General features: G+C 41.8%; 1 protein-coding gene across 1 annotated transcript; it reads right to left on the bottom strand.

Moving 5' to 3' along the window:
• Nucleotides 1–73,488: 73,488 nt before the first annotated feature.
• LOC132405908 (uncharacterized) lies at nt 73,489–286,635 on the bottom strand. Its single transcript, XM_059990886.1, has 52 exons — nt 286,572–286,635; nt 281,866–281,982; nt 281,014–281,151; nt 274,194–274,334; nt 264,242–264,382; nt 257,517–257,657; nt 254,464–254,604; nt 252,374–252,439; nt 250,191–250,322; nt 247,929–248,014; nt 245,251–245,334; nt 242,537–242,711; nt 240,662–240,781; nt 234,589–234,743; nt 233,413–233,607; nt 231,412–231,606; nt 229,817–230,052; nt 228,473–228,539; nt 225,952–226,043; nt 219,507–219,675; nt 217,494–217,580; nt 213,296–213,383; nt 161,279–161,368; nt 159,727–159,843; nt 155,119–155,259; nt 149,203–149,343; nt 139,968–140,108; nt 139,022–139,162; nt 138,012–138,152; nt 135,105–135,230; nt 132,385–132,525; nt 127,992–128,132; nt 126,555–126,695; nt 125,542–125,682; nt 124,196–124,336; nt 123,270–123,410; nt 121,891–122,031; nt 119,684–119,824; nt 113,408–113,548; nt 110,001–110,132; nt 107,834–107,919; nt 105,082–105,165; nt 102,367–102,541; nt 100,492–100,611; nt 96,395–96,582; nt 93,223–93,417; nt 91,600–91,835; nt 90,248–90,314; nt 87,748–87,839; nt 78,515–78,683; nt 76,525–76,611; nt 73,489–74,455 (listed from the first exon to the last, which is right to left on the bottom strand). The coding sequence occupies exons 1-52, from the start codon at nt 286,633–286,635 to the stop codon at nt 74,414–74,416; spliced, it is 6,810 nt and encodes a 2,269-aa protein (XP_059846869.1). The 3' UTR covers nt 73,489–74,413.
• Between the last annotated feature and the right edge of the window lie 1,723 nt (nt 286,636–288,358).

The following is a 288,358-nucleotide window of genomic DNA, read 5'->3' as shown; positions in this document are numbered from 1 at the left end:
AGGAGGAGGCAGAGTGAAACTAAGGTGTGGGAAGGGAGAGGGAGGGAATTACTGGAAGTTGGAGAATTCAATGTTCATGCCAAGGGGCTGGAGACTATCCAGACGGTATATGAGGAGTTGCTCCTCCAAAATGAGCTTGGCCTCATCATGGCAGTACATATTCAGGATACAATGAATAGTAATCTGTTATTAATGGATAATCTTGGTTGTCAGTTACAAAAAGATCAACACCTACATTCTGATAAGGTCTCTGAAGAGTAGGATGTAGATTCAGTGGCTCCTTAGGGTTGCTAGGTTGGTATTTAGAGCATATTTGACAGGAAGACACCAATTCTGCAATCTCGTAATTCATTCTGGGCCAAAACATCACTTCCTGCGCCCTTCTGTTACATTTTTCAATACCTAGGTGGCCTTCATGAATTTTCCCATGCATTTCTTTTCAGAGACTCTTAGGAAACATAATTCTGCTATTTTTGTACAACATCCCATCCACAACAGAAAGTTCTGATCTGTGGTTCGAATATTCCTGAGGTACAGTCATGCCTATTATGTGGCCATTCATCCATCTCCACTTGTATTACCTGACTGAGAATTTTGTCCTTCTCTGACCTCAAGATGCAGCAGTTCCAACTTTTTGGGGTAACGGGTACAGTCTCTATGATCATATCAATGAATGTCTGAACATCAACAGCGTCCCTGTGACTGTCTTTTGTTGTTGGATCCACAGCTCTGGAAAGTTTGTTAACCGTGTACGTGAATTTTCCAGGTGTGTATGACACATTCAATGCATATCTTTGCAATTTGATCATCATTTGCTGAATTCGCAAAGGACAGTTGCTTAAAGGTTTGTGAAACAATGCAATCAGAGGCTTATGATCTGTGTTAACATCAATAGATTGCCCTGACACAAACTGACAAAATCTCTCACAAGCAAACATAATGCAGAGCAATTCTGTTTCAATTTGGGCATACCTTGTTTCTGGATAGGATAATGCACAAGATGCATATGCCGCTGGTAGCTATTCCTGATAATGTTTTTGGAGTTATACTGCCCCTAAGCCTGCTTGAGATGCCTCAGATGAGATTTTGATGGGTCTCTCAGCATCATAGAATTTCAACACAGGTTCTTTAGTGAGCACTTTCTTGAGATTTTGCCATTTCTTCTGTTCATGATTCCAGCTCCATTCGTTTTTCTTTTCTGTCAGCTGCCTCAATGGAGCAAGCTGTTCCGAAAGATTGGATATGAATTTTCCCATGTAGTTGACCATTCCCATAAACCTTTGAACGTCCTTTTTACATTGCAGTCTTGGCATGTTCTCAATAGCAGAAACCTTCAATAGATCAGGACACACATCCTCTTTGCTGATAATATCACCCACAAATGTAAGTTCAGTCACTCCTAGCTGACATTTTTCTTTATTCAATTTCAGGTTAGCCTTGGATGTTGCCTCAAAGACTTGCCTGAGTCTGGCAACATGCTCTTGTTTAGATGATCCCCAAACAATAATATCGTCCATGAAAGTATCCACACCCTCAATATGCTCATATAGCATGTGAATGGTCTTATGGTACACCTCAGGAGCTGAAGCAATTCCAAAATGAAACCTAAGAAAGGGTAATCTCGCAAAAATGGAGTGTTAAAGATACACAATTTTGAAATCGGTTCATCTAGTTTAAGTTACCAGAATCCAGAGGATGCATCAAATTTACTAAAGTACTTTGCATTAGCAAACTGTGACATAATTTCTTCACGTGTAGGCAATTTGAAATGCTCTCTTTTAATGGCTCAATTCAAGTCTCTTGGATCTAAGCAAATCCTCAGTTTTCCATTTTTCTTATCAACAATAACAACAGAATTGATCCATTCAGTCAGTTCATCAATTTTTTTTGTATGACTCCTGTTATGTATCCCGTAACTGGATAACTCACCAGCAAAGATAGAGAGGTCCGTTGGAGTCTGATGGCACTATTTTCGAACGGTTTTATTCACAAAGGGGGGCACAAAAGTAAGGTTAATACAAACTCTCAGAACATATACATCGGCAAAACTCAATCTAAATCGTGGGTATAGTAATAATCATCATTAAGAAATAATCTCGACTGTTGTCTAGGGGATAATATATTGTCCGTTGGAAATATAAAAGTCACTCAGAAGTCTGCAGGCTTCAGTCTTTTTGGGAATCGCTGGTTTTCACGTGTTTCAGAGAGAGTGAGGAGAAACGACAAAACTTGCCCGGGTCTTTGACGAAGCAACACCGTTGAATCAGGGGACCGTTGTTTCCCTGTTATTAGTTCGAAGTCCTTCTCGGTATTATCAGCCGCCCGCTCCCCAGGCAGAGAAGTTACGGAGTGCATGTGGCTTTTGACTAGCTTCCAGCTATCACGGGAGCGTTGAGCGATCGAGTCCTTCTGGTGCGTCTCTCTGGGGTACTGCCTTCTGCAGTCCCCTTTTATCTTGACTTGCAGAGTTGTAGATGTCCACCAAAGTAAGGTGATGCAATCCCCACCCCCACATTGCCCGAGGGTGTCCATATCCGTGGTAGCTGTCACGTAGCAGGGTCATGCCCTCAGCCATGGCCAAAACCGTTACATTGTCTCTCATTTGCCTGGGTCCGAGACCCGAATTAATAGAGCTCTTGCGATTCTCCAGAAGCAGGGGGCTGCTCCCGCCCCTTCGGCCCCTCAGAGCTGTGGTACCTTCATAACACTCCTAACCGTTCCATTCTCTCAAGCTCTGTTTTCAGTTGATGACGTAATGCAAAAGGCACTCTTCTACATGGATGTACTACGGGTGGCACTGTGTTGTCAATTTTAATTGTGTGTTCTCCTGGAAGACAACCAATCCCTTTGAACAAGTCCTCATACTCTTTCATCAAGCCACTGTATTCTGACTCTGTGTCACTATCCAGGACTGAGATTCTTTTCACCAAATTCAGTCTCTCACAGGCAGATAAACCCAGTATTGACTGTACATTCTTTGGCACGACCACAAATGAAAGTGCGCGCACCATATTTTTGTTTGATACTTTAGCCACACATGTTCCTTTAACTGGAATGTCTGCACCTGAATACCCAGTCACTTTATTGATGACATAGTTTGTGATGACAAAGTTATGATTACATAACTTTGGTCTTGGCTTTAATGCATTAAGTTCAGATTTTGCAAGAACATTTACTTGTTATCCAGTATCCAGTTTAAACAGAATATTGTTTTGGTTCACTTGTAATGGAATAGTCCAGTCATTCCTACTTCGTCTGATTTCACAAAGCGCACAGAGATAAAACTCCTCAAGTTCATTTTCAAACACTGTTTTATTTCCTTTCTACTTCTGCAACAGTGTGAAAAGTGACTACTCTTACCACAGTCATTGCACATTTTCTGATACGCTGGACACCTTTTTGGTCGGTGCTGTCAAACACAGCGATCACATAATTTTTTTTCTCAGATGACGCCTCACTCTCTGTCGGTTTCATAGAAACATAGAAGCATAGAAAACCTACAGCACAATACAGGCGCTTTGGCCCACTAAGTTGTGCCAAACATGTCCCTACCTTAGAAATTACTAGGCTTAATCATAGCCCTCTATTTTTCTATGATCCATGTACCTATCCAAAAGTCTCTTAAAAAAACCCTATCATATCTGCCTCCACCACCGTTGGCAGCCCATTCCATGCAATCACCACTCTCTGCATAAAAAAACTTACCCCTGACATCTCCTCTGTACCTACTCCTCAGCACCTTAAACCTGTGCCCTCTTGTGGCAACCATTTCAGCCCTGGGGAAAAAGCCTCTGACTATCCACATGATCATTGGCTGTCATCATCATGTACACCTCTCATCCTCCGTGCACCATTTTTAATCTATTCAATATACAGTACTTATACTGTAATTTATTTCTCTATTTTTTCTTCTATGTCATGCATTGCATTGAACTGCTGCTGTTAAGTTAACAAATTTCATGACACATGCTGCTGATGTTAAACCTGATTCTGATTCTGATCCAGGAGTGTGTCATACACTGGAGTTTGTCAAGAGTCTTTACTGGAGGTCGAGCATGGCAAAAGATGTCTGCGAATCTGTCTTAGCAGGTGATGTCTGGACACAAAATAAAGAATCCTTAGCACAGCCTCAAGGACTGCTTCATCCTCTCTCCATTTCTACTCATCCTTGGTCCCACATTTTGATGGAATATTTTACTGGTGTTACATACCCCATGGGATTCTTGTGACTGTCTTATAACCATGATGTAATTGAGTATCCGGTCAGCATGATGTAATGGTCTTGTGATGGTACGGTAATGTAATTTCCCACCAGTGTGAGGTCATATGATGCAATTTTCCTGCCAGTATGAGGTCATGTGATAGCCGGTTCCAACAGGTATAAAATGGGAAAGCCTTGCTGTGTCACAGGCTAGTTCATTTTTCAATTTGTCAGTTACTCCATCATGCTGCGTATTTGTCTAAAGACACAGTTTTGTTAGAAAGTGGAGTTTTAATTTCTATCTTAAGTCTCAAAGGTTATTGCCGGTATTTGCCAGTTGAGGTTTTATCTACCTTAGCAATTCAGTTTGAGAGTTAAGAACTTGTTGAAGTATGGGTTCCTGAAGGATTGAGTAATGTTGGTGTTGTCGGATGTTTAATACAGGATCAAACTTATTGGATCTTTTTTCAGGAAATAGTGACCTGCATCCGAGATAACCCCTGCCTAGTGAGAGCAGGAAGGGTTCGGGCAGTGTTATTCGCCAAGGAAAAGGTCAGTTCCTTTAAGCTGTTTTTACTTCCTTCATCGTGAGTATTTTGGGCAAGGCATTTTTCAGCTAGGATCAGCAGTAACGTCACATCGTCAAGGAATTTGTTACTTCAGGGAAGTCTCTCCTAATTGACGGTATAAAGCACTTGGACTTTCCCGTTTACCACTTTATTGTTTTGTAATTTTTTTATTGAAGTTCATCAAACAAACATTTCCATAGGATGTATTTCAGACATTGTATATATATATATATCATATAATCATATATATCACAAATCTCCACTAAATATTTATCTGAGGTATATAATTATAGAAAAGAGTGGAAAGAGAAAACAAGCAAAAGGAAAGAACTATGTACAAGTAGGGAGTGATCTTTTTTTTTACAACAGATTCATCGATTTGTGAGAATAAAATCGGGCCCATGAGGCATTATGTAGTTAAACCATGTTTCCCAGTATGAATCAAGCTGTTCCCGCTTATGATTAACAGATGCTGTTATCTTCTCCATATTGTGAATGCCCATTGTAATTTCCAACCATGTATTCAAAGTTGGGCTCTCCTGTGATAACAATTTCCTAGTAAGAGTCTTTTTACCAGCCACCAACAGTATATTCATTAAATATTTATCTCTTTTCAACCATTCTTAAGGTATATATCCAAAATATATGGTCTTACTCAACAAGGGTATTTCACATTTAAAAATGTCTTGTAGGGCAGTGTGTATCCACCTCCAATAGTTTTTGATAACAGGACAGTCCCAATTAATATGATAATGATTTGCATTTTGATTTCCACAATTTCTCCAGCAAACAGAGAGGTTACTATCATAGTGGGATTTCAGAGAGGGTATAATAAAATATCTTATCAAGTTTTTCCATCCAAACTCCCTCCATTTCTGTGAACTGGTACACTTCCATTGATATCTCCATATTGTTGTCCATTCTTCCTCAGATATAATTATCCCTCCTTCCTTCTCCCATTTTGTTTTAATGTATGAAGTTGAATGTGTTTTAAGATTTGACAACCGCTTATACATGCTTGAACTGATTCTACTACCATTATCTGAATTATATGCTTTTCTAAAGAGCTCTATCAAGCATGTATTTGCCTTGGTTACATTTTTAAGCATCTTATTAACATATTGTCGCATCTGTAAATACCAATAAAAAACTTGTTTTTCTAATAAGTGTTTCTCTTTAAGCATTTCAAAACTGAACAGTGTTCCTTTTTTCATTATGTTGCAAAGAACTGTTATTCCTTGAGCTGTCCAGTCCTTAAATCTAGCATCCAACTTATTTGGTGTAAAATCCGAGTCATATGCACAACATTTAAGAATTGCAATATCTCCCTCTAGATTATATTCTTTTACAGTAGTTTTCCATATTTTAAGAGTCCATTTCACACATGGGTTATCAATAGTATTTATGTACCTTTGCAGGTGATTATCAGCCAAAATTATTTGTATGGGGATGGGAAGTACCCGCTCCTCAATGTTTTCCATTGAGCGTCTTATGATGGGTTGCACCAACATATCACAGCTCTCAACTGTGCTGCAAAATAATAATCTCTAAGAGAAGGTAAGCCCCTTCCCCACTTTTCCTTTGCTAATTGCAAAGTTTGAGATGAACTCTAGGCCTTTTACCCTGCCAAATATACCTTGACAGCATCTTGTTCCATTCATTGAATTGATTTTGATTAATCTCTATTGGTAGGGTCTGAAAGAGATATAACAGTCTGGCCAGTATATTCATTTCAATAGACTCAATCTTTGAACTGAGACTGGAAAAAGAAATCAGGTTCCAGCTTTCTACATCTTCCTTAATTTTTTTTTATATAAAGGCTCATAATTACATTCTGATAACTTTGCCAAATCTTTTGGCATAATGATGCCCAAATATTTGATGGATGCTGTGTGCCATGCCCAGGGATATTGACTTTCAATTTCTTTTGGTGGACTATAGTTATATGAAAGTAATTGGGTTTTATCTATGCTGATCTTGTATCCTGATAATTGACCATATTGTTCAAAGGATTGCATCAATTTAGGTAAAGAGAATGTTGGTTGTCCTAGGTAGTAATTCCCCTCATATCTTCATTTTGTCTGATGTATTGAGCTAATGGTTCCAGATATAACACAAAGAGTAGTGGTGACCATTCACAAACCTGTCTCGTGCCCCTTTCTAGGGTAAGACTATTTGATAAATATCCATTGATTTTAATCCAGGATTGTCATACAGTGTCTGTATATTTTAATAATTGTGCCTTGGAAACCAAATCTATGTAAAACTCTGTAAAGAAAATTCCAATTAACCAAATCAAATGCTTTTTCAGCGTCCACCCTTATCACTATTGCTTCAATTTAATTTTTTTGTATATGATCCATAATGTGAAGTGTCCTTCATATATTGTTTTGTGTCTGGCGTTGTCATATAAAACCTTTCTGATCGTTACGTATCAGTATGGGTAGAAACTCTTCTAATCGTTTGGCCATGATGGAGGTAAATAACCTATAATCTACATTAAAAACGGATATTGGTCTAAATGACTCGCATTCCATTTTATCCTTGCCTTTTTTCAGTGTGGCTGAGATTATTGCTTCCTTCCAACTGGGTGGAATTTGTGCCTTTTTTAGAGCCCAATTCAGTGTGGGGAGTAAAACAAGAAATAACTCATTTTAAAATTCTTTGTACCACTCTGCCATATACCCATCTGATCCTGGTGACTTGCTTAATTTAAGCCTACTAATTGCAGCTTTTATTTCAACTTCAGTTATGTCAGTAGTCATCGTTTTATTTTGTTCTTCGCTTAAAGTGGGTAACTCTAGAGAATTCAAGAAGGTGTCAATTTGCGTTATGCTTCCCTCTGGAACTTTGGAATATAGAGTTTTGTAAAATACTTCAAAAGCTTCTTGAATTTCACTTAGCTTATTTTTTTTATCATTTTCGTTCACGGGTCCCCTAATTCTATGAATTGTATTTTCTGCTATCATTTATTTCAGTTTCCACACCAGTATTTTCATAGATTTTGATCCACTTTCATAATGTCTCTGTTTCAGAAACATTAAGTATTTCCTGATTTCTTGCGTAGCCAAATTATTTATTTCATTCCTAATTCTTTTAATTTCCCCTAATGTATCCTGTGCCAGATTCAATTTGTGTTTTTTCTCTAGTTCCTTCAGCTTATTTTGTAATTCCTCTAATGTTTTATTCCTTATTTTTTTCTTATATGAAGATTTCGCAATAATTTTCCCTCTTAAGACCGCCTTCCGAGTATCCCATAAAATGGGAGGTGAAACCTCTCCATTATCATTAAATTCTAAGTAGAGACCAATTTCTTTTTTAATTTGTTCCTTAAAGTATGGACCATTGAGTAGACTTGAATTTAGTTTCCAAATAGTATTATTTGGTTGTAGGTCAAAGTCAACAGATAAATATATAGGTGCATGGTCACTTACCTCCATTGTCCCAATTCCACAGGTGTTTATTTTGTCTTTGTCTTTTCTAAATGTTATGAAATAGTCTATTCTTGTATATACAGAATGGAGAGCAGAATAATGAGTGGAATCCCTTCTGTCAGGGAACAGGTCCCTCCATATATCGATTAAACCAACATCCTCAAAAAGTGCATTAACTTTCTCATGTAAAGATTTTGTTTCATAGGTTTTTCAATTAGAAGAATCTAAGTTTGGCTGTAATTGTAAATTTAAGTCTCCCCCATCTATCAGGAGACCTACTGTTTCCATTATCATAATATCAGTAATTTTCTGAATGAAACCAATATCACATCCTGGGGGTGTGTATGTACTCAATAGAGTAATTGAATTTCAGTCTATGTTCCCCCTTACCAGAATATATCTGCCCTCTATCTCCCATTTCAAATACTTTTTCAAAATTTAGCTTACTTGAGATAAGAATAGCAACTCCTCTCCTATGTCCTGATATATATGAGGAGAAAAACAAATTAGTGAAGCCCACTCTCTTTTTTGTTAGTTTTTTATGCTCGTTACCACCTAAATGAGTTTCCTGTAAATATACTACATGGGCTTATTGTTTTTTTCATTTTGGATAAAATTCTCTTATGTTTTATTGGATTTAATCAACCACTGACATTAGAAGAAATTAATTTTACCTTGTCCTTAGCCATCTGTATTTATCTGTCAATGTATCATTGAAAGTAGAATAAAACTTAATTGATCCACTCCCTGAACAAATAAGAACCAAGAAACGCAAATAATAACAAAAATGGCAATGAATGTGTGATTCCAAGGCCAAGGTCTCTAGTAGATGACCCTGCGTTGAGCTAGAGGAAATGTCTAGCTGTGGGGGATAACCCCTCCTACTTGTGAGTTGAGAGCCCCCATTGCAGTATTCAAAAAAGTTAGTGAACAAATCCATTACACAGAAAATTTCCCTGTGTACTCCTATACATACACATATATATATGCACACACATAAATATATATATATATACACACATAAACACAAATATATATATACATACACACACATTACATACATACATATATATATATATATATATATTTTAGTGGGGAAAAAGGAGTAAGTGAGCGAATAAAGAATAACAACTAAGTAATATACAATCCACATTACAATAAGTATTTTGCGAGATAGGTATATCACTGTATACTTTTGCTTCTGTTTAGCTTCTCAACATTTTTAAAGTTAGCCAAAACTTATGGCTCTTCTGAAGGGGGTGAGGACTGTCTTTGGGAAACTTCTGGTCTCTTTCTGATATACTTCTATCGGCCTCCTCTCATTTCCTGCCTTCTCGATTCTCACACTATTTCCCAAGTGGAGCGGAATAATTCCTCAGCCAGGCTTTCCCTCATTTTGGTCATGCTGATGGGCAACCCTCTGGCCTTCATGTCTGTAGTTGCCTCTTCCCCGTCTGGTACAACCGCGTCCTGTCGTCATAAAACACTCGAAGTTTAGCAGGGTATGGAGTTTGAAATCTAATCTTATTTTGCTTTAGTACTCGCTTTACTTCGGAGTATTACTTGCATTTCTGAAGGACTGCGGGGTAGGGGGGTAATCTTGGTCTAAATATATTAATTTATCATCTTACAACACTCTCTTCTTACCCTAGGCCCTTTGTAGAATCTCCACCTTGGTGCTTTACAGAAGGAATTTAATTATTATTGAGTGTGGCTTTCTATCCGGGGTAGGTTTCAGGATGAGCACGCGGTGGGCTCTTTCAACTTCCAGCTCCATAGCTGTGGGAAGATCCAACGCGTCCCGCAGTAACTTTCTGACAAATCCCGTCATAGACGAGCCCTCCGCTCCTTTGGTAACGTTGTAGATTCTGATATAAAGATTATAAAGAAAGGGGTTTCCCTTCGTCCACTGTCAACTCTGCCCTCCATCGCGTCTCCTGTATTTCACGCACCTCAGCCCTCACCCCATCCCCCCACCAGCCCACCAGGGATAGAGTCCCCCTGGTCCTCACCTATCACCCTACCAGCCTACAGATCCAATGTATAATCCTCCATAACTTCTGCCACCTCCTTTGTGATCCCACCACCAGCCAAATCTTCCCCTCCTCACTCTCGGCTTTCCACAGGAATCGCTCCCTACGCGACTCCCTTTTCCATTCATCCCCCCCATCCCTCCCCACTGACCTCCCTCCGGGCACTCATCCATGCAAACGGAAGAAGTGCTACACCTGCCCCCACACTTCTTCCCTCACCACCATCCCAGGCCCCCGACAGTCCTTTCAGGTGAGGCACCACTTCAACTGCGAGTCAGCTGGGGTGATATACTGTATTCAGTGCTCCCGATGTGGCCATTTATACATTGGGGAGACCCGCCGCAGACTGGGAGACTGTTTCGCTGAACACTGGTGCTCAGTCCTCCAGCAGTGGCGGGGTCTTCCTGTGGCCACACACTTCAATTCCACAGACCACTCCCACTCCGATATGTCTGTCCATGGCCTCCTCTACAGTCAAGATGAGGCCATGCGCAGGTCGATGGAGCAATACCTTATCTCCCGCCTGGGTAGCCTCCTACCTGCTGGCATGAGCATCCAACTCACAGACCTCTGTTGATACCCCTGTCCCCCCATACCCCCATCCCTATCTATTATTTCAGTCTAGTTCTCGTTCTCTCTCTTTTCCCCCCCTCACTATATCTCCCCCCAGCCCTACCTTTCTTTCTCTTTTATTTCCCATAATTCTCCACCTTCCCCCTAGCCCATTTCCCTCCAACCTATCACTTCCTAGCTCTCTACTTTATCCCTCCCCCCACTTCTTATCCCCCCTTGACCAACACATGTTACTTCACTCCTGATGAAGGGTTTCGGCCTGAAACGTCGTCACTACCTCCTCCCATAGATGCTGTCTGGCCTGCTGAGTTCTGCCAGCATTTTGTGTTTTTATTTATTTCCAGCATCTGCAGATTTACTTGTGTTGCCTTTCAATTCTATATTCATTGTTGCCGTACCTTAACAATTGGGGGATCGTCTCGATCTGAATCTATTTCTGTGCTTAAGTGCTCGTTTACTTATCAGTCTGATTTGGAAAAGGGAAATACCCAATTCCTTTGTTTGATTGGTTTGTGGGTGGTATTTGACAACCATGGATATTGACGACTTTCTGGCATCGCCAGATGTGGAGTTCTTAGTGAAGGTGAAAAAGAGTGATGTATCTGATTTTGCTAGCAGGTAGGAACATGAAGGTATTTCGAAGGCTACAACAAAGCATGTAATTCAGAGGAAAATCGCGGAACACTATCTAGATTTGGGTGTTTTTGATGAAGCAGTGTTAGATAGGTTCCCTATAAGTAAACAGCGATCCAGTTACACATAGAACAGGTAGTGTTAGAAAAGCTTAGAATAGAAACTGAGTTAAAACAGAAACAATTGGAAGCTGACCTGGAACTAAGTCGATTGGAAGCTGAAAACGCAAAGAGGGAATTTGAACTTGCGATGGTGGACCTAAGGTCCGAGAATCAGTCCTCTGGTTCTAGAAGAATGTCTGTTGTTAATCAGGACTTTGAGGGCTTATCAAGAAAACACAATTAACATCCTTCAACAAATGAAGGTTACGGTGACCACCTTGTCCAAACGACATCCAGTAATTGGTTAATTTTTGTCTCTGCTACTCTAAAACCATTGTGAGAAGGATGTTGAAGAGATAAGCAAGAAATTTACAGAAACTGGGCTCAAGGTTTGAGCTGAGGTTTAGACCAGCCCTGGGAAGTGAGAACACACGATGCAGTGAGAATGGGGAATGGGAGCATTACAGTATAGTGGAAACAACTTTAACACCATGCACATCTCTCGCTGAATGCTCCTCCCTTTCAAAATAGTGCCGTTGGGAGGGCTGGCTGGAAAATGACTGCATCCAGTCCAGGAGGTGCCATTCTCCCACTGTTAGCTGCTAAAAGTTTGTTATCACTCGTAAAATTACCCATATGCATCAACATCCATGTATGGGGTTGGGGGTGGTGGAGAAAATTTGCAGCCTGCATTTTGCCTCCAGGAACAGCAAGGAGCGATGTTGTGTTGGATCCATCTTGCTTATATTTTTTGTCCAATCACCTACATTCAGTGGACACTTAATGAGTTACCTCCTGTACCCAATAAAGTGGCCATGAAATGCAAAATACGCATTCAGTTCCTCTGCCTTCTCTGCGTCTCTCATTACAGTATCTCCAGCGTCATTTTGTATTGGTCCTATATCTACCCTTGACTCTTATATCCTTTATCCTTCACCTACAATGGGACCACCAAGATATATAAAAAGACTTTTAGTAACTCCTTTGATATTAGTTGCCAGCTTCCTTTCATAAATCATCTTTACATTCCTAATGACCTTCTTAGTTTCCTTCTGCAAGCTTTTTAAAAAAAACTTCCCAATCCTCTATCTTCCCACTGGCTCTGGCCCCCTTGTATGCCCTCTCTTTTGCTTTTATTTTGGCTCTGACTTCACTTGTCAGGCATTTCGTGTCCTTATTTCCTTTGAAAATTTATTTTTATTTGGAATATGTCTGTCTTGAACTTCCCTCATTATTTGCAGAATCTCCAGCCATTGCTGCTCTGCTGTCCTGCCTGCAAACGTCCCTTTTCAGTCAACTTCGGCCAGTTCCCCTCTCATGCCATGTTAATTTCCTTTACTCCACTGAAATACCGACACATTGGATTTTATTTTTTCCCTCTCAAATTTCAATGTGAACTCGATCATATTGTGATCACTATTCCCTAAGGGTTCCTTAACCTTAAGCTCTCTTATCACCTCTGGATCATTGCACAACACCCAGTCCAGCACAGCCGATCCCCTAGTGGGCTCAACAACAAGCTGTTCTGAAAATCCATCCCTTAGACATTCTATAAATTCCCTCTCGAGGTCCAGTACTGACCTAGTTTTCCTAATCCACTTTCGTGTTAAAACCCCCAAAGATTTTCGTGACATTGCCTATCTGACACGCCTTTTCTATTTCCTGCCATAATTTGTAATCCTCCCTGCCACGCTTTGCTATTCCTTTTTCTCTCTTCTACCTTCTGGGAGAAGATACAGGAACTTGAAAACTCGTAACTCCAGACTCAAAAACAGATTCTTCCGCAATGCAGACAGATTCCTGCACCAGTCACCTCTTTTACATGCCTTTCCCGGTGAGGCTTGGAATCTTCACTCTACCTCTCCCGGTACCTTTCACATTGCTTTCAGTACCGTTTCAGAATGCATGGCCATCGTTGTGTCATTCTGTTGTCCTGTGCTCAAGTTGGATTTACTTTCAGTACCCACTTTATGAGGTCCACCTGGACACCTGCTCAATAATGCAAATATTTCATCAGCCAATCATGCACCCACAACTCAATGCATAAAAGTGAACAGAAATGATCAAGAGGTTCAGTTGTTGTTAAGGCCAAACAACACAATGACAGAGAAGTGTGATCAAAATGACTTTGACCATGGAATGACTGACGGTGCCAGACCTAGTGTTTTGAGTATCTCAGAAATTGCTGATTTCCTGTGATTTTCACATAAAACCTGTTTCAAGAATCACCACTTGTAATAGTGAGGCACAGAAAATCTGTAGTTACCAACAAGTAACTTTTATAGTTTCAACTAAAAGAGAATTCGACCGTGTAGGTAGGATTTAAGCCTACCTGGTCAATACCTGTGGAGGAGGGGGAACTGCGCAGGCGCGAGTGACGTCAGCGTCGAGCGCGCACTTTAAAAGGCAGGACTTCTTTTCAGAGCGGGCAGCGGAGTCCGTGGAAGCAGAGTCCTGGGCTTTGGCTAAGTGGGCTTCGGCAAGCTTGTGTGATTGCTCGCTGAGGGGAAGAAGGTAAGGTCGCTAGGTGCTTTTTAGACATTCTATTAATCCAGTTCAGGTATGGGGGAGACAGTCAGAGCAGTGGTGTGCTCCGTATGCAGTATGTGGGAAGTCAGGGTCAACACAGTTGTCCCTGATGACCACACCTTCAAAAGGTGCGTCCAGCTGCAGCTCCTATCAGCCCGAGTTAGGGAGTTGGAGCTGGAGCTGGATGAACTATGGATCATTCGGGAGGTGGAGGCAGAGATAGATAGGAGTTATCAGGAGGTAGTCACACCAAAAAACCAAGAAGTAGGCAGATGGGTGTCGGTCCAGAGAGGCAGGGGGAGCAGGCAGAGAGAGCAGAGCACCCCTGCGGCCATTCCCATTAACAATAAGTATACCGTACTGGATACTGTTGATGGGGATAACCTACCAGGAATGAGTTGTAGTGGTCCTGCCTCTGGCACAGAGGTTGAACCCTCAACTAGAAAGGGGAGGAGGGAAGAGAAGAGAGCGATAGTTTTAGGGGACTCTATAGTTAGGGGGGCAGATCGGGAGTCTCGGATGGTATGTTGCCTCCTTGGTGCCAGGGTCCGGGACATCTCAGATCGGGTGCAGGCTATTCTTGAGAATGAGGGCATGAACCCAGATGTAGTGATCCATGTAGGGACCAATGATGTAGGTAAGGTGAGTGAGGGGGTCCTGCTTAGAGAGTTCAGGGAGTTAGGAGTGAAGCTGAAAGGCAGGACCTCCAGGGTGACAATCTCAGGATTGCTACCTGTGCCACGTGCGAGTGAGGCGAAGAATAGAATGATTATGCACATTAATACGAGGCTGAGAGCATGGTGCAGGAAGGAAGGGTTCAGGTTTTTGGATAATTGGTCTTTGTTCCAGGGACATTGGGATCTGTTTCGAAGGGATGGTCTACATCTGAACCGGAGGGGTACTAACATTCTTGCAGGAGTATTTGCCAGTGCTGCTCGGGGGGGGGGGGGTTAAACTAGATGTGCAGGGGGCAGGGATCCAGATCCAGAGGGTTGGTCAGAAGAAGCATGGGGTTAAATGTGTACAAGGTTTGGGTGATCTTGAGAAGGTCATCAAAATTCAGGGTGCAATTTGCCCGATGGAAGTTCAAGGAGCTGGGTTAGGTACAGTAGACAGTGTTTTAAGCAAAGAGAGGAGGAATGGGCTAAGAATTCTATACTTGAATGCGCGTAGTGTCAGAAATAAGACGGATGAGCTTGAAGCTCAGATGAAAATGGGGAACTACGATATTGTTGGGATAACGGAGACATGGCTGCAAGGGGATCAGGCCTGGGAATTGAGTGTACCAGGGTATACGTGCTATCGTACAGACAGAAATATGGGAAGAGGGGGTGGGGTGGCCCTGTTGGTGAGGAATGAGATTCAGTCCTTAGCAAGAGGTGACTTGGGAACAGGGGAAGTAGAGTCTGTGTGGATTGAGCTGAGGAACAGTAAGGGTAAAAAGACCCTAATGGGTGTTGTGTACAGGCCCCCAAACAGTAGCGTGGATATTGGGTACAAGTTGATTAGGGAGTTAACATTGGCATGTGCTAAAGGTAATGCAGTCGTTATGGGAGATTTCAACATGCAGGTGGACTGGGAGAATCAGGTAGGTGCTGGACCCCAGGATAGGGAGTTTGTGGAGTGTCTAAGGGATGTATTTTGGAACAGCTTGTGCTTGAGCCAGCCAGGAACGAGGCTATTTTGTACTTGGTGATGTGTAATGAACAGGAATTGATAAGTGATCTTGAAGTAAAGGAGCCATTAGGAAGTAGTGATCATAACATGATAAGTTTTTATCTACAATTTGAGAGGGATAGGGGCAGATCAGAGGTGTCAGTGTTGCAATTAAATAAAGGAGACTACGGAGCCATGAGGGAAGAGCTGGCCAAAGTTAAATGGGCGGATGACCTGGCAGGAAAGACAGTGGATCAGCAGTGGCAGATATTCTTGGGCATAATACAAAAGATACAAATGCAGTTCATTCCAATGAGAAGGAAGGATTCAAAGAGGGGGAAGGGGCCACAGTGGTTGACAAAGGAAGTCAGAGATTGTATAGCATTAAAGAAAAAGAAGTATGACAAGGCTAAGATGAGTGGGAGTACAGATGATTGGGAAAGTTTTAAGGAACAGCAGATCTTAACTAAAAAAGCAATACGGAGAGAAAAAATCAGGTATGAGCTCAGTCTAGCCAGGAATATAAAAGGGGATAGCAAAAGCTTTTTTGGCTATGTGAAGAGAAAGAAGATAGTTAAGAACAATGTTGGCCCCTTGAAGAATAAATTGGGAGAAATTGTTATGGGAAACAGGGAAATGGCAACAGAATTTAATGCATACTTTAGATCTGTCTTTACCAGGGAGAACACAAGCAATCTCCCAGATGTATGGGTGGGCCAGGGTCATAAGATATCAGAGGAATTGAGACAGATTGACATTAGGAAAGAAACTGTGATTAGTAGACTGGTAGGACTGAAGGCTAATAAATCCCCGAGTCCAGATGGTCTGCATCCAAGGGTTCTAAAAGAGGTGGCTCAGGAAATTGCAGATGCATTGGTAATCATTTTCCAATGTTCCTTAGATTCAGGATCAGTTCCTGAAGATTGGAGAGTGGCTAATGTTGTCCCACTTTTCAAGAAGGGAGGGAAGGAGAAAACGGAGAACTATCGCCCTGTTAGCCTAACGTCAGTCGTGGGGAAGATGCTTGAGTCCATTATTAAGGACGAAATAGTGGCACATCTAGATGGCAGAAATAGGATTAGGCCGAGCCAGCATGGATTTACCAAGGGCAAATCATGCTTCACTAATCTGTTGGAGTTTTTTGAGGGTGTAACAAGGATGTTAGACGAGGGTAAGCCAGTAGATGTTGTGTACCTAGATTTTCAGAAGGCATTCGATAAGGTGCCACATAGGAGATTGGTGAGTAAAATCCGAGCTCATGGCATTGGGGGCAGGGTTTCAACATGGATAGAAAACTGGTTGGCAGATAGAAAGCAAAGGGTAGCAGTGAATGGGTGTTTCTCAGACTGGCTGGAGGTGACTAGTGGGGTACCACAGGGCTCTGTATTGGGACCACAGCTCTTTACGATTTATGTCAATGATTTAGATGAGGGCATTGAAAACTATATCAGCAAGTTTGCTGACAATACTAAACTGGGTGGCAGTGTGACGTGCGAAGAGGACGTTAGGAGAATACAGGGAGACTTGGATAGGCTGAGTGAGTGGGCAGATACTTGGCAGATGTCATTCAATGTGAATAAATGTGAAGTTATCCACTTTGGAAGCTGGAACAAGAGGGCAGAGTATTGTCTGAACGGTGTCGAGTTAGGTAAGGGAGAAATGCAAAGAGACCTAGGAGTCCTAGTTCACCAGTCAATGAAGGTGAATGAGCAAGTGCAACAGGCAGTGAAGAGGGCAAATGGAATGTTGGCCTTTGTTACAAGGGGAATTGAATACAAGAGCAAGGATGTTCTTTTGCATTTGTACAGGGCCCTGGTGAGACCACACCTGGAATATTGTGTACAGTTTTGGTCTCCAGGTTTAAGGAAGGACATTCTGGCAATTGAGGAAGTGCAGCGTAGATTCACTAGGTTGATTCCTGGGATGGCAGGGCTGTCTTACGCAGAGAGATTGGAGAGATTGGGCTTGTACACGCCGGAATTGAGGAGATTGAGAGGGGATCTGATTGAAACGTTTAAGATAATTAAAGGATTTGATAGGATTGAGGCAGGAAATATGTTCCAGATGTTGGGAGAGTCCAGTACCAGAGGGCATGGATTGAGAATAAGAGGTCAGTTATTTAAAACAGAGTTGAGGAAGAGCTTCTTCTCCCAGAGAGTTGTGGAGGTGTGGAATGCACTGCCTCGGAAGACGGTGGAGGCCAATTCTCTGGATGCTTTCAAGAAGGAGCTAGATAGGTATCTTATGGATAGGGGAATCAAGGGATATGGGGACAAGGCAGGAACCGGGTATTGATAGTGAATGATCAGCCATGATCTCAGAATGGCAGTGCAGACTCGAGGGGCCGAATGGTCTACTTCTGCACCTATTGTCTATTGTCTATTGTCTAAAAGCACGTGGGTTCACAAAGTGTCTGTGTACACTCTTCTAGAATTCCCTGACAGTCCATGAACAGTCAATGAAGAGAAAAGGATATTACCCAGGAAAGGAGTTTACGCTGGCCAGGTGTTCCTCGTGGTCCCGATCTCCACGTGTCCGTGGGGTCCTCCATATCCGCGATGGTTTTTCTCAGGCTGCTGGAGAGTTATCGGTCCTGTGTATTTGGAGCTCCTGAGTCTTGTACTGTTCCTCATCAATTGAACCATTGGATCTCCATCCCATTGGCTCAAGGTCATCTGATCTACCTAGGTCTCCTTCTTACTGGTCATCGTACAGAGCTACAGCCAACATTGTTTCATGGTTCTGCCCACCCCAGCCTTGTGGTCCAAACCAGTTCAATGAGGCAACCCAGACAGAGCCTAACGAGACTACCGAATGCAGGCCTGACATTTTACATAACAAGTAGCTGCTCCTCTGAGAAGGGTCTCAGGTATTTGTTCACTTATTGCTGCTCAGCTGATCTTAAGTTGGGTTTCTTCTTCTCAGGATTCAGATGATTGTTATACAGGTTATGACCAGTAATATTCACAAATTGTGCACTCGGAACATTAAAAGGAGTCATTCACCAATCAAGAGAAAGAAAATCCTACGAAACCTGAAAAAGGAGAGGGTGGACATAGCCTTATTGCAGGAGACACACTTAAATGATAAAGAACATCTAAAACTGCAACAGAGTGGATTTGATCAAGTCTATTTTTCATCCTTTAATACCAGGAGGCCATTTTAATTAGGAAGAACTTAACTTTTAAGTTATTAAACTGCATTACGGATAAGCGTGGGAGATTTGTGATTGTTAAGGCTTCAATATATGGAGAGGAATATGGTATTCTCAATGTGTACTGCTCTCCAGCTCATCGTCTCAAATTCCTAACAGATGCTTTTTCCAAACTTACAAACTTTTCAATACAATTCAATACAAAACATTATTGTAGGTGAGGAGTTTAATTTTCTCCTGATGGACAGAGTATCTAGTGGTTCCCCATTGCTCTCCTCACAGTCCAAACAAATCATGGGTTTATGTGGAGAACTAGGACTTGTGGATATCTGGAGGTTGTTACATCCCACAGACAATTTTCTTTCTAAACCACACAAGTGTTACTCCAGAATTGATCTTTTTCTAACCTCCAAAATGCTCCTAGGCTTAGTTGTATCCTGCACAATTGGAAATATTGCTATTTCTGACCATGCAGCAGTATATTTAAATATTAAGCCCAAAGATAATTCAGCATGATATAGATTCAAGATTCAAGATTCAAAAACTTTATTGTCATTCTAACCGTACATCAGCTCTGCAGGGCAGAATGAGACAGCGTTTCCCAGGAGGAGTGTAATCATAACATAACAAACGCAACACTAAATAATAAAAATAACAATAAGTAGTAAAACACAACAGCCACGTGTCAGTTAAAAACAAGTTATAAGTGTCCAGTGCAAGTTAAAAGTGTCCAAAGCAGAGTCAGGTAGAGCAGTTATTTAGCAGTCTGTCTGCCTGTAAGAGAAAGCTGTTTAGTAGCCTTGTGGTTTTAGTTTTGATGCTCCTGTAACATTTACCTGATGGCAGAAGAACAAACAGTTCATGGAGAGGGTGTGAGGGGTCTTTATTGATGTACCGTGTCTTCTGGAGGCATCGACTCTGAAAGAGGTCTTGGACAGAAAGTAGAGAGACCCCGATAACCTTCTCTGCTCCCCTAACCACCCTCTGCAAGGCTTTTTTGTTGGCAGCACTGCAGCTGGAGTACCAGGTTGTGATGCAAAAGGTCATCACACTCTCAGTCACGCTTCTGTGGAATGTAGTTAAGATGTTAGTGGGGAGTGATGCTTGTTTAAGCTTCCTCAGAAAGCGCAATCTCTGCTGGGCCCGTTTCACATCCCAGTGGTGTTCTTGGACCAGGTGGGATTGTCTGAGATCTGCACCCCAAGGAACTTGATGTTTTCCACTCTCTCCACTGTGGAGCCGCTGATGCTGAGCGGTGTGTGCTCAGGCTGAGACCGTCTGAAATCGATGATCTTCTCCTTGGTTTTGGTGACATTAAGCATCAAGTTGTTGTCACTGCACCAGCTCTCTAGGTGTTTGACCTCCTCCCTGTACATTGTTTCATCATTTTTGCTGATGAGCCCCACCACTGTGGTATCAACAGCAAATTTAATGATCAGGTTCTCCTTGAATCTGGCTGCACAGTCATGTGTTAGCAGTATAAACAGCAGTGGGCTAAGCACACAGCCTTGTGGGGATCCAGTGCTCAGTGTGATGGAGTCAGAGATGTTCCTGCCAACATGGACTGACTGTGGTCTCTCTGTCAAGAAGCCCAGAATCCAGCGACACATGGCAGTGTTAAGGCCAAGCAGCGACAGTTTCTCCACTAGTCTCTGCGGGATGATGGTATTGAACACTGAACTGAAATCAGTGTACAGGATTCTGGCATAAGTGTCTTTGTTGTCCAAGTGAGAGAGAACTGTGTGCAGTGTGGTGGATATTGCGTCCTCCGTAGAGCAATTTGGACGATAAGCAAACTGTAGAGGATCCAGCGATGAGGGGAGGCTGGCTGTGATATGAGGCTGGACAAGCCGTTCAAAACATTTCATCACTAAGGGGGCCAGGGCAATGGGACATTAATCATTCAGACAGGCTACAACTGATTTCTTTGCTACAGGGATGATTGTGGAGGTTTTGAAGCATCCGGGGACAATGGCTTGACTAAGGGAGATGTTGAAAATGTCTGTCAGGACATCTGCTAATACATCAGCACATTCCTTGAGCACACGTCCAGGGATGTTGTCGGGACCTCCCACGTTTCGTGGGTTAACCCTGGCAAGGGTCCTCCGTGTTTGCTCTGAGTCAACGATTGGAGCCGGCTGGTCAGATGGTAAGAAGGGATTGGCTCTCCCCCTTGCTGTAGTGTTTGATGCTTCGAAGCGTGCAAAGAATTTGTTAAGCCTGCTAGGAAGAGAGGCATTGGAGATATTGGACATATTGGACATATAATATAATAGATATAATATAATATAATAGATATTGGAGGCTGAATCCTTTTATTCTAAAAGATAATAAATTTATAGACTACTTTCTTCTGAATTTAAAACTTTCCTATCTATTAATTCCAAATCAGATAGAAGCCCATCTATGCTCTGGGAAATGGCTAAGGCCTATGCAAGGGGATTAATTATCTCCTACTCTGCTGGTAAGAAGTGATAAGCTGTGGAACAGCTGCACCTAGTGGAAGCAAGGCTTGCAGCAACTGAAAAGGATCATATTAATAAGCCTTCTGCAGCCAAGTTACAGAAGATCACAGCCCTACGCTGTACACTAATCTCTTTATTTACACAAACAGCCAAAAGAAAATTGACATTTGCTGAACAAAAACTGTTTGAACTTGGTGAAAAACCAGGTCGGTATTTAGCTTATTTAGCTAGAAAGAAAAATTCCTCTCAGACTATTGCTTCAATTGGGGATGGGACAGGAGCCCTCACAAGTAATTATAAAATGATTAATGTTGTGTTTAAGAATTTTTATTCTAAATTGTATCAATCTGAGCAATGTAATAACGGACAATCCAAGATGGAGCCACTTTTCAGGAATTTAGATCTCCCAGGCATTTCTTCTGAACAAGAGTCCCTCCTCAATGCTCCGTTATCTATACATGAGATACAGGAAGCTGGGAGACTGCTCCAAAGTGGGAAGGCCCCTGGTCCTGATGGACTCACTAGTGAATTCTATAAAGAGTTTGCAGGGTTATTATCAGAGACTAGGCTAAACATGTTCAATCATGCATTTAACTGTGGTCTCCTCCCATCATCACTGAGAGAAGTTAATATCTCCCTAATTCTTAAAAGAGGAAAGAGCCCTGAAGATTGTGCCTCCTACAGACCTTTTTCATTGTTAAATGTTGACTTTAAAATCTTATGTAAAACCTTAGCATTGTCATTAGAGACCGTTTTACCTTTTATCACAAAAGGGGATCAAATGGGTTTTGTAAAAGTCTGTAGATCATCTACCAATATCAGAAGATGTCTTATGTGATTCAAACATGTCAGAAACAGGCAGTGGATGGCTTGGTGGTTAGCTTAGATGCAGGAAAGGCCTTTGATCGTGTCGAATAGCTGTATCTTTTTTTCACTTTAGAATGATTTGTTTTGGGCAATAATTTTATTATGTGGGTGACGGTTCTTTACAATGACCCTCTGGCTATAATTCTGACTAATGGTATTAGGTTGTATAATTTTAGTATTCTGAGGGGCAGCCGGCAGGGCTGCCCTTTATCACCACTAGTTTTCACACGAGTGATCGAGCCATTGGCTGAGGCCATTCAGTGAGACCCCAAAATATCTGCTCCAGACATAGGACTAAAGTCACATAAAATTACATTGTTGGCTTGGCCGAATATTCTTGCTCAAAATGAACGTTCTTCCTCGTCTGCTCTACCCAATACGAATGATTCCAGTCATTTTTACCCAACAAATACTTAAAAAAATAAATGGCTGGTTTGTTTCTTTCATCTGGAACAAAAAAAGACCCTGTATTAAAATGTTTAAGTTACAGCTTCCCAGTAGTCTAGGGAGTCTGGATTTTCCAGACATCAAAAAATATCAATTTAGCTCCTTTTTATCTTATGCGGTTGACTAGGTTTGCAAGGATCCCTCTGGGGTTTGGATAGACATTGAAGCTTCACAAGCAAAATGCCCTCTTATTAATTTGTTTTTCCTCAATAAGATGAAATTAGTTAAGGAATATTGTCACAATCCAATAATAATTATTACAATCAGGGCTTGGCGGGTGGTGCAACAAATTGAGGGCAACGCAGCGAAAAAATTGCCCTTCATTCCAGTAAACAGCAGTCCAGATTTTTAGCCTGGCATACTGGATCCTGGATTGAAACTTTGGATTTCTAAGGGTATTTTCTATTTAGGACTTGTTTGATGAAGGAACAATGATGTCTTTTACTCAAATAGTACAGAAATTCATCATACCCAGCAAGGATCTCTTTCATTTCTTTCAGATAAGAGATTATATACAGAAAAAAACATCATTGTTAAATGATTTCTACAGTTCTGACATAGAAAAGTGGGTGTTTTGTTCTAAGGGTGAAGTCTCCATCTGTGCTTTTTACAGCATCCTGAGGGAATGTTCTTGTGGAGAGGCTGAGCAGTGGGGAAGGGTCTGGGAGGAAGAGCTGGGAGTAGAAATTACAGCTGAAACATGGGAAGATATCTGTGATAATGCAAAGAAAAGTTCAGTTTGTAATAGAACTAAGGCATTTCAACTCAAAATTCTGCATAGAGCCCAGCTGACTCCAGATCGTCTCTCGAAATTTAAGATGGGGGTTTGTCCAATATGTTCTAAATGTAAAGTAAATACTGGAACTCTCACCCATTGTTTTTGGACTTGTCCCAAACTTCAGGCACACTGGAGTGATATTCTGGGTGAAATGGAAAAGTTTCTGAAGATGGAGCTTGAACTGGACCCAGTGTCTTTTCTCTTAGGCCTACCCAGCAGACGTATTATTAATGCACATCAGAAAACACTTATAAACATCCTGACCTTTTTGTGCAGGGAAGAACATTTTACTTTGTTGGATATCCAATAAGGCCCCTGGACTTTCTGGTTGGCATAAATTAACCATAGAATATATTCCTTCGGACTTTTTAACGTGTATGGTACACTCAAAAATAAATTGTTTTCATAAAACATGGCAACCTTTTCTATGATATGTAGATGTAAACCTGTCTGCTATACTAATACGGGCTTTTGTATAGGATGTGGTGCTGACGTCTAACTTTGATGGAAGTGTTCTGATAGCTGATATCTGTGAGGGGAAGAAATGTAGATGTACTTGGAAATCGAAAGTTTTTTGATGCTGAGCAAAAAAAAAAAAATTTAAAAAGGGAAAAGGAAGAAAAGAAAACCAAATACAATTCCTGTTCTCAAGTATTATAGTTAACTTCAGTTTCAGTTCCAGGCAGTATATCTACAAATTTAAATTCAAATTCAAAAATTATATACACACTGTTTCACTCCTTTCATGACAATTCTCCAACATCACAACTCTTAAACAAAGTAAATCTCATTCAGCAAATTATCAAAATATTTGGAAAGATAATCAGTTCTTGCAGAAAATTAAGTTAGTATTCTTAGAGTTAAAATAACTTACACAACCGACCATATGAAATCCTCTGCGTCACTACACATTTCATTCCCATGTCGCTGCTTCATCTTGGGTGGCTCACCATCTTGGTTCTTGGTTCTTTGCAATGAAATAGTTTATCATCCATAGAAAGTCAATTCACAACCTTGTACAAAAACTTGACCCTAATCACAAAACGTCCCTAAGCACATGCTTGACTGCTGAAAGGAGATAACCAGGGAATTTGATGATACCAAAGTAGCTCTTTCCAACATGATCCTATGAGCTTACTCACTCTCTAAAACACCCATAGCCATTGCTACTGACATTTCTGACTATGCTGTGGGTGTTGTGTACAAACAGTTAGTTGGAGGCACGTGGTAGCTGCTCGCCTTCTGCAGCTGGCAGCTTTGACACCGTCCCCCCCGATAGGAAGAACAGCACATTTGACCGTTAGCTTCTCGGTCTCTATCGGGTTGTCCACCATTTTCACTTTCTTCGAGAGGGTCACCATTTCACAGCGTTCATTGACCACAAACCCCTCATGCATGCGATGGCCAAAATATCAGACCCTTGGTCTGTAAGTCAGCAACACCACCTGGACTACATCTCAGAGTTCACAACTGATGTACAACACATCAACGGGAAAAATAATGCCGTCTCCTTTGGAATGGAACACCAGCGTCAAAAGATGATGTCTCAAAATGATTTCATTTATCATTAGGGAGCTCCATCACCCAGGACATGCTGTCTTCTCATTGCTACCATCATAGGAGCCTGAAGATGCACTCTAAACATTTCAGGAACAACTTTGTCCTCTCTGCAATGGACTTCTGAATGGACAATGAACCAACCCACGAACACTACCTCGCTATTTTTGTTCATATTTATTATTGTAATTTATAGTTTTTGATGTATTGCACTGTACTGGGACCTGCTCTCAGGGCCTCTTGAACAGCTGCTTTTTGAGAACCCAAGGATGCAGCCAGGAAGACTCGTGTGACTTCAGGGTGCCAGATTTTCGTGGCTCTGGAGATGTGTTGATTCTAGGCTGGTGCCCCTGACTGAGGCGTCGCGGGAGAACACAGAACATTGGGAGCAGTGGGTTAGCTGCCATGGGTTGTGTGTCCAGAGATCTGAACCTTTCTAGGGCCAATTCTCTGGGCACGGTGCTCAGAAAAAGCAACACAACAAACTTCTGACATCATAAATCAGTGAGTTGTTTGTTACGTCTCCCCTCTCACTGTGGGAGAGAGAGAGAGCCTGTGGTATGTCGAATTACCAGGTGAACGAGTAATTGGCATTCTGCAAATCTGTGTGTTTATTGATGCTTGCTGCAAGCTTTAGTTCTCGGTGGGGGTGCTGATGCTTTTTTGCTGGTGGGGGTCATTGCCTTGCGGCTGCTTGTGTGTGGAAGGGAGAACTGAGGGGGCTTTGGGGTTCTAAAGTTTAACTGTCATTCGTTCTTTGGGGAATTCCCCTGTTTTTGTGGATGTTTGCGAAGAAAAAGAAATTCAGGATTGACCATATATTGTATACATTTCTCTGACATTAAATGTACCTGGTGATACTGCTGCTGCAAAACAACAAATTGCATGACATAGCCCAGTGATATTAAACCTACAAGGAGAGATTGATAAGTTTGTGGCCTAAGGTAGAAGGAGTCAATTTTAGAAAACCTAGCACATTTATTTTTCAACATGGTCCCCTCCTACATTTACACACTTAGTCCAACGGTCATGGAGCGTATGGATTTTGGACCTCCAGAAAGTGTCCTAGCATGGGTGATTGATGAGTTTGTGGCCTAAGGTAGAAGATGATGAGTTATACAGCTCTCGTTACATGCACATGCAGGTGAACTGAGTGAAAATGCAGGAAGTTTGAAGTTAATAACTCATCTCCTTCTACCTTAGGCCACAAACTTATCAATCACCCCGCTGTGTTATTAACTGATGTCTTATTCAAACTTTCTGCATAACCACTCAAAGCATTGAACTGCACGTTCATGTATTGACAGCTGTATAACTCATCATCTTCTACCATAGGCCACGAACTTATCAATCACCCATCTGTGGACACTTTCTGGAGGTCCAAGATCCATATGCTCCACGACTGCTGGACTAAGTGTGCAAATGTAGGAGGGGACTATGTTGAAAAATTAATGTGCTAGTTTTTCTAAAATTGACTCCTTCTACCTTAGGCCACAAACTTATCAATTACCCCCTCTTAATTCTCAGCAGGCCAGGCAGCATCTATGGAAAAGAGTACAGTCTACGTTTCGGGCTGAGGCCATCTCCTTCCTTCAGCTTCTCATTCTAACTTCTTGTCATTCTTTCTGGTCCTGATGAAGGGTCTCGGCTGGAAACATAGACTGTTTACTCTTTTCCAAAGATGCTGCCAGGCCTGCTGAGTTTCTCCAGTATTTTGTGTGTGTTGCTTTCAACAGATTAGAGCTGTGTTCTTTAGGATTTATTGTAGGGATCTCATTGAAACTTACCAATTCTTATTGCTAGAGAGCCTGCATTATGATGCGTAAGTTCAGAGGAGATATATGGGAAAGATGTTTTTACACAGAGAGTTGTGGTTGATGCTGGGGGTGGTGGTGGAGGTGTATACTGCACGACAGAGGAGTTTCAGAAGCTCTCAAATAGGCAAATGAATGTGCCGAGGATGGAGGGATATCGACGTTGTGTAGGCAGGGATAACACAGTAGTGTAGTGGTTAGGACAACACTTTTCAGTATGGGTGACCCAGATTCAATTCCCGCTGCTGCCTGTAAGGATTTTGTACATTCCTCCCATGAACATGTTGATTTTGCTCCTGGTGCTCCAGTTTCCTCCCACAGTCCAAAGTCGTACCATTTGGTAGTTTAATTGGTCATTGTAAATTATCGTGTAATTAGGTTCGGATTAAATCGGGGAATTGCTGGGCGGTGCATCTCAAAAGGCCGGAATGGCCTATTCCATGCTGTATCTCAATAATAATAAATAAAAGAAGGGATTAGTTTAGTTCAGCATTTACCTATTTTATCAGTTCAGTACAACATTGTGGGCTGAATGGCCTGTCGCTATAGTACTTTCTGCCCGTTACACCGCTGGCATTTAGGGCGGCAATGAAGTTCCTCCATCTGTTTGTGTAGAAGGTTTCCTCACTGCTGTTTCTGTAACAATTGTTTTTTTACCAATCAGGGTGGTTAGTCCAGAGCTTAACCCCCGAACATGGAGAACCAGTGGACAACTCTTCATCTGGCCTCTACCCTTTGATCTGTTTAGCACGGGTAGCCCTACGAGCACAATGTCCTGATTCCAGCCAACATTGCTCTCAGAATCACTGAGGCACACAAGCCTCCAAACCATAACCAGGCTGTGGTGCTCTTGGAGGATGTTACTATCGGACTCAACAGAAATAGTGTGAAAGTAGAGGATGAGCCATAATGTGGATGAACAGAGGAGCAGATCTGAAGGGTCAGATGTCCTGTGCCTGCTCTTTATTCTTCTGACCCAGCTGATCAGAACTGGGACAGGATTGCTCAGTGGGCTTGAACTGGGAGGTGGGAATTGAAATTCCACGGGCTCTTGTGTTCCACACTGTGAGAAGTGTCATGGTCCCGTCTGACAATTCCCCACCTTGCTATTACCTCAGCAATTGGGCTTCAATACCCTCATCTAACTTCCAATCATTCCCAATTCCACTAATTACACACAGCTGCCTTCCATCTGCAAATGAAGGATAAGAACCCTGTAATCATAACACGGAGTTGCCAGTTCGTTGGTCGACTCGTTTCTTGGTTCTTTAGGACTGTTGGTTCTAAGTTCTGCATCATTTTCCTTGATTCTCTACGTGAACTTGGTCTCTGTGTAAAGACTCTTCTGCATACCTATTCCATGCTCGCAACCGCACTAAAGCTTCTCGATCCTGCCTCCGTGTCTGTGTCCAGCACTTGGGATCCCCCCCCCCCCCCCCGCAGCTACGTCCTTGCAAGAGAACGAACTGGCCAAGAATGAACCCAGCGGACTTGAACCCCATGCAACAGGCCCTCGCCAGCCAGGGCCACTTACTGGGCGCCCACGACCAGCTGCTCAGGGAGGTCACGAATACCCTTCGTACGTTATCCACGAATGTGAGGAAGGTCAGTGAACTGGGTGTCTGCTTCCCTTACACCATTCTCTCCAAGAACCCTGACGGACCAAACCACACAGATCGGGATGACTTCGCCCCAGGATCGGCAACACCATTCCCTTGAGAGCCGGAACCCTACGCTGGGGACCTAGGGAGGTGCCGGGCTTTCTTATTACAACGCTCCTTGGTCTTTGAGCTACAGCCACGTACGGACGCTCTGGATAGATCAAAGATCGCGTACATCATGGGGCTGTTACGAGGGGATGCCTTGGCACGGGGCACTGCAATCTGGGATAACCTACCAGAAGTTTGATCCTCCTTCCCCTCCTTCGTCTCTGAACTGAGAAAGGTCTTCGAACAGCCCACTCACAGTAAGAACATCGCAGGGCGATTGCTGACTCGTTGTCGGGGTTCTCGGAGAGAAGCAAAGTACTCCATCGAGACTCCACATGCTGTCTAATGGAGTGACACGCAGATCTGTGTGGCTGCAGTTAATTCTTCCTTTTCCCCAGTTTAAACTTTGAATTTCTAACTTTTACTTGTTGGATCTTAGAGGGGAATTGTTGTTACTATGTCAGGATCTTTAAGAAATGGAAAGCAGCTTCCTGAATCCAGCAGTGTGTATACCTCAGATAAATACTATCTGCAGATTTGTGACATATATGATTATATGATATATATGTACAATGTCTGAAATATATCTTATGGAAATGTTTGTTTGATAATGAACTTCAATAAAAGTAATAAATCACAAAAAAAAGGAAAAGGGAAAAAGTCGGAGGAAACAGCAGCTTGGGCAGAGCGTCTGGAAAACTCGCTGATGGGTCTGCATAAGAAGATAGACAACAACACGGTAAAGCTTGATGCTACCTCTTCTGAGATGAAGTCGTTACGAGAGTTTTCAGTTTGTGCAGGAAAACATTATTTCCCTGAACTCTGAATGTAAAGAGGTGAAGCGGCAAATCGTGGAGATCTCAGCTCGCTTGGAGAAGTCTTAACGTAAGATTATCGATTCGGAAGCAAGATCTCGTCGGAATAATATTCGAATTGTTAGATTGAAGGAAGGATCTGAGACTGGAGATTTATTAGACCATTTTGCTAACTTGTTTCAATCTCTGTTTCCGGATATTTTACCTCAACTTCCCGACATCAAAAGAGCACATAGAATTTTCACTGCGACATCTCGCCGAGACAAACCAAGGTCAGTTTTAGTCTCTTTCCTTCATTTTAAAGTTAAAGACCAAATCATAAAATATGCAAGGAAACAGAGTTTTTAAATTTAAAGATTCTGAGATTCGTTTTTATGATGATTATCCATGCAAGTCATGGACCTGCGGTCTAAATTCGTTCCAACCATGAAGATAGCCAATGATAAGAGATTATTCCCATCACTTCTATATACAGCCCGATTAAAATTATTTTCCGAAGATTTGACTCTACCTGTTTTTCTGGACCCCAAAGAGGCATTGGACTATGTTCTCTATTCCGATTGTAGCTGAGGTTTGAATGGTTTTAGATCTGCAGAATAGTCGTTCTTTCAGAAAGAAGATAAGCTTTCAATATTTCTGATTTGCTTAAGATGTGTTTTGCTCAATCGACCATTTAAAGAAGATGTGAACTTTCTAAATGATGAATGACTTTTCCGAAATCTGTTTAATCTACTGAGCGAATTAAGACAATGGACAGATTGTTTGATTATTTGTTTTTATCCTCCTTTTTCATTAATTAAGTGATAGTTTTCATAGTTCATAAGGTCACACACACACACACACACACATATATATATTAGTTGGAAGTGCTTAGTCGATTGATGATAATTTTTTTAAAATCAGTTTTTCATTGGGCATGTCAGTTAAATGGAAAATAGTGCTGATTTTTCTTCACTAGAGATTACATCGGTATTTTTCTCTGTGTTTAAGTTTATTGTTTTTGGTGTCCTTAGAGATTGTTTTTTGAATTCCCTCCAGCATGTTTTTACGGATTAAGTATTGTTACGTACCCGTGACACGTGACAGGCGTTGACGCTATACTGGACTTGAGGTAATGGTCTTGTGATGGTGGAGTGATGTCATTTTCCCGCCAGTAGAGGTCATGTAACAGGTTTTGTTTTACAGGTATAAAAGGAGGACCCCTCCCTGTGAGGAGGGACAGTTCGTGACTGGATTTGCTATGTTAACTCAATGCCACTGCGTGATTTAATGTTATGACGCAGTTTAGTTGAAAGATGGAGTTTTATTTAATGCCTAAAGTGTAAAAGGTCATTGCCAGCAGTTTATTTATAATACTGCTAGTTGAGAATCAGTGGAGAGTGAAGATCGGAGTTCGGGAGTTAAAAGATCGAGGAAAATCGATTTCGACGGTGAAACAGGTTCGACTTTGTTTGATCCTCATTCAGAAGGAATTCAGTGACTGTGCTCGTTTTAATCCCTGTGAAATGGCAGAAAGGATTGACTACAGTTATGTAAAGGAAAGGTCAGTGCCTTTAAGGGTTCCATTTTTCATCTTCGTAAATTCTTCGTGGGAAAAGTAGTTCGACTGGGAACTGCAAAAACGCGACGTGAAAGAGAATTTAAATCATCTAAAAAGTCTCTCCTTTAATGGACTGTTAGCATTTTGAACTTTTGCAGTACTACTTTGAAGAACTGTTTTTGCAACATTGTGTTAAAAACTTCCTTGCTTTAAGTACAGCAGCTGATTTCCGGTTACGTGAGTGGTTTGTTTACTTTCGGGGGTTTGTTTTTCAGTGCTTAATGATTTTTTTATTTGTGATAAAAACCCCTGCCTCACTCATATATTTATTGTTGCTGAATCCGTAACAGTATAAACATTTCTTTATCTGAACTTTTATGCTGAATATGGGGAACTAGATGTTGTAGAGAAAAACTGAACAGTGCAGGCCCTTTGGCCCATGACGTTCTGCTTACCTTTTAATCTACTTCATGATTAATCTAATGCTTCTGTCCTGTAGATAATTCTATTCATCTTTTACTATGAGCCTATTCAGGATTCTTGAATGTCCTTGTTGTGTTTGCCTCTATAACTACCCATGGCAGATCTTTCCATGGATCCACTGGTCTAGGAAAAAATATCTTTGAGATCCCGATATTTTCTTCTGTTCACTGTAAAGTCGTGCCCTCTTGCATTAACCATTTTAGCTGGGAATCTCTTTCATATTTTAATGATTATCCAGTCTCAACAGTGTCCATTTTCCAGCACAATAATACTCTGTAAAGTAATGGAAGGTATTGAAGCCAATTGATATTTAAATTGCATATATATCAGTTAGAAGCAAGGCCTGTAAGTGGCCAGAAGAACCAGTTAATATGACTTGATATGGTGGTGTTATTGCTTTGTAGTGTTTGGCTTTTTATATTTAGTAAAATATGTTTCTTTCCTTTGCAGAGCTTTTCTATTTTAGGGTGGTATGTTGTCTTTTTTTTTGTAACTGGGGGGAGGAATTGAGGAAAGCTATTTAAAACCACTATTATAAAATGGGCAGCTTGCGGAGTCTCTTTTTTTACTCTATGGGAGGCATTTTATCTTTTGCTGAATTTTGGGCTTTTTGGAGTGGTGGGAGGATTGGGGTTAGTTTTTGATTTATACTTTCAATTATAAGATTAATTTTAGATTTCTTTTTTGCATTTTTTTCCCCATTACGGAGTTCTGGAGCATCGGGCTTCAATTTCACACTACTTGTCAAAATAAAACAAAGGGAGTATCTATTTTCATTAAAACTAATATTTTATTTATCCAAGAAGACATTGTGTCAGATATTAATGGTAGATTTTTAATTGTTAAAGGAACAATTTGTAATACAAAATTTGTTCTGGTCAAACTATATGGGCCCAATGTAAATGATCCTTTTTTAAAAAATGTATTGGCTTTACTGCCGGATTTAAATGTTGTTAATGGGTGGTGATTTCAACTGTTGTTTAAATCCTTTGATTGACAAGAGTTCAACTAAACCACAGCTTCCAAGTTGTTCTGCATCACTTATTAACTCTCTTTTAATTGATTTTGGTCTGGTTGAAATTTGGAGACATTTACATCCTAATGATAGAGATTATTCTTTTTTTGCTTCACATGTTCACAAAAAATATTCGGGAATTGATTACTTTATAGTTGATCTCAGATTTTTGTCCAAAGTCCAGAAATGTGAATATGATGCTATAGCTCTCTCAGATCATGCACCTTTAAGTTTAGCCTTTGAATTGAATGATGTCGCTATTGCAAATTTGCCTTGGCATTTACCAGAAAAATTATTACAACGTCCAGACTTTGTTAAATTTATTGAGACTCAGATAAAAGATTTTTTTTCTTTTTAATAATACAGGAGATGTGTCCAAATCGATTATATGGGATACATTTAAAGCATATTTGTGCATTCAGATAATCTCCTATTCAGCTAAGCTTAAGAAGGAGACAAAAGCAGTTAGAAAAGATTTCCAAACCAATTAAAGACTTGGGTAATAATTATGCAATCTCTCCTAACATTGATTTATTTAAACAAAGAGTTGAACTCCAATCACAATATAATTTATTATTAACTTACCCTATTGAAAGAAATTTGCTTAAATTGAAAAGTCGATTTAATGCGTTTGGAGATAAAAACAATAAGCTATTAGCATCTCAATTACAAGCAGCTGGAGCTAAAAGACAAATTTTAAACATTCAAAAGGGAGATGGTAGTTCAGCATGTAATTATGAAGATATTAATAAAAATTTTCAAGACTTTTATATTGAACTTTATAAATCTCAGTTTCCAGTTGATTCTTCTAAAATGAATGCCTTTTTACAAAAGATCAATTTTCCTCGAATTTCTGTTGAAGATCAACAAACTCTTGATGCCCCTATTACTGAAAGTGAAATTCAGAAAGCTGTTTTTTCAATGCAGCCTGGTAAAGCTCCTGAACTGGATGGTTATTCTGTAGGGTTTTATAAAAATTTTGTAAAATTGCTCTCTTCATATATGTTGGAGACACTTAAAGATTCTGTTTTGATAGGAGAGTTACCTCCCACATTTTATGAATCTTTGATTTCTTTAATTCTTAAGAAAGACAAGGACTCTACTGACAGTGCTTCATATAGACCTATTTCATTGTTAAATGTGGATGCTAAAATTCTTTCAAAAATAATGGATAATTGGCTAGAGAATTTTCTAGCTAGATTTATAGATGGAATCCACTTACACTTTAGTTAGTCAGCCAAATTCATGCAGTTAAAATGATGATTTTACCAAAATTTTTATATGTATTTCAAAATATCCCTATTTTTTTAACTAAAGTTTTTCTATCAAGTTGAGTCTATTATTTCATCTTTTGTTTGGAATAATAAAAGACCAAAAATTGGTAAATATCATTTACAAAAATTAAAAGAAGATGAAGGTCTTGGTTTACCTAATCTAAGAATGTATTATTGGGCTGTTAATATATGTTATATGTTTTGGTTATAATGGGCTGATTGAAATGAACAACTGCCTTGGGCTGATTTGGAATTGAATGCTGTGAAACTGTTTCACTTAACTTCATTATTAGGAGCTTCTCTACCTTTACAAATGGCCAAAATTGCTAATTTAGATTTATATTCTGTGATTAAGCAGTCGTTACAAATTTGGTTCCAGTTTCGTAATTTTTTTAATCTCAAAAAATTTAAACATTTTAGTTTAACTTATCAAAATTATTTATTTAAACCTTCATTAAGTGATCCTACCTTTCTTCTTTGGAAGAATAAATGAGTTTATTCCTTCATGGATCTGTTCCAAGAAGGCTGATTGATGTCTTTTGCGAAATTAGTAAATAAATACTCTCTCTCGTATTCACATTTCCTGCAATATCTTCAGGTCAGACACTTCTTACAAAAATACTAAAGTAATTTTCCATATATACATGACTCTGACCTGTTAGATATTACTTTAAAAATGAATTCTTTAGTGAAGGGTTTTATTGGGAAATTTATAATCTATTGTTACAACAGCACAATTACCTTTCACTTAAGATTAATCAAGAATGGGAGAGAGAGCATAACATGACCCTGATAACAGAAGATTGGTTGCAGATTTTCAAGTTGGTTAACTCTTCTATGATTTGTGCCAATCACTCTTTAATTCAATTTAAAATTGCACATCGTTACGATTTGACAAAGAAGAGATTGTCTAAATGTTTCCTAATGTTGACAGTCGGTGATACAGATGTAAAACTGAGTCGGCCACATTGACACATATATTTTGGTTGTGTTCTGTATTGAAACGTTTTTGGAAGTCTGTTTTCTCTAAAATTTCTAAAGTTTCAAAAATTAATTTACAACCTAATAAATTGACAGCTTTATTTGGTATTATGCCTCAATATATTCATGGTAGTTCTCCCTCAGACCAACATGTAATTGCATTTGTTACATTATTGGCCAGAAGGGCTATTCTGTTGAAATGGAAAGGTGCTTCCACTCCGACTTTGATACAATGGTTTTCTCAGGTGATGTTATGTCTCAGTTTGGAGAAAATCAGAAGCCGAACTTTTGATCCTCAATTTGATTTTGAGAAAAGGTGGGGTTCATTTGCCCGCTACTATCATTTGATTTGAGTTAATTAATATGGTTTCCTTCCGATTTTTTCTTTAAGTGGATTGGAGTTGGCAGTTTGATTTTTTTTTTGTTTAAGATTGTATGATGTATAGCTCTGGGGTTGTGCTCGCAATGGTTTTTTTTGGTTTTTTTTTCAGTTGGGGTTTTTTATGGTTAGTAGGGGTTCTTTTTTTCCTGTTTTCTTTCAAAAATATCCTTAACACTTTGTTTTCTCATTATTCATATATTGCTTAGCTTTGTTAATGAATTATTTGCTAATTTAATTCCATAGTGTACATGATATATTGATTAATGTATCTTTTTTGTCAATCTTCAATAATAATTAATGAAAAAGATTTTAAAATGAAATGAAAAATCTTTACATTATGTTTTTGTCTAAATGTGCAATGTGCAATTTATAATAAGTAGAATGTAATAGGATAGTATTACATAGACAGGATGGTCAATATAACATAGAAATACAGTTGTGTCAGCATGAGTACATCCGTCTGATGGCCTGGTGGAAGAAGCTGTCCTGGAGCCAGTTAGTCCTGGTTTTTATGCTGCAGCACCTTTTCCCAGATGGTAGCAGCTGGAACAGTTTGTGGTTGGGGTGACTCGGGTCTCCAGTGATCTTTCTTACACACCTGTCTTTGTAAATGTTCTGAATAGTGGGAAGATCACACCTACAGATGCGCTGGGCTGTTCGCACCACTCTCTGCAAAGTCCTGCAATTAAGGGACGTACAAATCCCATACCAGGCAGTGATGCAGCCAGCTCTCAGTTGTGCGCCTATAGAAAGTTCTTATGATTTGAGGGCCCATACCAAACTTCTTCAACCATCTGAGGTGGTAGAGGTGCTGTTGTGCCTTTTTCACCACACAGCTGGTATGTACAGACCACGTGAGATCCTTGGTGATGTTCATGGCGAGGAACTCAAAACTGTACACCCTCTTGATCCCAGATCCATTGATGTCAAGAGGGGTGAGCCTGACTCCATTCCTCCTGTAGTCCACAACCAGCTCCTTTGTTTTTGTGACACTGAGGGAGAGGTTGTTTTCTTGACAATACTGTGTCAGGGTGATGACTTCTTCTCTGTAAGCTGCCTCATTAATATTTGAGTGAAGTGTAGCCAGCAAATTTAATTAGCAGATTGAAGCGGTGGTTGGTGACACAGTCATGGGTATACACCTCCAATATATAATCACACCAATGACCAATCATAGCTCCACTCCCAACATATAACGACACCCTGACACTTGATGGAAACACGCCAACATACAACCACAACTTGACCAATAATGAAAATACTCCAAATTGTTAACACGCTGACTAATGATGGATACATTGCAACATACCACGAGTGTCTGCAGATGCTGGAAATCCAAAGTAACACATACAACTGCTAGAGGAAAAAAGCTGGATGAACTCAGCAGGTCGGGCAGCATCCATTGAAAGAAGCAGTCAACGTTTCAGGTCAAGACTATTCATCAGGACTAAAGAAGGAGGGGTCAGAGGCCCTATGAAGAATGTGAGGGGAGGGTGGAAAATCAATCAGGGGAAAGATCAAAGGGTGGGGAGGGGATAGGAAGGAGAGGTGAAGAAGGAATCTAAGGGGAAAGCACTATGGGTAGTTGAAGAGAAAGTAGAGTCATGAGAGGTGATAGGCAGCTAGAAGAGGAGACAGAGTGAAGGTGGGATGAGGGAAGGGAGAGGGAGGGAATTACCAGAAGTTGGAGAATTTGATGTTCATACCAAGGGGCTGGAGGCTACCCAGACAGTAACTGAGATATTGTTCCTCCAACTGAAGCTTGGCCTCATCATGGCAGTAGAGGAGGCCATGTAAGGACATATCCGAATGGGAATGTGAAGGAGAGTTGAAGTGAGTGGCAACAGGGAGATCCTGTCTGTGGTGGCGGATGGAGCAGAGGTGCTCAACAAAGCGGTCCCCCAATCTGCATCGGGTCTCGCCGATGTAGAGGAGGCCTTACTGAGCACCATAGCAACTCATTTATTGAACATCAGGAACTGTACATGACATGGAATAAAACTCTGTTGCATAATTGTGCCATAGTATCAGAACAACCTCTTCAAATGAAGCCCATATAATGTCGATGGTTATCAATTATGGAGGTATCAACCAATTATGTTACCCACCACAGCCCACATGGAAATCACTAAAGCCAGAATTGTGAGCCTGATTGGAGCTTGGACAAACTGCCCAGCTCAGGTCCACTGTTCCATGGGCAGAGGAACAGCAGAGTCCTCTGGGTCATCCAGAGGTGTATTGACATTCTCATAGGCGTGTCATAACATAAAGGACATGGTAGCAGAATCCTCCAATTCTTGGTGGGCCAGCTTAAGGCAATCTATTGAAATATATTCCCGCTTACCCATCAATAAAATTCTGTTCTCTCAGTTCCAAAATGTGGAACTGGCCATCATAAGGGGATGTCGGTGGGTGTCATGTCGGATGAAAAAATACAAGGAAGAATGTAAATCAATAGGAACGCAACAATGCTGTTCACCATGATGGGAGGCAGGAATATGAGCAAAGGAATTACTGATTGGGGGGGCAATACAGTTGAGAGGCCAACCATGTGGTCGTAGCATCAGGAATAAAATTCAACTGTCACTCCTAACAGCTGCCCCAATACCAACTCAGCCACGGTCAACTGTGTGTCCTCTTTGGAGCTGTTCTGAGTCACAGCAGGACCCATGGGAGACGATCGTGCCAATTTTTATCCATCAGGGAAACCCTGAGAGCAGATTTTGAACAGTGATGATACTGCTTGCATAGGCCATTAGACTTGTGTGATACACCGTGGTGTGATGTAGCCTATCACTGAGGTTCTGGGCCATTGTAGCCCAAAAGGTGTCGGTACCTGCAGGTGAAGTCAGTCATTTTGTGTGTTTTCCCCAAGCCATCAGTCTGTGGTTTTGTATTGCCATGTGCTCCTGTCCTGACCATAACCCTACTCCAGCCCCTGTAACACTGATTAATACACCCTCATCTGTTTCTCATTATTGCCTGTATTGCTGCCACCTGTGTCTCATTGTGCTCCACCTATCATCTGCCTCTCTGTTTATTGCTGAGTGTACTTTATTTTCATTTTTTGAATCTGCTTATTGATACATAATCTTTTACAGCTATAAAATGATAAACAAAACTTCAACAAATTGATATATGTACAATTATTAAGCTGAAAAAAAGCTGATCGTAATATATGAAGATGAAAAAAATATTAATAGGGAAAAAAGGAAAATAAGAGAACCCCAACTAACTAAAAAAGACCACTAACTCCAAAAAAAAAGAAAAAAGGGGAAAAAACCCATTTGGAATCAACCCCTGGAGCAATACGTCTTACCATCATCTATATAAATAAAGAAAAAGAATCATCAACTGCCAATTCATGTTTATATAGAATAAAATGGGAAGAAACCATATAAAATAATTCAAATTAAATGATAATACTTGGCAAGAGCCCCATCTTCTCTCAAAATTGAATGAAGGATCAAAAGTTCTACTTCTAATTTTTTCCAAACTGAGACATAACATTACTTGAGAAAACCATTGAATTAATGTAGGGACAGAGGTATATTTCCATTTTTATAAAATAGCCTTTCTTGCCAACAATGTAACAAATGCAATTACATGTTGAGCTGAAGATAAAATACCCTGAATATGCTGCGGATCTGTTCCAAATAGAATAGTCAATGTATTAGGTTGTAAATTGCTTTTCAGAGCTTTAGAAATTGTAGAAAATAAAGATTGCCAAAAGGATGTTAATGAAGAACATGACCAAAACATATGTGACAAAGTGGCCACTTCAGTTTTACACCTATCACAGTATTTGTCTATACTAGGAAATATTTTGGTTAGTCTCTCCTTTGTTAAGTAATAACAGTGAACAATTTTAAATTGAATTAAACAATGATTGGCACATATCAAAGAAGAATTTACCATTTTCAGAACACACAGCCAATCTTCATTAACAAAGGTCATATTAAGTTCTCTCGCCCAATCTTGTTTAATCTTTAGTGAGAGGTTATCTTTTTGTAGTAAAGATAAGTTATGAATTCTACCAATGGAACCTCTTACTAAAGGATTCAAATGCAAAATGGTATCCAACAAATCAAATTCTTGGCGATATGGAAACTTAGATAAGTATTGTTGTAAGAAATGTCTAGTCTGAAAATATTGCAGCAAGTGTGTATGAGAAAGAGAGAATATTTGCTAATTAAGTCTTTAAGAGTCGTCAAACGACCATCACAAAATAAATCTGTAAAAGAACGTATCCCCTTATTTCTCCATCAGAGAAAATTGGGATTGGTTATTAAAGGCTTAAATAAAAAATTTCGATATAGAGAACTAGACAATTTAAGTTGTTTAAAATTTAAAAAATTGCGAAACTAAAACCAAATCCATAAGGAATGTTTAATAACAGGGTAGAGATTTAAATTTGGAAGTTTAGAATGCTGTAAAGATAATGGAGCTCCTAATAATGAGGTTAGATAAAATTGTTTGGCAGCTTTTAATTCCAAATCAATCCAAGCTGGTTTCTGGCTCTTATCGAGCCAAAAATGTATCCAAAAACATAATTTTCAGATATTAACAGCCCAATTGTACAATCTTAATTTAGAAAGAGCAAGTCCATCATCTTTTTTAGATTTTTCTAAATGATACTTATTAATTCTTGGTCTTTTATTATTCCAAATAAAGGAAGAAATAATAGAGTCAATTTGATCAAAAAAAATTTTAGTTAAAAAGATAGGTATATTTTTAAAAATATATAAAAATCTAGGTAACATCATTATTTTCACAGCATGGATATGACCTATTAAAGAAAGAGTAAGTGGATTTCATCTAGAAAATAGTTGTTTCATGGAGTCCATTAAAGGAATTACATTAGCCTTATAAAGATTTTATATTCTTTAGTATTCATAACACCTAAATATTTAAAAGAATTAACAATTATAAATGATATATTATATATAAAACAGGAGCATTTAATGGAAAGAATTCACTTTTATTCAAGTTAAGTTTATATCCTGAAAATTTTACAAAATCTTTTAGTATTTCCAAAAGATTCGGAATTGATTCCTCAGGGTTCGAAATAAAAACCAAAAGATCATCTCAATAAAGATAAATCTTATGTATGGTCGCATTCATAGAAATACCATGAATATTATTAGCTTCATGGAGTGTTATGGCCAAAGGCTCCAGTATGAGATTAAATAATAAAGGGCTTAATGTAGATCCCTGCCTAGTACCAAGTGAAAGTGAAAAAAGAATACCTGAAATTATTAGCAATGAGCATAGCAATAGGATTCTTATAGATCATTTGAATCTACCTATTGAAATTATTACCAAAACCAAATTTTTCTAATACTTTAAACAAATATGACCACTCAACTCTATCAAATGCTTTTCTGCGTCAAGAGAAATAACACATTGGGGTTCCTTAGATAATGATGAATATATAATGTTCATCAATCCCTGAACATTGGAGAAAGAGTAACAGCCTTGAATAAAGCCTGTTTGATCCATAGAGATGATATTAGTTAAACTATTTTCCAAATGGTTAGCCATTGTCTTAGAGAGAAGTTTTGCGATCCATATTTAATAACGAAATAGGTTGATAAGATGGACATTCAGCAGGATCTTTATCTTTCTTAAGGATTAAGGAAACAGAAGCTTCATAAAAAGAAGAAGGTAAACTACCCTTCTCAAAGTATTCATGAAATATTTCCAAAAGGTATGGAGAAAGTAATCTTCCAAATTTTTTGTAAAATCCTACCGAATAACCATCAAGCCCAGGAGCTTTACCTGATTGCATTGACAACATAGCTTTCTGAGTTTCATGCTTAGTAATTGGAGCATCAAGCATCTGTTGATCTTGAACAGTAATTTGAGGAAATTTAATCTTATGTAAAAAAAAGCCTTCATTTTGGAGGAATTTGCAGGAAATTGGGATCTATAAAGATCAGAATAATAATCCTGAAAAGTATTATTGATATCTTCATGGTTACTAGCTTTATCTCTATTTTCTTTATGAATCTTTAAAATTTGTCTCTTAGCTCTAGCTGCCCGTAATTGGAAAGCTAAGAGCTTATTATTTTTATCCCCAAAAATATTAAACTAACTTTTCACTTTAAGCAAATATCCTTCAATAGGATAGGTTAATAATAAATCATATTGTGATTGTAATCCCACTCTTCTTTCAAACAAAACAACAGGAGAGATTGCAATAATGTTATCTAAGTCTTCAATTTGTTCAGAGATTTTATCTAATTCCATTCTTGTCTGTTTCTTCAACTTACCTATATATGAAATAATATGACCACATAAGTAAGCTTTTAATGTATCCCAAATTACTAACTTTGAGACATTTCCTATATTATTAAAGAGAATGAACTCTTTATCTGAGTTTCAATAAACTCAACAAATTCTGAACTTTGTAACAAAGGTTCTGGAGAACGCCAAAGTGGTCTGGTAGAAGCAACATCCTTCAGTTCAAATATTAGGTTTAGAGGAGCATGTTCAGAGATAACAATTGCATCATATTCACATTTCTGAACATGAAATAGAAGTCGAGGGTTGACTATAAAATACTCAATTCTTGAATATTTATTATGAACATGTGAGTAAAAAGAATATTCTGTATCACTAGGATGCATATGCCTCCAAATTTCAAGTAAGCCATAATCAATTAAAAAAGAATTAATAAGTGATACAGAACGATTAGGGTGTTGATGTTTGGATGACGACTTATCCATTAAGCACCCACTAATAAAATATATTCATTTAGATCTGGTAATAGAGCAAAGACAGTTTTAAAAAATGAGGGATAATTTGGTCCATAAATATTAACCAAGACCATCTTCCTGTTATGAATTGTTCCTTTTATGATCAAAAATATACTATTAATATCAGCTATAATATCCTCCTGGTTAAAAGGAATATTGGAATCAATAAAAATAGAAACACCTCCACTTTAACTTTGAGAGTTTGCATGAAACTGAGAATCCTCCCAAAATTTTAATAATCGATTTTTATCAGATAACCTGATATGCATCTTTTGTGCAAAGATTATATCAGGTTGGAATCGGTTAATAGTTTTAAATGTTTTCTTGCACTTAATAGGATGGCTGCAAGCATGGACATTCCAATTTAAAACATTTAACTGTTTAAGTATCATCATAAGACTTTGTATCTAAAAAGAATAGTTAGACGCATGTCAGGATAAGATAATCAAGAATGGCGGAGATAAACAACAGTAATAATAATTAGCGTACACTCTGGAATTCCATAATGGGGACAAAAAAGAAAAAAAGAAAAAAGAGAAAAATCCACCCAAACGACAAAGCCCGGAAATAAGTTGATATCAATCGATGCAAGCCCCAAAGAATGCATACAAAACAATTATAAACTCCATCTGCCTAAATAAAAAGTAAAAATGAAAAGAATTCATTTCTCCCTCTTCCAGATATAAAACTCATTACAGTCGACATATAACTCAATATAATTGATTTGGAAGGAACATTGTTTTTTTTTAAAGAAAAATTACCTTCAATTTTGAGAATAACTTTCATAATAGTAGATAAGTCCAAAAACATTCTTGAAATATTTGCACAGAAGAAAAACAATTGCCACCTTTAAATTATCCAATCTATCTTTAAAAAGTAAAGAAATCCAGGTAATTACTTAAAAGATCTTTACAAAAGCATACAGAGCAAAAAAGCAATTAATTCATTTAAATGCTACAAACAGAAAAAAATTTCTAGATGGTTCAAAGTCTTTCAACAGTTCTCCTGCTACGTCTTCTGAGGTTAAAACCATCCAAACCAGTCTGTTTCAGAGATAAAAGTAGATTTTAAAGTAAAGGCTTTCTGTAACCATCAAATCTTCTGATTTCATCACTGCATGCATTGTGAGACAATCAAACAGTTGAAATCATCCAAATCCAGGCTTCAGACTTGTCAGGCAGAGAACTAATAAAATGCAATGCTCCAGCTGGGTCATCAAAAATAAGAACCCCACAATTTTTGACAAAAAGCCTTAATTTAGCTGGGTATTGAAGTGATGGATACAGCTTTTTTTGATAAGCCATACACATAGCCGGAGCAAATCCAGAATGTTTCTTAACAAGTTCAGGAGGAAAATCTCGCTTGGAGTTTGGATTTGCAAACCATTCCATGGTCATTCCATTGGAGACATTGATCCCTCCAGCCCCAGCCCTCAGAAGCTGTGCTGGTTGTGGGGAATATCTGGGCTGAAAGGTGGCCTTGCTTGGAGACAGTGATGTCCAGTGTCTGTGGGCAGTGAAGGTGACCGCTGCTCCACCAAGAACACATCTCATGTGTCTTCAGGTCAGTCGAGGACAGACCCCTGACGTAACACTGACTCGTGTTGCCACACCCATTTCTCTAGTCTGATGGGGGGGGGGGTCATTCCTCTCACCGTCTGATAATCCATGTACAACCATCTTTCTACAGTTCAAAATCTCATTCACTTTTAATTATTACACAGTGGACTCAGTACAATAAGATTTATTTATTTAAGACACTTTTATTTTATGAATTTTGAACAATAGTCCAGTGATTTTCATGCATGAACAAATTCATAAATAAAGAGCTTTATTCCCACTAAAAATATCATATTTATTTCTCGTATAGATGGTTTCAAAAGGGATGTAGCGCACAACACTGGCACTGAGTTTCCATTTATAAAGGCAGAAGAGGAGAGACGTGATGCTTCTCTGGTGCTGAGTTAGCCAATCACAGGATACAATTGGAACTCAAATTGGTGTGTGTGTGTGCGTGTGTGCGCCTGTAGATGTGCATACTGTATGTCTGTCAGTGTGCATCTGTATGAGCGTGCATGCGCGCATGTGTTTTTCTGCTGCATATGTGCTTCAGGTCTATGTGTGCATGGTTGTCTTTTATGTGAGTGTTTGTTCACATGTGCATCTGTGTATGTTTCTGCTCCACATGTGCTTTAGGTCTGTGTAGTGAGTGCCTATGTGCGAACACGAATTGTGCACATATCCAAGTTCTGTGCCAATCTACTACATGGGTTTTGTATCCGTTAGAGTCTGGTGTACATTGTGTATCTGATCTTTATGTCGAACCTCTACAGATGCAACATGTTAGGACAAAGTCAAGTTCAAATCTGGTATCTCACTGTGACTTCAGGTAAACTCTCAACAATGTTGGCACCAAAGTCATAAATCTCATAAGCAACAGCAATTAAAATAACAGGATATCTGTGTAAAACTTGCTAAAACTTAGCAAAATTCCTGACATTTATTGATAATCACACTCATCATAACAGCAAATATCACACATATTCTTATACAGACTCACTTTCATATGCACACACGTCTAGAATTCCAGTTAGATTCTGCCTTTTTACAAGCTCAGTACAAGCCAAATAATTCTGCTGGTGAGACCACTCCCGCAAAGTAGCTTTCCATTCCTGGCAGTGGGTCTTGAACCCACAATCTTCAGAGCCAGACGCAGAGCGAGAGCAAAAGAGAATGAAAGAGAGAAACTCCGCTGAGAAGAATCTTGTCATTGGGTCATGAATGAGTCTGATTGTATTACTTTATAAGTCTAGATAAAACAAAATGAGATTGCCATTATTTGTCTTGCTCTAGACAAAATTGGGTTAAGACCAACTTTAAGGAGGTAAAATTCTTCTATTCACTGCCCTGGGGGTTCTGCCAGAAGAGTCAAAGCTCCTTGGCATTCATGGTCAGCAGGAGGGCTTGAACGGGAACAAGAACCACAGTGTGCTCATCACCTGTGTTGGCCCAAATGGTCTGTTGGAAAGCTGGTGCCTACTCGTGTGTGGTGGGCAGAGGATGGGGCAAGGCCAAGGTACCTTGCCGAGACCCTGCAGACACCACTCCCAGCAAGGGGAGCAAATTGACTTGTTATTCAATCATCAGATCTCATGCAACAGCAGAGGGCAGCAAAAAGCCAAGTGGAGGCAGAAACAATCTCATTATTTGCATGGATGAGAGTTTCAGCTGTGTGGGTTCACTGTCCATTGTCAGGAGCAGTAACCCCACCAATGTGGGACTTAAATAGGTGGTTCAGGGATGGGGTGTGGGTCTCGAGCTGAGATCATGAGAGGATGTTGTAGGAATCCAGCAGTGTGTCGGGCCCACTATTGTCACCAAGTGATTCACACTCATAGATTTCCTTATCAAGAGACCAATCATTATGGATCAGTCATAACATCTCCTCCTCACTGACAGTCAAGGATGTGTGCTGAGCTCATGGCTCTACTCTGTCCAGTCTCCTGTGGCTAGGCCCTGCTCAAATACCATCTACTTCAGTAGGAGTTTGAGGAGACACAAGAAGGTGCATCCATCTTTAAAGACCCTCAGCATCCGGGACATGTCTCCTTCTTGTTACCACCATCAGGGACGAGGATAAGAGACTTCTATCATCAGATTTTTGAACACACCATGAACTCTATCCAGTTCAATTATTTGGCATTATTTATTTTGTAACTCTTAGTAAGTTTTATGTATTGCAGAGTTCTGGGACCAGAAAACAAGTAATTTCACAACATATGACAGTGATAATAAAACTGTGTTGTAGGGGAAAGAATTGTGAGGGCTAATAATTAATAAATAGTGATGTGTGTTGTCCTAATGTGGAAACAGGAAGCCGCAGACTAAAGTAGTGACATTGAATGCAGCAGCGATGCTGCCCAAGTTTCAGGGACTTCACTAATTATGAAATAGCTTGTCCTCATCATTGTGTCAGAAAATTGGATTTATTGCTATACCTGTGGTAATCATTTTATTCTGCAATCTGGAACTTGTCTGTTCCTCAGTTAACTCTTCGTCTAGATGTTATTCTGTTGTCAAAATGTACTTTTACAGGTAATATCATCAACTGAGAATGTAAGAGTTGCATCAAATTCATGTTCAGCTAGATCAGCTTTGCCTGGTTTCCTGATGTTTAAATGGTTAATTTAATATCAGAGAAAGTATGCTGAATATAGCCTGAAACTCTCACTCTTCACAGACATCCACAAAACAAATTACACCAAGGATTGACTGACAGGAATATGAGAATCCCAATGACCCACCCTCCCCCTCCCATGCACAAGTAAAGGTCCTCCCCCTCAGCTTCCTCCACCACTTGCACCAGCAAAAGCTCTGACACTGCTCCACCTCACCCCCGGCCAACATGCAAGCAATAGAATGGTGTGCGTCGGTTTTTAATCGATTTGCCCATTATTTCAAATACCATCTCTGAAATCTTTCAGGTTGTTACAAGAAACTGATTCTGAAATCTGATGCTGATACAGCACGGCAACAGGCCTCGTCACGAACCAGCCTATACCAACCAGGATGCCCCATCCAAGCTTATCCCATTTCTCTAAAATTTTCCAATCCATTTACATCCAACTACCATTTAACAGTTGTTTTTGTACCTAACTCGAGCAATTCCTCTGGCTGCTCATTCCACATGGATACTACAGTAAATGTGGCTGGTCTGGTTCAGTTAGTTAATGGTGACAGCTCCAGGATGTTGATGGAAGGGACTCAATGACATCATTGAATCTCAGGGGTAAGTGGATTGATGTGCTCTTGATGGAGGGGGCAATTGTGAATTATTTCCCACTTCTCAGCCCATGCCTGATTGGAGGAATGAAGTTCCTGAAACATTCACTCTTTCTCCTTCTACAGATGTCAACAGAGAACCGTTACTGTCATCGACCCGACACTCAGTTTATTTCTGCCTCCGCGGACACAGCCTGACCTTCTGAAGATTTCTGTCCTTCTGGATAAAGCTTCTCACCTCAGTAACGCTCACCTCCACCTCTGTGGACATGTTGGTGATGCTCTTCCGTTTACTGGTCAACCATTTCCGTAATTCAGCAACCACCTTCATTGAAATGAGAATGGTACATTAGTCACACCCAGTTTTAATGAATTTTATTTCTACACAATAAGATTGTTTGATTCTTTGTGCTAATTGTGAATTTGCACTTTTTTCCATTTGCTGATATTTATTTTTGCAAAGGTCCTCTCTATCTATTTTTGTAATGATTATGTAAGTGTCATAACACAGTTATGAGTGGTGAGAGAAATCTTTACACACTAATTATTATTTTGTAGCAAGCTTTAAAGAATTTGTTAATTCCTACCTAGTAGAGTAAAACTATCTTTCAATCACCCTTCAGAGTCCCAAGGCCAAGTAAGAATTACAATTTACGTAGTCACTGTGTCCCATTGGCACCTTCAGTGGATCACTCAGAGAGAAGGAAATCTCCAAGATACTCGGTCAGATAGGATTAGACTTTCCACATTGCCTCCCATGGAAGAAGTTCATGGAACTAATACTGGGACTGAAAAGTGCATTGAGGCTTACAGGAAGCAGCTTGCTCAGGTGTCATGCCCAACCACCAACATCAAAAGAAGAGGATAAATTCACATATCAAAAGTATAAATGAATGTGCAGAGGCAACTTAGGATCCAAGTACATAACTCTCCATGCTATCATCTTCAAGGATTTCTGAAACTGCATGTCAAGGGCTCCTTGTCCCTCAAAATTCTTTCAGAACATATCATTCATTGTGTATATCCCACCCTTACTTGTTCTCATCACTTCACACTTACCATCATCAAATTCCATCTGCCACTATTCTGCCCATGAAATCATGATCTTCGAAAAAAAAAATTACAGAGGCGGAGTGCTTCTGAGTTTGGAGATGAAAGGTTATAAAGAGGGGGATGAAAATTTTTCTTCCCCCCTCACCCTAAATCTATGCCCCCTAGTTCAAGTCTCCCCAACCCTCTGGAAAAGACTTATCACCCTTCTTACACAATATCTGTTTCTCACACTTTTAAACATTTCTGCAAGGTTGACTCTCATTTTCCTACGTTCCAAGGAATAGAGACCTAAGCTGGTCAACCTCTCCATATAACTCAGGCCCTCTGATCCAGAAACATCTTCAAATATTGTCTGAGCTCTTTCCAATTTAACTACTGATAACAGGGTGACCACAAGTATACACAGTATTCCAATTGCATCCTCACCAACAACTTATGAAACTGCAAAATAATGTCCAATCTCCAATGCTCATTGCCTTGACTAATGAAGGCCAGTGTGCCAAATGCCTTTTTCCGAACCCTGTCCAGCTCTGACACTGCTTTCAGACTCATACTCATAGGTTCCTCTGTTTCTTTACATCCCGAGTGCCCAACCATTCACAGTATGTGTCCTTAGGAAAGAGATTCTTACCCGGCGATTGGAAACGCAGTAAATGAGGAAAACAAACAGACCCTGGAGACTGTTGATGACCGTGAATAAGTGGGAGAACACTGCAGTGCTCTTATCAACTTGAAATGTTCCAAAGATCCACGTGGTTCCCAAAACAAACATCCGTACTGCAGCTTTTATGGTTAGGGTTCTGTAGAGAAGAAGAAAAAAGAAACCAGGAGAATGAAAAACACAGGAATGAAGAAATTCCCTTCATGTGGGATCTTTCATACTCTCAGAGTTTTCTCAACAGCCAACAGCATAGTCTTGTGTTTATTGGTTACATTGCTGGGCCCCAGGCATCACTGGAAAGGATATTGCTTATTGCATCAAAACTGCCCTTGAGAAGGCGGTGGTGTGTCACTGCCTGGAAGTGCTGCTTTCCTTCTGGTGCAGGAGCTCCATGAAATGGGGGGAAAATGAGTCCCAGGATTTAGGCCCAGTCACAGCACAGGAGCAGTGATATATTGCCAATTCAGGGATGCTGTGCTACATAAGACAAGAAGCAGGTGTAGAAATGACCACTTTGAATCTTCCCTGTGATTTGGTAAAATCGTGTTTGCTCTAATCTTGGTTTCCACAATACTCACCTGCTCTCTGCAAACCCATTGACTCTCCCATAGCTCAAATATTTGTCAATTTCTGTCTTTCAAATATTCAATAACTCCATATCTGCATCACTCTTGGGTACAGATTTACAATCTTTCAAGGTAAGAAGTCCCTCATCATTCAATTTTCGAAAGTGTCACCTCCATCCGGAAACTGTTCTTTGCTCCAAATGTCCCATCATCTGCTCAACATCTTCTCTATCCCCTTCATAATCATCTGTTTTCAAAGTGGGCCCTTTGTACCCTTATAAACTATACTGAGTGAAGTTCCATTCTGCTTAAATGTCTCTCGAACATCAAGCTATCCTGCCTGGGGATCAGCCTGGTAAACCTTTACCACAGCACACACCTGTCAATTTGTGCACATAACCAAGAATGGATCCTGATCGTGAGTGGGAAGAAGCCTTCAGAGCTACTGAGGATCACCTCATCTGTCTATGTGATCTACCCCCAGAAGGAGTACTTCTGCCATAATGTCCAAATGCCTTCTGAAAACCCAATGATTCCTCCTTCTCAACCTTATTTATTATTAGATTGTCGATAGGAAACGTGAGTTTCCCTTCATGATACAATGTTGGCTCTGCTAGGTCATGCTCAGATTATTGAAGTGCCTTCTGAGTGAGACCTTAATGCTGTGTCCCATCTTCTGTTGGTATCATCAATTTTACATTGTCTTTGCATCCATTCCTGGTCATTGGGTTTGAGAGTTAAGTGGCAGCAACTATGTCTGTCCTGACACTGTTCTCACATGGCATGTACACAAGAAGATTTCCACATGCAATCTCTGGCCAATGATCTGAACTCTGGCTGACTAGCTCCCCACTTCCAGTGTCACCATTGGCAGAGATCAGCACCATGGACAGAAGCCCTTCCTGGGAAACTGCTAATTGTCAACCCACTTACTCACCAGGGATCAAATGTAAAACAATATAATTCTAATATAAAAGATAAAGTCAATTTGCTGTAACAAAACTACAGATATCATGGTATACACCCAGTAGTCACTTAATTAGGCACATCTGTGAACCTGTTCATTAATTCAAGTATACAGTTGAAGTCAGAAGTTTACATACACCTTAGCTAAATACACTTAAACTCAATTTTTCACAATTCCTGACATTTGATCCTAGAAAACATTCCCTGTCTTAGGTCAATTGGGACCACTACTTTAGTCTAGGAATGTGGAATGTCAGAATAATAGCAGAGAGAATGATTCATTTCAGCTTTTATTTCTTTCATCACTTTCCCAGTGGGTCAGAAGTTTACTTACACTTTGCTAGTATTTGGTAGCATTGCCTTTGAATCGTTTAACTTGGGTCAAACATTTTGGGTAGCCTTCCACAAGCTTTTCACAATAAGTTGCTGGAATTTTGTTCCATTCCTCCAGACAGAACAGGTGTAACTGGGTCAGGTTTGTAGGCCTCCTTGCTCACACATGCTTTTTCTGTTCTGCCCAAAAATCTTCTATCAGATTGAGGTCAGGGCTTTGTGATGGCTACTCCAATACCTTGACTTTGTTGTCCTTAAGCAATTTTGCTACAACTTTGGAGATATGCTTGGGGTCATAGTCCATTTGGAAGACCCACTTGCGACCGAGCTTTAACTTCCTGGCTGATGTCTTGAGATGTTGCATCAATATATCCACACAATTTTCCTTCCTCATGATGCCATCTATTTTGTGAAGTGCACCAGTCCTTCCTGCAGCAAAGCACTCCCACAACATGATGCTGCCACCCCCATGCTTCATGTTTGGGATGGTGTTCTTCAGCTTGCAAGCCTTACCCATTTTAATCCAAACATAATGATGGTCATTATTGCCAAACAGTTCAATTTTTGTTTCATCAGACCAGAGGACATTTCTCCAAAAAGTCCCCATGTGCACTTACAAATTGTAGTCTGGCTTTTTTATGGCGGTTTTGGAGCAGTGGCTTCTTCCTTGCTGAGCAGCCTTTCAGGTTATGTCAATATCGGACTCGTTTTAATGTGGATATGGATACTTGTCTATCTGTTTCCTCCGGCATCTTCACAAGGTCCTTTCCTGTTGTTCTGGGATTGATTTGCATTTTTCACCACAAAGTACTTTCATCTCTAGGAGACAGAATGCATCTCCTTCCTGAGAAGTATGACGACTGTGTGGACTCGTGGCGTTTATACTTGCGTACTATTATTTGTACAGATGAATGTGGTACCTTCAGGTGTTTGGAAATTGCTCCCAAGGATGAACCAGACTTGACATCATTTTCTGACCTCAATCCGATAGAAGATTTGTGGGCAGAACTGAAAAAGCATGTGCGAGCAAGCAGGCCTACAAACCTGACCCAGTTACACCAGTTCTGTCTGGAGGAATGGAACAAAATTCCAGCAATTTATTGTGAGAAGCTCGTGGAAGGCTACCCAAAATGTTTGACCCAAGTTAAACAATTCAAAGGCAATGCCACTGTTACATCCGTAGCCCCCTCCTTGTGAGAATCGCAAGATCACTGTTGGGTTTGGTCAAGAGGCCCAGGAAATGAGAGAGAGGCGTGCAGAATGTCTTGTTTCCCTGGCGATGTAAAGCTACAGGACATGGCCATTGTCTCCGGAAGGCAAATTTGTGGATTGGAGACTATGCTACGTGAATGCCCTCAGGCAAAGTGGGCTGGTTGAGGGAGTGATTGCACACCCCCAACCTGATTGACATCTACGACCCTGCGAGTCAGGATAAAAGAGGGTCTGTAGGAACAGTCCCTCAGTCGTACCAGAAGAAACGTTAAGCAACCACGTAACAGCAGGAAGTCATCTGAAGGAGGCCACGTGCGTTCAGTTCCGTTGCTGGAACTGGTGGCTGGAACCACGGAAAACAGCTTTTAGCTAACAACGGGGAAACCCACTCCCCTGACTCAACGGATTGGCATCATAAAAGACCTGGGCAAGTTCAAACCACCTCGCTCTTAAACCCAAAAACGCTGTAGCTTGAATGAACTAACAGTGACTGTCATCTTTCCGTCAGACAATACATTATCGCCCAGACAATGATAGAGCTATTTCTTATTGGTTATTATTATACCCGCGCTTTAGATTTAGTATTGACGATGTATATTATCTGTATGTTTGCATTAATCTTATTTTGTGCTCCTTTATCAATAAATACTTTAAAAAATAGTACCATCAGACTTCAACGGATCTCTCTATCTTTGCTGGTAAGTGACCCAGTTAAGGGGTTTCGTAACACTACCAAATACTAACAAAGTGTAAGTAAACTTCTGACCCACTGGGAAAGTGATGAAAACAATAAAAGCTGAAATAAATCATTCTCTCTACTATTATTCAGACATTCCACATTCTTAAATGTATTCTAGGATTAAATGTCAGGAATTGTGAAAAACTGAGTTTAAATGCATTTGGCTCAGGTGTGTGGAAATTTTTGACTTCAACTGTATTATCAGCCAATCACATTGCAGAAATTCAATGCATAAAAACATGCAGGCATGGTCTAGAGTTTCAGTTGTTAATCAGAGTGGGGAAGAATCCTGATGTAAGTAATTTCAGCTGTAGAATAACAGTTGGTGCCAGATGGGGTGGCTTGAGTATCTCAGTAACTGCTGATATCCTGGGATTTTCATGCACAACAGTATCTAGAGTTTACAGAGAACAGTGCAAATTTTGTTTTATAAAAATCCAGTGAGTGGCAGTTCTGTGGGCATAAACACCTTGTTAATGATAGAGGTCAGAGGGGAATGAGCAGCCTGGTAGAAGCTGAAAGGAACACAACTGTAACTCAAATAACCATGCATTACAAAGGTGATGTTCAGCAAAGGTTCTTCGAACACACAACACATCAAACCTTGAAGCAGATGGGCTACAGCAGCAGAATACGTTGGTGTATGGAATAGACATGCCTAATAAAGCAACCACTGGTATGTCAGTGATAGTAAAGTTTTTCAGTGCTAACAAACCTGATTCTGCTTCTGAAAGGTGAAGAATGTGCAAGGAGATCTTGGTGTTCCGTCCCTATAATTATCCAAAGAGGATGCAAATGCATATATTTACTTTGTAACATCAAGGATGCCTCAGACATTTGGGACCTAGCATCATGGGTCATGTGCTGTTGGCTCTCAGTAGGAGTGTCTCTGTGATTTTACAGGTCACAAACAACAGCAGCTTCCATGCCAGGACTCTGCCCCATGTCAGGGTCCCGAGAGGCTGGGCTAGTGATGGACACATAGTGGAACTTCGAATAGAGGACTGTCACAGTACAGACCCTACAGCCCATAATGTTGTGCTAAACTTTTAATCTACTCCAAGATTAAGCTAACCCTTCCGTCCCACATAGGGCTTCATTTTTGTTTCATCCATGTGCCTATCTATTATTAGCAATGACCATAGCAATAGGATTCTTATAGATCATTTGAATCTACCTATTGAAATTATTACCAAAACCAAATTTTTCTAATACTTTAAACAAATATGACCACTCAACTCTATCAAATGCTTTTCTGCGTCAAGAGAAATAACATATTGGGGTTCCTTAGATAATGATGAATATATAATGTTCATCAATCTTTGAACATTGGAGAAAGAGTAACAGCCTTTAATAAAGCCTGTTTGATCCATAGAGATGATATTAGTTAAACTATTTTCCAAATGGTTAGCCAGTGTCTTAGAGAGAAATTTTGCGATTCATATTTAATAACGCAATAGGATGATAAGATGGACATTCAGCAGGATCTTTATCTTTCTTAAAGATTAAAGAAACAGAAGTTTCATAAAAAGAAGGTAAACTACCCTTCTCAAAGGATTCATGAAATATTTCCAAAAGGTATGGAGAAAGTAATCTTCCAAATTTTTTGTAAAATCCTACCGAATAACCATCAAGCCCAGGAGCTTTACCTGATTGCATTGACAACATAGCTTTCTGAATTTCATGCTCAGTAATTGGAGCATCAAGCATCTGTTGATCTTCAACAGTAATTTGAGTAAATTTAATCTGATGTAAAAAAAAGCCTTCATATCGGAGGAATTTGCAGGAACTTGAGATCTATAAAGATCAGAATAAAAATCCTGAAAAATATTATTGATGACTTCATGGTTACTTGTTTTATCTCTATTTTCCTTATGAATCTTTAAAATTTGTCTCTTAGCTCTAGCTGCCCTTAACTGGGAAGCTAAGGGATTATTATTTTTATCCCCAAAAATATTAAACAAAATGTTCAATTTAAGCAAATATCCTTCAAAAGGACAGGTCAATAATAAATTATATTGTGATTGTAATTCCACTCTTCTTTTAAATAAAACAACAGGAGAGGTTGCAATAATGTTATCTAAGTCTTCAATTTGTCTAGAGATTTCATCTAATTCCATTCTTGTCTGTTTATTCAACTTAGCTATATATGAAATAATATGACCACATAAATAAGCTTTTAACATATCCCAAATTACTAACTTTGAGACATTTCCTATATTATTAAGGAGAATAAACTCTTTTATCTGAGTTTCAATAAACTCAACAAATTCTGAACTTTGTAACAAATGTTCTGGAGAACACCAAAGTGGTCTGGTAGAAGCAACATCCTTCAGTTCAAATATTAGGTTTAGAGGAGCATGTTCAGAGATAACAATTGCATCATATTCACATTTCTGAACATGAAATAGAAGTCGAGGGTTGACTATAAAATAGACAATTCTTGAATATTTATTATGAACATGTGAGAAAAAAGAATATTCTGTATCACTAGGATGCATATGCCTCCAAATTTCAAGTAAGCTATAATCAATTAAAAAAGAATTAATAAGAGATACAGAATGATTAGGGTGTTGATGTTTGGATGACGACTTATCCATTAAGCACCCACTAATAAAATATATTCATTTAGATCAGGTAATAGAGCAAAGAGAGCTTTAAAAAAATGAGGGATAATTTGGTCCATAAATATTAACCAAGACCATTTTCCTGTTATGAATTGTTCCTTTTATGATCAAAAATATACCATTAATATCAGCTATAATATCCTCCTGGTTGAAAGGAATATTGGAATCAATAACAATAGAAACACCTCCAATTTAACTTTGAGAGTTTGCATGAAACTGAGAATCCTCCCAAAATTTTAAAAATCGATTTTTATCACATAACCTGATATGCATCTTTTATGCAAAGATTGTATCAGGTTGGAATCGGTTAATAGTTTTAAATGTTTTCTTGCACTTAATAGGATGGCTCCAAGCATGGACATTCCAACTTAAAACATTTAACTGTTTAAATATCATCATGAGACTTTGTATCTAAAAAGAATAGTTAGACGCATGTCAGGATAAGATAATCGAGAATAGCGGAGATAAACAACAGTAATAATAATTAGCGTATGCTCCAGAATTCCATAATGGGGATAAAAAATTTAAAAAGAAAAAAGAAAAAAATCCACCCAAACGACAAAGCCCAGAAATAAGTTGATATCAATCGATGCAAGCCCCAAAGAATGCATACAAAACAATTATAAACTCCACCTGCTAAATAAAAAGTAAAAATGAAAAAAATTCATTTCTTCCTCTTCCAGATATAAAACTCATTACAGTCGACATATAACTCAATATAATTGATTTGGAAGGAACATTGTTTTTTTTTTAAAGAAAAATGACTTTCAATTTTGAGAATAACTTTCATAATATAAGTCCAAAAAAATTCTTGAAATATTTGCACAGAAGAAAAACAATCGCCACCTTTAAATTATCCAATCTATCTTTAAAATGTACAGAAATCCAGATAATTACTTAAAAGATCTTTACAAAAGCATACAGAGCAAAAAAGCAATTAATTCATTTAAATGCTACAAACAGAAAAAACATTCTAGATGTTTCAAAGTTATCTACAGTCTTTCAACAGTTCTCCTGCTATGTCTTCTGAGGTTAAAACCATCCAAACCAGTCTGTTTCAGAGATAAAAGTACATTTTAAGGTAAAGGCTTTCAATAACCATCAAATCTTCTGACTTCATCACTGCTTACATCGTGAGACAATCAAACAGTTGAAATCATCCAAATTCAGGCTTCAGACTCGTCAGGCAGATAATTAATAAAATGCAATGCTTCAGCTGGGTCATCAAAAATATGAACCCCAGAATTTTTGACAAAAAGCCTTAATTTAGCTGGGTATTGAAGTGATGGATACAGCTTTTTTTGATAAGCCATACGCATAGCCGGAGCAAATCCAGAATGTTTCTTAACAAGTTCAGGAGGAAAATCTCGCTTGGAACAACCTGACTGGGTTCCGATCCAGAGTCCAGGTTGATGCTGGGTAGTTCACCCCATTTTACTCTTCCTCTGTTTACAGTAAAGATGCAACTGAGTCACTTGCTGGGTCATTTCAGAGGGTGGTAAATGTCAAACATCAGGGCCTGTGAAAGAAATGCTGCACGGAGAGATCTTTAGTTTCAGGATTTGCCCAGAGTTTGACGTCTGGGTCAGTCCCTGGAGGAATAGGATGGCACGGTGCTGTGTGAGGGCAGCACAGTAATGTAGTTAGCATAACACTTTATAGCACAAGTGATCAGAAGATCAGGGTTCAATTCCTGACATTATCTTTAATGAGTTTACAAGTTCTCCCTGTGATCACGTGGTTTTCCATCAGGTGGTCCGACTTTCCCCCACATTCCAAAAAGACATTCGGGTCAGGGTTGGTAAGCTGTGGGCATGCTACATTGGTGCAGAAGTGTAGCAACACCGGTGGGACGCCCAGCACATGTTCGAGCTGTGTTGGACATTAACAGAAACAACACATTTCATTGTATGTTTTGATGTACATGTGATAAATAAAGCTGATCTACATCTTTCCCCAAAATGACAGGCAATTGCAGGCTGTTGTTGAACTGGAGGAAAGGATGGGACGAGACTGTAGGGACAGGAATGGACAACAGGAAACGGGTGTGTATGTGTGTCTACAGTGCCTGGGCTGTCACGTGTGGGGGGAGACATTGAGAGCTGTAGGAATGTGACAGCTCTCTGCACCACAATGAATAGACCAACGCAGAGCGGCTCCTCAGGAGAGGAAGGAAAGAAAACCCTTTCATATAGACGCAGCTCTCAGGTGGGGAGTCTGCAGCCCACAACTTCTTGAGGTCCGAGTTCAGAGAGGAGGAGGGCAACTTCTGGTGGGCCTGTGAGAATTGGAGGGGTATGGAGACCGCCCTCAATCATAGGCTCAGTGACCAAAGACCCAACAATGAATTCACCAAGGTCAGAATTAGAATCAGTCTTAGTTCACTGACATTCAGTAGATCATGAAATGGTCTCTTTTGTGGCAGCAGTGCAGTGCAAACACAAAACTAACTATATGTTACAAAAATAAATAAATAGAGCAGAAGAGGAATAGTGAGGTAGAATTGATGGACCATTCATAAATCTGATGGCAGAGGAGAAGTAGCTATTCCTGAAATGATGTGTGTAGGGCTTCAGGCTCCTGTACCTCCTTCCTGATGGTAGAAATGAGAAAAGGACATGTTCCAGAGGGTGAGGGTCCTGAATGATGGACTCACCCTTCTTAAAGCACCACGGCTTCAAATTGAAGACCCAGGCCTACATTTCAGGAAATGATTCTTCTTCTCCACCCACCGATTTCTGAATGGTCTATGAATCCATGAACAGTACCTCACTATTCTCTTGTACTGTTTATTTATGGATTTATTGTAACTGAAAGCCCAGAGAACAACAATAAATTCTCCAAGATCCGGGTCCCAAAGGAGGTAGATTTTCACTTTGTGGTCTCCACCGTTTCCCACTCCACCCAGAGCAGAGAGGATGGAGTGGGACCGTGGGAGCAGGAGGAATCTATGAAGGATGAGGTTGTAGGAAAGCACCAGAGGTGCAGTTAAGAAAACTTAGTTGGACTGAGAAGGTCAGGAGGATGGGGGTTGAAAGGAGAGTTAGGTAGGGAGAAGTCGGGGCTTAGGAGAGGTCAGGAATGGGTGTGTACCTCAGCAGAGTAGAGCAACTTTAGTAGAAATGGGCCAGCAGCAATGTCCTCAACAAGCCACCTTCATCTTCAGCGGGGTTCGCAATGGAAGGAAACAGTGGGCAATAATGACTGTTCCTATAATTCCTTGGAATTGAGCCTCAACTCAAAAAACTGAGGGAATATCCTTAGGACCAGGAGGCATTGATCTGGCTCAAAACAGGGTCAATGGACCAACAGACAGACTCTTTCTCCAATTCCCTGAGTTTCCAGTTCTACTGGGCCTCCTACAACAGACATTGGTGAGTTGATGCCGGAAGAGGGGAAAGGGATTTGTGGTGGGATTTGCAAACCATTCCATGGTCATTCCATTGGAGACGTTGATCCCTCCAGCCCCAGCCCCCAGAAGCTGTGCTGGTTGTGGGGAATATCTGGGCTGAAAGGTGGCCTTGCTTGGAGACAGTGATGTCCAGTGTCTGTGGGGAGTGAAGGTGACCGCTGCTCCACCAAGAACACATCTCATGTGTCTTCAGGTCAGTCGAGGACAGACCCCTGATGTAACATTGACTCATGTTGCCACACCCATTTCTCTAGTATGATGGGGGGGGGGGTCATTCCACTCACCATGTGATAATCCATGTACAACCATCTTTCTACAGTTCAAAATCTCATTCACTTTTAATTATTACACAGTGGACTCAGTACAATAAAATTTATTTATTTAAGACACTTTTATTTTATGAATTTTGATCAATAGTACAGTGATTTTCAAGCATGAACAAATTCATAAATAAAGAGCTTTATTCCCACTAAAATATCATATTTATTTCTTGTATAGATGGTTTGAAAAGGGATGTAGCACACAACACTGGCACTGAGTTGCCATTTATAAAGGCAGAAGAGGAGAGACGTGATGCTTCTCTGGTGCTGAGTTAGCCAATCACAGGATAAAATGGGAACTCAAATTGGTGTGTGTGTGTGTGTCAGTGTGCATCCGTGCAAGCACGCACCTGTGTTTCTCTGCTGCATATGTGCTTCAGGTCTGTGTGTGCATGGTTGTCTTTTATGTGAGTGTTTGTGCACATGTGCATCTGTGTATGTTTCTGCTCCACACGTGCTTTAGGTCTGTGTAGTGAGTGCCTATGTGCGAACATGAATTGTGCACATATCCAAGTTCTGTGCCAATCTACTACATGGGTTTTGTATCCGTTAGAGTCTGGTGTACATTGTGTATCTGATCTTTATGTCGAACCTCTACAGATGCAACATGTTAGGACAAAGTCAAGTTCAAATCTGGTATCTCACTGTGACTTCAGGTAAACTCTCAACAATGTTGGCACCAAAGTCATAAATCTCATAAGCAACAGCAATTAAAATAACAGGATATCTGTGTAAAACTTGCTAAAACTTAGCAAAATTCCTGACATTTATTGATAATCACACTCATCATAACAGCAAATATCACACATATTCTTATACAGACTCACTTTCATATGCACACACGTCTAGAATTCCAGTTAGATTCTGCCTTTTTACAAGCTCAGTACAAGCCAAATAATTCTGCTGGTGAGACCACTCCCGCAAAGTAGCTTTCCATTCCTGGCAGTGGGTCTTGAACCCACAATCTTCAGAGCCAGACGCAGAGCGAGAGCAAAAGAGAATGAAAGAGAGAAACTCCGCTGAGAAGAATCTTGTCATTGGGTCATGAATGAGTCTGATTGTATTACTTTATAAGTCTAGATAAAACAAAATGAGATTGCCATTATTTGTCTTGCTCTAGACAAAATTGGGTTAAGACCAACTTTAAGGAGGTAAAATTCTTCTATTCACTGCCCTGGGGGTTCTGCCAGAAGAGTCAAAGCTCCTTGGCATTCATGGTCAGCAGGAGGGCTTGAACGGGAACAAGAACCACAGTGTGCTCATCACCTGTGTTGGCCCAAATGGTCTGTTGGAAAGCTGGTGCCTACTCGTGTGTGGTGGGCAGAGGATGGGGCAAGGCCAAGGTACCTTGCCGAGACCCTGCAGACACCACTCCCAGCAAGGGGAGCAAATTGACTTGTTATTCAATCATCAGATCTCATGCAACAGCAGAGGGCAGCAAAAAGCCAAGTGGAGGCAGAAACAATCTCATTATTTGCATGGATGAGAGTTTCAGCTGTGTGGGTTCACTGTCCATTGTCAGGAGCAGTAACCCCACCAATGTGGGACTTAAATAGGTGGTTCAGGGATGGGGTGTGGGTCTCGAGCTGAGATCATGAGAGGATGTTGTAGGAATCCAGCAGTGTGTCGGGCCCACTATTGTCACCAAGTGATTCACACTCATAGATTTCCTTATCAAGAGACCAATCATTATGGATCAGTCATAACATCTCCTCCTCACTGACAGTCAAGGATGTGTGCTGAGCTCATGGCTCTACTCTGTCCAGTCTCCTGTGGCTAGGCCCTGCTCAAATACCATCTACTTCAGTAGGAGTTTGAGGAGACACAAGAAGGTGCATCCATCTTTAAAGACCCTCAGCATCCGGGACATGTCTCCTTCTTGTTACCACCATCAGGGACGAGGATAAGAGACTTCTATCATCAGATTTTTGAACACACCATGAACTCTATCCAGTTCAATTATTTGGCATTATTTATTTTGTAACTCTTAGTAAGTTTTATGTATTGCAGAGTTCTGGGACCAGAAAACAAGTAATTTCACAACATATGACAGTGATAATAAAACTGTGTTGTAGGGGAAAGAATTGTGAGGGCTAATAATTAATAAATAGTGATGTGTGTTGTCCTAATGTGGAAACAGGAAGCCGCAGACTAAAGTAGTGACATTGAATGCAGCAGCGATGCTGCCCAAGTTTCAGGGACTTCACTAATTATGAAATAGCTTGTCCTCATCATTGTGTCAGAAAATTGGATTTATTGCTATACCTGTGGTAATCATTTTATTCTGCAATCTGGAACTTGTCTGTTCCTCAGTTAACTCTTCGTCTAGATGTTATTCTGTTGTCAAAATGTACTTTTACAGGTAATATCATCAACTGAGAATGTAAGAGTTGCATCAAATTCATGTTCAGCTAGATCAGCTTTGCCTGGTTTCCTGATGTTTAAATGGTTAATTTAATATCAGAGAAAGTATGCTGAATATAGCCTGAAACTCTCACTCTTCACAGACATCCACAAAACAAATTACACCAAGGATTGACTGACAGGAATATGAGAATCCCAATGACCCACCCTCCCCCTCCCATGCACAAGTAAAGGTCCTCCCCCTCAGCTTCCTCCACCACTTGCACCAGCAAAAGCTCTGACACTGCTCCACCTCACCCCCGGCCAACATGCAAGCAATAGAATGGTGTGCGTCGGTTTTTAATCGATTTGCCCATTATTTCAAATACCATCTCTGAAATCTTTCAGGTTGTTACAAGAAACTGATTCTGAAATCTGATGCTGATACAGCACGGCAACAGGCCTCGTCACGAACCAGCCTATACCAACCAGGATGCCCCATCCAAGCTTATCCCATTTCTCTAAAATTTTCCAATCCATTTACATCCAACTACCATTTAACAGTTGTTTTTGTACCTAACTCGAGCAATTCCTCTGGCTGCTCATTCCACATGGATACTACAGTAAATGTGGCTGGTCTGGTTCAGTTAGTTAATGGTGACAGCTCCAGGATGTTGATGGAAGGGACTCAATGACATCATTGAATCTCAGGGGTAAGTGGATTGATGTGCTCTTGATGGAGGGGGCAATTGTGAATTATTTCCCACTTCTCAGCCCATGCCTGATTGGAGGAATGAAGTTCCTGAAACATTCACTCTTTCTCCTTCTACAGATGTCAACAGAGAACCGTTACTGTCATCGACCCGACACTCAGTTTATTTCTGCCTCCGCGGACACAGCCTGACCTTCTGAAGATTTCTGTCCTTCTGGATAAAGCTTCTCACCTCAGTAACGCTCACCTCCACCTCTGTGGACATGTTGGTGATGCTCTTCCGTTTACTGGTCAACCATTTCCGTAATTCAGCAACCACCTTCATTGAAATGAGAATGGTACATTAGTCACACCCAGTTTTAATGAATTTTATTTCTACACAATAAGATTGTTTGATTCTTTGTGCTAATTGTGAATTTGCACTTTTTTCCATTTGCTGATATTTATTTTTGCAAAGGTCCTCTCTATCTATTTTTGTAATGATTATGTAAGTGTCATAACACAGTTATGAGTGGTGAGAGAAATCTTTACACACTAATTATTATTTTGTAGCAAGCTTTAAAGAATTTGTTAATTCCTACCTAGTAGAGTAAAACTATCTTTCAATCACCCTTCAGAGTCCCAAGGCCAAGTAAGAATTACAATTTACGTAGTCACTGTGTCCCATTGGCACCTTCAGTGGATCACTCAGAGAGAAGGAAATCTCCAAGATACTCGGTCAGATAGGATTAGACTTTCCACATTGCCTCCCATGGAAGAAGTTCATGGAACTAATACTGGGACTGAAAAGTGCATTGAGGCTTACAGGAAGCAGCTTGCTCAGGTGTCATGCCCAACCACCAACATCAAAAGAAGAGGATAAATTCACATATCAAAAGTATAAATGAATGTGCAGAGGCAACTTAGGATCCAAGTACATAACTCTCCATGCTATCATCTTCAAGGATTTCTGAAACTGCATGTCAAGGGCTCCTTGTCCCTCAAAATTCTTTCAGAACATATCATTCATTGTGTATATCCCACCCTTACTTGTTCTCATCACTTCACACTTACCATCATCAAATTCCATCTGCCACTATTCTGCCCATGAAATCATGATCTTCGAAAAAAAAAATTACAGAGGCGGAGTGCTTCTGAGTTTGGAGATGAAAGGTTATAAAGAGGGGGATGAAAATTTTTCTTCCCCCCTCACCCTAAATCTATGCCCCCTAGTTCAAGTCTCCCCAACCCTCTGGAAAAGACTTATCACCCTTCTTACACAATATCTGTTTCTCACACTTTTAAACATTTCTGCAAGGTTGACTCTCATTTTCCTACGTTCCAAGGAATAGAGACCTAAGCTGGTCAACCTCTCCATATAACTCAGGCCCTCTGATCCAGAAACATCTTCAAATATTGTCTGAGCTCTTTCCAATTTAACTACTGATAACAGGGTGACCACAAGTATACACAGTATTCCAATTGCATCCTCACCAACAACTTATGAAACTGCAAAATAATGTCCAATCTCCAATGCTCATTGCCTTGACTAATGAAGGCCAGTGTGCCAAATGCCTTTTTCCGAACCCTGTCCAGCTCTGACACTGCTTTCAGACTCATACTCATAGGTTCCTCTGTTTCTTTACATCCCGAGTGCCCAACCATTCACAGTATGTGTCCTTAGGAAAGAGATTCTTACCCGGCGATTGGAAACGCAGTAAATGAGGAAAACAAACAGACCCTGGAGACTGTTGATGACCGTGAATAAGTGGGAGAACACTGCAGTGCTCTTATCAACTTGAAATGTTCCAAAGATCCACGTGGTTCCCAAAACAAACATCCGTACTGCAGCTTTTATGGTTAGGGTTCTGTAGAGAAGAAGAAAAAAGAAACCAGGAGAATGAAAAACACAGGAATGAAGAAATTCCCTTCATGTGGGATCTTTCATACTCTCAGAGTTTTCTCAACAGCCAACAGCATAGTCTTGTGTTTATTGGTTACATTGCTGGGCCCCAGGCATCACTGGAAAGGATATTGCTTATTGCATCAAAACTGCCCTTGAGAAGGCGGTGGTGTGTCACTGCCTGGAAGTGCTGCTTTCCTTCTGGTGCAGGAGCTCCATGAAATGGGGGGAAAATGAGTCCCAGGATTTAGGCCCAGTCACAGCACAGGAGCAGTGATATATTGCCAATTCAGGGATGCTGTGCTACATAAGACAAGAAGCAGGTGTAGAAATGACCACTTTGAATCTTCCCTGTGATTTGGTAAAATCGTGTTTGCTCTAATCTTGGTTTCCACAATACTCACCTGCTCTCTGCAAACCCATTGACTCTCCCATAGCTCAAATATTTGTCAATTTCTGTCTTTCAAATATTCAATAACTCCATATCTGCATCACTCTTGGGTACAGATTTACAATCTTTCAAGGTAAGAAGTCCCTCATCATTCAATTTTCGAAAGTGTCACCTCCATCCGGAAACTGTTCTTTGCTCCAAATGTCCCATCATCTGCTCAACATCTTCTCTATCCCCTTCATAATCATCTGTTTTCAAAGTGGGCCCTTTGTACCCTTATAAACTATACTGAGTGAAGTTCCATTCTGCTTAAATGTCTCTCGAACATCAAGCTATCCTGCCTGGGGATCAGCCTGGTAAACCTTTACCACAGCACACACCTGTCAATTTGTGCACATAACCAAGAATGGATCCTGATCGTGAGTGGGAAGAAGCCTTCAGAGCTACTGAGGATCACCTCATCTGTCTATGTGATCTACCCCCAGAAGGAGTACTTCTGCCATAATGTCCAAATGCCTTCTGAAAACCCAATGATTCCTCCTTCTCAACCTTATTTATTATTAGATTGTCGATAGGAAACGTGAGTTTCCCTTCATGATACAATGTTGGCTCTGCTAGGTCATGCTCAGATTATTGAAGTGCCTTCTGAGTGAGACCTTAATGCTGTGTCCCATCTTCTGTTGGTATCATCAATTTTACATTGTCTTTGCATCCATTCCTGGTCATTGGGTTTGAGAGTTAAGTGGCAGCAACTATGTCTGTCCTGACACTGTTCTCACATGGCATGTACACAAGAAGATTTCCACATGCAATCTCTGGCCAATGATCTGAACTCTGGCTGACTAGCTCCCCACTTCCAGTGTCACCATTGGCAGAGATCAGCACCATGGACAGAAGCCCTTCCTGGGAAACTGCTAATTGTCAACCCACTTACTCACCAGGGATCAAATGTAAAACAATATAATTCTAATATAAAAGATAAAGTCAATTTGCTGTAACAAAACTACAGATATCATGGTATACACCCAGTAGTCACTTAATTAGGCACATCTGTGAACCTGTTCATTAATTCAAGTATACAGTTGAAGTCAGAAGTTTACATACACCTTAGCTAAATACACTTAAACTCAATTTTTCACAATTCCTGACATTTGATCCTAGAAAACATTCCCTGTCTTAGGTCAATTGGGACCACTACTTTAGTCTAGGAATGTGGAATGTCAGAATAATAGCAGAGAGAATGATTCATTTCAGCTTTTATTTCTTTCATCACTTTCCCAGTGGGTCAGAAGTTTACTTACACTTTGCTAGTATTTGGTAGCATTGCCTTTGAATCGTTTAACTTGGGTCAAACATTTTGGGTAGCCTTCCACAAGCTTTTCACAATAAGTTGCTGGAATTTTGTTCCATTCCTCCAGACAGAACAGGTGTAACTGGGTCAGGTTTGTAGGCCTCCTTGCTCACACATGCTTTTTCTGTTCTGCCCAAAAATCTTCTATCAGATTGAGGTCAGGGCTTTGTGATGGCTACTCCAATACCTTGACTTTGTTGTCCTTAAGCAATTTTGCTACAACTTTGGAGATATGCTTGGGGTCATAGTCCATTTGGAAGACCCACTTGCGACCGAGCTTTAACTTCCTGGCTGATGTCTTGAGATGTTGCATCAATATATCCACACAATTTTCCTTCCTCATGATGCCATCTATTTTGTGAAGTGCACCAGTCCTTCCTGCAGCAAAGCACTCCCACAACATGATGCTGCCACCCCCATGCTTCATGTTTGGGATGGTGTTCTTCAGCTTGCAAGCCTTACCCATTTTAATCCAAACATAATGATGGTCATTATTGCCAAACAGTTCAATTTTTGTTTCATCAGACCAGAGGACATTTCTCCAAAAAGTCCCCATGTGCACTTACAAATTGTAGTCTGGCTTTTTTATGGCGGTTTTGGAGCAGTGGCTTCTTCCTTGCTGAGCAGCCTTTCAGGTTATGTCAATATCGGACTCGTTTTAATGTGGATATGGATACTTGTCTATCTGTTTCCTCCGGCATCTTCACAAGGTCCTTTCCTGTTGTTCTGGGATTGATTTGCATTTTTCACCACAAAGTACTTTCATCTCTAGGAGACAGAATGCATCTCCTTCCTGAGAAGTATGACGACTGTGTGGACTCGTGGCGTTTATACTTGCGTACTATTATTTGTACAGATGAATGTGGTACCTTCAGGTGTTTGGAAATTGCTCCCAAGGATGAACCAGACTTGACATCATTTTCTGACCTCAATCCGATAGAAGATTTGTGGGCAGAACTGAAAAAGCATGTGCGAGCAAGCAGGCCTACAAACCTGACCCAGTTACACCAGTTCTGTCTGGAGGAATGGAACAAAATTCCAGCAATTTATTGTGAGAAGCTCGTGGAAGGCTACCCAAAATGTTTGACCCAAGTTAAACAATTCAAAGGCAATGCCACTGTTACATCCGTAGCCCCCTCCTTGTGAGAATCGCAAGATCACTGTTGGGTTTGGTCAAGAGGCCCAGGAAATGAGAGAGAGGCGTGCAGAATGTCTTGTTTCCCTGGCGATGTAAAGCTACAGGACATGGCCATTGTCTCCGGAAGGCAAATTTGTGGATTGGAGACTATGCTACGTGAATGCCCTCAGGCAAAGTGGGCTGGTTGAGGGAGTGATTGCACACCCCCAACCTGATTGACATCTACGACCCTGCGAGTCAGGATAAAAGAGGGTCTGTAGGAACAGTCCCTCAGTCGTACCAGAAGAAACGTTAAGCAACCACGTAACAGCAGGAAGTCATCTGAAGGAGGCCACGTGCGTTCAGTTCCGTTGCTGGAACTGGTGGCTGGAACCACGGAAAACAGCTTTTAGCTAACAACGGGGAAACCCACTCCCCTGACTCAACGGATTGGCATCATAAAAGACCTGGGCAAGTTCAAACCACCTCGCTCTTAAACCCAAAAACGCTGTAGCTTGAATGAACTAACAGTGACTGTCATCTTTCCGTCAGACAATACATTATCGCCCAGACAATGATAGAGCTATTTCTTATTGGTTATTATTATACCCGCGCTTTAGATTTAGTATTGACGATGTATATTATCTGTATGTTTGCATTAATCTTATTTTGTGCTCCTTTATCAATAAATACTTTAAAAAATAGTACCATCAGACTTCAACGGATCTCTCTATCTTTGCTGGTAAGTGACCCAGTTAAGGGGTTTCGTAACACTACCAAATACTAACAAAGTGTAAGTAAACTTCTGACCCACTGGGAAAGTGATGAAAACAATAAAAGCTGAAATAAATCATTCTCTCTACTATTATTCAGACATTCCACATTCTTAAATGTATTCTAGGATTAAATGTCAGGAATTGTGAAAAACTGAGTTTAAATGCATTTGGCTCAGGTGTGTGGAAATTTTTGACTTCAACTGTATTATCAGCCAATCACATTGCAGAAATTCAATGCATAAAAACATGCAGGCATGGTCTAGAGTTTCAGTTGTTAATCAGAGTGGGGAAGAATCCTGATGTAAGTAATTTCAGCTGTAGAATAACAGTTGGTGCCAGATGGGGTGGCTTGAGTATCTCAGTAACTGCTGATATCCTGGGATTTTCATGCACAACAGTATCTAGAGTTTACAGAGAACAGTGCAAATTTTGTTTTATAAAAATCCAGTGAGTGGCAGTTCTGTGGGCATAAACACCTTGTTAATGATAGAGGTCAGAGGGGAATGAGCAGCCTGGTAGAAGCTGAAAGGAACACAACTGTAACTCAAATAACCATGCATTACAAAGGTGATGTTCAGCAAAGGTTCTTCGAACACACAACACATCAAACCTTGAAGCAGATGGGCTACAGCAGCAGAATACGTTGGTGTATGGAATAGACATGCCTAATAAAGCAACCACTGGTATGTCAGTGATAGTAAAGTTTTTCAGTGCTAACAAACCTGATTCTGCTTCTGAAAGGTGAAGAATGTGCAAGGAGATCTTGGTGTTCCGTCCCTATAATTATCCAAAGAGGATGCAAATGCATATATTTACTTTGTAACATCAAGGATGCCTCAGACATTTGGGACCTAGCATCATGGGTCATGTGCTGTTGGCTCTCAGTAGGAGTGTCTCTGTGATTTTACAGGTCACAAACAACAGCAGCTTCCATGCCAGGACTCTGCCCCATGTCAGGGTCCCGAGAGGCTGGGCTAGTGATGGACACATAGTGGAACTTCGAATAGAGGACTGTCACAGTACAGACCCTACAGCCCATAATGTTGTGCTAAACTTTTAATCTACTCCAAGATTAAGCTAACCCTTCCGTCCCACATAGGGCTTCATTTTTGTTTCATCCATGTGCCTATCTATTATTAGCAATGACCATAGCAATAGGATTCTTATAGATCATTTGAATCTACCTATTGAAATTATTACCAAAACCAAATTTTTCTAATACTTTAAACAAATATGACCACTCAACTCTATCAAATGCTTTTCTGCGTCAAGAGAAATAACATATTGGGGTTCCTTAGATAATGATGAATATATAATGTTCATCAATCTTTGAACATTGGAGAAAGAGTAACAGCCTTTAATAAAGCCTGTTTGATCCATAGAGATGATATTAGTTAAACTATTTTCCAAATGGTTAGCCAGTGTCTTAGAGAGAAATTTTGCGATTCATATTTAATAACGCAATAGGATGATAAGATGGACATTCAGCAGGATCTTTATCTTTCTTAAAGATTAAAGAAACAGAAGTTTCATAAAAAGAAGGTAAACTACCCTTCTCAAAGGATTCATGAAATATTTCCAAAAGGTATGGAGAAAGTAATCTTCCAAATTTTTTGTAAAATCCTACCGAATAACCATCAAGCCCAGGAGCTTTACCTGATTGCATTGACAACATAGCTTTCTGAATTTCATGCTCAGTAATTGGAGCATCAAGCATCTGTTGATCTTCAACAGTAATTTGAGTAAATTTAATCTGATGTAAAAAAAAGCCTTCATATCGGAGGAATTTGCAGGAACTTGAGATCTATAAAGATCAGAATAAAAATCCTGAAAAATATTATTGATGACTTCATGGTTACTTGTTTTATCTCTATTTTCCTTATGAATCTTTAAAATTTGTCTCTTAGCTCTAGCTGCCCTTAACTGGGAAGCTAAGGGATTATTATTTTTATCCCCAAAAATATTAAACAAAATGTTCAATTTAAGCAAATATCCTTCAAAAGGACAGGTCAATAATAAATTATATTGTGATTGTAATTCCACTCTTCTTTTAAATAAAACAACAGGAGAGGTTGCAATAATGTTATCTAAGTCTTCAATTTGTCTAGAGATTTCATCTAATTCCATTCTTGTCTGTTTATTCAACTTAGCTATATATGAAATAATATGACCACATAAATAAGCTTTTAACATATCCCAAATTACTAACTTTGAGACATTTCCTATATTATTAAGGAGAATAAACTCTTTTATCTGAGTTTCAATAAACTCAACAAATTCTGAACTTTGTAACAAATGTTCTGGAGAACACCAAAGTGGTCTGGTAGAAGCAACATCCTTCAGTTCAAATATTAGGTTTAGAGGAGCATGTTCAGAGATAACAATTGCATCATATTCACATTTCTGAACATGAAATAGAAGTCGAGGGTTGACTATAAAATAGACAATTCTTGAATATTTATTATGAACATGTGAGAAAAAAGAATATTCTGTATCACTAGGATGCATATGCCTCCAAATTTCAAGTAAGCTATAATCAATTAAAAAAGAATTAATAAGAGATACAGAATGATTAGGGTGTTGATGTTTGGATGACGACTTATCCATTAAGCACCCACTAATAAAATATATTCATTTAGATCAGGTAATAGAGCAAAGAGAGCTTTAAAAAAATGAGGGATAATTTGGTCCATAAATATTAACCAAGACCATTTTCCTGTTATGAATTGTTCCTTTTATGATCAAAAATATACCATTAATATCAGCTATAATATCCTCCTGGTTGAAAGGAATATTGGAATCAATAACAATAGAAACACCTCCAATTTAACTTTGAGAGTTTGCATGAAACTGAGAATCCTCCCAAAATTTTAAAAATCGATTTTTATCACATAACCTGATATGCATCTTTTATGCAAAGATTGTATCAGGTTGGAATCGGTTAATAGTTTTAAATGTTTTCTTGCACTTAATAGGATGGCTCCAAGCATGGACATTCCAACTTAAAACATTTAACTGTTTAAATATCATCATGAGACTTTGTATCTAAAAAGAATAGTTAGACGCATGTCAGGATAAGATAATCGAGAATAGCGGAGATAAACAACAGTAATAATAATTAGCGTATGCTCCAGAATTCCATAATGGGGATAAAAAATTTAAAAAGAAAAAAGAAAAAAATCCACCCAAACGACAAAGCCCAGAAATAAGTTGATATCAATCGATGCAAGCCCCAAAGAATGCATACAAAACAATTATAAACTCCACCTGCTAAATAAAAAGTAAAAATGAAAAAAATTCATTTCTTCCTCTTCCAGATATAAAACTCATTACAGTCGACATATAACTCAATATAATTGATTTGGAAGGAACATTGTTTTTTTTTTAAAGAAAAATGACTTTCAATTTTGAGAATAACTTTCATAATATAAGTCCAAAAAAATTCTTGAAATATTTGCACAGAAGAAAAACAATCGCCACCTTTAAATTATCCAATCTATCTTTAAAATGTACAGAAATCCAGATAATTACTTAAAAGATCTTTACAAAAGCATACAGAGCAAAAAAGCAATTAATTCATTTAAATGCTACAAACAGAAAAAACATTCTAGATGTTTCAAAGTTATCTACAGTCTTTCAACAGTTCTCCTGCTATGTCTTCTGAGGTTAAAACCATCCAAACCAGTCTGTTTCAGAGATAAAAGTACATTTTAAGGTAAAGGCTTTCAATAACCATCAAATCTTCTGACTTCATCACTGCTTACATCGTGAGACAATCAAACAGTTGAAATCATCCAAATTCAGGCTTCAGACTCGTCAGGCAGATAATTAATAAAATGCAATGCTTCAGCTGGGTCATCAAAAATATGAACCCCAGAATTTTTGACAAAAAGCCTTAATTTAGCTGGGTATTGAAGTGATGGATACAGCTTTTTTTGATAAGCCATACGCATAGCCGGAGCAAATCCAGAATGTTTCTTAACAAGTTCAGGAGGAAAATCTCGCTTGGAACAACCTGACTGGGTTCCGATCCAGAGTCCAGGTTGATGCTGGGTAGTTCACCCCATTTTACTCTTCCTCTGTTTACAGTAAAGATGCAACTGAGTCACTTGCTGGGTCATTTCAGAGGGTGGTAAATGTCAAACATCAGGGCCTGTGAAAGAAATGCTGCACGGAGAGATCTTTAGTTTCAGGATTTGCCCAGAGTTTGACGTCTGGGTCAGTCCCTGGAGGAATAGGATGGCACGGTGCTGTGTGAGGGCAGCACAGTAATGTAGTTAGCATAACACTTTATAGCACAAGTGATCAGAAGATCAGGGTTCAATTCCTGACATTATCTTTAATGAGTTTACAAGTTCTCCCTGTGATCACGTGGTTTTCCATCAGGTGGTCCGACTTTCCCCCACATTCCAAAAAGACATTCGGGTCAGGGTTGGTAAGCTGTGGGCATGCTACATTGGTGCAGAAGTGTAGCAACACCGGTGGGACGCCCAGCACATGTTCGAGCTGTGTTGGACATTAACAGAAACAACACATTTCATTGTATGTTTTGATGTACATGTGATAAATAAAGCTGATCTACATCTTTCCCCAAAATGACAGGCAATTGCAGGCTGTTGTTGAACTGGAGGAAAGGATGGGACGAGACTGTAGGGACAGGAATGGACAACAGGAAACGGGTGTGTATGTGTGTCTACAGTGCCTGGGCTGTCACGTGTGGGGGGAGACATTGAGAGCTGTAGGAATGTGACAGCTCTCTGCACCACAATGAATAGACCAACGCAGAGCGGCTCCTCAGGAGAGGAAGGAAAGAAAACCCTTTCATATAGACGCAGCTCTCAGGTGGGGAGTCTGCAGCCCACAACTTCTTGAGGTCCGAGTTCAGAGAGGAGGAGGGCAACTTCTGGTGGGCCTGTGAGAATTGGAGGGGTATGGAGACCGCCCTCAATCATAGGCTCAGTGACCAAAGACCCAACAATGAATTCACCAAGGTCAGAATTAGAATCAGTCTTAGTTCACTGACATTCAGTAGATCATGAAATGGTCTCTTTTGTGGCAGCAGTGCAGTGCAAACACAAAACTAACTATATGTTACAAAAATAAATAAATAGAGCAGAAGAGGAATAGTGAGGTAGAATTGATGGACCATTCATAAATCTGATGGCAGAGGAGAAGTAGCTATTCCTGAAATGATGTGTGTAGGGCTTCAGGCTCCTGTACCTCCTTCCTGATGGTAGAAATGAGAAAAGGACATGTTCCAGAGGGTGAGGGTCCTGAATGATGGACTCACCCTTCTTAAAGCACCACGGCTTCAAATTGAAGACCCAGGCCTACATTTCAGGAAATGATTCTTCTTCTCCACCCACCGATTTCTGAATGGTCTATGAATCCATGAACAGTACCTCACTATTCTCTTGTACTGTTTATTTATGGATTTATTGTAACTGAAAGCCCAGAGAACAACAATAAATTCTCCAAGATCCGGGTCCCAAAGGAGGTAGATTTTCACTTTGTGGTCTCCACCGTTTCCCACTCCACCCAGAGCAGAGAGGATGGAGTGGGACCGTGGGAGCAGGAGGAATCTATGAAGGATGAGGTTGTAGGAAAGCACCAGAGGTGCAGTTAAGAAAACTTAGTTGGACTGAGAAGGTCAGGAGGATGGGGGTTGAAAGGAGAGTTAGGTAGGGAGAAGTCGGGGCTTAGGAGAGGTCAGGAATGGGTGTGTACCTCAGCAGAGTAGAGCAACTTTAGTAGAAATGGGCCAGCAGCAATGTCCTCAACAAGCCACCTTCATCTTCAGCGGGGTTCGCAATGGAAGGAAACAGTGGGCAATAATGACTGTTCCTATAATTCCTTGGAATTGAGCCTCAACTCAAAAAACTGAGGGAATATCCTTAGGACCAGGAGGCATTGATCTGGCTCAAAACAGGGTCAATGGACCAACAGACAGACTCTTTCTCCAATTCCCTGAGTTTCCAGTTCTACTGGGCCTCCTACAACAGACATTGGTGAGTTGATGCGGGAAGAGGGGAAAGGGATTTGTGGTGGGATTTGCAAACCATTCCATGGTCATTCCATTGGAGACGTTGATCCCTCCAGCCCCAGCCCCCAGAAGCTGTGCTGGTTGTGGGGAATATCTGGGCTGAAAGGTGGCCTTGCTTGGAGACAGTGATGTCCAGTGTCTGTGGGGAGTGAAGGTGACCGCTGCTCCACCAAGAACACATCTCATGTGTCTTCAGGTCAGTCGAGGACAGACCCCTGATGTAACATTGACTCATGTTGCCACACCCATTTCTCTAGTATGATGGGGGGGGGGGGGTCATTCCACTCACCATGTGATAATCCATGTACAACCATCTTTCTACAGTTCAAAATCTCATTCACTTTTAATTATTACACAGTGGACTCAGTACAATAAAATTTATTTATTTAAGACACTTTTATTTTATGAATTTTGATCAATAGTACAGTGATTTTCAAGCATGAACAAATTCATAAATAAAGAGCTTTATTCCCACTAAAATATCATATTTATTTCTTGTATAGATGGTTTGAAAAGGGATGTAGCACACAACACTGGCACTGAGTTGCCATTTATAAAGGCAGAAGAGGAGAGACGTGATGCTTCTCTGGTGCTGAGTTAGCCAATCACAGGATAAAATGGGAACTCAAATTGGTGTGTGTGTGTGTGTCAGTGTGCATCCGTGCAAGCACGCACCTGTGTTTCTCTGCTGCATATGTGCTTCAGGTCTGTGTGTGCATGGTTGTCTTTTATGTGAGTGTTTGTGCACATGTGCATCTGTGTATGTTTCTGCTCCACACGTGCTTTAGGTCTGTGTAGTGAGTGCCTATGTGCGAACATGAATTGTGCACATATCCAAGTTCTGTGCCAATCTACTACATGGGTTTTGTATCCGTTAGAGTCTGGTGTACATTGTGTATCTGATCTTTATGTCGAACCTCTACATATGCAATATGTTAGGACAAGGTTAAGTTCAAATCTGGTATCACACTGTGACTTCAGGTTAACTCTCAACAATGTTGGCATCAAAGTCATAACTCTCATAAGCAACAACAATCAAAATAACAGGATATCTGTGTAAAACTTAGAAATGTAGCAAAAATCCTGAAATTTATTTATTATCACACTCATCATAACAGCAAATATCACACATATTCTTATACAAACTCATTTTCATATGCTCACACTTCTAGAATTCCAGTTAGATTATACCTTTTTACAAGCTCAGTACAAGCCAAATAATTCTGCTGGTGAAACCACTCCCGCAAAGTAGCTTTCTATTCTTGGCAGTGGGTCTTGAATCCACAATCTTCAGAGCCAGACGCACAGCAAGAGCCAAAGAGAATAAAAGAGAGAAACTCCACTAAGAAGAATCTTGTCATTGGGTCATGAATGAGTCTGATTGTATTACTTTATAAGTCTAGATAAAACAAAATGAGATTGCTATTATTTGTCTTGCTCCAGACAAAATTGGGTTAAGACCAACTTTAAGGAGGTAAAATTCTTCTATTTACTGCCCTGGGGGTTCTGCCAGAAGAGTCAAAGCTCCTTGGCATTCATGGTCAGCAGGAGGGCTTGAATGGAAACAAGAACCACAGTGTTGGAAAGCTGGTGCCTACTCGTGTGTGGTGGGCAGAGGATGGGGCAAGGCCAAGGTACCTTGCCGAGACCCTGAAGACACCACTCCCAACAAGGAGAGCAAACTGACTTGTTATTCAATCATCAGATGTCATGCAACAGCAGAGGGCAGCAAAAGCCAAGTGGAGGCAGAAACAATCTCACCATTTGCATGGATGAGAGCTTCAGCTGTGTGGGTACACTGTCCATTGTCAGGAGCAGTAACCCCACCAATGTGGGACTTAAATAGGTGGTTCGGGGATGGGGTGTGGGTCTCGAGCTGAGATCATGAGAGGATGTTGTAGGAATCCAGCAGTGTGTCAGGCCCACTATTGTCACCAAGTGATTCACACTCATAGATTTCCTTATCAGGAGACCAATCATTATGGAGCAGTCATAACATCTCCTCCTCACTGACAGTCAAGGATGTGTGCTGAGCTCATGGCTCTACTCTGTCCAGGCTCCTGTGGCTAGGCCCTGCTCAAATACCATCTACTTCACTAGGAGTTCGAGGAGACACAAGAAGGTGCATCCATCTTTAAAGACCCTCACCATCCAGGACATGTCTTCTTCTTGTTACCACCATTAGGGATGAGGATAGGATCACAAATTAAGTAATTTCACAACGTATGTCAGTGATAATAAAACTGTGTTGTAGGGGAATGAATTGTGAGGGCTAATAATTAATAAATAGTGATGTGTGTTGTTCTAATGTGGAAACAGGAAACCGCAGACTAAAGTAGTGACATTGAATGCAGCAGCAATGCCACCCAAGTTTCAGGGACTTCTCTAAATATGAAACAGCATGTCCTCATCATTGTGTCAGAAAATTGGATTTATTGCTATACCTGTGGTAATCATTTTATTCTGCAATCTGGAACTTGTCTGTTCCTCAATTAACTCTTTGTCTAGATATCATTCTGTTGTCAAAATGTACTTTTATAGGTAATCTCATCAACTGAGAATGTAAAAACTGCATGAAATTCATGTTCAGCTAGATCAGCTTTGCCTGGTTTCCTGGTGTTTAAATGGTTAATTTAATATCAGAGAAAGTATGCAGAATATAGCCTGAAACTTTCACTCTTCACAGACATCCACAAAACAAATTACACCAAGGATTGACTGACAGGAATATGAGAATCCCAATGACCCACCCTCCCCCTCCCATGCACAAGTAAAGGTCCTCCCCCTCAGCTTCCTCCACCACTTGCACCAGCAAAACCACTGACACTGCTCCACCTCACCCCCGGCCAACATGCAAGCAATATCATGGTGTGCATCAGTTTTTAATCGATTTGCCCATTATTTCAAATACCATCTCTGAGATCTTTCAGGTTGTTCCAAGAAACTGATTCTGAAATCTGATGCTGATACAGCACGGCAACAGGCCTCGTCACGATCTAGCCTATACCAACCAGGATGCCCCATCCAAGCTTATCCCATTTCTATAAAATTTTCCAATCCATTTACATCCAACTACCATTTAACAGTTGTTTTTGTACCTAACTCGAGCAATTCCTCTGGCTGCTCATTCCACATGTATACTACAGTAAATGTGGCTGGTCTGGTTCAGTTAGTTAATGGTGACAGCTCCAGGATGTTGATGGAAGGGACTCAACAGCATCATTGAATCTCAGGGATAAGTGGATTGATGTGCTCTTGATGGAGGTGGTGATTGTGAATTATTTCCCACTTCTCAGCCCATGCCTGATTGGAGGAATGAAGTTCCTGAAACATTCACTCTTTCTCCTTCTACACATGTCAAAAGAGAACCGTTACTGTCATCGACCCAAGACACTTAGTTTATTTCTGCCTCCGCAGACACAGCCTGACCTTCTGAAGACTTCTGTCCTTCTTGATAAAGCTTCTCACCTCAGTAATGCTCATCTCCATCTCTGTGGACATGATGGTGATGCTCTTCCGTTTACTGGTCAACCATTTCTGTAATTCAGCAACCACCTTCAATAAAATAAGAATGATACATTAGTCACACCCATTTTAATGAATTTTATTTCTACACAATAAAATTGTTTGATTCTTTGTTCTAATTGTGAATTTTGCACCTTTTTTCCATTTGCTGATATTTATTTTTGCAAAGGTCCTCTCTATCTATTTTTGTAATGATTATGCAACTGTCATAACATGGTTATGAGTGGTGAGAGAAATCTTAACACAAAAACTATTATTTTGTAGCATGCTTTAAAGAATTTGTTAATTCCTACCTAGTAGAATAAAACTATCTTTCAATCACCCTTCAGAGTCTCAAGGCCAAGTAAGAATTACAATTTACGTAGTCACTGTGTCCCATTGGCACCTTCAGTGGATCACTCAGAGAGAAGGAAATCTCCAAGATACTCGGTCAGATAGGATTAGACTTTCCACATTGCCTCCCATGGAAGAAGTTCATGGAACTAATACTGGGACTGGAAAGTGCATTGAGGCTTACAGGAAGCAGCTTGCTCCGGTGTCATGCCAAACCACCAACATCAAAACAAGAGGATAGATTCACATATCAAAAGTGTAAATGAATGTGCAGAGGCAACTTGGGATCCAAGTACATAACTCTCCATGCTATCATCTTCAAGGATTTCTGAAACTGCATGTCAAGGGCTCCTTGTCCCTCAAAATTCCTTCAGAACATATCATTCATTGTGTATATCCAACCCTTACTTGTTCTCATCACTTCACACTTACCATCATCAAATTCCATCTGCCACTATTCTGCCCATTTTGCTCACTGATCAAGGTGAGGCTGTAGCCTGAGACTGTGCTCCTCACTATCCACCACACCACCAAATTTCTTTTATCAAAGAGGAATGAAATCATGATCTTTGAAAAAAAACTTAGAGAGGCAGAGAGCTTCTGGGTAAGGGGATGAAAGGTTATAAAGGGGGGGGGGATGAAAATGAAGATTGGAGGTCACAATCACATCAGCCTGATCAGATTAAATGGTGATGAAAACCTAAAGGACCATGTGGCTGACTCTTGCTTCAAATTCATGGTTTAGTAAAAGACTCTCTAACCATTCATCACTATGATGATTATATGTGAAGAGTACGATCAGGAGGAGAAATTCTTCGAGTTCCAGAGTCATAGAGCAATAGTTTGGATAGAGGCCCTTCGACCCAGCAAGCGCATGTTAACCACGATGCCCACCCATTAGTTCCAAATTCCTGTGTTAGTCCATGAGACATTGAAGCAGAATTAGTCCATTCGGCCTTTCAACCTCCATCAATCAAAGCCTCAACCCTCCATGTACATATACAAATACTTCTTAAATTATACTACTGTACCTGCCTCAACCACTTCTTCTGGCAGCTCATTCCATTTACTCACCATCCTCTACCATTCAGGTCCCTTTTTAAATTTTTCCCCTCTCACCCTAAATCTATGCCCCCTTGTTCTCGTCTCCCCAACCTCTGGAAAAGACTTATCACCCATTTTATACAGTATATGTTTCTCATACTTTTAAACATCTCTGCAAGGTTGACTCTCATTTTCCTACGTTCCAAGGAATAGAGACCTAAGCTGGTCAACCTCTCCATATAACTCAGGCCCTCTAATCCAGAAACATCTTCAAATATTGTCTGCACTCTTTCCAATTTACCATGAGTTTCTGATAACTGGGTGACCAAAAGTATTCCAATTGCATCCTGACCAACAACTTATGAAACTGCAAAAATTAAGTTCAATAGCCGATGCTCATTGCCCTGACTAATGAAGGCCAGTGTGCCAAGTGCCTCTTTCATCACCCTGTCCATCTGACACTGCTTTCAAACTCGTACTCCTAGGTTCCTCTAGTCCCTTACATCCCAGTTGCCCAAACATTCACAGTATGTGTCTGTAGGGAAAAGATTCTTACCCGGCGATTGGAAACGCAGTAAATGAGAAAAACGAACAGTCCCTGGAAACTGTTGATGACCGTGAATAAGTGGGAGAACACTGCAGTGCTCTGATCAAAGTGAAATATTCCAAAGATCCACGTGGTTCCCAAAACAAACATCCGTACTGCAGCTTTTATGGTTAGGGTTCTGTAGAGAAGAAGGAAAAAGAAACCAGGTGAATGAAAATCACAGGAATGATGAAGTTCCTTTCATGTGGGATCTTTCATACCCACAGGACTTTATCAACAGCCAACAGCACATTCTTGTGTTTATTGGATACATTGCTGGGCCCCAGGCATCACTGGAAAGGATATTGCTTATTGCATCAAAACTGCCCTTGAGAAGGTGGTGGTGTGTCACTGCCTGGAAGTGCTGCTTTCCTTCTGGTCCAGGTGCTCCCATGAAATGGTGGGAAAATGAGTCCCAGGATTTAGACTCAGTTGCAGCAGAGGAGCGGTGATATATTTCCAATTCAGGGTTCAGTGCTACATAAGACAAGAAGCAGGTGCAGATGTTGCTTCTTTGAACCTTCCCTGTCATTTGGTAAGGTCATGGTTGGTCTAATCTTGGTTTCCACAATACTTTTCAGCACTCCGCAAACTCCTTGACTCTCAATAACTCCATATCTGCATCATCCTGGGGTAGAGATTCACAATCTTTCAAGTGTTATGTGTGATGAACAAACCTGATGGAAATGGGGTCCGGAGCTGACCCCCCCCCCGGGAACTATTCTGCTAATGAGAGAGAGATATGAAGAACAGAGGTAGAGGCATCTGCTACAGATAAGAGAGAGAAAGACGGATGAGTTAAGTATTATGGCTTCTTCACTGATGGAAAGGTAAACAATCTTTTGCTACGAGGACTCTTCTTTGCTTTTTAACATTTTTGCTGAGACAGCAGAGAGTAGACTTGTTTGATGAACATGGACATATTGAGTTGATGGATGGCTGATCTCCTGTCAGTGGGGATAAAAGACGGGTCTGAGGAGACACCCTCAGACACACCAGTGGACACTGAAAGAGTGTTGTGCACCCACAGGAAGGTTGGGGCCTGGAGGATTGGTTCAGGAGAATTGGTCCGGAGTACGGTGGATGAAGGCAGACCGGTGGGTACTTGTGTGTGTGTCCACCCCTGCCTGGGTGACGTGTCCATCACTGAAGAATGATCTAGCCAGGAATGGAACGGTCACAATCGGTGACCCCAACGGTACAATGGAACAAGAAGACGATGGAAGGTTTGCCTGCTGCAGCTGCTCATCTCTTGCTCGCTCTCTCTCTCCAACATTGCAACACAACATTAACTACTTCAGCACGAACTGAACTGAACTGAACTCTATATTCCCTTATGACTATTCTTTTACCCCTAGACTTTGATAGAGCTTGGTTCTGATTCTTATTCTTGCACTTCTGTATTTATCATTGCTAATCTGTTTTATATGTATATTTGCATTTTTGATTCTGTTTTGCTTAGTTTACTAATAAACATCTTTAGTTACAGTACCACCAGACTCCAATGTATCATGCCATTTCTGCTGGTCTGTTAACCCAGTTACATGGTACGTAACATAAGTAAAAGAGTCTCTCCTGATTCCATTTTGTAGTGTGTCACCCCCTATCTGGAAAGTGTTCATTACTCTAAGTAATGAACACCATCCTCTCACACCTTCTCTATCCCCTTCATAATCTTCTATTTTGCAATGTGGGCCCTTCTCACCCTTCTAAACTATAATGAGTGAAATTCCATTCCGCTTAAATGTCTCTCAAACTTCAACCCAGCCTAGGAATCAGCCTGGTAAACCTTCTCCACAGTGCACACCAGTCAATTTGTTCACAAACTGCAACACAAGAATATAAGATCATCTGGTCATGTTGATGTTGAGTAAGTTGGCGTCTTCTTTTCATGAAAAAGCTAGAAGCCAGAGTTTGGGTTTCAGACGTCTGATGTGTCGGACACTCAGGATAGACCAGCAGGTTATTGCCTTTGGCCCCTGAACATCTCTCAGTGTTGATAGACAGGATTAAATCAACTGAATGATAGAGCTCCTAGCTAATAAAGTTTGGAGAGACAGGGCTAGAGATGCTTTACTTGTGTTTAGGGTGACAGATGCATTGGCTGTGTTGCTGCCAAGCACTCCTGGCCCCATAACCAAGAATGGATCCTGATGGTGAGTGGGAAGAAGCCTTCAGGGCTGCTCAGAATCACCTCATCTGTCTATGCAGATCTATATTGCAGAAGGAGTACTTCTGTCATAAAGTCCAAATGCCTTCTGAAAACCCAATGGCTCCTCCTTCTCTACCTTATTTATTATTAGATTCACGATAGGAAACATGAGTTTCCCTTCATGATACAATGTTGGTTCTGCCTGGTCATGCTCAGATTATTGAAGTGCCTCCTGAATGAGACCTTAATGATGTATAACATATAACCATATAACCATATAACAATCACAGCATGGAAACAGGCCATCTCGGCCCTCCTAGTCCGTGCCGAACTCTTAATCTCACCTAGTCCCACCTACCCACACTCAGCCCATAACCGTCCACTCCTTTCCTGTCCATATACCTATCCAATTTTACCTTAAATGACACAACTGAACTGGCCTCTACTACTTCTACAGGAAGCTCATTCCACACAGCTATCACTCTCTGAGTAAAGAAATACCCCCTCGTGTTTCCCTTAAACTTCTGCCTCCTGACTCTCAAATCATGTCCTCTCATTTGAATCTCCCCTACTCTCAATGGAAACAGCCTATTCACGTCAACTCTATCTATCCCTCTCAAAATTTTAAATACCTCGATGAAATCCCCCCTCAACCTTCTACACTCCAATGAATAGAGACCTAACTTGTTCAACCTTTCTCTGTAACTTAAGTGCTGAAACCCAGGTAATATCCTAGTAAATCGTCTCTGCACTCTCTCTAATTTATTGATATCTTTCCTATAATTCGGTGACCAGAACTGCACACAATATTCCAAATTTGGCCTTACCAATGCCTTGTACAATTTTAACATTACATCCCAACTTCTGTACTCAATGCTTTGATTTACAAAGGCCAGCATTCCAAAAGCCTTCTTCACCACCCTATCTACATGAGACTCCACCTTCAGGGAACTATGCACTGTTATTCCTAGATCTCTCTGTTCCTCTGCATTCCTCAATGCCCTACCATTTACCCTGTATGTTCTATTTGAATTATTCCTGCCAAAATGTAGAACCTCACACTTCTCAGTATTAAACTCCTTCTGCCAACGTTCAGCTCATTCTTCTAACTGGCATAAATCTCCCCGCAAGCTTTGAAAACCCACCTCATTATCCACAACACCTCCTACCTTAGTATCATCGGCATACTCACTAATCCAATTTACCACCCCATCATCCAGATCATTTATGTATATTACAAACAACATTGGACCCAAAACAGATCCCTGAGGCACCCCGCTAGTCACTGGCCTCCATCCCGATAAACAATTATCCACCACTACTCTCTGGCATCTCCCATCTAGCCACTGTTGAATCCATTTTATTACTCCAGCATTAATACCTAACAACTGAACCTTCTTAACTAACCTTCCATGTGGAACTTTGTCAAAGGCTTTGCTGAAGTCCATATAGACTTCATATAGAAGTCCATATAGACTGCCTTACCCTCGTCAACATTCCTCATAACTTCTTCAAAAAATTCACTAAGGTTTGTCAAACATGACCTTCCATGCACAAATCCATGCTGGCTACTCCTAATCAGATCCTGTCTATCCAGATAATTATTAATACTATCTCTAAGAATACTTTCCATTAATTTACCCACCACTGATGTCAAACTGACAGGTCTATAATTGCTAGGCTTACTTCTAGAACCCTTTTTAAACAATGGAACCACATGAGCAATACGCCAATCCTCCGGCACAATCCCCATTTCTAATGACATCTTAAAGATCTCCATCAGAGCTCCTGCTATTTCTACACAAACTTCCCTCAAGGTCCTGGGGAATATCCTGTCAGGACTCGGAGATTTATCCACTTTTAAATTTCTTAAAAGCGCCAGTACTTCCACCTCTTTAATTGTCATAGGTTCCATAACTTCCTTACTTGTTTCCCACACCTCAGACAATTCAATATCCTTCTCCTTAGTGAATACCGAAGAGAAGAAATCGTTCAAAATCTCTCCCATCTCCCTCGGCTCCAAACATAGCTGGCCACTCTGATTCTCTAAGGGGCCAATTTTGTCCCTCACTATCCTCTTGCTTTTAATATAACTGTAGAAACCTTTCGGATTTACTTTCACCTTATTTGCCAAACCAACCTTGTATCTTCTTTTAGCTTTTCTAATCTCTTTCTTAAGATTCCTTTTACATTCTTTATATTCCTCGAGCAATTCCTTTACTCCATGCTGCCTATATCTGTTGTAGACATCCCTCTTTTTCCGAACCAAATTTCTATTATCCCTTGAAAACCATGGTGCTTTCAAACCTTTAACCTTTCCTTTCAACCTAACAGGAACATAAAGATTCTGTACCCTCATAATTTCACCCTTAAATGACCTCCATTTCTCTATTACATCCCTCCCATAAAACAACTTGACCCAATCCACTCTCTCTAAATCCCTTCGCATCTCCTCAAAGTTAGCCTTTCTCCAATCAAAAATCTCAACTCTAGGTCCTGTCCTGTCCTTCTCCATAATTATATTGAAGCTAATGCTATTGTGATCACTGGACCCGAAATGCTCCCCAACACATACATCTGTCAGCTGACCTATCGCATTCCCTAACAGGAGATCCAACAATGCCCCATCTCTAGTTGGTACTTCCATGTATTGTTGCAAAAAACTATCCTGCACACATTTCACAAACTCTAAACCATCCAGCCCTTTTACAGAATGAGCTTCCCAGTCTACGTGTGGAAAATTAAAATCTCCCACAATCACCACCTTGTGTTTACTACAAATATCTGCTATCTCCTTACACATTTGCTCTTCCAACTCATGCTCCCCATTAGGTGGCCTATTATACACTCCTATCAGTGTTACTACATCTTTCCCATTCCTCAATTCCACCCAAATAGTCTCCCTAGAGGAGCTCTCTAATCTATCCTTCTAAAGCACCGCCATAAGATTTTCTCGGACAAGCAATGCAACACCTCCTCCTCTGGCCCCTCCTACTCTATCACACCTGAAGCAACTAAATCCAGGAATATTTAGTTACCAATCACACCCTTCCTGCAACCATGTTTCACTAATAGCTACAACATCATAATTCCAGGTATCAATCCACGCTTTAAGCTCATCCACCTTTCTTACAATGCTCCTAGCATTAAAATAGATACATTTAAGATACTCTCCACCTCCTCCTCTCTTTTCATCCCTAACAATGCATTCAAATTTATTATCCTTTTCTTTCTTCTCCCCTACATCTTCGGGCTGAGCGCATCCCTTCTCCATCACCTGCCTTTCCTCCCTCACACACTGTCTAATTACTTGCTCTACTGGTGAACTAACCTCCGCTCCCATAGTTTCCTCAAATTGATTCCCGCCCCCCCATCTTATTAGTTTAAAGTCTGCCCTGTAGCCCTAGCAAACCTCCCCGCTAGGATATTGGTCCCCCCAGGATTCAAGTGTAACCCGTCCTTCTTGAACAGGTCACGCCTGCCCCAGAAGAGGTCCCAATGATCCAGAAATTTGAATCCCTGCCCCCTGCTCCAATCCCACAACCACGCATTCATCCTCCACCTAATTCCATTCCTACTCTCATTGTCGCGTGGCATAGGCAGTAATCCCGAGATTACTACCTTTGCGGTCCTTCTTCTTAACTGCCTTCCTAACTCCCTATACTCTCGTTTCAGGACCTCTACCCCTTTCCTACCTATGTCATTGGTACCTACATGTACCACGACCTCTGGCTCCTCACCCTCCCACTTCAGGATATCTTGGACGCGATCAGAAACGTCCCGAACCCTGGCACCAGGGAGGCAAATTACCATCCGGGACTCCAGATCACCTCCACAGAACCGCCTGTCTGAACCCTTGACTATCGAGTCCCCTATTACTATGGTCCTCTTTCTTCTATCCCTACCCTTCTGAGCTACAGGGCCGTCCTCTGTGCCGGAGACCCGGCCACTGTCACTTCCACCAGGTAGGCTGTCCCCCCCAACAGTACTCAAACATGAGTACTTATTGTCAAGGGGTACAGCCACTGGGGTACTCTCTAGTACCTGCCTCATCCCCTTCCTGACCGTGACCCACCTATCTGCCTCCCGTGGCCCCGGAGTGACCACCTGCCTGTAACTCCTCTCAATCACCTCCTCACTCTCCCTGACCAGGCGAAGGTCATCAAACTGCAGCTCCAGTTCCCTATCTCGGTCCCTCAGGAGCTGCAGTTCGGTGCACCTGGCGCAGATGTGGACGTCCGGGAGGCTCGGAGACTCCAGGACCTCCCACATCCAACACCGAGAACAACAAGCTGCCCTCACACTCATACTTCCCGAATAACTGACAATAACAAGAACTAAAAGATAAGCCTATTGTGCCCTCTTCCATCTAAGCCCCAAGCCCAAGTGCTACACTCTGCTCCCGACTCACTCCGCTGCCCGCAAACGAAGCTGCCCGCTTCTTAAGGCTGCATTCTTTTTATATCTTCCCTCCTTCCCAGGCCCCCTTCACACGCCGGCACAGTCCCGCCTCTCAGAACTCCGATCTGAGACGCAATTGGACAATTTGAAAATGGCCGCTGCCGCACTTCCTCTCAAAGCCTCGCTGTCCTCTTCCAAAAGATGTGTCCCATCTTTTGGTGATACCATCACCTTACATTGTCTGTGCGCCTGTTCCTGGTCATTGGGTTTGAGGGTAAGTGGCAGCAACCATGTCAGTCCTGACACTGTTCTCACATAGCATGTACACAAGAACATTTCCACCAGCAATCGCCGGCCAATGACCTGACTATCTCCGCACTTCCAGCACCATCAGCAGAGATCAGCACCATGGACAGAGACCCCACTCACTCACCAGGATCAACTGTAAAACGAAATACTAATATAAAGGTAGAGTTAATTTGTTGTTACAAATCAACAAATATCATGATATAGTCAGTAGTCACTTTATTAGACACACATGTAAACCTGTTCGTTAATGCAAATATCTAATCAGCCAATCATGTGGCAGCAATTCAATACATAAAAGCATACAGACATGGTCAAGAGGTTCCGTTGTTTATCAGAATGGGGAAGAAATGTGATCTGGGTGACTTTGAATGCGGAATAATTGCTGGTGCCCTGATGGGGTGGCTTGTGTATCTCGGAACTGCTGATAGATATCCTAGGATTTTCACGCAGCACAGTAATTAGATAAGGGAATTTTAACCATAGTTCCATGAGAGGGCACTAGAGATCATGAATAAAAAATAAACATCGTTTTTTGACCTTTGCGCAATGCTTACAGTGGTGAGCAGTGATCAAGCAGCCCCTCCAGCAATCTTGTTCGAGGTCTCTCAGCCCAGTGTGGCATTGCGCAGTCGGACCGTGTTTGTTTGCTTGAGTCCATTCTCAGTTCTTAATGCCATATAAAAGGTGATAAAAGGTGAGCACTGTATTGCGCGGGCGGGAGGATGGGAAGCTTATAATTGGTGAGGGTTGTATTGCGCGGAGGAGGGGATGGGAGGCTGATAAGGAGTGTGAAGTGTGTTATCCAAATATTGAATGAACTCGCCCAATTTGGGCATCCCAAATTACCTCTCCCAACTTCCCCTTATGGGAGTGAACAAAGTCTGCCGGTGTAGTCTAAAATTGGAAGGAAATTGTGGCAACTTTTGAAGACGAGGTGTGAGTTGGGAGAGGAGAATTCTAGGCCTAGCCCTATGAATAATTCTGATAAGATTAATGATGAAGAATTACAATCTTCTGAATCATTTCACTGAAGCAACAATGGACACAAAAGTCCGTCTCTTTTAACAAAACGATTCGAGTCTATTTAAACAACAAATACACAAAGTACAAACATTTACAAAACAGTGAATACATTCAAATTAAAATATGATTATTACTGTCTAAAAAACAGTCTATTCCCTGGGGAGGGGGTAACACCGCTTTCAGAAATCCCCCACTGTACCATTGTGATCGCATGCTCCTTCTCCATGGTCAGCCGGACATGAACGTATCCTCGGTCGAGGGGCGGCAGTCGGCACTGGTGGAGTTCTCGACTTTCCGCCGCCTAGCCCCATTATGGCCATCTTGGCCAGGCTCAGGAGTAAGCCCACCAGGTAAACCCCTCCCGTACTGGGGGCCCGCATACAAGGAGCGCAGGGCTGAAGTGCAAACAGAACCTGAGTAGCAGTTCACTTCAGATACTCAAACAGGGGCTGCAACTTCTCACACTCCACATAAGCCTAGTACACTGACTCCTCCCGGCCACAGAATGGACAGAAAAGGTTCTTTGAACACACAGCACATCAAACCTTGAAGCAGATGGGCTACAGCAGCAGAAGATGCTGGTGCATCTAATAGATATGCCTAATAATGTGACCATTAGTATGTCAATGGTAGTAAATTTTTTCAGTGCTAACAAACCTTATTATGATTCTGAAAGGTGAGGTATGTGCAAGGAGATCTTTGTGTTCCCTCCCTATAATTATCTAAAGAGGATGCAAGTGCATATATTTACTTTGTAACATCAAGGATGCCTCAGACATTTGGGACCTAGCAACATGGGTCATGTGCTGTTGGCTCTCAGTAGGAGTGTCTCTGTGTTTTGCCAGGTCACGAACAACAGTAGCTTCCATGTCAGGACTTTGCCCCATGTCGGGGTCCTGACAGGCTGAGCTAGTGATGGACATACAGTGGAACACAGAACAGAGAACAGGCACAATACAGACCCTACAGCCCATGATGTTGTGCTAAACTTTTAACCTACTCCAAGATTAAGCTAACCCTTCTCTCCCACATAGAGCTTCATTCTTCTTTCATCCATGTGCCTATCTAAGAGTCCTTCAAATGCCCCTAATGTACCCCCCTCTACCACCACCCCTTTTAGTGTGTTCCACACTCACACTCACACTCTCTGTGTGAACAACTTATGTCCAAGATCGTGCTCCACCCCCCGCCAATACTTTTCCTTGAATCACCTTAAAATTATGCCATCTTGTATTAGCCATTGTTGCTCTGGGAGGAAGATGCTGGCTGTCCACTCCATGCCTCATATCATCTTATATACATCTATCAAGTCACTTACTTGGTTTCCTTAAGCTTTGACACCTCCTTGTTGCGCGAGTTGAAATGGCGTCTCAGTAAGTAGACAGTCGAAAATAAAAGGACTGTATTAACCTGGAGAGAGAGAAGGAGAGAGTGCAAGAGTAAAGGGAGAAATTGCAAGAAAGAAATAGTGTGTGTGTGTTAGAGAGAGTGTGAGGGAATGATAGACGGAAGAGTAAAAGAGGATGAGAGAGAAGAAGAGTGAGTTTCATGAGAAAGGCAGAGTGGATCCTCCAAATCCCACACTGAATTCACCCCTCCCATTTGCCATTCTCACTCACTGACACTCACACTTACTCCACAATGTCCGTTGGCTTTGCCCATGACAATCTCTCTTGCTTTATCTAAAATTCTCTTTGTCCCCCATGTCTCCCTCTCAAACTCTCCACTCATACACTTTGGAAAACCAACATTCCTCCAGTTGTGACTCAGGGATGCAGTTTTCCACAGGATGTGGATGTATTGGGATGACTGGGAAACCAAAGAGAGGAATTAATGGGAATTGTTCACCCTTCACCACTAAGATGAGTCAGTGGGATCTGTGGGCTGGGAACTTCGGGCCAGAAGGTTGGGAAGCAGGACCCCAGTTTCTCTGCTTTCTTCCATCCTGCCCTGAATCAATGATCCGGTGCCCCTCAACCTGCTTATTCCACCTCACTGCTCTTCTTAATTATGCAGAGAGACACAACCAACCCCAAGGCCCAGGTCCACCCCTACTCAGTGTTAAATAAAAAGACAATGAAGATGGTGGAAAGAGATACCATACTGTAACATCGTTTAACAACAGGAACTTGCTTCTAGATCAAAATCTCCCATCATCTCCAAAGTGTGGAGCATTTGACGAACTGTCCCAACACCTGGGGTAAAGTGGTATCTAATCTGCAAAGGGATGAAAGCAACCATGAAGATTCCGTTATCACTGGGCCCAGTGCACCCACGACTCGGAGAGGGTCTGGGGGTGGGGGGGTGGAAATGATGGAGGAATCTATCCAGGATGATTCTAAGATAGGTGGCATTGTGGATAATGAAGTAGGTTTTCAAAGCTTGCAGAGAGATTTAGGCCAGTTAGAAGAGTGGGCTGAAAGATGGCAGATGGAGTTTAATGCTGATAAGTGTGAGGTGCTACATTTTGGTAGGAATAATCCAAATAGGACATACATGGTAAATGGTAGGGCATTGAAGAATGCAGTTGAAAAGAGTGATCTAGGAATAATGGTGCATAGTTCCCCAAAGGTGGAATCTCATGTGGATAGGGTGGTGAAGAAAGCTTTTGGTATTCTTAAATCAGATTATTGAGTATAGGAGTTGGGGTGTAATATTAAAATTGTACAAGGCATTGGTAAGGCTGAATTTGGAGTATTGTGTACAGTTCTTGTCACCAAATTATAGGAAAGATGTCAAGAAAATAGAGAGAAAACAGAAAAGATTTACTGGAATGTTACCTGGGTTTCAGCACCTAAGTTACAGAGAAAAGTTGAACAAGTTAGGTCTTTGTTCTTTGGAGCGTAGAATGTTGAGGGAGGACTTGATAGAGGTATTTAAAATTATGAGGGGGATAGATAGAGCTGACGTGGATAGGCTTTTTCCATTGAGAGTAGGGGAGATTCAAACAAGAGGACATGAGTTGAGAGTTAGGGGGCAGAAGTTTAGAGGTAACAGGAGGGGGAATTTCTTTACTTAGAGAGTGGTAGCTGTGTGGAACGAGCTTCCAGTAGAAGTGGTAGAGGCAGGTTCGGTATTGTCATTTAAAGTAAAATTGGATAGGTATATGGACAGGAAAGGAATGGAAGTTTATGGGCTGAGTGTGGGTCAGTGGGACTAGGTGAGAGTAAGCGTTCCACATGGACCAGAAGGGCCGAGATGGCCTGCTTCCATGCTGTAATTGTTATATGATTATATGGTTATATGTGCAAGCTGGGTGCACCCTTTGCATTGGTCAGTGGCTGGAGTCCTGGATAACACAGGGCTGGGGTTGATGGGGTCAGCGGCTCAGGGTTAGGAGTGAAAACAACAGATCAGAGGTCAAAGGCTAACCTCTAGGTCAGAGGTGCAATTGACACACACACACACACCTGAGGGCCACGTTCACTGATATTTCTTCGGTTATCAAATGTGCTGACCACACTGAGTGTCAGACACATTAACATTGAGAGGACACAATGCTTCTCACAGTCCATGAGTGATTCGTGAGGGGTTGTTACACTGGACACAGCCCCACAGCAGAGGCACCAGCCTTGACTGTGGTCCTTCCCCAATGAGCTTTTGCAGTGTCTGCACTGAGGTTCAGTGCATCCCCCAAGCTCATCCTTCTCAACCCTGGGCACCAAGAGACTCCAGAGCACAGTGATATCTGGTGTCTGTGAACCCTGGGGATAGAGACACACCATGTGGACACACACAGGGGCCTGAAAATGAAGCACACAACAACAGAGAACCCTGGTCTGGAATGTTTGGTGTGTAGAGAGAAACAGGATGCTTACCAGAATCACAAAACAGACCGGACCCTGGAAACTCCAGTTAAACCCCAACTCGTGCTTCAACCAACAGCTGTGAAGATGGAAGAGTTTCGTCACTGGGTGGTAGTCAGTTTGTGAAATACATTGAGAATGTCAGCCCATCTACAGTGCAGGAAGCAGCAGCCAATCTCTGCATGGCAAGATCCCAAAAAAAAGCAGTGCATTGATGACCAATCATGCCATTGGTTAAGGGATGTTGGCCTGAATGTGGTGGAAAATGGCCTGTGCTCTTCTTTGATATAGTTTTGTTTGATAATTTCTGTCCGTCTGAAACTACAGACAGGACTTGGCTCTGATTGCTCCTCCAGTGACAGCACAAGTGACAATGTGACTCCCCCTCAGCTCTGAACTGGAACTCAACCTCCGTCCAGAGTTGGGTATCTGCCGTAAAACTGGGAGGGCAGAGCCACTTGCGAGGGATGGGGAGGGTCGGTACCCCGTCTCCCTCTGCCCCACCTGCAGAGACTAGGGTTGATAGTAACCAGGTCTCACAGCATCAGGCAGCTGGTGTTTCAACAGAAGCTTTGTTTGCCTCTCTCATTGTGGTCAATCCCAGAAGAAGATGAGGGAATTAGACGACTGGCTCCGCAATGTTCTGTGATGCTGTGATATCAGTCAGACTCACTTCTCCACGTCCTTGGATGCAGATCAGTGGGAGATCAGGTCACTGCAAACTCTCCCCTGTGATCACAGGTCAACAGGCTGCAGAAGTGGGTGTTGGATCAGGGTTTAAAGAGCTGTGAACCTAGACTAGGGAAATGGGTTCCAGTGACGGTTGATTGGTAGACTTCTGTTGCCCCTGTGTCTTCTGAGGATTCTCCTCTGGCCCATGGCCAATCTCAGACCTCTCAGTGGAACAGTAGCTGAGATCAGTTGGGACAGGATCTGTCAGCGGTTGAAGTCAATCCCTCCCCAGTCCCTGGCATCATCGTAGAAAATACCCACAATAACCCTCACAAGTCTTTTCCTTTTTACAAGTTTCACGGCAGCTTCCCACAGCTCTCCATGCAATCAACACATGGGGAATATTTACTACAAAATTATCAAGGTTTCAGATGAAGGATTTTGGGTGAATTGTCTGCTTTGTTCTCAGAGATGGTACACTTGTTATGGTGGGTGGAGAAAGCATCAAAGGGGAATTGATGGCCATGTGTGGGAGGATAATACAGGGATGGAGGGAGATAAGGAGAGGGGCAATGGGTGTGATGGGCGAAGTCTGCAGGAAGCTAGCAGAGACCTGATGGGCCAAATGGCCTGTTTTGGCATTGTAGTCAGTTGCATCACTCTATCACATTTCCTTATCATTTAATACTCACTCGGTCTCTGTTCCATAGCCTCCAGGGTTTACTGCCGCTGAGATAATGACGATCACAGCAGGAACAGCATAAGCAGAAACGTACAGTTGTCTTTGTTTGATGTTATGTGTGCGAGTGTAATTGGTGACTGTCAGGTGTCTGGACATGATGAAAAGCTGCAAGCTGTCCAAGAACATCCAGACGAAGACGGCAAGGAAGAGGTAATGGAGACACCCGGCAATCAGGGCGCACACAACCTAAAGAAAGAGGCAATACAGTGGATAGTGAGCAGCTTGGGGCAAAAGCAGAGGGCAGGCAGAGACAGGGACGCAGGCAGGAACATGCAGAGACACACAGACGGTTATAGACAAGTGGAAAGAAACAGAGAGAGATAACCACAGCTAAAGATATTCACACGGTCACAGTGAAAAACACAGAGTCAGAAATGGACTGACATTGGAACTGGAACACAGAGCGAAACACAACGTTTTCCAGCTCCCCCTTATGTCTTCTCTTCTCCTCCCCTGCCTATTATCTCCTCCGGTTCCCATCCTTCCCTTTCTCTCCTGCTCCATGATACTATCAGATCAGATTCCTTTCCCTTCAGCCCTTTAACTTTTTCACCTATCACCTCCCAGCTGCTGCATTCGTACCCACCCCCACCACCCACACTCCTTCCCCGTCACCTCATCTCACATATAACCTGCCAGCTTGTATTCCTTCCCCCTCCTCTCCCTCTGATTCTGACTTCTGCCACCTTCCTTTCCAATCCTGATGAAGGGTCTCAGCCTGAAATCTCAACTGTTTATTCCCTCCATAGATGCTGGCTGACCCGCTGAGTTTCTCCAGTGTTTTGTGTGTGTAACTCAGAGATACTAACACAGAGGCACTGAAATAAACCAGTACACCAACACATGTACACAATGGAAGAGATAATGTGCAAACATATAAAGAACATGGTGGTGATACACACCAAAGATTTATTAATGAGTAGTAATTCAGTGATACAATTAGAATAATACACAAAGGTGATGGAGGAACTCCAAGGGTCAGTAGGTATCTATGAAGGGACATGGACATTAGATGTTTCACATTGCCTGACCTCCTCTGTTCCTCCTGCTCCTTTGTGATTTGCTCCAGGTTTCCAGTGTTTACAAACTCTTGTGAGTCCATAAACTTAGAAGAACTTTGGTACTTTTTACAAAATATCTTGTTGCAGCTCCAGATCTGCAAAGTGTGCTGATGTCACTCATTCTCCAGTGACCGGGAAACTCAGTGACACGGTTAATCCACTGCACCCCAGGGTGAATGTGAATGGGGAGGTTTGGAGTGTCCCATGAGGTCATTGGGCAGGAGGGCAGAGGGAGGGAAAGGGCAACGTTCTGAGGTGACAGGACCATGAGGAAGGGGTGGGTCTCCAATGCTCGGAGGCTTTGGCCGCCATTGAAATGAGGATCTGATTAAAGGGATGGCACGCTGGTCATGATGGGCCAATGGAAGGAGAGGACACCAGAGGAGAGTGGTGGGAGAGCAGGGGCTGAGATCCCAGCACTCCCACGTTAAGTCTTGCTTTTCTGCAGAATATGACTAACCGCACATTCAGGAGCTATCTGAGAATTAGAGGTGGTAATTTGTATTTCTTACCGGCTGTTTAATCCGTATTCCGATCAGAAAGATGAACTGTGCCAGGAAGAGGGTGATACTCAGGTGCTTGTGGAGATTGGTGTTAGCATTCTGGATGGATTTGCAGTTGACAAATATGGCGATGGAGGCAGCGAGGCAGAGCAGGGAGATGATGAGGCCGATGTAGGTGATCACCTCCAAGTGCCTGTCGTCAATCTGCAAGCACAAAGTGGGGAACCACGCTCAGGAATCGGCTGTGATAGCGTCTCCAGGGACAGCATTAGACAGAGTTACTGCAAGTTCACACTCATGGGATGTCCAGCCCCTGCAGTCCTGTGTCAGTGATTCTGTTCCACACATGGCTCCTCCATCTTCTCTTTATACAACCCATCAATACACCCCTCCACCACTTATCACTAGATCCTGACAATCTAGGATCTCCGATTCTGATCCCATAATCTCTAAGCTTAAAGCAAAATTCGCTTTATTTGTCATATGTAAACATCAAAACATATTGTGAAATGTGTTATTTTATGTTGATAACCAACCCAGACCGAGGATCGTGCTGGGAGCAGCTGACAAATACTGCCACTCTTCCAGCACTAATATAGCATGTCCACAACTCACTAACCCGAACCCAAATGTATGTCATCGGAACGTGGGAGGGAATCAGGGCACCTCGAGGCAACTCTCGCGGTCACGGTGAGAAAGTACAAACCCCTTAGAGGCAGCGGTGGGAATCAAACCACAATTGGTGATCACTGGTGGTACAAAGCGATTGTGCTCACCACTACGCTACCGTGTTGCCCACATCTAATACCGTACTGTATCCCTAGCACAACTAATAAAGGCAGGAATGCTACAGTGCCACCCATAACTAATACCGTACCATAACCTTGGCACGTCTAACAAAGGTAGGAGCAGTAATTGTTCTGCTGGAGGAACTCAGCGGGTCGAGCAGCATCTGTGGTCCTTGAATTATCTGTAATAAGGGTGGGAATTACAGCATGAATGGTGAGGACCTGGTGTGTGGAGGAACAGTGTGTACGAGTCAATGAATTCCTGAAGGTGGAAATAAAGGTCACTAAGGCAGTAAAGAAAGCATCGATTACTTGCCAGCATTAGTCATGGAATAAACTATAAATACTGTACAGGCAGGAAATGCAAAACTTTAAGCAACATTGTCTAGACAACAGCTAGGGTACCGCTGAGTGATTTGCTACACTTGTTCTCTGTAACTGTGGCTATGGAATTTCCTGAGAAATGGTGACAAGCCTCCTACCAACATTTGGCGGTTATCCTGTCTCCCTCCGCACTCTGGGAAAGTGTCATGAAAATTATCAGTGGAGAGGGTGAAGAGGTGATTCACGAAGCCCTGGCTCACCGAACCTATCCTCATAAGACATGCTTTCCAATCTGATAAATTCCCCCTAAATCTTCCACATCATTCCTATAGTGAGGCAAATCTAACCCACAGTTATATTGAGTTGGAATATTTCTTTGTGGTTCATGAACTCAGCCTCTTCCCCACATCTGACTAAAGAAGGCCACCACACCATATGCCTTCGGAACCATCCTTTTGACTTGCATGGATCAGTGTTTTGTTTTCCTTGCAGCAGAGGATGCTGACAGAGCACAGAATGAATAGATACTGGGAAAATTCAGCAGAAGAGTCGAACTGCAGATGGCAGAGATTGAGCAGACGGGGTAAGGAATTTGAAGGGATTTGTGGAAGGATTGTTTTCACCCATTGGGACACACTGCCTTGAGGGGGTGGCAGAGGCAGGTGCATCACCACATCCAGCGATATCTAGACGAGGATTTGTATCACCAGAATATAGAAAGCTACAGAACAAATTTTAATGAAGGTGACCCTCGATGATCAGCATGGAGAATGTGGGCTGAAGGGTCTGTTTCTCTGTTTGTGTCTCTCTGACTCTGACTCTGACTCTCTTCATTCACCCCTTTTCATCTGACTACAGATTTTTCTATTGAATGATTTCTTACCTCAGTCTGAACTGGAGCCATTAAAACAGCAAAGCTTGTCAGATGGTTACACTGACAGATTACATGGGTCTGATTGGAATGGATCCGTTCACAACCATCAGATAACCAGACACTTCTCTCTTTGGTATTACTCCAATAGACACATTTTGGCTCTTCACCATCTTCCTTTTCCTGTAATTCTGTTTCCCGTAAATCCTTTTCCAATAATTTCGGACAAATTATTTTAACAATTATTGAAAGCATTCTAATAACAGGTTAAATATTCATACATCCCAAAGTAGTACAAAGGCCAAAGTTGTTAGGTACACCCCAATCCCATAGATACAGCAAACAAAATGATCTCCTGTAGGTGGGAAACAAGTCACAGAACTGCATTTAACACAAAAGAGGGAATATCATTCTAACCAATCCCATGACACTGTTCCATCAAACAGCCACGGGACAGGAGACACTGATTAGAAACAGAGCGAAGCTCCATGTACATTGTCCCATGACCTCGACTTGGGGAGGGGGAGACAAGGTAAATGGAAAATGTAACTCCCAGAATATCCCATCAAAATTGTAAAGTGCAGGTAATACAATTAGAAAAGATTACCTTTATTTACCACATGAACTCCAAACCTTTGAAACATACAGTGAAACAAGTGCATCATTTGTATCAAAACCCAACACAGTCTTTGATAAAACCCATGTGGTCACAAAGAGAAAGAACAAGCTACTTATAGATACTGGCAGGAATTGAACCCCTGTCTTATTGCTGGCACTGTAAAGTGTTATGTCAACCACTCTGCTACTGTGCAAACTTGATGGCTGAATGGGTAATTACAGTAATGCAGTAATGGGTATTTTCCTTTCATTGAAGTGGTGGTTGTACTTTGTAACCAGTTACTCAATGACCTGAGAAATGACAACAGGGGACTCCTCCTTTGATGTGTCTCACCACCAGTCTCTAAACATTCCCCCATCTCTCTCAGGTGAGGGATCTCCACTTCCTCTATCAGGCCCCATTGTACTGTCCCTGAGTAATGGTGACTGGAACGGTCACCATAAACTGACCTGAAATGGCCCAAACCCAGTTTCCATGGAAATGTTATACCTAAACCCAGGACCTGCACCTGTTCAGACTCCCATTTTTAGCAGGAAGTTCATTTTTAATTGAGGAACATCACAGATTGTATCTACAAACCTGGTTGAGTTTCAGAGTCAAATTGAACTTTTCCTTCCGATTAGAGCTGATGGCCTTGTTGCTGATGGTGGCGGCTATCACCTTGGAGTTTAATGACACATTGTTCTGAGATGGACGGCCGCCTTTAACCTCTTGGTTCAGCAGGGATTCCAAGTCTTTGAATACAATTAAGGAAAAGGCCTGAAACTCTGTGGAGATAATAGATCAGCCTTTGGTGAATGTGGAGAGACATCACTGAAACACTCCAGCAGCTGGATATAAAGGCAGGTCAACACAAAGCATGTCCATTGCAGTAGTGCTTTGTAAGTCTTTCAAGTATTAAAATCAGCTGTTAATGGGGATGGACATGGCGACCATCATGTGGGTTGCCCTATCGTGGAAAGTTAATTTGTGTTGATTAAGCTACACTCTTCTGGGTAAATGGGAGTCTATCACATTCCTGACCGGTGTCTTGTGGATGGTTCAAAATCTGGAGGTCCACAGAAAATGATGCATTTCTGGGAAAGATAAGACCATAAGACAAAGGTGCAGAATTAGGCCAATTTGTTGTATAGTCAAGATAGTTATGGGAGTCAGACCTTTTTCCATTCTGCCAAATGCAAAAATGCCATTCCCTATTCCCAGTTCCTCCGACTCCGCCACATCTGCTCCCAGAATGAGGCTTTCCATTCCAGGACTTCTCAAACGCCCTCTTTCTTTCAGGATCTTGGTTTCCCTTCTGGTGTCATCAAAGATGCCCTCACACGCATCTCCTCCACTTCTCACACTTCAGCCCTTAACCCATCCTCCCGTCACCACAACAGGGACAGGGTTCCCCTTGTCCTCACCTACCACCCCACCAGCCTCCGGATCCAACATATTATCCTCCGCAACTTCCGCCAACTTCAACAGGACCCCACCACCAAGCACATCTTTCCCTCCCTACCCCTCTCAGCTTTTTGCAGGGATCGTTCCCTCTGCAACTACATGGTCCACACGTCCCTCCCCACAGAACTCCCACCTGGCACTTATTCCTGCAAGCGCAAATGCTACACCTGTACAAACACCTCCCCCCTTACCACCATTCCAGGCCCCAGACAGTCCTTCCAGGTGAGGCAACACTTCACCTGCGAGTCTGCTGGAGTCGTCTATTGCATCTGGTGCTCCCGGTTCGGTCTCTTCTACATCGGCGAGACCCGACATAGATTGGGGGACCACTTCGTTGAGCACCTACACTCCATCTGTCACAATAGACAGGACCTCCCGGTTGCCACCCACTTCAACTCTGCCTCTCATTCCCATCTAAATATGTCCATACATGGCGTCCTCTACTGCCATGATGAGGCCAGGTTGGAGGAGCAACCCCTCATCTATCGTCTGGGTGGACTCCAGCCTGGTGGTATGAACATTGAATTCTCCAATTTCTGGGAATTCCCTCCCCCTCCATCTATCCCAGGTCCCTCTCTGCCTCTCTCCCCTTTCAGCTTTCTGCTTCTTTATCTCTACAGTTCTTTCATGCATATCTGTTCCCCCCTTTATCTTTCCTCTGATTGGTTTTCCTCCTGGTGCCTCTAGGCCCTACCCCCTCCCCTATCTCTATTACTGAGCTTCGGCCCTCTCTTTCCCCCATTCCTGATGAAGGGTCTTGGCCCGAAACGTTGGCTACTCTTTTCTCACGGATGCTGCCTGACCTGCTGAGTTCTTCCAGCATTGTGTACATATTCTTTCATCCACAGCATCTGCACTTATATTTTTGTGGTTTTTTTCCTTGCAAAAGGCTTCTAGTTCTGAGATTCTTGGGCCATTTTGCATACACTGTTCTTTTGACATCTATCCACAGATTTTCGATGATGTTTAGGTCGGGGGAGTGTGATGGTTATGACAAAACCTTCAGCTTGTGCCTCTTGAGGTAGTCCATTGTGGATTTTGAGGTGTGTTTAGGATCATTATGCGGTTGTAGAAGCCATCCTCTTTTTACAGACGGTGTGATGTTTGCTTCCAGAATTTGCTGGTTTTTAATTGAATTCATTCTTCCCTCTACCAGTGAAATCCTCCCCATGCCACTGGCTGCAACACAAGCCCAAAGCATGAGCGATCCACCCCCATGTTTAACAGTTTGGAGAGGTGTTCTTTTCATGAAATTCTGCATCCTTTTTTCTCCAAACATACCTTTGTTCATTGCGGCCAAAAAGTTCTACTTTAAATTCATCAGTCCACAGGACTTATTTCCAAAATGCATTAGGCTTGTTTAGATGTTCCTTTGCAAACTTCTGACACTGAATTTTGTGGTGAGGACACAGGGAAGGTTTTCTTCTGATGACTCTTCCATGAAGGTCATATTTGTACAGATGTCACTGCTCAGTAATACAGTGCACCACCACTCCAGATTCTGCTAAATCTTCCTGAAGGTCTTTTGCAGTCAAACAGTGGTTTTGATTTGCCTTTTTAGCAATTCTCCGAGCAGTTCTCTCAGAAAGTTTTCTTGATCTTCCAGACCTCAACTTGAGCTCCACTGTTCCTGTTAACTACCATTTCTTAATTACATTACTAATTGAGAAAACAGCTACCTGAAAACTCTTTGCTATCTTTTTATAGCCTTCTCCTGCTTTGCGGCCATCATTTATTTTAATTTTCAGAGTGCTAGGCTGCTGCTTAGAGGAGCCCATGGCTGCTGAATGTTGGGACAAGGTTTGAGGAGTCAGGGTTTTTATAAAGCTTTGAAATTTGCCTCATCTGACCTTTCCTAATGATGACTGTGAACATCCCTAACAAGCTAATTAAGGTCTGAGACCTAGGTAAAAGTTATCTGAGAGCTCAAATCTCTTGAGGTGCTCAAACTTTTGCATGGACCTCTTTTCCTTTTTTCCACTCCAAAAATTAATACAAAATAAAGATAATACACTAATCTTGCTTAAAATGTTGAAAATTAACTTTATGCCTTTAGGAGATCAGTTCATCTTCTACTCACTTAACTATTCACAGTAAGAGATTTTGACCGGGGTGCCCAAACTTTTGTATTCCACTGTATCTCACTCCTGTACACCTCTTCATCTTCATTTGAAATTCTGTCAACAAGAGTTGTGTTGTCAGCAAATTTATAGATAAAATTTGAGCTGTTCCTAGCCACACAGTCATGGTTGTAGAGCGAGTAGAACAGTGAGTGAGCACGCATCCCTGAGATGCACCAGTCTTGATTATCAGCAAGGAGGAGGTTATTTCTGATCTGCACTGACTGTGGTCTCCCAATGAGGAAGTCAAGGATCCAGTTGCAGAGAGAGGTACAAAAGCCCAGGGTTTTGAGACTGTTGATCAGAATTAAGGGTCTGATTGTGTTGAATGCTGAGCTGAGATCAACAGCAGCCTGACGTAAGTGTTGCTGTTATTTAGGTGATCCAAGGCCGATTGAAGAGCCAGTGAGATTGCATCCTATTGTCTGTGGCAAATTAATTTGACAGATTCTCCCCCCTCTGGCGAAATAAATTCCTCCTAATCTCCATTCTGAAGGGTTGTCCTTCTATTCTGAGGCTGTGCTCTGTGTGCAAGACTCTCCCACAACAGAAAGCATCCTCTCCACATTCACACTTTCCAGGCCTTTGAATATTCGATATGTTTCAGTGAGATTTCTCAGTCTTCTAAATTTCAGTGAATACAGGCCCAAGGCTATGAAACCACCTCATATGTTAACCCTTTCATTCCCACATTCATTTTATTGAATCTCATGTTGACCTACTCCATGATCAGATGAGCAGATATCTTGAATTTAGCAACTACCTGTCAGTCTGCATACTGATTTGCCTTAGATTAATACAGAGTTTTATACCATAAATTTGATCGTAATGTTGATTACACATGGATTAAATCAATGGCCAAGCACTGCTCATTCTAAACTACGTTTGATTTCTACTCAAGGCAGAATTGTCTTCACCAAGGTTTACACAATAAGATCAAACACAGCAGCATATTTTGATGTAGCGGAACACAGACTGATCCCACAGAATAATAGTTCAGTCAACAACCTGGACAAGGTAGAACATCCCCTGTGAATGAGTCTGTAAATCACTGGCCAAACTCATTCTTATACCGTGTACACAAGCATGGGAAAGAGACAGAAAACTTACCAGTGTTATTTTCTCCAGCAGTGCTTTTCCAGTTCATCTCAAAGGAATTATTCTGAGTTTCCAATTTCACCAGTTGGTCTCCACTCACATTGTTCCTTTCAGGCACCTTGACCTTAAGAACTATGAAGAAAGTTAAAATAAGGTGAAGCATTCAGAGGCAAAAGGGATGTTCTCATTTTTTTTCCTCCCTCTCTCCCTCTCTACCTCTACCTGTATGAACAATACTTCTCTGCAAGGTCTTGTTCAGGCTTTCTGAGAATCCCATCTGATGGATACAATTTGGGCTTTCTTAGGCTGAGTTAGCTTATTGTAGTAAGAAAGCAATTAGACTCAAGTTCCCACAGAACTGAGAGAAAATACTCATGCATGTTCTTCACCCTCTGGGGGCACTGTTCAAAAGCAGGTAAAATGATAAATTCTGGCTCAAATATGTTAGTTCACCAGGTCTAATATCTTACCAGCACTTCTTATCCTTGGCACAGACAGTGATCTTGACTCCTTACCAGAGGTAGTGAGGATTCCCGCTCCTATATCACGAGCACAGAACCTACACTGATGTTTCATGATTTTAGTCTTTTTCTCAACTTCAAAACATCCGTCTAGATGTTATTTTTGAAGTATGGTGGAACCTCTATAAAGGAGAATTGAACTACTTTGTATTTAGTTACCATGCTTAGAGGGAGTGAGGAGAAGATAGAGCAGGAAGATGCAGTCGATGAGGAACATCAGATCCATTGACACACCAGAGAATGTGGCATTGTTCTTCTTTAGCAGTGAAGGGTGAGACATAATTTGATAAAAATCTTCAGAATTGGCAATGGTTTGGGCAGAGTTAATGAAGAGAATGGTCTTCCATTGAAGAAGGGTGGAGAACCAAAAACCAGAGATTTAAAGGTGATTATTGTTGAACCAGGGGTGCCAGGAGAGACACCCTTTCCACACTGTGAGTGGTCTCAGAACCCACTGCATGGATGGGAAGTGGAACTGTTTCATCATGAGCTTTCAAATGGGAGAACACATGGAGTGTTGGAGAGAAAATAATTATAGGGCTATCGAGAAACAGGGGATGAGCAGACTGTAATGTCCCTGGTTTCAATGGGTAGAATGGCCTTCTGCACAACGTTACTATGATACTACACTGTGGGGGAATACTTTGGAGTAGTTTGTTTGCAGACAGTGAGGTCACAAGTAAATTAAATAGCCCATTATATAATGTGAATGGGGGTTTGTGGATAATCTTGTCTGGGACCTTTGGTAGAATTCTCCTGGTCTTCTATGATATAGTGTCCTGTATTCTCACCAACTGAGCAAATGACAGAATGTCCCATCCAAAATGAGGCACCTTTGACAGGGTGGCACCCCATCAGTTCTGCACTGGATGGCAGCCTAGACATTGTGAGCAACAGGCAGCAGTGAGGGTGAGGGTAACGTGTGCAACACATGAGAGCGGACACTCACAATCAGCGATGTGGCATGTTTCAGCACAGTCTTCCAAAGCAAATCAGAAATAAAAGCTGGAAATGTTGGTAAATTCAGCAGGTCAGGCAGAAACATTAGAATGAAAAATGGTTAACCTCTTCAGCATGAAACATTAACTATTAACCTTTCCAGAAATGCAGCCTGAACTACTGACTGCTTCAAGCATTTTTCTTTCTTCCACATTTCCTGTAGCTTGGTTGATTTTTAAGCGTTAGAAATATTAAACAAAGGTTTCTATCAAGAGCCAACATGTAATCATTTTCAAAACCAGCTAATTATTGAGAAAGTAATCACCACATTTACTTTCCTTAACTTGAAACTAGTTTCACAGACCCAATAACTAGCATTCAGGACCTTTACCCCAGTGGTCAATGTTTTCAGTGTCCAATACTTTACCAAAAGAGTTTGTTTCTATGGTCTCTGCCTTTGAACCGGGTAGTTTCAGAGCAATCGCCATTGCCATGTTCTCCAAGAGGTCCACTGTGGCCGTTGCCACCTCCAGCCTTTGAGTGGTCTGCATGCTATCCAGCCGCGAACTATTAAGAACTTTGTTTACAAATGCTGTCATATCCTAGAGATGAAAATGAACACCTCATCAATTGAGAACCAAAATACTACAGATGTTGAATATCTGGGAAAAAATGGAACATGCTGGTTTTCTAATGAAGGATCATTGAGCAAGAACATTAATCCTGTTTCCCTCTCCACAAATGCTGGCTGACCTGCAGAGTCCAGCAATTTCCATTTGCTCTTCCCCCAGTTCTGTGGAAGGGTGATTGACACAAAATGTCTGGTTTCTCTTTCCATCGATACTGCCAGACTGGCTGAGTTTTTCCAGCATTTTTTTACTTTACTAGGGGCTAGCGGTGGAAAGAGTGAGAAGCTTCATGCCCCTGAGTGTCGACATCTTAGAGATTCTATTCTGGGCCCAACACATTAATGTGATCATTAAGGCACATTGGCAGATATACTTCATCATGAGTTTGAGAGATTTGCTATGACACCAAACCTTCCAGCAGTTTTATGCAATGAATTCTGCCAGATTCCAGTACTGCGTGGAATTGAGGCTCTAAAAACAGGATTGAACGAGACTGAAAAGGGTTGTCCACTCTGCCAGACCTATCATGGTACAACCCTCCCCACCACTGAGGACATCTTCAAAAGGTAGGGCCTCAAGAATGCAGCATCCATCACTCAGGACCATCACCACCAGGACAAGCTCTCTTCTCATAACTACCATCAAGGAGGTAGAGAAGCCTCAAGATGCATACTCAACATTTCAGGAACAGCTTCTTTCACCACCATCAGATTTCTGAATGGTCTGTGACCCTCATTATTCCACTTTTGCACTATTTGTTTTTAATAATTTAAAAGTTCAAAGTACATTTAATATCAAAGTACATATATACCAAATACAACCTTAAAATTAATTTCTTTACAGGTAGCCACAAAACAAAGAAACCCAACACAGCCCATTAAAAATGAAGACCGTCAAATTATTATAATAATTAGTTATGTTTTGTACTGTACAACTGCTTAAAACAACAGATTTCACGACATGTCAGTGATTCTGTGATTCTCAACACTGAACTGACTCCACAACCAAGAGAACCTCTTTCAAGGACCCTACTACTCAGTATTATTTATTTACATTTTTCATTATTTACATAATTTATTCTCTTTAACATGTTGGGAATTTGTCACACTTTGGTATTTGTAGTTCTTAATAACTTCTATTGTATTTCTTTATTTTCCAGTGAATGTTTTCAAGGAAATGAATCGCAGTGTTGTATATGGTGATGTATATGTTCTTTGATAATAAACTTACCTTGAAAATTGGCAGTTCTATTAGTTTTCCATAACTGTTTATTTTCTTGGGGCTATTGAAAGTTCCCTTCTTTATGGAAAGATTTGCATCCCTTCCTGTTTTTATTCCTACTGCACTAATTGTTGAATCTTTCTCCACCTACATTCTTTTTCACTCCCATTTCTATTACAACTCCCCTTTCCTCTCCCTTTACTTCACATCTTTGATTTCCTCTTTTTCTCCATCGTCTTCTGTTCCCTTGCTCCCACTTTCTCAACCCTTTCTCTTTTTCTACCTGTTTTGGACTCCCTTTGCCTCCTCCATCATTCTTTGGTAACTATCCCAGTACAGTCACTGTGTGGGCAAGAGCAATGTTGTGTTGTGAATTTCCTATGAATCAAAGAGAAATGTGCTATAAGAACATTCCACCATTCTGTAAAACCCATGTAACCTAACTCCATCTGGTGATCTTCCCCCATCCCGTTACTACCCCCAGTTAACAAAACCCATCCCTCGCGGGTCTAGAATCCACCTTTGACCCAACATTGATGGGTCACTGAGGAGTGTTCTGAGTTTCCACCACCATCTGGGTGTACAAGTCTTTTCAAGTTTCACTCCTGAAAGGCATAGCTCTAACTTTCAGATTCTGCCTACCAGTTCTGTACCTCCCAACACCCTCCCTACCCCCTCCACACTCCATACTCCCTCTCTTCACATCTACTCCTCTCCAGCTCTGTTTTCCATAATACATAGATCATAGCACAGTACAGCACAGGAACAGGCCATTCAGCCCACAATATCTGTGCTGAACATGATGCCAAATTGAAACCATTTCTCTTCTGTATCCACATGATCTATACCGCTCCATTCCCTGAAATGTCACGTGTTTATTGAATAGTGTCTTAAACACCACTATTCCCACCATTACCTCTGACAGCCTGTTCCTGACATCCAACACTGTGTAAAAACCTGTCCCACACATCTGTTTTAAACTTCCCCACTCTCACCTTAAATGCATGTCCTACAGTATTTGGTGTTTCTACCCTGGAAGAAAGTATCTGTTCAACTTCCTTCCCAACTTTCTTCCAAATACATCTTGTCCATTGTTACTGATGTTTCTGGATAAGTTAAAAGACCTTTACATATCCTCTGTGCTCTCTACTCCAAGGAAACCAACTTTAACAATCATTCCTCAGTCAAAATCCTCCTGACTATATCCTTGTAAATATTCTCTTTTCTCTCTTCACCTCAGGAACACACCACTTTTACCCCAGGATAAAACTGTTGGGCTTCTAATTCCTTACCTTGGTATCGTTTGTCCCACTGAAATTCTGACAGACTTTATCATGGTAGCAATCAGCTAACTTCAGCATATCTGCAGAGTTTAACTGGGCAGAGGAAGAAGACAACAGTTAAATATAATGCAACAACCGAACAGAGAAATAATCAAGAGTAACAAGCAATCCGAAAAATAAGTCTGAAAATGAAACCTCAAAAACTCCTTGGCTTCACAGGTGAATCTAACACAGCTTCTGATGGCAACTCTTACTAGAGGTCACGGGGTCAATAAAAGACACTTCTGTGCAAGGAAAAGCAGAAAGGAACGGCCTAAAATATCCTTTACAAGGACCATCAGAACTGTAGTACAGATCTTGGCCAAACAATCTGCAGGCATGGACCAACGATCAGCTGATCAAGTTGAAATTCAGTCATAAATTCAGATATCATGGAAACAGGCCCTTCAGCCCACCGAGTGGATGCTGACCCTCAAACTCCCATTGATGCTAATGTTAAACTCATTCCTTTATATTTTCTTTACATTATGATAGAGACATTTAAGAGGCTCTTAGACAAGAACAGGAACGTGCAGAGAATCAGGGATATGGACATTGTGCAGGCAGAACGGATTAGTTTAGTTTGGTGCTTAATAAGTTCAGCACAACATTGCAGGGTGAAGGGCCTGTTGCTCTGCCATACTGTTCCACTTTCCAGATCCAACAATATTCCCTACATGCTACCCTTCAACAACACACTAGGGGCAAGTTATAGCTGGTAATTAATGTACCAAATTGCACATCTTTGGGATGTGGGAGAAAACTGGAGCTCCTGGGAGAGTCCACAGGGTCACAGAGCAATTGTGCCAACTCCACACAGACAGTGCTGGAGATCTGAATTGAATCCAGGACCCGAGGTGTATAAGGCAGCAACTATATCAGCTGCTGCGCTGTGCTGTCTCACTGTTCCAAGCTTACACTGGTGTCACTTCCCCACCGTTCCTAAACTACAGTGACGACTGCATTGGTGCTGCTTCCTGGACCCATGACAAGCTTTACCTCCAACTTCCAACCTGCCTTCAAATTTACCTGGTCCATTTCTGACACTTTCCTCCCCTTTCTTGATCTCGCTGCCCTTATCTCTGGAGACAGTTTATCCACTGATGTCCATTACAAACCTTTGACTCTCATAGCTACCTTGCCCATAACTCTTCCCACCCCGTTACTTTTAAAAATGCCATCCCCTTCTCTCAATTCCTCAGTCCACCGCATCTGCTCTCAGGATGAGGCTTTTCATTCCAGAATGAAACAGATATCCTCCTTTTTCAAAGAAAGGGTCTTCCCTTCCTCCACTATCAATTTGTCCCTCAACCACATGTCTGTCTTCACCTCATCCTTCCGCCATCCCACTGAGGATAGGGCTCCTTATGTCCTTAACTACCACCCCACCAGCCTCTGCATCCAGCACATAATTCTCAGTAAATTCTGCCAACTCCAATGGGGTTACACCATCAAGCACATCTTTCCCTTCCCCCCCCCCCACTTTCTGCTCTCCGTGGGGGTCACTCCTTATGTGACTCCCTTGTCCATTTGTCTGTCCCTCCCCACTGATCTCACTCCTGGTACTTATCCTTCCAAGCGGAACAAGTGCCACACCTGCCCCTACACCTCCTCCCTCACTACCATCCAGGGCCCCAAACAGTCCTTCCAGGTGAGGCGACACTTCACCCGTGAGCCGGCTGGGGTCATCTACTGTATCTGGTGCTTCCAGTGTGGCCTCATGTATATCAGAGGGACCCGATGTAGATTGGGAGTCTGCTTCGCCAAGCATCTATGCTCCGTCTGCCAGTAAAAGAGGGATCTCCCAGCTGCTGCTTTCCACTTTAATTCCACTTCCCGTTCCCAATCCGACATGTCCATCCATGGCCTCCTCTACTGACATGATGAGGCCACAACAGGTTGAAGTTTAAATTCCATCTGGGTAGCATCCAACATTGATTTCTTAAACTTCAGGTAATGACCCCCCCCCCCTCCACTCCACCTTCTCCATTTCCCATTCTGATTTCCCTCTCTCATCTTTTCTCCTTGCCTGGCCATCACCTCTCTCCAGTGCTCCTTCTCTTTTCTTTCTTCCATGGCCTTCTATCCTCTCCTATTACATTCCCCCTTCTCCAGGCCGGTATCTCTTTCATCAATGAACTTCCCAACTCTTTAATTCACCTCTCCACTTCAGCTTGGGTTTTTCGTTCCCCACCCCCCACTCTCTTACTCTAACCCCTCATCTTTTTTTCTCCAGTCCTGCTGAATGGTTTTGGCCCGAAACGTCAACTGTACTCTTTTCCATAGATACTGCCTGACCTGCTGAGTTCCTCCAGCATTTTGTGTGAGTTGTTTGGATTTCTAGCATCTGCAGATCTTTTTCTTGTTTGTGATCAGAATATAAAGGAATGAGTCTTGGATTAGTACAAGTCAAGCTGAGCAACGGATGGTTGCCAAGCAACCAACATCCACATCTAGAGAGTAACCTGAGCACTCTCAACTTGCTCTAATGCAAAATCAGCAAGCTGGAATTACACAGAATATTCTCACAAAGAGTAAGGAACAGTGTTTAATCTGGTGGGTGAAGAGAAGACATTGATGTAGAAGAGGGTGAAGGGCAGACAAAGGAAGAGTGAAACATCTAGTGAGGACTGCAAACAATGGAAAACATTCCAACTTATCTACATTCGGGGATAATGGATGTTAAGTTTGCGCCTTGGAGAAATGGAGTGAGTTCTCATACCTGCTGGGCGTTTGCTGAATAATCCAAGTTGCACTGCGACGGCATAGAGTTCTGCTTCTCAGAGACAGGACAGGAAAGTGGATCCACTGGAATGAAGATGGCATTTTAGAGATCAGTGCGTCTACCTGCCGACTCTACCCCCACCTTCCTGCTGTTCACCGATCAGGCAGGGAAGCGCTGACCTCTGTAACCAAGCTGGTATACTCCCACAACGAGCAGCATCAGACTCGGACACACAGGACTGTGACTCGACGCCACATCTTCCTGACCCCAAGAACAACTGTGGATGCCTCGCCCAATCCCACACCCTCTGGAACCCAAAGGAACCGATACCATGGTTGGCATTGTACTCGTAATGTTGGCACAAGCAACACTAATGTGGAAATGTTGGTATGGGCCTCATTGCTGGTTTAGAAGGGTCAATTTGTAAACATCTCCACAGCCATGAAACCAGTTAAATGTGTAAGTGATCAGCCCTCTCAGGTTGGAGGAACAACACCTCATATTCTATCTGCTTAGCCTCCAACCTGACAGCATAAACACTGAATTCTCAAACTCCCAGTAATTTCTCACCCTCCCTTTTCCATTCCCCACTCTGGCTCTCCTCTTATTCCTTCTCTTCTCCTCATGACCCTCATGTGGAGGAAAGGGCTTGAAGACTAGTGGTTGGCCGTACCATGGGGAGAGGATGAGAAAAAAATAGAATGAGTCTGTCTTACAATAGATCATATCATCAATGAGGAACCGATTATATAGGTGCTAATTGTCTGAGAGGTAATGTGATTATTTGGTACCCTGAGTAATGAGGAACCGATTGTATAGGTACAAACATTGTATAAATTGTGGAAACAGTGTCTGCAGACCGGCTGACCTTGTGTAATTAGATTTACCGTATAAATTTGAATTGTAACCTCATGTTGATGGAGACATGCCCATGAATTCACGATTTAAGGCGGTAACTAGCTTCGAGCCTACTTGCTCTATGATCAGTACTAAATTCTCTAACAGAGTCTGGCAACGAGGATGGGACATGGGATCCCAATGAACCCATCGGAGAAGCTTTCTTATCATCAACACCAGACCAGCTTACCCACCTATGAGACTTGCTTGAAAGATAGAGGTCAGACCGGGGTAGGGACCGGAGCTGCCCCAAACCGGCCGGTGATCATCTCTGAGTTCAGACTCAGAACAAGACAGGCTTTGGAAGAAGAGTCCTGACAGCTCTGATTAAAGACGGTATTAAAACAGAGGCAATTAAAGGATGGTGTTAAAACGAAGGCAACTGAGACCTTGAGATTAGAACCTGGATCCATTGGCCAATGGAAAAGAAATTATATGGAGAATACGATTGTATGTCTTTGAGTGTATGCCTCTGTTTGTCTTAAGTGTTTACGTCCTTTGTAGAGAACAGTTAACAGGCAGGTAAAATGGATAACAGGAACGGCAAGCCTCAGAAAGGGATTCGGAAAAAGAATTCTGGATCAACACCAGAAGCCAGGACTCAGCCTGTTGATCCCTTAACGATAGCACTCACGAACAGGAACACCTGATAGAAGATAGGAAAAAAAATAGGATTGACCCAGCCTCACTCATTACTGTTCTCTACACACTCAACAGAGACCGAGCCTCAGCCTCCACTCCCACTAACCCCTACTTAACCCTTCTGTCTCTAACACATATTGCACTGACCCAGCATCCACTACCCCACTGTCCCTACACTTTCCACACTGACCCAGCCTCATTCCCCACTGTCCCGACACACCCACACTGACCCAGCCTCATTCCCCACTGTCCTCGACACACCCACACTGACCCAGCATCATTCACCACTGTCCCCGACACACTCCACACTAACCCACCCCCAGCCTCACTCCTCACATTCCACTACACACCCCAAAATGTCTCCTTGACAGTCAATGATACTCAGAAACTTGTAGAGACACAAGATGTTCTGCAGATTCTGGAAATCCAGAGCAACACACCTACAACTCAGCAGATTTGTCAGAGACTGCGTAGGGAAAATTGGAGTTGAGATTTCAAAGTTTAAAACTCATTAACACTTTGAAACACAGTTTCTTTTTCTTTGCATGAATTCTCCCTGACATGTGTAGTGTTTCGAACATTGCTTGTTCTGATTCTCAGCTCTCAGTAATCATTCTATTTTCACCTGTACAGGCCAGCTGAGTGTCTCCCTGCTTCTGCTGATATCCAGCTTTGCAGACGCAGTAAAAAGACCCAGCAGAGTTACGACAGGTCATGTTCACTCCACACGCATTTTTATCCTGGCATTCATCCACATCTGTTGTAGAGAGGAAGCGAGGTACAAATATTACCAACACAGATGTAGTCATAGAGTCACAGAGGACTACAGCACAGAAACAGGCCCTGCTGCCCATCTAGTCTGTGCTGAACTGTTATTCTGTCAGCCCCATTTACCTGCACCCAGAACATAGCCCTCCATACCCCTCGCATCTATGTATTTATTCAAATTTCTGTTAAATGTTGAAATTAAACCCGTTTCCAATACTTCCACTGGCAGCTCGTTCCACTCTCACTCCACCCTCTGAGTGAAGATGATGATAATGATGACTGGAAAGTGAATGGTGTGTGGAGTCCCACAGGAACATCACTCAGATCTTTGTTCCTCATACTCTACATCACAGATTATTAACCATTTCCTTCACGGATTCCCCTGGATCTAGCATCAGGGAGGCACAGTGCTGCATCTACTACAGATGCTGCTCCACAGACCTCAGCACCCCGGGTCCAAATGGAATTCAAATTCCTCCACAGCAGCTGCAACTGAGGAAATGATTTGTCATTGGGACATCTCTCACTAAAATGAACACGTGTCTTAAAAAGTCATCCATAATATCCTCCTGGAATGACCCCCTGGGTTTGGAAATAGGTGTCTGATGTTCGAGGCCTGGTGTTTGGTGAATGCTGTCCCCTGGAATCGATGCTGACAATTGAGGTCTGATGGTCCAATCAGAAGTCCAGAAGTCAAGGCCCATTGGCTGGAGCCAGATCTGCAGATCTCCATGAGTCCACTCAGGAGGAAGAAACCTGGTGTCTGTAGGCCCAAGTCCGGTCTGCTCGAGGCCTGTCCTGGGGTTAAAGGACTGTGTATGTGCGTCGGTGGGAGGGAGGAACTGGGCTTGTTTTTGCTGTTGTTGCTTTGTTACTTCTTGTGTTCTGTGTTGTTCTTCTGAGCATTGTGGGCTTGCTATGTTGGCACTGGAATGTGTGGTGACACTCGTGGGCTGCCCCTAACACAACCTCGGGTATGCTGGTTGTTAGCACAAATGACACATTTCACTCTCGGTTTTATCTACAATCGAGAATCTCAACACCTGAATCTCGGGGATGGATACATGGTGAGCTTGCTAAGTCTAGCCCGACCCACCTTTGGAACTCACAAAGCAGAGGAAAGCTGCTGCAAAGGGTTTCCTTACTGAGGATAGGACTGGTATTTTCTGTTACAATTGTGAAGAAGGTGGACATTCCAAACGAGATTGTGAGTGACAGGAAAATCTTTGAAAAGTAAACCAGTGGGTAAAACAGAAAAAGATGGGAAACAACAGGGGGACCCAGTAGAGGGACAGACTGACATCCTGGAGCAAACACATTCCAGTCAGTGTATTAACAGCAATACTAAGATGCAAAACATTATTCCTGAAGGCTTAGTGGGGCCAAGTTCTGATGTCTCCAGACAGACTGAAGGTATTTATGCTCGAGTCAGACTTGACATGGGTTCTCTAGTTATTTAACTCTACAGATCCTTTTCACCAGGGATTTGACTCATTTACTGTTGGCTCCGATCAGTGCCCTTGAGGTTTGGGGGCTTAGAGCTGACGACTACCCTCATGATGGTTTTTTGTCATTGACACTGATGTATTCAGGAGCAGATATTGCGGTAGCTGAGACTACTGATACACTTGTGTTGGTTTGCCCAGATCCAGTTGTCAAAGGTAAAACTGACATTCTTGTGGAAACAAACACTTCCATTGTGAGAAAGCTCACGGGAGCATGGAAAGAGAGAAAGGGAGAGAACTTTCTGAGAACTTCGTCTATTCTCCCTGTATTCAGAGCTGCTTTCAAGAATGTGCAAGTTTCTCCTGTACAGGATGATGAGAATAAAAGAGGAACTGTGTGGTGTACTCAGTCTAAACCAGTCACTTTACCTTCTACTGGACGAGTTCGAGTGACTGGAACATCCAGATTTTCAGGAATGCCCAGTACCCCAACCACTTTTGTGGATGCTCCTGACGATCAGGAAGAAAAGCCACTCTTGTCTGCAGGAGTGCTGGTGAGACCTGAACTGCAGAAATCTTTGGCTGTCTATTCTAACAGGAGAACAGTGATTGTCAGCAACACCTCAGGAGGAGATGCTACCCTCAGATGTGGCATGCAGAATGCATATCTTTTTTCTGTGTTGGCAGTTTCTCGTTTCCCAATATAGAAAAAGGAAGAGAAACTGAGTCCTCTATTGAGAAAGTTGACATTGAAGTCAGTCAAATTTGATGACTCACCAATACCAGAGGAATGGAAAAAAAGAATAACTGATAAGATGTTGGAACACAAAAAACACAAATCAATTCAGTGATTTGCTTGGGAAAGGCCTTCAGAGCCGAGGCAGGAAGACGGGTATTAAGGCAAAGGTTACCTTAGTTGATTTGAATCAGGGAACCAATAGCTTTCCACCTGCTGGATGCCGAGATGGTTGCTAGCCTGCTCTCCTGGTCATTGGATCTGGAAGCTGCCTGTCAACACCTGCAGATCCCACTGGAGGAATCAGCATTAGCCCCACCTTTTTTGGTGATGTGATGAGTGAGAATGCTAAAGCTGTGCCATGGAGAACATTCTGACTCATTGCATCTCCATCTGGTTTTGAGGGGTCACCACACAGGATGAGAAAAACCTGCAGAGTTGTAAATATAGCCTACACCACTATGGGTAATCGCCTTCCCACTATCAAGGACATCTTCAAAACGCAACGCTTAAAAAAGGTGGCATATATCACTAAGGACCCCCACCATCCAAGTCCTGCACTCATTACATTAATATCATCAGGGAGAAGGAACGAGAGTTTGAAGATATACACTCAATGTTTTAGGTAGAGCTTCTTCGCCTGCGACACAAGATTTCTGAATGGACAATGAACCCATGAAAACTATCGCACCATTATTGCTCTCTTTTCTCAGTACTTATTTAATTGTTTAATATATATTTCTTATCATAAGTTATTGTATATTTTATGGATTGCAGTGTACTGCTGCTCATGACATATGGCCCATCTCATCCATGCCAACCACAATGAGCAATTTCCATTTACTCGTGAGTCCATTTTGCCTTCCCATTTGAACTAATGATCAGATTTATCAAAGCAAACAATAGAAAAAACAATGATAACTTTCCTACCTCCCTGCAACAACTCCTCTGTGTAACTTACAGAGGACAGTGCCCATTACATTCTTTGTTCGTTGTGGGACTCTGCAGGAAAATTATGCAGGACTGATATCCACAATCAGTTGGGGTTTATTCTCCATTTTTATGTTGATACCAAGTCCTTACCTTCACAAACTTTCTTTGTCATGAGGTTGGCGGTCGCAGGTAATGCCTGAAACCCTGTGTTGCAGTTGCACTGGTAGGATCCCATTACGTTGATACAAGTTGCATGTTCGTGACAAGGTGAGGACTTGCATTCATCGATATCTGTGTGAACAGGGAAAATCTCTCTCAATAGTAAACATGGATTGCTCCCTTTTATACCCGGGCTCTGTGTGTCGGGATGGAGTAACTCAGCACTGTGTTGTTTAATCCAGAGAAAACCTCCACTGGAACAAAGGATTGAGTGAGTATTCTTGGGAAGGGGCCTTATGGTTTGAGAAAGAACATCAGGTGAATGGAGTTAAGAAGCAGATGGAATTGACTCAAGGAACCAAATGGCCAGTCACCTGTTAGAAACTGGGATGCTTGCTACCCTGCTCTCCATTCTACGGGACTGTCAATAACAGTGTGGAAGGACAGCAGCAGCCCTGCCTTCTGTACCAGAGCTGCTTTTCACTGGACGGGAGCAGGGATGGAAAGAGGACTCTCAGTGCTCCATTCATCTTTAATATGACTGTGGCAAGACCAGGTTTAATCACATTTAAATTTCAGTTAATTGCCCACTCCCTCCCTGAATCTGCATTGGAAGTACAGCACTGGAAATACTCAGTGGGTCAAGAACTGTCTGTGGGTGAGAAATAGAATGCTGGGAGTAATCAGCACCATCCCTGTTTTCAGATCCCCAGCATGCTCGACTCTGCATCTTACATTTTTAATTTACTTTCTCTCTAACTGCAGGCATTCATCCATTACCTGGATGCATTGTGCCTCCTTTACAAACTCGGTCTCACCACTCTATCAGGGACACACTTTCGACCTCATTTTCTCACTTTTGCAGCTCCCCTCTCCACAGATGCTGTCTGATCCTCTGAGCTTCTCTCTCTCATTTCGGATCACCAGTTTCACAATTTGCAGTACTTAAGCCATAAGACAAAAGACTGCTTTTAACAGCCCATCGAGTCTACTCTACCATTCCATTATGGCTGAATTATTATCACTCTCAACCCCATTGCCCTGTAACCTTTGATGCACTTCCTAATATACCATCTATCAAATTGCACATTAAATACACCCAATAACTTGATCTCCACACCCATCTGAGGATAGCTCCTGGATCGTTCCCTGTTACACCTGGGCTCTCAGGGTCTGGATGGATAACTCACCTCCCTGTTACTTAAACAGAGAGCAGAACTTCGCTGGAACAAAGGACTGAGAGACGGTTCTTGGGGAGGGAACTTAAGAGAAGACAGACGAGGGGTAAGAGGGCCGGCATCCATGCTAGGCTAAAAGCTAACCCCACCAGGTCAGCAGTACCGTCCCTCCTGCTCTCAAATGTCCGCTCCATCGACAACAAGCTGGATGAGCTGCATCCGCTGAGAGAAACACGCAAGGAATTTAAAGTCTGCTGTGTGTATGTCTTAACGGAATCCTGGTTCAATGACAACATACTGGATGCGGCGATACAGCTAGAGGGAATGACAATGTTTCATGTGGACAGAGAGGCAGCTAGCTCCGGCAAGAGCCAAGGAGGAGGTCTGTGTGTTTATATAAACAAAGACTGGTGTGTGAACGCACAGTAGCTGCTAAACACTGCTCACCGCTGGCTGAATTTCTCATTGTGAAATGCCGGCCGTTCTATCACCATGGGAATTCACCATCGTGCTTGTGGCAGCTGTTTACGTAGCTCCCAGTGCTAGTGCTAAGGCTAATTCTAACGAGGCACTGGGAGGCCTACATGAAGCCATCAGTGAGCTACTGACTACACATCCTGACAGCTTTGTGGTGATTGCTGGGGACTTTAACCACACCAGCTTAAAGACTGTGTTCCCTAAATTCCTGTAATATGTGGATTTCAAAACCAGGGGAGACAACACACTGGACTTGGTTTATACAAACACACCACAGACATACAAAGCAGCCCCCTGCCCCCATCTTGGCCACTCTGACCACATATCTGTCATGTTAACACCAGCATATAAACCACTGCTTAAACGTGTGAGAGCAGAGAAAAGACAGATAAGGGTCTGGCCAAAAGGTGCAGCCTCAGCACTACAAGACTATTTTTTTACACACAGACTGGGACGTATTCAAAACAGCAGCCTCCTATGATGACCATATAGACATTGAGGAGTATGCGGAGGCAGTAATCAGCTACAGAGCCAAATGCACGGAGGATGTCACTGTGATGAAGACCTTCACCGCACGTGGTTATAAAAAGCCATGGATGACAACAGAGGTGCGTTCACTACTGAAGGCCTGTGACACAGCCTACAGATCGGGGGACAGGAGTGCGCTTCACTCAGCCAGGTCTGCGCTTTCACTAGGGATCAGGAAAGCAAAAAGGGCCTACGCGGGCAAAATACATGGGCACTTCTGTGACACAGGTGACACCAGATGGATGTGGCAGGGAATTAAAGTCTGACAGACTACAAGATTAGGCAGAAAACTGATGACAGTGATGCCTCTCTTCCTAACAGGCTTAACAAATTCTTTGCACGCTTCGAAGCATCAAACACTACAGCAAGGGGGAGAGCCAATCCCTTCTTACCATCTGACCAGCTGGCTCCAATCATTGATTCAGAGCAAACACAGAGGACCCTTGCCATGGTTGACCCACGAAAAGTGGGAGGTCCAGACAACATCCCTGGACGTGTGCTCAAGGAATGTGCTGATGTATTAGCAGATGTCCTGACAGACATTTTCAACATCTCCCTTAGTCAAGCCATTGTCTCCAGATGCTTCAAAACCTCCACAATCATCCCTGTAGCAAAGAAATCAGTTGTAGCCTGTCTGAATGATTACCGTCCCTTTGCCCTGGCCCCCTTAGTGATGAAATGTTTTGAACGGCTTGTCCAGCCTCATATCACAGCCAGCCTCCCCTCATCGCTGGATCCTCTACAGTTTGCTTATCGTCCAAATCGCTCTACAGAGGACGCAATATCCACCACACTGCACACAGTTCTCTCTCACTTGGACAACAAAGACACTCATGCCAGAATCCTGTACATTGATTTCAGTTCAGCGTTCAGTACCATCATCCTGCAGAGACGAGTGGAGAAATTGTCGCTGCTTGGCCTTAACACTGTCATGTGTCGCTGGATTCCGGATTTCTTGACAGAGAGACCACAGTCTGTCTGTGTTGGCAGGAACATCTCTGACTCCATCACACTGAGCACTGGATCCCCACAAGGCTGTGTGCTTAGCCCATTGCTGTTTACACTGCTAACACATGACTATGCAGCCAGATTCAAGGAGAACCTGATCATTAAGTTTGCTGATGATGCCACAGTGGTGGGGCTCATCAGCAAAAATGATGAAACAATGTACAGGGAGGAGATCAAACACCTAGAGCGCTGGTGCAGTGACAACTTGATGCTTAATGTCACCAAAACCAAGGAGATGATCGTCAGTTTCAGACGGTCTCAGTCTGAGCACACACCCCTCAGCATCAGCGGCTCCACAGTGGAGAGAGTGGAAAACATCAAATTCCTTGGGGTTCAGATCTTGGACAATCTCACCTGGTCCAGGAACACCATTGGGATTGTGAAATGGGCCCAGCAGAGATTGCACTTTCTGAGGAAGCTTAAACAAGCATCACTCCCCACTAACATCTTAACTACATTCTGCAGAGGAGTGGTTGAGAGTGTGCTGACCTTTTGCATCCCAACCTGGTACTCCAGCTGCAGTGCTGCCAACAAAAAAGCCTTGCAGAGGGTGGTTAGGGGAGCAGAGAAGGTTACTGGGGTCTCCCTACCATTTGTCCAAGACCTCTTTCAGAGTTGATGCCTCCAGAAGACATGGTACATCATTAAAGACCCCTCACACCCTCTACATGAACTGTTTGTTCTTCTGCCATCAGGTAAACATTACAGGAGCATCAAAACTAAAACCACAAGGCTACTAAACAGCTTCCTCCCACAAGCAGTCAGACTGCTAAATAGCTGCTCTACCTGACTCTGCTTTGGACACTTTTAACTTGCACTGGACACTTATAACTTGTTTTTAACTGACATATGGCTGCTGTGTTTTACTATTTATTGTTATGTTTATTATATAGTGTTGCATTTGTTATGTTATGATTGCACTGCTCCTGGGAAAGGCTGTTTTATTCTGCCCTGAAGAGCTGATGTACAGTTAGAATGACAATAAAGTTTTTGAATCTTGAATCTTAAGGGTTGGGACAGAAAATCAGTTCAAATTACAAAGTAAGTTTTATTATCAAAGTACAAGAGATGACACCACATAAAACCCTGAGATTAATTTCCTGCCTTCTACCTTTAACCATTGACACCCTTGCTAATTGAGAACCTATCAACCTCTGCCTGAAATTTAAATGACTTGGCCTCCACGATTACCATTTCAGCTGCTAATGTTACAAGCTGCCTTCATTGTTACATGGTCCATCTCTAACCTATTTTCCTTCCCTTTCTGGATCATACCTGTGTTCCCATGGATTTCCCAACCCCTCACTAAAACTCTCTTAGGTGGTAATGTTGAATTGTGAGAGTTTGGGATCAGGATTGGAATAGTAACCACCATGCCAGCTACAGATGCCAGCTCTAGTCAGACCAGTTCCTGACCATCATGTTACACCATCAGCTGTTCACAAAGGAACATGATTGATCACTAAATTTATTTAACAAACTAAAATATTCAGACCTGATCATCAGTTGTGTCAAAACAAACAAAATAAAGACACAGGCAGATACAAAATGCTGGAGGAACTCAGCAGGTTATGAACTCAACAGACATCACAGTGATTCTCCTGTGGGACGTGCACAGAGCAGTGCCTGTGATATTCCTCTTTATCCCGGGAATCTGCAGGACAATCCTTTAAGGATGTCAACTATAACCTCTACTCAGGCTTGCTTCTCTATGTTTACATTGAGTCCTTAACTTCACAAACCTTTCCTACAGTGAGGCAGGTGGTCACAGGCAATGCCTGAAAACCTGCAGTGCAGTTGCACTGGAAGGAGCCCACTATGTTGTTCAAAGTTGTGTGTTTGTTACAGGCCAAGGATTCATACTCGTCAATATCTGTGTGAACAGACAAACTCCTTCACAATGATAAACACTGGTTGCTCCCTGTTACACATGGACTCTGTGGGTCTGAACTAAGCAAAGTGTAAACATGGAGCTTAAACATGGAGCACAATCATCTAGGAACAAACAATTTATCGGTTTTCTTGCAAAAGGCCTTAAAAGTTGATGCAAAAAGACAGGTGGACGGGGTAAAAGAACAGACAACCCAAGATTGAACCGAATCAGCAAACCATTGACTTCCCATCTGCTTGAGGCTGAGATGGTGTGTAGTTCATTGGATTCAGAAGCTGTGTGTCATCATCTCAAGATCCCAATGGAGAAGGTCAGTAGTAGACCCACCTTCTCTGGTGATGCAATGGATTACATTAACATTGATGAACTCCAACCATACCATTGGCTTTGTGAGATAATTGATGGCCTATGATCCACTTGGAGCTAAGGGCTAAAGAAGAACCATCAGGCTCTTGAACCAAAAGTGATACATTCACTCAACTTAACTTGCCCCATCACTGAAATGTTCCCACGACCAATTGGCTCAATTTCAAGGAATCTTCATCTCATGTTCTCGATATTTATGCTTGCTTGCTTGCTTCTTTGTTTGTTTGTTTGTTTGTTTGTTAGTTAATTAATTAATTGGTTTATTTGCACAGTTTGTTGCCTTTTCCAAATTGGTTGAACTCCCAAGTTCTAACAGTCTTTAATTGATTTTGTTATGGTTATTATTTTATAAATTTATCAAGTATGCCCACAAGTGTTGAATCACAGTGTTGTGTATGGTGACATCCATGTACTTCGATAGTAAATTTACTTTGGCTTTGACTTTGATTTTGATGTTGGTCTGTGTGGGAATCTAGGATGCAGGACGTGATCAGTAATACACATGGTGGCTCAATCTGCCAAGCAGTTTGGATGTGGTCCTAAAGGTTGTGTTGCATGTTGGATTCTGGTTTCCGAAGGATCTACCTCATCAGTGAATTCTTGTCCCTGTACCTGAAAATACTTGGAAACAATGATAAAATAAAGAAAAGCATGCCATTTACCAACACACATAATTTATCTGTGGGATTTGCATAGTGCAGTCCCTATCAGATTATTAATTTATTCCAAGAATATCTTCAGAACAATTCTGGAGGATATTTGACACCAACACTTCATTTTGATTTATTCTCAATTTTGACAGTGACAGAAATTCCATACCTTCACAAACCTTCCCTGCAGTGAGGCTGGCGGTCGCATTAGATGCCTTAAACCCTGCAACACAGTTGCACTGGTAGGAACCCATTGTGTTGTGACAAGATGCATGATGGTGACATGGAGAGGATTCACACTCATCGATATCTATGCGAACAGACAAAATACTTCAGAATCATAAACATCGTTTGCTCGCTCTTCATCGTGTTTCACTTCCTCCAGGAAAAAGGTGTCACTGTGGTCATTGAAGGAATCCCGGACCTTTGGTGGGACATGAGGAAGAGACCTTACTTCAGTCCAGACAAGACCACCTCCCTCAATACTTTCTTCAGTCCGTCAGGGACTGCATTAATGCTGCTTTCAATACCCATAATGAACAAACAAACTTTATCATATTTGCTGCCAATTTCCAAGCTGTTCTCATCTTTACATGGTCCATCTCTGAATCTTTCCCTCCTTCTCAAGATCATAGTCATGCCCCCATGGATTTAGAAACATAGAAAACCTACAGCTCAATAAAGGCCCTTCGGCCCACAAAGCTATGCCAAACTTGTCCTTACCTTAGAAATTACCTACGGTTAAAAATAGCCCTATATTTTCCTAAGCTCCATATACCTATCCAGGAGTTTCTAAAAAGACCCTATTGTATTGCCTCCACCACCATTGCTGGCAGCCCATTCCATGCACTCACCACTCTCTGAGTAAAAAACTTATCCCTTACATCTCCTCTGTACCTACTTCCAAACACCTTAAAACTGTGCCCTCTCATGATAGCCATTTCAGCCCTGGGAAAAAGCCTCTGACTGTCCACACAATCAATGCCTCTCATCATCCTACACAACGTTATTAGGTTACCTCTCAACCTCTGTTGCTCCACGGAGAAAAGCTCGTGTTCACTCAACCTATTCTCATAAGGCATGCCCCCCAATCCAGGCAACATCCTCTTAGATCTCCTCTGCACCCTTTATATGGTTTCCACATCCTTTCTGTATTGAGGCGACCAGAACTGAGCACAGTACTCCAAAGGAAGTCTGACCAGGGTCCTATATAGCTGCAACATTATCTCTCGGCTCCTAAACTCAATCTCACGATTGATGTAGGCTAATGCACTGCATGCCTTCTTAACCACGGAGTCAACCTGCACAGCAACTTTTGAGTGTTCTATGGACTCGGACCCCGATCCCTCTGATCCTCCACACTGCCAGGAGTCTTACCATTAATACTATATTCTGCCATCATATTTGAACCACTTCACATTTACCTGGGTTGAACTCCATCTGCTACTTCTCAGCCCAATTTTGCATCCTATCAATGTCCCTCTGTAACCTCTGACAGCCCTCCACACTATCCACAACATCCCTAACCTTTGTGTCATCAGCAAATTTACTAACCCATCCCTCCACTTCCTCATCCAGGATATTTATAAAGATCACGAAGAGTAGAGGCCCAGAATAGATCCCTGCAGCACACCACTGGTCGCCGGCCTCCATGCAGAACATAACCCGTCTACAACCACTCTTTGCCTTCTGTGGACAAGCCAATTCTGGATCCACTAAGCAATGTCCCCTTGGATACCATGCCTCCTTATTTTATCAATAAGCCTGGCATGGGGTACTTTATCAAATGCCTTGCTGAAATATATATACACTATATCAACTGTCCTACCTCCATCAATGTGTTACGTCAAATCCTCAAAAAATTCAATCAGGTTCGTAAGGCACAACTTGCCACACATCCACACTGCCACACTGGCACAAAGCCACACTGACTATTCCTAATCATGTTATGCCTCTCCAAATGTTCATAAATCCTGCCTCTCAGGATCTTTTTCATCAACTTACCAACCTCTGAAGTAAGACTCACTGTTCTATAATTTCCTAAGCTATCTCATCTCCTCACTGAACCAGCTCTGACGGGGTGCTGTTGGACCACGTGAGAGTTTAGGATCCATGACTGAGATCGTAACCACCATGTCTGTTACAGATGCCAACTCAGAACAGACTTGCTCTCTGACAATGCACTACACCATCAACTTTTTGCAAAGGAACATGACTGGTCAATAAATTCATTTCACAAACACTGATCATCAGAACTGTCCGAGCAAACACAACAAAATGACACAGAGCAGTGCCTGTGACTCCCAGTAATATGTAGGATTGTCAATGACAACGTCACCTTGGCGTTGCTTCTCCATTTCATGGTTATATTCTTACCTTCACAAACCTTTCCTGATGCAAGGTTGACAGTCACAGGAGTTGCCTGAAACCCTGCAATGCAGTGGCACTGGTACGAACCCACTGTGTTGTTACAAGTTGCATGTTGGTCACAGGGCGAGGATTCACACTCGTCAATATCTGTGTGAACAGACAAAATCCCCTCAATGCGAAGCACTATTTGCTCTATGTTACAAGTAGACTCGATGCATTTGCATGGAGCAAAACACAGGTATTTTGCTTAGCACAAAAAAGAACCTTATCAGAACAAATATTTCATTGATTTTTTTTTCTTGGAAAATGGTTTAAGAATTGAGGTAGAAGGACAGGTGGATGGAGCCAACAGTTTGAATGCTACAGATGTACGATCGAGAGCATTCTGACTGGCTCCATCTCCATCAAGTACGGGGGGGCCACTGCACAGCACCAGAAAAACATGCTGAAAGTTGTAATCTGAGCCAGTTCCTCTGGGCATTAGCCCCAATTTCATTTAGGCATCTTGAAAACACACTGCTTCAAAAAGGTGGCATCCATCTGTCATTAAGGAACCCCGCCACCCAGGACATGCCCTCTTCTCCTTACTGCCATCGTGCAGGAGGTACAGAAGCCTGAAGACAACATTCCCTTTTTTAAAAATACCTTCTTCTCCTCTGCTATCAGATTCCTGAAAAGGTAATGAACCCATGAATATTATGTCACTATTTTTCCTCTCCTTATTTAGAATTCAATTAATTTTTGAAGATATATTTCTCACTACGACCTATATGATATTTTATGTGTTGCATTGTACTGCTCCTGCAAAGCAACAAATTTCACAACACATGTCAGTGATAAGCAACTGGAATTTGATTTTCCATTCTGTTGGAACTGTGTATTAATGGCTGTGTGTTGCAGGGGTGGGGGGAGTGGATGATGGGGAGGTGTACAGGGTGTCCGTGGCTCTATTGAACATTAAGGTAGCTGTGAGACTAGGCTGGGGTTTGTCACATCTCAACCCCAGTCCATTGCCCAGCCACTCCATTGAATGGATTCTGCGAGTATGACTTTGCCCAAGAGAGAATTTGGGATATAGGACTGGAATAGTAATGACCAAGGCAGCTAAAGAAGCCAACTAGGTTAAATGTGGTCAAAAATGTGGTGTCGCACGGTCTCTTGTTTCCAAGGGATCATGTCATAGTAACTAAAATATTCAAAAGCACTGATAAAATAATTCCATCACTTTTTCCAGCACCCACAATTTATCTGAGGGTTTACACAATGAAGACACTGTCTGTTTATTCTTTAATTCCAAGAATAACCAGGATAATCCTGGAGCACTGATGATATCAAAATGGCCTTGAGATAAATTCTCCATTTTCAGGAAGATACGAAGTCCCTACCTTCACAAACCTTCCCTGCAGTGAGGCTGGCGGTTGCATTAGATGCCTTAAACCCTGCAACACAGTTGCACTGGTAGGAACCCAGTAAGTTCTGACAAGATGCATGATGATGACACGGAGAGGATTCACACTCATCGATATCTGTGTGAACAAACAAAATCCTTCACAATCATAAATATTGTTTGCCCTCTCTTCATCGTGCCTCACCTCCTCCTGGATAAAGGTGTGGCTGTGGAAATTTATATTTTATGGACACGAAGAAGAGACATTACTTCAGACCTGTCCAGACCACCTCCCTCAACGCTTCCTCCAGTCCATCAGTGACTGTATTGGCTGCTTTCGATACACATGCAGAGCTAACAAACTTTTTCATTTTTGCTGCCAATTTCCCAGCTGCTCTAATCTTTACATGGTCCATCTCTGAATCTTCCTCTCCCTCTCAAGATCACAATCTGTCCCATTGGATTTCTCCTCCCAGAACAAGCTCCGTCTACTCCGCACTACTCTGCCTTTTATTCCAATAGGGTGTTGTTGGAGCATGTGAGAGTTTGCGATCCAGGATTGGGATAGTAACCATCATGTCAGCTACAGATGCCAAATCTGGACAGACCTGTTCCCTGATAATGCACCGTCAATATTTTGCAAAGGAACATGACTGCTCAATAAAATCATTTCACAGACTCTTAAATATACAGAACTGATTATCAGATCTATCAAAGCAAACACAACAAGACGACAGACACACACAAAATGCTGGAAGACCTCAGCAGGTCGCAAACTCCAGAGCCATCACAATAACGTGGGAATTGCACGAGAACTGCCTGTTATACTCTTATACTTCTTGACTCCCAGTAATGTGTAGGATTGTCAATGACAACCCCTACTTGACATTGCTCCTCCATTTCATGGTTATATTAAGTCCTTACCTGCACAAACTTTTCCTGATGCAAGGTTGACAGTCGCAGGAGTTGCCTGAAACCCTGCAATGCAGTGGCACTGGTACGAACCCACTGTGTTGTTGCAAGTTGCATGTTGGTCACAGGGCGAGGATTCACACTCGTCAATATCTGTGTGAACAGACAAAATCCCCACAACGGTAAGCACTATTTTCTCTATGTTACAAGTGGACTCGGAGGGTCTGGATGGAGCAAAACACAGGCATGTTGTTTAGTACTGAGCCAACCTTTGTCAGAACAAGTATTTCATTGATTTTTTCTTGGAAAATACTTTAAGAATTGAGATAGAAAGACAGGTGGATGGAGCTAACAGTTAGATTGCTACAGATGTACGAGTGAGAGCATTCTGACTGGCTGCATCACCATCCAGTTTGGAGGGGTCACTGCACAGCAGCAAGAAAACATGCCGCCAAGGGTTGTAAACTCAGCCAGTTCCTCTGGGCATTAGCCTCAACACCATTTAGGACATCTTGAAAACACTGCTTCAAAAAGGTGGCATCCATCATTAAGGAACCCCACGACCCAGGACATGCCCTCTTCTCCTTACTGCCATCATGGAGGAGGTACAGAAGCCTGAAGACAACATTCAACTTTTTGGGAACATCTTCTTCTCCTCTGCCATCAGATTTCTGAACAGACAATGAACCCTTGAATATTACCTCGCTACTTTTGCTCAACTTTATTTATTTTTCTAATATATATTTCTGACTCCAACTTATATTTTATATATTGCACTGTACTGTACAAATTTCATGACATATGTCAGTGATAGTCAACTGGAATTTGATTTTGATTCTGTTGGAGCTATGTATTAATGACTGTGTGTTGCAGGGAGGATGTGGATGATGGGGAGGTGTACAGGCTGTATTGACCATTAATGTGGCTCTGAACCTTGGCTGGGGTTGGTCACATCTCAGTCCAAATGCATTGCCCAGCCGCTCTACCTAATGGGTTCTGTGAGCATAACTTTGTTCAAGTGGGAATTTGGGATACAGAAGTGGAATAGTAATGACCATGGCAGCTAGAGCTGCCAACCAGGTCAGATGTGGTCCGAAAGTTTGTGTTGCATATTCTCCTGTTTCCAAGGGATCTATCGATCGATAATTTCATGTCATTGAATCTAAAATATTCAAAAGCACTGTTAAAAAAAACATTTTTCCAACACCCACAATTTATCTGATGGATTTATAAAGTGCAGACAATGTCTGTTTATTCTTTGCTTCTAAGAATATCTTCAGGATAATCTTGGAGAATCAATGACACCAAAACTGCCTTGAGAAAAATTCTCTATTTCCATGAAGATATGAAGCGCTTACCTTCACAAACCTTCCCTGCATTGAGGTTGAGAGTTGTAGTAGATCCCTGAAACCCTGCAACACAGTTGCACTGATAGGAACCCAGTGTGTTGTTGCAAGTTGCACGATAGTGACACGGAGAGGATTCACACTCATCAATATCTGTGTGAACAGACAAAATCCTTCACAATCCTAAACATGCTTGTTCCAGTTAAAAATGTCTCACTTTCTCCGGGACAAAGTGTTACTGTGGTATTTCACATGGGACAATCTACACCTGACCTTTGATGGGACATGAGGAAGAGACCTTCCTTCAATTCTTTCTGGACTATCTCGCCAACAACTTTCTCCAGCCCATCAATGATTGCATTGATGCTGATTTTGATGATCATACAGAACTGAGAAACATTATCATTTTAGATGCTTGTATCCAAGCTGCTCCCATTTTACATAGTCTAACACTGACACCTCCCCTCCTTCTCATCATCACTTCTGTGTCCCCATGAATTACTCAGCCCCACACTGAACCTGCTCTGAGAGGGTGACATTAGACTTGGCGAGAATTTCGGAACCAAGATTGGAATAGTAATCACCATGTCAGCTAGAGCTGCCACTTGTAGTCACACCTGTCCCTGGATAATGCACTACTCTGTCTCCTGTTCCTGAAGGAACATGACTGGTCAATGAACTCATTTCCCAAACTCTGAAATATAAAGTCATAGAGTTATACAGCACAGAAAGAGACCCTTTGGCCATCTCATCCAAGCCAACTGCAATGAGCTATTCCCATTTGCCTGTCAGTCCCTTTTGCCTTCCCATTTGAATGAATGATTATATTTATCAAAGGAAACAATAGAAAAAACAATTATATCTTTCCTACCTCACACAACAACTCATCTGTGCAATTTGCACAGTACAGTGCCTAATAAATTCTTCTTTTGTTGTAGGACTCTGCAGGCGAATTGTGGAGGACTGATATCCACAATCAGCTGGAATTTTATTCTCTTCTCTTCATGTTGATACAAAGTCCTTACCTTCACAAACTTTCCCTGCCATGAGGTTAGCGGTCACAGGTAATGCCTGAAACCCTGTGTTGCAGTTGCACTGGTAGGATCCCATTACGTTGATACAAGTTGCATGTTCGTGACAAGGAGAGGACTTGCATTCATCGATATCTGTGTGAACAGGGAAAATCTCTCTCAATAGTAAACATGGATTGCTCCCTTTTATACCCGGGCTCTGTGGGTCGGGATGGAGTAACTCAGCACTGTGTTGTTTAATCCAGAGAAAACCTCCACTGGAGCAAAGGATTGAGTGAGTATTCTTGGGAAGGGGCCTTATGATTTGAGAAAGAAAATCAGGTGAATGGAGTTAAGGAACAGGAAAAGGCCTTAAGAATTGAGGTAGAAAGGCAGCTGGATGGAGCCAACAGTTAGAATGCTACAGGTGTACAATGGAGAGCATTCTGACTGTCTGTATTACCATCAGGTATGAAGGGGCCATTGCACAGCACCAGAAAAACATACTGAGGGTTGTAAACTTAGCCAGATTCACATTAGCCTCACCACCTTTTAGGGCATCTTGAAAACACACTGCTTCAAAAAGATGGCATCCATCATTAAGGAAACCCATCACCCAGGACATGCCCTCTTCTCCTTACTGCCATCGTGCAGGAGGTACAGGAGCCTGAAGACAACATTCAACATTTTACAGATACCTTCTTCTCATCTGCCATCAGATTGCTGATAGACATTGAACCCATGAATGTTACCTTGCTATGTTTGCTCTCTTTATCTGCTACTTGTTTAATTTTCTAATATATATTTATTACTCCAGCCTATAGGATATTTGATGTGTTGCACTGTCCTGCTGCAGCAGAGCAACAAATTTCATGACATATGTCAGTGATAGTCAACTGGAGTTTGATGCTGATTCTGTTGGAGCCGGTATTAACAGCTGTGTGTTACAGAGGGGGAGTGGGCGATGGGGAGGTGTACAGGGTGTCCATGGCTCTATTGAACAGTAATGTGGCTGTGAGCCTGGGCTGGGGTTGGACACATTTCAATCCCTGTGTTTTGCCCAGCCACTCCACTGAATGGATTCTGTGAGTATGACTTTGCCCAAGTGGGAATTTGGGATGCAGGACTGGAATAGTAATGACCACGGAAGCTATAGCTGATGTTAACAGTTGTGTTGTAATTCAATCCTGTCCAGACTTCCTCGCTGGACTCCTGTGTCCAAGGGATCTGATTGATGAATAAATTCATGTCCAAAATATTCAAAGGCACTGATTTTAAAAAATCCCATCATAATCCAACACACACAATTAATTGAAGGGATTTACACAGTGCAGACAATGTCCGTTTATTCTTTGCTTCTAAGAATATCTTCAGGATAATCTTGGGGAATCGATGACACCAAAACTGCCTTAAGACAAATTCCCCATTTTCATGAAGATACGAAGCCCTTACCTTCACAAACCTTCCCTGCAGTGAGGTTGAGAGTCGTAGTAGATCCCTGAAACCCTGCAATGCAGTTGCACTGGTAGGAACCCAGTGTGTTGTTGCAAGTTGCATGATGGTGACATGGAGAGGATTCACACTCGTTAATATCTGTGTGAACAGACAAAATCCTTCACAATCATAAACATTGTTTGCTCCTGTTAAACATGTCTCACATTCTGTGAGACAAAGGTCCCACTATATTGTTTATGCTATTTCACATAAGGCAAGGTAGGTCCTTGCTTCAATTCTGTCCAGAGTATCTCGCTCAACCCTTAGTTATGATTGCATTGATACCGCTTTCTACAATCATACAGAACTGCAAAATGTTATCAGTACAGATGACTCTTTCCAAGATGCACTCACCTTCATTGCTGACTCTTCCCCTCCCTCTCAGGATTACATCCCTGTCCCCATGGATTACTCCAACCCTCAAGGAACCACCTCCAATTAGACTGTGCAAGAGTTTGGGAACCAACATTGGATTAGTAATCACCTTGCCAGCTGCAGCTGCCACTTCTAGCCACACCTGTCCCTGGACAATACAGTAGTCCGTCTCCTGTTCGTAATGGAACATGACTGGTCAACAAATTCATTTCCCAAACTCTAAAATATAGAGTTGTAGACTTATCAAACACAGAAAAATACCCTTTGGCCCATCTCATCCATGCTGACTGCAGAGTTATTCCTATTTGCTTGTGAGTACCTTTTCCCTTCCTTTTTGGAGAAATAGAACCATAGAACACCACAGCACAGTACAGGCCCTTCAGCCCTCCATGTTGAGCTGACCCATATAAACCTTAAAAAAAGTACTAAACCCAAACTAACCCATAACTCTCCATTTTTCTTTCATCCATGTTCCTGTCCAAGAGGCTCTTAAATACCCATAATGTTTTAGCCTCCACCACCATCGCTGGCAAGTCATTCCAGGCACTCACAACCCTCTGTGTGAAAAACTTACCCCTGATGTCTCCCCTAAACTTCCCTCCCTTAATTTTGTACATATGCCCTCTAGTGTTTGCTACTGGTGCAGTGGGAAACAGTTACTGACTATTCACCCTATCTATGCCTCTCATAATCTTGTAGACATCTATCAAGTCCCCTCTTATTCTTCTACATTCCAAAGAGAAAAGTCTGAGCTCTGCTAAACTAAATGATCAAATTTAACAAAAGGGACAACAGAAAAACCAATGGTAACCATCCCACCTCCCCATAATGACTCCTCTGTGTAACTTGCACAGTAGAGAGTCCATTAAATTCTTCTTTCATTATAGGCCTCTGCAGAAAAATTGTGCAAGACTGGTATCCTCAGTCAGTGGGATTTATTCTCCATTTTCATGTTGATACAAAGTCCTTATCTTCACAAACTTTCCCTGCCGTGAGGTTGGCTGTCGCAGGTAATGCCTGAAACCCTGTGTTGCAGATGCACTGGTAGGATTTCATTACGTTGATACAAGTCGCATGTTCGTGACAAGGAGAGGACTTTCATTCATCGATATCTGTGTGAACAGGGAAAATCTCTCTCAATAGTAAACATGGATTGCTCCCTTTTATACCCGGGCTCTGTGGGTCGGGATGGAGTAACTCAGCACTGTGTTGTTTAATCCAGAGAAGACCTCTGCTGGAACAAAGGATTGAGTGAGTATTCTCGGGAAGGGGCCTTATGGTTTGAGAAAGAAAATCAGCAAATGGAGTTAAGGAGCAGATGGAATTGACTCAAGGGACCAAATGGTTGGTCACGTGTTAAAATCGAGGATGGTTACCACCCTGCACTTTGTTCAATGAGCTTATCAATAGACAGTGTGGGAGGTCAGCAGCAACCCCACCTTTTGTACTGGAGTTCATTTTCATTGGACAGAAGCAGGGAAAGAAAGAGGACTCTCAGTGCTCCACTCATCTTTAATGTGACTGTGGCAAGACCAGGTTTAGTCATATTTAAATTTCAGTTAATTGCCCACTCCCTCCCTGAATCTGCATTGGAAGTACAGCATTGGAAATACTCAGCAGGTCAGGCAGCATCTGTGGGTGAGAAACAGAATGCTGCGAGATTTCAGCAACATCCCTGGTTTCAGATCCCCAGCATGCTCGACTCTGCATCCTACATTTTTATTTTACTTTTTCTCTAACTGCGCTCATTAATCCATTACCTGGATGCATTGTGTTTCCTTTACAAACTCAAGTCTACCCAGCCTGTCAGGGACACACTCTCCTGCCTCATTTACTCACTTTTCCAGCCCGTCTCTCCACAGATGCTGTCTAGGCCACTGAGTTTCTCCTCTCTCTCATTTGGGATCTCCAGTTTCACAAGTTGCAGTATTTAAGCCGTAGACATAAGACATAGACTCATTGAGTCAGCTCCACCATTCCATCATGGCTGATTTATTATCACCTTCATCCCCATTATCCTGGCTCCCCCTGTAACTTTTGATGTACTTCCTAATCTATCATTTATCAACTTGCTGCTTAAATAGACCCAATGATTTGGACTCCGCCCATACCTGAGTTTATTTTATGGATGGCAGAAAGGGTATATTGCCACTGGGTATATCCCTTTGGACATGAGGTGCCTTTTCCTGGATGATGTCCTTGGCATATCAGACATGGTCTGGCAACATTCTCTGCTACTTTTTCCGGGTCGGGGTTCCACCATGATTCCAAACGTTGTCTTACTTTTCCCTCACTTTTCCCTCCTTGCCAAAGTGAGTATTGGCATGTACAAAATCTACAATATAGCCCAGTATAGTTTCAGGTACACAGACCTGACTGGCAGGAGAAAGCCAGAGGTCCTCGGTCAATGAGTAAAACCAAACAGCCGATTCCCAGGTGGCATTCTCTTTTTCAGAGGCGTCTCTCTGTGAAACACGAACATCCTCAATTCCAGGCATACTGGCTGATTTGGTAACAGGGTATTCAGTTTTTCCCTGGCAATTCATTATTTGGAGAACAGTCAGTGCTCTGGTAAGGGCAGCTTGTTACGCAACTGAGTCAGTTCTGTTGTTTCCACGTTCAGTCTCAGTAGTAACTTTAGTGTGTGCAGAGCATTTAATAATGTCCAACTGTAAATGAAGACAGATGGTGGACAAAAGGTTGTCGATGAAAATTTTATTAGTGATGGGCATACCAGAGGATGTGACATAAACCCTGGCTTCCAAAAGTTGGCCAAAGTCGTGAGCGACTCCAAAGGCATATCCAGAGTCTATCAGAATATTGGCCGATTTCCCAGTGGCTAGGATTCATGCTCTGGTGAGTACAAAGAGTTCAGCTTGCTGCACCGAGTGAGGAGAAAGAAAGGTAGCAGACTCAATGGTTTCTACGCCGGAAACAACAGCATAGCCTGCAGGGTGCTGGCCTTGGTTGTCTGCAAATGAGCACCCATCTACATAGAAGACTACATCCAGGTTAGCGAGGGGGAAGTCAGTCATGTCAGGTCAGACTTCTCTCAATTGGGGATTATCGTTGCACAATCATGGGGTGGTGAATCTAATTGCTCAGGTGGACATTCTTAAAAAAAGGTGGCTGATTTCACGGTAGTACAGGGGAAAAATTGGAGAAGGGGGTTCTGTAGGGGAAGGACCTCATATCTAGTATGGTGGCAATTAACAAGGCCCAGGAATTTATGCATCTGAGTCGGCGTAGTGTTTTATCAACGGGGGTTAATTAGCACAAGTAAAGGGCTGAATCTGGTACCTTCAGGACAATTAAGATCGGCATTACATTAGTGCCACACTTGAGAAACGTTATCATTTTAGATGGCAATTTTAAAGATGTTCTCATCTTGACATGGTCCATTGCTCACTCTTCCTCTCCCTCTCAGGATCACGTCCATGTCCTCATGGATACTCAGACCCTCACTAAACCTGCTCTGAGAGGGTGACATTAGACTGTGTGAGAGTTTGGGGATCAACATTGGAATAGTAATCAGCATGCCAGCTGGAGCTGCCACTTCAAGACACACCTGTCCCAGGTCAATGCATTACTTTGTCTCCTGTTTCTAAAGGAACATGACTGGTCAATGAATTCATTTCCCAAACTCTAAAATATAGAGTCATGGAGTAATACAATACAGAAAAAGACCCTTTGGCCCATCTCATCCATGCCAATCACAACGAGCTATTCCCATTTGCTTGTCAGTCCCTTTCCCCTTCCCATTTGAACTAGTGATCAGACTGATGAAAGGAAACAACAGAAAAACCAATGATACCTTCCCCACATCCCCACAATGACTACGCTGTGTAATTTGCACAGTACAGAGCCCATTAAATTCTTCTTTAATTGTGGGACTCTGTAGGCGAATTGTTGCAGGCTGATATCCCGAATCAGTTGAGATTTATTCTCCACTTTCATGCTGATACAAAGTCCTTACCTTCACAAACTTTGCCCGCCGTGAGGTTGGCGGTCGCAGGTAATGCCTGAAACCCTGCATTGCAGTTGCACTGGTAGGATCCCACTACGTTGATACAAGTTGCATGTTCGTGACAAGGTGAGGACTTGCATTCATCGATATCTGTGTGAACAGGGAAAATCTCTCTCAATAGTAAACATGGATTGCTCCCTTTTATACCCGGGCTCTGTGGGTTGGGATGGAGTAACTCAGCACTGTGTTGTTTAATCCAGAGAAGACTTTCGCTGGAACAAAGGATTGAGTGAGTATTCTTGGGAAGGGGCCTTATGGTTTGAGAAAGAAAATCAGGTGAATGGAGTAAAGGCGCAGATGAAATTGACTCAGGAACCAAACTGGCCGTCACCTGTTATAAACTGAGATGGCTACCACCCTGATCTCCATTCTATGGGCCTATTGATAACAGTATGGAAGGTTGTCAGCAACCCTGCCTTCTGGACTGGAGCTGCTTTTCATTGGATGGGAGCTCTCAGAGGACTCTCAGTGCTCCACTCATCTTTATGATGACTGTGGCAAGACCAGGTTTAGTCATATTTAAATTTCAGTTAATTGCCCACTCCCTCCCTGAATCTGCATTGGAAGTACAGCACTGGAAACACTCAGCAGATCAGGCAGCATCTGTTGGTGAGAGACAGAATGCTGCGAGATTTCAGCAACATCCCTGGTTTCAGATCCCCAGCATGCTCGACTCTGCATCCTACATTTTTATTTTACTTTTTCTCTAACTGCGCTCATTAATCCATTACCTGGATGCATTGTGTTTCCATTACAAACTCAAGTCTACCCAGCCTGTCAGGGACACACTCTCCTGCCTCATTTACTCACTTTTCCAGCCCGTCTCTCCACAGATGCTGTCTAGGCCACTGAGTTTCTCCTCTCTCTCATTTGGGATCTCCAGTTTCACAAGTTGCAGTATTTAAGCCGTAGACATAAGACATAGACTCATTGAGTCAGCTCCACCATTCCATCATGGCTGATTTATTATCACCTTCATCCCCATTATCCTGGCTCCCCCTGTAACTTTTGATGTACTTCCTAATCTATCATTTATCAACTTGCTGCTTAAATAGACCCAATGATTTGGACTCCGCACATACCTGAGTTTATTTTATGGATGGCAGAAAGGGTATATTGCCACTGGGTATATCCCTTTGGACATGAGGTGCCTTTTCCTGGATGATGTCCTTGGCATATCAGACATGGTCTGGCAACATTCTCTGCTACTTTCTCCGGGTCGGGGTTCCACCATGATTCCAAACGTTGTCTTACTTTTCCCTCACTTTTCCCTCCTTGCCAAAGTGAGTATTGGCATGTATGAAATCTACAATATAGCCCAGTATAATTTCAGGTTCGTGGACCTGATGGGCAGGAGTAAGCCAGCGGTCCTCAGTCAATGATTACCCAGCCGATTCCCAAGTGGCATTCTCTTTTTCAGAGGGATCTCTCTGTAAAGCACGCACATTCTCAATTCCAGACATACTGGCTGATTTGGAAACAGGGTATTCAGTTTTTCCCTGGCAATTCAACATTTGGAGAACAGTCAGTGCTTTGGTAAGGGCAGCTTGTTACGCAGCTGAGTCAGTTCTGTTGTTTCCACGTTCAGTCTCAGTAGTAACTTTAGTGTGTGCAGAGCATTTAATAATGTCCAACTGTAAATGAAGACAGATGATGGACAAAAGGTTGTTGATGAAAATTTTATTAGTGATGGGCATACCAGAGGATGTGACATAAACCCTGGCTTCCCAAAGTTGGCCAAAGTCGTGAGCGACTCCAAAGGCATATCCAGAGTCTGTCAGAATATTGGCCGATTTCCCAGTGGCTAGGATTCATGCTCTGGTGAGTGCAAAGAGTTCAGCTTGCTGCAGCGAGTGAGGAGAAAGAAAGGAAGCGGACTCAATGGTTTCTACGCCAGAAACAACAGCATAGCCTGCAGGGCGCTGGCCTTGGTTGTCTACAAAAGAGCACCCATCTACATAGAAGCCTACATCCAGGTTAGCGAGGGGGAAGTCAGTCATGTCAGGTCAGACATCTGTCAATTTGAGATTTATTATTGCACAATCTTGTTGCTCAGGTGGGCATTCATTAAAAAAAAGGTAGCTGAGTTCACTGAAGTACAGGGGAAAAATTGGAGAAGGGTGTTCTGTAGGGGAAAGACCTCATTTCAAGTTGGGTGGAAATTAACAAGGCCCAGGAATTTACTCATCTGAGTCGGCAGTGTTTTAACAATGGGGGTTAATTAGCACAAGTCAAGGGCTGAATCTGGTACCTTCAGGACTCTTAAGATCGGCATTACATTAGTGCCACATTTGATAATAAATCCTTTTAAAAACAAACAAATATTTCTTACTGGCAAACTAACACATTGGATTTCTTTTAAGTAACATCTTTATACTTGCTCCAAACTGGACAAAATCAAAAATGAACCTTTCCTCACAAGGAAAGAAAACAAATATTAAAATATAGTTGATTGCTCTAGCCACCCACTGAAAATTAAATGATCTTCTCTTTAGATGGCCTCTGTTGTTTGCTTTGAAAGATTGAACTGGGCACTTCTTTCTCAGAAGGCCACAGATTGTTAATATAGCTACAATGATAAATAATGGACATCTTTATCTGACTTACAGTTTTCTTAGAAATGGTCTGTCTTTGTGATCTACTAACTAAGTTAAAATGGCTTTATGAACCTTGAGTGGATTCCGACCAGTTCATGTTGTTGACTTTAACCTTGTCGGCCACCTTGCTGGGCGGGGCTTGGAAGAGGTGCACACTGTACTGTGGGGTCTGGTTCCCTGCGGCGTACAGCGGACCTTCTGATCGTGCAGAATAAACGGCATTAAAGCATTCGAGGAAATAATCAGGAGTCTCATCTTTTTTTGGTTTACACTCTAAGACCTTAGTTACATCTATGGAGGGGGCCAGAACATCAAACGAAGCATCCAATATATTTCCAGTCATCCACGATTCAGTTTGTCCAGTTGCTATTAATGGTTCGTAGTTGCCATGTCCGAGCCAAGTCTGATCCTGGCTGATCAGTTGGAGCAAGTGCAGCCAGTGCCAGAGGGAACAAATCAGGAGTTCACGGAATGAATAGTCAGGACAGTTCTTAAGTAATTACAGAAACCTTGGGGTTTGACTTTTTTTGTAAAGGGCACCATTCAGTATAACAGAGTTTGGAAGGGGCCAGGGCATATTCATTTGCATAGTAGCTGCTCATCCTGCCACTCCGGCTTGTGGGTTAGGAATGATCCTCGTGGGCAATTAATACTGAGTCAGTATCGGTCCCGATAAAATTAGTGACCCATGTTCAGGGTTCCAGTCTGACGGTGCGTGCGGGAAGAAATGGGTATTGGGATCCTAATCGTTCTCCAGGAACTACATCAGTCTGGTGACGCAATGACTGTTGAGTTGGTGAATGAGGCACCAGGGTGAGAACCATATGGGAGTGCGGAACCGGTCCGTGGTAAAACAGGTGCCGACACAGTTGTGGGTATCACGGTGGGACTATTAGGTTGCCTTACCCATTCCCAATCATGATAAGTATTGTATGGGGAATCGATCGGTATGTCTGGATAGAATGGGATACCACAGAATTATTTTTATTTTTCGTTTCCTTTTTCCCATTATTCATTCTTCCACGACCAGTATGCTTTGTCTCTGATACAATTCCTTCCTCTGTCTCCTTTGTCTGTTTCTGTCCCTTATCCCATTCTTCATAAATCTTCTCAACTCTTGCCAACTCCTAGGATTGCCTCTTTTATCACATACCTCTATGCCTCTTTGCTTAGTGTTATATGTCCAACAAGTTAATTTATGTCTGACGTCTTTAATTTCTGCCTCTTGTTGCCATAGGCCAATCAGGCGACCATACTCTTTCCCTACTTTCCATTTCCATATTAAATTTAAATCAAATGTACCTCCTGCAGGCCAGTTGTCTTTTCCCAAATGTTTAGAAAATGGGAATGACATTTGTCTCAGTTTCTTTTCATTGTCTGAATAGTTGTGTGTCAGACAGAGTGGTCAGTAGCACTGGGGCTCCACAGGGGACTGTCCTGTCTCCCTTTCTCTTCACCATCTACACCTCAGACTTCAAATACTGCACAGAGTCTTGCCATCTTCAGAAGTTTTCTGATGACTCTGCCATAGTTGGATGCATCAGCAAGGGAGATGAGGCGGAGTACAGGGCTACGGTGGGAAACTTTGTCACATGGTCTGAGCAGAATCATACACCCTGAGCCAATAGGCTGGTCCTGGACTTATTTCCACTTGGAGAAACTTACTTATTATTATTTAATTATTTATGGTTTTATATTGCTATATTTCTACACTATTCTTGGTTGATGCGACTGTAACAAAACCCAATTTCCATCGAGATCAATAAAGTAAGTCTGTCTGTCTGTGTTGTCTGTTATCTTCTGTAATGGACTCTGACGCACCCCCATTGTATTCCGGGGAATTGAACTGCCCGTCTTGAATTTCTATTCTGAGGGACTGGAACCGCCCATCTTAATTTACTTTTCCCTTTGGGACCTGTCAGTGGGATTTCCCCGCCAAAATGAGAGAACAAACAGAGTCCTCAGAGAGCAGAGTGGAAACAAAGTTAAAGCTCACCTTGTGGGCCCGTTCATCTTTGATTCACCCCAATGGTCTGTCGTCTATTTATTCAATTTTGGCAATGGGTCTACCACAAATTGGGACCCTGCTCACCGCACCAAGATATTGATCTGCCTCTCTACTAGAGGCCTTTAGGGTCAGACCCCGGGAAAAACTGCAAAAACACAGTTTAACTAAAAGTACATACTGTTTATGAGCAAGCTTGCGTGTTCTCAGATGGCAACACAGAGATTCTGCTCACTGAGCTTGAGAAAACCTACAGCCAAGTGAGCCCAGAATACTGTTTGGAGCTGTTGATATACATTGTTATCAGATGTAGACTGAGAAGCTTCTCATGGAACAAACACATCATTGTTCAGACATTTATTCTCACAGAACAACTTGTCAAGCTGTTAATAACTCAGTTAAGTTCTAGCCCTTTTAATTCTGCATGTAATTCCTCACCGGCTGCTCTCATCTTTACATGGTCCATCTCTGAATCTTCCTCTCCCTGTCACACACATGTCCCATTGGATTTCTCAGCTCTTCCTGGAACAAGCTAGGTCTACTCTGCACTAATCTGTCTCTTGTTCCAATAGGGTGTTGTTGGACCATGTGAGAGTTTGCGATCCAGGATTGGGATAGTAACCATCATGTCAGCTACAGATGCCAAATCTGGACAGACATGTTCCCTGATAATGCACCATCAACATTTCACAAAGAAACATGACTGCTCAGTAAAATCATTTCACAATCTCTTAAATATACAGAACTGATTATCAGAACTATCGAAGCAAACACAGCAAAATGACCGACACACACAAAATGCTGGAGGAACTCAGCAGGTCGCAAACTCCAGAGCCATCACAATAACGTGGGAATTGCACGAGAACTGCCTGTTATATTCTTATACTTCTTGACTCCCAGTAATGTGTAGGATTGTCAATAACAACCCCTACTTTGTGTTGCTTCTCCATTTCATGGTTATATTAAGTCCTTACCTGCACAAACCTTTCCTGATGCAAGGTTGACAGTCGCAGGAGTTGCCTGAAACCCTGCAATGCAGTGGCACTGGTACGAACCCACTGTGTTGTTACAAGTTGCATATTTGTCACAGGGCGAGGATTCACACTCATCAATATCTGTGTGAACAGACAAATTCCTTCACAATCATAAACATTGTTTGTTCCCTGTTACACATGTCTCACTTTCTCCAGGACAAAGGTGTTGCTGTGGTATTTCATCTGGGACAAGGAACACCTGACCTTTGGTGGGACGTGAGTCCTTGTTTCAATCCTGTGCAGACTATCTCGCTCAACCCTTTCTCCAGTCCATCAATGATTGCATTGTAGATGCTTCCAACAATCATACAGAACTGAGAAACGTTATCATTTTAGATGGCAATTTTAAAGATGTTCTCATCTTGACATGGTCCATTGCTCACTCTTCCTCTCCCTCTCAGGATCACGTCCGTGTCCTCATGGATACTCAGACCCTCACTAAACCTGCTCTGAGAGGGTGACATTAGACTGTGTGAGAGTTTGGGGATCAACATTGGAATAGTAATCAGCATGCCAGCTGGAGCTGCCACTTCAAGACACACCTGTCCCAGGTCAATGCATTACTTTGTCTCCTGTTTCTAAAGGAACATGACTGGTCAATGAATTCATTTCCCAAACTCTAAAATATAGAGTCATGGAGTAATACAATACAGAAAAAGACCCTTTGGCCCATCTCATCCATGCCAACCACAACGAGCTATTCCCATTTGCTTGTCAGTCCCTTTCCCCTTCCCATTTGAACTAGTGATCAGACTGATGAAAGGAAACAACAGAAAAACCAATGATACCTTCCCCACATCCCCACAATGACTACGCTGTGTAATTTGCACAGTACAGAGCCCATTAAATTCTTCTTTAATTGTGGGACTCTGTAGGCGAATTGTTGCAGGCTGATATCCCGAATCAGTTGAGATTTATTCTCCACTTTCATGCTGATACAAAGTCCTTACCTTCACAAACTTTGCCCACCGTGAGGTTGGCGGTCGCAGGTAATGCCTGAAACCCTGCATTGCAGTTGCACTGGTAGGATCCCACTACGTTGATACAAGTTGCATGTTCGTGACAAGGTGAGGACTTGCATTCATCGATATCTGTGTGAACAGGGAAAATCTCTCTCAATAGTAAACATGGATTGCTCCCTTTTATACCCGGGCTCTGTGGGTTGGGATGGAGTAACTCAGCACTGTGTTGTTTAATCCAGAGAAGACTTTCGCTGGAACAAAGGATTGAGTGAGTATTCTTGGGAAGGGGCCTTATGGTTTGAGAAAGAAAATCAGGTGAATGGAGTAAAGGAGCAGATGAAATTGACTCAGGAACCAAACTGGCCGTCACCTGTTATAAACTGAGATGGCTACCACCCTGATCTCCATTCTATGGGCCTATTGATAACAGTATGGAAGGTTGTCAGCAACCCTGCCTTCTGGACTGGAGCTGCTTTTCATTGGATGGGAGCTCTCAGAGGACTCTCAGTGCTCCACTCATCTTTAATGTGACTGTGGCAAGACCAGGTTTAGTCACATTTAAACTTCAGTTGATTGCCCACTCCCTCCCTGAATCTCATTGGAAGTACATCATTGGAAACACTCAGCAGATGAGGCAGCATCTGTGGGTGAGAAACAGAATGCTGTGAGGTTACAGCACCATCCCTGGTTTCAGATCTGGAGCACGTTCTACTCTGCATTTTACATTTTTATTTTAATTTCTCTCTAACTGTGGTCATTCATTCATTACCTGGATGCTTTGTGTCTCCTTTACAAACTCAGTCTCCCCACCCTGTCAGGGCCACACTTTCCTGCCTCATTTTCTCACTTTTCCGGTTCCTCTCTCCACAGATTCATGACATGAAAACAGCCTCGAGGTAAATTCTCCATTTTCAGGAAGATACAAAGTCCTTACCTTCACAAACCTTCCCTGCAGTGAGGCTGGCGGTCGCAGTAGATGCATTAAACCCTGTAACGCAGTTGCACTGGTAGGAGCCCATTGTGTTGTAACAAGATGCATGAAGATGACACGGAGACGATTCACACTCATCGATATCTATGTGAACAGACAAAATCCTTCACAATCATAAATATTGTTTGCCCTCAATACTTCCTCCAGTCCATCAGCAATTGCAGATTTCAATACACATACAGAGCTAAGAAACTTTTTCATTTTCACTGCCAAATTGCCAGTGTTGAACTGCCTCTCTACCAGCAGACTTCAGGTTCAGACCCAAGGAATAACTGTCAAACAGTTTATTTAAAAGTACAAAAGTTTGTACATACTATTAATTAGCAAGCTTGTGTTTTTAGTTGGTAACACAGAGATTCTGCTTACTGAGCTTGTGAAAACTTACAGCCAAGTGAGCCCAGAATACTGCTTGGAGCTATTGATATAAATTGTTATCACATACAGATATTCTCTGGTTGGTCACATCAGACCGTGATGGAAGATCATGATGTCTGACCTCCATATTGGATGGCTTTTTCCAGTGGGGGACAAATGTACCAACCGTCAAAGCAATGGCACCCACAGTCTCCAACTGCATCACTAGTGCAATTCTGGGCCTCACTAGTCTGAGTATCATTAGAAAAGGCCCAGTCTGTCCATTGTTCACCGGAATGGCTATTAGTGTGGTCTCCTGGTGGCGCTCATGGAGTGCAATTCAATTTAGCTTCGCTCCATTCCCTTTAATTCTATTACCCATAGCCACCCTTATTTACATTGCTTTATACCTACACTAAAAGGCTTACGTTATAGACATATTTTTGGATTTTGACTTTAAGTTGTTGGAAATGAATACCAGATCATGGGAAGCTAAAAACTGGAAAGACTCTGATCTTAATGGAAAAAAAGATGGTGATCCAATACCATCTAAGCAATCTCCTTTAACTTTTGAAACAATGCTAGATGAAAAATTTACTCAAAAATTTGCCATGTTCAAAGGAGTCTTAAAGACGGTTGAGGATAATTTTAAATTGTTTAAACGTGAATTTAATCTACAGCAAACAACAATTTCAGAACTTGACGAAGGAGCTCAGCAGAGAGTCCAAAGGAACAACTTTGGAATTTAGTTTCAATGACTCAACAGCTGGATCACTATAAATCCAAAGTTACCGACCTTGAAAATTGATCTCGAAGATGGAATCTGCAGATAATCAGCCTTCCTGAAGACGCGCAGGAGGGTGATCCTATCAAGTAATTTTCTCGATTTTTATTCGATGTGTTTGGCACATATGTACTGGATGCCCCTCTATTAATCAACCACATTCATCATATATTATGTCCAAAACCTTCTGCTGGTTCTAAACCAAGACCAGTTCTGCTTTGTCTCTATTATGTTCATATTAAGGATCGTTTGATACGTTTTGCTAAGTGAAAATGCATGTTCGAATTTAAAGGTTTCAAATTCCACTGCGTTGAAGATTTCAGCCCCGAGGTTCTGAAGGAATGAATGGTGTTTAAGCCACTGATGTCAGAATTCTTTTGAATGCGTCTCAGACCATTCCTGCTGTTTCCTGCCCAATTAAGAATTTTCCTCTCTGATAATTCCCGTTGTCTCTTTAAGTTAGTAAATGAAGCTCAAAAATTTTTCAACCAGCAAACTTCCTCTGCTACAGTCTAAATAAGGTTCTGCTTTCTTTTTTGACTTTTACTTAAATTTTTAAGCTATTAGCCAGTTTACCAATCTGGTCAGTTAGAATGTGAAATTTCTCTTTTTTGGTTTGTACTGTAGGTATTTTTAGTATTTCTAGATTAAACTTTTCTGTTCCCTTTTGGGATTCTGCTTTTTTTAATCTTTTGAAACTATTTAGTAAATGATTTGGTGTTCAATTCCTTTCTTTTTGAACAGAGATGCATTTGCTCTCATTTTTTTACATTGTAAGATGTCGTCCTGTTTTCTTCTTCCCATAAGACCGTATTTTCTTGTTGTGTCATTTTCAATTGTTTATGTGTAAAAATAACCAACAACATGAACTGGTGTTTGTTTTCTTTTTTCTGAAATAGTAGTATTCTAGCATTCTATTTTATGATTTAAACATTTTTTAAAATCGCGGTAGTTTTTTTTTCTTGTTCTCTTTTTTGATAATTCTTTTCATACATTTTTTGGATTATGGGTAGCTTTTCTTTAAAAAAACTTTTATCTTTTGGGCTGCCATTAGGAGAGATGGGGATAGATTTAGTTCTAGCTTATCTTGGCCAATCTCTGGCCTAATTCTGGGTCTTTGTGGGTGGGGGGAAGGGGTATTTCTTTTTTTTAGTTTAGATTTTTTCACCTGGGCTATTTTGAAACCACTGGAATGCCCGATATGTCGTAACTTCCGGTACCTCCTCGAACCTTTCTTCCTCTTCCAGGTTCATGAGTTTGTATTCTGGTTAACCATACCATATTATACCACGTACCATATATCACATACTATATTATTGATTTTACTATGATGGATAAGATTATTAATTTTGTTTCATGGAATACAAACAGTTTAAACCATCCGATTAAACAGAACTTTTTAAAAAGTATTCCATAGAATGAATGCCCATATTTTCTTTGCACAAGAAACTCATGTGAGCAAAGAGGATAATCAGTGTTTTTTTTAAGTTTTGGAAAGATCAACAATACCATTCCAATTCTCAGGCCAAAGTAAAAGGAGTTTCTATTTTTATAGATTCTTCAATTTCATTTGCTCACTACGAAACAATTTCGGATCTGAAAGGTAGTTTTTTTTTTATTACTGGCCTACTCTGTAACAAAAAAGTGGTTTTGGTTAATGTTTATGCTCCAACTGTTGACTATCTTGAATTTTTAAACACTTATTTACACCCCTTCCCAATTTAGATGACTATATGCTGATAATGGGTGTAGAATATAATTACTGTTTAAATTCTTCAATGGATAGATCTAAATCTAATCAGGCACATCCCCATAAATTGGCTACCTTTATTAATTTCTTTTTGCTTGATTTTGGGATTTCAGAAATTTGGAGGTTTTTATATCCAAAGGATAAAGAGTTTTCATTCTTTTCTCATGTATACCACAGTTATTCTAGAATTGACTAATTTTTTATTGACTCTCATTTAATTCCCTCTGTTATTGACTGCAATTACAATTCCATTGCCATCTCTGATCATGCACCCCTGAAACTCTGTTAAATTAATGGATACACCTTCTAGTTTTGGACAATGGCGATTCAATTCCATATTACTACAGGACTTGAACTTTGTGAATTTCATTAAGGAACAGATTGATTTAATCTTTTCAACAAACTCTACAGAAGAAGTTTCCAGCGGGGTAATATGGGACACTTTTAAAGCATACATCTGTGGGCAGATTATCTCATATTCTGCTGGACTGAAAAAACAAATTAATAAAGAGATTTGTATGTTGATTGATAAGATTAAAGTAATTGACAAGAAATGTTCTATTGCTCCTATTCAGGAGCTTTATAAAAAGAGGGTTGAACTTCAAATGGAGCATAGTTTACTTTTACATCCTCCATTGAAAATCAATTAATTAAAACTAGGAGTCAATTTTCTATACATAGTGATAAATCTGGTAAACTATTGGCTAATCAATTGACATCTGCTTCGGTTAAAGTTCAGATTATTAAAATTCGTAAATGAGATGGAACTATGATGGTTGATCATGATGAGATAAATAAATATTTTCAAGAATTTTACACTTCCTTATGTCAATCAAAATTTTCTGATGGCCCCACGATACTGCACGAATTCTTAAGAAAGTTGAATGCTCCGAAATTATCATCTAATGAATGTTTAGTATTAGATGCTCCTGTTATGGAAGAAAAAATAAAAGATGCTATTTCCTCGATGGATTCAGGTAAAACACCTGGTCCAGATGGCTACATGGTAGAATTTTTTGAATCCTTCTCTACTATACTTTCTCCCTGATAGCGTAGAATCTTTAAGGATGCATTATTGGTAAATTACCACAATCTTTTTATGGTGCCTCTATTTCCTTAATTCTTAAAAAAGATAAAGATCCTACTGAATGCGCAGCATATAGGCTTATATCCTTATTGAATGTGGATTCTAAGATTATTTCTAAAAATATTGGCAACTAGATTGGAGAATGTATTACCTCAAACTATTTCTGTTGATCAGACCAGATTTATTAAAATCACTATTTGTTCTTTAATATTGGGAGATTAATGAATATTTTTATACTCCCTCACCTAGAATTCCAGAATGTGTCATCTCATTGGATGCTAAGAAAGCCTTTGTTAGAGTTGAATGGCCATACTTAATTAGTACACTTGAGAAATTTAATTTTAGCCCACAATTTATATCTTGGATTAAATTGATATATTATACCCTTTTGGCTTTGGTACTCACCAATAATGTAAGATCTCCTTTTTTTCCAGTTGTTTCATGACATTAGACAAGCCTGTCCTCTTAGCCCATTGCTATTTGATATTGCCCTGGAACCTTTAGCTATTGCTATTTGTGACTCACATACTATACTTGGCATTTCCCATGGGAATGTGATACACAAGTTATCATTATATGCAGATGATTTGTTACTATATATTTTGAATCCTGAGAAATCCATTCCTGTTGTTATATCCCTGCTCGCTCAGTTTAGTAACTTTTCAGGTTATAAACAGAATTTTAATAAAAGTGAACTTTTCCCTTTAAACATGCAAGTTCCAATTTATAGACATTTACCATTTAGATAGGTTACAGATTATTTTACTCATCTAGGTGTTAAAATTACTAAAAAAAAAGGGTTTATTTGACGTAATTTTTTTTGCCTTTAATAGAACAAGTTAAGCAATCACTTACTAAATGGTCCTCACTGTCTATATCACTGATTGGTCGAATTAATGCTATTAAGATGATAATTTTACCTAAATTCATATATCTTTTCCAAGCAGTACCAATCTTTATTCCTAAATCCTTTTCTGATACTATTGACTCTAAAATTTCATCTTACATATGGCAGAATAAAAATCCTAGGTTAAGTAAAAAATACTTGCAGAAATCCAAAAAGAACTGCGGCCTGGCAATGCCAAATTTAAGATTTTATTACTGGGCAATTAATATTTGATATTTAATATTTTGACACAAGATGTGGATATTAATGTAAGTCCACTATGGGTTCTGTACAAGAGTTTTCACTGATTTCCATCTTAGGGACTTTGCTTCCATTTGTTCTTTCCAAACTGAATAAACAAATGGTTAATCCAATAATTAAACATACATCATGAATATGGTTTCAGTTTCATAATTTTTTGGCTTAAATAAATTTATTTTATCAAGTCCCATTATGGCTTAAATTAATTTATTTTATCAATTCACATTATATCTATTTTTTTTCAAACCTCTGTCATGGATCAAGCCTTTTTGGTATGAAAATTGAAGGGTATAATATGTGTTTGTACTAAACATTTGTTGAGTCAATTTAAAGTGGTGCATAGGGCTCATATGTCTAAAGATAAATTAGCTCATTTTTACTCTCATAGAAATCTGATCTGCAATAGATGTCATTCTGAGGTAGCCTCTTTGACTCATATGCTTTGGTCTTGCCCTTTTTGGGAAAAATACTGGAAAGATATTTTTGATACAATCTCTACAATCTTGCACATTGATTTACAACCTCATCCTATCACTGCAATTTTTGGTTTACCAATGATTGATCTGCCCTAATGTCTAGAAGATCTATTTTATTGAATTGGAAAGAGACACATCCTCCAACTACATCTCAATGGTTTTCCCAAACCATATCCTGTTTAAACTTAGAAAAAATTAGAAGTGGTGCCTTCAATCTCTCAGTTAAATTTGAAGAAACTTGAAGGCCATTTATCCAATAATTTCATAGAATGTAATTTGATATTTTCCAATTCCTTCATATTATTTATTAATTTGAGAAGAGGAAATGAGATGATGACATTAACGATTTTATCCAATATAATAGAATAGCCCAGTTTTGTTTAGTTTTAGTTCTGCTTAGTTTAGTTTTTGATGTTTCAATTTGAGGTTTTTTCTTCATCTTTTTATTTCTTTGTATCATGTCTATATTAAGAGTTTGGGAGGGCAATTATATTGATGTTACTTATAGTTTTTACTTACATGTGTTAATTGCTAACAATGTAATACCACTCCCTTTGTACTATTATGATCACTATGTATTTGTCTTTGAAAAATTCAATAAAAAGATTGAAAAAGAAAGAAAAAAGGAGAAACCCCATTTTCCCATGGGGAGGAATTGCGGCACACACCCAGCAGCAGATGAGTTAGTTTTCCCAGGATAACTACAGCAAAGTGACAGGAAGGTGTTAGCTTGGTTACTACAATACTGTCGCTTAAGATTACGAGTATAGACAGTAATAGCTTCATGTTTGCACATGTTTGACATGTCCTAGATATGTCTATTTCAGAAGTCCTTGCAGCTTGACTGCCATCAGAGTGGTCAGTAACACTTGGTAGGGTCCTTTCCAGTGAGGCTCAAGCTTCTATCTAAGATGGTTCTTTCTGAGAACAAAATCTCCTGGGTGAACTCGATGTTCATTTTCCAGTTCCCCTCCTTCCCGGAGGGCCTCCTTCACCTGCAAATGCAAGAACTGGAGAGATCTGGTTAGTACCAGTATATACCCTATAATCCCATTGACATTTGTTTCAGGTCCATCTCAGGTAATTTTGTATTTGGAAGGCAGCCTTCCAGGGGTTTCTTAACGCTCTGCCATAGACTAATATTGGCTGCCAACAGACGATGTTTGGTCTGATAATGAGTTCTCATCTGGAACAAGACTATTTCCTTCATCGTAACTCCTTCAGGCAAGACATATTTCAGCTGGGATCAACAATAACGTCATGTCGTCAAGGAATTTGTTACTTCAGGAAAGTCTCTCCTAATTGACTGTATAAAACACTTAGACTTCTGCTGTTATCGCTTTAAGAACTATGCTGGCATTTATCACTTTAAGAACAGCCGTATAACAGTTAACTTCCAGTTAAGTTAGTCGTTTGTTTACTTTTCATTTTTATTGTGCTGTGTTTCATAAATGTTTTATTTGTTCATAAAAAAAAACCTGTCTCAATTGTATATTCATTGTTGCCGTATCGTAACAGCACCCAGCCGATTCCCAATTGGTGTTCTCTTTTTCAGAGGTGCCCCTCCGTAAAACTTGCACATCCTTAATTCCAGGCATACCGGTTGATTCAGAAACTTGCATGCTCAGTTGGAAACACAGAGTCTCTGCTCACCGAGCCTGAGGAAATCTGCAGCCAGGTGAGTCCAGTTTGGAGTTGTTGATGTACATTGTTAGACTGAGAAGCTTCTCATAGAACAAACACTTCTTTCTTCATACAGTCAGCCTCCTTATCCACAGGGCATTGGTTCTGGGACCCCCCACAGATAGCAAACAACGCAAATGCTCAAGACCCTTATTTAACCGATCTCAGTGCAGGAGGACTTTAGGACCCGGGAGAGCTCTGGACCCACCACTTGGGGCTGCTGCTGAATCCACAGTTTCTGTTCCATTAACAGAAAATGATTACAATTGAAAATAAAGTGGAAATAATAAAGCGATCAGAAAGTGGTGAAATGCCATTGGTCATTGGGAAAGCATTAAAATACAGTAGGTCAACGGTTGGAACAATTTTAAAGGATAAAGTGAGAATAATGGAGCATGTGAAGGCCATGCCCCGATGAAAGCTACAATTATTACTAAGCAATGCAGTGGCTTAATTATTGAAATGCATATGTTTCTTGGGTTTTATATGCATAGAAAGGTAAAATATATACTATATACTAAGACAAATGTTTGACTAACTGACGCTAAATAATACCAGATGCACTTGTTCTGGCTAACGTACAAATCCAACTTAAAGACTGCCTGTACTTTAAATCATCTCTAGTTTACTTATAGTACCGAATACAATGTAAATACTACGTAAATAGTTGTTATACTGTATTGTTTAGGGAATAATGCCATGAAAAAAAAGTCTCTACATGCTCAAACGAGTGCTGGAGAGAAACCTCTGGATTTTCCCGATCCGCGGTTGGTTGAATTCGTGCATGCGGAACCCGTGGATAAGGAGGGCCGACTATACTGCCTGGAATGGAGGCTCTTAAAACAGGATTGAAAGAGACTGAACAGGGTTGTCCACTTCGCCAGACCTATCATGGTACAACCCTCTCCACCACTGAGAACATCTTCAAAAGGTAGTGCCTCAAGAATTCAGCATCCATCACTCAGGACCATCACCACCAGGACATGCTCTCTTCTCATAACTACGACAGTCATTTCTTCAGCAATTTGACAGGGCACGACTGCACAAGCGCATGAAGGTTGGCCTCTCAGACAGCAGGAGAGTTTAAAAAGTGAGCTGATTAACAGAGCGGGTGATGGAGTAGTGAGAGATAGAGAAGGAAGGCTTTGGCTCAAGAGGTTTCAGCGATCAGAGGCTGAGGACAAGCTTGCCCCAGTCAGGTAAGGCCAGGTAAGCTCCTTTAATTCATGTAATTAGCTTAGGAAGAGGCTTTATGGTTTGAGAAAGAAAGTCAGGTGAATGGAGTTAAGGAACAGATGGAATTGACTTAAGGAAGCAAATGGTCGGTCACCTGTCAGAAACTGGGATGGTTACCACCCTCCTCTCCATTCTATGGGCCTTTCGATAACTGTGGAAAATCTGAGCAATCCCGCCTTCTGTACTGGAGCTGCTTTTCACTGGACGGGAGCAGGGGAGGAAAGAGGACTCTTAGTGCTCCACTCCTCTTTAATATGACTGTGACAAGACCAGGTTTAGTCACATTTAAACTTCAGTTAATTGCCCACTCCCTCCCTGAATCTCATTGGAAGTACAGCATTGGAAATACTCAGCAGGTCAGGCAGCATCTGTGGGTGAGAAACAGAATGCTGTGAGGTTACAGCACCATCCCTGGTTTCAGATCTGCAGCACATTCTACTCTGCATTCTACATTTTTATTTTAATTTCTCTCTAACTGTGGTCATTCATTCATTACCTGGATGCTTTGTGTCTCCTTTACAAACTCGGTCTCCCCACCCTGTCAGGGACACATTTTCCTTTCTCATTTTCTCACTTTTCCAGTTCTTCTCTCCACAGATTCATGACATCAAAACAGCCTTGAGATAAATTCTCCATTTTCAGGAAAATACAAAGTCCTTACCTTCACAAACCTTCCCTGCAGTGAGGCTGGCGGTCGCAGTAGATGCATGAAACCCTGTAACACAGTTGCACTGGTAGGAGCCCATTGCATTGTAACAAGCTGCATGAAGATGACACGGAGACGATTCACACTCATCGATATCTATGTGAACAGACAAAATCCTTCACAATCATAAATATCGTTTGCCCTCTCTTCATCGTGCTTCACCTCCTCTTGGATAAAGTTGTGGCTGTGGAAATTTATATTTTATAGACTCGAAGAAGAGACCTTGCTTCAGACCTGCCCAGACCCCCTCCCTCAATACTTCCTCCAGTCCATCAGCGATTGCACTGGTGCTGCTTTCGATACACATACAGAGCTAAGAAACGTTTTCATTTTCACTGCCAAATTGCCTGTGTCAAACTGCCTCTCTACCAGTGGACTTTAGGTTCAGACCCAGGGAATAACTGTCAAGCACAGTTTGTTTAAAAGTACATACTATTAATTAGCAAGCTTGTGTTTTTAGTTGGTAACACAGAGATTCTGCTTACTGAGCTTGTGAAAACTTACAGCCAAGTGAGCCCAGAATACTGCTTGGAGCTGTTGATATAAATTGTTATCACATACAGATATTCTCTGGTTGGTCACATCAGACCGTGATGGAAGATCATGATGTCTGACCTCCATATTGGATGGCTTTTTCCAGTGGGGGACAAATGTACCAACCATCAAAGCAGTGGCACCCAGTCTTCAACCGCATCACTGGTGCAATTCTGGGCCTCACTAGTCTGAGTGTCATTAGAAAAGGCCCAGACTGACCGTTGCTCACTGCTGTTCGGCGGAATAGCTATTAGGAGAACCCCCATTTTCCCATGGGGAGGAATCGCTGCACACAGCCAACAGCAGATTTTTCCCAGGATAACTACAGCAAAGTGACAGGAGGTGTTAGCTTGGTTACTACAATTCAGGTGCTTAAGATTACGAGTATAGACAGTAACAGTCCTATGTTTGCACATGTTTGACGTGTCCTTGATATGTCTATTTCAGAAGTTTGACTGCCATCGGAGTGTTCAGTAACACTTGGTAGGGTCCTTTCCAGTGAGGTTCAAGTTTCTATCTTCTGTCCTGACGAAGGGTCTCGGCCCGAAATGTTGACTGCTCATTTCCACAGATGCTGCCCGACCTGCTGAGTTTCTCCAGCTTGTTGTACATGTTGCTTTGACCACAGCATCTGCAGTGTACTTTGTGTTTTCTATCTAAGATGGTTCTTTCTAAGAACAGTCTCCTGGGTGAACTCAATGTTTATTTTCCAGTTCCCCTACTTTCCAGAAGGTCTCCTTCACTTGCGATTGCAAGACCTGGAGAGATTTTGTTAGTGCCAGGATATACCCTATAATCTCATTCAACATTTGATTCAGGGCCATCTTGGGTAATTTTGATTTGGCAAGGCAGTCATCCAGGGGTTTCTTAATGCTCTGCCTTAGACTATTTTGGCTGCCAACAGATCATGTTTGGTCTGATAATGAGTTCTCATCTGGAACAAGACTATCGTGGCAATTTTAGCCAATTTTGACCAATTTGTAATCTTAATTTAGCCAATTTGCTTTTCAGTTGTCCCATCAGCCCTTTCAATCAGGCTGGCAGCCTGCAACTGTGTGGTCTGTTTAATCCCCAGAGCTGGCATAGTTGGCTATTAATATCACCCACAAAATAAGGACCATTGTCAGATACAACTTGATCCAGTACCCTGAATCTGTGAATGATTTCTTTCAACAAAATATGCTGTACGGTATCGTCTTTGTTATCTGTGGTGGGATATACTTCAGTTCATCTACTAGTAACAGCAAGAATCATAAGACAATACTTATAACAGTGCACACACAGTAATTTGATAAAATTGAGTTGTAGTTGGCAGAAAAGGTATCTTGGCATGAGTATATCTCTTTGGGCACTGGGTGCCTTTTACTGGATTATGTTCTTGGCACATCAGACATCGTCGGGCAATATTCTCTGCTACCTTCTTCAGTCTGGGCTCCACCATGGTTCCAAAAATTGCCTTACTATTCCCTCCTTGCCAACGTGAGTATTGGTATGTACAAAATCTACAATATAGCTCAGTATAGTTTCAGGTACGCAGACCTGATGGGCAGGAGCAAGCCAGAGGTCCTCGGTCAGTGAGTAAAACCATACGGCCGATTCCCAAGTGGCATTCTCTTTTTCAGAGGCTTCTCTCTGTAAAACATGCACATCCTCAATTCCAGGCATACCAGTTGATTCGGAGACTTGTGTATTCAGTTGTCAATATAGAGACTCTGCTCATTGAGCTGGAGAAAATCTGCAGCCAAGTGAGCCCAGTTTGGAGCTGTTAATGCACCTTGTTATCACATACAGATAATGGTAGACTGAGAAGCTTCTCATATAACAAACACTTCTTTCTTCATACAGTCAGCCTCCTTACCCACAGGGGGTGGGTTCCCGGAGCCCTCCACAAATACCAAAGAACGTGAACCCTTATTTAACCGGTCTCAGTGGGGTCAACTTTAGGACCCGGGGGAGTTCTGGACCCACCGCCCACGGCTGCTGATGAATCCGCAGTGTTTCTGTTTTGTTGATCAAACTTGTGGTTGATCTTTAGGGATCTCTTGCAGGCTTTTAGGGATAAATTAGACCCCGTGAGGAAGATAAAGAATGGTAGGGTGAAGGAACCATGGGTGACAAGTGAGGTGGAAAATCTAGTCAGGTGGAAGAAGGCAGCATACATGAGGTTTAGGAAGCAAGGATCAAATGGGGCTATTGAGGAATATAGGGTAGCAAGAAAGGAGCTTAAGAAGGGGCTGAGAAGAGCAAGAAGAGAGCATGAGAAGGTCTTGGCGAGTAGGGTAAAGGAAAACCCCAAGGCATTCTTCAATTACGTGAAGAACAAAAGGATGACAGGAGTGAAGGTAGGACCAATTAGAGATAAAGGAGGGAAGATGTGCCTGGAGCTGTGGAAGTGAGCAAGGTCCTCAATGAATACTTCTCTTCGGTGTTCACAAATGAGAGGGAACTTGATGATGGTGAGGACAATATGAGTGAGGTTGAAGTTCTAGAGCATGTTGATATTAAGGGAGAGGAGGTGTTGCAGTTGTTAAAATACATTAGGATGGATAAGTGCCCCAGGGTCTGATGGAATATTCCCCAGGCAGCTCCATGAGGTGAGGGAAGAGATGGCTGAACCTCTGGCTAGGATCTTTATGTCCTCGTTGTCCACTGGAATGGTAATGGTGGATTGGAGGGAGGCAAATGGTGTCCCTTTGTTCATAAAAGGTAGTAGGGATAGTTTGGGTAATTATAGACCAGTCAGCCTTATGTCTGAGGTGGAAAGGCTGTTGGGAAAGATTCTTAGAGATAGGATCTATGGGCATTTAGAGAATCATGGTCTGATTGGAGACAGTCAGCATGTCTTTGTAAAGGCCAGATCGTGTCTAACAAGCCTGTTAGAGTTCTTTGAGGAGGTGACCAGGCATATAGATGAGGCAGTAGATGTGATCTACATGGATTTTAGTAAGGCATTTGATAAAGTTCCACATGGTAGGCTTATTCAGAAAGTCAGAAGGCATGGGATCCAGGGAAGTTTGGATTCAGAATTGGCTTGCCTGCAGAAGGCAGAGAGCCGTGGTGGAGGGAGTATATTCAGATTGAGGGTTGTGACTAGTGGTGTCCCACAAGGATCGGTTCTGGGACCCCCACTTTTCATGATTTTCATTAACAACCTGGATGTGGGGTTAGAAGGGTGGTTGGCAAGTTTGCAGACAACACAAAGGTTGGTGGTGTTGTGGATAGTGTAAAGGATTGTCAAAGATTGCAGAGAGACATTGATAGGATGCAGGAATGAGCTGAGAAGTGGCAGGTGGAGTTCAACCTGGAAAAGTGTGAGGTGGTGCACTTTGGAAGGTTCAAACTCCAAGGCAGAGTACAAAGTAAATGGCAGGATTAGTGTGGAGGAGCAGAGGGATCTGACATACATGTCCACAGATAGATAGAAAGTTGCCTCAGAGGTAGATAGGGTAGTTAAGAAAGCTTATGGGATGTTAGCTTTCATAAGTCGAGGGATAGAGTTTAAGAGTCGCGAAGTAATGATGCAGCTCTATAAAACTCTGGTTAGACCACACTTGGAGTACTGTGTCCAGTTCTGGTTGCCTCACTATAGGAAGGATGTGGAAGTATTGGAAAGGGTACAGAGGATATTTACCAGGATGCTGCCTGGTTTAGAGAGTATGCATTTATGATCAGAGATTAAGGGAGCTAGGGCTTTACTCCTTGGAGAGAAGGAGGATGAGAGGAGACATGATAGAGGTGCACAAGGTATTAAGAGGAATAGATAGAGTGGACAGCCAGTGCCTCTTTCCCAGGGCACCACTGCTCAATACAAGAGGACATGGCTTTAAGATAAGGGGTGGGAAGTTCAAGGGGGACATTAGAGGAAGGTTTTTTACTCAGAGAGTGATTGGTGTGTGGAATGCACTGCCTGAGTCTGTGGTGGAGGCAGATACACTACTGAAATTTAAGAGACTACCAGATAGGTATATGGAGGAATTTAAGGTGGGGGAAAATATGGGAGGCACAACACTGTGCGCTGAAGGACCTGTACTGTGCTGTACTATTCTATGTTCTATGTTCTATGTTCTACCATCAAGGAGATAGAGAAGCCTAAAGATGCAAACTCAACATTTCATGAACAGGTTTTATTTTCGATCCCTATCTGCAGTAACCTAAACAAATCCTCCCATATACTGTAAATTATCTCTAGATTACTTATAATACCTAATACAATGTAAATGCTATGTAAGTAGTTGTTATACTGTATTGTTTAGAAGATAATGACAATAAAAGAAGTCTATACATGCTCAAACAATGAGTGCTGGAGAGAGAACTTCCAGGTTTTCCTGATCCATGGTTGGTTGAAACCGCACATGCGGAACCCGCGGATAAGGAGGACCGACTGTATCATATTCTCACAGAACAACTTGTCAAGCTGTTGATAACTCAGTTAAGTTCTAGCCCTTTTAATTCTGCTTATAATTCCTCACCAGCTGCTCTCATCTTTACATGGTCCATCCATGAATCTTCCTCTCCCTCTCAAGATCCCCATTGAATTTCTCAGCTCATCTTGGAACAAGCTCTGTCTACTCCGCACTACTCTGTCTCTTGTTCCAATAGAGTGTTGCTGGACCATGTGAGAGTTTGCGATCCAGGATTGGGATAGTAACCATCATGTCAGCTACAGATGCCAAATCTGGACAGAAGTGTTCCCTGATAATGCACTGTCAACGTTATGCAAAGGAACATGACTGCTCAATAAAATCATTTCACAGATTCTTAAATATACAGAACTGATTATCAGAACTATCGAAACAAACACAACAAAATGACAAACACACAGAAAATACTGGAGGAACTCAGCAGGTCGTGAACTTCAGAGCCATCACAATAATGTGGGACTTGCACGAGGACTGCCTGTTATATTCTTATTCTCCTTGACTCCTAGTAATGTGTAGGATTACTGTCCCTGGCAATGCACCACGCTCTCTTGTTTCTAAAGGAATATGACTGGTCAATGAATTCATTTCCCAAACTCTGAAATATAGAGTCATAGAGTACTATAATACAGAAAAAGACCCTTTGGCCCATCCCATCCACGCCAGCCATGGAGCAATTTCCATGTGTTTGTGAGTCCCTTTGTTTTCCCATTTGATTGATCAGATTTAATAAAGGAAACAATAGAAAAAACGATAATTTTCCCACCTCCCCACAATGACTCCCCTGTGTAATTTACACAATACAGAGCCCATACAATCCTTCTGTAGCTGTAGGACTCTGTAGAAGAATTGTGGAGGACTGATATCCAGAATCATTTGGGATTTATCCTCCATTTTCATGCTGATACCAAGTCCTTACCTTCACAAACTTTCCCTGCCGTGAGGTTGGCGGTCGCAGGTAATGCCTGAAACCCTGCGTTGCAGTTGCACTGGTAGGATCCCACTACGTTGATGCAAGTCGCATGTTTGTGACAAGGTGAGGACTTGCATTCATCGATATCTGTGTGAACAGGGAAAATCTCTCTCAATAGTAAACATGGATTGCTCCCTTTTATACCTGGGCTCTGTGGGTCGGGATGGAGTAACTCAGCACTGTGTTGTTTAATCCAGAAAAGACCTCTGCTGGAACAAAGGATTAGGAAGGGGCTTTATGGTTTGAGAAAGAAAATCAGATGAATGGAGTTAAAGAAGAGCTGGAATTGACCCAAGGAACCAAATGGCCAGTCACCAGTTAGAAGTGGAGATGGTTACTAACCTGTTCTCCATTCTATGGGACTGTTAATAGCAGTGTGGAAGGTTGGCAGAAGCCCTGCCTTCTGTACCGGAGCTGCTTTTCACTGGACCGGAGCAGATTAGGAAAGAGGACTCTCAGTGCTCCATTCATCTTTAATATGACTGTGGCAAGACCAGGTTTAGTCACATTTAAAATTCATTTAATTGCCCACTCCCTCCCTGAATCTGCATTGGAAGTACAGCATTGGAAATACTCAGCAGGTCAGGCAGTATCTGTGGGTGAGAAACAGGATGCTGCGAGATTCCAGCATCATCCCTGGTTTCAGATCCCCAGCATGTTCTACTCTGGATCATACATTTTATTTTACTTTCTCTCTAACTTCAATCATTCATCCATTACCTGGATGCATTGTGTTTCTTTTAGAGACTCTGTCTCCCTATCCTATCAGGGACACACTTTCCTGCCTTATTTTCTCACTTTTCCAGTTCCTCTCTCCACAGATGCTGTCTGATCCTCTGACCTTCGCCACTCTCTCATTTAGGAGCGCCAATTTCACAATTTGTACTATTTAATCCTTAAGAAATAGACCCATCGAGTCTGCTCCACCGTGGCTAATTTATTATCCCTCTCTGTGTAACCTTTGATGCACTTCCTAATCTATCATCTATCTACTTGCACTTTAATTAGACACAATGACTTGGCCTCCACGGCCATCTGAGGCAATGAATTCCCCTGATTTACCACACTCTGCTAAAGAAAGTGAGTACAGGCCTAGAACATCAGACGTTCCTCATATATTAACCGTGTCATTCCTGGGATCATTCTTGTGTACCCTCTCCATTGCCAGCACATCTTTTCTTAGATAAGGGGCCCAAATACGGACTGATCAATGCCTTATAAATCACTAACATTACATTCTTGTTTTTATATTCTATCCTCTCTTTTATTCAGTAATAATAATCAGATCTGTTCAAAGATATTAAACCTCCACTATTTTTTGACATTATCCCATCCATGATATTTCCTGGTCCACTGTAAAAGTCAACAGCCCAACGTCTGTGAATCCATGTGTCTGCTAGAGGCTGGAGGCCAAAGGCAGCCTGTCCTGGAGTTAGAGAGCTGTGTCTAGGTGTTGGAAGGGAGGGAGCAATGGGGCTTGTTTTGATGCTGTTGCTTCATCATTTGGTATGTCTGTTTTGTTGTGTTCTGAATTGTTCTGCTGAGCACGGTGAATGTGCTATGTTGGCACCAGAATGTGTGGCGACATCTGTGAGCAGCCCCCAAAACATCCTTAGGTTGTGTTAGCTGTTATCACAAATGAGCCATTGCACTGTATGCTTTGATGTTAAATGAATCTGAATCTGAACTCCCTTCAACCAGTTGGTTCTTCAACCAAATGCAACAACTCTGATCACTACAGTTTAGCAGCACTATGGCCACTTCAATCAATTTGCCCAAAAATAGACTTCCTTGTTCTAATTGTGTTCCTTCTTGCAAAAATTGTAATGAATTCATATACAGTGGATTATGGTTAATTGGGACTCTTAGCGACCAGTACATTTTGGCCCAACTAATCGACTGCCCCAATTAGCTGAAGTTTCATGGAAATAGCTAAAAAGGTATAAAAAGAGACACATTGAGTAACAATTTATGTATTTAAATGAAATACAGAACAAATTAGAACAATACCAATAGTAATAAAGTACTATAAAACTGTATTAGTTCCTAATAGTTATCAATGGAAGAACTCACCCAGTGTACACAACGAACAAAATCAGTGCCGACCACGAGCACAGACAATAGACTGACTTCAGACAATGCTATTGATGATTGCATCCTCCAAAGCCTGTTTTTCATTGTAACATTCAAGGTGATTGTTAATACTTTCAAAATCTTTGTACGTTTGTAGTACCTAACTTGTTGAAGTGGGGAAATCATTTTATTTCATTCCAGACCATTTCTGGCATCTCCAAGACTCAATACATGAAACTGCCATGAGCAAATCCACTCGGAATTGTCGTACTACTTATTTCTCACCAACTATCAGTGACAAAAATCACTGCTTTTTGAACACAAACACACACAACTGATGCTACAGGTGAACCCTATTAATTAAATTATCAATTAATTGGGGGGCCATTTATTTGGGACAACTGTTTTAAAAAAATCGAGAATATAGCCTTGTTTCTCCTCATTTATTTGGGGCAACTATGCCGCTTAATTGGGGCAGGAGCCTTTCCAGTTTCTAACCAGTGTGAGACACGTGCACTTGCATAGCTGTTGACACTACACTATGCTCAGAGCAATCAGCCTTTAAATAGCGTCAGTTACATGCATTTATGTTCAAAAAGCAGTGACTTTTGTCATTGAAAGCTGGCAAGAAATTAGCAGCAAGACAACTTGGAACTGTTTTGCTCAACAAAGTTTCAAGCATTCAGGCTTGGAGATACAGTAACAGAAATGACCACGAGCGAAACTGAAACCATTTCACTACTTCAACAAATTAGGAATTACAAAGGTATTGACAATCATCTTGAATGTTATCAATGAATGCAATCATACAAAGTAATAATTAATGGCAGTCCATTATCTGCACTATCTGTCTGAGCTGATTTTGTTCATTTACAGCCAATCAAAAGTACACAGCAGATTAATTCCTCTGTTGATAACTATTAAGAATTAATACACATTGATAGTACTGTAATTAAATTGGTAGTGTTCTAATTAGTCTGCATTTCATTTAATTATGTAAATTGCTACTCAATTAAACAATATTTTGTCTTTTTTATACATTTTAACTACTTCTATGAAGCTTCAGCTAATTAGGGTAGCCACTGATTGGGCCAAAATGTACCAGTCCTGATTTGTCCCAATTATCTAGAATCTATTCTATTTAAAAGCTCAGCTTAAAGCAGAGTGTAGCCTCTAATATGCACACAAGCACGTGTGATTGATACTAGTTAGAAACTGTTCGGCAACAGTCTCCTGTTCCAATTAAGTGGCATAGTATCCCAAGTAAATGAAGGGAATCCTGCTGATGTTCACGATTAATTTTTGTTCTTTAGGAGTTGTCCTAAAAAAGCAGCTGCTCCGATTAACCGATGGCCCAATTAAGCAGAATCCATTGTATTTAATGTATGTTTTTTCTTGTGAGTGATGTTCATATGATGCTATGTGCCTATGATGCTGCAGTAGAACCGAAAGATCAAAAGACGTAGGAGCAGAATTAGGCCATTTGGCCCATCAGGTAAGTTTTACAATGCACCACTGATTACGTACGTATATTGGTGCATTTCACAATAAACTAATCTTTGACCTTAACCGCCCTGAAATTGGCAATTTGATCTTTATTCTATGTCATGGCTATTTATGGTCATTACCTTCACAGCTCCTCCTTCCATTGGAGCCAGCCTTCTCAGTCGACTGAAAACCTAAGCTGCAAATACACTTGAATGAACCACCTGTGTTCTGACAAGTTGCTTCATGGGGTCACAGAGAGGAATTACATTCATCGATATCTACGCAGACAGAAAAACTCTGCAGCAATTGATCGACTATACATTATGGTCCTTTCACCCTGCAATATACCCTAGCATCCTACTACATTAATGGTATATATCCAACCATTGAGATCTCCACCCTCACGTTTATCAGAGTTAAATTTCATTTACCACTACCATGCCCAGGCTTCTGTATGAACTCCTTACAGATGGCACAGGAACTGAACTCCAAACTCTGACACCTCAAACTGTAATAGCGTCACACTAACCGCTACTCTACTGTAGTGCCCCCTAGAGTCATAAAAAGTACAGCACAGGAGGAAGCCCATAAACTCATCTAGTCCATGCTGACCCACTTAAATGGCCTACTCCCATCGACTTGCACTGGGACCATAGACCTCCATCCCCCTACCATCCATGTACCTATCTAAACTTCTCTTAAACATTGAAATCCAGTTTGCATGCACCCGTTGTGCTGACAGCTCATTCCACACTCTCACAACCCTCTGAGTGAAGAAGTTTCCCCTCATGTCCCCTGAAGCTCTTCACCTTTCACCCTTAGCCCATGACCTCTAGTTGTAGTCCACCCAACCTCAGTGGAAAAAGCCTGATTGCACTTACCCTAAGTACAGTATACCCCTCATAACTTTGTTTAATTCATTGGTAACACATTCATAACTAATAATTCAGATCTTGAAATTTAGTCTTGATCTCAGTTATTTAAAGTCCTCACCTTCACACCTCAGACTGGAGTTGCTGTATCCTTGCTTACACTGACACTTGTAAGAACCAGCTGTGTTGACATTCGCTTTACAAAGTCTATTTCGAAACTTGTTACACCCATTGATAGCTGTGTAAAGAGGAAACATTCCATCATAAACATTTTGCTCTCCATTACAAGTGGATTTTACTGTAGTTAGTGGAACTTAGAAAATAACACCAGGGATGCCACAGTAGTGTAGCCGTTAGCACAACGCTATTACAACTCAGGGCATTCCGAAGTTCAGAGAACAATTCCGACACTGTCTGGGAGGAGCTTGTACATTCTCCCCAGGAGTGTGTGGATTTCCTCCAAGTGTTGTGGTTTCCTCCCAGTGTCTCGGCAGACGGGCCAAACCAGATGAAGGTAGCCGATGGGTCTTCAACCCTCAGAGAGGTAGAGAATCTGTCTGTCCCAGCGTGTGAAGTCTGGCCTGGCAGATTGAGTGGAGGAGACTGATTAATGGTCCAACTGTCAAGAATGCAGCCAACAGGCGTTGGTGGAGCGCTAAGAGCATGACAAGACACGTAGACGTCCTGGTCATCCACCGCAAGAAGTGGTGCTCTCTTTAAACTCACCTGGCAGAAGGCAAAGGCAAACCACTGCTGTCACCTGCCAAATTCGTGATTTCCCAGTATGTCAGAGTGGTGTGGAGGGAAATCGTCTTCCAGCAGAAAATTCCAGATGCAACCTAATGACGACGACATACTCATTGAGGTCTTCTGCTGCTGTAGGTCATTCACTTGAAGGTTCAATATATTGGGCATTCAGAGATGCCCTTCTGCACACCATTGATGAAACGCATCGTTATTTCAATCACTGTCACCTTCCTGTCAGCTTGAACCAGTCTGGCCATTCTCCTTTGACCTTGCTGTTATGTATTTAATATTTCAGTAATATTGTAAATATATTATTTGATAAAGCATTCTTGTTCATTTAAATAATTCATGATGGTTAAAATTAAAAGTATGTGAATGGCATACGTCATCATGCCACCACATCATACTCACACGTCTCACTAAGGGAAAAACAAAACTAAATTTACATGAGTTATCCCTGGTCTGGTCTTGTGTTTTAGCTTTTAATTGGTTTTATATTTTGGAGTTACAAAATATAACACTTTCTCATTAAAAGATTTTTTCACTCACAGAACTGTTGCTCACTGGATGCTCTAGAGACTGTTGTGTGTGAAAATCCTAAGAGGTCAACAATTTCTAAGATAGTGAAACCACCCCATCTGGCACCAACAGCTATTCTGCAGCCAGAGTCACCTGCATCACATTTCCTCCCCATTCTGATGTTTGGTCTGAGCAACAATTGAACCACTTGACCATGTCTGCATGCTTTTGTGCATTGAATTGCTGCCAAATGATTAGTTAATTGTACATTTGCATTAATGAGCAGGTGAACACATGTACTTAATAAAGTGGGCACTGTGTGTACATTCATTGAAACCATTAATTGGATTGTATCACCAATTTAAACCTCAACCAAACTCAGTCACCTGAGGGAATTTATAACTCACCTGTACAAATTTTTGTTCGATCAGAATGATCCAATTTGCACTTCTGATCTTGGGACAGAATGTCTCCGAAAACACTGAAGCACAAGATAACTAAAAGAAAGAAAATGAAGCAGTTAGACTTTTGTTGCATCATTTTTACTTCTTCTCTCCTGGAACACAACACTCCAATATTGAACATAGCCAGGGCTGATGAGAACTTTTGGAAGGAGAGAGGGTTAATAGCCCCACCTCCTGAGATGTCAAAACCAGTCTTTGGATTGATGGCGTTGAACACAGGAGTGTCAGTGCTTTGTTCTCAGTGACCAAAATCCAGCCACCGGTGTTGACTTCTGACATTGGTGTCCAAAGCTTACATGACTCCACATCACCTGTTGAAGTTATCTACACTGGGTCAGGAGGCTGATGGTTATAGGGTAATAACTTCCTGAAACTGGTGGCGTGAGAACCAAGTTTGCCTTCATTTGCATGTTGCTTGTTTGTTAGTCTTTGTTCATGTAGAGTTTTATATAAATTTTACTGTGTTGCTTTATTTTCTTCAAAAAATAAATCTCTGGATAGTACATGGTAACTTACATATACTATGGTAATAAATTTACTTTAAACTTTGAAGTGATAAATATTAACTAATAACCAAAACAAGGTGTTATGAGATAGTATTTGTGAGTTCATGGACATTTCAGAAATCTGATGACAGGACTGATGGCAGCTGTTTGGAAAATGTTGAGTGTGGGTCTTCAGGATCTGTACTGCTTTGTTGATGGGAGTGTTGAGAAGAGGCAAGTCCTGAATGGTGAGATACAGGAGCCTTAGTTCCAACACCACCACGTTCAGGAGCAGTTATTACCCCACAACAATCAGGCTCCTGAACTGCCACGGATAATTTCACTCACCTCAATGCTGAACTGCTTTCAGAACCTATGGACTCACTTTCAAGAACTCTACATCTCATGTTTACTGTTTTATTTATTTAAAAAAAAAATATTTGCATGATGTGAATTCTTTTGCACTTGGTGTTTGTCAATCTTTGTTATTTATAGTTTTTCATAAATTCTATTGTATTACTTTATATTCCAGTTGTAAACACTTTTTACCCAGTGTCCCTCGCTATGTGGCTTGTTAGCCCCTCACTAACAGTCACTGGGACTCAATGGTGAGAAAGCTACCTTCCTCAAATGGTGCGTCTAGGACCAAAACCAGATGCCTGGACCACCTGAACCCCGATCTGTGCAAATACTGTGTAAGTACTGTCCCTGTGCAATAGCCATTGGCAAGAAATAACAGATTGTATGCTGCATACAATTATAAAGAAAGTATATTTATCAATTTCAACTTTATCAGACAGTTCGTAGGAAAATAAAGAAAAATTAAAAAGGGCCCACTACAGTTAACCCAGTCCAAATGTGCAAATAAGTTGGAGCTCATCTTGAAGTTGTCTTTAACTCACACATTGGCCCACAATCTGCACGAAAGCACACACCACCTTCGGAATGTTGCTGGAAATCCACATTAAACAAACGGGCTCCCCCAAGGGAATATCGGTCCTTCCTCCTTGAAGCCATTCATCTGCACAAAGCACCTTGTGCAACAGGGACAGCTTCCTCAGCCATCTTCCCTCATGCCTTCTCCCAGCTCCATGATCCACACCAATGTCCATCACCGAAACCTCTTTGCCAGCGTGCTCTAGAACCTTCTCCCAATTCCACTATCCTGATTGGCTGATACAACATTGACCCCTATCATTAGCTCAAACCATATCATGCTAAAAGTAGAACAGACTGCTCCTACAAAGCTGCAAAAATGAAATACCTACAGCATAGCAGTAAAAATCTTAACCAGGGCATTATATAGTAAATACCTTCAAGAAAATGAATTCAAAGTTAAAGTATAGAGACCTATACTTACTTTAATAATAAATTTACTTTAAACTTAAGATTCCCAGTTTAAATAAAATTTTCTCTCAACCGTCAACAAAGCAACTAATTATTTTCTGTCACATCCCTCCAAAAGATGGCCTCCAATGACTGGAGTGCTGTACCATTGGACTTGCCAGGAGCACAACATATTCTGGGCTCAACACATTGACGCAGTCATCATATACAAACTCACTATACTTTGCTAGGAGTTTGAGGACATTTGTTATGTCAACAAAGGCTTGCAAATTTCTATGCAGGGGAGTATTCTGACTGGTTGCATCACCACCCGGTGTGGAAGCTCCAAAGTACAAAATTGAAAGGGTCTGCAGAAGGCGGGAGACTCAGCTGGTTTCATCACAAGCAACACCCTCCCATCATTGAGGACATCTACAAAAGACAGTGCCTCAAAAGGCAGCATTCATCATTAAGGAATCTCACTATACAGGACATAATCTCTTCTGATTACTACCATTAGGAAACAGGTACAGGATTGTAAAGACACACACTCAACATCTCAGGAACAGCTTCTTCCCCTCCATCTTCAGACTGCTGAATGGTACAAGAACCCATGAACACTACCTCACTATTCCTTCTTCTTGTACCATGCACTTATTTTATAATTTACAGTAATTTTAAGTCTGCTCTATAATACTGACATAAAGCACAAATTTCGTCATATAAGACAGCAATAATGAACCTGGTTCTGATATTTCTATGCCAGTTTCCCAAGGACTGAATGCCTTGATTTTGCAAATACATAACTATTTCCACTTTACATATTCCTAATGATCCAGCCTCCACCAACCTCGTGAATTCAGAGTTCCAGGGTTTTGCTATCCTCTGGGAAGAAATATCTGTGCATCACAACATGGTGCCACTGGGGGCAAACTTGGTTTCCCTGGAATTTGGAAAGGAAGATTTGGGAGAGAAATGGACAAGAGTATATAGTTGCAAGATAAGGGGACAATCATTTCTCTTGCAACTAAAACACAAGAAAATCTGCAGATGCTGGAAGTCCAAGCAACACATACAAAATGCTGGAGGAATTCAGCAGGCCAGGCAGCATCTATAGAAAAGAGTAAACAGTCAACATTTCGGGCCAAGACTCTTCGTCAGGACTGGGATGGAAGGGAAGAAGTCAGAGTATGAAGGTGGTGGGAGAGGAGGAAGTACAAGGTGGCAGGTGATAGATTAAACCGGGAAATGGGGGAGGGGGTAGGGGAGGTGAACTAAAGAGCTGGAAACTGTATTGGTGAAAGAAATAAAGGGTTGGAGAAGGGGGAATCTGACAGGAGAGAACCGAAGACCATGGAAAAAATGAAGGAAGGGGGATACCAGAGAGAGGTAAGGTGGGTAAGGTGAAAGAAAGAAACAGGAATGGAGAGGAGTGGGGGGGGGGGGCAATCATCTGAAGTTAGAGAAATCGATGATCATGCCATCAGGTTGGAGCCGACCCAGATGGAACATACGGTGTTGCTTCTCCAACCTGAGTGTGGCCTAATCGTGGCAGCAGAAGAGGCCGTGGATTGACATGTCGGAATAGGACTGGGAATGGTTGCTACCGGGAGATCCCTTTTTGTGGCAGCTGGAGCGAAAGTGCTTGGCAAAGTGGTTTCCCAATCCTTTTTTTTGTAATTTATTTTTTATTGAAGATCATCATCAACCAAACATTTCCATAAGATGTATTTCAGATACTGTACATATATATCATATATTCACATTTGCCGCAAATCTCCACATAATATGTATCTGAGGTATACACTTACCCAGAAGAGAGGAAAGAAAGAACAAGCAAAAGGAAAAAAACTATGTACGAGTAGGGAGTGATCTTTTTTTTTAACAACATATTCATTGATTTGTGAGAATACAATCAGCCCTATGAGGTGTTATGTAATTAAACGGTTTTTCCCAGTATGAATCAAATTATTCCAACTTATGATTAACAGATAGTGTTAACTTCTCCATTTTGTAAATGTCTGTTGTAATTTCCATCCATGCATTTAAAGTTGGGCTCTCCTGTGATAACCATTTCCTGGTAGAGTCTTTTTACAGCCACCAGCAGTATATTCATTAAATATTTACCTCTTTTCAACCATTCTTGAGGTATATACCCAAAATTGTCTTACATTCTAAGGGTATTTCACATTTTAAAATGTCTTGTAGGACATTGTGTATCCCACTCCAATCATCTTTAATCACAGCGCAATCCCAGAAAATATGATAAAGATTTGCATTTTGATTTCCACAATTTCTCCAGCAAACAGGGAGGTTACTATCATAATGGGATTCCTGAGAAGGTGTAATAAAATATCTTATCAAGTTTTTCCATCCAAACTCCCTCCATTTCTGTGAATTGGTACACTTCCATTGATACCTCCATATTATTGTTCATTCTTCCTCAGATATAATTATCCCTTCTTCCTTCTCCCATTTTGTTTTAATGTATGAAGTTGAATATGTTTTAAGATTTGACAAACCCTTATACACACTTGAAATGATTCTCCTACCATTATCTGAATTACATGCTGTTCTAAATAGCTCCATCAAACAAGTACTTACCTTGGGTACATTTTTAACCCTCCTAATAAATGTTTCTCTTTAAGCATTTCAAAACTGAACAGTGTACCTTTTTTCATTATATTTCAAAGAACTGTTGTTCCTTTAGCTGTCCAGTCCTTAAATCTAGCATCCAGTTTATTCGACGTGAAGTCTGAGTCATATGCACGCCATTTAAGGATTGCAATATCTCCCTCTAGTTTATATTCTTTTACAATAGTTTTCCATATTTTAAGAGTCCATTTCACCCATGGGTTATCAATAGTATTTATGTACTTTGTAGGTTGTTATCAGCCAAAATTGCCTGTATGGAAATGCAAAGTATCCTCTCTTCAATATTTTTCCATTGAGCATCATATATTTGGTTGCACCAACATATCACAGCTCTCAACTGTGCTGCAAAATAATAATCTCTAAGAGAAGGTAGTCCCCCTCCCTGCTTTTCCGTGGCTAATTGCAAATTTTGAGATGAACTCTAGGCATTTTACCTTGCCATATATTCTTGATAACATTGTGTTCCCTTCATTGATTTGATTCTAATTAATCTCTATTGGTAGGGTTTGAAAGAGATATGATAGTTTGGGCAGTATATTCATTTTGATGCAGTCAATCCTTGAACTGAAACTAAAAAAAGGAATTAGGTTCCATCTTGTTATATCTTCCTTATTTTTAATATATATATATATATAGGTGGATAATTGCATTCTGATAATTTTGCCAAATCTTTTGGCATAATGATGCCCAAATATTTGAAAGACTCTGTTTGCCATGCCCAGGGATATCTACTTTCAATTTCTCTTGGTGGGCTATAGTTATATGAGAGTAATTGGATTTTATCTATGTTGATTGTATCCTGATAATTGACCATATTGTTTTAAGGATTGCATCAATTTAGGTAAAGAGTATATTGGTTGCCCTAGATAGATCAAAATGTCATCCGTATAACAGGCCAATTTATGCTCTGTCTCATTTAATCTGATGTATTGAGCTAATGGTTCCAGATATAATGCGAAGAGCAGTGGTGACCATACACGACCCTGTCTTGTGCCCCTTTCTAGGAGAAGACTATTTGATAAATATCCATTGATTTTAATCCTAGCAGTAGGATTGTCATATAGTGCCTGTATAGATGTAATAATCGTGTCATGTAAAACAAATCTACGTAAAACTTCATAAAGAAAATTCCAATTAACCAAATTGAATGCCTTTTCTGCATCCATGCTAATCACTATTGCTTCAATTTTATTTTTTTGTACATGATCCATAAAATGAAGTGTCCTTTGTATAGTGTCTTGTGTTTGGCGTTGTTGTATAAAATCTGTTTGATCATTACGTATCAGTGTGGTAGAAACTCTTCTAATTGTTTGGCCATGATGTAGATAAATAATCTATAATCTACAGTAAAAACAGATATTGGTCTAAATGAGCCACATTCCATTTTATCCTTGCTATAGCTGAGATTATTGCTTCCCTGCAGCTGGGTGGCATTAGTGCCTTTTTTAGAGCCCAGGTCAGTGTGCAGAGTGAGACAGGAATTAACTCATTTTTAAATTCTTTGTACCACTCTGCTGTATACCAATCTGATCCTGGTGACTTGCTTAACTTAAGCGTGCTAATTGCAGCTTTCAATTCAACTTCAGTTATGACAGCAATCATCGTTCTATTTTGTTCTTCGCTTAAAGTGGGTAGCTCTAGAGAATTCAGGAAGGTGTCAATTTGGGTTATTTATAAGCATCCATTAGTCTCGTGAGACTATGGATTTGCACCTTGGAAGGTTTCCAGGGCGCAGGCCTGGGCAGGGTTGTATGGGAGATCGGCAGTTGCCCAAGCTGCAAGCCTTCCCCCCTCCACACCACCGATGTTGTCCAAGGGAAGGACACTAGGACCCAAGCAGCTTGGCACTGGTGTTGTCTCAGAGCAATGTGTTGTTAAGTGCCTTGCTCAAAAACACAACACACTGGCTCAGCTGAGGCTCGAACCAGTGACCTTCAGATCACTGGGTTATGCTATCCCTGGAACTTTGGAATATAAAGTTTTGTAAAACACTTCAAAAGCTTCTTGAATTTCCCTTGGCTTTTTTTTTTATCAGTTTTGTTCTTGGATCCCTAATTCTATGGATTGTATTTTTCGCTATCTTTTTTTCAGTTTCCATGCCAGTATTTTCATAGACTTAGATCCACTTTCATAATGTCTCTATTTCAGAAACATTAAATTTTCCTGATTTCTTGCATAGCCAAACTATTAATTTCATTCCTAATTTTAAAAATTTCCTCTAATGTACTCAATGCCAAATTCAATTTGTGTTTCTTCCCTAGTTCCTTCAGCTTATTTTGTAATTCCTCTAATGTTTTATACCATATTTATCTCTTATATGAAGATATCGCTATAATTTCCCCTCTTAAAACAGCCTTCAGAGTATCCCATAGATTGGGAGGTGAAACCTCTCCATTATCAGTGAATTCTAAGTAAAGACCAATTTCTGTTTTAATTTGTTCCTTAAGTACGGATCATTGAGTAGACTTGAATTTAGTTTCCAAATAGTTTTCTTTAGTTGTAGGTCAAAATCAACAGATAAATATATAGGTGCATGGACACTTACATCTATTGTCCCAATTCCACAGGTATTTATTTTGTCTTTGTCTTTTCCAAATGTTATGAAATAGTCTATTCTTATATATACAGAATGAGGGGGCCAGAATAATGAGTGTAATCCCTTCTGTTGGGGAAAAGGTCCCTCCATATATCAACTAGACCAACATCCTCAGAAAATGTATTGACATTCTTATGTAAGGATTTTGTTTCATAGGTTTTTCTATTGGAAGAGTCTAACTTTGGTTGTAATTGTAAATTTAAGTCTCCCCCACATATCAGGAGACCTTCTGTTTCTGTTACCATCATTTTTTTATTTTCTGAAAGAAACCAACATCACTTCCTAGGGGTGCATATATATTCAATAGAGTAACTGAATTTCCATCTATATTCCCCCTTACCAGTATGTATCTGCCCTCTTTATCCACCATTTCGAACACTTATTCAAAATTTAGCCTACTTGAGATAAGAATAGCAACTCCTCTCCTACATCCTGATTTATATGAGGAGAAAAACAAATTAGTGAAGCCCATTCTCTTTTTTCCATGCTCATTATCACTTAAGTGAGTTTCCTGTAAATATACTATATGGGCTTGTTTTTTTTTTTCATTTTGGATAGAATTCTACTGTTTGATTGGATTTAACAGCCTATTGACATTAAAAGAAATGAATTTTACTTTGTCCTTAGCCATGTGTATTTGTCTGTCAATTTATCATTGAAATTAAAAGAATAAAGCTTAATCAATCTACTCCCAGAACCCTGAACAATTAAGAACCAAGAAATGTGAATAATAATTCAAAAAAGGCAATGAAGGTGTGATTCTAAGGCTAAGGTCTCTAGTAGATGACCCTGTGTTGAGCTGGAGGAAACCTCTAGCTGTGGGGGATAGCTCCTCCTACATGTGTGTTGAGGGCCCCCATTGCAGTACCCATAAAAGTAAACAAATCTATATCCATTACACAGAAAATATTTCCCTGTGTATTATATATATTCTCATTTAGGTGGGGAAAAAGGAGTGAATGAATGAATAAAAAAGAATAATTGAGTAATATAAAATCCACATTATAATGAGTATTTCTCGAGATAGGTATATCACCGTCTATTTTTGCTTCTGTTTAGCTTCTCAACACTTTTAAAGTTAGCCAAACCTTCTGGCTCTTCTGGAGGGGGTGAGGGCTGTCTTCGGAAAACTCACAGTCTCTTCCTGATATATTTCTCTCACCTTCCTGCCATCCCCTGCCTTCTCCATTCTCTCACTATTGCCCAAGCAGAGCAGGATAACTGCTCAGCCAGGTGTTCCCTCGGTTTGATCCCACTGACGGGCAACCGTCTGGCCTTCATGTCAGTAGTCGCCTCTTCCACTGTCTGATATAGTTGGATCCCATCTTCATAAAACACCCGCAGTTTAGCAGGGTACGGAGTTTGGAATCTAATCTTTCCTTGCTTTAATATTTGCTTTACTTCAGAGTATTCTTTATGTTTCTGCAGGACCGGTGGGGAGGTGATCGTGATCGAAATATATTAATTTTGCGTTCAAAAACACCCTCTTCTTACCCCAGACCTTCGTAGAATCTCCGCCTTGGGATTGTATCGAAAGAATCTAATTACTATAGAGCATAGCTTAACTTCTCTGTCTCCAGTAGGCCTCTGGGCGAACGCACGATGCGCCCTCTCAATTTCAAGCTCCATAGTCGAAGGAATTTCTAGCGGGTCTCGCAGCAACTTTCGTACAAACTCCATTATAGACAAACCCTCCGCTCTTTTGGGAACATTTATTATATCCTGATATTTTTCCGTTGTGATCTTCCTATCAGGTCAATCAGTTTACTTTCTTGTTGACTTAATATTTTTATTATCTTACTTAGTATCCGTTCCACGTTTTGCATGAGAACTTCAACCTTCTCAATTCGTGTCTCTGCCACCGCTATTTTTTGATTGACGTTGGCGAGCTCTGACTTGATATCATTTAGTTGTTGTTTTATATCTTTTTTGAACTCCCATATCTCATCCAGAATTTTGATCATATTTGCCGCATTGCCGGAACGAGGCCCATCGTCAACCTCGTTACCACGTGGTTGGGTAGGAGAGCCGCTCGCTGCACCCCTCTCGGCCGCAGGCTCCGGAGTGATGCTTTCTTTCATCTCCATTCTTTTTCCCCATTCTTGTCTCCCTTATCAATTCAGATGTTTTTGAAAGACCTTATATTTGATGGAATAACGGGGCAAAATACAGACATCCCACCCTGCAAAAGCTCATTTCAGGGAGGTAGCACCATCAATTTGCGGGAGAGAGGTGGGATGTCTGCAATAGAGTCGCTCCTTAGCAGCTAGCCAGCTAGTTGAAATAACATTAGCTATGCTAATGAACGAATGACACCTATTAAACTCACCTCAACAATCATTTAACCCACCACGGGCAATAGAAAAGTCACTTTTGCAAACGGTGCAGCGAGCAACACTGTCATTAATTTTGACCCCTATTAGGCAGCTTTAGTGTAGTCTGGGGTGAAGTGCCTTTCATATCTTCTTTCTATGGAACACTCTGCCATGGTGCGTGCTCTCTCTCTCTCCCTCTCTCTCTCTCTCTCTCTCTCTCTTTCTCTCCCTCGCTCTCGCTCACACTCTTTCTCTCTCTCTCTCTCTCTCTCTCTCTCTCTCTCTCTCTCTCTCTCTCTCTCTCTTTCTCTCCCTCGCTCTCGCTCACACTCTCTCTCGCTCTTTCTCTCCCTTGCTCTCGCTCACACTCTCTCTCGCTCTCTCTCTCTCTCTCTCTCTCTCTCTCTCTCTCTCTCTCACACTCTCTCTCTCTGTCGCGCTCTGTCCCTCGCTCTCTCTCGCTCACTTTCTCTCTCTCTCTCTCTCTCTCTCTCTCTCTCTTTCTCTCCCTCGCTCTCGCTCACACTCTCTCTCGCTCTTTCTCTCCCTCGCTCTCGCTCACACACTCTCTCTCTCTCTCTCTTTCTCTCTCTCTCTCTCTCTTTCTCTCTCTCTCTTTCTCTCCCTCGCTCTCGCTCACACTCTCTCTCGCTCTTTCTCTCCCTCGCTCTCGCTCACACTCTCTCTCGCTCTCTCTCTCTCTCTCTCTCTCTCTCTCTCTCTCACACTCTCTCTCTCTCTGTCGCACTCTGTCCCTCGCTCTCTCTCGCTCACTTTCTCTCTCTCTCTCTCTCTCTCTCTCTCACTCTCTCCCTCTCTCTCTCTCTCTCTCTCTCTCTCTCTCTCTCTCTCTTTCTCTCCCTCGCTCTCGCTCACACTCTCTCTCGCTCTTTCTCTCCCTCGCTCTCGCTCACACACTCTCTCTCTCTCTCTCTTTCTCTCTCTCTCTCTCTCTTTCTCTCTCTCTCTTTCTCTCCCTCGCTCTCGCTCACACTCTCTCTCGCTCTTTCTCTCCCTCGCTCTCGCTCACACTCTCTCTCTCTCTCTCTCTCTCTCTCTCTCTCTCTCTCTCTCCCTCGCTCTCGCTCACACTCTTTCTCTCTCTCTCTCTCTCTCTCTCTCTCTCTCTCTCTCTCTCTCTCTCTCTCTCGCGCGCGCACTTTCTCTCTCAAAAAATCGATTTCCGGGATGTTATATATACTTTGCGGGCATCAGGGAGCCGGAACTTCCAGGAGAGCTGGAATGTCTGAAAATAGCGTTTCTCCGAGGAACTATTGACATAAGCTGCCATTCTGGACGATGACATCACCGGAACCGCTCGTTTGTATTCTTTTATAATCGCTTTCCATAGCTCTTAAGACAGCCTTGAGTATCCTACAGAATGGGGGGTGAAACCCCTCCATTATCATTGAATTCTAAGTAAATACCAATTTCTTTTTTTAATTTGTTCCTTAAAATAGGGATCATTGAGTAGACTTGAATTTAGTGGTCTCCCAAGGAATGTGGGGTTTCACCGTTAACAGGAGGCCACAGCAGGAGCACTGGGTACAGGAGATGACCCCAGCAGACTCACAGAAATGTTGCCTCACCTGGAAGGACTGTTTGGGGCTCTGAATGGTAGTGAGGGAGGAGGTGTAGGGACAGGTGTGACACTTGTTCCGCTTGCAAGGATAAGTGCCAGGAGGGAGATCAGTGGGAAAGGACGAGTGGACAAGGGAGTCACGTAGGGAGCAATCCCTGCAGAAAGCGGAGAGTGGGGAGAGGGAAAGACGTGCTTGTTGGCGGGATCCCGTTGGAGATGTCAGAAGTTACGAAGAATTACGTACTGGACATGGAGGCTGGTAAGAGAGGGCAAGAGGAATCCTATCCCTGGTGTGGCATCAGGGTAAGGGCAGATGTGTGCAAAATAGAAGAAATGTGGGTGTGGGCAGCATTTATTGTGGAGGAAGGGAAGTACCTTTCTTTGAAGAAGGGGGACATTTCAGTTGCTCTGGAATGGGGCAGGAGTAGAGTAACGGAGAAGAGAATGGCAGCTTTACAAGTGACAGCATAGGAAGAGGTTCAGTCCAGACATCTATGAGTCAGTTGGACAGAGAGGTCGAGAAAGGGGTGTTGGAAATGGACCAAGTGAATTTGAGGGCAGGGTGGAAGCTGGAGGCAAAGTTGATCAAATCGACGAGCTCAGCAGGGGTGCAAAAAGATCAATAATGCAGTCATCGATATAGAGTAGGAAGATTTGGGGAGTGATGCAGGTGTAGGGTTTGAACATGGACTGTTCCACGTAGCTAATGAAAAGGGAGGCACAGCTGGGACACAGATGACTGCCCATGGCTACACCTTTGGTTGGAAGGAAGTGGGATTAGCTGATGGAAAAATGTTTGAGGAAGAGAGTAGTGGTTGAGAGAAATTTGTTGGGTCTGTTGTCCAGAAAGAAGTGGAGAGCTTTAACATCCTTCTGATGAGTGATGGATGATTATAGGGAGGGGACACTCATAGTGTAAATGAGACCATAGGGGCCAAGGAATGTAAAGTCATTGAAATGATGAAGAGTGTATGAGGTGTCACGGACTTAGGATGAAAGGGACTGGACCAGGGGGATAAAACGAAGTTGAGGTGTGTAGACACAAGTTCAATGGGACAGTAACAGGCAGAAACAATGGGCCTACCTGGACAGTCAGGTTTCTGGACTTTGGAAAGGAGATAGAAATGGGAGGTGCAGAGTAAGGGAACTCTCAGGCTGGTGACAGTGGGTCAGACTCTGACAGGATCGTCAGAGTCAATAATGGCGCACGAGACAATGGCCTGGTGCTCCTTAGTGGGGTTCTACTCAAGGAGTGAGTAAGAAGAAGTCCTTGCCAAAAAAGTAAGGGTGGAGGCGGGGGCGTGGGAGGAAGAGTTTACCCTCATAGCGGGTGCAGAAGGACAAAGATGGGATTCTTACGGAGGACAAAACATTCTGCCCCGGGTGGGGTGTGGGAGGAGGTCGGAGGGAATTGAGAAGACCCAGCGTGGATGTGTGCTGGGATCAGAGGAGGGAAGAGGTTTGGTAGTGCCTGAGGAAAGAGGAGGGTTGGGGTGTTCAGTGATCAACTCATGGTCCCAACTCATTGAAAGTAAGCCATCAGTAAATGTCTCTAGCAGTAAGGAGAAGACAGGCATTTCTACGGGAGTGAGAGGGAGACGGAAGCTCTGTGGATACAAGAGCTGATGGTGGGGCCTGAAAGAGAAGGGGTTGGAATGGTGGTGGGTGGGGTGGGACAAGGAAAGTCGTGGCCTGGATGTACTGGCGGTTACTGTGCAGGCTGGAGTTGGAATGAGAGGCTGTGCAATTACAGTTTGAAGTCTCTGGGGTCGTTGGAACCACACCTTTTCTGACAAACAATTATAACAAGTAATAGTTTGTAACTTCCCTGTGGACTTGGAGGCAATTCGATGCAGCAGAACTGAGGCGAGGTGGCCGACCTGTCACCGAGAGAGTGGAGAAGTGTTAAAGGCCGGGCACAGACCGAATCGAAGCCGCGGGTTCCAGGCCCCAGAGCGTTGAACACGATATGCAGACGGAGGTTTACAGGCTGAATCGAGATGGCAAGGCCAGTGTATCCAGGTGGCAGAACCCGTTGTTCGAATGGAGAGTTAAGTACCGGGCCAGATTGAAAAGGTCAGGGTCTCGAGTCTTGGGGTGAAGTATGAGCTGGTTCTGATTGCTGCTCCACGTTTACTCGGCTCTGCACTGAACTGTGGGATTCTGCAGATTTCAGTTCAGAAACGCTCTTTGTGGCTGCTGACTGCATGATGTTTTGTTCTTCATTGCACATTGGGTACTCAACTCGACCGTCTTTTTTATGGATTATACTTTTATTTTTTATGGGCATGATGTGGTGTTGGACAGTCTTTTTATTTATATATGTGTGGTTTGTTCTTGGGTTTCTTTGTTTCGTGGCTGCCTGTTGGGAGGTAAATCTCAAGGTTCTATATGTCTACATACTTTGATAATAAATGTACTTTGAACTTTGAACCAGCACCCCGGCAGCGCATTCCAGTTGCCCATCAGTTGTTAGAGTCGGAAAAATACTCATTCCCGACATTTAATCAAGGTTCAACTGGATTTTGGCACAGAAGCTCCAACTAAATTAGGGCAAGGATTTGATCATCCACTCAGTGTCACAAAGCAATTGTAGAGAGACAGGGCAGGAGAAGGTTAAACACAATTTAAATATCTCTCTATACCAGGAGTTCACAACCTGGGGTCCAGAGACCCCTCAGTAAATGGTGAGGCTCCATGGCATAAAAAAGGGTCTGGAACCCCTGCTCAACACTATCCCATCAAATACTTCCAGAGCAGTGACTACGTGGGGTAAATACAGAGTAACACTGCCTCTGTGTTGTCCCATCAAACATATCCTGATCAGGGATATCATGGGTTAAATACATGGTAAACCTCCCTCTGCAGTGTGCCACATCATGGGCTAAGTACAGAATGAAGATCCCTTTACATTGGACCATGAGACATAGGAACAGAATTTGGCCATCCAGGTCATCGAGTCTGCTCCGCCATTCCATCATGGCTGAATCCGGAATCCATTCAACTCCATACAACTGCCTTCTTGCCATATCATTTGATGTCCTGACCTATCAGAAAACTATCAACTTCCGCCTTAAATATACCCACAGACAGATTCACCACTCATTGGCTAAAAGATTCTTTCTTACCTCTGTTCTAAAATGTCGCCCCTCAATCTTGAGGCTGTGTCCACTCATTCTGGACACCCCCACTATTGGAAACATCCTCTCCTCATCCACCCTATCTAGTTCTTTCAACGCTCGGTAGGTTTCAATGAGATCCCTTCTTATTCTTCAAAATTCTAGTGAGTACAGGGCCAAAGCTGCCAGAAGCTCCTGATATGTTAACCCCTTCATTCCTGGGATTATCCTCGTGAAGCTCCTCTGGTCTCTCTCCAATGACAACACACCCTTTGTGAGATATGGGGCCCAAAACTGTTGATAATACTCCAAGGGCAGCCTGACTAGTGTCATTAAGCATCAGCATTATCGCCTTGCTTTTATATTCTATTACCCTTGGAATAATTAGAATCAGTGTCGGGTTTATCATCACCGGCACGTGTCGTTAAATTTGTTAACTTAGCAGCAGCAGTTCAATGCAATACATAAAATAGAAGGAATACAATAATAAATAAATAAGTAAATCAATTACAGTATACGTATATTGGATAGATTAAACATTGTGCAAAAACCATAAGTAATTTTTTTTTAATTGAAATATGTTTATGGGTTCATTGTCCATTTAGGAATGGGATGGCAAAGGGGAAGAAGTTGTTTCTGAATATGTGCCTTCAGGCTTCTGTACCTCCTAACTGATAGTGCCCTGGGTGCTGGAGGTCCTTAATAATATAATTGCTTATAATTGCTGCTTATCTGAGACACTCCTCCTTGGAGAGGTCCTGGGGACTTTGTAGGCTAGTACCTAAAATTCCCTCCCAATCCGACAACAATCAGATTTTCCTAATCCCCTCGCATATAGAAGTTTCCCGTTACTATTGTGTCATTACCCTTATTACTTGACTTTTCCAGCTCCCTTTGCAATCTCAACCCCACATCTTGCGTACTATTTGGAGATATATATATATATATGATTCCCATACTTTTTTATCTTCTTAACTCCACTCACAAAGATTCAACAATCTCTGACCCTATGTCACCTCTTTCAAAAGATATAATTCCATCTCCAGCAACAGAGCTACACCACTGCCTATGCTGTCCTGCCTGTCCTTTCGATACAAAGTTTATCTTTGATGTTAAGCTCCCAACTATTGTTTTCTTTCAAACACGACTCAGTGATGCCCACAACGTCATACTGACCAATTGCTAATTATCCCATCAAATATATCGTGGGCAGAGACAACATGAGTTATGTACAAAGTAATGACAGACAGACAGACATACTTTATCAATCCCGAGGAAAATTGGGTTTCATTACAGACGCACCAGGAATAGTGAAGAAATATGGCAATATAAAACCATAAATAATTAAATAATAAATAGTTAATCATGCCAAGTGGAAATAAGTCCAAGACCAGCCTATTGGCTCAGGGTGACTGACACTCCGAGGGAGGAGTTGTAAAGATTGATGGCCACAGGTGGAATGACTTCCTCTGCTGCTCAGTGTTGCATCTCGGTGGAATGAGTCTCTGGCTGAATGTACTCCTGTGCCTAACCAATACATTATGGAGTGGATGGGAGGCATTGTCCAAGATGGCGTGCAACTTGGACAGCATCCTCTTTTCAGACACCACCGTCAGAGAGTTCAGTTCCACCCCCACAACATCACTGGCCTTACGAATGAGTTTGTTGATTCTGTTGGTGTCTGCTACCCTCAGCCTGCTGCCCCAGCACACAACAGCAAACATGATAGCACTGGCCACCACAGATTTGTAGAACATCCTCAGCATCGTCCGGCAGATGTTAAATCTACCTCTATGACATCCAATCAAGTACATATGAAGGGCAGACGTGTGGGTTGTAATTCCTGGCTCAAGCTGTGAAGGAGTCTGACCTGGGACGGGTACCAGGGTTTGGAGAGTCCACTGACAGACCTGCAGCTGATAATGCACTAAGACTCATTTGCAAGGTTCCAGATACTTTGAAATTTGGCTCACACTTCTAACTGGTGGGGAAATGGTGGAGGCTTCATCACCAGATCATGAAGATATGATCAATGACAGCTCCTCCTGCCCATAGAAACATAGAAGATAGGATGAGACCATTCAACCCTCCAAGCCTGTGCTCTCAGTATGATAATTATAGCTGGTCCTCCATCTCTGAACATTTTCCTGCCCTGTCCCCAGTCAAGGATCCAGAGAGAATAGGAGACTTGGCCTGTACCTTTAACAGAGTCTATTCTCGCCTGATCAATCCAGCACAGTTTGTGGGATGACATTCCAAATATTGGCACACATGCTCCCTAACATTGATGGAACTGACCGTTGTCCTACATAGGCTCTCAAGAAGTCAGTCTCCAGGGCAGGACAGGATGAACTGAGATCCTTGGGGCTTTTGGGAAGCAAGCACTTGGGTAAACCAGGTGACTGGGTGGATTTCCCTCTCGTGACACTGGGTGGTCATTGCCATGTTAGTGACTTGTGTGCCAGCCAGAAGCCATTCAACCCATCTATTCCTTACCAGCACCAGCAGAGCAATCTCATCTGTCCTGTTTCCCTTCTTATTTCCCTGTTTTCTGGCAACATTCTCTCTCAGATGCCCATTCACTCCCCTTTAGCTATTTCACTCTTTATCTACTCTACGAGGTAATTTCCAGTGAGAATTAACCCTGTATATCCTTGGGATGTGAGAGGCAACTGGAACACCCAGAGGAACCTCGTGTTCACAGGAAGAACGTGTTAAGTCTACAGACAGTACCTGAGATCAAGACTAAACCTTGGTCCGCTGACTCTCACTTCCTCAGAAGCTCGAGTCTAGTCTCCTTCCTCAGCACAGATCGCAGCATCTTTGCCCAGAGATCATTCACCCACTGGGCCATGCGATCTATCCTGAACAATACCGCAAATTCATGGCTGGTCCTTTTAGGGTGATGTCCGTTTAATCTAAAATCTGGTCCAACAACTTCAGAGGGTTGGTCCACTGATTTCCTCTCCTTCTTCAATCAGAAGATGCCCAAAGGGCTGGGAAACGAATACCCTTACTGGACTCTGGACACATTAAATTGACCCAGGACCTACTTCTGCACACAGCCACAGAACAGGCTCCTCAGTATTCTGCTGAACTGATTAAACTAGCAATTAAATCATCTCTTCCTTTCTGCCAACACAACATCCATATCCCTCTCTGTTTATTCATGTGCCTACCATATTACAGGCACCACCTACTTTGTGTTAAAAGCTTGCCCCACATAACTACTTTCAACTCCTCCCCATCCCCCACCTACACACATTAAATACATTAACAGCACACCCTCCAGAATCAGACATTTCAACCCTGGAGAAACATACCAGCTCCCTGCTCTATCTATCCCCTTCTAAACTTACAAACTTCTATCAGGCCTTCGCTCAGCCTCTCCTACTCCAAAGAAAATAACCAAAGTTTGTGCAACCTCTCCCCACCACGTATTCCCTCCATTTAAGGCAGCACCATGGCAAATCTCTTCTGCACCCTCTACAAAGCCTCATATCAGTCCCAGACTAGAGCGACCAGAACTGAATGCAATACTTCAGTTGCCGCCTAACCAGAACTTTATAAAGCTGGTAAACTGATCAGTTGATTTATTAATGCCCCATTAACTGAGCTCCAACAAAAAACTTTATTATGCACATCATTCCTATAGATAATTTCATTACAACAGTGCATTGAGGGAGTAGGAGGAAAAACAATAACAGATTGCAGAATTAAATGTTACAGTTACAAAGAGACAGCAGGCAGACAAGAGAGTGCAAGGTCAAATTAGGTTGATTGTCATATCAAGACTCCATGGTATCATTGGGCGATATAATTTCCTTAATCTTAAACTCAATTCCTCAAAGACAAGGCAAGCATACCAATTGCCTTCTTTATCACCCCATTAAACTGTGCATTCACTTTCAGGGTACAATAGATTTGGATCCCAAGTGCAATGCTTCATACTTGGCTGCATTAAACTGCACCTGAAATCATCCTGTCCATATCTGCAACTCTTCAATAGTTTGTTGCCTTTTGCACATTGGTTATTTGTCTATCTTGTTTTGTGTGTTTCTTTGTATTCACTGTTAAAGCCCATAAGAAAATGAATCTCAGGATTGTATATGGTGAGATATATGTACATTGATATTAAATTTACTTTGGATTTGAACTTTGAACATTGATTTATATTTTGCTGTATCCTTTGGCAATCACTATCCCGTCCATGTTTTCACTAAAGTCAGTTCTATGAGGCACAAACAACTGAGCTCCAAGCATTGATCCTTGTGGACTACCACTGGTCACAGACCTCCAGTTGGAATAACAGCCCTCTACCACTACCTTCTGTCTTCTATAATTAAGTCAACTTTGAATCCAATTTACAAACTCTTTATCAATCCCGTGTGCCTTAATCTTCTGGATCAACCTATGAAGAACATAGAAATCTCCATCACATTACAGGCTTTTTGGCACACAATGTAGTGCTGACTATGTAACCTACTCTAGAGACTCCCGAGAAAATCCTTACCACATGGACCCCTATTTCCTAAGTTTCATGTACCTATCTAAAAGTCTCTTAAACGACCCTATTGTATCCACCTCTACCACCATCACTAGCGGTGCATTCCATGCACCCACCACTCTCTCTGTGAAGAACTAGCCTCTGACATACCCCTGTACCTACGTTTAAGCACCTTAAAACTATGCCCCCAACGTTAGCCATTTCAGCTCTGGAAAAAAAAGCCTCTGGCGATCTACGTGATCAATACCTCTCATCATCTTATACACCTCTATCAGGTCACCTCGCTACCTCTGTTGCTTCAAAAATGGACAAACAACCAACGTGCAAAAGAAAAAAAGCTCTGCAAATACAAAACAATAAACAAACAAACAAACAGATAAATAAATAAAAATATTGAGAACATGAGTTCTTATTACTCTGGAGCTTTTTATCTCTAACTGACGACAAGTCATTAGCTGCCTCAACTTTAGAACTCCTCTCTCTTATTTGAACCTCATGCAATTTGAGCATACTGCAATCCACTCTCTCCACCCTAATCATAACTTTTCCATCAAACCTGCTGAAAAAAGCGGGTACTATTGTAGAATTAGAAATGGAAAAGAATGGACAAGGAACAGAAATAGGATGAGGGAAGTTAAGGGAGAGGGGAAGAAGAGGAGAGGGAGACAGGAGGAAAAGGGGGAATAGAAGTGAGAGACAGTAGAGAGAAAAGTGAAATAGAGGGGAGGGAAAAGAGTGGACCAGAGATAAAACGAGAAATATTCCAGAATGAACACTTACCCAGAAGAGGCAGGCAGCTACTCAAGTTGCCGAGACCCATTCTCTGCACACCTCGCCCTTTCTAGTGTCAGCTGTCACTGTGAGCTCTGGGTTTTATACTCCGTATAATCTCACCATCACACTGACTCAACATTGGAGAAGGAAATGAAACACCCTTCCTGAAAACGTCTAAAGGCAACAGTCCTGATGAAAGTCTCAGTACGAAATGTCAACTCATTATTCCCCTCCATAGATGCTGCCTGACCTGCTGAGTTCCTTATGCCTTTTCTATGTGTTAGACTGGATTTTCAACATCTGCAGAAGCTCTTGTGTAAAACTGAAAAGACTCATATTTGTTGGGCATCATGAACTTGTGTCCCAAATATGATTTCAATAAGGGGCCAAATGTCTTTGGTGACAGACCAAATCTCCTCAAACTCCAATGAATATAGCCGCTGTCCGGCCTTCTTTGTAGCTGCAGTGGTAACTTGGGTCCAGGACAGATCCTCAGAGACATTGACACCCAGGAATTTTAAATTATTCACTCTTCCCATTTCTGATCCCTCAATGACAACTTGTGTGTGTTCCCTCATTTTACTCTTTCTCAAGTCCACAATCAGCTCTTTGGTCTTACTAACATTGAGTGCAAGGTTGCTGCTGTGACACCACTCAAGTTGCTGATAAATCTTACTCCTTGTCTACTTGTCACCATCTGAAATTCTGCCTACAATAGTTCTATCATCAGCACATTTACAGATGGTATTTGAGGTATTCCCAGCTACACAGTCATGGGTGTAGTGAGAGTAGACCAGTGGGCTAAACGTTCATCCCTGAGGTGTACCAGTGTTGATTATCAGCGAGTTGGAGATGTTATTTCCAATCTCAACAGATCATGATCTTCCAGTTAGGAAGTTGAGGATCTAATTGCAGAGGGAGATACAGAGGCTCGGGATCTGGAAATTTTCAGTCAGAACTGTGGGAATGATTGTGTTAAGTGCAGAGCTGTAGTCAATAAAGAGCATCCTGACACAGGTATTTGTATTGTCCAGTAAGTCCAAGGCTGCATGAGGAGCCAATGAGATTGCAACCACCGTAGGGGGAAGAAGGGGGAAGAAGCCAGAATAAGGAGATGGGGGAGGGAGGAGTACAAGCTGTCAGGTGATAGGTGAGACCAGGTGAAAGGGGGAAAGCTGAGTTTGTGGGGGAGGAGTGATATTGGAGGAGGTAAAGAACTGGTAAAGGTAAAACCATGGAAGAAAGGGAAGAAGGAGTAGAACCAAAAGGGAGTGATGAGTAGTTGAGGAGAAAGGTCAGGAGGGTAACCAGAATGGAAAAATAGAGAAGGAGGGAGGAGAAGCAAGAAGAGGGAGAAAGATAACTTTCTGTATGTCTATGAAGGTTCCCAGTCATCCAGGTCATTGTATATCAAACCATAGTAAATCAAGGCAACTGGACTTGTTGTGTTGTCTTGAAGATGTTTCACCACTCATCCGAGGGGCTTCTTCAGTTCTAATCCATGATGGGTAGTTTTCCGGCTTATGAACTCTGTGATTTGTTAGGACTGCATTGTAAGTAACTGATAGGTGTTGTTGTACCTCACCCTGTCTCTTCAGGGATGGGTTTTCCAGTTTGACAACGATCTGTGCCGTTTGCAATCCATTGGATAGAATGTTGCTCTGTTTAGGCTTGGGTGTAGGATCCTTGGTGTGAAAGCACAGGGTTTTTGTGCTTTTTGAAATAAACAGATCAATATTGCTATCCCAATGCAATGAGAACTGCTCAGATCTGCATATTGGTGAGGCAAAACAACCACCACAAACAGATGGCCCAACATAGGAAGTCTCAACTTCAGGTCAAGACTCAGCTGTATATCTACACCTAAAGGACAAGCGACACTCCTTCAATGATAACAATGTGCACGTTTTGTACAGGGAGGACAGGTGGTTTGTAAGAGGTGTTAAAGAAGCCGTCTTTGTCAAATTGGAAAACCCATCGCTAAACAGAGGTGGTGGGGTATGACACCACCTATAAGTAACCTACAATGCAGTCCTAATACCACCCGTATTCCACCCCTGGCGCCTCTGCGAAAGTTCACATCTCTATTCATTTAAATAACTTAGAGTTTATAAGCCAAAAATCTACCCACCATGGATGGGAATTGAAGAAACTTCTTGTATGAGTGCAGAAATATGTTGGAGACAACACAGCAAGTCCAGTTGCCTTGCTTTGCTACTGTTTGATATGTAATTTCCTATAATTCCTTTCCTTTTGTACCATTCCCTCATCACCTCCCTCTAGTCCCCCATCCTCCTTCCCTTTCTTCCAAGGTCCACTGTCCTCTCCAATCAGATTCCTTCATCTTCTCAGCCCTTTACCTCTTCCACCTATTCCCCCACGCATCTTCATACTACTCACCTACTCACCTTCCCCTTCACCTGGTCTCACCTATCACCTGCCAGCTTGTTTCCCTTCCCCTCCCCACCTTCTGATTCTGGCATATGCCTCTTTCCTTTAAAGTGCAGAAGAGGGTCTCAACTCAAAATATCGACTGTCTATTCCCCCCCATAGATGATATGTGACCTGCTGAGTTTCAGTCGAGTTCCAGCTGCTGGAATGATTCAGACTGTGGGAGGAGCCTCCAAATGGAAGTCCTGAATGAGTCTTATTTGTTTCATTTTGATTTTTTCTTATTCTCATCGGAGTTAAGAGAGGCGGGACCGCGCAGGCGTGTGACGTCAGGCACTGAAGCGGGGAAGATTTAAAAAGGACACAGCCTTAAACAGCGGGCAGTGTCGTTTGCAGGTAGTGGGTTGAGCCGGGAACAGAAGGAAGGCTTAAGGACTTTGGCTCAACAGGCTTGGGCGGAAACAGGCGAAGCAAGGCAGGTTTAAGTTTCAGTTTTTCCTGTTATTTGAGGAAAGGGGAAGTATAAGTGTGAGGGCAACTTGTTGTTCTCGGTGTCAGATGTGGGAGGTCCAGGAGTCTCCTAGCCTCCTGGATGTCCACGTCTGCGCCAGATGCGCCGAGCTGCAGCTCCTAAGGGACCGTGCTAGGGAACTGGAGCTGCAGCTCAATGTCCTTCGCCTAGTCAAGGAGAGTGAGGAGGTGATAGAGAGGAGTTTCAGGCAGGTGGTCACACCAGGGCCACGGGAGGCAGACAGGTGGGTCATGGTTAGGAGGGGGAAAGGGAAGAGTCAGGTATTAGAGAGTACCCCAGTGGCTGTACCCCTTGACAGTAAGTACTCCTGTTTGAGTACTGTTGGGGGGGACAGCCTACCTGGGGGAAGCAAAAGTGGCCATGCCTCTGGCACAGAGTCCGGCCCTGTAGCTCAGAAGGGTAGGGAAAGGAAGGAAGAGGAAGGCAGTAGTAACAGGGGACTTGATAGTTAGGGGGTCTGATAGGCGATTCTGTGGATGCAATCAGGAGACCCGGATGGTAGTTTGTCCCCCTGGTGCCAGGGTCTGGGCTGTTTCTGATCGCACCCAAGATATCCTGAAGTGGGAGGGTGAGGAGCCAGAGGTCATTGTACATATTGGTACCAATGACATAGGTTGGAAAAGGGAAGAGGTCCTGAAAGGAGAATATAGGGAGTTAGGAAGGCAGTTGAGAAGAAGGACCACAAAGGTAGTAATCTCGGGATTACTGTCTGTGCCACGTGACAGTGAGAGTAAGAATGGAATGAGGTGGAGGATAAATGTGTGGCTGAGGGATTGGAGCAGGGGGCATGGATTCAAGTTCCTGGATCATTGAGACCTCTTTTGGGGCAGATGAGACCTGTACAAAAAGGACAGGTTACACTTGAATCCTAGGGGGACCAATATCCTGGTGGAAAAGTTTAATAGAGCTGTTAAGGAGCTGTTAAACTAATTTGGCAGGGGGATGGAAACCGGAATGATGGAGCAGAGGAGAGGGAAAACAGAAATAGATCTAAGGTAATGAGCAGTAAGGATGTCAGGAAGGACAGGCAGGTGATGGAGTAAATTTGCAGCCATTGGGATGAGTTACGGTGCAATAAAGTTGCAGTGCAATCAATGCAAAAAGTACAAAATACTGGACTTAAGGTGTTATATTTAAATGCATGTAGCATGAGGAATAAAGTGGATAATCTTGTTGTACAGTTACAGATTGGCAGGTATGATATTGTGGCCAACACTGAGACGTCGCTAAAGGATGCATGTCTCTGGGAGCTGAACGTCCAAGGATACACGATGTATCGGAAGGACAGGCAGGTAGGTAGAGGGGGTGGGATGGATTTAATGGTAAGAAATTATACTAACTCATTAGAAAGAGTTGACATAGGATTGGAAGGTACAGAATCTTTGTGGGTTGAGCTAAGAAATCACAGGGGTAAAAGGAACCTGATGGCAGTTATCTACAGGGCTCCAAACAGCTGCAGTGATGTGGACTACAAATTACAACAGGAAATAGAAAGGGCGTGCCAGAAGGGCAGTGTTATGAGAATTGTAGGGGATTTTAACATGCGAGCGGATTGGGAAAATCGGGTTGGCACTGGATCTCAAGAGAGAGAATTTGTAGAATGCCTACGAGATGGCTTTTCAGAACAGCTTGTTGTTGAGCCCACTAGGGGATCGGCTGTACTGGATTGGGTGTTGTGTAATGAACCAGAGGTGATTAGAGAGATGGAAGTGAAGGAACCCTTAGGAGGCAGTGATCACAAAATGATTAAGTTCACTGTGAAATTTGAGAAAGATAAGTCAAAATCTGATGTGTCGGTATTTTAGTGGAGTAAAGGAAATTACAGTGGCATGAGAGAGGAACTAGCCAAGGTTGACTGGAAAAGGACACTAGCGGGAAGGACGGCAGAGCAGCAGTGGCTGGAGTTTATGCAAGAAGTGAGGAAGGTGCAAGACAGGTATATTCCAAAGAAGAAGAAATTTTTGAATAGAAAAATAATGCAACCATGGCTGACAAGAGCAGTCAAAGCCAAAGTGAAAGTAAAGCAGAGGGCATACAAGGAAGCAAAAAAATAGTGGGAAGACAGAGGATTGGGAATTTTTTAAAAGCTTACAAAAGGAAACTAAGAAGGTCTGTTGCAAGGACATGGTGGTGGAATGAACCCAAGTGCTGAACACGGGCGCGGAGGCCGAGGAGGGAGACGCTGCCATCGTAGCGAGCGTGGGAAGGGTTCCAAGGGGGGTTTTACTCGGAGTCTTGGTCTTGGTAGATAATTCAGGAACAAGGCTTGACTTACAACTGATAGTCCTAAACACCATGGAGTGAGGTTACTCGTACACGAGTCAGACAGACAGACATACTTTATTGATCCCGAGGGAAATTTGGTTTTTTTACAGTCACACCAACCAAGAATAGTGTAGAAATATAGCAATATAAAACTATAAATAATTAAGTAATAATAGGTAAATTATGCCAAGTGGAAATAAGTCCAGGACCACCCTATTGGCTCATGGTGTCTGACACACTGAGAGAGGAGTTGTAAAGTTTGATGGCCACAGGCTGAATGACTTCCTATGATACTCAGTGTTGCATCTCGGTGGAATGAGTCTCTGGTTGAATGTACTCCTGTGCCTGACCAGTACATTATGGAGTGGATGGGAGACATTGTCCAAGATGGCATGCAACTTGGACAGCATCCTCTTATCAGACACCACCGTCAGAGAGTCCACTTCCACCCCCACATCACTGGCCTTTAGAACGTGTTTGTTCATTCTGTTGGTGTCCGCTACCCTCAGCCTGCTGCCCCAGCACATAACAGCAAACATGATATCACTGGCCACCACAGACCCGTAGAACATTCTCAGCATTGTCTGGCAGATGTTAAAGGACCTCGGTCTCCTCAGGAAGTAGAGACGGCTCTGACCCTTCTTGTTGACAGCCTCAGTGTTCTTTGAACAGTCCAGTTTATTGTCAATTCGTCGACCAACGAACTGGCAAATTTTAGTAGTGGTTACAGGACTCATATACTATTGGTGGAGTGCAGGTGTTCGTAATTATTGGAACCTGGGAATAGATTGGGAACTAAATGAGGTGTTGAAGGCCCAATTCCTGAGTAAGACAGCCAGGTGCCAGAAGGGACAATGACATGGTCATTAAGAGGGAAAAGATGAACTATGGAAGGAAGCTGGCAAATAATATCAAAGATGATACTAAAAGTTTTTTCCAGTATATAAAGGTTAAAAGACAGGTGAGAGTAGATACAGGACTGATAGAAAATGATGCTGGAGAAATTGTAACAAGATAAGGAGATAAGGAGATGACAGAACGGAACAAGTATTTTGCATCAATCTTCACTCAGGAAGACATCAGCAATATACTAGACATTCAAGGGTGTCGGGGAAGAGAGATATGCACAGTCACAATTACCACAGAGAAGTACAAAGTACTCAGGAAGCTGAATAGTCTAAGGGTAGATAAATCTCCTGGACCAGATGGAATGCACCCTCATGTTCCGAAGGAAGTAGCTGTGAAAATTGCAGAGGCATTGGCAATGATCTTTCAAAAGTCGATAGATTCTGGCCTGGATTGAAGGACTGGAAGATTGAAAATGTCACTTCGCTATTTAAGAAGGGGGCAAGGAAGCAAAAAGGAAATTATAGACCTGTTAGCTGACATCAGTGATTGGGAAGTTGTTGGAGTCGTTTGTCAAGGATGAGGTTACGGAGTACCTGGAGGCATATGACAAGATAGGCAGAACTCAGCATGGAAAATCCTGCCGGACAAACCTAGTGCAATTTTTTGAGGAAATTACAAGTAGGCTAGACAAGGGAGATGAAGTGGATGTTGTGTATTTGGATTTTCAGAAGGCCTTTGACAAGGTGCCACACATGCGGCTGCTAAACAAGATAAGAGCCCATGGAATTATGGGAAAGTTACATACATGGATAGACTGTTAGTTCATTGGCGGGAAACAGAGAGTGGGAATAAAGAGATCCCATTCTGGTTGGCTGCCGGTTACCAGTGGTGTTCCACAGGGGTCCATGTTGGGGCCGCTTCTTTTTACGTTGTATATCAATAATTTGGATTATGAAATAGATGGCTTTGTGGCTAAATTTGCTGATGATACAAAGATAGGTGGAGGGGCTGGTAGTGCTGAGGAAACAGAGAGTCTGCAGAGAGACTTGGATAGATTGGGGGAATGGGAAAAGAAGTGGCAAATGAATTACAATGTCGGAAAGTGTATGGTCATGCACTTTGGTAGATGAAATAAATGGGCAGACTATTATTTCAATGGGGAGAGAATTCAAAGTTCTGAGATTCAACGAGACTTGGGAGTCCTCGTGCAGGATACCCTAAAGTTAATCTCCAGGTTGAGTCGGTGGTGAAGAAGGCAAATGCAATGTTGGCATTCATTTCTAGAGGAATAGAGTATAGGAGCAGGGATGTGATGTTGAGGCTCTATAAGGCACTGGTAAGACCTCACGGAATACTGCATGCTGTTTTGGGCTCTTTATATAAGAAAGGATGTGCTGACATTGGAGAGGGTTCAGAGAAGATTCACTAGAATGATTCCGGGAATCATTAATATATGAGGAATGTTTGACCGCTCTTGGACTGTATTCCTTGGAGTTTAGAAGAATGAGGGGGGACCGCATGGAAACATTTTGAATGTTGAAAGGCATGGACAGAGTGGATGTGGCAAAGTTGTTTCCCATGGTGCAGGAGTCTAGTGTGAGAGGACATGACTTGAGGATTACAGGGTGTGCATTCAGAACAGAGATGCAAAAAAGAATTTTTAGCCTGAGGGTGGTGAATCTATGGAACTTGTTGCCACGGGCGGCAGTGAAGGCCAAGTCGTTGGGTGTATTTAAGGCAGAGATTGATAGGTATCTGAGTAGTCAGGGCATCAAAGGTTATGGTGAGAAGGCGGGGGAATGGGACCAAAGGGGAGATTGGATCAGCTCATGATGAAATGGCGGAGCAGAATTGATGGGCCGAATGGCCTACTTCTGCTCCTTTGTCTTATCGTCTTATGGTTTTACTAACATTTGGTCTTCTGCAGTTATAGTGACCATAACATTGAGGGCTTATCAAGAAAACACAATTAACCTCCTTTAACAAATGAAGGTTACGGTTACCGCCCAGTCCAAATGACATACAGTAGGCGATTAATTTTGTCTCTGCTACTCTAAAACCATTGTGAGAAGGATCTTGAAGAGATAAACAAGAAATTTACAGGAACTGGGCTCAAGGCTTGGGCTGATGTTTAGATCAGCCCTGGGCAGTGAGAACACACAATGCAGTGTGAATGGGGAGGGAGAGCATTAGGGTACTGTGGAAACAACTTTAACAGCATCCACATCTCCCACTGACAGCTCCTACCCTTTAAAGAGCTGCTGCTTGCTGGAAAGTGACTGCATTCAGGCCAGGAAGTGCCGCTCTCACACTGTTAGCTGCTCACAGTTTTGTTACCACTCAGGAAACTACAAATATGCTACAACAACCACATATGGGGGTGGGGGTGGTGGAGAAAATTTGCAGCCTGCGTTTTGCCTCCCGGGACAGCAAGGAGCGATGATGTGTTGGATCGATCTTGTTTATAGCTTTTGTCCGATCACCTACACTCAGTGGCCACTTTATTAGTTCCTTCCTGTATCCAATAAAGAGGCCACGAAATGTATGTTCATGGTCTTCTGCTGCAGTGGCAGACCCACTTCACATTCAATGTGTTGTACATTCCGAGATGCTCTTCTGTAGAGCAGTGTTGCAATGCATAGTTATTTGATTTACTGTTGCCTTATGGTCTTCTTAGACCATAGGACATGGGAGCAGAATTAGGCCATTCAGCCTATTGAGTCTGCTCCGCCATGCCATCATGGCTGATCCCAGATCCTACTCAACCCCATATATCTGCCATCTCACCATATCACTTGATGCCCTGACCGATCAGGAAACAATCAATCTCTGCCTTAAATATACTCACAGACTTGCCCCTGTCCACCGCAGTTTCTAGCAGAGCATTCCACAGATTCACTACTCAAAAGATTAAAAAAATCCTGCTTACCTATTTTCTAAAAGGTCACCCCACAACTTTAAGGCTGTGCCCCCTAGTTCACCTTCTTCAGTCAGCAACTCCTCCCCCACTGAAGGAATTACAGGATGTTTGACCATGAGTCTCTCAGGCTCCATCTGGCTGACTGCCATTTTCATTTCCTTCTAGAGGGTCGCCATTTCACAGCATTCATTGACCACAAACAACTTGGGCACACGATAATCAAAATATCAGACCTTTGATCTGTACAGCAGCAATGCCTTCAGGCCTACCTATCAGTGTTCTCAACAGACATAAGATATAAGGGGGAAAATAATGTCACAACTGATTGCCTCTCACGGCCAGCCACTGAGGCCATAAACATAGGGGTTGACTATGCCAGCATGGCAGCCGACCAAGTTACTGACCCAGAGGCCCAGGCTTACCAAACAACAGTCACAGGCCTGTGGTTTGCTGACATTAGGTTTGGGGAAGCTGGGGCTTCTCTCCTGAGCAATATCTCACCAGTCACCCTCACCCCACTGTGCCCACAGACTGGAGATGGACTGTTTTTGACTCCGTACATGGCCTCTCAGTTTGTGTGGAATGGCATTAGGAAGGACATACATGATTGGACTGCAGCCTGTTGGGAACGCCAGTGGGCAAAAATTAACCATCACGTTCAAGTGCCTTTGGCATCGTCTGAGATTCCTGAGCAACATTTGACCGTGTCAATGTGGACCTTGTTGGTCCTCTTTCCCCATCCCGTAGTTTTACATCCCTCCTTACCATAGTGGATCATACCACAAGGTAGACAGGGGTCGGCTCTCCAGCATCGACAACGGCCACAGACGTGGCTCAGGCTTTTGTCAGCCCCTGGGTTGCGCAGTTGGGTAAATGTCTGATATTTCCTCTGACCTCTGTCTCCAATTCATATCAATCCTCTGGGCTGCAATGACCCAGAATCTTGGGGTGAGGGTACATCACACTCTGGTGAATCACATGCAGTCCAATGGCCTTTCCGAGCAGTTTCACCACTCCTCAAAGGCTGCTCTGAGGGCTTCCCCAGTGGATGAGTGTTGGGCTGATCATCTCCCGTGGGTCCTGCTGGGGTTCAGAACAGCCCTCAAAGAGAAGTTGCAGTCATCCACAGCCGAATTGGTATGTGGGCAGACATTACAAGTGCCAGGTGATTTTATTCCTGACACCGTGACTGCCTGGCCAGCCTCTCAACAGCATTCCACCCTCCTCAGTAGATTCATTCCCTTTCTACCTATTCCTTCCTCCCCTCATGGTGTCCAGCACTCTTGGATTCCTGTTGACCTGCATTTCATCTCATTTGTTTTAGTCCTCCATGACGCACACCAACATCTTCTGAGACCTCCTTACAATGGCCCATTCCGAGGCCCCCTTGCGATGCTCAACACACCAATTAGTTTGACCTTAGAGTAGGTTAAAGGGTCAGCACAACATTGTGGGCTGAAGGACCTGTTCTATGTTCTAATCTATTTGAAGGTGCCAAAGTATTTCCAGCATTTAGGAATTTTACTGAGCCTCATGGCTAAGGTCTTGATCACAACGTAATGTACAGGCCTGATTCACTGGTGTATGGTCCTGTGCAACCGGTGTTGTTGCTGGTGTAGTTGGAATGGTTTCAGGGATGTAGACAGAAAAACCTGTGTTTTAATGAGGAATATTTCAGTGAAGTGGATTATTACAGAATAAAGTCTGATTGCCAAGTTTCATAAAGTTCCCGTGGATATCCTGTCTAACCCACCCTCACGTCCTTCAAGAGGGCAAGGGGGTGAACCAGTTATAAATGGATATAAGAAATTTTGAACTGGTTGCATCACTGTCTGGTTTGGGGGGACACTATACAGCATGGAAAAAGCTGCAGAACGTTCATACTCAGCCAGATCTATCATCAGAATCGGAATCAGGTTTATTATCACCTCATGTGTTGTGAAATTTGTTAACATAGCAGCAGCAGTTCAATGCAATACATAATATAGAAGAGAAAAAATAATAAATAAAATTAAAAATAATAATAATAATAGATAAGTAAATCAATTACAGTATACGTAAATTGAATAGCTTAAAATAGAACAAAAAGCAAAAATACTGTATATTCAAAAGTGAATTAGTGGGGAAGAAACCGTTCCTGAATTGCTATGTGTGTGCCTTCAGGCTTCTGCACCTCCTATCTGATGGTAACAGTGAGAAAAGTGCATGCCCTAGGTGCTGGAGTTCCTTAATAATGGACGCTGCCCTTCTGAGACACCGCACCTTGAAGATGTCCGGGGTGTTTTGTAGGCTAGTACTCAAGATGGAGCCGACTAAATTTACAACCCTCTGCAGCTTCTTTTGGTCCTGTGATGTAGCCCACCCCATTACCAGACAGTGATGCAGCCTGTTAGAATGCTCTCCATGGTACATCTATGAAAGCTTTTGAATGTATTTTATGACATGCCAGATCTCTTCAAACTCCTAATGAAGTATAGTTGCTGTCTTGCCTTCTTTATAACTACATCGATATGTTGGGACCAGGTTAGGTCTGGTCTGACACCCAGGAACTTGAAACTGCTCACTCTCTCCACTTCTGTTCCCTCGATGTGGATTGGTATGTGCTCCTTCATGTAACTGACGTTGAGTGCCAGGTTGCTGCTCCAGCACCACTCCACTAGTTGGCACTTATCACGTCCTCTTTTCACCACCTGAGATTCTACCAACAATGTTGTATCATCAGCAAATTTATAGATGGGTATTTGAGCTATGTCTAGCCATAGAGTCATGCATGCATAGAGAGTGGAGCAGTGGGCTAAGCGCACACCCCAGATGTGCACCAGTGTTGATCGTCAGTGAGGAAGAGATGTTATCACCAATCCGCACAGACTGTGGTCTTCTGGTTAGGAAGTCGAGGATCCAATTGCAGAGGGAGCTACGGAGGTCCAAGTTCTATAATATATCTCAATAAGGATTGTGGGAATAACAGCATATAATACTGAGCTATAATCGATGAACAGCATCGTGACATTGGTGTTCGTGTTGTCCAGGTGGTATAAAGCCGTGTGGAGAGCCATCGAGACAGCGTCTGCCGTTGTCCAATTGTGGCGATAGGCAAATTGAAATGTCCAGGTCCTTGCTGAGGCAGGAGTTCAGTCTAGTCATGACCAACCTCTCAAAGCATTTCATCACTGTCACTGTCAGCACTATCCTCCCCAGTATCGAGGACAACTTCAAAAGATGATGCCTCAAGAAGGCGGCATTTATCATTGGGGACCCCATCGCTCAGGAACAGCTTCGTCCTCTCCACATTGAATTTCTGAACAGGCAACCAGCCCATGAACACCACCTCAGTATCTTTGTTCAGATTGATTATTGTAATTTACAGTTTTTAATGTATTGCTGCTGAAAAACAACAAATTGCATGACATAGGCCAGTGATATTAAACCTAATTCTGATTCTGAATAAAGGACAGCTTGAAGAATTGTGCAGGGGCACACACACACACACACACACACACACACACACACACAGTAACGATTAAATAGATAAGAAACAAGAGAAAATCTGCAGTTGCTGGAAATCCAAAGCAACACACAAAATGCAGGAGGAACTCAGCAGGCCAGGAAGCGTCTCTGGAAACGAGTAAACAATTGATGTTTCGGGCCGAGACCTTCCCCTCCCCCAACTTCTCATTCTGAATTCTTGCCTTTGTTTCTAGTCCTGATGGTTCTGGCTGGTCTGCTGAGTTCCTCCAGCATTTTGTGTGTGTTCCTTTAAACAGATTAGAGCTGTGTTCTTTAGGGTTCAGAGAAATTGTAGGAATCTCATTGAAACTTACCAATTCTTATTGCTAGAGAGCCTGCATTATGATGGGTAAGTTCAGAGGAGATATATGGGAAAGAGTTTTTACACAGAGAGTTGTGGGTGATGCCGGAGGTGGTGCTGGAGGCATATACTGTATGATAGAGGTGTTTCAGAAGCTCTCAAATAGGCAAGTGAATGTGCCGAGGATGGAGGGATAGGCAGGGTTGGCACATTAGTGTAGTGGTTAGCACAACACTTTTCAGTACAGGCAACCCAGATTCAATTCCCTCTGCTGCCTATAAGGGGTTTGTACATTCCTCCTGTGAGCACATTCATTTCCTCCTGGTGCTCCAGTTTCCTCCCACAGTCCAAAGTTGTACCAGTTGGGAGGTTAATTGGTCATTGTAAATTTTCATGTGATTAGACTCAGGTTTAATTGGGGAATTGCTGGGCCTCGAAGGGCCGGATTGGTCTATCCTACGCTGTATCTCAATAATAATAAATAAAAGAAGGGATTAGGTTAGTCAGGCATTTACTTAGTTTATCATTTCAGTACAACATTGTGGGCTGAATGGCCTGTTCCTGTGTTGTACTGTTCCTATAGTACTTTCTGCCACTCACAGTAAGAATGTCGCAGGGCGATTGCTGACTCGTTGTCGGGGTTCGCGGAGAGAAGCAAAGTACTCCATCGAGACTCCACCTGCTGTCTAATGGAGTGACACGCAGATCTGTGTGGCTGCAATTAATTCTTCCTTTTCCCCAGTTTAAACTTTGAATTTCTAACTTTTATTTGTTGGATCTTAGAGGGGAATTGTTGTTACTATGTCACGATCTTTAAGAAGTGGAAAGCAGCTTCCTGAATCCAGCAGTGTGTGTACCTCAGATAAATACTATGTGGAGATTTGTGACATATATGATTATATGATATATATGTACAATGTCTGAAATATATCTTATGGAAATGTTTGTTTGATGATGAACTTCAATATAAAAAATAAATCACAAAAAAAAGGAAAAGGGAAAAAGTCGGAGGAAACAGCAGCTTGGGCAGAGCGTCTGGAAAATTCGCTGATGGATCTGCATAAGAAGACAGACAACACGGTGTTACGAAGGTTGAACAGCTCTGATGGGCAGAAGGGTGCAGGCCCATGCCCCGCCCCAGGAGAATCACAAACCATTACTGTTGCTATGCTGCTAATGAGAAAGAGATGGAACAAAAACATGCCAGAACATCTGCTAATGATAAGAGAGGGGAGAGAGACTTGTTGATTCACCATATTATGACTTCTGAAAGACTTATGGCTTCTGAGAGGGTTGCTTATCTTGTAGCATTCTGTTCATTAAAATTCCTCAGTGGACAGCTGAGTGGGCAGGATTGATGGACAAAGCCATTCAAAACTGATTGACACCTGAGACCCCGTGAGTAGGGATAAAAGTGAGCTCTGGGCAGACACCCCTCAGACACACCAGGAGACACACTATTGAGCACTGGTTGAGTGTTGGAACCCACGAGAAGGTGTGGGGCATCGGAGACCGAACACAGAATTGGTCAGTTTAACTCATAGTGTTATAGCAGGGCCGGTGGGGGATTTTTTGTGTGTGTCCACTCATGCCAGAGTGACGAGTTCACAACAGAAGAACGGTCTAGCTGATGGACAGAAGGGTCATACCTGAATGGCCACAACAGAACGACGGATCAAGAATGTAAAGGAAGGTTTGCCTGCCTGTAGCTGTTACTGGTTGCTCTCTCTCTCTCTCTCTCTCTCTCCAACAATTACAACACAACAACCAACATCTACCTCAGCATGTATGAACTGGACTGAACTTTATACTTATATATGACAATTCATTATCCCCTAGACATCGATAGAGCTTGTTTATTGTTACTTATTATTATACCCACATTTTAGGTTTATTATTACTATGTGTATTATCTATATATTTGCAATATTGATATTGATTTGTATATTTTACTAATAAACACTGTTCAAAAATAGTACCACCAGACTCCAACGGATACTTCTTTCTTTGCTGGTTAGACACCCAGTTACGGGGTACGTAACAACTGTAAAGCTTGATGCTACCTCTTCTGAGATGAAGTCGTTACGAGAGTTATCAATTTGTGCAGGAAAACATTATTTCCCTGAATTCTGAATGTAAAGAGGTGAAGTAGCAAATTCTGGAGATCTCAGCTCGCTTGGAGAAGTCTCAACATAAGATTATCGATTCGGAAGCAAGATCTTGTCGGAATAATATTCAAATTGTTGGATTGAAGGAAGGATCTGAGACTGGAGATTTATTGGACTATTTTGCTAACTTGTTTCAATCTCTGTTTCCGGATATTTTACCTCAACTTCCCGACATCAAAAGAGCACATAGAATTTTCACTGCGACATCTCGCCGAGACAAACCAAGGTCAGTTTTAGTCTCTTTCCTTCATTTTAAAGATAAAGACCAAATCATAAAATATGCAAGGAAACAGAGTTTCTAAATTTAAAGATTCAGAGATTCATTTTTATGATGATTATCCATGCAAGTCATGGACCTGCAGTCTAAATTCGTTCCAACCATGAAGATAGCCTATGATAAGAGATTATTCCCATCACTTCAATATACAGCCCGATTAAAATTATTTTCCAAAGATTTGACTTCACCTGTTTTTCTGGACCCCAAAGAGGCATTGGGCTATGTTAACTCTGTTCCGATTGTAGCTGAGGTTTGAATGGTTTTAGATCTGCAGAATAATCATTCTTTCAGAAAGAAGATAAGCTTTCAATATTTCTGATTTGCTTAAGATGTGTTTTGCTCAATCGACCATTTAAAGAAGATGTGAACATTGTGAGTGATGAATGACTTTTCCGAAATCTGTTTGGTCTACTGAGCGAATTAAGACAATGGACAGATTGTTTAATTATTTGTTTTTATCCTCCTTTTTTTATTAATTAAGTGATAGTTTTCATAGTTCATAAGGTCACACACACATATGTATATATATTAGGTGGAAGTGCTTAGTCGATAGATGATAATTTTTTTAAAATCACTTTTTCTTCGGGCGTGTCAGTTAAATGGAAAATAGTGCAGATTTTTCTTCACTAGAGATTACATAGCTATTTTTCTCTTTGTTTAATTTTATTGTTTTTGGTGTCCTTGGAGATTGTTTTTGAATTCCCCCAGCATGTTTTTAAGGATTAAGTATAAACATTTCTTTCTCTGAACTTTTATGCTGAATATGGGGAACTAGATGTTCTACAGAAAAACTGAACAGTGCAGGCCCTTTGGCCCATGACGTTCTGCATACCTTTTAATCTACTTCATGATTAATCTAATGCTTCTGTCCTGTAGATATTTCTATTCCTCTTTTACTATGAGCCTATTTAGGATTCTTGAATGTCCTTGTTGTTTCTGCCTCTATAACTACCCATGGCAGATCTTTCCATGGACCCACTGGTCTCGGAAAAAAATATCTCTGAGATCCCTATATTTTCTTCTGATCACTGTAAAGTCACGCCCTCTTGCATTAACCATTTTAGCTGGGAATCTGTTTCATGTTTTAATGATTACCCAGTCTCAACAGTGTCCATTTTCCAGCACAATAATACTCTGTAAAGTAATGGAAGGCATTAAAGCCAATTGATATTTAAATTGCATATTTATCAGTTAGAAACAAGGCCTGTAAGTGGCCAGAAGAACCAGTTAATATGACTTGATATGGTGGTGTTATTGCTTTGTAGTGTTTGGCTTTTTATATTTAGTAAAATATTTTTCTTTCTTTTGCAGAGCTTTTCTATTTTAGAGTCGTATGTTGTCTTTTTTTGTAACTGGGGGGAGGAATTAAGGAAAGCTATTTAAAGCCACTATTATAAAATGGGCAGCTTGCAGAGTCTCTTTTTTTACTCTATGGGGAGGCATTTTATCTTTTGCCGAACTTTGGGCTTTTTGGGGTGGTTGGAGGATTGGGGCTAGTTTTCATTTATATGTTTAATTATAAGATTAATTTTAGTTTTCTTTTTTGCATTTTTTTCCCATTATGGAGTTCCGGAGCATGCATATTTTGTATATGGTTATACTTATCACCACCAGATTTGATTAGCCTGCTCTGGTATGCGTGTGTTTATGTGTTAAATAAAATAAAATTTTTATGGCAATTAAACAGATAAATGTTATAAGTTGGAATGTTTGTGGTTGGAATCATCTTATTAAGCAAAAGAAGACTTTTAAAATTATTAATAGATTCAAAAGCGATATAATCTTTCCTCAAGAAATGCATTCAAAACAGGCGATCAAAATAGATTTTTTAAAATATGGAAGGGTCATATAAAATATGACCTTCAATTTCACACTACTTGTCAAAATAAAACAAAGGGAGTATCTATTTTCATTAAAACTAATATTTTATTTATCCAGGAAGACATTGTGTCAGATATTAATGGTAGATTTTCAATTGTTAAAGGAACAATTTGTAATACAAAATTTGTTCTGCTCAACCTATATAGGCCTAATGTAGATGATCCTTTTGTAAAAAGTGTATTGGCTTTCCTGCCGAATTTAAATGAATATATGTTGTTAATGGGTGGTAATTTCAACTGTTGTTTAAATCCTTTGATTGACAAGAATTCAACTAATCAGCAGCTTCCAAGTTGTTCTGCATCACTTATTAACTCTCTTTTAATTGATTTTGGTCTGGTTGAAATTTGGAGACATTTACATCCAAATGATAGAGATTATTCTTTTTCGCTCATGTGTTCACAAAACATATTCGGGAATTGATTACTTTATAGTTGATCTCCGATTTTTGTCCAAAGTCCAGAAATGTGAATATGATGCTATAGCTCTCTCAGATCATGCGCCTTTAAGTTTAGCCTTTAAATTGAATGATGTCGCTATTGCAAATTTGCCTTGGCATTTACCAGAAAATGTATTACAATGTCCGGACTTTGTAAAATTTATTGAGACTCAGAATTGATTATATGGGATACATTTAAAGCATATTTGTGTGGTCAGATAATCTCCTATTCAGCTAAGCTTAAGAAGCAGACAAAAACAGAGTTAGGCAAGATTTCCAAACCAATTAAAAACTTGGGCAATAATTATGCAATCTCTCCTAACATTGATTTATTTAAACAAAGAGTTGAACAATCACAATATAATTTATTATTAACTTATCCTATTGAAAGAAATTTGCTTAAATTGAAAAGTCAATTTTATGTGTTTGGAGATAAAAACAATAAGCTATTAGCATCTCAATTAAAAGCAGCTAGAGCTAAAAGACAAATTTTTAAAATTCATAAGGGAGATAGTAGTTTAGCATGTAATTATGAAGATATTAATAAAAATTTTCAAGACTTTTATATTGAACTTTATAATTCTCAGTTTCCAGTTGATTCTAAAATGATTGCCTTTTTTTTTACAGAAGATCAATTTTCCTTGAATTTCTGTTGAAGATCAACAAACTCTTGATGCTCCTATTACTGAAAGTGAAATTCAGAAAGCTATTTTTTCAATGCAGTCTGGTAAAGCTCCTGAACTGGGTGGTTATTCTGTAGGGTTTCTATAAAAATTTTGAAAAATTGCTCTCTTCATATAAGTTGGCGACGCTTAAAGATTCTTTTTTGATAGGAGAGTTACCTACCACATTTTATAAAGCTTCTATTTCTTTAATTCTTAAGAAAGGTAAGGACTCTATTGACTGTGCTTCATATAGACCTATTTCATTGTTAAATGTGGATGCTAAAATTCTTTCAAAAATAATGGATAATTGGCTGGAGAATTTTTAGCTAGATTTGTAGATGGAATCCACTTCCACTTTTGTTAGTCGGCTGAATTCATGCAGTTAAAATGATGATTTTACCAAAATTTTTATACGTATTTCAAAATATCCCTATTTTTTTAACTAAGAAATTTTTCAATCAGTTTGACTCTATTATTTCATCTTTTGTTTGGAATAATAAAAGACCAAGAATTGGTAAATATCATTTACAAAAATTAAAAGAAGATGAAGGTCTTGCTTTACCTAATCTAAGAATGTATTATTGGGCTGTTAATATATGTTATATGTGTTCTTGGTTATATTGGGATGATAGACATGAATAACCGCCTTGGGCTGATTTGGAATTGAATGCTGTGAAACTGTTTCACTTAACCTCATTATTAGGAGCTTCTCTACCTGTACAAATGGCCAAAATTACTAGTTTAAATTTATATCCTGTGATTAAGCAGTTGTTACAAATTTGGTTCCAGTTTTGTAATTTTTTAATCTCAAAAAAATTAAACTTTTTAGTTTAATTTATCAAAATTATTTATTTAAACCATTGAGTGATCCTAACTTTCTTCTTTGGAAGAATAAAGGAGTTTATTCCTTCACTGATCTGTTCCAAGATGGCCGATTGAAGTCTTTTGAGAAATTAGTAAATAAATACTCTCTCTCGTATTCACATTTCCTGAATGTGAAGGCCAGACACTTCTTATAAAAATACTTAAGTAATTTTCCATATATACAAGATTCTGACCTGTTAGATATTACTTTAAAAATGAATCCTTTAGTGAAGGGTTTTATTGGGAAACTTATAATCTATTGTTACAACAGCACAATTACCTTTCACTTAAGATTAAGCAAGATTGGGAGAGAGAGCTTAACATGACCCTGATAACAGATGGTTGGATGCAGATTTTGAAGTTGGTTAACTCTTCTTCGATTTGTGCCAATTACTCTTTAATTCAATTTAAAATTGTATATCGTTACTATTTGACAAACAAGAGATTGTCTAAATGTTTCCTAATGTTGACAGTCAGTGTGACAGATGTAAAACTGAGACGGCCACATTGACATAGATATTTTGGTTGTGTTCTGTATTGAAACATTTTTGGAAGTCTGTTTTCTCTACAATTTCTAAAGTTTTAAAAATTAATTTACAACCTAATAAATTGACAGTTTTATTTGGTATAATGCCTCAATATATTCATGGTATTTCTCCCTCGGACCAACATGTAATTGCATTTGTTACATTATTGGCCAGAAGGGCTATTCTGTTGAAATGGAAAGGTGCTTCCGCTCCTACTTTGATACAATGGTTTTCTCAGGTGATGTTATGTCTCATTTTGGAGAAAATCAGAAGCCAAACTTTTGATCCTCAATTTGATTTTGAGAAAAAGTGGGGTTCATTTGCCCACTACTATCATCTGATTTGAGTTAATTAATATGGTTTCATTCCGATTTTTTTCTTTAAGTGGTTTTGAGTTGGCAGTTTGATTTTTTTTTGTTTAAGTTTGTACGATGTATAGTTCTGGGGTTGTGCACCCAATGGTTTTTTTTTTGTTTTTTTTTTCCAGTTAGCAGGGTTTTTTTATAGTTAGTAGGGGTTTGTTTTTTTTTTCCCTTTTCTTTCAAAAATATTCTTAACACTTTATTTTCTATTATTCTTATTACACTTTATTTCTCAAATAATCAATTATTTGCTAATTTAATTCCTTCTATTACATAATGATATGTTGACTTAATGTATCTTTTTTGTCAATCCTCAATAATAATTAATGAAAAAGATTTTTAAGTGAAATGAAAAATCTTTACATTATGTTTTTGTCTAAATGTGCAATGTGCAATTTATAGTAATTTATAATAAGTAGAATGTAATAGGATAGTATTACACAGACAGGATGATCAATATAACATAGAAATACAGTTGTGTCAGCATGAGTACATCCGTCTGAAGGCCTGGTGAAAGAAGCTGTCCTGGAGCCAGTTAGTCCTGATTTTTATGCTGCAGCACCATTTACCAGATGGCAGCAGCTGGAACAGTTTGTGGTTGGAGTGATTCGGGTCCCCAGTGATCTTTCTTACACACCTGTCTTTGTAAAGGTTCTGAATACTGGGAAGATCACATCTATAGATGTGCAGGGCTGTTCGCACTACTCTCTGCAGAGTCCTGTGATTGAGGGACATACAGTTCCCATACCAGGCAGTGATGCAGCCAGCTGTCAGTTGTGCCCCTATAGAAAGTTCATAGGATTTGTTACCAAACTTCTTCAACCATCTGAGGTGGTAGAGGCACTGTTGTGCCTTTTTCACCACATAGCCGGTACATACAGACCACGTGAGATCCTTGGTGATGTTCATGGCAATGAACTTAAAACTGTTCACCCTCTTGATCCCAGATCCATTGATGTCAAGAGGGGTGAGCCTGACTCCATTCCTCCTGTAGTCCACAACCAGCTACTTTGTTTTTTTGACACTGAGGGAGAGGTTGTTTTCTTGACAATACTGTGTCAGGGTGATGACTTCTCTGTAAGCTGCCTCATTAATATTTGAGTGTAGTGTAGCCAGCAAATTTAATTAGAAGATTGGAACGGTGGTTGGTGACACAGTCATGGGTATACACCTCCAATATATACCCACACCAATGACCAATCATAGCACCACTCCCAACATATAACGACACCCTGATACTTGATAGAAACAAGCCAACATATAACCACAGGTCTGACCAATCATAATTCTGCCCCAAAAATATAACAACACCCTGACACTTGATGGAAACACACCAACATACAACCACAAATTGACCAATAATGGAAATACTCCAAATTGTTAACACACTGACTAATGATGGATACATTGAAACATACACCACATAACCACAAGTGTCTGCAGATGCTGGAAATCCAAAGTAACACATACAACTACTAGAGGAAAAAAGCTGGATGAACTCAGCAGTTCGGGCAGCATCCATTGAAAGAAGCAGTCAATGTTTTGGGTTGAGACCTTTCATCAGGACTAAAGAAGGAGGGGGCAGAGGCCCTCTGAAAATGGTGGAGGGAGGGTGGAAAACCAATCAGGGGAAAGATCAAGGGGTGGGGGAGGGGATAGGCAGGAGAGGTGAAGAAGGAATCTAAGGGGAAAGCACTATGGGTAGTAGAAGAGAAGGTAGAGTCATGAGAGGTGATAGGCAGCTAGAAGAGGAGACAGAGTGAAGTTGGGATGAGGGAAGGGAGAGGGAGGGAATTACCAGAAGTTGGAGAATCCGATGTTCATGCCAAGGGGCTGGAGACTACCCAGACGGTATATGAGATGTTGTTCCTCCAACCGCAGTTTGGCCTCATCATGGCAGTAGAGGAGGCCATGTATGGCCATATCTGAATGGAAATGTGAAGGAGAGTTGAAGTGAGTGGCACCCGGGAGATCCTGTCTGTCGTGGCGGATGGAGCGGAGGGGCTCGACGAAGCGGTCCCCCAATCTGCGTCAGGTCTCGCCGATGTAGAGGAGGCCGCACTGGGAGCACTGGATGCAATAGATTACCCCAACAGACTCACAAGTGAAGTGTTGCATCACCTGGAAGGACTGTTTGGGGCCCTGAATGGTGGTAAGAGATGAGGTGTAGGGACAGGTGCAGCACTTACGTTTGCAGGGATAAGAGCCAGCTGGGAGATCTGTGGGGAGGGACGTATGGACCAGGCAGTCGCGGTGGGAACGATCCCTGCATAAAGCAGAGAGGGGTAGAGAGGGAAAGATGTCCTTAGTGGTGGGGTCCTGTTGAAGGTGGGGGAAGTTGTGGAGGATAATATGCTGGATCCAGAGGCTGGTGGGATGATAGGTGAGGACAAGGGGAACACGGTCCCTGTAGTGGTGACGGGAGGATGGAGTGAAGGCCGAAGTGTGGGAAATGGAGGAGATGCGGGTGAGGGCATCATTGATGAAGGCAGAAGGGAAACCACGATTCTTAAAGAAAGAGGACATTTGGGATGTCCCGAAACGGAAAGCCTCATCCTTGAAGAAAATGCGGCGGAGACGGAGGAACTGGGAATAGAGAATAGAATTTTTGCATTTGGCAGGGTGGGAAGAGGTATAATCAAGGTAGTTATGGGAGTCAGTGGGTTTATAGAAGATGTCAGTGGACAGTCTATCTCCAGAGATGGAGACCGATAGATCGAGAAAGGGGAGAGAAGTGTCTGAGATGGACCAAATGAACTTGAGGGCTGAGTGAAAGTTAGATGCAAAGTTGATTGAATTGATGAGCTCAGCATGTGTGCAAGAAGCAGCACCAATGTAGTCATCAATGTATCGAAGGAAAAGTTGGGGAGCAGTACCAGTACAGATCTGGAGCATACACTGTTCCACATAACCCACAATTAGGCAGGCATAGCTAGGGCCCATGCGAGTGCCCATAGCTACACCCTTGGTCTGAAGAAAGTGGGAAGAGCCAAAAGAGAAGTTATTAAGTGTGAGTACTAGTTCGGCCAACCTGAGGAGTGTGGTGGTGTTGGGGAACTGGTGAGGTCTATTGTCCAGAAAGTAGCAGGGGCTTTGAGGACTTCTTGATGGGGAATTGAAGTGTGTGTGTGTAAAGATATATGTGTATATGCACACACACACACACACACACATACACACACACACAGACACACACACACACACACACACACACACACACACACACACACACACACACACACACACACACACACACACACACACTTTATGGGTACACCTGTACACTTGCTAGTTAATACATACCTAATCAGACAATCATGTTGCAGCAAATCAATGCATTAAAACATGCATACATGATCAAGAGGTTCAGTTTTTATTCTGGCCAAATATTAGAATGTGGAAGAAATGTAATTTTATTTACTTTGACAGTGAAATAATTGTTGACTCTGATGGGTTGGTTTGAATATCTCTGAAACTGATGATGTCCTGGGATTTTCATACACAGCAGTCTGTAGCGTTTACAGAAAATGACGCCAAAATCAAAAAAAAAGGAATCCAATGAGCGGTAGTTCTGTGGGTGAAAACACCTTGTGAATGGGAGAGGTCAGAGGAGAATGACTGGACTGGTTGAAGCTGACAGGAAGGCAATAGTAACTCAAATAACCACATGTTACAACAATGGCGTGCAGAGGAGCGTCCCTGAATACACATCACATCAAAGCTTGAAGTGGATGGGCTACACAGCAGAAAACCTCACCATCTTCCACTCTTGTATCTCATAAAATCACCAGTAATTGTGCAACAATGCACCTGACCAATAGTGGAGAAACTGCAACATATAACCACATGCTGCCCAATAACGGGCACACCTCCGACACATAACCACACCCCAGTGAATAAATGACTGCGATTGATAAACGCACCCTGAATAATGATAGACACACTCCCACGTATTAGCACACACTGACCATTGATGGAAACACTCACAATATATAACCATATACAAAACAGTGATGGACTCTCACCAACCTATAACCAGATTGATCAATGATGGTCTCACTGCAACATATAACCCACATCTACCCAGATGATGGAGTCACACACAACACACAACTCCCTGATCAATTATGGCCTCATCCCTAGCATAAAACCACATCTTGACAAATGTTGGACACACACACGACACACTGCAGAGCAATGATGGACACATCCCCAACATATAACCACACCCCTTACCAATGATGGACACATCCCCGACATATAACCACACCCCTCACCAATGATGGACACAACACCAACAAATGACCACATACCAATTAATGATGGACACACCCCCAACATATAACCACACCCCTCACCAATGATGGACACATCTCCAACATATATCCACACCCCTCACCAATGATGGACACACCACCAACATATAACCACACCCCTCACCAATGATGGACACACCACCAACAAATAACCACACACCAATCAATGACGGGCACATCCCCAATATATCACCACACACCAAATCAATGACAGACACATCCCCAACTTACAACTACACACCAGACCAATGATGAACCAATCCCAAACATACCATTGCCAATTACAAACACAGCCACAACATTTCACTACACCACTGACTAACGATATACCCACCCAAAACTACAACTACACCTTGACCAGTGATGCACAGACCATGACTAATAATGAACACTTCCCCAAAATTGAACCACATACCTGGCCAATGATGAACCAATTTCAATCATATAACCATACCATTGTCAATTACAGACATGCTCACAATGTAGAACTACACTGCTGACGAACAACAGACCCACCCCGAAACTACAACCACACCCCTTGACCAATGATGGACACATGCTGAACATATAACTGTGCAGCTTTTTACAACTTAAATGGCAGAGACATTTTGTGTTTATGATAAACCATAGCAACTCATTTATTGAACATCAGGAACTGTACATGACATGGAATAAAACTCAGTTGCATAATTGTGCCATAGTATCAGAACAACCTCTTCAAATGAAGCCCATATAATGTTGATGGTTGACAATTATGGAGGTATCATCCAATTATGTTACCCACCACAGCCCACATGGAAATCACTAAAGCCAGAATTGTGAGCCTGATTGGAGCTTGGACAAACTGCCCAGCTCAGGTCCATTGTTCCATGGGCAGAGGAACAGCAGAGTCCTCTGATCATCCAGAGGTGTATTGACATTCTCATAGGCGTGTCATAACATAAAGGACTTGGTAGCAGGATCCTTCGATTTTTGGTGGGCCAGACTAAGGCAATCTATTGAAATATATTCCCGCTTACCCTTCTTATCAACAATAAAATTCTGTTCTCTCAGTTCCAAAATGTGGAACTGACCATCATAAGGGGATGTTGGTGGGTGTCATGTCGGATGAAAATAAACAAGGAAGAATGTAAATCAACAGGAACACAACAATGCTGTTCACCATGATGGAAGGCAGGAATGTGAGCAACGGAATTACTGATTGGGGGGGGGGGCGGGCAATACAGTTGAGAGGCCAACCAAGTGGTCATAGCATCAGGAATAAAATTCACCTGTCACTCATAACAGCTGCCCCAATATCAACTCAGCCACGGTCAACTGTGTGTCTCTTTGGAGCTGTTCTGAGTCACAGCAGGACCCATGGGAGACGATCGTGCCGATTTTTATCCGTCAGGGAAGTCCTGAGAGCAGATTCTGAACAGAGATGATTCTGCTTGCATAGGCCATTAGACTTGTGTGATACGCCGTGGTGTGATGTAGCCTATCACTGAGGTTCTGGGCCATTGCAGCCCAAAGGTGTCGCTATCTGCAGGTTACCACTGTCTTTTTGTGTGTTTTCCCCAAGCCATCAGTCTGTGGTTTTGTATTGCCATTTGCTCTCGTTTGTTTTTATGCCCGATGTGCTCCTGTCCCGAACCTAACCCTACTCCAGCCCCTGTAACACTGATTAATTCGCCCTCATCTGTTTCTCTTTATTGCCTGTATTGCTGCCATCTGTGTCTCATTGTGCTCCACCTATCATCTGCCTCTCTGTTTATTGCTGAGTGTACTTTATTTTCATTTTTAGAATCTTCTTATTGATACATAATCTTCTACAGCTATAAAATGATACAAACTTCAACAAATATATATATGTACAAATAATAAAGCTGAAGAAAAAAAGCTGACCGTAATATATGAAGATAAAAAAGTATATTTTTTAATAGGGAAAAGAAGGAAAATAAGAGAACCTCAACTAACTAAAAAAGAACACCACTAACCACAAAAAAAAAGAAAGGAGGGAAAAAAAACCCATGAGGAATCAACCCCTGGAGCAATACGTCTTACCATCATCTATATAAATAAAGAAAAAGAATCATCAACTGCCAATTCATGTTTATATTGAATAAAATTGGAAGAAACCATATTAAATAATTCAAATTAAATGATAATACTTGGCAAAAGAGCCTCATCTTCTCTCAAAATCGAATCAAGCATCAAAAGTTCTACTTCTAATTTTTTCCAAACGGAGACATAACATTACTTGAAAAAACCATTAAATTAATGTAGGGACAGAGGTATATTTCCATTTTTATAAAATAGCCCTTCTTGCCAACAATGCAACAAATGCAATTACATGTTGATCTGAAGATGAAATACCCTGAATATGATGTGGATCTGTTCCAAATAGAATAGTCAATGTATTAGGTTGTAAATTGATTTTCCGAGCTTTAGAAATTGTAGAAAATAAAGATTGCCAAAAGGATGTTAATGAAGAACATGACCAGAACATATGTGACAAAGTGGCCACTTCAGTTTTACACCTATCACAGTAATTGTCTATATTAGGAAATATTTTGGACAGTCTCTCCTTTGATAAATAATAACGGTGAACAACTTTAAATTGAATTAAACAATGATTGGCACATATCAAAGAAGAAGTTACCATTTTCAGAACTCACAACCAATCTTCATTAACAAAGGTCATATTAAGTTTTCTCTCCCAACTTTGTTTAACCTTTAGTGAGAGGTTATCTTTTTGTAGTAAAAATAAATTATACATTCCACCAATGGAACCTCTTACTAAAGGATTCAAAATCAAAATGGTATCCAATAAATCAGATTCTTGCAGATATGGAAACTTAGGTAAGTATTGTTGTAGGAAATGTCTAGTCTGAAAATATTGCAGAAAGTGTGTATGAGAGACAGAATATTTGCTAATTAACTCTTTAAAAGTCATCAATGAACAATCTCAAAATAAATCTGTAAAAGAACGTATCCCCTTATTTCCTATTTCTCCATTGGAGAAAATTGGGATTGGTTATTGAAGGCTTAAATAAAAAAAATTCGATACAGAGAACTAGACAATTTAAATTGTTTAAAATTTTAAAAATTGTGAAACTAAAACCAAATCTGTAAGGACTGTTTAATAACAGGGTACAAATTTAAATTTGGAAGTTTAAAAAGCTGTAAATATAATGGAGCTCCTAATAATGAGGTTAGATAAAATTGTATGGCAGCTTTTAATTCCAAATCAATCCAAGCTGGTTTTTGGCTCTTATCGAGCCAAAAATATATCCAAAAACATAATTTTTGGATATTAACAGCCCAATAATACAAACTTAATTTAGGAAGAGCAAGTCCACCATCTTTTTTAGATTTTTGTAAATGATACTTATTAATTCTTGGTCTTTTATTGTTCCAAATAAAGGACGAAATAATAGAGTCAATTTGATCAAAAAAAATTTTTAGTTAAAAAGATAGGTATATTTTAAAAAATATATAAAACTCTAGGTAACATCATCATTTTCACAGCATGGATATGACCTATTAAAGAAAGAGTAAGTGGATTCCATCTAGAAAATAGTTGTTTCATGGAGTCCATTAAATGAATTACATTAGCCTTATAAAGATTTTATATTCTTTAGTAATCATAATACCTAAATATTTAAAAGAATTAACAATTATAAATGAAATATCATTATATATAAAAACAGATGCATTTAATGGAAACAATTCACTTTTATTCAAGTTAAGTTTATATCCTGAAAATTTTCCAAAATCTTTTAGTGTTTCCAAAAGATTAGGAATTGATTCCTCAGGGTTCAAAATAAAAACCAAAAGATCATCTCAATAAAGAGAAATCTTATGTATGGTCACATTCATAGAAATACCATGAATATTATTAGCTTCACGGAGTGTTATGGCCAAAGGCTCCAGTATGAGATTAAATAATAAAGGGCTTAATGGACATTCCTGTCTAGTACCAAGTGAAAGTGAAAAAAGAAGACCTGAAATTATTAGCAATGACCATAGCAATAGGATTCTTATAGATCATTTGAATCTACCTATTGAAATTATTACATAAACCAAATTTTTCTAATACTTTAAACAAATATGACCACTCAACTCTATCAAATGCCTTTTCTGCGTCAAGAGAAATAACACATTGGGGTTCCTTAGATAATGATGAATATATAATGTTCATCAATCCCTGAACATTGGAGAAAGAGTAACAGCCTTTAATAAAGCCTGTTTGATCCATAGAGATGATGTTAATGAACTATTTTCCAAATGGTTCGCCATTATCTTAGAGAGAATTTTTGCGATCCATATTTAATAACGAAATAGGTTGATATGATGGACATTCAGCAGGATCTTTATCTTTCTTAAGGATTAAGGAAACAGAAGCTTCATAAAAAGAAGGTAAACTTCCCTACTCAAAGGATTCATGAAATAATTCCAAAAGATATGGAGAAAGTAATCTTCCAAATTTTTTGTAAAATCCTACCGAATAACCATCAAGACCAGGACCAGGACCAGGAGCATTACCTGACTGCATTGACAACATAACTTTCTGAATTTCATGCTCAGTAATTGGAGCATCAAGCATCTATTGATCTTCAACGGTAATTTGAGAAAATTTAATCTTATGTAAAAAAAAGGCTTCATTTTGGAGGAATTTGCAGGAAATTGGGATCTATAAAGATCAGAATAAAAATCCTGAAAAATATTATTGATGTCTTCATGGTTACTTGCCTTATCTCTACTTTCCTTATGAATCTTTAAAATTTGTCTCTTAGCTCTAGCTGCCCTTAATTGGGAAGCTAAGAGCTTATTATTTTTATCCCCAAAAATATTAAACTAACTTTTCAATTTAAGCAAATATCCTTCAATGGGATATGTTAATAATAAATTATATTGTGATTGTAATCCCACTCTTCTTTCAAACAAAACAACAGGAGAGGTTGCAATAATGTTATCTAAGTCTTCAATTTGTTTAGAGATTTTATCTAATTTCATTCTTGTCTGTTTCTTCAACTTAGCTATAAATGAAATAATATGACCACATAAGTAAGCTTTTAATGTATCCCAAATTACTAACTTTGAGACATTTCCTATATTATTAAGGAGAATAAACTCTTTTATCCGAGTTTCAATAAACTCAACAAATTCTGAACTTTGTAACAAAGGTTCTGGAGAACGCCAAAGTGGTCTGGTAGATGCAACATCTTTCAGTTCAAATATTAGGTTTAGAGGAGCATGTTCAGAGAGAACAATTGCATCATATTCACATTTCTGAACATTAAATAAAAGTCGAGGGTTGACTATAAAATAGTCGATTCTTGAATATTTATTATGAACGTGTGAGAAAAAAGAATATTCTGTATCTCTAGGATGCATATGCCTCCAAATTACAAGTAAGCCATAATCAATTAAAAAAGAATTAATAAGTGATACAGAACGATTAGGGTGTTGATGTTTGGATGATGAGTTATCCATTAAGCACCCACTAATAACATATATTCATTTAGATCAGGTAATAGTGCAAAGCTTTAAAAAATGTGGGATAATTTGGTCCATAAATATTAACCAAGACCATTTTCCTGTTATGAATTGTTCCTTTTATGATCAAAAATCTACCATTAATATCAGCTATAATATCCTCCTGGTTAAAAGGAATATTGGAATCAATAAAAATAGAAACACCTGCCATTTTACTTTGAGAGTTTGCATGAAACTGGGAATCCTCCCAAAATTTAAAAATTCGATTTTTATCACATAACCTGATATGCGTCTCCTGTGTAAAGATTATATCAGGTTGGAATCGGTTAATAGTTTTAAATGTTTTCTTGCACTTAATAGGATGGTTCCAAGCATGGACATTCCAACTTAAAACATTTAACTGTTTAAATATCATGAGACTTTATATCTAAAAAAAATAGTTAGATGCATGTCAAGATAAGATAATCAAAATGGCGGAGATAAACAACAGTAATAATAATTAGCCTACTCTCCAGAATTCCATAATGGGGATAAAAAATAAAAAAAGAAAAATGAAAAAAATCCACCCAAACGACAAAGCCCGGAAATAAGTTGATATCAATCGATGCAAGCCCCAAAGAATGCATAAAAAACAATTATAAACTCCACCTGCCTAAATAAAAAGTAAAAATGAAAAGAATTCATATCTCCCTCTTCCAGATATAAAACTCATTACAGTCGACATATAACTCAATATAATTGATTTGGAAGGAACTTTGTTGTTTTTTTAAAGAAAAATGACCTTCAAATTTGAGAATAACTTTCATAATATTAGATGTCCAAAAAAATTCTTGAAATATTTGCACAGAAGAAAAACAATGACCACCTTTAAATTATCCAATCTATCTTTAATAAGTAAAGAAATCCAGATAATTACTTAAAAGATCTTTACAAAAGCATACGGAGCAAAAAAGCAATTAATTCATTTAAATGCTATAAACAGAAAAAAAATTCAAGATGGTTCAAAGTTATCTACAGTCTTTCAACAGTTCTCCTGCTATGTCTTCTGAGGTTAAAACCATCCAAACCAGTCTGTTTCAGAGATAAAAGTACATTTTAAGGTAAAGGCTTTCTATAACCATCAAATCTTCTGATTTCATCACTGCTAACATCGTGAGACAATCAAACAGTTGAAATCATCCAAATTCAGGCTACAGACTCGTCAGGCAGAGAATTAATAAAATGCAATGCTTCAGCTGGGTCATCAAAAATATGAACCCCAGAATTTTTGACAAAAAGCCTTAATTTAGCTGGGTATTGAAGTGATGGATACAGCATTTTTTGATAAGCCATACACATAGCCGGAGCAAATCCGCAATGATTCTTAACAAGTTCAGGAGGAAAATCTCGCTTGGAACAACCTGACTGGGTTGCGATCCAGAGTCCAGGTTGATGCTGGGTGGTTCACCCCATTTTACTCTTCCTCTGTTTACAGTAAAGTTGCAACTGAGTCACTTGCTGGGTCATTTCAGAGGGTGGTAAGTGTCAAACATCAGGGCCTGTGAAAGAAATGCTGCACGGAGAGATCTTCTGTTTCAGGATTCGCCCAGAGTTTGACGTCTGGGTCAGTCCCTGGAGGAATAGGATGGCACGGTGCTGTTTGAGGGCAGCACAGTAATGTAGTTAGCATAACACTTTATAGCACAAGTGATCAGAAGATCAGGGTTCAATTCCTGACATTATCTTTAATGAGTTTACAAGTTCTCCCTGTGATCACGTGGTTTTCCATCAGGTGGTCCAACTTTCCCCACATTCCAAAAAGACATTCGGGTCAGGGTTGGTAAGCTGTGGGCATGCTACATTGGTGCAGAAGTGTAGCAACACCGGTGGGACGCCCAGCACATGTTCGAGCTGTGTTGGACATTAACAGAAACAACACATTTCATTGTATGTTTTGATTTACATGTGATAAATAAAGCTGATCTACATCTTTACCCAGAATGACAGGCAATTGCAGGCTGTTGTTGAACTGGAGGAAAGGATGGGACGAGACTGTAGGGACAGGAATGGACAACAGGAGAACGGGTGTGTATGTGTCTACAGTGCCTGGGCTGTCACGTGTGGGGGGAGACATTGGGAGCTGTAGGAATGTGACAGCTCTCTGCACTACAACGAATAGACTGACGCAGAGTGCGTCCTCAGGAGAGGAAGGAAATAAAACCCTTTCATATAGACGCAGCTCTCTGGTGGGGAGTCTGCAGCCCACAACTTCCTGAGGTCTGAGTTCAGAGAGGAGAAGGGCAACTTCTGGAGGACCTGTGAGAATTAGAGAGACATGGAGATCGTCCCCAAACACAGGCTTGATGATGAGAGACCAAACAATGAATTCACTAAGGGCAGAATTAGAATCAGGCTTAGTAACCTGACATTCAGTATATCATGAAGTGAATTATTTTGTGGCAGCAGTACAGTGCAAACATAAAACTGACTATATATTACAAAAATAAATAAATAGAGCAGAAGAGGAATAGTGAGGTAGAATTGATGGACCATTCATAAATCTGATGGCAGAGGAGAAGTAGCTATTCCTGAAATGATGGGTGCAGGGCTTCAGGCTCCTGTATCTCCTTCCATGGTAGAAATGAGAAAAAGGAATGTCCCAGATGGTGAGGGTCCTGAATGATGGACTCTCCTTTCTTAAAGCACCACAGCTTCAAAATAAAGACCCCGACCTACATTTGAGGAAATATTTGTTCTTCTCCACCCTCCAATTACTCAATGGTCTATGAATCCATGAACAGTACCTCACTATTCTCTTGTACTGCTTATTTATGGATTTATTGTAACTGAAGGCCCAGAGAACAACAATAAACTCACCAAGATCCAGGTCCCAAAGGAGGTAGATTTTCACTTTGTGGTCTCCACCGTTTCCCACTCCACCCAGAGCAGAGATGATGGAGGGGGACTGTGGGAGCAGGAGGAATTTATGAAGGATGAGGTTGTAGGAAAGCACCAGAGGTGGAGTTAAGAGAAATTAGTTGGACTGAGAAGGTCAGGAGGATGGGGGTTGAAAGGAGAGTTAGGTGGGGAGAAGTAGGGGCTTAGGAGAGGTCAGGAATGGGTGTGTACCTCAGCAGAGTAGAGCAACTTTAGTAGAAATGGGCCAGCGGCAATGTCTTCAACAAGCTACCTTCATCTTCAGCGGGGTTCGCAATGGAAGGAAACAGTGGGCAATAATGACTGTTCCTATAATTCCTTGGAATTGAACATCAACTCAAAAAACTGAGGGAATATCCTTAGGACCAGGAGGCATTGATCTGGCCCAAAACAGGGTCGATGGACCAACAGAGACAGACTCCTTCTCCAATTCCCTGAGGTTCCAGTTCTACTGGGCCTCCTACAACAGACTTTGGTGATTTGATGTGGGAAGTGGGGAAAGGGATTTGTGGTGGGAATTGCAAACCATTCCATGGTCATTCCACTGGAGACGTTGATCCCTCCAGCCCCAGCCCCCAGAAGCTGTGCTGGTTGTGGGGAATATCTGGGCTGAAAGGTGGCCTTGCTTGGAGACAGTGATGTCCAGTGTCTGTGGGCAGTGAAGGTGACCTCTGCTCCACCAAGAACACATCTCATGTGTCTTCAGGTCAGTCAAGGACAGACCCCTGACGTAACACTGACTCGTGTTGCCACACCCATTTCTCTAATATGATGGGGGGGGGGTGGGTCATTCCTCTCACCGTCTGATAATCCATGTACAACCATCTTTCTACAGTTCAAAATCTCATCACTTTTAATTATTACACAGTGGACTCAGTACAATAAGATTTATTTATTTAAGATACTTTTATTTTATGAATTTTGAACAATAGTCCAGTGATTTTCATGCATGAACAAATTCATAAATAAAGAGCTTTATTCCCACTAAAATATCATATTTATTTCTTGTATAGATGGTTTCAAAAGGGATGTAGCACACAACACTGGCACTGAATTGCCATTTATAAAGGCAGAAGAGGAGAGACGTGATGCTTCTCTGGTGCTGAGTTAGCCAATCACAGGATACAATCGGAACTCAAATTGGTGTGTGTGTGTGTGTCTGTATGTCTGTCAGTGTGCATCCGTGCGAGCGCGTGCCTGTGTTTTTCTGCTGCATATGTGCTTCAGGTCTGTGTGTGTATGGTTGTCTTTTATGTGAGTGTTTGTGCACATGCGCATCTGTGTATGTTTCTGCTATACATGTGCTTTAGGTCTGTGTAGTGAGTGCCTATGTGCGAACATGAATTGTGCACATATCCAAGTTCTGTGCCAATCTACTACATGGGTTTTGTATCCGTTAGAGTCTGATGTACATTGTGTATCTGATCTTTATGTCGAACCTCTACAGATGCAACATGTTAGAACAAGGCCAAGTTCAAATCTGGTATCTCACTGTGACTTCAGGTAAACTCTCAACAAAGTTGGCACCAAAGTCATAAATCTCATAAGGAACAACAATTAAAATAACAGGATATCTGTGTAAAACTTGGAAATGTAGCAAAAATCCGGACATTTATTTATAATCACACTCATCATAACAGCAAACAACACACATATTATTATACAGACACATTTTCATATGCACACACTTCTAGAATTCCAGTTAGATTCTGCCTTTTTACAAGCTCAGTACAAGCCAAATAATTCTGCTGGTGAGACCACTCCCGCAAAGTAGCTTTCCATTCTTGGCAGTGGGTCATGAATCCACAATCTTCAGAGCCAGACGCCAAGCGAGAGCGCAAGAGAATGAAAGACAGAAACTCCACTCAGAAGAATCATGTCATTGGGTCATGAATGAGTCTGGTTGTCTTACTTTATAAGTCTAGATAAAACAAAATGAGATTGCCATTATTTGTCTTACTCCAGACAAAATTGGGTTAAGTCCAACCTTAAGGAGGTAAAATTCTTCTATTCACTGCCCTGGGGGTTCTGCCAGAAGAGTCAAAGCTCCTTGGCATTCATGGTCAGCAGGAGGGCTTGAACGGGAACAAGAACCACAGTGTGCTCATCACCTGTGTTGGCCCACAATGGTCCGTTGGGAAGCTGGTGCCTACTCGTGTGTGGTGGGCAGAGGATGGGGCAAGGCCAAAGTACCTTGCCGAGACCCTGCAGACACCACTCCCAGCAAGGAGAGCAAACTGACTTGTTATTCAATCATCAGATCTCATGCAGCAGCAGAGGGCGGCAAAAGGCAAGTGGAGGCAGAAACAATCTCATTATTTGCATGGATTAGAGTTTCAGCTGTGAGGTTTCACTGTCCATTCTCAGGAGCTGTAACCCCACCAATGTGGGACTTAAACTGGTGATTCGGGGGTGGGGGGGGTTCTGTGGGTCTCGAGCTGAGATCATGAGAGGATGTTATAGAAATCCAGCAGTGTGTCGGGCCCACTATTGTCACAAAGTGATTCACACTCATAGATTTCCTTATCAGGAGACCAATCATTTTGGATCAGTCATAACATCTCCTCCTCACTGACAGTCAAGGATGTGTGTTGAGCTCATGGCTCTACTCTGTCCAGACTCCTGTGGCTAGGCCTTGCTCAAATACCATCTACTCCAATAGGAGTTCGAGGAGACTCAAGAAGGTGCATCCATCTTTAAAGACCCTCACCATCCGGGACATGTCTTCTTCTTGTTGCCACCATCAGGGACGAGGATAAGAGACTTCTATCATCAGATTTCTGAACACACCATGAACTCTATCCAGTTGCCTTTTGCATTATTTATTTTGTAACTCTTAGTAACTTTTATGTATTGCAGAGTTCTGGGACCAGAAATTAAGTAATTTCACAACATATGTCAGTGATAATAAAACTGTGTTGTAGGGGAAAGAATTGCGAGGGCTAATAATTAATAAATAGTGATGTGTGTTGTTCTAATCTGGAAACAGGAAACTGCAGACTAAAGTAGTGACATTGAATGCAGCAGCGATGCTGCCCAAATTTCAGGGACTTCACTAATGATGAAATAGCATGTCCTCATCATTGTGTCAGAAAATTGGATTTATTGCTATACCTGTGGTAATCATTTTATTCTGCAATCTGGAACTTGTCGTTTCCTCAATTAACTCTTCATCTAGATGTCATTCTGTTGTAAAAATGTACTTTTACAGGTAATCTCATCAACTGAAAATGTAAAAGCTGCATCAAATTCACATTCAGCTAGATCAGCTTTGCCAGGTTTCCTGGTGTTTAAATGGTTAATTTAATATCAGAGAAAGTATGCAGAATATAGCCTGAAACTCTCACTCTTCGCAGACATCCACAAAACAAATTACACCAAGGATTGACTGACAGGAATATGAGAATCCCAATGACCCATCCTCCCCCTCCCATGCACAAGTAAAGGTCCTCCCCCTCAGCTTCCTCCACCACTTGCACCAGCAAAAGCACTGACACTGCTCCACCTCACCCCCGGCCAACATGCAAGCAATAGCATGGTGTGCATCAGTTTTTAATTGATTTGCCCATTATTTCAAATACCATCTCTGAGATCTTTCAGGTTGTTCCAAGAAACTGATTCTGAAATCTGATGCTGATACAGCACGGCAACAGGCCTCGTCACGAACTAGCCTATACCAACCAGGATGCCCCATCCAAACTTATCCCATTTCTATAAAATTTTCCTATCCATTTACATCCACCTACCATTTAAAAGTTGTTTTTGTACCTAACTCAAGCAATTCCTCTGGCTGCTCATTCCACATGTATACTGCAGTAAATGTGGCTGGTCTGGTTCAGTTAGTTAATGGTGACTGCTCCAGGATGTTGATGGAAGGAACTCAATGACATCATTGAATCTCAGGGATAAGTGGATTGATGTGCTCTTGATGGAGGTGTTGATTGTGAATTATTTCCCACTTCTCAGCCTATGCCTGATTGGAGGAATGAAGTTCCTGAAACATTCACTCTTTCCCCTTCTACAGATGTCAAAAGAGAACCACTACTGTCATCGACCCAAGACACTCAGTTTATTTCTGCCTCTGCGGACACAGCCTGACCTTCTGAAGATTTCAGTCCTTCTGGATAAAGCTTCTCACCTCAGTAACGCTCATCTCCACCTCCGTGGACATGATGATGAAGCTCTTCCGTTTACTGGTCAACCATTTCCGTAATTCAGCAACCACCTTCAATAAAATGAGAATGATACATTAGTCACACCCAGTTTTAATGAATTTTATTTCTACATGATAAATTATTCGATTCTTTGTGCTAATTGTGAATTTTGCACCTATTTTCCATTTTCTGATAATTATTTTTGCAATGGTCCTCTCTATCTATTTTTGTAATGATTATGTAAGTGTCATAACACAGTTATGAGTGGTGAGAGAAACCTTTACACACTAACTATTATTTTGTAGCAAGCTTTAAAGAATTTGTTAATTTCTGCCTAGTAGAGTAAAACTATCTTTCAATCACCCTTCAGAGTCCCAAGGCCAAGTAAGAATTACAATTTACGTAGTCACTGTGTCCCATTGGCACCTTCAGTGGATCACTCAGAGAGAAGGAAATCTCCAAGATACTCGGTCAGATAGGATTAGACTTTCCACATTGCCTCCCATGGAAGAAGTTCATGGAACTAATACTGGGACTGGAAAGTGCATTGAGGCTTACAGGAAGCAGCTTGCTCAGGTGTCATGCCAAACCACCAACATCAAAAGAAGAGGATAGATTCACATATCAAAAGTATAAATGAATGTGCAGAGGCAACTTAGGATCCAAGTACATAACTCTCCATGCTATCATCTTCAAGGATTTCTGAAACTGCATGTCAAGTGCTCCTTGTCCCTCAAAGTTCCTTCAGAACACATCATTCATTGTGTATATCCAACCCTTACTTGTTCTCATCACTTCACACATACCATCATCAAATTCCATCTGCCAGTATTCTGCCCATTTTGCTCACTGATCAAGGACTGGCTGTAGCCTGAGACTGTGCTCTTCACTACCCACCACACCACCAAATTTCTTTTATCAAAGAGGAATGAAATCATGATCTTGGAAAAAATTTACAGAGGCAGAGAGCTTCTGGGTAAGGGGATGATAGGTTATAAAGGAGAGGGGATGAAAATGAAGATTGGAGGTCACAATCACATCAGCCTGATCAGATTAAATCATGATGAGAACCTAAAGGACCATGTGGCTGACTCTTGCTTCAAATTCATGGTTCAGTAAAAGACTCTACAACCATTCATCACTGTGAAAATTATATGCAGAGAGCAAGATCAGGAGGAGAAATTCATCGAGTTCCAGAGTCATAGAGCAATACAGTTTGGATAGAGGCCCTTCAACCCAGCAAGCTCATGCCAACCACGATGCCCACCCATTAGTTCCAAATTCCTGTGTTAGACCATGAGACATTGAAGCAGAATTAGTCCATTTGGCCCATTGAGTCTGCTCCTTTCAACCCCAACCCTCAAAGCCTCAACCCTCCATGTACATATCTAAATACTTCTTAAATTATACTACTGTACCTGCTTCAACCACTTCTTCTGGCAGCTTATTCCATATACTCACCATCCTCTACCACTCAGGTCCCTTTTTAAATTTTTCCCCTCTCACCCTAAATCTATGCCCCCTAGTTCTGGTCTCCCCAACTCTCTGGAAAAGACTTATCACCCATCTTATACAGTATATGTTTCTCATACTTTTAAACATTTCTGCAAGGTTGACTCTCGTTTTCCTACATTCCAAGGAATAGAGATCTAAGCTGGTCAACCTCTCCATATAACTCAGGCCCTCTAATCCTGGAAACATCTTCAAATATTGTCTGCCCCCTTTCCAATTTACCATGACTTTCTGATAACAGGGTGACCAAGAGCATATACAGTATTCCAATTGCATCCTCACCAACAACTTATGAAACTGCAAAATTATGTTCAATAGCCAATGCTCATTGCCCTGACTAATGTAGGCCAGTGTGCCAAGTGCCTCTTTCGCCACCCTGTCCACCTGACACTGCTTTCAAACTCGTACTCCTAGGTTCCTCTGGTCTTTTACATCCCAGTTGCCCAAACATTCACAGTATGTGTCTGTAGGGAAGAGATTCTTACCCGGTGATTGGAAACGCAGTAAATGAGGAAAACAAACAGACCCTGGAGACTGTTGATGACCGTGAATAAGTGGGAGAACACTGCAGTGCTCTTATGAACTTGAAATATTCCAAAGATCCATGTGGTTCCCAAAACAAACATCCGTGCTGCAGCCTTAATGGTTAGGGACCTGTAGAGAAGAAGGAAAAAGAAACCAGGTGAATGAAAATCACAGGAATGATGAAGTTCCTTTCATGTGGGATCTTTCATACCCACAGGACTTTATCAACAGCCAACAGCACATTCTTGTGTTTATTGGATACATTGCTGGGCCCCAGGCATCACTGGAAAGGATATTGCTTATTGCATCAAAACTGCCCTTAAGAAGGCGGTGGTGTGTCACTGCCTGGAAGTGCTGCTTTCCTTCTGGTCCAGGTGCTCCCATGAAATGGTGGGAAAATGAGTCCCAGGATTTAGACTCAGTTACAGCAGAGGAGCAGTGATATATTTCCAATTCAGGGTTCTGTGCTACATAAGACAAGAAGCAGGTGCAGATGTTGCTTCTTTGAAACTTCCCTGTCATTTGGTAAGGTCATGGTTGGTCTAATCTTGGTTTCCACAATACTGTCCTGTACTCCGCAAACTCCTTGACTCTGAATAACTCCATATCTGCATCACCCTGGGTTAGAGATGAATGATTTTTCAAGTGTTATGTGTCATGAACAAAGCTGATGGAAATTGGGTCCAGAGCTGAACCCTCCCCCCCCCCCCCCCGGGAACTTTGCTGCTAATGAGAGAGAGAGAGAGAGATGAAGAACAGAGGTAGAGGCAACTGCTACAGATAAGAGAGAGAGAGAGACAGATGAGTTAAGTATTATGGCTTCTTCACTGATGGAAAGGTAAAAAATCTTTTGCTATGAGGACACTTCTTTGCTCTTTAACATTCTTGCTGAGACAGCAGGAAGTTTACTAGTTTGATGGACATGGACATATTGAGTTGATGGATGGCTGATCTCCTGTCAATGGGGATAAAAGACGGGTCTGAGGAGACACCCTCAGACACACCAGTGGACACTGAAAGAGTGTTGTGCACCCACAGGAAGGTGGGGGACTGGAGGATTGGTTCAGGAGAATCGGTCTGGAGTACGGTGGATGAAGGCAGACTGGTGGGGACTTGTGTGTGTGTCCAGCCCTGCCTGGGTGACGAGTCCATCACTGAAGAATGATCTAGCCAGGAATGGAACGGTCACAATCGGTGACCCCAACGGTACAATGGAACAAGAAGACGACGGAAGGTTTGCCTGCAGCAGCTGCTCATTTCTTGCTCGCTCTCTCTCCAACATTGCAACACTACAACAACTACTTCAGCACAAACTGAACTGAACTGAACTCTATATTCCCTTATGACTATTCTTTTACCCCTAGACTTTGATAGAGCTTGGTTCTGATTCTTATTCTTGCACTTCTGTATTTATCATTGCTAACCTGTTTTATATGTATATTTGCATTTTTGATACTGTTTTGCTTAGTTTACTAATAAACACCTTTAGTTACAGTACCACCAGACTCCAACGTATCATGCCATTTCTGCTGGTCTGTTAACCCAGTTACGGAGTACGTAACACAAGTAAAAGAGTCTCTCCTGATTCCATTTTGTAGTGTGTCACCCCCTATCTGGAAAGTGTTCATTACAATGAACACCATCCTCTCACACCTTCTCTATCCCCTTCATAATCTTCTATTTTGCAATGTGGGCCCTTCTCACCCTTCTAACTTATAATGAGTGAAGTTCCATTCCGCTTAAATGTCTCTTGAACATCAACCCAGCCTAAGAATCAGCCTGGTAAACCTTCTCCACAGTGCACACCAGTCAATTTGTGGACAAACTGAAACACAACAATATAAGATCATCTGGTCATTTTGATGTTGAGTAAGTTGGCCTCGTCTTTTCACAAGAAAGCTAGAAGCCAGAATTTGGGTTTCAGACGTCTGATGTGTCGGACACTCAGGATAGACCAGCAGGTTATTGCCTTTGGCCTTTGAGCATCCCTCAGTGTTGATAGACAGGATTAAATCAACTGAATGATAGAGCTCCTAGCTAATAAAGTTTGGAGAGACAGGGCTAGAGATGCTTTACTTGTGTTTAGGGTGACTGATGCATTTGCCTGTGTTGCTGCCAAGCACCTCCAGCCCCATAAACAAGAATGCATCCTGAGGGTGAGTGGGAAGAAGCCTTCAGGGCTGCTCAGAATCACCTCATCTGTCTATGCAGATCTATATCGCAGAAGGAGTACTTCTGTCATAAAGTCCAAATGCCTTCTGAAAACCCAATGGCTCCTCCTTCTCTACCTTATTTATTATTAGATTCACGATAGGAAACATGAGTTTCCCTTCATGATACAACGTTGGCTCTGCCTGGTCATGCTCAGATTATTGAAGTGCCTCCTGAATGAGACCTTAATGATGTGCCCCATCTTTTGGTGATACCATCACCTTACATTGTCTGTGCACCTGTTCCTGGTCATTGGGTTTGAGCGTAAGTGGCAGCAACCGTGTCGGTCCTGACACATTTCCACCAGCAATCGCCGGCCAATGACCTGACTAGCTCCCCACTTCCAGTGTCACCAACGGCAGGAATCAGCACCATGGACAGAGACCCCACCTGGGAACCTGGAACCCCACTCACTCACCAGGATCAACTGTAAAACAAAATACTAATATAAAAGACAGAGTTAATTTGTTGTTACAAATCAACAAATATCATGTTATACAGTCAGTAGTCACTTTATTAGACACACCTGTAAACCTGTTCGTTAATGCAAATACCTAATCAGCCAATCATGTGGCAGCAATTTAATACATAAAAGCATGCAGACATGGTCAAGAGGTTCGGTTGTTTATCAGAATGGGGAAGAAATGTGATCTGGGTGACTTTGAATGTGGATTAATTGCTGGTTCCCTGATGGGGTGGCTTGTGTATCTCGGAACTGCTGATAGATACCCTAGGATTTTCACGCAGCACAGTAATTAGATAAGGGAATCTCAACTGAAGTTCCATGAGAGGGCGCTAGAGATCATGATTAAAAAATAAACATCTTTTTTTGAACTTCGCGCAATTCTCACAGTGGTGAGCAGTGATCAAGCAGCCCCTCCAGCAATCTCGTTCGAGGTCTCTCAGCCCAGTGTGGCATTGCGCAGTCGGACCGTGTTTGTTTGCTTGAGTCCCTTCTCAGTTTTTAACGCCATATAAAAAGTGATAAAATGTGAGCGCTGTATTGCGTGAGTGGGAGGATGGGAAGTTTATAATTGGTGAGGGTTGTATTGCACGGAGGAGAGGATGGTAGGCTGATAAGGAGTGTTAAGTGTGTTATCAAAATATTGAATGAACTCGCCCAATTTGGGCTGTGACATTAGCATCTCCATCCCAAATTACCTCTCCCAACTTCCCCTTATGGGAGTGAACAAAGTCTGTCGGTGTAGTCTAAAATTGGAAGGAAATTGTGGCGACTTTTGAAGAGGAGGTGTGAGTTGGGAGAGGAGAATTCTAGGCCTAGCCCTATGAATAATTCTGATAAGGTTAATGATGAAGAATTATAATTGTAAAACAGTTCACCAAGGTGAGTCCGATTGGCAGAAAAAGGCAAGGAAGTGAAAGGTGTGCAGGAGTGCAAGAAATGCTTCAGAGAGTGGCAGAAGAACACGGTGGACATTCCTGCAAGATTGTTCACATTGTATGGGACCCTCTCCCGCGTGGTGATCGGGTGGTGATGCAGCCACTGTGATAGGATGAGGACTAGTCCCCCTAGCAGCTAGAGCACCCTCCCTCCACCAGTGCAGGAACACCCTGTCTGGATGAGACTAGACTCCATTCTCAACAGCTCTCGGTAAAAGTGTGGCAGTTTTCTCAGAGTGACAGGGCTGATGCTGCCCAATGGAAGCCGCCTGTCCTCCTGCAGGCAGAGAAAGGGTGTCGTCTGGAGGGTGGTCGCTATTCAGGTATCTCTGCAGGGTACTGAGGTGGAGAGCTGCCAGCTGGGCTGTGCACACGCACCAATGACCTCGGTGCTCGGGACTGCAGCAGAGACCCAGAATTCGTCCACCAGTCTCCACTGGGTCCTGGAGGCAAAAGCAGTCAGCGGGTCTAAAGTAATCAATGGGTTTTACATGGATCGGTGATCCATGTTGTCCTACTCCATTGTGCCTAGTCTGTAGCAAACAACATACAAATATCGCTATGGCTCCCGCAAAATTTAAAAGACACTTAACTACAAATCACATCCATAGGACATGTAAAGGTGCTGAGTATTTTGAATGACTACTGGAATCTCAAAATAAATAGATGAAATCTTTTGAAAATAAATTCACAGTCAGTAAAAGGGTTCAAGAAGCAAATTATTTGGTAGCACTAAGACCAGTTCAATTGAGAATATTTAAAAAACTGTGTAAAAACCTAACCAAAGAGCACACTAATCCCCTGTTCCATTCAGAAATCCAGTGGCATAGTGGTGGAAGTGTTCTCAACAGGGTGCTTGAGCTGAACTTTGAATTGCAGGAGCACTTTCAAGAAAATCTAGTAGGCTAGAATTTGCTAAGTGTTTTGAAGATGAAGAAAGGTTGCAGAAGCTAGCCTACATAACATACATTTTTCATCTTATGAAAAAGTTGAACAAGGCCCTGGAGAAAATATTTTGACTTCAAGGAGCAAGAAATTTGGATTTAAAAGGAAACCAACTTTGGAAAAATCAAGCTGCAAAAAGAAAGCTTAAAATATTTTCTCTTTTGCTTGAGAGTGAGGAAGGATCGTAAAGTCTCAAGTCTTATTGAAAATGACCTGGAAGAACTGTTGACAAAGTTGAAGACTATTTTTCCTTCCTTTCAACACAAGCGTATGACTGGGAGAGGATCCATTTTCTAGATGTTCTGCTCAGCCTTGGAACTTGTCTTTGAGCGAAAAGGAAGAACTTTGTTAGATGCAGTCTGATCTTGCACTCAAGTTGAGATTTACTGACCTGCTCTTGGACAACTTCTGGATTTCTGTGAAAAAATATCCTGCCATTCATAAGAAAGCAATGGACATTTTGCTGCAGTTTCAACTTCTTACATGTTTCAGCAAGCTTTTTCTTGTTTAACAAGCATCAAGAGCAAGGATATAAATCGTCTCATTTCAGTTGAAGGTGGAATCCATGTGTACTTATCTCAAGTTTGACCCAGATTGAGAAATTTATTATTTTTGCCTTATGAGTTTGTAAAATTTATGAAAGAAAGAAACAGTAATTCTAAGAATGGTAAGCTAAGCTTAACTATCTGTTTATTTCAAGAAAGCCTGGCTAAAACTTCATTCTCTGCTCGAAAGAGCACTGACAATTGTTTTTGGATGAATATATCTACAACTTACTGATTATGATAATATACTGTGAGCTCTAGATATAATAATTTATATGCAGGGGCTCCTAGAGAGATGAAAATTATTTCCAAGGTTCCTCTCGGACAAAAATGTTGAGAAAGGCTGATCCAGAGTTTACAGAGAATGGAAAAAAAAGACCAAAAAAAAGTAGTTCTGTGGGCAAAAACACCTTGTGAGGTCAGAGGAGAAAGGAGAATGGCCTGACTGGTTCAAGCTGAAAGAAAGATAACAGTAACTCAAATAACCACACATTACAACAGTGGTGTTCAGAAAAGGTTCTTTGAACACACAGCACATCAAACCTTGAAGCAGATGGGTTACAGCAGCAGAAGATGTTGGTGCATCTAATAGGTATGCCTAATAAAGTATGTCAGTGGTAGTAAAGTTTTTCATTGCTAACAAACCTGATTCTGATTCTGAAAGGTGAGGTATGTGCAAGGAGATCTTGGTGTTCCCTCCCTATAATTATCTAAAGAGGATGCAAGTGCATATATTTACTTTGTTACATCAAGGATGTCTCAGACATTTGGGACCTAGCCACATGGGTCATGTGCTGTTGGCTCTCAGTAGGAGTGTCTCTGTGTTTTGCCAGGTCACAAACAACAGCAGCTTCCATGTCAGGACTCTGCCCCATGTCGGGGTCCTGACAGGCTGGGCTAGTGATGGACACATAGTGGAAAATAGAATAGAGAACAGGCACAGTACAGACCCTACAGCTCATGATGTTGTGCTAAACTTTTAACCTACTCCAAGATTAAGCTAATCCTTTCCTCCCACATCAGGCTTCTTTAATCTTTCATCCATGTGCCTATCTAAGAGTACTTCAAATGCCCCTAATGTACCCCCCTCTACCACCACCCCTGTTAGAGTGTTCCACACTCACACCACTCTCTGTATGAACAACTTATGTCCAAGATCGTGCTTCATCCCCCGCCATTACTTTTCCTTGAATCACCTTAAAATTATGCCATCTTGTGTTAGCCATTGTTGCTCTGGGAGGAAGATGCTGGCTGTCCACTCCATGCCTCATATCATCTTATATACATCCATCAAGTCACTTACTTGGTTTCCTTAAGCTTCGACACCTCCTTGTTGCGCGAGTTGAAATGGCGTCTCAGTAAGTAGACAGTCGAAAATAAAAGGACTGTATTGACCTGGAGATAGAGAAGGAGAGAGTGCAAGAGTAAAGGGAGAAATTGCAAGAAAGAAATAGTGTGTGTGTTAGAGAGGGTGAGAGAATGATAGAGGGAAGAGTAAAAGAGGATGAGAGAGAAGAAGAGTGAGTTTCATTAGAAAGGCAGAGTGGATCCTCCAAATCCCACACTGAATTCACCCCTCCCATTTTCCATTCTCACTCATTGACACTCACACTTACTCCACAATGTTCATTGGCTTTGCCCATGACAATCTCTCTTGCTTTATCTAAAATTCTCTTTGTCCCCCATGTCTCCCCCTCAAACTCTCCACTCATACAATTTGGAAAAACAACATTTCTCCAGTTGTGACTCAGGGATGCAATTTTCCACAGGATGTGGATGTATTGGGATGACTGGGAAACCCAAGAGAGGAATTAATGGGAATTGTTCACCCTTCACCACTAAGATGAGTCAGTGGGATCTGTGGGCTGGGAACTTCAGGCCAGAAGGTTGGGAAGCAGGACCCCAATCTCTCTGCTTTCTTCCATCCTGCCCTGAATCAATGACCCGGTGCCCCTCAACCTGCCTATTCCTCCTCACTGCCCTTCTTAATTATGCTGACAGATACAAACAAACCCAAGGCCTAGGTCCACCCCTACTCAGTGTTAAATAAAAAGACAATGAAGATGGTGGAAAGAGATACCATACTTTAACATAGTTTAACAACAGGAACTTGCTTTTAGATCAAAATCTCCCATCATCTCCAAAGTGTGAAGCATTTGACGAACTGTCCCAACACTTGAGGTAAAGTGGTATCTAATCTGCAAATGTGCCGATGTCTCAAAGGGATGAAAGCAACCATGAAGATTCCGTTATCACTGGGCCCAGTGCACACATGACTCAGAGAGGGTCTGGGGGTGGGGGGGGGGGTGGAAATGATGGAGGAAACTACCCAGGATGATTCTAAGATAGGTGGCATTGTGGATAATGAAGTAGGTTTCAAAGCTTGCAGAGAAATTTAGGCCAGTTAGAAGAGTGGGCTGAAAGATGGCAGATGGAGTTTAATGCTGATAAGTTTGAGGTGCTACATTTTCGTAGGAATAATCCAAATAGGACATACATGGTAAATGGTAGGGCATTGAAGAATGCAGTAGAAAAGAGTGATCTAGGAATAATGGTGCATAGTTCCCCAAAGGTGGAATCTCATGTGGATAGGGTGGTGAAGAAAGCTTTTGGTATGTTGGCCTTTTTAAATCAGAGCATTGAGTATAGGAGTTGGGGTGTAATATTAAAATTGTACAAGGCATTGGTAAGGCTGAATTTGGAGTATTGTGTACAGTTCTTGTCACCAAATTATAGGAAAGATGTCAAGAAAATATAGAGAGAACAGAAAAGATTTACTGGAATGTTACCTGGTTCAGCACCTAAGTTACAGAGAAAAGTTGAACAAGTTAGGTCTTTGTTCTTTGGAGCGTAGAATGTTGAGGGAGGACTTGATAGAGGTATTTAAAATTATGAGGGGGATAGATAGAGTTGACGTGGATAGGCTTTTTCCAGTGAGTGTAGGAGAGATTCAAACAAGAGGACACGAGTTGAGAGTTAGGGGGCAGAAGTTTGGAGGTAACACGAGGGGGAATTTCTTTACTTAGAGAGAGGTAGCTGTGTGGAACGAGCTTCCAGTAGAAGTGGTAGAGGCAGGTTCAGTATTGTCATTTAAAGTACGTTTTGGATAGGTATATGGACAGGAAAGGAATGGAGGGTTATGGGCTGAGTGTGGGTCAGTGGGACTAGGTGAGAGTAAGCGTTCCACATGGACCAGAAGGGCCGAGATAGCCTGCTTCCATGCTGTAATTGTTATATGATTATATGGTTATATGTGTAGGCTGGGTGCACCCTTTGCATTGGTCAGTGGCTGGAGTCCTGGATAACACAGGGCTGGGGTTGATGGAGTCAGTGGCTCAGGGTTAGGAGTGAAAACAACAGATCAGAGGTCAAAGGCTAACCCCTAGGTCAGAGGTGCAATTGACACACACACACACCTGAGGGCCACATTCACTGATATTTCTTCGGTTATCAGATGTGCTGACCACACTGAGTGTCAGACACATTAACATTGAGAGGACACAATGCTTCTCACAGTCCATGAGTGATTTGTGAGGGGTTGTTGTACTGGACACAGCCCCAGAGCAGAGGCACCACCCTTGACTGTGGTCCTTCCCCACTGAGCTTTTGCAGTGACTGCACTGAGCTTCAGTGCATCCCCCAAGCTCATCCTTCTCAACCCTGGGCACCAAGAGACTCCAGTGCACAGTGATATCTGGTGTCTGTGAACAATGGGCACAGAGACACACCATGTAGACACACACACGGGCCTGAAAATGAAGCACACAACAAGAGAGAACCCTGGTCTGGAATGGCTGGTGTGTAGAGAGAAACAGGAAGCTTACCAGAATCACAAAACAGACCGGGCCCTGGAAACTCCAGTTAAACCCCGACTCGTGCTTCAACCAACAGCTGTGAAGATGGAAGAGTTTCGTCACCGGGTGGCAGTCAGTTTGTGAAATACATTGAGAATGTCAGCCGATCTACAGTGCAGGAAGCAGCAGCCAATCTCTGTGTGGCAAGATCCCAAAAAAAGCATTGCGTTGATGACCAATCATGCCATTGGTTAAGGGATGTTGGCCTGAATGTGGTGGAAAATGGCCTGTGCTCTTCTTTGATATAGTTTTGTTTGATAAGTTCTGTCCGTCTGAAACTACAGACAGGACTTGGCTCTGATTGCTCCTCCAGTGACAGCACAAGTGACAATGTGACTCCCCCTCAGCTCTGAACTGGAACTCAACCTCCGTCCAGAGTTGGGCATCTGCTGTAAAACTGGGAGGGCAGAGCCACTTGAGAGGGATGGGGAGGGTCAGTACCCCGTCTCCCTCTGCCCCACCTGCAGAGACTAGGGTTGATAGTAACCAGTTCTCACAGCAGCAGGCAGCTGGTGTTTCAACAGAAGCTTCGTTTGCCTCTCTCATTGTGGTCAATCCCAGAAGAAGATGAGGGAATTAGACGACTGGCTCCGCAATGTTCTGTGATGCTGTGATATCAGTCAGACTCTCTTCTCCACGTCCTTGGATGGAGATCAGTGGGAGATCAGGTCACTGCAAACTCTCCCCTGTGATCACAGGTCAACTGGTTGCAGAAGTGGGTGTTGGATCAGGGTTTAAAGAGCTGTGAACCTAGACTAGGGAAATGGGTTCCAGTGACGGTTGATTGGTAGACTTCTGTTGCCCCTGTGCCTTCTGAGGATTCTCCTCTGGCCCATGGCCAATCTCAGACCTCTCAGTGGTACAGTAGCTGAGATCAGTTGGGACAGGATCTGTCAGCGGTTGAAGTCAAACCCTCCCCAGTCCCTGGCATCATTATAGACAATACCCACAATAACCCTCACAAGTCTTTTCATTTTTACAAGTTTCACGGCAGCTTCCTGCAACTCTCCATGCAATCACCACGTGGGGAATATTTAATACAAAATCATCAAGGTTTCAGATGAAGGATTTTGGGTGAATTGTCTGCTCAGAGATGGTACACTTGTTATGGTGGGTGGAGAAAGCATCAAAGGGGAATTGATGGCCATGTGTGGGAGGATAATACAGGGATGGAGGGAGATAAGGAGAGGGGCAATGGGTGTGATGGGCGAAGTCTGCAGGAAGCTAGCAGAGACCTGATGGGCCAAATGGCCTGTTTTGGCATTGTAGTCAGTTGCATCACTCTATCACATTTCCTTATCGTTTAATACTCACGCGGTCTCTGTTCCATAGCCTCCAGGGTTTACTGCCACTGAGATAATGACGATCACAGCAGGAACAGCATAAGCAGAAACGTACAGGTATCTTGGTTTGATGATATGTCTGCGAGTGTAATTGGTGACTGTCAGGTGTCTGGATGTGACGAAAAGCTGCAAACTGTCCAGGAACATCCAGACGAAGACGGCAAGGAAGAGGTAATGCAGACACCCGGCAACCAGGGCGCACACAACCTAAAGAAAGAGGCAACACAGTGGATAGTGAGCAGCTCGGGGCAAAAGCAGAGGGCAGTCAGAGACAGGGACGCAGGCAGGAACATGCAGAGACACATAGACGGTTATAGACAAGTGGAAAGAGACAGAGAGAGATAACCACAGCTAAAGATATTCACACGGACACAGTGAAAAACACAGAGTCAGAAATGGACTGACAACCTTTTCCAGCTCCCTCTTACCAATTCTCTTCTCCTCACCTGCATATTATCTCCCCTGGTTCCCATCCTTCCCTTTCTCTCCTGCTCCACATTCCTGTCCGATCAGATTCCTTTTCCTTCAGCCCTTTAACTTTTTCACCTATCACCTCCCAGCTGCTGTATTTGTACCCACCCCCACCACCCACACTCCTTCCCCCTCACCTCATCTCACATATCACCTGCCAGCTTGTATTCCTTCCCCCTCCTCTCCCTCTGATTCTGACTTCTGCCACCTTCCTTTCCAATCCTGATGAAGGGTCTCAGCCCGAAATCTCAACTGTTTATTCCCTCCATAGATGCTGCCTGATCCTCTGAGTTTCTCCAGTGTTTTGTGTGTGTAACTCAGAGATACTAACACAGCGACACTGAAATAAACTAGTACACCAACACATATACACAATGGAAGAGATAATGTGCAAACATATAAAGTACACGGTGGTGATACACACCAAAGATATATTAATGAGTAGTAATTCAGTGATACAATTAGAATAATACACAAAGGAGATGGAGGAACTCCAAGGGTCAGTAGGTATCTATGAAGGGACACAGACGTTAGACGTTTCACATTGCCTGACCTCCTCTGTTCCTCCTGCTCCTTTGTGATTTGCTCCAGGTTTCCAGTGTTTACAAACTCTTGTGAGTCCATAAACTTAGAACAACTTTGGTACTTTTTACAAAATATCTTGTTGCAGCTCCAGATCTGCAAAGTGTGCTGTTGTCATTCATTCTCCAGTGACCGGGAAACTCAGTGACACGGTTAATCCACTGCACCCCAGGGTGAATGTGAATGGGGAGGTTTGGAGTGTCCCATGAGGTCATTGGACAGGAGGGCAGAGGGAGGGAAAGGGCAACGTTCTGTGGTGACAGGACCGTGGGGAAGGGGTGGGTCTCCAATGCTCGGAGGCTTTGGCCGCCATTGCAATGAGGATCTGATTAAAGGGATGGCACGCTGGTCATGATGGGTCAATGGAAGGAGAGGACACCAGAGGAGAGTGGTGGGAGAGCAGGGGCTGAGATCCCACCACTCCCACGTTAAGTCTGGCTTTGCTGCAGAATTTGAATAACTGCACATTCAGAAGACATCTGAGAATTAGAGATGGTAATTTGGATTTCTTACCGGCTGTTTAATCCACATTCCGATCAGAAAGATGAACTGTGCCAGGAAGAGGGTGATACTCAGGTGCTTGTGGAGATTGGTGTTCGCATTCTGGATGGATTTGCAGTTGACAAATATGGCGATGGAGGCAGCGAGGCAGAGCAGGGAGATGATGAGGCCGATGTAGGTGATCACCTCCAAGTGCCTGTCGTCAATCTGCAAGCACAATGTGGGGAACCACACTCAGGAATCGGCTGTGATAGAGTCTCCAGGGTCAGCATTAGACAGAGTTACTGCAAGTTCACACTCATGGGATGTCCAGCCCCTACAGTCCTGTGTCAGTGATTCTGTTCCACACATGGCTCCTACATCTTCTCTTTATACAACCCATCAATACACCCCTCCACCACTTATCACTAGATCCTGACTATCTAGGATTTCTGAATCTGATCCCTTAATCTCTAAGCTTAAAGCAAGATTCGCTTTATTTGTCATATGTAAACATCAAAACATACTGTGAAAAGTGTTATATTATGTTGATAACCAACCCAGACCGAGGATCGTGCTGGGAGCAGCTGACAAATGCTGCCACTCTTCCAGCACTAATATAGCATGTCCACAACTCACTAACCCGAACCCAAACGTATGTCATCGGAATGTGGGAGGGAATCAGGGCACCTCGAGGCAACTCTCGCGGTCACGGGGAGAAAGTACAAAACCCTTACAGGCAGCGGTGGGAATCAAACCACAATTGGTGATCACTGGTGGTACAAAGTGATTTTGCTCACCACTACGCTACCGTGTTGGCCACATTTGATACCGTAATGTATCCCTGGCACAACTAATAAAGGCAGGAATGCTACAGTGCCACCATCAACTAATACTGTACCATAACCTTGGCACCTCTAACAAAGGTAGGAGCACTAATTGTTCTGCTGGAGGAACTCAGCGGGTCAAGCAGCATCGGTGGTCCTTGAATTATCTGTAATAAGGGTAGGAATTACAGCATGAATGGTGAGGACCTGGTGTGTGGAGGAACAGTGTGTACAAGTCAATGTATTCCCAAAGGTGGAAATAAAGTTCGCTAAGGCAGTAAAGAAAGCATGGGTTAATTCCCTGTATTAGTCAAGGAATAAAATGTAAGTACAGTACAGACAGGAAATGGTAAAACTTTAAGCAACATTGTGTAGACCACAGCTGGAGTGCTGCTGAGTGAGCTGCTGGACTTGTTCTCTGAAACTGAGGCTACGTAATTTCCTGATAAATGGTGACAGAGGGACTCCTCCTCTTACAAGCCCCTTGCCAACATTTGGTGGTTATCCTGTCTCCCTCCGCACTATGGGAAAGTGTCATGAAAAGTATCAGTGGAGAGGCTGAAGAGGTGATTCACGAAGCCCTAGGTCACCCAACCTATTCTCATAAGACATGCTTTCTAATCTGATAAATCCTCCCTAAATCTTCTACATCATTCCTATAGTGAGGCAAATCTAACCCACAGTTATATCGAGTTGGAATAGTTCTTTGTGATTCATGAACTCAGCCTCTTCCTCCCATCTGACTAAGGAAGGCCACCACACCATATGCCTTCTGAACCATCCTTTTGCCTTGCATGGATCAGTGTTTTGTTTTCCTTGCAGCAGGAGTTGCTGACGGAGCACAGAGTGAATAGATACTGGGAAAATTCAGCAGAAGTGTCGAACTGCAGATGGCAGAGGTTGAGCGGACGGGGTAAGGAATTTGAAGGGATTTGTGGAAGGATTGTTTTCACCCATTGGGACACACTGCCTTGAGGGGGTGGCAGAGGCAGGTGCATCACCACATTTCAGTGACATCTAGACGAGGATTTGTATCACCAGTATATAGAAAGCTACAGAACAAATTTTAATGCAGGTGACCCTCGATGATCAACATGGAGAATGTGGGCTGAGGGGTCTGTTTCTGTCTTTGTGTCTCTCTCACTTTGACTCCCTTCATTCACCCTTTTCATTTGACTACAGATTTTTCTATTGAATGATTTCTTACCTCAGTCTGAACTGGAGCCATTAAAATAGCAAAGCTTGTCAGATGGTTACACTGGCAGATTACATGGGTCTGATTGGAATGGATCCGTTCACAACCATCAGATAACCAGACACTTCTCTGTTTGGTATTACTCCAATAGACACATATTGGCTCTTCACCATCTTCCTTTTCCTGTAATTTCTTTTCTCGTAATTCCTTTTCCAATAATTTGGGACACATTATTTTAACGATTATCGAAAGCATTCTAATAACAGGTTAAATATTCATACATCTCAAATTAGTACAAAGGCCAAAGTTGTTAGGTACTCCCCAATCCCATAGATACAGCAAACAGAATGATCTCCTGTAGGTGGGAAACAAGTCACAGAACTGCACTTAACACAAAAGAGGGAATATCATTCTAACCAATCCCATGACACTGTTCCATTAAACAGCCACGGGACAGGAGACTCTGATTAGAAACAGAGCGAAGCTCCATGTACATTGTCCCATGACCTTGACTTGGGGAGGGGGAGACATGGTAAATGGAAAATGAAACTCCCGGAATAACCCATCAAAATTGTGAAGTGCAGGTAATCAAATCAGAAAAGATTACCTTTATTTAGCACATGAACTTCAAACCTTTGAAACATACAGTGAAATGCATCATTTGTATCAAAAACCAACACAGTCTTTGATGAAACCCATGTGGTCACAAAGAGAAAGAACAAGCTCCTTACAGACACTGGCAGGAATTGAACCCCTGTCTTATTGCTGGCACTGCAAAGTGTTATGTCAACCATTGCTACTGTGCAAACTCGATGGCTGAATGGGTAATTACAATGCAGTAATGGGTATTTTCCTTTCAATGAAGTGGTGGTTGTACTTTGTAGCCAGTTACTCAATGACCTGAGAAATGACAGCAAGGGACCCTCCTTTAATGTGTCTCACCACCAGTCTCTAAACATTCCCCCATCTCTCTCAGGTGAGGGATCTCCACTTCCTCTATCAGGCCCCATTGTACTGTCCCTGAGTAATGGTGACTGGAATGGTCACCATAAACTGACCTGAAATGGCCCAAACCCAGTTTCCATGGAAATGTTATACCCAAACCCAGGATCTGCGCCTGTTCAGCCTCCCATTTTTAACAGGAAGTTCATTTTCAATTGGGGAACATTACAGATTGTAACCACAAACCTGGTTCAGCTTCAGTGTCAAATTGAACTTTTCCTTCCGATTAGAGCTGATATCCTTGTTGCTGATGGTGGCGGCTATCACCTTGGAGTTTAATGACACATTGTTCTGAGATGGACGGGTGCCTTTAATCTCTTGGTTCAGCAGGGATTCCAAGTCTTTGAATACAATTAAGGAAAAGGCCTGAAACTCTGTGGAGATAATAGATCAGCCTTTGGTGAATGTGGAGAGACATCACTGAAACATTGCAGCAACTGGATATAAAGGCAGGTCAACACAAAACATGTCCATTGCAGTAGCGCTTTGTAAATCTTTCGAGAATTAAAATCAGCTGTCATTGGGGATGGACAAGGAGACCATCATGTGGGTTGCCCTATCGTGGAAAGTTAATTTGTGTTGATTAAGCTACACTCTTCCAGGTAAATGGGAGTCTATCACATTCCTGACCGGTGTCTTGCGGATGGTTCAAAATCTGGAGGTCCACAGAAAATGGTGCGTTTCTGGGAAAGATAAGACCGTAAGACAAAGGTGCAGAATTAGGCCAATTTGTTGTATTGTCAAGATAGTTATGGGAGTCAGACCTTTTCCCACCCTGTCCAATGCAACAATGCCATTCCCTATTCCCAGTTCCTCCGTCTCTGCCGCATCTGCTCCCAGAATGAGGCTTTCCATTCCAGGACTTCTCAAATGTCCTCTTTCTTTCAGGATCATGGTTTCCCTTCTGGTGTCATCAAAGATGCCCTCACCCGCATCTCCTCCACTTCTCACACTTCAGCCCTTAACCCATCCTCCCATCACCACAACAGGGACAGGGTTCCCCTTGTCCTCACCTACCACCCCACCAGCCTCCAGATCCAACATCTTATCCTCCGCAACTTCCGCCACCTTCAACAGGACCCCACCACCAAGTTTTTGCAGGGATCGTTCCCTCTGCAACTACCTGGTCCACACGTCCCTCCCCACAGAACTCCCACTTGGCACTTACTCCTGCAAGCGCAAATGCTACACCTGTCCGCACACCCCCCCCCCCCCCATCTTACCACCATTCCGGGCCCCAGACAGTCCTTCCAGGTGAGGCAACGCTTCACCTGCAAGTCTGCTGGAGTCGTCTATTGCATCTGTTGCTCCCAGTGCGGCCTCCTCTACATCGGCGAGACCCGACACAGATTGGGGGACCACTTCGTCGAGCACCTACGCTCCATCTGTCACAATAGACAGGACCTCCCGGTTGCCACCCACTTCAACTCTGCCTCTCATTCCCATCTAGATATGTCCATACATGGCCTCCTCTACTCCCATGATGAGGCCAAACTCAGGTTGGAGGAGCAACACCTCATCTACCATCTGGGTAGACTCCAGCCTGGTGGTATGAACATTGAATTCTCCAATTTCCGCTAATTCCCTCCCCCTCCATCTATCCCAGGTCCCTCTCTGCCTCTCTCTCCTTTCAACTTTCTGCTTCTTTATCTCTACAGTTCTTTCATGCTTATCCCCTCCCCCTTTATCTTTCCTCTGATTGCTTTTCCACCTGGCACCTCTAGGTCCTACCCCCTCTCATTCCTGATGAAGGGTCTCGGCCCGAAACGTTGGCTACTCTTTTCTTACGGATGCTGCCTGACCTGCTGAGATCTTCCAGCAGTGTGTATGTATTCTTTGATCCACAGCATCTGCAGTTGTATTTTTGTGGTTTTTTTCTCCTTGCAAAAGGCTTCTAGTTCTGTGGGATTCTTGGGCCATTTTGCATACACTGTTCTTTTGACGTCTATCCACAGATTTTCTATGATGTTTAGGTCGGGGGAGTGTGACGGTTATGGCAAAACCTTCAGCTTGCGCCTCTTGAGGTAGTCCATTGTGGATTTTGAGGTGTTGTTTCCTTTAAATAGACAGGTTCCAACTTATGGAAATTTACCTTTTAAATTAGTTAATGACTTTTTTATTTACTTTGGGATTAAAATCAGAAAAAAACTATAAGGACTTATTTATGGTTAATTTTTTTACCCCTAATCGATCAGATTAAACGTTTGTTTACTAAATGGTCACCAGTATCTTTATCTCTGATAGGTTGGATTAATGCTATTAAGATGGTTATTTTACCCAAGTTTTTATATATATTTCAAGCAGTACCAATTTTTATCCCAAAATCTTTTTTTGCTAATGTTGATTCAAAAATTTCCTCGTATATATGGCAGAATAAAAATCCTAGATTAGGTAAAAAATATTTACAGAAGGCAAGGAGAAGGAAGGTGGATTGGCATTGCCTAATTTTAGATTTTATTATTGAGCAGTTAATATCTGATATTTGATATGTTGGTTAAAAGATTGGGATTTATCTTTTAGCCCTCCTTGGGTGAACCTGGAAATTAAATCTGTACAATCTGTGTCATTGGGTTCTATTTTAGGGACTTCTCTTCCCTTTGCTCTTTCTAAATTGCGAAAACAAATTGACAATCCGATAGTTAAACATCTTTTACGTATATGGTTTCAATTTCAGAATTTTTTTGGGTTGACTCAGTTTGTTTTAAATATTCCTATTGTATCCAATTGCTTTTTTTTATCCCTCTATTATAGACCAAGCTTATTCAGCTTGGAAGACTAAAGGATTACTACGATTTTCCGATTTATTTTTGGATAATTGTTTTATGTCTTTTGAACAATTATCTAATAAATATAATTTGCCTAGATTTCATTTTTTTAGATATTTACAGATTAGGAATTTCTTAAATACTGTACTTCCTACTTTTCCAAATTTTGTGTCTTCAGGTATTTTGGAGAATTTGTTTGAACTAAATCCTTCTCAGAAAGTGCTAATATCAAAACGTTACAATATAATTATGAAGTTACGTTCAGAGCCCTTCTATAAGATTGAAAATGATTGGGAAAGAGAACTTAACCTTACTATCCCTATTGAGAATTGGGATAAAATCCTTCAATTAGTTAATACATCATCTATATGTGCTAAACATTCATTAATACAGTTTAAGGTTGTGCATAGGGCTCATATGTCCAAGGATAAATTGGCTCATTTTTATTCCTATACAAATCCTATTTGTGACAGATGTCATTCTGAGATAGCGTCTTTAACTCATATGTTCTGGTCGTGTCCACTTTTGAAAAAATATTGGAAAGACATTTTTGATATTATTTCTACGGTATTGAACATTGATTTACAACCTCATCCCATTACAGCAATTTTTGGTTTACCAATGATGGACTCAATCCATTTATCCTCTTTTGCTTGTCGAATGATTGCATTTCTTATATTAATGGCTAGAAGATCTATTTTGTTGAATTGGAAAGAAATTAATCATACTACCATATTTCATTGGTTTTCTCAAACTATGTTATGACTAAATTTAGAAAAATTAGAATTGTTGTATTTGATACTTCTATTAAATTTGAAAAGATATGGAGACCGTTTATTCAGTATTTTCATATGATGTAATATGACCATGTTCCAAGCCTATTTGTTTTTCCAGTTTCAATTTTATATATGTTGAGAGGATTGGAGTTGAGGACACTGATGATTTTGTATTTTTGTGAGATATTATAAACAGCCTTTTTTTTCCATTTTTTCTTTTTCTCTTTTTGTGTTTTTTTCCTTATTAGTTATTAGATTATTAGATTAGTTTTTTTGCATAAATGTTTTTTCTTTTTCTTTTTCTGTTTTTTAATATATATTATGATATACCTAGGTTTGCCTTGTTTATTTGTTACTTGTATCATCCATGACTTGGGAATACTCATTTATACTGTAACTATTCCTTCTGTATTCTTTCATGTTCAGTTGAAATGTGTATGTTTGTAATCCCATTATCTATATATCAATTTTATTTTGTTGATATTAATAATAATAATAAAAAGATTGAAAAAGGATTTTGAGGTGTGTTTAGGATCATTATGCGGTTGTAGAAGCCATCCTCTTTTTGCAGACGGTGTGATGTTTGCTTCCAGAATTTGCTGGTTTTTAATTGAATTCATTCTTCCCTCTACCAGTGAAATCCTCCCCATGCCACTGGCTGCAACACAAGCCCAAAGCATGATCGATCCACCCCCGTGTTTAACAGTTTGGAGAGGTGTTCTTTTCATGAAATTCTGCATCCTTTTTTCTCCAAACGTACCTTTGTTCATTGTGGCTAAAAAGTTCTACTTTAAATTCATCAGTCCACAGGACTTATTTCCAAAATGCATTAGGCTTGTTCAGATGTTCCTTTGCAAACTTCTGACACTGAATTTTGTGGTGAGGACACAGGGAAGGTTTTCTACTGATGACTCTTCCATGAAGGTCATATTTGTACAGGTGTCACTGCTCAGTAATACAGTGCACCACCACTCCAGATTCTGCTAAATCTTCCTGAAGGTCTTTTGCAGTCAAACGGGGGTTTTGATTTGCCTTTCTAGCAATTCTTCGAGCAGTTCTCTCAGAAAGTTTTCTTGGTCTTCCAGACCTCAACTTGACCTCCACTGTTCCTGATAATTACCATTTCTTAAATACACTACGAATTGAGAAAACAGCTACCTGAAAACTCTTTGCTATCTTTTTATAGCCTTCTCCTGCTTTGTGGCCATCATTTATATTAATTTTCAGAGTGCTAGGTTGCTGCTTAGAGGAGCCCATGGCTGCTGAATGTTGGGACAAGGTTTGAGGAGTCAGGGTATTTAAAAAGCTTTGAAAATTGCCTCATCTGACCTTTCCTAATGATGACTGTGAACAACCCTAACAAGCTAATTAAGGTCTGAGACCTAGGTAAAAGTTATCTGAGAGCTCAAAACTCTTGAGGTGCCCAAACTTTTGCATGGTGCTCCTTTCCTTTTTTCCACTCCAAAAATTAATACAAAACAAAGATAATACACTAATCTTGCTTAAAATGTTGAAAATTAACTTTATGCCTTTAGGAGATCAGTTCATCTTCTACTCACTTAACTATTCACAGTAACAGAAATATTGACCCGGGTGCCCAAACTTTTGCATTCCACTGTATCTCATTCCTGTACACCTCTTCATCTTCATCTGAAATTCCGTCAACAAGAGTTGTGTTGTCAGCAAATTTATAGATGGAATTTGAGCTGTGCCTAGCCACACAGTCATGGGTGTAGAGAGAGTAGAGCAGTGGGTAAGCACGCATCCCTGAGGTGCACCAGTCTTGATTATCAGCAAGGAGGAGGTTATTTCTGATCTGCACTGACTGTGGTCTCCCAATGAGGAAGTCAAGGATCCAGTTGCAGAGAGAGGTACAAAAGCCCAGGGTTTGGAGACTGTTGATCAGAATTAAGGGTGTGATTGTGTTGAACGCTGAGCTGGGATCAATAAACAGCAGCCTGACGTAAGTGTTGCTGTTATTCAGGTGATCCAAGGCCGATTGGAGAGCCAGTGAGATTGCATCCTATTGTCTGTGGCAAATTAATTCAACAGATTCTTCCCCCTCTGGCTAAATAAATTCCTCCTAATCTCCATTCTGAAGGGATGTCCTTCTATTCTGAGGCTGTGCTCTGTGTGCAAGACTCTCCCACATCAGAAAGCATCCTCTCCACAGCCACACTTTCTAGGCCTTTGAATATTCAATATTTTTCAGTGATATCTGCTCTCAGTCTTCTAAATTTCAGTGAATACAGGCCCAGGGCTATCAAACCGCCTCATATGTTAACCCTTTCATTTACACATTCATTTTATTGAATTTCATGTTGACCTACTCCATGATCAGATGAGCAGATATCTTGAATTTAGCAAATATCTCTCAGTCTGCATATTGAGTTGTCTTAGATTAATACAGAGTTTTATACCATAAATTTGATCTTAATGTTGATTACACATGGATTAAATCAATGGCCAAGCACTGCTCATTCTGAACTACGTTTGATTTCTAGTCAAGGCAGAATTGTCTTCACCGAGGTTTACACAATAAGATCAAACACAGCAGCAAGTTTTGATGTAGCGGAACACAGACTGATCCCACAGAGTAATAGTTCAGTCAACAACCTAGACAAGGTAGAACATCCCCTGTGAATGAGTCTGTAAATCACTGGCCAAACTCATTCTTATACTGTGTACACAAGCATGGGAAAGAGACAGAAAATTTACCAGCGTTATTTTCTCCAGCAATGGTTCTCCAGTTCATCTCAAAAGAAATATTCTGAGTTTCCAATTTTACCAGTTGGTCTCCACTCGCATTGTTCCTTTCAGGCACCTTGACCATAAAAACTATGAGGAAAGTTAAAATAAGGTGAAGCATTCAGAGGCAAAAGGGATGTTCTCATTTTTTTCCATCCCTCTCTCCCTCTCTACCTCTACCTGTATGAACAATACTTCTCTGCAAGGTCTTGTTCAGGCTTCCTCAGAATCCCATCTGATGGATACAATTTGGGCTTTCTTAGGCTGAGTTAGCTTATTGTCATAAGAAAGCAATTAGACTCAAGTTCCCACAGAACTGAGAGAAAATACTCATGCATGTTCTTCACCCTCTGGGGGCACTGTTCAAAAGCAGGTAAAATGATAAATTCTGGCTCAAATATGTTAGTTCACCAGGTCTAATATCTTACCAGCACCTCCTATCCTTGGCACAGACAGTGATCTTGACTCCTTACCAGAGGTAGTGAGGATTCCCGCTCCTATATCACGAGCACAGAACCTACGCTGATGTTTCATGATTTTAGTCTTTTTCTCAACTTCAAAACATCCTTCTAGATGTTATTTTTGAAGTATGGTGGAACCTCTATAAAGGAGAATTGAACTACTTTGTATTTGGTTACCATGCTTAGAGGGAGTGAAGAGAAGATAGAGCAGGAAGATGCAGTCGATGAGGAACATCAGATCCATTGACACACCAGAGAATGTGGCATTGTTCTTCTTTAGCAGTGAAGGATGAGACGTAATTTGATAAAAATCTTCAGAATTGGCAATGGTTTGGGCAGAGTTAATGAAGAGAATGGTCTTCCATTGAAGAAGGGTGGAGAACCAAAAACCAGAGATTTAAAGGTGATTATTGTTGAACCAGGGGTTACAAGAGAGACACCCTTTCCACACCGTGAGTGGTCTCAGAACCCACTGCATGGATGGGAAATGGAACTGTTTCATCATGAGCTTTCAAATGGGAGAACACATGGAGTGTTGGAGAGAAAATAATTATAGGGCTATCGAGAAACAGGGGATGAGCAGACTGTAAAGTCCCTGGGTTCAATGGCTAGAATGGCCTTCTGCACAACGTTACTATGATACTACACTGTGGGGGAATACTTTGGAGTAGTTTGTTTGCAGACAGTGAGGTCACAAGTAAATTAAATAGCTCATTATATAATGTGAATGAGGGTTTGAGGATAATCTTGTCTGGGACTTTTGGTAGAATTCTCCTGGTCTTCTATGATATAGTGTCCTGTATTCTCACCAACTGAGCAAATGACAGAATGTCCCATCCAAAATGAGGCACCTTTGACAGGGTGGCACCCCATCAGTTCTGCACTGGATGGCAGCCTAGACATTGTGAGCAACAGGCAGCAGTGAGGGTGAGGGTAACGTGTGCAACACATGAGAGCGGACACTCACAATCAGCGATGTGGCATGTTTCAGCACAGCCTTCCAAAGCAAATCAGAAATAAAAGCTGGAAATGTTGGTAAATTCAGCAGGTCAGGCAGAAACATTAGAATGAAAAATGGTTAACCTCTTCAGCATGAAACATTAACTATTAATCTTTCCAGTAATGCAGCCTGAACTACTGATTACTTCGAGCATTTTTCTTTCTTCCACATTTCCTGTAGCTTGGTTGATTTTTAAGCATTTGAAATATTAAACAAAGGTTTCTATCAAGAGCCAACATGTAATCATTTTCAAAACCAGCTAATTATTGAGAAAGTAATATCCACATTTCCTTTCCTTAACTTGAAACTAGTTTTGCAGACACAATAACTAGCTTTGAGGACCTTTGCCCCAGTGGTCAATGTTTTCAGTGTCTAATACTTTACCAAAAGAGTTTGTTTCTATGGTCTCTGCCTTTGAACTGGGTAGTTTCAGAGCAATCGCCATTGCCATGTTCTCCAAGAGGTCCACTGTGGCCGTTGCCACCTCCAGCCTTTGAGTGGTCTGCATGCTATCCAGCCGCGAACTATTAAGAACATCGTTTACAAATGCTGTTATTTCCTAGAGATGAAAATGAACACCTCATCAATTGAAAACCAAAATACTACAGATGTTGAATGTCTGGGAAAAAAATGGAACATGCTGGTTTTCTAATGAAGGATCATTCAGCAAGAACATTAATCCTGTTTCCCTCTCCACAAATGCTGGCTGACCTGCAGAGTCCAGCAATTTCCATTTGCTCTTCCCCAGTTCTGTGGAAGGGTGATTGACACAAAATGTTGTCTGGTTTCTCTTTCCATCGATACTGCCAGACTGGCTGAATTTTTCCAGCATTTTTTTACTTTACTAGGGGCTAGGAAAGAGTGAGAAGCTTCATGCCCCTGGGTGTCGACATCTTAGAGATTCTATTCTGGGCCCAACATATTAATGTGATCATGAAGGCACATTGGTAGCTATGCTTCATCAGGAGTTTGAGAGATTTGCTATGACACCAAACCTTCCAGCAGTTTTATGCAATGAATTCTGCCAGATTCCAGTACTGCGTGGAAGTGAGGCTCTAAAAACAGGATTGAACAAGACTGAAAAGGGTTGTTCACTCTGCCAGACCTATCATGGGTACAACCCTCCCCACCACTAAGGACATCTTCAAAACGTAGTGCCTTAAGAATGCAGCATCCATCACTCAGGACCATCACCACCAGGACAAGCTCTCTTCTCATAACTACCATCAAGGAGGTAGAGAAGCCTAAAGATGCATACTCAATGTTTCAGGAACAGCTTCCTTCACCACCATCAGATTTCTGAATGGTCCGTGATACTCACTATTCCACTTCTGCACTATTTGTTCATAATAATTCAAAAGTTCAAAGTACACTTAATATAAAAGTATATATAATATATACAACCTTAAAATTAATTTCCTTACAGGTAGCCACAAAACAAAGAAACCCAATAGAGCTCATTAAAAATGAAGACCATCAAATTATTATAATAATTAGTTATGTTTTGTACTGTACAACTGCTCAAAACAACAGATTTCATGACATATCAGTGATTCTGTGATTCTCAGCACTGAACTGACTCCACAACCAAAAGAATCTCTTTCAAGGACCCTATTACTCAGTATTATTTATTTACATTTTTCAATATTTACATAATTTATTCTCTTTAACATGTTGGTAATTTGTCACACTTTGGTATTTGTAGTTCTTAATAACTTCTATTGTACTTCTTTATTTTCCAGTGAATGTTTTCAAGGAAATGAATCTCAGTGTTGTATATGGTGATGTATATGTTCTTTGATAATAAACTTACTTTGAAAATTGGCAGTTCTATTAGTTTTCCATGACAGTTTATTTTCTTGGGGCTATTGAAAGTTCCCTTCTTTATGGAAAGATTTGTATCCCTTCCTGTTTTTATTCCTACTGCACTAATTGTTGAATCTTTCTCCACCTACATTCTTTTTCACTCCCATTTCTATTACAACTCCCCTTTCCTCTCCCTTTACTTCACATCTTTGATTTCCTCTTTTTCTCCATCGTCTTCTGTTCCCTTGCTCCCACTTTCTCAACCCTTTCTCCTTTTCTACCTGTTTTGGACTCCCTTTGCCTCCTCCATCATTCTTTGGTAACCATCCCAGTACAGTCACTGTGTGGGCAAGAGCAATGTTGTGTTGTGAATTTCCTATGAATCAATGAGAAAGGTGCTATAAGAACATTTTACCATTCCGTAAAACCCATGTAACCTAACTCCATCTGGTGATCTTCCCCCATCCCGTTACTACCTCCAGTTAACAAAACTCATCCCTCGTGGGTCTAGAATCCACCTTTGACCCAACATTGATGGGTCACTGAGGAGTGTTCTGAGTTTCCACCATCATCTGGGTGTACAAGTCTTTTCAAGTTTCACTTCTGAAAGGCATAGCTCTAACTTTCAGATTCAGCCTACCAGTTCTGTACCTCCCAACACCCTCCCTACCCCCTCCACACTCCATACTCCCTCTCTTCACATCTACTCCTCTCCAGCTCTGTTTTCCATAATACATAGATCATAGCACAGTACAGCACAGGAACAGGCCATTCAGCCCACAATATCTGTGCTGAACATGATGCCAAATTGAAACCATTTCTCTTCTGTATCCACATGATCTATACCGCTCCATTCCCTGAAATGTCACGTGTTTATTGAATAGTGTCTTAAACACCACTATTCCCACCATTACCTCTGACAGCCTGTTCCTGACATCCAACACTCTGTGTAAAAACCTGTCCCACACATCTGTTTTAAACTTCCCCACTCTCTCCTTAAATGCATGTCCTACAGTATTTGGTGTTTCTACCCTGGAAGAAAGTATCTGTTCAACTTCCTTCCCAACTTTCTTCCAAATACATCTTGTCCATTGTTACTGATGTTTCTGGATAAGTTAAAAGACCTTTACATATCCTCTGTGCTCTCTACTCCAAGGAAGCCAACTTTAACAATCATTCCTCAGTCAAAATCCTCCTGACTATATCCTTGTAAATATTCTCTTCACTCTCTCCACCTCAGGGACACACCACTTTTACCCCAGGATAAAATTGTTGGACGTCTAATTCCTTACCTTGGTATCGTTTGTCCCACTGAAATTCTGACAGACTTTAACACGGTAGCAATCAATTAACTTAAGCATATCTGCAGAGTTTAACTGGGCAGAGGAAGAAAACAACTGTTAAATATAATGCAACAACCAAACAGAGAAATAATCAAGAGTAACAAGCAATCCGAAAAATAAGTCTGAAAATGAAGCCTCTAAAACTCCTTGGCTTCACAGGTGAATCTAACACAGCTTCTGATGGCAACTCTTACTGGAGGTCACGGGGTCAATAAAAGACACTTCTGTGCAAGGAAAAGCAGAAAGGAATGGCCTAAAATATCCTTTATAAGGTCCAGCAGAACTGTGGTACAAATCTTGGCCAAACAATCCGCAGGCATGGACCAATGATCAGCTGATCAAGTTGAAATTCAGTCATAAATTCAGATATCATGGAAACAGGCCCTTCAGCCCACTGAGTGGATGCTGACCCTCAAACTCCCATTGATGCTAATGCTAAACTCATTCCTTTATATTTTCTTTACATTATGATAGAGACATTTAAGGGGCTCTTAGACAAGAACAGGAACGTGCAGAGAATCAGGGATATGGACATTGTGCAGGCAGAACGGATTAGTTTAGTTTGGTGCTTAATAAGTTCAGCACAACATTGCAGGGTGAAGGGCCTGTTGCTCTGCCATACTGTTCCACTTTCCAGATAGAACAATATTCCCTACATGCTACCCTTCAACAACACACTAGGGGCAAGTTATAGCTGGTAATTAATGTACCAAATTGCACATCTTTGGGATGTGGGAGAAAACTGGAGCTCCTGGGAGAGTCCACAGGGTCAGAGAGCAATTGTGCAAACTCCACACAGACAGTGCTGGAGATCTGAATTGAATCCAGGACCCGAGGTGTATAAGGCAGCAACTATATCAGCTGCTGCGCTGTGCTGTCTCACTGTTCCAAGCCTACACTGGTGTCACTTCCCCACCCTTCCTAAACTACAGTGATGACTGCATTGGTGCTGCTTCCTGGACCCATGACAAGCTTTACCCCTAACTTCCAACCTGCCTTCAAATTTACCTGGTCCATTTCTGACACTTTCCTCCCCTTTCTTGATCTCGCTGTCCTTATCTCTGGAGACAGTTTATCCACTGATGTCTATTACAAACCTTTGACTCTCATAGCTACCTTGCCCATAACTCTTCCCACCCCGTTACTTTTAAAAATGCCATCCCCTTCTCTCAATTCCTCAGTCCACTGCATCTGCTCTCAGGATGAGGCTTTTCATTCCAGAATGAAACAGATATCCTCCTTTTTCAAAGAAAGGGTCTTCCCTTCCTCCACTATCAATTTGTCCCTCAACCACATGTCTGTCCTCACCTCATCCTTCCGCCACCCCACTGAGGATAGGGCTCCTTATGTCCTTAACTACCACCCCACCAGCCTCTGCATCCAGCACATAATTCTCAGTAAATTCTGCCAACTCCAATGGGGTTACACCATCAAGCACATCTTTCCCTCCCCCCCCCACTTTCTGCTCTCCGTGGGGGTCACACCTTATGTGACTCCCTTGTCTATTTGTCTGTCCCTCCTCACTCACTACCATCCAGGGCCCCAAACTGTCCTTCCAGGTGAGGCGACACTTCACCCGTGAGCCGGCTGGGGTCATCTACTGTATCTGGTGCTTCCAGTGTGGCCTCTTGTATATCAGAGGGACCCGATGTAGATTGGGAGTCTGCTTTGCCAAGCATCTATGCTCCGTCTGCCAGTAAAAGAGGGATCTCCCAGTGGCTGCTTTCCATTTTAATTCCACTTCCCGTTCCCAATCCGACATGTCCATCCATGGCCTCCTCTACTGACATGATGAGGCCACAACAGGTTGAAGGTTATATTCCATCTGGGTAGCATCCAACATTGATTTCTTAAACTTCAGGTAATGACCCCCCACCCCCACTCCACCTTCTCTATTTCCCATTCTGATTTCCCTCTCTCAGCTTTTCTCCTTGCCTGGCCATCACCTCTCTCCAGTGCTCCTTCTCTTTTCTTTCTTCCATGGCCTTCTATCCTCTCCTGTTAGATTCCCCCTTCTCCAGGCCGGTATCTCTTTCATCAATCAACTTCCCAACTCTTTAATTCACCTCTCCATTTCAGCTTGGGTTTTTCGTTCCCCACCCCCCACTCTCTTACTCTGACTCCTCATCTTTTTTCTCCAGTCCTGCTGAAGGGTTTTGGCCCAAAACGTCAACTGTACTCTTTTCCATTGATACTGCTTGACCTGCTGAGCTCCTCCAGCATTTTGTGTGTGTTGCTTGGATTTCTAGCATCTGCAGATCTTTTTCTTGTTTGTGATCAGAATGAAAAGGAATGAGTCTTGGATTAGTACAAATCGAGATGAGCAACGGATGGTTGCCAAGCAACCAACATCCACATCTAGAGAGTAACCTGAGCACTCTCAACTTGCTCTAATGCAAAATCAGCAAGCTGGAATTACACAGAATGTTCTCACAAAGAGTGAGGAACAGTGTTTAATCTGGTGGGTGAAGAGAAGACATGAATGTAGAGGAGGGTGAAGGGCAGACAAAGGAAGAGTGAAACATCTAGTGAGGACTGCAAACAATGGAAAACATTCCAATGTATCTACATTCGGGGATAATGGAAGTTAAGTTTATGCCTTGGAGAAACGGAGTGAGTTCTCATACCTGGTGGGCGTTTGCTGAATAATCGAAGTTGCACTGCAACAGCGTAGAGTTCTGCATCTCAGAGACAGGACAGGAAAGTGGATCCACTGGAATGAAGATGGCATTTGAGAGATCAGTGCGTCTACCTGCCGACTCTACCCCACCTTCCTGCTGTTCACCGATCAGACAGGGAAGCGCTGACCTCTGTAACTCCAAGCTGGTGTACTCCCACAACGAGAAGCATCAGACCTGGACACACAGGACTGTGACTCAACGCCACATCTTCCTGACCCCAAGAACAACTGTGGATGCCTTGTACAATCCCACACCCACTGGCACCCAAAGGAACCGGTACCATGGTTGGCATTGTACTTGTAATGTTGGCACAAGCCACACTAATGTGGAAATGTTGGTATGGGCCTCATTGCTGGTTTAGAAGGGTCAATTTGTAAACATCTCCACAGCCATGAAACCAGTTAAATGTGTAAGTGATCAGTCCTCTCAGGTTGGAGGAAAAACACCTCATATTCTGTCTGGTTACCCTCCAACCTGACAGCATAAACACTGAATTCTCAAACTCCCAGAAATTTCTCACCCTCCCTCTTCTCTCTTTTCCATTACCCACTCTGGTTCTCCTCTTATCCCTTCTCTTCTCCTCATGACCCTCATGTGGAGGAAAGGGCTTGAAGACTAGGGGTTGGCAGTACCCTGGGGAGAGCATGAGAAAAAAATAGAATGAGTCTGTCTTACAATAGATCATATCATCAATGAGGAACCGATTATATAGGTGCTAATTGTCTGAGAGGTAATGTGATTATTTGGTACCCTGAGCAATGAGGAACCGATTGTCTAGGTACTAATATTGTATAAATTGTGGAAATAGTGTCTGCAGACCGGCTGACCTCGTGTGATTAGATTTACTGTATAAATTTGAATTGTAACCTCATGTTGATGGAGACATGCCCGTGAATTCACGACTTAAGGCGGTAACTAGCTTCGAGCCTACTTTCTCTATGATCAGTACTAAATTCTCTAACAGAATCTGGCAATGAGGATGGGACATGGGATCCCAATGAACCCATCGGAGAAGCTTTCTTATCATCAACACCAGACCAGCTTACCCACCCATGAGACTTGCTTGAAAGATAGAGGTCAGACCGGGGTAGGGACCGGAGCTGCCCCAAACCGGCCGGTGATCATCTCTGAGCTCAGGCTCAGAACAAGACAGGCTTTGGAAGAAGAGTCCTGAGAGCTCTGATTAAAGACGGTATTAAAACAGAGGCAATTAAAGGATGGTATTAAAACGAAGGCAACTGAGACCTTGAGATTAGAACCTGGATCCATTGGCCAATGGAAAAGAAATTATATGGAGAATCTGATTGTATGTCTTTGAGTGTATGCCTCTGTTTGTCTTAAGTGTTTACGTCCTTTATAGAGAACAGTTAACAGGCAGGTAAATTAGGTAACAGGAATGGCAAGCCCCAGAAAGGGATTCGGAGAAAGAATTCTGGATCAACACCAGAAGCCAGGACTCAGCCTGTTGATCCCTTAACGATAGCACTTACGAACAGGAACACCCGATAGAAGAGAGAACAAAAAATAGGATTGACCCAGCCTCACTCATTACTGTTCTCGACACACTCAACAGTGACCGAGCCTCAGCTTCCACTCCCACTAACCCCTACTTAACCCTTCTGTCTCTAACACATATTGCACTGACCCAGCTTCCACTACCCCACTGTCCCTACACTTTCCACACTGACCCAGCCTCATTCCCCACTGTCCCCGACACACCCACACTGACCCAGCCTCATTCCCCACTGTCCCCTACACACACACACTGTCCCAGCCTCATTCCCCACTGTCCCCGACACACCCAACCTGACCCAGCCTCATTCCCCACTGTCCCCGACACACCTACACTGTCCTAGCCTCATTCCCCACTGTCCCTACACAACCCACACTGACCCAGCCCCAGCCTCACTCCTCACATTCCACTACACACCCCAAACTGTCTCCTTGACAGTCAATGATACTCAGAAACTTGTAGAGACACAAGATGCTCTGCAGATTCTGGAAATCCAGAGCAACACACCTACAACTCAGCAGCTTTGTCAGAGACTGTGCAGGGAGAAATGGAGTTGATGTTTCAAAGTTTAAAACTCTTCATTAGCACTTAGAAACACAAATTCTTTTTCTTTGCACAGGTTCTGGGGACTTATGTAATGGTTTCCAGCATTGCTTGTTCTGATTCTCAGCTCTCAGTAATCATTCTATTTTCACCTGTACAGGCCAGCTGAGTGTCTCCCTGCTTCTGGTGATATCCAGCTTTGCAGATGCAGTAAAAAGACCCAAAGGAGTTGCGACAGGTCGTGTTCACTCCGCACGCATTTTCATCCTGGCATTCATCCACATCTGTTGTAGAGAGGAAGAGAGGTACAAATATTACCAACACAGATGTAGTCATTGAGGCATAGAGGACTACAGCACAGAAACAGGCCCTGCTGCCCATTTAGTCTGTGCTGGACTGTTATTCTGTCAGTCCCATTGACCTGCACCCGGAACATAGCCCCCCATACCCTTCGCATCTATGTACTTATTCAAATTTCTGTTAAATGTTGAAATTGAACCCTTTTCCAATACACCCAATCCTCGTTATATGCGGGGGATACATTCCTCACAGTCAACACATAATGTGAATATGCATAATGTGAATGATTATTTAAATGGAGAAAATAGGGATGCGTTCTGGAGGGCATCCTAATTATGTTTTATCTGTAATTTATTCATAGTTTCATACCAATACGACACAAAAGCAGTACCACAAGGCAACATTCATATAATATTTCATCAATTTAAGCTAATATTCAACGTAATAAATCATAGAAAGTTAACATACTAGGGTGTACAGTACTCAAACCCTTAAGAGCATGGGGGTTTAGTGAATGGTAATCTAAGGCTACATCCACACTAGACCAGATAATTTGGAAAACGCCGGTTTTGCGTGAAAACGATAGGTGTCCACACTATGCGTTTTTGAGAATATCTCTATCCACATTGAAACGGAGATTCTGGTGAATCTCCTCCTGCTGCACATGTGCAGTACACCTCTACCAAAAACAAGCAATACGTTTGGTGTTGAATCTCACCGTGAAAGTGTACGTTTGTGTAGTTACAGACAAGAAAAAGTTAAAACGACAGACACCTGTTGGCTTTCATGCAGGAGAACTTAAAAGTAAAACAAAATAAAATTACTGGAGTGTACGGAGGCAACTGACAGGAAGTTCACGGACAGATTGACCCAGCTGACGACGAACATTGAAAAACTGACTAACTCTGTTGTATTAATAAAGCACCTTGTTAAATGTGCAAAACATGTCTCCATCAGTGTTATCTTGTATTTCCATACAATGTTACATTCGGCTGTTACACATCTATTGTCAGAGAAGGACTTGCATAAATAGGTAAACCATACAAGCAAGGACAGAAAATATGGCAAAGTGAGTATACTTATTTATTCAGTAAGTTATGGATCAAAGTATTTAGTGAGTACATTTCTAACTCTTCTGGCTTCAGTCTCGTTGCCGTCTGTTCTGAAATGTTTAGGTTGTGTTCAAGAAAACAATGAAATAGCACGCTGTCATCGGATAGTGTTTTCAGATTTCCCTGGTCACCCCATCCACAGAGATCTTCCCGAGCAGCATTTTCAAAAATACCCACCCTGGAAAGCGCCGGTTTCGGGGGATGAAAACACCATTTTAGAGTGGACAGAGGGTAAAAACAAAGAGAAAAAGCTTCGATTACGGATTTATCCGGTGTAGTGTGGACGTGGCCTAAGAGAGGCTTCATATTACAGTCTCCTTCGGCATTGGAACACATAAGCAAAGTCAATCTATCCTTTGCTGCCTTGAAACCTGACTCAGTCTGTTCATCCTTACTTATGTAAGTGTGTTTCGGCATACGCTTCCAAAAAAGCCCGGTCTCGTCTGCATTAAACACCTGCTTTGGTGTGATGCCTGACTCAGCTGTCATAGCCCGCAACTACACAGGATAGCGATCAGCAGCTTCGTGGTCAGCACTAGCTTGCTCACCACGCACGGCTAAGTTGTGAAGCCTGTGACAATTAACGAACTTAGAAAACCATCCCGTACTTGCATTAAAGCTAACAATATCATTTGACACTTCCTCACTAGCCTCTAAACAAAGGCGACCATAAATTTCCAAAGCTTTCACGTGAAGATGATCGGAACTAAGTGTTGTTTTTTTCTTTCTTTCATGCTTAATGTACAAACTCAACATTTTCTCCATTTTTGTCATAATCGGGTTATGCACGTTGGTAACAATCTTTGAAGACACTTGCAGTGAATCAATCACTGCACTTTTTATTTTCTCAGCATTTTTCTTTAAGTTTCTGATCGTGGACTCACCCAGGCCAAAGTAGCATCCCAGAGCTGTGTTACTTTTACCTGACGGCGCCCTGTTTAGAATTTCCAACTTCTTTTCAAGTGTTAAAGTGGTTCTCTGCTGCTTGGCTGATGGCCCAGAAATTGACATCAGATGCTTAGGAGGCACACTTAAATACATCGAGCACAAAATCACTGCACTGTAGGTAAAAACAGCAAAAGTTTAAGAGTGCAAGGTCGCACATCCACACATTGCCAAAACCAATGCGAAACTAGCGGGGGTGAGACTGTGAGGCTTGTCCACCTGACTTGTATTGGTGGGAAAGCAGTGCTCCTCGCATAACTGTGAGTTTATGATGCATATTAGGAGAAGTTGGTAGAAATAGGTTCCTCGCATAACTGAATCTGTATTGTCTGAAGACGCAGATAACGAGGATTCCACTGGCAGCTCATCCCACTCACACTCCACCCTCTGAGTGAAGATGATGATAATGATGACTGGAAAGTGAATGGTGTGTGGAGTCCCACAGGAACATCACTCAGATCTTTGTTCCTCATACTCTACATCACACATTATTAACCATTTCCTGCATGGATTCCCCTGGATCTAGCATCAGGGAGGCACAGTGCTGCATCTAGTACAGATGCTGCTCCACAGGCCTCAGCACCCTGGGTCCAATTGGAATTCAAATTCCTCCACAGCAGCTGCAACTGAGGAAATGATTTGTCATAGGGACATCTCTCACTAAAATGAACAAGTTCTCTCAAAAGGTGATCCGTAATATCCTCCTGGAATGACCCCCTGGATTCACGATAGGTGTTCAGTGTTCCAGGCCTGGTGTTTGGTGAATGCTGTGCCCTGGAATCGATGCTGATGTTTGAGGTCTGATGGTCCAATCAGAAATCAGGAAGTCAAGGCCCTGAAGGCTTTGTGGGCCAAGTTCTGATGTCTCCAGACAGACTGAAGGTATTTATGCTAAAGTCAGACTTGACACGGGTTCTCAAGTTACTTTACTCTACAGATCTTTTTCAACAGGCTTTTGACTCATTTCCTGTTGGCTCCTATCAGTGCCCTTGAAGTTTGGGGGCTTAGTGCTGATGATTACCCTCATGATGGTTTTTTGTCGTTGACACTGGTGTATTCAGGAGCAGATATTGCGGTAGCTGAGACTACAAATACACTTGTGTTGGTTTGCTCAGATCCAGTTGTCAAGGGTAAAGCTGACATTCTTGTGGGAACAAACACTTCTATTGCAAACATGAGTAAATCTGCAGATGCTGGAAATTCAAACAACACACATAAATGCTGGTGGAACACAGCAGGCCAGGCAGCATCTATAGGGAGAAGCACTGTCAAATTTCGGGCCGAGACCCTTTGTCAGGACTAACTGAAAGGAAAGATAATAAGATTTGAAAGTGGCGGGGGAGAAATGCGAAATGATAGAAGACTGGAGGGGGTGGGGTGAAGTTGTTATGCATCTGTTTTTGAAAAATTCAATCAAAAGATTGAAAAAGAAAGAAATAATCTCCTCTATTAGGAAAGTTGACATTGAAGTCAGTCAACTTTGATGACTCACCAATACCAGAGGATTGGGAAAAGAGAATAACTGATAAGATGTTGGAACACAAAGACATCTTTCCTGCTGACAAGATTGCTGTTGGTTGTTCCATGAGTACTCACCACACTATCATAGTGACAGAAGACACACCTTTCCATTCATCACCATCGGAGATTGAATTCACGGTGGGATAGTTAACTCATTGTGAGCCTACAGTGAGGGAGTTTCAGTTACAAGGTCTATCTCTAACTCTTCCCCTTCCCTCTCTGGATCACACCGGTATCTCCATGGATTTTCCAGCCCCTCACTGACCCTGCTCCCAGATGGTCTCCACATCGGATCGTGTGGAGTTTGCGATCTAGGATCAGAATAGTAACCACCATGCCAGCTACTGATGGCAATTCTGGACAGAATTGTTCCTGGAGAAACTCAACAGGTCATGAAATCCATGTCCATCACAATAACCGTACTGTGGGACTTGCACAGAATATCTTTCTTTACTTTGAGTTATCTGAAGGACAATGGTGTCGGGTTGATAATAGCAACACCAACATTGAATTGATTCTCCATATCGTGGTTATATTAAATCCTTACAGTCACAGATCTTCCCTCTGGTGAGGCTGGCAGTCACAGAAAATGCCAGAAATCCTATGATGCAGTTACACTGGTGGGAACCCATTGTTTTGTTACAAGTTGCATATTTGTCACAGGGCGAGTATTCACAATTGTCGATATCTGTGAGAAAGGACAAAATCGTTCACAATGATAAACACTGTTTGCTCCTTGTTACAGGTGCACTCTGTGGGTCTGCATGAAGCAAAACATAGGCATGTTGCTAAACACAGACCAGACCTACCTTGGAACAAACAATTCAGTGATTAAAATGTTAAAATTGTACAAGGCATTGGTAAGTCCAAATTTGGAGTATTGTGTACAGTTCTGGTCACCGACTTATAGGAAAGATGTCAACAAAATAGAGGGAGTACAGAGAAGATTTACTCGAATGTTACCTGGGTTTCAGCACCTAAGTTACAGGGAAAGGTTGAACAAGTTAGGTCTTTATTATTTGGAGCATAGAAGGTTGAGGGGAGACTTGATTCAGGTATTTAAAATAATGAGGGGGACAGATAGAGTTGACGTTGATAGGCTTTTTCCAGTGAGGGTAGTGGAGATTCAAACAAGAGGACATGAGTTGAGAGTTAGGGGGCAAAATTTTAAGTGCAACATGAGGGGGAATTTCTTTACCCAGAGGGTGGTAGCTGTGTGGAACGAGCTTCCAGTCGAAGTGGTAGAGACAGGTTTGGTAATGTCATTTAAAGTAAAATTGGTTAGGTATATGGACAGGGAAGGAATGGAGGGTTATGGGCTGAGTGCGGGTCAGTGGGACTAGGTGAGAGTAAGCATTCGGCACAGGCTAGAAGGGCCGAGCTGGCCTTTATCTGTGCTGTAATTGTTATATCGACTCCTTTGCTTGCATTTTCGGAAACAGCTCTATTTCCATCTTTATTTTTCCCATTCAGGGTTCTTTAGAAGACCCTGCCCTGCAGTTACACACTGACATAGGTTCTTTGCGGGAATGGGACCTGTTCTCAGGGTTTCAGGAATGCCTGTTGTTCGGCACACCGAGGGTTCAGCCTGAGAGTCCGGCTCGGATTCAGAAGCTTAAGATCTCGGGGCTCTGGAGACGGGCGGATCGAGGGTCGGTGTCACAGCAGGAGACCCGTGTATTGTTAAGGGAGTCGGGATATCTGCTGTGGGCCTGAAGACTCGGGATCTGTGCAATCTTCAGACACAGAGCTCGAAAAAAGCAATGTAACAGACTTTTAACATCGTAAACCAGCGGGTTCTTGTTATGTCTCCCACTCACTGGGGAGAAAATGGAGACACCTCCTTCTCCCTTATCAGGGAGAGAGAGAACCTGTGGAATGTCAAATGCCAGATGAAATGTGAAGTCTGTGGGGTAACTGCAAGACTGTCTCTTTGCTATTGCTTTGCTCACGGTGAGTGCTCGGAGACGGTCCCAATGCTTGCGTTATTTGCTGGTGGGGGAGGGGGATTGTTGCTCGCTGCTCTTACGCGCGTGAGGGAGGGGAGCTGGGGGGACTTTGGGGTTCTTATGTTTATCTGTCGTTCATTCTTTGGGACACTTTTCTGTTTTCATGGATGTTTGCGAAGGAAAAGCATTTTAGGATGTATATTATATGCATTCCTCTGACATTAAATTGGACCTTTGAACCTCCCAGTGGAGAGGTGTACTGGATGCCCGTAGCTCTACTCATCTTTAATGTTGCCCTGACCCCAGAACGGGGTTGATCACATCTCAGTCCCAATAGATTTCCCAGCCCCTCCACTGAATGGGCTCAGAGAGTAACATGTTGGTCCATGTGGGAACTTGGGATGCAGGATTGTAGTAGTAGTGACCACGGGAGCTAGCACTGTCAATCAGATTGGACACAGTCCTCACAGTTGTATTGCTTGATCTCCTGTGTCCAAAGGACCTGCCTAGTCTATAAATTCTGTCCCTGTATCTAAAAATATCTGGAAATAATGATAAAATGAGAAAACATCATCGTTTACCAACCATGCGATTTACACAATGCAGACCCTGTGAGTTAATTCTTTAATTCCAAGAATATCTTCAAGATAATCCAGGAAGATTGATGACACCCTCAGAGCCTTGTGATTAATTTTCATTTTCATGGTGATATAAAGTCTCTACCTTCACAAAACCTTCCTGCAGTGAGGCTGACTGTCGCTGGAGTTGCCTGAAAACCTGCATTACAGTTGCAAACGTAGGAACCTGATCTGTTGTAACAAGTTGTGAGGGGGTGACACGGAGAGGCTTCACACTCATTGATATCTATTACTCGTCTCTCACTTTCTCCTGGACATCGGTGTGGCTGTACAAATTCACATGGGACAAGCTACACCTGAACTTTGGTGGGACATGAGTCCTTGTTTCAATCCTGACCAGACCATCTCCCTCAGCTTTCTCCAGTCCATCAACAATTGCATTGGTGCTGCTTCCTACAATATTACAGAACTAAGAAATGTTACCATTTTAGATGCCAAACTCCAAGCTCCTCTCATCTTTGCATGGTCCATCTCTGACTATTCCCCTCCGTGTCCCCATGGATTACTCAGACCCTCACTGAACCTGCTCTGAGAGGCTGACATTAGACTGTGTGGGAGTTTGGGAATCAAGTTTGCAATAGTAATCACCATTGCAGCCAGAGGTGCCTCCTCCAGTCACACCTGTCCCTGGACAATGCAGTACTCTGTTTCTTGTTCCGAAAGGAACATGACCGGTCAATGAATTCATTTCACAAAGTCTGCAATATAAAGTCATGGAATAATAGAGCAGAAAAAAAGAACCTTTGCTGACCACAATGAGCTATTCCCAGTTGCTTGTCAGTCCCTTTTCCCTTCCCATTTGAACTAGTGATCAGATTTATCAAAGGAAACAACAGAAAAAGACAATGATAACTTCCCCACCTCCCACAATTACTCCCCTGTGCAATTTACACAGGACAGAGCCTATTAAATTCTTCTTTAGTTGGGGGACTCTGTAGGTGAATTGTGGAGGACTGATATCCTCAATCAAATGGGATTTATTCTCCATTTTCATGTTGAGACAAAGTCCTTACCTTCACAAACTTTCCCTGCCATGAGGTTGGCGGTTGCAGGTAATGCCTGAAACCCTGCGTTGCAGATGCACTGGTAGGATCCCATTACGTTGATACAAGTTGCATGTTCGTGACAAGGTGAGGACTTGCATTCATCGATATCTGTGTGAACAGGGAAAATCTCTCTCAATAGTAAACATGGATTGCCCCCTTTTATACCTGGGCTCTGTGGGTCGGGATGGAGCAACTCAGCACTGTGTTGTTTAATCCAGAGAAGACCTCTGCTGGAACAAAGGATTGAGTGAGTATTCTTGGGAAGAGGCATTATGGTCTGAGAAAGAAAATCAAGTGAATGGATTAACAAACAGGTGGAATTGACTCAAGGAACCAAATGGTCAGTCACCTGTTAGAAACTGGGATGGTTGGTACCCTGCTCTCCATTTAATGAGCTTATTGATAACAGTGTGGAAGGTCGGCAGCAGCCTCACCTTCTGTACTGGAGCTGCTTTTCACTGGATGGGAGCAGGGGAGGAAAGAGGACTCTCTGTGCTCCACTCCTCTTTAATGTGACTGTGGCATGAGCAGGTTTAGTCACATGTAAATTTCAGTTAATTGCCCACTCCCTCCCTGAATCTGCATTGGAATGTCAGCATTGGAAATACTCAATAGGTCAGGCAGCATCTGTGAATGGGAAACAGAATGCTGGGAGATTCCAGCATCATCCCTGGTTTCAGATTTCCAGCATGCTCGACTCTGCATCCTTCATTTTCATTTTACTTTCTCTTTAATTGTGGCCATTCATCCATTACCTGGATGCATTGTGTCTCCTTTAACAACATGGTCTCACCACTCTATCAGGGACACACTTTCTTGTCTCCTTTTCTCACGTTTCCAGTTCCTCATTCCACAGCTGCTGTCAGATCCTCAGAGCTTCCCCACTTCCTCATTTGAGATTTCCAACTTCACAGTTTGCAGTACTTAAGCCATAAGACATTGACCCATTGAGTCTGCTCCACCATTCCATCGTGGCTGATCTATTATCCCTCTCAACCCCATTGTTCTGTCTCTCCCTGTAACGTTTAATTCACTTCCTAATCTATCATCTATCAACTTGCACTTTCCTTCAACAATATTTTTATTGCTTTTTAAATAAAGAGAACATAGTGTAAAGGAGATTTGTGCAGTGCATAACAAATGTCATAACTGTACAACTCACATTCATGAAAGAGATGCACGCATAGTGCAAACATTATTCCCCACTCTGCTTCCCTCTTCTCTTCTCCTCAGCAACCTATCATCTCCCTCTGTTGTCCCTCCACCTCCCCTTTCTCCCTCAGTTCACTCTCCTCCCCTATAAGCTTTCTCTTCTTCAGCCCATTTTACTTTCTCCACCACTCTCCTCCCAGCTTCTTACTTCATACCTCCTCCCCCTCCCACCTACATTCTCCCTCACCTGACTTCACCAATCACCTGTCAGCTTGTCCCCTTCCCTCCCCCCACCTTCTTATGCTGGCTTCTTCACACTTCCTCTCCAGTCCTGATGAAGGGTCTCAGCCCAAAATGATGACTGACTGTTTATTTCTCTTATTAGATGCTACCTGATACACAACCCACACTGACCCAATCTCAACCCCTGACCCCACGGCCCCTACACACCCCACACTGACCCAACCTCAAACCCCACCCCACTGTCCCTACATACCCCACACTGACCCAACCTCAGCCCCCCACCCCCACCCTACTGCCCCTACAGACACCACACTGTCCCAACCCCAGACTCACTCCTTACATTCCACTACACACCCCACAGAGACCCAAACTCAGCCTCACACCCCAGTCCCTACACAGCCCACACTGACCCAACCTCAACCCCCACCCCACTGTCCCTACACACCCCACATTGACCCAACCTCAACCCCCAACCCACTGTCCCTACACACCCCACATTGACCCAACCTCAACCCCCCCAACCCACTGTCCCTACACACCCCACACTGACCCAACCTCAACCCCCCACCCCACTATCCCTACACACCCCACATTGACCCAACCTCAACCCCTACCCCACTGTCCCTACACACCCCACACTGACTCAACCTCAACCCCCACCCCACTGTCCCTACACACCCCACACTGACCCAACCTCAACCCCCCCAACCCACTGTTCCTACACACCCCACACTGACCCAACCTCAGCCTCACACCCCACTGTCCCTACACACCCCACACTGACCCAACCTCAACCGCCACCCCAGAGTCCCTACACACCCCACACTGACCCAACCTCAGCCCCCCACCCTACTGATCCTACACACCCCACACTGACCCAACCTCAGCCTCACACCCCACTGACCCTACACACCCCACACTGACCCAACCTCAGCCCCCCACCCTACTGTCCCTACTCACCCCACACTGACCCAATCTCAGCCTCACACCCCACTGTCCCTACACACCCCACACTGACCCAACCTCAGCCTCACACCCCACTGTCCCTACACACCCCACACTGACCCAACCTCAACCCCCACCCCACTGTCCCTACACACCCTACACTGACCCAACCTCAACCTCCACCCCACTGTCCCTACACACCCCACACTGATCCAACTCAGCCCCCCACCCCCCACCCCACTGCCCCTACAGACACCACACTGACCCAACCCCAGACCCCCACCCCATTGTCCCTACACACCCCACACTGACCCAACCTCAACCCCCACCCCACTGTCCTTACACACCCCTCACTCACCCAACCTCAGCCTCACACCCCACTGACCCTACGCACCCCACAATGACCCAACCTCAACGCACCACCCCACTGTTCCTACACACCCCACACTGACCCAACCTCAACGCACCACCCACTGTCCCTACACACACCACACTGACACAATCTCAGCCCCACACCCCACAGTCCCTACACACCCCACACTGATCCAACTCAGCCCCCCACCCCCCACCCCACTGCCCCTACACACCCCACACTGACCCAACCTCAACCCCCACCCCACTGTCCTTACACACCCCTCACTGACCCAATCTCAGCCTTGCACCCCACTGTCCCTACACACCCCACAGACCCAACCCCAGCCTCACTCCTCACATTCCACTACACACCCCAAAGTGTCTCCTTGACAGTCAATGATACTTAGAAACTTGTAGAGACACAAGATGTTTTCTGTAGATGCTGGAAATCCAGAGCAACACACCTACAACTCAGCAGCTTTGTCAGAGACTGCGGAGGGAGAAATGGAGTTGATGTTTCAAAGTTTAAAACCCTTCACTAACACTTTGAAACACAAATTCATTTTCTTTGCAAAGGATCTCCCTGACTTGTATTTCCAGCATTGTCTATTTTGATTCTCAGCCCTCAAGAATCATTCTATTTTCACCTGTACAGACCAGCTGAGTGTCTCCCTCCTTCTGGTGATATCCAGCTTTGCAGACGCAGTAAAAAGACCCAGCAGAGTTACGACAGGTCATGTTCACTCCGCACGCATTTTCATCCTGGCATTCATCCACATCTGTTGTAGAGAGGAAGAGAGGTACAAATATTACCAACACAGATGTAGTCATAGAGTCATAGAGGACTACAGCACAGAAACAGGCCCTGCTGCCCATCTAGTCTGTGCTGAACTGTTATTCTGTCAGCCCCATTGACCTGCACCCAGAACATAGCCCTCCATACCCCTCCCATCTATGTATTTATTCAAATTACCATTAAATGTTGAAATTAAACCCATTTCCAATACTTCCACTGGCAGCTCGTTCCACTCTCACTCCACCCTCTGAGTGAAGATGATGATAATGACGACTGGAAAGTGAATGGTGTGTGGAGTCCCACAGGAACATCACTCAGATCTTTGTTCCTCATACTCTACATCACACATTATTAACCATTTCCTGCACGGATTCCCCTGGATCTAGCATCAGTGAGGCACAGTGCTACATCTACTACAGATGCTGCTCCACAGGCCCCAGCACCCCGGGTCCAATCGGAATTCAAATTCCTCCACAGCAGCTGCAACTGAGGAAATGATTTGTCACTGGGACATCTCTCACTAAAATGAACACGTGTCTTAAAAAGTCATCCATAATATCCTCCTGGAATGACCCCCTGGGTTTGGAAATAGGTGTCTGATGTTCGAGGCCTGGTGTTTGGTGAATACTGTCCCCTGGAATCGATGCTGACAATTGAGATCTGATGGTCCAATCTGAAGTCCAGAAGTCAAGGCCCATTGGCTGGAGCCAGATCTGCAGATCTCCATGACTCCACTGGGGAGGAAGAAACCTGGTGTCTGTAGGCCCAAGTCCGGTCTGCTCGAGGCCTGTCCTGGGGTTAAAGGACTGTGTATGTGCGTCGGTGGGAGGGAGGAACTGGGCTTGTTTTTGCTGTTGTTGCTTTGTTACTTCTTGTGTTCTGTGTTGTTCTTCTGAGCATTGTGGGCTTGCTATGTTGGCACTGGAATGTGTGGTGACACTCGTGGGCTGCCCCTAACACAACCTCGGGTATGCTGGTTGTTAGCACAAATGACACATTTCACTCTTGGTTTTATCTACAATCGAGAATCTCAACACCTGAATCTCGGGGATGGATACATGGTGAGCTTGCTAAGTCTAGCCCGACCCACCTTTGGAACTCACAAAGCAGAGGAAAGCTGCTGCAAAGGGTTCCCTTACTGAGGATAGGACTGGTATTTTCTGTTACAATTGTGAAGAAGGTGGACATTCCAAACGAGATTGTGAGCGACAGGAAAATCTTCAAAAAGTAAACCAGTGGGTAAAACAGAAAAAGATGGGAAACAACAAGTTACTTTACTCTACAGATGCTTTTCAACAGGCTTTTGACTCATTTCCTGTTGGCTCCGATCAGTGCCCTTGAGGTTTGGGGCCTTAGTGCTGATGACTACCCTCATGATGATTTTTTGTCGTTGACACTGGTGTATTCAGAAGCAGATATTGCGGTAGCAGAGACTATTGATACACTTGTGTTGTTTTGCCCAGATCCAGTTGTCAAAAGTAAAGTTCCCATTCTTGTGGGAACAAACTCTTCTATTGCAAACACGAGGAAATCTGCAGATGCTGGAAATTCAAGCAACACACACAAAATGCTGGTGGAACACAGCAGGCCAGGCAGCAACTATAGGGAGAAGCACTGTCGACGTTTCAGGCCGAAACCCTTCGTCAGGACTAACTGAAAGGAAAGATAGTAAGATTTGAAAGTAGTGGGGTGGGGGGGGAAATGTGAAATGATAGGAGAAGACCAGAGATCTGGAACATAGCTTCACCCTACCCCATCCAGTTTTCTCCTATTATTTTACATTTCCCCCTCCCCCTCCTACTTTCAAATCTCTGACTATCTTTCCTTTCAGTTAGTCCTGACAAAGGGTCTCGGCCCGAAACGTTGACAGTGCTTCTCCTTATAGATGCTGCCTGGCCTGCTGTGTTCCACCAGCATTTTGTGTGTGTAGCTTCCATTGCAAGAAGACTCATGGGAGCATGGAAAGAGAGAAAGGGAGAGAACTTTCTGAGAACTTCATCTATTCTCCCTGTATTCAGAGCTGCTTTTGAGAACGTGCAAGTTTCTCCTTTGCAGGGTGATGAGAATAAAAGAGGAACTGTGTGGTGTACTCAGTCTAAACCAGTCACTATACCTTCTGCCGGAGGAGTTCGAGTGACTGGAACATCCAGATTTTCAGGAATGCCCAGTGCCCCAACCACTTTTGTGGATGCTCCTGACGATCAGGAAGAAAAGCCACTCTTGTCTGCAGGAGTGCTGGTGAGACCTGAACTGCAGAAATCTTTGGCTGTCTATACTAACAGGAGAACAGTGATTGTCAGCAACACCTCAGGAGGAGGTGTCAGGAGTTTCTAGTTTCCCAGTTAAGAAAAAGGAAGAGAAATAGTCTCTTATTTCTATGTTTTTGTTTTTTTTTTCAATTTTAGGTTTTTCTTTCATCTTTTTATTTTTTTTCTGGTATCCTCTTTATATTTAGGGTTTGGGATGTCTATTATATGCTGTTACCTATCGTTTTTACTCATTTGTTAACTGCCAACAATGTAATCTCACTCCCTTTCTACTGTTGTGACTGTTAGGCATCTGTTTTTGAAAAATACAATCAAAAGATTGGAAAAGAAAGAAATAGTCTCCTCTATTAGGAAAGTTGACATTGAAGTCAGTCAACTTTGATGACTCACCAATACCAGAGGATTGGGAACAGAGAATAACTGATAAGATGTTGGAACACAAAGACATCTTTCCTACTGACAAGATTGCTGTTGGTTGTTCCATGAGTACTCACCACACTATCATAGTGACAGAAGACACACCTTTCCATTCATCACCATTGGAGATTGAACTCAGAGTGATAATAACTCATTTTGAGCCTACAGTGAGGCAGTTTCAGTTACAAGGTCTATCTCTAACTCTTCCCCTTCCCTCTCTGGATCACACTGGTATCCCCATGGATTTTCCAGCCCCTCACTGACCCTTGTGGAGTTTGTGATCTAGGATCAGAATAGTAACCACCATGCCAGCTACAGATGGCTATTCTGGACAGAATTGTTCCTGGAGAAACTCAACAGGTCATGAAATCCATGTCCATCACAATAACCCTACTGTGGAACTTGCACAGAATATCTTTCTTTACTTAGAGGTATCTGAAGAACAATGGTGTCGGGTTGATAATGGCAACTCCTACATTGAATTGATTCTCTATATCGTGGTTATATTAAATCCTTACATTCACAGATCTTCGCTGCAGTGAGGCTGGCAGTGTTGGAAAATGCCAGAAACAATATGATGCAGCTACACTGGTGGGAACCCACTGTGTTGTTACAAGTTGCATATTTGTCACAGGGCGAGTATTTACAATTGTTGATATCTGTGAGAAAGGACAAAATCGTTCACAATGATAAACACTGTTCGCTCCTTGTTACAGGTGCACTCTGTGGATCTGCATGGAGCAAAACATAGGCATGTTGCTAAACACAGACCAGGCCTTCCTTGGAACAAGCAATTCAGTGATTTTCTTGGGAAACGCCTTCAGGATGAGAAAAACCTGCAGAGTTGTAAATATAGCCTGCACCACTATGGGTAGTCGCCTTCCCATTATCAAGGACATATTCAAATTGCGATGCCATAAAAAGGTGGCATCTATCACTAAGGACCCCCACCACCCAAGACCTGCCCTTTTTGCAATAATACCATCAGGTAGGACGCACAAGAGCCTGACACATGCTGAGCATATTGTTTACAGCTTTTTCCTCTGCGACATCAGATTTCTGAATGGACAATGAACCCATAAATACCTTGTCACTATTTTTAAGTCAAGTCACTTTTATTGTCATTATGACCATAACTGCTAGTACAGTACATAGTAAAAATGGGACAACGTTTTTCAGGACCATGGTGTTACATGACACAGTACAAAAACTAGACTGAACTACGTAAAAAACAACACACTAGACTGCAGACCTACCCAGTACTGTGTAAAATGGACAAAAACAGTGCAGGCATTACAATAAATAATAAACAGGACAGTAGGGCAAGGTGTCAGTCCAGGCTTCGGGTATTGAGGAGTCTGATAGCTTGGGGGAAGAAACTGTTATAGTCTGGTTGTGAGAGCCCGAATGCTTTGGAGCCTTTTCCCAGTCAGCAGGAAGGAGAAGAGATTGTATGAGGGGTGCATGGGGCCCTTCATAATGCTGTTTCCTTTGCGGATACAGCGTGAAGTGTAAATGTCCGTGATGGCTGGAAGAGAGACCCCGATGATCTTCTCAGCTGACCTCACTATCTGCTGCAGGGTCTTGTAATCTGAGACGGTGAAAATTCCGAACCAGGCAGTGATGCAGCTGCTCAGGATGCTCTCAATACAACCCCTGTAGAATGTGATAAGGATGGGGGGTGGGAGATGGACTTCCCTCAACCTTCACAAAAAGTAGAGACCCTGCTGGTCTTTCTTTACTATGGAGCTGGTGTTGAGGGACCAGGTGAGATTCTCCGTCAAGTGAACACCAAGAAATTTGGTGCTCTTTACGATCTCTACCGAGCAGCCATCGGCAGGGAGTGGTTGCTCTGTGCCCTCCTGAAGTCAACAACCATCTCTTTTGTTTTGTTCACATTCAGAGACAGGTTGTTGGTTCTGCACCAGTCTGTTACTCGCTGCACCTCCTCCCTGTAAACTGACTCGTTCTTCTTGGTGATGAGACCCACCACCGTCGTGTCATCGGTGAACTTGATGATGTGGTTCAAGCTGTGTGTGTCAGCACAGTTGTGGGTCAGCAGAGTGAACAGCAGTGGACTGAGCACCCAGCCCTGGGGAGCCCCCGTGCTCAGTGTGATGGTGTTGGAGATGCTGCTCCTGATCGGGACTGACTGAGGTCTCCCAGTCAGGAAGTCTAGGATCTTAACTCTCCTTTCTCCCTACTTACTTAAAAAAGGAGGCGGTGCGAAGTTAAGATGGCGCTAAACATCGACTCTTTTGCTTGCATTTTCAGAAACAGCTCTCTTTCCATCTTTTATACCTTTATTTTTCCCATTCAGGGTTCTTGTGAAGACCCTGCCCTACAGTGACACACTGATATAGGTACTTTGTGGGAATGGGACCTGTTCTCAGGGTTTCAGGAATGCCCGTTGTTCGGCACGTCAAGTGTTCGGATCCTGAGAGTCCGGCTCAAATTCAGAAGCTTAAGATCTCGGGGCTCTGGAGACGGGCGGATCGAGGGTCGGTTTCATGGCAGGAGACACGTGTGTCATCGGGGGAGTCGGGATATCTGCTGTGGGCCCGAAGACCTGGGATCTGTGCAACCTTTAGGCACAGAGCTCAAAAAAAAGCAATGTAACAGACCTTTAATGTCATTAACCAGCAGGTTGTTGTTATGTCTCCCCGCTTGCTGGGGAGAAAATGGAGACACCTCCTTCTCCCTTATCAGGGAGAGAGAGAGAACCTGTGGAATGTCGAATGCCGGATGAAATGTGAAGTCTGTGGGATAACTGCAAGACTGTGTCTTTGCTATTGCTTTGCTCACGGTGAGTGCTCGGAGGTGGTACCGATGCTTGCTTTATTTGCTGGTGGGGGAGGGGGATTGTTGCTCGCTGCACTTACGCGCGTCAGGGAGGGGAACTGGGGGGGCTTTGGGGTTCTTATGTTTATCTGTTGTTCATTCTTTGGGACACTTCCCTGTTTTCGTGGATGTTTGCGAAGGAAAAGCATTTTAGGATGTATATTATATACATTCCTCTGACATTAAATTGGACCTTTGAACCTCCCAGTGGAGAGGTGTACTGGATGCCCGTAGCTCTACTCATCTTTAATGTTGCCCTGACCCCGGAACGGGGTTGATCACATCTCAGTCCCAATAGATTTCTCAGCCCCTCCACTGAATGGGCTCAGAGAGTAGCATGTTGGTCCATGTGGGAATTTGGGATGCAGGATTGTAGCAGTAGTGACCACGAGAGCTAAAACTGTCCGTTTTCTCCATTTTGTAGCATATGGATTAAGTCACGTTCCTAGCGGCTCTCTCTTTTAATATATTTTATATACCACTGACAGATCCCTTTTAGCTGTGATGATTTATTACTTCTACTGAAGGATTTACGACTTAGTTACAATGGCCGAAAAAAGTCATTCTGGTATTGAACTGAGAAGCGGCAAGACTTTCACTGAAATGGAACAAACGGAACAAACCAAGAAAACAGAAGAATCTGTTACATTAGGAGGAATATTTTCTTCAATACAAGACATGAAATCGGAATTCGGATCACTTAATATTAAAATTGATAAGCTGACCGGTTCAAACGGGAAGCTTGAAAAAACTATTTCTACGACTCAAGACTCTGAAAAATTTGGACTCAACTTCAAACATTTCAGCAGACTACAATCCGAATTTAGAATGAGCATGATCTATTCAAGCAAACTATTAAAGATCAAGGAATGAAGATATCTTCAATGGAAAAGAAAAATCAATGAAATTACCTCGGAACTATCTAAAACGAAGAAAAGAATGGTTGATTTAGATAGTAGAGGGCATCGGAGGAATTTACGTATTCTAGGACTGCCTGAAAATACTGAAGCTGGTGATCTGTTAAAATTCTTCTCAGATATGTTGTACTCACTTTTTAGTGAGACCCTGGAAGCTAGCCCTTTAATTGACAGAGCCCATAGAATTCCATTTTCTCAGCGTTCATCTGAATTACATCCTCGACCAATTATGCTTTCTCTGCATTATTATATGACTAAAGAAGCTATTCTTCAAGAAGCCATAAAGAAGTGGAAATTAATCTTTAACTCAGCACAGATTCATATAGTCGAAGACTATCCTCCTGAAATCTTTGCCAAAAGAAGGAAATACCAAGAAGTTATGAGTGAAATGTATAAATTAGATGTATACCCCTCCCTTCACTTTCCAGCAAAGCTGATAATTTTTCCTGAAAAATCTCAGTCACTGCGAATCTATTCTCCTCAGGAGGGAAGGGAGTACATTAAAAATCTTAAAGTTAAGCCTACTGAATAAAATATTAAAGTTAACCCAGTTACTCAATAGGCAATTCTGAAGTATTTGCTGTACGAGTTGTTTATGGATCTTCTGAGTTAAGCACGTCCTATACCTTTTCAGTCTTTGGTATGGGACGTGGCTGATTTAATTTTTTTTTTACCTTATTAATAATTAGTACATATATAACTGATTTGTAGGGAACCTTTATAGTATTGTACTCGAATGGTCCGTGTAGGACCAGTTGTGTACTAATTTTTTTATTTCTTTTATTTGTTTCAATACTTAAAGTTTTAGGTCTGTTTTATATATATACTCACTTACTTCTCTTTTTCGAGAGAAAGAATATTGTTTGTAATATTATTTGCTCAGATTTATTCTCTTTTTTTGAATATGTGTTTAAGATACTTTAGCTGATTCTAAGATGGCCGTTGTTGCTTATGTTTTTATTACTGTTAGGCATAACGTTATAGTAGCTGAATTCGGTTTGTGCCTTTTATTATGGCTGTTTTCCGTGGGATCTTTGCTTTATTTTAATATATGGAACTGCAAGATGGAGAACAGGGTCAAGGGTTATTAGTTTAGCATGGGACCAGCCTGTTGGTCGCTTAATTCTTATCTTTTGGGAGGCGGGAGGGGGGAGGGGTCTATTACAGTAGGTTTTTTTCTTGATTGGGCAGTTCTTTTGATGGAATTCTCTTTCGTAAATGCGTCACTCCTTCTGGTTGTACCGGCAACTTTTGGTTTCATCTGTACTTGTGTAACATTTCTTTTATGTAATCTTAAATTCAATTTTAAACATGGATGTTAATAAAATTAATATAATATCTTGGAATTGGAACATTGTCAATCACCCCATTAAGAATAAAAAAGATTTTTAAGAAATTAAAAACACTTAATGCAGATATTATTTTTGCGCAAGAATGTCATATACGAAAACAGGATGAGGACAGGTTTTTTCTTGTTTTTGGAAAGGTCCTCTGTTCCACTAGCTGTCTAATTGTAAGATCAGAGGTGTTTCTATATTTCTTAGCCCCAAAATCCCTTTTTTACACTTTAATACTACTACTGATTCGATTGGAAGATATTTAATTGTTACTGGTTTATTATGCGAGCTAAAGGCAGCTCTGGTATGTGTGTATATGCACCTGAAGTAGATAATTCTGAATTTTTTTTAAGAAACTTTTTTCTGAGTTACCGAATCTCAATGAATATAAAGTTAATCATGGGTGGTGACTTTAATTGTTGTTTAAATCTAGAGATTGACAGGTCATCAACCAATTTGTCGCTTGCTAATAAAGTGGCAGCTTGTATTAAGTCTTTTTTATTAGAATATGGCCTCGTTGATATTTGGAGATATAAACACCCCAATGATGAAGATTTCTCTTTTTTCTCACACATTCAAGATAAGTATTATCAAATTGATTACTTTTTTTTAGATACACATCTGTTAAACTCCATTGTTGAATGTGCATATGACATCATTGCGCTCTTAGATCACGCGCCTTTAAAGTTAACCCTTAAGCTTTCGGATAGCTTTTTGAAAATGTCACAGTGGAGACTGAATCCCATATTGTTACAGGATCCAGCTTTAGTTAATTTTATTAAGGAGCAAATTTCTATAATTTTTGTATTTAATACAACTGAAGGAATGTCAAATCTGGTTATATGGGACATGTTGTAATCTTTTCTTAGGGGACAGATAATCTCATATTCAGCAGCCTTGAGAAAGAAAACTAAAGCAGAATTGTCTGTGCTTATTAATAAAATTAAACAGATAGATAAAGTGTATTCAGTTAAACCTACTGAAGACCTAGATAAAGAAAGGGTCAGACTTCAATCACAGTATGATTTGCTTCTGACCTTTCCCATTGAACAGCAAATTTTTATATCTGAAAGTTTATTTTATATGCATGGGGAAAAATCGGCTAAGCTTTTGGCGGGTCATTTAAAGGTTGGGATGATCAGAAGACAGATTTTAAAAATTTGTCGACCGGATAGAACAGAAACTTTAGATCCTTATGAAATTAATAAGATGTTTATGGACTTCTATTCTAATCTTTATAAATCTGAATTCTCTGATAGCACTATTATTATGAATAGATTTTTGCAAAGGTTAAACATACCTCAAATTTCGATTCAAGATGTTGATATGTTAGATGTAACTATTAAACAAGAGGAGATAGCCAAGGCTATATCCTCTATGCAATTAGGTAAAGCTCAGGGACCTGATGGTTATATGGTAGAATTTTACAAGACTTTTCATGAAATGCTTATACCACATCTTCATCAAACGTTTACCGATTCTATATCCTTTGAGAACCTTCCTAAAACTTTTTATGAAGCACTAATTTCATTGATTCCAAAAAAAAGGAGAAGACCCACTGGAATGTGTATCCGAAAGACCTATTTCTTTATTGAATGTAGATTTTAAAATCCTCTCTAAGATTCCAGCAAATAGGCTTGAGAATACCTTGCCTAATGTTATCTCAAACGACCAAACAGGATTTATCAAAAATAGGTACTCACATTTTAATATTCAAAGATTGTTAAATATCATTTATTCCCCCTCAACCAAAGAATCTGAATGTATTGTATCTTTGGATGCAGAGAAAGCTTTTGATAGGGTGGAGTGGCCTTATCTATTTCAGGTTTTGAAGAGGTTTAATTTTAGTCCAGGATTAAATTGATTTATTATGCCCCAGTAGCTGCAGTTATAACTAATAATCAAAAGTCTCCATATTTTAGATTATATAGAGGAACTCACCAGGGATGTCCTCTTAGTCCTTTATTATTTAATTTGGCTATAGAACCACTTGCTATTGCTCTTAGGGATTCTAATTCTGTGCAGGGTATTAAGAGAGGGGGTAAATTACATAAGATTTCATTATATGCAGATGATTTATTAACTTACATTTCAAATCCTAGGAAATCTATTCCTTTTATGTTATCTATATTTATGGAATTTGGTATTTTCTCTGGATATAAACTTAATTTACATAAAACTGAATTTTTCCTATTAATAATTATTCTGATTATTATGATCAATTACCTTTTAATATTGGCAAAAACCATTTCACTTACCTTGGTATCAAAATTACTAATTATTTTAAAGACCTATATAGGTATGATTTCTCCCCTTCAGTTGAATGTACTCAACAGGTGCTTTCTAAATGGTCGCCTATATCGATGTCATTGATAGGTCGAATAAATGCTATAAAAATGGTTATTCTACCAAAATTTTTATATATATTTCAAGCAGTTCCCTCTTTGGTTCCAAAACATATTTTGATAAATTAGATTCTATGATTTTGTTTTATGTTTGGAATAATAAAAGCTCTAGACTGAATAAACTTTTTTTGCAAAAACCAAGAAAAGATGAAGGACTGATCTTACTAAACTTTAGATTTTATTATTGGGCAACTAAAATTCGTTATATTACTTTTTGGATTTATGATATAGATGACCAAGATCGCCCTTCATGGTTACAGTTGGAGGAAAATTCAGTAATGGGGTTTTCGTTAGCTTCTTTATTCGGAGCTCCTCTTCCGTTTTCACTCCAGAATAGGTAGACAAGCTCTCAACCCTATTGTTAAACATACTTTAAAAATTTGCTTTCAGTTTCGTAGATTTTTTGAATTAAAAGATTTTCTACTTTCTAGTAATATTTATTATATTTTTTTTAAACCATCAACTTTGGATAAGGCTTTTTTAACATGGAAAATTAAGGGAATAAAAACTTTTTACAGGACTGTTTAATGTCCTTTTCACAGTTAATGGATAAATATGACATCTCTAATACACATTTTTCAGATACTTACAGGTTAGGAAATTTTTTACGTGATTTTTTACCGAATTACCCCTTGGCCTGCTCTTTAAATTTGGCTTATGTTATTTTTCAGCTTAAACATTTTCAAAACCAATTAATAGCTATCACTTATAAACAGTTAATGAATGCTTGCATGTCGCCTAATGATAGGGTTCAATGCATCTGGGAAGTAGAACTTCAACATTCACTTTCAGATAATCAATGGAGTTTAATTTATTATGTGGTCAATAATTCATCTATCTGTGCATGCCTTATCTTAATTCAGTTTAAGACAGTACACAGGGCCTACATGTCCAAAGAAAAAATTGGGACGTATTTTTCTTAATATAAGCCCTATTTGTGACAGAAGTAACACAGAAGTAGCTACTCTAACTTGTATACTTTGGTCAAGTGTAAGCTTAAACAACTTTTGGAGGGATGTGTCTGGAATATTATCTAAAGTTATTGATGTGGATGTTCAACCCAATTCACTTACTGCAATTTTTGGGATTATTCCAGAGGAAGCAAGCAAAGCATCTGCTTCCGTTCAACATGTGATAGCCTTTTCAACTTTACTGGCCAGGAGAGCTATCTCGTTCTACTGGAAAGACCACCTGCTGATTTTTATTGGCTCTCCTCCATTATGTCACATCTAAGCTTGGACAAAATTAGAAGCCGGACATTTGATACATCTCTTAATTTTGAACAAGTCTGGCGACCCTTTATTCAATATTTTCACATGATTTAATTTTTATTTATTTATTTATTTTTCTTTATTCTCTTTTGGGAAAATCCTTATCCGTGAAGGTTCGGAGATGACTGGAAGGATGTTGGGTTTTTTTCTCTTTCTATTTTTTCTAATTTTATCCTCAATTGGACTGCCCAATCTTTTTTCTTTTCTCTTTTTTATTTTAGTTTAGTTAGTGGAGTTTGTCACTATATCAAATGAAATTTACAATCTTTTTTTATGATTGGTATGAGGAGTAGTAGGTTTTTTGGACTATATTGTATATATAACAGCGTAACATTTTACCTATCTGATTTTGACATTATATACTTTCTGTTTTTTTGTTGCGGTTTATATGTCTTTTATATTATCTGTTTGCTAAATTCCTCCTCTGATTTGTATATTCTTTATTTGAAAATCAATAAAAAGATTGAAAAATGAAATGAGAGCTAAAACTGTCAATCAGATTGGACACAGACCTCACAGTTGTATTGCATGATATCCTGTGCCCAAAGGACCTGCCTAGTCCATGAATTCTGTCCCTGTATCTAAAATATCTGGAAATATTGATAAAACAAAGAAAACATCATCATTTACCAACCACACGATTTACACAATGCAGACCCTAGGAGTTAATTCTTTAATTCCAAGAATATCTTCAAGACAATCCGGGAAGATTGATGACACCCACACTCTCATGGTGATATAAGGTCTCTACCTTCACAAAACCTTCCTGCAGTGAGGCTGACTGTCGCTGGAGTTGCCTGAAAACCCACATTACAGTTGCACAGGTAGGAACCCGACATGTTGTAACAAGTTGTGAGGGGGTGACACAGAGAGGCTTCACACTCATTGATATCTTACTTGTCTCTCACTTTCTCGTGGTCATCGGTGTGGCTGTACAAATTCACATGGGACAAGCTACACCTGAACATTGGTGGGACAAGTGGAAGAGGCCTTGCTTCAATCCTGTCCAGACCATCTCCCTCAGCTTTCTCCAGTCCATCAACAAATGCATTGATGTTGCTTCCTACAATCATACAGAACTGAGAAATGTTACCATTTTAGATGCCAAACTCCAAGCTCCTCTCATCTTTGCATGGTCCATCTCTGATTATTCCCCTCCGTGTCCCCATGGATTACTCAGACCCTCACTGAACCTGCTCTGAGAGGCTGACATTAGACTGTGTGGGAGTTTGGGAATCAAGTTTGCAATAGTAATCACCATGGCAGCCAGAGGTGCCTCCTCCAGTCACACCTGTCCCTGGACAATGCAGTACTCTGTTTCTTGTTCCAAAAGGAACATGACCGGTCAATAAATTCATTTCACAAAGTCTGCAATATAAAGTCATGGAATAATAGAGCAGAAAAAAAGAATCTTTGGCCCATCTCATCCATGCTGACCACAATGAGCTATTCCCAGTTGCTTGTCAGTCCCTTTTCCCTTCCCATTTGAACTAGTGATCAGATTTATCAAAGGAAACAACAGAAAAAAACAATGATAACTTCCCCACCTCCCACAATTACTCCCCTGTGCAATTTACACAGGACAGAGCCTATTAAATTCTTCTTTAGTTAGGGGACTCTGTAGGTGAATTGTGGAGGACTGATATCCTCAATCAATTGGGATTTATTTACCATTTTCATGCTGAGACAAAATCCTTACCTTCACAAACTTTCCCTGCCGTGAGGTTGGCGGTTGCAGGTAATGCCTGAAACCCTGCGTTGCAGTTGCACTGGTAGGATCCCACTACGTTGATACAAGTTGCATGTTCGTGACAAGGAGAGGACTTGCATTCATCGATATCTGTGTGAACAGGGAAAATCTCTCTCAATAGTAAACATGGATTGCTCCCTTTTATACCCGGGCTCTGTGGGTCGGGATGGAGTAAATCAGCACTGTGTTGTTTAATCCAGAGAAGACCTCCGCTGGAACATAGGATTGAGTGACTATTCTTGGGGAGGGGCCTTATGGTCTGAGAAAGAAAATCAAGTGAATGGAGTTAAGGAGCAGATGGAATTGACTGAAGGAACCAAATGGTCGGTCACCTGCTAGAAACTGGGATGGGTGGTACCCTGCTCTCCATTTAATGAGCTTATTGACTGCAGTGTGGAAGGTCGGCAGCAGCTTCACCTTCTGTACTGGAGCTGCTTTTCACTGGACGGGAGCAGGGGAGGATAGAGGACTCTCAGTGCTCCACTCCTCTTTAATATGACTGTGGCAAGACCGGTTTTAGTCACATTTAAATTTCAGTTAATTGCCCACTCTCTCCCTGAATCTGCATTGGAAGGTCAGCATTGGAAATACCCAGTAGGTCAGGCAGCATCTTTGAATGAGAAACAGAATGCTGGGAGATTCCAGCATCATACCTGGTTTCAGATTTCCAGCATGCTCGACTCTGCACCCTACATTTTCATTTCACTTTCTCTTTAGTTGTGGCCATTCATCCATTACCTGGATGCATTGTGTCTCCTTTAGCAACATGGTCTCACCACTCTATCAGGGACACACTTTCTTTTCCCATTTTCTCATGTTTCCAGTTCCTCGTTCCACAGATGCTGTCAGATCCTCTGAGCTTCCCCACTTCCTGTTGTATGATAACAAATCTGAGTCTGAAGAGTTTTACTGGGAAATTCTGGAGGCCAGGGATTTATGTACTGAGGAAAGTGAGAAAGAATGGACCTTTAGACTGGCTGGGAATTCTGAAAATATTCAAGAAAGGGTCCCTGCACCTTTTGGAACTTTATTTCCAAATTGAGGATTGAGTAGTGGATCTTCTCAAGGTGTAGACTGGACATGATGTCCCTGAGCCACTGAGCGTGGGTGGGTGGGGCAGCATCCCTCCACCTGAGCAAAACTGCGTGCCTGGCCAACAGAGAGGCAAAAGACAGCGTGCGATGTTTAGTCGGACTTAGGTGCATGTCCCCCTCTCCGGAGTTACCGAAAAGGTTGATCAAAGGGTTAGGTTCCAGATTGTAATTAAGTATTTGGGATAGAGTTTGGAAAACATTTTTCCAGTATTTTTCCAAACTAGGGCATGTCCAGTACATATGGATAAGGGAAGCCTCGACCCTTTTGCATTTGTTGCAACAGGGATTAACATCTGGGTAAATGTGAGATAATTTAGACAGATGGGCCCTGTGTACGACCTTGCAGATAATAGATATTAGACCTTTGTGCAATGGATTCATACAGAGAAACAAATCAATGAAGTTTGTGTCGGGTGTCTCAGAATTTTGGTATCAGAGGCTGGATAAAATGTCTGATTTGCAAACATCTGAAGAAATGAGTGTTGGGGACATTAAACTTTGCAGACATTTGTTTAAATGATGCAAAACAGTTGTCTAAAAAGGATCTTTAAAGCATCTGATGTCCTTTCTGTACCAGTCTTGAAATGTTGAATCATGTATAGAAGGCTGGAAGAGAGAATAGGACTTGAAAGAGAGAAGCCATGGAGGCCACTATGCTTTCTGAGCTGAGCCCACACTCTCAGGGTCTGCCTGATGACAGCATTAGCAATTGGTTTAGATGTACGAAAAGGGAGTGCGGATCCAAGAAGTGCGGTGATGGAAATATTCTTAGTAGAGTTCAGCTCCATTGTCACCCATAATAGGCAGTCAGACTGATTATAAAAATGAGACCAAAAAATGAGACAACAAATGTTAGCTGCCCAGTGGTATAAGTGGAAATTGGGCAGAGCCATGCCCCAACAGTTGTAGATTTTTGACAATGAACTTTATTCAGCTGGGGACACTTGCCCTTGCATAGGTAGGGCAATATGACTGAGTCTAGTGAGTCAAAAAAGGCTTTAGAAATGAAAACTGGTATGGATCAAAAAAGGTAAAAACTTTTAGGAAGGATGTTCATTTTGATGACGTTGATTCGGCCCATCAGGGACATGGACGGGGAGACCACTGCATTAGCTTCTGTTTTGTTTGATTTAACAAATTAATAAAGTTTTCTCCAAAAAGACACTTATATTTCCTTGTTACTGTAACACCAAGGTAAGTAAATTGGTTATTCACTACCTTAAAAGGGAGGTTATGAAACTCTAACGTTTGTGCTTCTCTATTTATTGGAAAAAGTTCACTTTTGTGTAAGTTAAGTTTGTATCTAGAAAACTGGCTAAATTTGTCTAGGAGTGAGAACATGGGGGGTAAGGAGGTGATTGGGTTTGATATAAAAAGTAAAAGATCATCAGCATAAAGGGAAACTTTGTGCTCACCCCCTCCAAATCACAATCAGGTCTGCACAACTACAGAATGCAATCGCCAGTGGCTCTATGGCCAGATTGAACAGTAAAGGTCTTAAAGGGCACCCTTGGCGGGTTCCACGTTTGAGGTTGAAGGGTTGGGATTGCTGAGCGTTGGTCAAAACAGAGGCAGAGGGACACAAATATAACAATTTAATCCACATGATAAAATTTGGTCCGAAATCTAATTTTTCTAAAACAGCAAAGAAGTAATTCCATTGCATATGGTCGAAGGCTTTCTCTGCATCTAAGGAAATGACACATTCAGGGATTCCAATTGAAGGTGAGTATAAAAAGTAAAGAGGCGGCTTTAAAAGGGGAGGTGGTTTTCGACAAAGCCAGTTTGGTCTTCAGAAATAATTGAGGGTAGGACGTTCTCCAGTCTACAGGTCCAGACATTAGCTAAAATTTTGACATCAACATTTAACAGAGAGATTGGCCAGTATGATGAGCACTCTGTTGGATCCTTGCCTCTCTTTGCTAGAAGAATGATGTGTGCCTCATTAAATGATGCTGGCAATTTACCTTGTTTAAATGAATCAGATAGAACCAAGGTTAATTGAGGTAAGAGCAGTGATGAAAATGATTTAAAGAATTCTACAGGGAACCCGTCGGGTCCTGGAGATTTACCATTCTGTAGTGACAAGATGGCTGAGGATATTTCCTCTAATGATATTGGCTCACTCAGTCTCATTTTGAAGTCAGGAGAGAGTGTGGGGATACTTAAGCTGTTTAAAAAATTCTCGACCAAAATGTTATCGTTTGGGGATTCAGAACAATAAGATCAGGAGTAATAATATGAATGTGTCGTTGATTTCAGAGTGATTTGAGGTGATGCTTCCATTTTCCATTCAAAGTTTTGTGATGTGTTGTTTGGCTTTAAGGCCCCTTAATTGGTTGGCTAAATATTTGCCAGATTTGTCACCATGGATATAAAACCGGCTCTTACTCTTCAAAAGTTGGCGTTCAATTGGGTGAGTGGAAATAAGATCAAATTTGGTTTGGAGTTCCATTCGTTTTTCATACAGCTCTGGATTTTTAAATGGAGCATATTGTTGCTCTATTTCTTTAATTTGATTGGCCAAATTTAGTAGTTCTTTATGGGTCTTTCTTTTCATATTCGTAGAGTAGGAGATTCTTTGACCCCTGAGGTATGCTTTCATAGTGTCCCAATCAACCAGGCTTGAGGTTTCAGGTGACATATTGGTGTTAAGGAAAAAGATTATATGGTCCTCCATAAATTTTACAAAATCATTATCTGACAGTAAGGTCAAATTGAAATGCCAGTGCTTACGTATTTGTGGAAGGCCATGAAGAGTTATGAACAGGACAACCAGGGCATGGTCTGATATCACTAAGCTCTGATAAACACGGGAGCAGACCGAAGGAGTCAGCTGATTATTAATTATAAAATAATCAATTCTAGTAAAGAAGTGACGAACGCGTGAGAAGAAAAAATATTCTCTGTTATTTGGGTGGAGAAAATGCCATACATTGGAGATGCCATAGTTGGAAAGGAAGGACTGAATTAATGAAGCAGATTTGCTTAGTACTCTGGGAAAAGGAGATGATTGATTTGGCACCGGATCTAATTAACAGTTGAAGTCTCCACCTAGTATGAGAGAGTGTGAACTGAGATCAGGCAGTGCAGGAAAAAATGTTCAAAGAAGCCCACATCATCTGAGTTAGGAGCATATATGTTAGTCAGCACTACCAATGCATTATATAATTTCCCCGAGACAATGACAAAACAGCCATTTGTGTCTGTTATTGTGTTGTGGAGCTCAAAGGGAACGTTTTGGTTAACGAGAATTGAGTGTCCCCTGGCTTTAGCCTGAAAAGTGGAGTGGAAGTGCTACCCCGCCAATCGTGACATAAGACAGGAATTATCAGAACTGCGAATATGTGTTTCTTGTAGAAATTCAGTTGCTGTATTAAACTGTTTGAGATGCGAGAGCACTTTCCTTCTTTTAACGGGGTGCTTCAGCCTCTTGCCATTCCACCTCACAAAATTTAATGGACTAACCATTCTCCTTTAAAAAAGATACAGATTGATAGGCATAAGCGGTATCAAGATTTTGGGTATCAGCTCTGAGGCAAAAGTGTAAAACAAAGAAAAGCAGAGCTGAAATAAATCCTGCAGAACAAGGACTTATAAGGGTTCTTAAAACAGTATTGGCATTAGAATATCCTCCCCCCACCCCCAACCCACAAGACAGCTGCCAAAGAACATAGCAACAAGCTCTTAAGACCAGTAGTCACCCAACAGTACAACTTGCTATCACTCATAGCATCATCTGCCACCCAGTTATTATTTAAAGGAAACAGTAAGAATTTAACACGCCTAAACTGACATTGGGCTTAATGAGAGGTAAACAATTTCCCCAAGGTTTGTTAAACATGGCTCTGAAAAATGAACCATAAAACAGGAATATAAACTTATATTTGAAAAAAGTGAAAACATAATTTTAAAAAAGCAGACTTTATCCAGTGCTCTTCCCATGGAAGGTTGTAGAGTTCATTGAATTGGAGATAAAAGGAAATACTCGAGAGAGAGAGAGAGAGAGAGAGAGAGAGAGAGAGAGAGAGAGAGAGAGAGAGAGAGCAGTTTGAGTCAATATTATTCCACCCTTCATAGTGGTCAGCACCTAACCCAGCCAAGTCAGACCAGACCATGCTATCCAAGCACTACTAACGTTGCCTGCAGAGGGTATGGAAAAAAAGTATTTTATGAAGAGCTCCATGCAGTGGGGAGGCTATTGATGTAGTTCCATGCTTTGTCAATGAAGTGTAGCCACTTCTTATCACCACTGGGAAGTGTGATGCGGAGATGCGCAGGAGATAGTAGGAGAGGCCTGAGTCCTTGGATGCATAGCTCCATCATTACTTCTCTGTAATCAGCTCTCAGGCTCAAAACTTCAGGAGAGTAGTCTTCCACAACCCGAATCTGTTGGCCATAGTATTCTAGCTTCCCTCTCCGCCGGGCCTCTGTGACCAGCAGATCTTTAATTTTGTGGTGGTGCAGGCAAAGAATAACCAGACATGGTTTCTGTCTTGGGGCTGATTTAGCTGCTAGTGAACGGCGGGCTCTGTCAATCTCTGGCGGGGACGGGAGGGTCTCCTTCCCGAAAATCTCACAAAGCAGAGTGGAAAAAAATTCAGTAGGACGCCTGCCTTCGATAGATTCTGGCAAGTCCAGGGTGCGTAGGTTCTGCCATCTGCTCCGGACTTCCAAGTCAGTAATTTAGACGTTAACCTGATATTGTTTTCACGTAAGCTGGAGCAGATAGTTTCCAGTTCACTGACGTGCTGGATCAGATCGCTCGTGGTGAGCTCGAGAGAAGGTAAGCGTTGGCCATCGTCCTCCACTTTGGATTGTATTTGGTCCAGTTTCACTTCCAGCAGGCTGAAGGAAGATTTGAATTCGGCTGCTAACGCCACACGATGTTGGTCTAGTAGTGTAGAGATGGCCTCCAGTCAGGCCAGCCACTGATTTGTCTTTTTTCCCAGGCTTAGTACTCCTGGAAGTGATTGTGAAGCAAGTGTAGTTGCAGACAGGTGGAAGAGCAAAAAGTCTAACAGGTTGGTATGAGAGAAGGGGGAAGGAGGAGTGTGGAGATAGAAAATAGAACGGAGCGCTTGTTCTCTGCGACTACTCCATATGGCTGCCGACCGGACGTCCCCCTCAACTTGCACTTTAAATACACCGAATGACTTGGCCTCCATGGCCATCTGAGGCAATGAATTCCTCTGATTCACCATCCTCTGCTAAAGAAATTCAAGTGAGTACAGGCCTAGAACCATCAGACGTTCCTCATACATTAACCGTGTCATTCCCGGGATCATCCTTGTGAACCCTCTCCATTGCCAGAGTCTCTTTTCTTGGATATGGCATACTGTCCCAAGTAACTTAAGGGAATCTTGGCAACACTCACGATTAGTTTTTGTTCTTTCGGAGTTCTCCCAAACAGGACCAATTAATCAGAGTGTTGTGAATGATGTTTATATGATGCTAAGTGCCTGTGATGCTGCTGCATGTAAGACCGAAAAATCAAAAGACATAGGAGCAGAATTAGGTTGTTTGGCCCATCAGGTAAGTTTTACATTCCACTAATGCATACATACGTATATTTGTGCATATTACAATAAACTGAACTTTGACTTTGACCTTGACCACCCTGGAGATTGGCAATTTGACCTTTATTCTATGTCACGGTTATTTATGGTCCTTACCTTCACAGCTCCTCCTTCCATTGGAGCCAGCCTTCTCAGTCGACTGAAAACCGGTGCTGCAGATGCACTGGAATGAACCATCTGTGTTCTGACAAGTTGCTTCACGGGCACACGGAGAGGAATTACATTCGTCGATATCTGCACAGACAGAGAAACTCTTCAGGGATTGCTCGACTACACATTAAGGTCCCTTTACTCTTCAATACTCTCTAGGGTCCTACCATTCACGGTATATATATAACCTTTGAAATCTCCACCCTCATGCTTATCAGAGTGAAATTTCATCTCCACTACTCTGCCCAGACTTTTGTACAAACTCCTTACAGATGGCACTGGAAATGAACTCCAAACTCTCACACCCTGAACAGTAATAGTGTTGCACTAACCACCTCTCGACCGTAGTGCCTCATAGAGTCAAAGAAAAGTACAGCTCAGAAGGAGGCCTTTTAGCCCATCCAGTCCATGCCAAACCATTTAAATGGCCTACTCCCATCGACCTGTAACTGATGCATGACCATATCCCTCCTTGCCCCTGCTATCCATGCCCCATCCAAACTTCTCTGATACATTGAAATCAGGTTTGCTTGCACCCCTTGCACTGACAGCTCGTCCCACACTCTCACAACCCTCTGAGTGAAGAAGTTCCCCTCATGTTTCCCTTAACCTTTCACTTTTCACCCTTACCCCATGACATTTCATGGTCCCACCCAGCCTCAGTGGAAAAAGCCTGCTTGCATTTACCCTATCTATACCCCTCAAAATTGTGTTTAATTCACAGTCTCTAACACATTCACAACTAATAATTTAGTCTTGAAAGTTATTCTTGACTTCATAGTTATTTAAAGTCCTCACCTTCACAGCCCCGATTGATTGTATTGTACCCATCCTTGCATCGACATCTGTAAGAACCAACTGTGTTCCAACACTTTTTGCGAGGTCCACATGAAGTCGTTTCACATTCATTGATATCTGTGTAAAGAGGAAAAATTCTTTACAATCATAAACATTTTTCTCTCCATTACAAGTGATTTCTACTGTAGTTGGTGGAATTTAGAAATTTACATTGGGGCGCCACAGTAGCAAGCGGATAGCCCAACGTTATTACAACTCAGTGCATTCCAAAGTTCAGAGATGAATTCCGACACTGTCTGGGAGGAGCTTGTACATTCTCCCCAGGAGTGTGTGGATTTCCTCCAAGTGTTGTGGTTTCCTCCCAATTTTCAAAGATGTACTGGTTGGTAGGCTAATTAGTAATTGTAAATTGTCCCGTGATTAGGCTTGAGTTAAATAGATAGGTTGCTGCAGTCTGGCTAGTTGGGTCAGAAGGACCTGTTTCACTCTACATCTCAAATAAATGAATATTTTATTTAGAGATATAGAGTGGAAAATAAATTAAATTATATTTCTGACTTTCTGATGTGTATTTAATACCTCAGAAATATTTGAGCTTTCTCTAAGTATAGTCTTTGATTAAGTATTTTGTATTCATTTAAATGATTAATTCTGGGTTATGTGTAAAAACTAAAAGTATGTGAACGGCGTATGTCATCATGCCACCACATCATATTTGCATATCCCACTAAATTAATAACAAAACTAAAAGTACATGGCTCTTAGTAATTTGAGTAATATTGTAAATATATTCTTTGATTAAGTGTTCTGGATCATTTAAATGAAACTAAATGTACATGAGTTATCCCTGGCTGTGTCTATGTGGTTTTGCTTTTAATTATGTTTCAGAGTTACAAAACATAACACTTTCTCATTACAAGGTGTTGTCACTCACAGAACTGCCATTCACTGGATGCTCTAGAGTCTTGTGTGTGAAAATCCAGGAGATCAGCAGTTTCTGAGATACTCAAACCACCCCGTCTGGCACCAACAATCATTCCACCGCCGAAGTCACTTACATCACATTTCTACCCCATCCTGACATTTGGTCTGAACAACAGTTGAAGCTTTTTATTATGTCTGCATGCGTTTGTGCATTGAGTCGCTGCCACATGATTGGTCAATTGGATATTTGCATTAATAAGCAGGTGTACATGTGTACCTAATAAAGTGGGCACTGAGTGTACATTCATTGAAACCATTAATTGGACTGTATCATCAACTTAAACCTCAACCAAACTCAGTCACCTGAGGGGATTTAAAACTCACCCAAACAGTTGTTTCGTGACGGATCAAATTGATAACCCCGTTGACAGCTGTGATTTTGGGACAGAATGTCTCGGAACATACTACTGCACAAGATAACTAGAAGAAAGAAAATGAGGCAGTTAGACTTTTGTTCCATCATTTTTACTCCTTCTCTCCTGGAACACAACACCCCAATACTGAACGTAGCCAGGGCTGATGACAGCTATGGGAGGGAGAGAGAGTTAATAGCCCCACCTCCGGAGATGGGTAAAACCATTCTTTGGATCGATGGCGTTGAACACAGGAGTGTCAGTGCTTTGTTCTCAGAGACCAAAATCCAGCCACCGGTATTGACTTCTGACACGGGTGTCCAAAGCTCACATGACTCCACATCACCTGTTGAAGTTATCTACACTGGGTCAGGAGGCTGATGGTTATAGGGTAATAACTCCTGAACCTGGTGGTGTGAGAACAAAGTTTGCCTTCATTTGCACTTTGGCTGTTTGTTAGTCTTCCTTTATGTAGAGTTTTATATAAAATTTACTTTACTTCTTTATTTTCTTGTAAATGTCTTCAGAAAAATAAATCTCAGGGTGGCACATGGTAACATATAACTACTTTGATAATGTATTTACTTTGAACATTTAAATTATAAAAAATAACTAATAGCCAAACAAGGTGTTATGAGATAGAATTTGTGAGTTCATGGACATTTCAGAAATCCAATGACAGGACTGATGGCAGCTGTTTGGAAAACATTGAGTGTGGGTCTTCAGGCTCTGTACTGCTTTGTTGATGGGACTATTGAGAAGAGGGGAAGTCCTGGATGGTGAGATACAGGAGCCTTAGATCCCACAACACCAGGTTCAGGAACAGTTATTACCCAGCAACCATCAGGCTCCTAAACTACCAGGGATAACTTCACTCTCCTCAATGATGAACCGATTCCACAACCTATTGACTCACTTTCAAGAACTCTACATCTCATGTTTACTGTTTTATTTATTTTTAAAAAAATTACTTGCATGATGTGAATTCTTTTGCACTTGGTGTTTTTCAATCTTTGTTATTTATAGTTTTTCATAAATTCTATTGTATTTCTTTATATTTCAGTTGTAAGCACTTTTTACCCAGTGTCCCTCGCTATGTGGCTTGTTAGCCCCTCACTAACAGCCACTGGGACTCAATGGTGCGAAAGCCACCTTCCTCAAATGGTGCGTCTAGGACCAAAACCAGATGCCTGGACCACCTGAACCCTGATCTGTGCAAATACTGTGTAAGTACTGTCCCTGTGCAATAGCCATTGGCAAGAAATAACAGATTGTATGCTGCATACAATTATAAAGAAAGTATATTTATCAATTTCAACTTTATCAGACAGTTCATAGGAAAAAAAGGAAAAACTAAAAAGGGCCCACTGCAGTTAACCCAGTCCAAATGTGCAAATAAGTTGGAGCTCATCTTGAAGTTGTTTTTAACTCACACACTGGCCCACAATCTGCACGAAAGCACACACCACCTTAGGAATGTTGCTGGAAATCCACATTAAACAAACGGGCTGCCCCAAGGGAATATCGGTCCTTCCTCCTTGAAGCCATTCATCTGCACAAAGCACCTTGTGCAACAGGGACAGCTTCCTCAGCCACCTTCCCTCATGCCTTCTCCCAGCTCCATGATCCACACCAATGTCCATCACTGAAACCTCTTTGCCAGCGTGCTCTAGAACCTTCTCCCAATTCCACCATCCTGATTGGCTGATACAACATTGCCCCCTATCATTAGCTCAAACCATATCATGCTAAAAGTAGAACAGACTGCTCCTACAAAGCTGCAAAAATGAAATACCTACAGCATAGCAGTAAAAATCTTAACCAGAGCATTATACAGTAAATACCTTCAAGAAAATGAATTCAAAGGTAATATATGGCGACATATGCTTACTTTAATAATAAATTTACTTTAACTTAAGATTTCCAGTTTAAATATAATTTTCTTTCAACCGTCAACAAAGGAACTAATTATTTTCTGTCACATCCCTCCAAAAGATGGCCTCCAACGACTGGAGTGCTGTACCATTGGACTTGCCAGGAGCACAACATATTCTGGGCTCAATACATTGACACAGACATCATATACAAACTCACTATACTTTGCTAGGAGTTTGAGGACATTTGTTATGTCAACAAAGGCTTGCAAATTTCTATGCAGGGGAGTATTCTGACTGGTTGCATCACCACCCGGTGTGGAAGCTCCAAAGTACAGAATTGAAAGGGTCTGCAGAAGGCGGGAGACTCAGCTGGTTTCATCACAAGCAACACCCTCCCATCATCGAGGACATCTAGAAAAGACAGTGCCTCAAAAGGCAGCATTCATCATTAAGGAATCTCACTATACAGGACATAAACTCTTCTCATTACTACCATTAGGAAACAGGTACAGGATTGTAAAGACACGCACTCAACATCTTAGGAACAGCTTCCTCCCCTCCATCTTCAGACTGCTGAATGGTACAAGAACTCATGAACACTACCTCACTATTCCTTCTTCTTGTACCATGCACTTATTTTATAATTTACAGTAATTTTAAGTCTGCTCTATAATGCTGACATAAAGCCCAAATTTAATATCATATAAGACAGCGATAATGAACCTGGTTCTGATACTTCTGTGCCAATTTCCCAAGGACTGAATGCCTTGATTTTGTAAATATTTATCTATTTCCACCTTACATATTCCTAATGATCCAGCCTCCACCAACCTCGTGAATTCAGAGTTCCAGGGTTTTGCTATCCTCCGGGAAGAAATATCTGTGCCTCACAACATGGTGCCACTGAGGGCAAACTTGGTTTCCCTGGAATTTGGAAAGAAAGATTTAGGAGAGAAATGGACAAGTGCATATAGTTGCAAGATAAGGGGACAATCATTTCTCTTGCAACTAAAACACAAGAAAATCTGCAGATGCTGGAAATCCAAGCAACACACACAAAATGTTGGAGGAATTCAGCCGACCAGGCAGTATCTATAGAAAAGAGTAAACAGTCGACATTTCGGGCCAAGACTCTTCATCAGGACTGGGATGGAAGGGAAGAAGTCAGAGTTTGAAGGAGGTGGGAGAGGAGGAAGTACAAGGTGGCAAGTGATGGGGAAATGGGAAATGGGGGGGTAGGGGGTGAACGAAAGAGCTGAAAACAGTATTGGTGAAAGAAATAAAGGGTTGGAGAAGGGGGAATCTGATAGAAGAGAACCGAAGACCATGGAAAAAGGAAGGAAGAGGGATACCAGAGGGAGGTGTTAGGTGGGTAAGAAGATAAGGTGAAAGAAAGAAACAGGAATGGAGAGGAGTGGGGAGGTCAATCATCTGAAGTTAGAGAAATCGATGATCATGCCATCAAGTTGGAGCTGACCAAGATGGAACATACGGTGTTGCTCCTCCAAACTGACTGTGGCCTCATCGTGGCAGCAGAAGAGGCCGTGGATTGACATGTCGGAATAGGAATGGGAATGGTTGCTACCGGGAGATCCCTTTTTGTGGCAGCTGGAGCAAAGGTGCTTGGCAAAGTGGTCTCCCAATCCTTTTTTTTTGTAATTTATTTTTTATTGAAGTTCATCATCAACTAAAAATTTCCATAAGATGTATTTCAGATACTGTACATATATATCATATATTCACATTTGCCGCAAATCTCCACATAATATTTATCTGAGGTATACACTTACAGAGAAGAGAGATAAGAAGGAACAAGCAAAAGAAAAAAAACTATGTACAATAGGGAGTGAACTTTTTTTTACAACATATTCATTGATTCGTGAGAATACAATCAGACCTATGAGGTGTTATGTAGTTAAGGCATTTTTCCCAGTATAAATCGAAGTGTTCCAACTTATGATTAACAGATACTGTTATCTTCTCCATTTTGTAAATGCCCGTTGTAATTTCTATCCATGCATTTAAAGTTGGGCTCTCCTGTGATAACCATTCCCTAGTAAGAGTCTTTCTACCAGCCACCAACAGTATAATCATTAAATATTTACCTCTTTTCAACCATTCTTGAGGTATATACCCAAAATGGTCTTCATTTCTAAGGGTATTTCACATTTTAAAATGTCTTGTGGGACATTGTGTATCCCACTCCAATCATCTTGGATCACAGAGCAATCCCAGAATATATGATAAAGATTTGCATTTTGATTTCCACAATTTCTCCAGCAAACAGTGAGGTTACTATCATAATGGAATTCCTGAGAGGGTGTAATAAAATATCTTATCAAGTTTTTCCATCCAAACTCCCTCCATTTCTGTGAATTGGCACACTTCCATTGATACCTCCATATGATTGTTTATTCTTCCTCAGATATAATTATCCCTTCTTCCTTCTCCCATTTTGTTTCAATGTATGAAGTCGAATATGTTTTAAGGTTTGACAAACCCTTATACACACTTGAAATGATTCTCCTACCATCATCTGAATTACATGCTGTTCTAAATAGCTCCATCAAACAAGCACTTGCCTTGGTTACATTTATAACCCTCCTAATAAGTGTTTCTCTTTAAACATTTCAAAACTGAACAGTGTACCTTTTTTTATTATATTTCAAAACACTGTTGTTCCTTTAGCTGTCCTGTCCTTAAATCTAGCATCCAGTTTATTCGACATGAAGTCCGAGTCATATGCACACCATTTAACAATTGCAATATCTCCCTCTAGTTTATATTCTTTTTTAAATAGTTTTCCATATATTAAGAGTCCATTTCACACATGGGTTATCAATAGTATTTATGTACTTTGTAGGTTGTTATCAGCCAAAATTGCCTGTGTGGAAATGCAAAGTATCCTCTCTTCAATATTTTTCCATTGAGCATCATATGATGGGTTGCACCAACATATCACAGCTCTCAACTGTGCTGCAAAACAATAACCTCTAAGAGAAGGTAGTCCCCCTCCCCGCTTTTCTGTGGTTAATTGCAAATTTTGAGACAAACTCTAGGCATTTTACCTTGCCATATATATCTTGATAACATTGTGTTCCATTCATTGATTTGATTCTAATTAATCTCTATTGGTAGGGTTGAAAGAGATATAATAGTTTGGGCAGTATATTCATTTTAATGCAGTCAATCCTTGAACTGAAACTAAAAAAAGGAATTAGGTTCCATCTTGTTATATCTTCCTTTTTTTATATATATATATATTGGCGGTTAATTGCA

This window comes from Hypanus sabinus, chromosome 16, assembly GCF_030144855.1.
Source record: "Hypanus sabinus isolate sHypSab1 chromosome 16, sHypSab1.hap1, whole genome shotgun sequence".
Taxonomy (NCBI): domain Eukaryota; kingdom Metazoa; phylum Chordata; class Chondrichthyes; order Myliobatiformes; family Dasyatidae; genus Hypanus; species Hypanus sabinus.
Note: the sequence above shows the minus strand (reverse complement) of the source record. Positions and strands in the feature narration are given on the sequence as shown.

Excerpts from the sequence above, each read along its gene's own strand:
- LOC132405908 (XM_059990886.1), bottom strand. The coding sequence starts at position 286,635 with ATGTCAATCCACGGCCTCTTCTGCTGCCACGATGAGGCCACAGTCAGT. Across the intron at positions 257,658-264,241 it reads TGCAGCGAAGATCTGTGAAT|ATATCGATGAATGCAAGTCC; the intron begins GTAAGGATTTAA and ends CTGTTCACACAG. Across the intron at positions 135,231-138,011 it reads ATCAGGAAAGGTTTGTGCAG|AAGGTCCGCTGTACGCCGCA; the intron begins GTAAGGACTTAA and ends CTGCACGATCAG.